Here is a 288,358-nt window from a genome sequence, read left to right as displayed (position 1 = left end):
CCATCGACATAGTCAAGGGTCGCAGGAAATCGCTGTGTGCGGACAGAGCAAAATACCATGCAGTGGGCGTCCTTCGACTGGCATAATGATAGTTGAGTAAAGAATCTTCTTTTAAACGTTAACATCTGATATTTATTTAAATAACATACCGCCATCGCTGCTAAAGAAATAATTGCATTAAATCACTCATAATCTTAACTTTCAAATAAAATGTCCAGATAATTAAGGTTTGTAAAACAAAGGAATAAAAGTTTCAAAGTTTTTAAAGGCTAACCATTATTCAAATAGAGATAGATAATTACTGTCATTTAGTACACCGAGAATGATTTGTACGAAGTTTTTTTACGACTATTTGAAAATGATGGAGATAGCACAATTGTTTTAATATACAGATATATCTTTAAAGTATGAGGTAGATGACTAAGATGAAACGTTTCCTTGGCTATAAGCGAACGGTTTCCTTGCGAAGAACAGGGAGTTCATCCAGTGATAGAAAGGGAAATCCAATTTTGGTACGTAGAGATCTTAACTAGGTACTACATTGCAAATAGAGATGATGTAAAAAGTTAGTACAAGTACAGTCCCGTTCTAACTACGAAGTCATTGGTGCGCGTGTTGGTTAACCAACCAAGGGAACCTCCTTGAACATGGTAATTTACGTATCTATGACGTCACAGTCTTGTTTGGTGCTATAAGTAACCCAAAACTCACGTATTTGAACGACGTCGATCTACGAAGGAGAAGCTCAGCAATGTCTTTGACCTTCTGGAAGTTATCCCCACCAGCAAATATCAACGTGTCGTCGGCGTAGCAAAACTAACCTTGCGGCGCTACTTGCTGGATCTTTCTCCGTATACTCCTTCAGTCTTTGTCCGTGTACACGATGTAACCGTCTCGCAAGCAGTTAGCGATGACACCTGGCTAGCAAAAGGAGGGTCTCGCAATAAACTACTCCCACCCTTATCACCTCCCAGGGCAGAGAGTAGTAACAAACACTACCATCACGCGTGACAACGCGTGGCAAGGACTGGGCCTGCAGGATCGCGTCTGTAATGAATTTAATTTTTATCTGAGTTTGGAATTTTCCTTAGAATTTTATTAGAAGAAACAGTACAGGTTTGTACTTCTCCCATATCTATCTCTGCTTTCTTCGTTTTCTGTTTTCTGGTTTAGGTTTTGTCCTGTCTTGGGTAAACATCGATATTATGATTATTTTATCACAGAATTCTATTACACCTATCCCCCGATTTACACGGTACTTATTTTACACGTTTTCGCTTTTACACGGTTTTCCAAATAAGTTTTTTTGTTTTAATAACCGATTTTATTACCATCTCCCATAATGTAAATATTTCTGCTTCAAACATCGAATCGGCACTTAATAACTTCGAGTGATGTAAGTGAATTCGAACCTTCGATTCCGAAAAAAAGAATGAGAGCAATTTCTGACAGTGATAAAGGATAATAAAACACCTTTGGTTTATTTTTTGTTCCTCTGTTTAATGTATTGTAATTAAATAAAAAAAAAACAATGTTTCCGTAATATATTAAATATTTTAACTTGTCAATGCATTTTATTTTTATTTCTGTGTACACCTAAAAATATTGAAAAGAATCACAACTGTTAAATTGCAAAATTATGCATTTTCTGCAAGTTTTTCGATTAACACGGTTTTGACTTGAAAATTTTAAATTTTCGATTTACACGTTTTTCTCAGGAACGTATCCACCGTGTAAATCGGGGGATAGGTGTATTTACATCCTCATCTTTCATTTATATTAATAACAATTATTCTTCCTTCTTTTACTCGTGACATATTCTTTCGTTCCTTTTTATTTGTTCCATTCATATCTCACCTTGCATTCATCGCCTTCACTAACCGAGTTTTACAGGTTCTGTCTTACTTTATTTTTGGTCATTTTACTTTATATATATTATTATGTTAAACACGTACCATCTCTTTACTTTTTTAACTTGGTTAGTAGTGTACTGCTCATAGTTGAGTTTGCAGATTCCGCGAGTATAAGGGTTCTGGGTTTAGATGGTGCTTAGCCAAAAACTTCTGTTAAGATAGCTAGAGGACTCACAGGGGAGCGTCCACTTAAGTTGTTACACACCACAATTTCACCAGATGGTCCGAAATTTGTCTCAGGTAATCAGGTAACGAGTTATACATTTATTCTTGATTGAAAAAAATCTTTCAATAGTCTGAGAGACGAATATGCTCACAACAACAAAGGGACATTAACGACAGCTGGCACACTCGTGAACACATTACTGCCGGCATCGAGGCAATTCGTTACGCGCATATTTTAATGTGCCAATTGGCACCAATATTAATTTTCGACGTTAGTGGAATATTTCGAATAAATACCAACAATTTTCGAATGCGCTGTTGGCATGGCAGATAGTTAGCTGTTAACAGCAGTTTTTGTCAATGATTTTTATTTTTCAACACTATATGGCGTGACTTCGGTAACATTTTCCCATCCACAGATCCTCTAGAGGGAAGTAGATATATTCTAACCAAAGCGAAAACGAATTTTGTCTTGAAATAAATTACTACAAAAACTTGTGTTGCTTTTTGTTAGTACATTGAGTGCATAAGTACACCAAGTTTACCAAACGCCAAACGCAGCATTAGACGTACACCAACAAGGTGAGATGCTCTATGAAAATTTTTACAGAAGCCTATGTTCGACAGTAATATTTACCTACTAAAATAGTATAAAATTATTGAATAGCGATATACGAACTCGTAAAAATAAAATGCTGATTGTTTAACACAAAGCCTCAGTATAATGTAGCAATACGATAAGAGGTTCAAATTTCTTTTGGTGAATAAAAACTATACGACTCATCCGTTTTTCGATTACCCGGTCTGATAGTAAAATTTTACTGTCGACTTCGCGTCGTTGCTTATTGATATTCTGCGTCAGGGCTGAAGTTAATCGCGACGCATTTGTGACGCACTTGAAACACTGTTCCCACAAGCTGTTTATTGGTAGAACTATTTACATAATACAGAATTACAAATAAACGCTTTGTCTTAATCAATTCTTAGCGTCTTTCTTCAAAGATTTCCATAGGAGAAATAAATTAGAGCTCTGACGTTCAGACTACTCCATCATTGAATTAATTAATATTTTTTTATTTATTCACTCTTTATAGAACTTTTTTACGGGCAGAATCATTCTACACTAATCAAGTTTTAGGTATATACACATATATTAAATAAATTCTATAGTCATTTTTTATAAAATAATACAATAATGCAATATATCAAGTAAAATTATTAAAACATATTGATTTTTGATAAAAAAAATATTTCTAATAAAGTGTTTTACATTTTGAAATCTTTTTTTAACCAAAAATTCAGCAACAAACGAAAGGTTATTCTCAGTATAGCAAAGATTTACCGTGCCGAGTCCATCGCGTTGTAGGAAGAGAGTCCGGTTACAGTGATCGGCGATGATGATTTGCTTAACAGGTTAAGGAAAACCACCTTGCGTGATGGAGATGGATACGAGGGTCTACGGCCGAATTTGTTCCCTTCGCTAGGGCGACGGTGGCGAGCCGGAGAGAATACTCGAGGTGATCAGTTGGCGTGAACGGCGCAAGCTAAGAGCTCCCCAAAGAGCATTAAGCGCGCAAATACATCGTTGGAGCGATCCTACTTGCCTTCAAGTGGAGGTTTTAGTGGCAAGAAATGCCACATAACCCTGTCTTCCCTCCCAGAGGCAAGGTATCTTGAACATCTGGAATGTTTCCACCCAAAACCAAAAAAAACGCACTTGCGTAATATTGCCGATCAATTTTGTCGACAAGATTACTAATGCTCATTGGAAGCCCGTTCTATATATGAGCTGATATTTCCACGTGACATGTCTAAATCTACTCCACAACTCTAACAATCTTCGTCTTACAAATATTTTGGAAATGATTTTATCCTCAGTACGCAGATTGTTAAAATTGGAGCAGCTATAATAAAAAAGGATAATACAATTTCCAAAAAAAAACCCTTGTGGAATTGCAGACGTGAAAAAAAAATATATAATACGTGCCCAATAAAACCGGAGAGGATGCTGAGTCAAGCAGATTCGATTTTGTCTTGCTCCACTGTATGGGGGGGTCATAAATCAGAGATTAGCGAACGTGAGGCGAAAGTCTGCCAGATATACTTTATGAAATGAAACGTCGGCTTGCCAATACACGCCGTATACAGGATTATATACAGACGTATTAAATTAAAACACCGTTCCTCGCGGCGAATAACCTACGTAGAGACATTTGAACGTAGAATTAATCCCACTTTACAGAAGTTTACGCTCCAGTACATTTACGAACGATTTAACAGATATTATACGAGTATCTTCTCAATATTTAGTCTGTGACTGCTGGCGTTGGGGTCAAAAATATTATAGTTCGTTAGCGTTAAGAATACAGTGAAACATGAGCATTTTCAACGATACGTAAATGAAAAAAATACAAATTTTAAAAGTCCATAATAAAACAGCGTGTCTTGTGATCATAAGCTGCGAATTTAATTCCTAGGTGTGTGATGTTCTGTATTACATCGATTATAAAACGCAAGATGTAAAAATAATATTTAAATAATAATAATAATAATTGTTCCTCGCGGTGATTAATCTTCGTAGAGACATTTTAACGTAGAACTTACTCCATAGAAGTAATTCATTTATTACAGATTTAACAGATATTATACCAGCGTCTTCGCGATTTTTAATTTGTGATCGCTGGGGTAAAAAAAACTATAGTTTGCGTTAAGAATACAGTGAAACGTCGGTATTTTAACGCGAACGATACGTAAATAAAAAAATACAAATGTTAAAAGTCCATAATAAAACAGCGTGTCTTGTGACCATAGGCCGCGAGTATAATTCCTAGGTGTGTGATGTTCCGTATAACATCGATTATACAATATATCAACATGTTAATAATAATAGTTTTATCTAACATACGTACATGTATATATATATACATACACATATACATATATATACAGATATATGTACGTATATACATATATATATATATATATAAATATATTCATATGTATATAGGTTAGGGCTTAAAAAAATTATTCCCATAAAACTTTTACGTAGTTACTTAAAATGAGACATTAAAGTACATTACACTTAACTCTTTAAAACCGGGCGGACGGATATTCTACGAGTACTAACTAAAGCATGCCACACATGTTTTAAGTTGTTTTTTTAACATTACAATGTGATTACATTTCTTCAAATCATTGGGTAGTTTACACTGTATTCCTTCAAACAACAATAAACAATATAAGAAACATTATAATAAACAATTGATTTTAAGTTATTTTTTTAATTATAATACATTTATAACGCGTGTAATGTCGCTTAAAGTTTAGTATTTGAGTTTTATGTTACAATCTTTTTGATGGTATGCGATAATGCATTAATTATTTTATTTTGAGTTCTTTGCAGAGAGTTAGCAGATAGAGTTCGAAGCAGCCGATCTCTACACTGCAACAAAATATTTCAGATGCGATTTTATTACCATATTGTATATAATGGGCCGATTTTTGTGTGGAATAGATTGATGACTTCCGTATAGCTCCTAATATTGACATTAGTTAATGTCTACATTTCATGTTATTTTCATATACCTATAATATCTTCAGGTAACTCCATGCTTCGACTGCTTTATTATTATGAAAATATTAATGATGGTAATTTCAAGATATACTAGTTGCCAATTTAATGTGGTGAACACAAAAGTGGATATTCATCGAGCTTCAATATTTGGGAAAATCTGTATTGTCACATCGCCCATAAATGGTCCTAAAAAAAATATACCTAAATTAACAGATTTTCACTTGCCCTTTTTTATAAAGCCATACGTATTATATAACTCTGATAATAAATAAATTATCTAGCACACCTATTAACGATTGCTTTGATTTTGAGCATATCTGTGTACACGGTTAATAAAAAATTAAATTATTTATTTATTAAGGTACACCAGTAGTACACATAGGATTAAAAAGTACAATAAAAGTTATCAATAATGGCTCTGTTATGTGTTCTTTTATTAGTCACACAAAATCAAAGGTTTACTGTATACAAAATTGTGTAAAGAAAGATCAGACCACATCAAATAAAAAAAAATTAAGAGAAAAGTGATTACACGTAAGGCTTACGACTTTAGGCACTAAAAGAACTTGTAATTTGAAAATGTTACCTCCAACGCGGAATTGCCTTAAGGCTGTGTGCTTGAAAATAATCAATTACAATTAATATTCTTAAAAGGATACAGTGAATTATTTAGATGATTTCTAAACTGTCTATAAGAGCAGCAAAAGATATCGATGGCAGGCAATTGTTCGAATATTTTATCAGGACAGCACATTCGTGAGATAGGAAAGTGTAACCCAAAGTTTGTCCGATAAGGAGTATTGTATATATAATAATAAAATATTTAAAATGTAATAATAATTATTGTAATATACTTTTATAAGACAAATATATGACATAATTGTTAAAAAGTAATAGTATATATATATATAGTCAAGTAATATTACGTATTTTGCCATACGTGTATGTATGATATGCTTTTCACGACTCTTTTATGGGAATATAATTGTTAATGTATAAATAGTCAAATAAAACAGTTTTACGGACTGATATATTAGACAAAAATAAACAAAGTTCTTGAAAAAACTTTTGGCAAAAACTTAAATATTCTTATAAAAATTATTTCAAGACATTCTATTGTACTGTTTGAAGTTTTTACAAGCCCCTTCCAAATAATATCAAAACAGATTACGCTTTGTCAGACGAAAAATTAAAAAACTTCCAAGTGTTTAGGGTTCTTGATTAAATACTTGTTTCTCTGTTGTAACAGAGCGAAATGAAATATTGTTTTTCAAATTGAATAATTTCAATATAATTTTCATTGTAATAAAACATAGAGATTGAATGTTATTCTTACATTTAAACAGATTTACACTCGTAAAAATATTTCGAACCCACGAAAAGATATAGCAAAATAAATTTGAAATTCTGTTTTTGACTGGAGGACTGCTTTGAATCATCATCGTCAACGCAATAAAAAATATAAACACAGTAATGTACGAATGATAATTATTAAACTATTTCCCGCTGGTTCGTTGGGTATGTTATGTACATATAGATTCTTAAATATTTAATGGAATCAGGCGTTACCTTGTCCATCCTTAGTTAGAAAAGGACCAATATTTAGCCACTTCCGCACATGCAGTGGTAGAAAAGTGCACCGCCCGCCAGCCCGCTGATAAATGCGTATGCGGCAAACAATGCGAATTACACAACTGCCACCGTCAAATCACTCAACACGTGTTTCACCCCGCCACGGGGCATCTTCAGGAGTTATGTTACACCGATTAGTGCCAGATATCACATTGTTTGCCGCATACGCATGCATTTATCAGCGGGCTGGCGGGTACTTTGTTGCACGACTACCACTGCATGTGCGGAAGTGGTTAAATATAGGTCCTTTTCATACATATAGATTCTATAAAAACAAACTTCCTACAAAAACTTAGTACAATCGTTATCATGGAAAAAAAACTTTTCAAATAACATTTTACAACTACATGAATGTTTGCAATCGTATACGCTTGTTTGGAAAATTTAATCTAGCGTAACATTTAACATCGTTCAAAAGGAAACTCCGCAAGCGTTAACGGGAAGCTTTCTTTTGATTTTAAGGCAGATTATTTTTCTGTTCACGACACTTTTAGCGTTTTCTTTTGATGTCTTTCGCCGAGAACGGATCGCAATCTTAAAAAGTGTTAGACAGGACGTAAAGTGAATTAGATTTCATTTTGTTTTACTCTTGTCGAATAGTTCAATTTGAAACGTCTTTTATTCATTGCGAGTATTGTGTTTGTTTAATCTAAGATCAAATATCGTAAACTAAATGTAGCAAGTCAAGAGATTAACACGCCTTTTATATATCAGAAGAGACGAAACCATGCAATTGGATTGCTTAATATGCATCGCATATATTTTAGTTCTTTTTTTAAAAACTAATTTTTTTAGCTATTTTTCTGCCATCAATACAATAGCAAGAATAAATGTTAAGGATGTTATTTTTTTCTTTATTAGGCAAAAATAAAAGGTCTCTGACATTCTGTGTTAAAAATATGTTACAATCACCAAAATTATAAAAGTGACACAGCTCACATATCTCTTTGTAACTCTTTTCGAGAGTACTTCATGCCGCACTTAATTTTTTTGATATAACATCATTTTAAGATACCATAATATATAAGCTGATTCTGTATCAAGTGAACAGACCAGTTCTTCTATTTTTTTAAATAATCCTTTTCGAAATTCCCACCATCTCACATTACTCACTGTTAATATATACAGGAATAATGTGCGAGAATTATAGGTTTGTTTTGATGGGACACTAGTCTGCGAGTTTAGATGAGCACCTGCTTAGTATGGAGACCGCCGCTTGACACCCGATTGACATATCCGATTGAGTGAACGCAAGACATCACGAGAGCTGATACATTTTAAAATACTTCATCATATAAATATTTATTTATACAGGGTGATTAGTATGGCGGTTGACTTATACATTATAGTAATACAGGAGTTGCTTATTTGTTGTTAAACAGTTTTTAAGCTTTCTCACCTATTTCCAGTTACCCCGTACAAAGTGATCGCACTGAAATATATTACATTAGTTTATTTTTTTAAATTGTAATATGACAGGCCGATCACTTTAATGAGTAAAAAGTCTTAAAAGACAGATAGTAAACTATAATTAAATATTATAGATAGCAATCTCCGCTTGTTCTTGCTATATAATCAGTATGTTTTTTTATTATTTCTGAAACCATTGATTGTAGTACATAAATATACAGCAAATGAGCGATACATTTTCTACCTTTAAATCTTTTACATCTGTAACTAATCACCCTGTATATCTAAAGAAATTTTGGTATAGAAACTTTGTTTATATATCTAAATGAATTTGTTATTAAAATAATGAATTCCATAAAATAACTAACTCTTTTGTGGACAACCGTGTCCGATACAGAACCCTACAATGTAATGTCTCTGAATTACCTTATACTAAACATAATAAATTCATATTATTATAGCGTGTAAGATTTTTAAATGATAACAAAGCTTGAGAATGAATTGCTCTATTGTATTATTAATATTTTAAATGTGACCACCAAAAAAAAAAACCTATCTGTCTTTATTATGGGCCCTTTTGGAATTCTCTGTTCAATCTTGTTTTAGTTTCTTTTAAATTAGGCTCTTATAACATAATCCTATCACCTAAGTGATCATTATAAATGATCCTTTAATTATAATAAGAAGAATACATAAAATACCAGTCACGATATACAAGTCGCATATATCGATGTATATAATTTAAATTTCGAACGTATAATTTAAGAGGTCATAAATAAAGAAGTTTTATGATAGCCATGCCAATATAATGATGCATTTAGTGTTGGCAAATTACAAAGATCGTATTCTACACTAATTCCATATTTAAACTAATAACACACAACATATTTCTTTTAATAAGTTTGTTTTTTTTTTAAATTTAATATAAGCTACCATTTACCAATAATATTATGTAAGCCTTTCTGAATTTTGAAAATCGTAATTAGTTCTTGAAAACTGGATAAGCGTTTAAGTCAGTTTAAAAATGGTTCTAATTTTTTTTATGGATTAATCATTAAATTTACATTGATTAAAGTTAAAAGTTATTTTTTAAAATTTAATGGAAATTCGCACACTGGTCATTAGTCAACAATGGTTTTTTAAAAGAAATAATCATAATAATTAGATAGTTTTAACTTAGTTTTAAATAGTTTACGATTAAAGACAGTAAATAGTTTAAGAGACTTAGTAAACATGGAAAAACGTGAGTAAAAAAAGTTTTTTTTTTTGGAATTATTAGTAAAACGGCGTGTATGCTAATATCTGTGGCATATAGATCATAATATAAAAATGAAAATTCGTTATGGTAAAATAAATTATGCTACAGGGCGTCTACTTCTTGACATAAATTTCCCCTTTACATTTCCAATAGAACCCTATGGAAGTGGCATGCGTCCTGCGTCTTTAAACGATCTTAATAAAGTAAAAACCTTACATTATAAATAAACAATCAGAATAATTTTTAAAGTCTTCCACGGAACATGTGAAATATCAGCTCTATTACTATCCCATGGTATACCGAAATCGAATCACATACTCCTTGATTTTGTGAACATCTCCGTCGGAATACAAATGAGTTGGTATCCAACTTCGATCGACCGTCCATTAGGCCTTACAGTACGGTCCCTTACTGGGCAGTAATCTGAAGTGTGCTTTGGACTCCCCTTTTCTTATGAGAAATTATATTACGACTCTTGTTTTGGTACTCTTGGATTAAATTCTGTCAAATTACTTTCAATCGAATTTGTATTTCCAAAAAATATATCCTTCCAAACAGCTATTATAAATACATTTTAATGCTTTAATTCTTAAATAAAGAAATAATTAATAGTTTTTCCGGTGTATCACGAGAAAGTATAATGTATTGGAGTACCCTGCGAAAATTGCTACGTCATGAACTTAAATAAATTTAAAGGAAAGAAGTTATATTAATATTCAATTCATTTTGAGTATTTTATTGATTTCGTTCGCTGTTTTCGTTTCAATTCAAATCTGCTTAAACCTTCACGGCAATATATGAAATTCATTTGAATGACAGTAGCGCCATCAGCCGGAAACTGGTTATACCAAATTAGAAACCTTCGATAGGTCATACACAACAACTTTTGTAAAGATTATCACATGATTAAAAGCATAGTTTACGATTCTATTAAAGACATACTGACCAACATTCATATATATATATATATATATATATATATATATATATATATATATATATATATATTAACATTGTTTAATTTGCTAACAACCATTATCTATTAACAAAAGTAATATGTCGATACACACAATACTCGTATTGTGTATATTTTGTGTATCAAACAAAAACATTTTTGGGACAAGGTCTTCTGTAATAAAATATCTAAAGCAATTTTACATTTATCTGCGAAAAAGTTCAAGGCTTATCATAAAGAAATATTGATCAATATACCATATTATTGTATAAAATATTATATAGGAGACAAACATGGATTAGTATCATGCTGATTTTTATGTGAAAAATAGATAATCTGTAACTTAAATAAAATAGTAAAATTAGCGTTTGAAAGAGGACAGAATCAGTATTCCAGAGAGGTTATATATGAAGCGCATTGAGACCAAGAAAAATATTAATATATGTTGAAATGTGTATAAATGTTTTGACTATATACTCTCCCTACCTCACCACGCGCCTACCAAAAACACGTCAAAACAGTTTAAGTAGCTCTGTAATATATGACATACCTTTTGAAATTTCAGACCTATGGTACTCTCTTGAAAGTTAAATTCAACACAGTTTACACACAAAATTTAAAACAAAACAAATAAAAGGCCTACGTTTCGACCTCGCAACAACGTAAGTAACGATCCCTAGCAATAAGCTATTTACTGATCGTAACATTAAAGTAAATAACGTAAGTCAGTGGACATATCGCTGGTGCAACTGATGGCTGTTAATGCCGAAGAGTGTGGAGTGACTACCATGAGCCTGTAGGCATAATGTAGGTAAGGTTCTCATTAGGTAAACTGCTGACATAGAAGGTCACGGAAAGCGTGCAGCGCAAGACTGTTCATCTTAGTGTTCTTTGAAGAAAGTCTTTGACTTGCTGTGGGCATCAGTCGGCTGAAAAGTAGAATGGTAAATGATGAAGATATTTCAAACAAAAACTTTTATTTGTTAACAACACAATCACAGAAGAATAAGTTGAATGTTGGTATTTTTTTGCTAATTGAGAGGTAAATTAAGTTAATTATACAGATGCATAACATCACCGAGAAAAGGAGGCAGCTGAGGCGGTAAGTAACTCAAGGAATCCCAAGTACGATCTTTCTTGGCACAAAATTGGAAATTGTTTTTTCGACTCCACTCGTTTGTGTAATAACTCTCACTGTAACCGCCGTACATGTAATTCTGTTCATTGCTACACGCACAAGACCTTCTTGTGTTTGGTTTAATAACGATATGTGGCAACATTCTTTCAGTTTCCATCGAATCCGCACTACATATAAGCGGAAGTGACATAGATTTGCTAGAATGTTCTACATTATCATTTTTTCCCGACTGGAATATTCTTCGATACTTGTGATTTATTGCGCACATTTCGAAATCGTTATTCGATGAATCGCAAGAACAATCGTTAAAAGATAAATGCGCTCTTTTGCCTATTAATTTGTTAATGGGCTGTTTATAATGCGTTATCAAATCCTTATCATTGGAATGAATGCTAACAACTTTTGCAGGTTTATTAGGATTAATGTTGTTACACCGAGTTATTTTAATACAAGAAACAGGACGCGGAGACCCGTATTTTCTTAAGATTAATAATACGTCATCGGAAAGAGTATCTCTAATTGGCAGAGGTTCAACTGGCTCCAATAGGTAGTTTTTAATTTTATCAATAAACTCAGATTTAAATTCTTCATACATGGTATCTACATTTTTTCCTAATGATGAATTCGGTAAATGAGGATGATTGACGTATTTTTTATTTCGATTTGTAAAATCTATATCCTTAAATAGATTGGATTCATCGCAACATTTAGGTGCAAAAAACTTTGTTTCCTCTGAATAGCGATACAACTGTGTTTTTGGTAGCCTTTGTAGTAAATCGGTGCAGTATTTTGATAGTTTCACAGCCTGTTCTGAATTTAGAGACATGTCCTTTAATAGACTTAGATCACGCGGTACATTTGAAAGGATTTTTATGTTCCCAGAGCGTGTTTTCTTTAAAATGGCAATTTCAGTATTCGGTTTAATTTCCCGGCATCCAAATTGCACTAGCTGACTTCCGGAGTCACTTTTTCTTAAAGTTAGGATAGGTGTTGTATTGTCTTGTATAATATTATTGACAGTGCTTCGAAGATATTTCTCAAATTCCTTATCAATTGCAAGTATATAGTTACGTGACGGTGTTGATTTCAATACGCCAGGGAAATCAGCAACTTTGTTATCCAAGTACAACACCTTAATCTTCGTGTACGTTTCGGGTGATAAAGCAACAAGTCTCTTCTCAACCATTTCAAGAGGTTCAGTTGCAATAATGAGAACAACTCCAGATGGTATTTTTCTTAATACCGCATTCGGTTGTTTCTCATCGAACTGACAAATCAATGAGCTACAAGTTGATATATCATTACTGCTTCGTTCTATTAATTTTGAAACGTTGCTATTTCCTTTAAAGAATAAACATCCGGGGAGTACGTTTTCTAGAGTCATTATCCTATTAACGTCAGTGTTGTTAATATCGTCAATGAATTGTAATAAAAGGTGTCCTGAATTCGTCACTTTTAATACTGGATGCAATGGTGGATACGCTTTCGATTTATCTTCCACAAGCTTTAGGAACTTCTCATTGAAGTCTATTATTATTGCATCAGAAGCAGTCTTTGCTAGTTTTGTACAATAATCATCTAATTTGAAAGTACTCCTACTTGTTTGAGTATTATGCTCTTTTGTTATAAGAAGATTTGTTTGCAGGTTTTGTCGTATCTTTACTTTCGAATGTTTTCTATCTGCAATTAATTTAATCGCATATTAAATACGTTGGAGTATTTCAAATATATACACTCAAACATGGGAGTACAAAACAATTACATCTTTTTGGTAATTTTAAACGCCAAATAAATTCATCATCTTGAAAAACCTGCACAAATTCGAATGCTTCAAATTTTATGACCAATATTTAAAAAAAATATGAAGTGTGTTATGTGTGGGTTAAAATAAAACTTCTGACATCACAAAAATAATAATTTAATAATTATTTAACCAAAAAAATAATCATTTACAGTTGGTTTCATTGTTACTCGAAGTTCCTTGTCCTCCCAGTGTCCTTGAGAGAAATATATCCACATTACAATGTCGCTAGGGAAGAATCAGAACTTATAATGGAACTAATCGTCTCAACTGGTCCATCATTATACTCTCCCATTACTTCGTCAATAAGAAGCTTTCGTGGGCGGCTACCTAAAGTAATGACAATAAATTTAATTAAATGTAATACGAATATTTTGTACTCCCACATTAAAACAAAGTACTAAATGTTCGCCTACCTGCGACTGACTTTGAAAAACCCGGTGACGAGCAATCACAATGCTTCTGAAATGGTAATAAAATCAATGTTTCAATTAAAATTTCATATGTTTAAAAAAGTTTTAAATATATAAGACTAGTGTTCAAACATTAGTATCAGTGTGATAAAATAGCTGTGATATTAGAAATGTAAATTTATTGCGATATAAATAGTAATAAAATAAACAAGAATAGAAGAAGATTAAATAAAAAATTTAGAACTCTGGAGGGAAAAGGAAAGAAGTGAAGCGATGTACGGAAGGAAGATATAGAAAGGAATAAAAGAAAGAAATTAGAAGAATGAATGAAAGACATTAAGAATGACTAAATAGACGAGTATAGAAATTAATTCCAATTAACATCCTTATTCACCAGAGGTTGAACGAGAGGTCTCAAATAGGACCATAAAAAAAGTATCATATCAGTTTGATTTTATTGCAAACGTAATCACTATTGTACTATACCATATTCGTAATATTTTACGACGTAGTCAATTATCAACATACATACTTGAATTTTCTTATAAATATTCCTAAAGCCTAGTATAGGTCAGCTAAGAACTGATTTTACAAACTTCCGGAAGAAACTTGAAAAATTTCATTATGATGATTGCAGATTTATGTTGTAGCTTAACAAGTGCATAGAAATAAACGATCGTAAAATCGTTTATTTCATATATAATCTATAAATAAAGAGATCACTCTGAAATAGGTTACATTAATTTATTTTACCTATTGGAATGCATCAGACCAACAACTTCTGGCGGTACAAAGTCTATTGAGACAGCTATTTGTAACATAAAGACAATATTATCATATTTTGACTATGATCTATCTGTCATGTATATATACAATTTTTTCTAAAAGAGCAATTTTTTCTAAAATCAAATGAAAGTAGAATTCCCTTATTTATGACCACTGAAAGGCAGATGCGTCACCCAAAGATTATGTTTTCAATATCTAATGGAATCAGGCGTTATTTTGCGGAAGTCCATCCTGAGTAAGAAAAGGACCAATATTTAGCACCTGTTGAGTGATTTAACGGTGACATTTGTGTATTTCGCATTGTTGGCCGCATGCGCATTTATCAGCGGGCTAGCGAGCGGTGCACGACTACCACTGCATGTGCGGAAGTGGATAAATATTGGTCCTTTTCTTAATTATGTTTTCAGTTCAAATAGTGAGGAGCCTAACCACGCAACGTGTAGAGCCTCGTAGTGGCCACTCGAGACCCTTTCGGCCTCAACGACTGTCAAACACAAAGCGATATGCCCTGCCCAACGCCACTGACGAGCAATTCTTCGAGCTTTATTAGTAACTTTGCTTCTTCTTCGGATCTCCTCATTTATCGTTTGTAAGTGAAGATCCAAAAAAATAATATAAAAAAATAAAAATTTACCTGATCCCTTGATTTTGAAGCCAGCTTGGAACTACACAGCATACTACAGTCTTTGGTAGGAGCCGAATGCTCTTCATCAATAACACAAGGCGCTGTTCTCATGTTCTTCGAAAATTTACAAGTCGATCCTTGACAAGATTCGCATCTCGACTTCACCATCTCACTCATCATTGCTTTAATTTTGTCAGACTCTTTCCCACAATCCGGACCGCATATCGTTTTTTCCCGATATGGACATGTTCTTGTATTGGGCTGCAAAAAATAATGTCATAGATATGTATACCACTAATATCCTCAAAAATTAAAGATTAATGAGAAAGGTACGTCAATATAACTTTCCAGGCCAAACATGATTTTATAAGTCCTATTATAAAAGTAACAGATGAATTGTGAAACAATCGCAGAATTTCAATTATCTCTTAGTATCTAGTAACAAATTGTCTTTTTTAAACTGTCTAGTCTTATTTGAGATTGCTTTGACCTTTGAGAAGCATGGTCCTTCCAATGCTTTCTTTTTTCCACCTACTAATTGAAATTTGTGATTTAAAATATTATTATATGACATTAAGTTAATATTACATCTTCATCCTCCTCGTCTAAAGGACACGGGGAAGGATCATGCGGTGGTGGAGGGGCTTTCTTCAAGCAGATACAGCCTTGAGGACCCTTAGGACAGTTACATTCACTCGTACCGCCCCAACGCCGGCATGGATCCTGAATACATAGACATTAGTTGTAGTAAATCATTGAGTTTTTCAAATTCGCAATATATTGGTAACGGAATATCACCTGGTATAGACTACGTTCTAATAATTATCAGTTGTAATTGAAAAAAATATGTATTAACAATAGATATAATAAATTAATTATATGTATTCCACAAGGTGACCCAACGACAAAATTCTGGAGATATTTGAGACAATTTTTGCAGTAGATATCTATCGACGATATGATGAAGAAATATTTATTATTAACAAAAATGCTGATTACCCACTGGGTACCTGTTATTTTAGCACCAAAGTTTTTGATTTCGCACACCTCTAAACACTTTTTTAATATGGTTTTATAGGAACAACATTACGTCATCGTCAGTTGCGCATCGAAAAGGGGAATTCCACAGAAATGCAATTCTTCATTCAAATCGGTGTTATAGGGGCGACATTACGTCATCGCCAACGGCGCATCAAATAAGGGAATTCCACAGAAATAATATTGTTAAATTACATCGATATAAATAGAAGCGAAGCTCTAATAATTATATATATTTACTTTTATTTCGGACATCTTTTTGTAATCGACGACCAACCGGCCCTCGTTAGAATCCCACAGATAACTTGTTATTTATTTACATTTTTTGAGTTACAAGTGGTCATATTAGTCATTATTTCGGCTGAAGAACATCCACGGCTGGACATAATCCTCTTCCATAGATTCCGAATGTGTCTTCTAACAACCTTAATCAGGTGATCTCCCGTTAAGGCAGTCGCAAGACGCTACACCTGCTACAGCATGGTCTCCACTATAAAACCTTAAGGCCTTATATTTTGCTCACTCCCACTTCAACTTACCAATCCACCTGGCTAAGTTGTTTTTCGTTCGTCTACGGATTCACAAATACTCGTTCTCGTTGAAAATCCTGTTATTTCCTTGAATCTATTAGTAACTTTGTTTCATTTGAGATGGCCGTTCACCAAAAAAGGTGGACAGATAAGCTTTTTAAGGTCATCGGAAGACACTGGATGCAAGCCGTTTCTTACCCGTCCTATTAGATATCTATGGAAATGATCTATGTCCAGCTGTTGACATTCTACAACTAAAACAATGATGATAATCATAGCAATTCGTATATGAATTCCCAATAACCATTTCAAGTGAATCTACCTATATATCAGATTAAAGACAACAATGTATTTTTTTTTTTCATTTACCATAAACTACTATCTATACCAACAAGAAGAAACAACTAATTAAAATAGAACAAATACTGAAAACAAATCTTCTTTATCATTTACTTCTAATACCTTGTACGTTTTTCTATCTGTTTTACAAGTACGTTTAAAATTACCCTTTTAGAAAGAGTCCCCCTGTCCACTTTGCTCGGTTTTGAAACTTGTACTGTTTGTAAGCATGACATCAATTGCTTGTACATATCTGCATCCATCTAAAAGAATATTTATTTTAAAACCTGTTTATTCTTTTTGTGTAATCAGAAAAAAAAACTTAGGGCTATAACAATGTAAAAAAGTACAATAGATGGTCCAGTCACTCGTAGCAATTTCCTACAGAAACAAATACCCAGTTAGACAGATATAATGTTATGTACACAGAAGATAAATACATACATAGATATACTTGTGTACACACTTCAGGATGATTGGTTCTAAGTTAAAAGAAACCTATTTCCAATTACCCTATTTAAAATGTAAAAATCACATTATTCATTTTTTTTTGGAATGAGTCAGATTTTCTAGCAGTACACTGTATGCAATGACAGATAGAAAACATTAATTAATTTTAATATGTAGTTATTCGAATGTTAAAAATGTTCTTGCTTACTATATTAGAAAAGGGAGTACCATTCAATAAATAATAGCAAGTGCGCTATACATTCACCCTGTTAAGCATATATGCTTTTAATCAATAATCTTATGTAATTGGAAACGTTAACTTTTCTGTAAAAGCGGAAAAAAAACTTAAAGAGCGGTCGACAAAAGGGCTTCTGTGATTTAAAATAAAAGAGCTATATTAAAATTACATTATCGAGGTTCCCTTGTCTATATATCAAATAGGGAAGTGAATTTCTCAATAATATTTAATCAATTTTACTTTCTAATATTTCTATTAATAATATGGTAAGTACTCACTTCACATCTAGTTTTGACAGCACCGCCGACTATAGTTAAATTAAGATGCTTTTTCACACTAGTCAAAATAAACTCCTGGAGTGACTTCCTCGTCTTTTCATCCAGTTTACCGTTTCTACTTCTTTTCAAACATTCCAAAACTTGATCGGCAACACCTTTACCGGCGCCTTTCTTTATTTGCCTTTCCAGTACCGTATACATATTTTCAAAAACATTATCCAGAAACTTTTTCTTCACTGTCATACAAACACAGTCCATTGTATGGTCGACGCAACAGTGATCTTCTTCGACGGCACATCGTCTGTCCTCCAAGCATTTAGGACAGTCGGTACAAAAACTCTGAATTTCCGACGTATCAGTACATTGATTACACTTTCCGCATTTTTTTCTTTGATCATCAATCTCTTTGCTGATCTTTTTAATATCTTTCTCCAATAATTTTTGTTTTGAATCGCATTTGTCTTTACATTTATCACGCGCTTGTAGTAACAGATCTATTTCTGCTTGTAAAGCATCTCTCTGTAATAATTTAATTACATTAGTTTCATTTTCATTAATCATCATAATCATCACATCAGTCAATAGTAGCCGTCTTTTAGGCAAAGGCCTTCTTCAAAAATAGCCACGATGACCGGTCTTGCTCTTGATGTAATAGATGTTGTGCTGCTAGCCGTTCTAGGCTTTGTACAGCATCATCGAAATTGAACCCATGGAAACAGAGGTTCACGGACTAAAATTTTACGCTGGGGATCATACCTCAGTTACGACAAGGACGTCTACACGCGGAGAACTATAACCGTGTATGTGTATAGTGTAATGAGTGGGGTGTTGAGTATATAGCACAAAGCGAGGATTACTCGGCGGTCGGGAGAGACACAGACCTCTCCGGACCGCCCTCGCTTGAACGCGGGTTAGGCATTATCATGTGTAGGTAAGTAGTGCATGACATGTGCATCGAGAACGTCGGGGCTCGATGTGAGGCGTGTCCTAGCGTGGTCTTGCTCTGCATTCATCCAGCTATTTTTAGCAACTTTTTTTTACTATGTCGTCGATCCACTTGGGGGGGGTGGTAGGGGGGGCCAAAACCTTAATTCCCCAGCCATCAATTGCATAAGTGGTCTAATTTTATTACCAACATTAAATTATATTTTATGCTACATATCGTAGGTTAACTGAAACTATTATATAATACATCATTTCTAAGGATTCCATGGATTCATTGTAAGGTGACCGTGTCCATTGCGTTGTTCAAAGGGGAGCATTGGCTTTTACCTTCTCCGACCACATTACAGCCTTACCAATGCTGCTATGGAAGCCCATTTCAGAAATATATAACTTTATGAGAGCAAAAGAACCCATACACGCAAAACCCTTCTTATTTTATTTAAGTTTAAAGTTTATGTGCAACCTTAAAACATGACTATTATGATGATTTACTTACGAGGGCTTTAGCAAGTTATATATATAAAAGGTGAACAGAAAAAAAAACTAAAATATGACATACATCACTGACTGAACGTATTTAAAAAGTAATGTCCAATGTAATTAATGTATAACGCACACATTATATAATCATATAAATTGACTTTTGCGTCTTATTGATAAATAAAAAACTCTATTATTATAATATACATTTACAGACCTCGGCTTTCAAATCCTCGTTTTCTAGTTTCTTTTTTAACAAAACTCCGCATATTTTTTGTAAATCTTCTCGCGCTTCCTTTATATATTTAGTACCGTCTGCTTCTTTTTGTCTTTTCTTTTTCTCTTCATCTGCGACTGTGCGTTCTAATGTTTTTATCTCTTGTTTATAACCTGCAATTTTTTTCTGGCAAAATTTAAAAACTTTTATTAATACAATATTATATTATCATCATAATTTCGGCTTTGAGACGTCCACAGCTGGATATAGCCCTAAAGGCCTTCATCAAAATCATCCCAACATTTGTTTTACTTTTTCCACATATATAATTAACAAAAAAAGTACATCCAACGTCACCAGATTGTACACACAATTTGTTGGCGAAAATAGGCCTTATAAATAAATTATTATAATCACAACTAAGATACATTTAGATATTATACAACTATGTAGTTATAAATAAACGTTTTAATTTATCTACATCAATGCTTTGTGAGTAAAAAGCTCTCTTTCTCTTAAGTTTGTTTTTTAGAGTTCTAACGCTAAGTTGGTAGGTCTCATTTCCTAAGTTTTTTTGTTGAATATCACCGGGGTCAAATATTTTCGAGATCTCTCATAGTTCCTTACGGATGTCATATACATTTATTGTTTTACCTATCTGGTTAAATATCATTGTTCTATGGGTTCCTCGAATTTGTTAATATAATATTATTCAATAGCTATATTGGATTCTACTTTATCTGGCACCGAGACTTCACTTTTACCTTTTAGCTTACTAGACAATTTGAATTCGAATATCAAAGATAATTAAACGCAAACCATTTGCGTCCAAGTCCTTATACGGATAATGACTCAAATAAAAATAATTTTAATTTATCATCATCATCATCATTTTGGCTATAGGACGACCAATGGTGAACATAAGTCTTCTCAATAGATTACCAATAGGCCCATTTAAAAATGTCCACTATTACGACCATAATAGGGTCATCTATAAACCTTGTGAGCAAATTTCCTGCGCTGCGCGCTATGTGGTCTGCCCATTGCTATTTTAACTTATCAATTCGCTGGACTATCTCTATTACTTTCCATGGTCTATTGATCGCTTCAATCCTGGTTCGATCTAGTATAGAAATCCCGAGCACAGTAACTGAGTTTCAAGATCAGAGTGAGAGACCACGTTTCTGTGCCATAAGTCATCACTGGTAGCACATTAATAGTAGACTTTCGTTTTAAACCAATAAATGATACGAAAATATTTCGTAATTTCCCGAAATCATATCCACTTTCAAATAATATATTTGAATATAAATCAAACTCACATCTGACGACTCTTTCTTCGTCCCTTCTGATTTCTTGGTTGCTTCGATCTCCTTTTTATTGTTCTCCAATCTTTTTTGAAAGTCTTTAATCTCCATGTCGAGACATTTAATATCGTTATTTTTTTGACAAATCTTCTCTCTGATTTCGGACCGTGATTTATCGACCTTATCAATCGCTGACTCTAGATCCTTCATATTTTTACGCCATTTTTTAGTACTTGCCTCCACTTCTTTTAACTGTAATATATTTAGTTAAAACATTAAAGTAACTCTACCCAACGCCAATTTTTTTATATATAGTTTAGCTTAACAAGAAAGCAGAAGGCTCCTAAGCAGAAGTACAAAAGTCCGTATCTACAAAACCGTAATACGACCAATATTGATGTATGGCTGTGAAGCTTGGACGCTAACTTTGAAAGAAGAACAAAAACTGCTATTACGGGACGCAAAATCATGCGGAATATCTTGGGACCAGCAAGAAATCAAGACGGATCTTGGAGGCTCCGAAAGAATGCCGAAATTGAGACTTTAGTAGCACAGCCAAATATCATTGGCGAATATAAAGCTCAACGAATCCGCTGGCTTGGTCACTTGGAGCGAATGGGATCGGATCGGAGCGTGAAGGTAGCGTACCTGGAAAAACCGAGGGGTCGAAGACCAGTGGGTAGACCCAGGTATCGCTGGATCGATCGTGTTGAGGTAGATTTGCGCGAATTGAATGTCAACCAACGGCAGACGATGGCGCAAGATAAAGGAAAGTGGAAGTCTCTCGCTTCGGAGGCCAAGACTCACTTTGGGTCACTGAGCCAGCGGAGTAAGTAAGTAAGCTTAACAAGAAAAGCGTTTATAGTTTTCAAATTATTATCAGCTTTCGAAATGGATTTCTTGAGCTAAATATATACAATCACATGTTTGTATCGCAGCGAATGCTATACAAATAAACGAAGTTGGAGAGTGAGTTTTATTACTAACCTACCGCAAACAAATTTGATTGTAATACAAATATTTACCTCCTTCTGTAAGTTCTTCTGCCTTTCATTAGACTCCGCTAATTTCTGCTTGTAGGCATCCTCCATGCACGCCCACATACAATCCGCCTCTTTTAACATTTTCACACTTTCCTTCTCGCGGGCCTCTAAATTCTGTATAGCCTCTTTCAATTCGCCCTCACTTTCCTGAAGCTTATTGAGTTTATCGCTGCATTTCTCTTCAAAATTTGCCGCCTGTTTCAATCACAACATCAACAAGTAAATTTCAAACACTTTTTAGACATTGTTCAGTGATTTGAAAATAACTAGTGACTTCTGGTTTTTATAAAAAAAATGGTAATACTCTTGACTTCTTCTTTTCAGGCGACAGATGCAAACTGCAAGTCAAAAGTCTCCTAAAGATCATCGCAATGACCGGTCTTGATTTGCGCGCATTCAGCGATTTCCTGCGACCTTAAATATGTCATTGGTCCATCTAGTGGAAGGCCTATCCACACCGCGTCTTTCGGCTACAGAACCCAGAGCCAACGGGCATCAGTTGCACGAGAGATGTATACTGCTCACTACCACTTCTGATCAGCAATTCTTAGAGCTAAGTCGATAATCTTGGTCCTTCTGCGGATCTCCTCATATCTCATAAATGGATAATTATATAAAATTATGCATAAATGAACTTATAGTAAATTGTTTGCCGGTAGGCATAAACAGCGACACGCCAACAAATCAATAGTTACAAATATAAAAAATTATCTCTCTTAGAAAGGCAGTATACTAAGCGTGTAGTGACTTTGAACTAATAGCATGATATGTAATACGAATGATGTAGGCTTAGCTGTTATATTCTTTTAATAAATACTCCTTCGGCAAATGTTCATCTTATACACAATAGTGTCGAAATTATAATAACCTGTTTTAAGTTACTCAGAACCGTGCTCAACGGGTATTCCCCGCTGGTGAGACTTGGACATATTGTAGGCAAGTTTGAATGTTCCTTCTCTTTAGATGCTCCGCAACGACTGCACACGCTGTAAATAATTTATATAATAAATTGAAACGAAATAAAACTAAAAGGTTTCTTTTTGGCTTGAAACTACATAGATATATAGATATTACATATATAAGAGTTCAGGCAATTCTAACTCAGCTACGTTTTGCAGTACATCTTAACCAGTACTACAGAGACCAATAATATTTAGAAAAATTTAAATTAAGAACGACTAAAACAACGGAAGTTTCACTGACATTCAAACCTAACTAATCTAACCGAACCTAACTAATAATTCTATGCAATTATAACAATCAAAATACCAAAAGATGAGAATACATTGAATTGTTTCACTGATCTACTGCTTTCTGAAGGACAAACTTTACTTCACAACTTATTATGGAAACAATTTGCAAAATACATAGCCTAGTATATGTATACATTCGTACCCTTTCTTCTCTGGTTCCGCAAAACGTGGTTCGGGCTTCTGAGATCTGGCCATGTAACAAATAATACTTTTACATTCATATATACACACACACACACAATGTTAGAAATGAATAGCACTCTTATAATTCGTAAAACAATAGATAACGAGTCATTAATCAACGATAAATTTATTTAAAAGAACAAAACTTATAACATCTCATATCGATCACTTCATTTATTAAATTTAATTGAATTCCACATAATGTCAATATAAATTATTGGTTTATAGTAGTATACTTAGATTTATAGTATCTACGCAGTTTTCTGAGTATTTTGTGGATTTATATTAAACATTCAGTACAGATTATATCGTACCCCTTCTTCTGAGAACAAGCACAACTCCCACCACGCGGCTTCTGGTAACTACTGAAAAAAACGAAGAAATATTTTCATTATTATTCTATTTCTATTTAGCCGATGGACGCCCACTGCAAGGCATGGTCCTCCCCGATGGTCGCCACGACGTCTTGCGCTGCCAGAATCCGGGGACTTTCCGATTTTTGATTATTATAAGTATATAATAGCACCGAACTTTCGTATTAAAATTTTCTTTAAGTCTAAGTAGATATTATACTGTTTAATATTACGTGCAATATTCTTCAATTATTTTCACATATCACATGAGGCCACACCTATCTTAACATAGCAAAAATTTTTTTGTCTAGTCGACATATATAAAATTATTTGTACATACGTACGTACACTCGTACCATGTTTGTGTCAGCGTGATAGTGTTGTAAAATAGTTTAATTATTATAGTAAAGTATTGTGAGTTAAACACATATGCTTTACCTTTTTGTTAACCAATATTTGAAGGTAGACGAAAATATTGCAGCTTCAAGGTTATAAATAATTATACACTGATATCAGAGAGTTTCCATTTGAATTGCGAGAGTATTCGAAACTCAACACTTTTACGCAATTGTTCAAATATTTAAAATAAGAATATTCTCTATGTAACAAAGTCGTATTGGAAGTATAAAGCAAGCACCAAAGTTATTAGTTTTCATTCATTCATGTAAGTAATAGCCCTACTAAGATTATTTCTTGAATAATAAAATGTCAAAATGTACTACTTTTAAACAAAATACTTCAATCTACCTTAAATCTTTACCCTATTAAATACAACAATTTATTTAACAGACTAGACCTTAGTTGAAGCAGTGAAGGTTTTAAGATTCTGGAGTGGCGACCACGGAACCGCCTTCAAGTTCAAAAATGTTGGCCGCTTTCAAGCGGGGGTTTTAGGAAATCTATAGGAGAGCCCTATATGTAGCAGATCTCCTATGGCTGAAATGATAAAACTACCGTACCTTGTTACAGACAGTAAATACATTAAAATGTTATCGCAACTCTTATTTCAATTGTTATTCTTACCTTTTCTTTTCCTCTTCTTCGCGCTTCTGACAGCAGCTAACCATGAAACAGGTCATATGCTTAGTTTAAACTTACAAAAAAAACTTGTAACAACAGTTCAATTCGTCGTAACAAAGTTATCACAACATTAAATTCTATATTTTATCTTTGATTAAATAGTTTAAGCTAAGCTATTTTTAAAGCTTGAGTTGGCTGTGTAACAGTTTACGAAAATATTTAATTTTTATTCAAAGCCTAAATGAATGCAGATATCATAACAATAAGGGCATATTCATTTCATTCATTCACACAATAAAAATTAAAAAAAAAACATAATAGTAAACAAAAAGCATTATTTTAAAAACGTTTTAAAATTATTTTAACATAATACCAAAAAATATCTAACATATTTTTTATGGTTCCCACTATTGGGGTTCTTTCGTTCCACCGCCTATTCTGTTAGGAACAGGGACTTTCTTTATTAAATTTTTCACTTCCTTTTTATTATTTGCATACTATTCTTCCATTCTTTACAATCTCTATCATTCTGTTCATCGTTCCATAATTCAGTCAATTTTTCTCTTCCGCTCTAATATCCTTTCGTCCATCCTCAGTTCCTGAAGTTTAGTTTATTTATACAATTTATACATATCACAGCTTTTTTTGTTAATTTTACATCTTATACCTTTATATGACAGTTCTCTTGTTTCTCTTATTGTCAATATTAGTATTTTCATATTTAATTTATTTCTATTATAATTAGTTCTAATATACATTTTTGTATTGCACTGTTTATCTTATCATTTGTTACTATTTATTACTACTTTGCTACTGAAGTTGAGATACAGATCACAAAAAATAGAAAAAAATGGAGGTACTGTGGAATGATCATTTTAGCAATCTTTTTTAACTAAGTAAAAAGTTACCTTAACTAAAATTTATATTTATATATATATTATATATATATATATATATATATATATATATATACATATATATATATATGTATTTATATATATGTGTGTGTGCGTGTGTGTGTGAAAGTTCGATATCATATACGTACATTTTCTTTTCCTGTTCAGGGAGTTTGGTGTCCGACTTCTGTGCTCTGGATATGAAAATGTTAATAAAATTTTTAAAAGTTATTGAAATTGCAAATAATCTTAAAAAAAAACTGTAAAAAAACACCGGTAAATCAGATTTAATTTATTCTATTCATTAATATACAAATTAGTACCAAAAGTAAATGCTTTCTAATGGTACTATTAATCATTATGATGAAAAATTTTGAGACTTTCCTATTTAAGATGTATACTATACAATGTTCACTATATTTATAAAGTACAACAACAAATAAATAAATATATACACGTGCAGATGCAAACACATACATTAGTACACAAACACATTTGTACTTTATGTTACAATAAAATAATAGCATTATTCAACTTTATCTAGCATATGCGCGAATGATTCTTTTCGAAACTTTCATAAACCTGAGCCTCCGTGTATTAAAACCCCTATTATCTCTCTTTAGAAAAATAATATGAAAACAAGTATACTAAAGGTAAGATTGTATAACTCACTTGCAGATTTATAAGCCACTGTTCAATTACTTCGAGTTAAATATTTTTTATTTCAATTTAACCATGAGCAGCTCTAATAAATAATCTTTTATAATTCCTAAAGAAATTTCGTTTTTTTAATCAAAATATAATATATGAAATATTATGGAATTATATTTTTTTTGTTTTTTCTCTCCTCAATTCATCTATATATGTTTATATAGATATGTGTATATATATAGCCTAATAAAGAATAAAAATAATTCGTACCCTTTCTTACAGGAGCAACTTCCACCTCGCGACTTTTGGGAACTGAACAACAATAACAATAAATGTTATACTTATAAAAATTTCATTATTTTGTGAGAGTGATTTGAATCAAGACAATATTGGTGGTCATCTATTTCAAATTTCAGACATGCTTAAGTTAGATGATATACATATTGAGAGTTAATATTTCTCAGGTAGCTACAAAGCTATATAGCGGAGCATCGAAACCAAAAATATATTAATCAATGTTATGTGACGTATATACATGTTTAATACAGATGTAATCATCCAAAATACCGTCGTATCTGAACACGAAGTTTTTTGACCAATATGTGTTGCCTGTGATGACATACAGATCCGAGATGTGGTTGCTTACACTAGGCCTGATCAGAAGGCTAAGGATCATCCAGAGAGCAGTGGAGAGGGCTACGCACTGAGATCGAATTAGAAATGAGATCCGCAGAAGAACCAAAGTACAGTAGTACCTCAACAGCGGGAGAAGCATATCACTCGCACAGTCAACGGCCTATATGGCCAAAAGGTATTTCCCCACTAGTTGAACCGACGACATAGTAGAGATCGCGGGAAGTCCCTGAATGCAGGCAGAATTAGACCGGTTAACATGGTAATCTTTGGAGAAGGCTTATGCCTTGCAGTGGAAGTCTATTAGTTGAAATGAGATTTATATCTAGGAATACTATAGATACTATACCCAACTGGAATTCTATACAATATTTCTCTAAGCGTTTGTTAGCTTCTTAAACCATTAGAAGGCTTTACGAAGGCTTTACGTAAGAAGTAACTACATGTAAACCATTGATCGTACCTTTTCTTTTCTTCTTCCTTCTGACAGCATCTAAACATAAAACAAGTATATCTTTTAGCAGAATACACAATTATTACATTTGGACTTTAGACATGTAATACGTTATCGTTAGCAGCGCATCTAACAGGGGAATCCCATGCCAGAGTGCATTATATGAACATCGAGCGAAAGAAAGCGCTCTAAAATACTTCTCTCCTTGTGATTGGCTGTCTGTTTCTATTGGTTAAGTATATGCTAAGTTTAATTAATATACAAACTTATTTTTTTGACTTCGTGTTGTCATTACCTTCAACACCTACTAGCCTTAGGAAGAATCCGACAGCTCTTTGTACTGCTAGAAGACTTTAAACGTAAGTAGGAACTACATTAACCATGAACGATACGTTTACTTCTCTTCTTCCTGCTTCTGGCAGCAAGCAAATAATTCTTCTACTAGAGTATACATTTAATTATTTTAGATATCAAAGAAGTATGTGAATTCACTTAACGGCTAGGATGCTCTTAAAGAAGATCAGGTATTCGTTAACCATTTTGGGCAAGAAACTCCTGTTCTTAAAAACCTAGCGTTTTCCTATATATTTATAAAATAAAATAATCTACTAATGCTTGTTAAGTAAGGATGTTGAATGATGTTTTTGCCGAATTTGTAAGCTAAAATATTAACAAAGAATACAAACATATAATAATATAGCACTTAACGCTTAAATAAATTATTAACTGCTATATGCTAATAACTGCTAATAACGATGGATGCAGGCCACTTCCTATCGACACTATTTATGAAGGAAGTCTATGTCCAGCAGTGGGTTTCCCTTATGGCTGAAATGATACTGACGAATGAATGCATTTTTAGTTCTACAGCACGATTTTTATGTACATAAGTCATCTTATAATCAGTCAATAAAAGTCAATTTCATTTGCATTTAGGGCACAAGGTGATCCTTACATTAAAACTAGCTATCGCTCTTAAATCCTAAATAGACAACATAATAGAAAAATTGCAAGAATTTACTAAATTACAGGATAATACTTACACTTTCTTTTCTTTATCTGAAATTCGGGTTTCGGACTTCTGACCGCTGACCATGTAACAAGTAAATTATACTATACCAACAAACAACATCAAATGTACTATCATTTATAACACCGCTATCAATGTAAGATATTCCACTCACGTAATCCATTCTTGCTTGTTCTAGCGAAGGCTGCAATATTTTATCGGAGCAAAGAAATAAACAAGTATTGTTTCAAACAACAAGACTCTGGTTTATGTTATCATCTAAATATTTGTCAAATTGATTATTTCTACGTACACACAAGTACAACAAACAGCAGCTATCTTAAAATAGCTTTCAATTTTTACAAAATTTCTAAATTAGGAGACTCAACTTTGTAAAAACTGTGCCGATAGATGGCATTGGTGGCCAATTGATTCATACTAATCTGATTGAAAAACACCTGCAGTTAAGTAATTAAAAATACATATTTTAATCTTACTTAAATATGATATTTATTAAAAGTGATAGTACCTCTTCTTCGAGCAGGAACATCCTCCGGACGACGGTCTGTAATATATTTTAAAACATTACAAGGGTTATTGTAAACAATAATAACTTTGTAAATGACTTATTTTAGAAAATTCGTTAGATTCGAGTTTTAAAATTTGTAAAGTAGATAAAGAGTCTGTAAATGAAGGTAAAAGCCGATGCATTGTAAGGAAACCTCTTTGAATCAGCATCGAACCCAGCTCTTCTCTCTGGTACCCAATAACTTTGAATCCATGAAACGCTAAGCTAAAGCTAAATATCAAAAGATATCACTAGAAAGCAAACATTTAATGGGTTATAATCTAATTCAACCTCCAATCAAAGTTTTATTATATTGGTAAATTAGGACTGAGCACGCGTTATGAGTTTCTCTAAGAAAAATCCTGAAAAGAACAATGCTCTCTTTGATAATATTTTGTCACCAGAAAGAAGAAACATCATTACTAATCTAAGAAGGCTTGTACAAAATGTAATTATTTCATGCCACTGACACTTTAAACGAAAGAAAAAACTATTTATAAACATGATTTCAAGCCTTGAATTACCTTTAATTTCTAAAATATTTTTTTAATAAATACAGACTGAACGTAAAATAGAAAGATGACATAAATATTAGCATGCGGTAAAGTCCAGGATCGATATTAAGTTGATTAAGACACATTAAAATGCAGTCCGCAATTAACCGATCCAAAAATAATGACATTTCAAATTCAAAGACAAATTTAACAAAAGGAATAACATCTAATTACCAATAACTTTATCACTATTTATAAATTATCTACCTTATCTTCAATAAGCCTTAAAAGATCTTTACTTCATATTGCTCATAATTCAGGTCTAAATGAATCATCATAGACCGAAGTGGTACACGAATATGTGCTTGCCTCCCTATTGGAAACTAATTCTTAGCAACAAATCAAAATTGTCTTAAGATATTACAAACTAGAATAAATCATACATTACCTTTTCTTTTCTTCTTCTTTCTGACAGCAGCTAACCGGAAAAATAGATATTAGTTTTAGTACATTAATATTTCATATTTTTAGTCTGGTATAATTAATCGGTGATCAAAGAGCTTTAGTAAATCAAACAAAGGCATTGGGCGTAGTTTAAATCTATTGAGACACACAAATTGAAAAGAAACTATCGCGGATGCAAGTGACTCCAGAGACTCCGCATCTTCCAAATGAATGTGTACTCAACTCACTTATATCAGTTCAGACCTTACGCATTCAGCATTATCAAGGAATACGTCAAACACTAACGAGATCGATGTAAGACAGCCAAGGACAAGATCAGACAGGCTGGTGAACTTACTATTGACAATATCTTCTCGGATAAGGGTCCATTTTTTTAGCTGTTGTGGCAGAAGGTATTGAAAGGGACAATTGTCGTTACAGGATATGTGTCTATTAGGTTTAATAAAAGTTTGAGGACACTTATTTTGGACACAAGCCGTTTATACAAGGATTGTGTAGAAGTAGTTTTGAAGGGAAGTCCCGTATCTCACTACACTCGATTGCCAGTGCTACTCTGCCCACGTACCGCTAAATTTACCTAATTTTAACTGCCACACAACAGTCTAGTTAATGTCTGTTCAAAAACTGCTAACTCGATAAACACGTTTCCATTACTTTGTCGTTCTCGTGTTTTATTTCCTAAATTCAGCTGTGAGGGATTAATTAAAACATTACATTCCCAAACAGCGTTTACTAAACCCAGTTTTAAAAACGACAAAGAATTAACATTAAAATGATACATACATCTGTTTTCTCTGTGGTTCGGATTTAACTTCCTGCACCTGAGCGCTGAACATGTAAAAAGAGAATGTATAATTAAATAATATTTTAAGAGTACTTCAAAACTACAGTCCTGATCTAAAGCTTAATCTCTTAGTGTATCTAATGGTCACACTATAACAGTGCAGATGCTTCTAGCAAAGTGGATTTCGTAGATGATAGTCTGTTAGTAGTCGAGCCAAAAAAAGGCCTAAATGAATACCATAAAGAAATTAATTTCAGTTAATAACAAAACGGGCTATGAAATATTCTCTTCAAATTCAAAATAACGTTTTTAAAAAACAGCTTCTTGGAGTGGACATGTGACATAAAAAGACTATCATCGTCATATTTTCAGCCATAGAGTGTCAACTGCTGGACATAGATCACCCCCCCCCCCCCTGGGATAACCAGATAGCACAGGTTGGAATCGACCTGCATCCAACATCTTCAGACGACCTAAAGAAGATCATTTGTCCACCTGAAAGTACTAGTAAATACTATACCTCTTGTACTTGATGAAATATGTCACAGTAAAATATCTAGGGAGCAAGTTTGATGATCCAAAAAATTCTTCAGACATGGAGTTATTATTTGATTAGTACTTAGTTCACATTACATATCTATGTATATATCTTAATAATTTGATATTATTACGTTGTAAGTAAATTCTTATGCATTTTTTCAGGATGAAAATTGTTTAATAGTAAATAATAATAACAGTAGAACATCACTATTTCAGAATTATAAAAAACTGGCCATTCTTGTTATGTCCATTTTATCCCAGAGATAAAAAAATAAAACACTTATTATTACTAATATTTATACTATATTGTACATCATAAATAATAACTAAAAAAAATGTAGATGTACAAGAGGCGGTCTTATGTGTCGAGGCGATCTCTACCAGATAACCTTTGGATGGAATTGAGAGATTGGAGAGGGCAGTTAAGAGTACCTATTTTATAACTACTACTAAACTTGAATTACATTCAACAAAATCTGTTGTTTCGGACAAAAGTGACCAATACCAAAGTTAATAATTTTTATTGTAAATATAATCATACCTCTTCTTGGAACAGGAACACCCACCGGATGACGGCCTTTGGCTGTTCATAAAACCATTAAAATTTTAAAATTAATCAACAAATAAGACTCGTCTTTTATTTATTTTTTATTTATACTTTTTACATATTGTTTAATGGCGGAATTAATCCCTTATAAGCGCTCAATGAGTCTCGTTACAAAACTATCATATCCTAGGCTACAATCCATATCATATCCGATCAAAGATTTTTGATATTGATAAATCTGCACTCAGCACATGTGCAGAAAAAAAAACTAGGGACTTTATACTTGCCACACTATAAGAAATTCTCACCGAACTTTAAAACATCATATAAGGACATTGTGTAAAACTAAATATATTAAAGAATGCATTACTTATAATCTACATTAGACTGTATTTACTTATGTTACCTCTTCTTTTCCTCTTCCTCGCGCTTTTGACAGCAACTAAAGGGAAAAAAATAGTTTTAGATGTATTTATAATTTACGCTTTAAATGGTCTATTACTAGACAACTTGCGATGAGTATGTCTTTGTGATAAATGCAGTCTATTGGCAATCTAATGTTTGAAATAAGTTGGTTAAAAATGGTTAAAACAAGCAGAGTAGTTGTTAAAACAAGCAAAACCAGGATTGGTTTAAGCCGAAGAGTGATCTTCATGAAGAGTTTTAACTCAAACTAATTGAAATTGCTTGAACGCAAAAAGGAATTTTAAAAGATATGTCGTCGACGAGATGTCTCTTGAACAGGATGTCACTTCTTTGCGTTTGCTCCTTTACCACTATGAGCTAGACTAAATTGAATTGGTCTGGGCTCAAGTAAAGAGGTAAGTCGCATTAAATAATTTTAAATCAAATAAGATAGATTTTGAAAGGTTGCTTCGTCAAGTGAACCCGCAGCTTAGCTCAAACTGTATAGCTTTATTAAGTATTTTTTATTTAATAAGTAAGATTATTTACGATTTTGATTACGGTCTCAGTCAGCGAGTAAGACACGATAGACTAAAAATCACTACAGTAGTGATTATGAGAGCTATTGCTGAAGTGATATTGTGGTTCCTGTCGAAGATTGACGGACAATAGCGATACTTTTTTTATAATTTCCTTATCAATTAATATGTAGCATTTACTTTTTGTGTTTTATTACCATAGTAAAAATCTTCAAAATGTTGAAAAAATTATGAATACCTGTGTATTATAAGACAGAAATGGTGAATATTTTTCTTGTACATATCTATCTCTTTTATATATATCATCTATAAAAATGCTCACTTTTACTGGCATTTTTAGCATATATTGGTAAAATATATTTAGTACAAAAAAGGTTCCTCCAATTCTCCTCAATTTCTTGCCACAAATTATACTACTTTAGTACCATAAAAGATCGATATATACCATATACCATATATATATCTATATATACCATAAAAGATATACCATAAAAGAAGATGGCAATACATTATGGCAATTACAAGGATAAGTACATTTCTAGTTTCAATGACAAAAACAAATTTACCAAGGAACAACATCTTCAAAATGTATATATCGCTTTAATAAATCTTCATATATCTCTTATTAGTAAGAATATAGGAGCACCTATAGCTAATTCAGATCTTAAACAACCTTTACAGATTACGACAATAACAAACTAATTTTTAGTCAACCAAGCAACATTATCTCGCGGCATTACGTTACACTAGATTAAAGAATAAATTAGTTAAAACCTACAATAAAATGTATTTTATTACCTCTTTTTTTCCTCCTCTTCGCGTTTCTGACAGCAACTAACCAAAAAAACAAGAAAACAAATAACAGTTTTAGACACACTAGTATTTTTTATAATAGCTAACATTTATTAAATAAGAAACATTAGCAATCACAAATTTGTCGTATCTTTAAAATATTTGTATTCATTGCTAACTTTTAATAGAAAACAACTTCGTTTTTCAAGATTCTTCAGGAACAGTCTACGAATCCCTTTCACGTAAGTCTAAAGTGTTTTCAACAACACTATTTTATACTATATAAAAAAATTAAAGTCCTATAAATTCTAAAATATTGCAATGTTGGCATTAGTTAGTTGACATCTGTGTTTATAAATACATCTAATTGAACGAAGAACGAAAGAACCAAGGTCACAGACGCACATCGTACATGGGCGGGGCACATATCGCGTACAACTGATGAGAATTTGGGCTGAAAGGTTCTCGGCGACCTCGAGCAGGTAGACACAACGTGGTGAGGCCTACCACTAAGTAGACTGATGACATAGCTAAGTTCGCGGGAAGGTAAGGTAAGGACATCGCGATGACATGATCTGTAGGGGAGACTTATGCCTTGCAGTGAGCGTCTATCGCTTGAAAAGAAAATTGGAAGGAGCGTTCTTCAAAATATTTAAGTCACAATAAGGATAAGTAAGAACGCATAATGAATAAAAATAATTGCTTTTCTAACGTCGTAATATAACAGGCGTCTAGAACAGCGTGGAGGATGTCATATATATTTCAAGTTTAGGATGGACCTATTGCCCTACGGTGTAGATGCACCCTTAGTGAATAGCGTTTTTAAAGGACGATTCATTTCAGATTTGCTATTATGTTTTATTTTTTAAGCTTTTAGTGACTAATCACACCAATTGCAGCCTTTAAACTCCACTAAATAAGAACAACTAAAAACTGTTGAATGCTATAATGAGATTTATTTAAATTACATTTAATTTTATATTTAAAACTAAGAAAAGATCTAAAATATCTTGTAGAACTTTATTGTCTATGCGTACATAGGCCCATGAAAGATTTGTTATATTTTTTAATATGGAATTTAGTAATAGATTCAAGAATTAACATTGAGAATAATACATACACCGGCTTCCTTTGTGGTTCGGACTTCACTGCTTGAAGCATCTGGGCACTTACCATGTAAAAGAATGAACAGTTAAACGAAAATTGTAAAACTATTTTTTTTTTCATCATCAACACCATCATTTTTATATCATGATATGTTCACTGCTAGAGATAGACCTCCTCCTTTGATTTCCAATAGCTCAGTTAAAGGTGACCGACCACGTTGCTTGCCGGTCAATGGTTTTTCACTCCTCAAACTTAAGGCTCTATATTTTTTTTAAATATCTTAAACATTAACATCATCAGAAGAAACATCTTTGCATCCTTTAGACCAGTGTTTCCTAACAACGTGGAGCCCATTTCGCACAGGGGGGCAATTTGATTGTTAAGAGTGGCAATTGAAAAGTGGACTCGATAAGAGTTTCACCCTTTCGCTTTTATATAAAAATTATGTATGATATAAAAAGGGTAAGAAATTTAGAAAGACTAAGATGGAGCATGGCGCAATAAGGTTGGAAAATACTACTGTAGAACGCTACCTATTTCGCAAACATAATTGCGTTTTTTAATTATATATGTTGTAATTTATAGTTCTGCTCTTTAAATCAACATTTATATTTGGCTATGTTCAGACTTGCTAAGAAATTGTTGACAAAACGTGATATCTAATTTTGAATAACACTTCATGTTACAACTCTTACAAACTTCTTTAAATAAGCGTATGCCATCAAAAAGATTGAGTGATTTTCATAATACAGATACTACGATTCCACTTGTCGAATAATTCTATAATTTGTCTAAAAAGAGAATTTATTTAAAACAACAATAGACATTTTTTGTTAAATTTCACGCGGACACAAAGCTACTAGTAAATGTAAATAAATAAAAAAAATCCATACCCCTTCTTCTTACAGGAACAGGTTCCTCCTCCAGAGTTCTGGCAGCTGGTAATGAAACATATATGAATGTTAGTTTTACTTAGGTATAGCTTACTTGATATTACTACTTAACGTGTAGATGTTTCGTTCGCTATAAGAATATTACATGGCCTATTAGCCAATAGGCACATTCTAATCCCAAATCATTTGGCATTGCCTTATTCGTAATAATTAAATAAAGTAATACAATACATGTTGCTGTATGCATTTATATTCGAATGATATATTTATATCATAGTCTATCTAAATTATTCAAGCCTATAGCAAGTATTTTATACTGACACAAGGTAAGTTTTTCTACCATCTTCGTGTGAGAGTTATCGTGGAATCTGAAATACGATGTCTTTATTTATATTTAATATAGTTCACAGACGCTCCGTGACCTCGAATCTATAAAAGCCTTAGAGATAACAGTATTAACTTCATCGAAAACAATAGGAATTTTATTTTTATAATTTTATTCATTTGTTTATTCACTATTTTTTTACATTATACAAATACCTAAAAACATTATCTACCTATCAACCCATGGCTATAATAGCAACTAGGCAAGTGTGTAAATTGTATCTAATAATTAATTTTAACTTCATAATACTATATCCTATAAATAAGCACATACAAGTTCTAGTCCGAGATATTTGTTTTGTATATCTTTCTGATATTGCGTTTTTAATTAGACTTTTATTATCTCTATCACTACCGTTCGCCCATTGCTATATACAGTATCATCGGATAAGGTAGCAAAGTACTAAAAGCGCTTAAGCCTGTGGGATTTCTCTACAGCCTCGACTCGGGCCGTGACAACAGAACTTTTCATACTTTCAGGTAAAGGATTTTGTTCTTTTCACAACTTAAAAATAAACATTTAAAAATTTCTTATTGCACATTAGACTGTGACCTGTGAGAAATGGTACAAAATGACAATATGTATGTCTTCTAGACCGGACTTATTTCTGCTTTTAGAACATATGTAGTATTAATAAAACTTATTGTTCCTTCGAAAATATACCCAAAAACAAGTACTACAACCTAGACAATAAAATAACACAGAATAAATTCGTAGTGAATTTATATGCGTTTGAGCTATAACATCGAAATATCGCTGTAGTATGCTGAAGCATTTAGAATTGCCTAGAGTTCTAAAACAGCATTAACAGGATAATTTAACATTTAGTTAGGTAGGAGAAGAGTCTGAATGTTGAAGGTAAGGCTGTTACATTACAGGTGGCTTTTATAAACGTCGCCGGGTCATCAGCCCCGAGCACATCGATCACCATGGCACTCGCACGGTGAAATCATGTACTTAGTGAAGAAGTAACATCCGCTATTGTTAAAATTTCACATAATAACAGTAACAAAACTTAAAAAAAACTACCTTTTCTTGCCTTCTGCTTCACGCTTCTGACAGCATCTAGCAATGAAAAAATTAAAATTAATTATATAATTAATAATACGTTTATATATAATCAAGTAATTAATCATTGGTAATCATCATCATCATCATATCATACTCTATGATGATGATGATGATGATGACTAGTTTTACGCTACCCGCATGCAACGACTTCACGCGACGTTGACCACGTCGTCGGTCTACCTAGTCGACTTACCCACATTTCGTCTATCAACTCGTGGTCGCTACTTGAAAACCTTTCAACCCGAACCACTTTATATGACGTCCTACCCTCCGCTTGCCGATGCGCGGTTTATTTCCAGAACCTTAAGGCTCCAGTGGCAATATGTGGCTTGCCCACTGCCTTATAATTTTCAAATACTGTCTGTATCGGTTTCTTTTCCGGTCCAGTCCCAAGTTATATTATCTTTAAAAAATTCTTTACATCAGTATTTTTTAAACTTTTATGTGCCATGCCTTAGACCTTAGACTTCATGAAATTCTTACGTTCCGTATGTAGATCTATATTTTTTACCTTAAAGCGAAAGGGTTAAACTCGTATCGAGTCCACTTTCGAATTGCCCCCGTTTTAAATTAGAGCGTGGGCCGAACAGTAAGAAAGACTGCTTTACACTATAGTAGAATCATATTATATATTATAATTTAAGACATTTTATGGCGAAAATAATGATGAAACTATATCTGTTAGTTAGTCAATTGATCGAACCTGACAGCGAAACTAATTATCTCGTGATGCAAAAACTGAGAGTGTGAAATAATGTTCAAGTTAACACTTACGTCTTCTTCTCAGACTCGGAGTCGTCTTCTGACTTCTGAGCGCTGGTCATGTAACAACAAATATATAAGAATGGTCTAATACTAATTACAAGTATACGAAGTACCATTGTAGTTTTATAAGATCCCTATATGAACCTATGTGCAAGTATAGCAACAGGCTAAATGATTGTTCCAGGCGGAATGGTTGGGTGGCTGTATGTGATGACATTTGAGCGATAACGTGTGCTGAATGTAATACAAGATAACAATATATAACAATTTTTAGAAAGGTAAAAGAAAATAGCTGTGATACAAAAATAAGTGATAAAAATTGTGACATAGGAACAAGATAGAGACAAACTATAAGCAGTATTGTTAAAAATACATTTAAACTAATTAACAAAATTAAAAATATATAATTAAAGCAGTCCTGGAGGAAATGGTAAAAGGAAAAGGTGATGCCTGAAAAGTAAAGAACTAAAAAGGAATTAAAATTATTATGTGAAGAAAAAAAGAGGAAAGAGAAAGAGAGATATTGCGAGGCACAAAAGAATAGTGAGAAAATAATAAAATAATAAAAGAAAGTGAATAATTGAGAAAATAATAAAATAATTAAAGAAAGTGAATAATTTTTTTGGTAAAAAATCACTGTCCTTGTGAACCCAAAACAGGGGTTGTACGCGAGGTGATCAACAGCGAGGGGCCAAGAAAAAATTACTTGCTTACGAAGCTAGATAATATGTTATCGCTCAAATGTCAAATAACCCGCTGGTTTCGACCGACGACACATTTAAACTAGGATTATCTAATTGTCATTTCATAAGCGCGCACCTTCAATAACGCCTGAAGTATAACAAGACGCTGTCGACATACGTTGCCACTTATACGCCGCGAGACTGTGGGAATCCCTCATGATATATGGGTATGGGTCTATAAACAGCATGTAACTTCGTCGATACAAGCCTCACATCGAGCCCCCGCCGGGCATGATGCACCGAACATCCATCACACTTATACTCATTAAGTAAGAAAAGGACCAATATTTAGCCACTTCCGCACATCACAACTCTTGAGTCTTTTTGTCTCTGTGTTTGGCACTAATCGGTGTAACAACTCCTGAAGATGTCCCGTGAAGGGGTGAAACACGTGTTGAGTAATTTGGCGGTGGCGGTTGTGTGATTCGCATTGTTTACTGCATACGCATTTATCAACGGGCTGGCGGGCGGTGCACTTTGTTGCACGACTACCACTGCATGTGCGGAAGTGGCTAAATATTGGTCTTTTTCTTACTTAGGATGGACTTCCGCAAGGTAACGTCTGATTCCATTAAATACTTATACTCATGACACAGCGGCCGCGCCCGCCTGGCCCGGGTTCAAGCGAGACCGGTCAGGATAGGCCTAATTTGCTCCCGACCGCCGAGTACCCTCGCTTCGCATAACTTACAATACACCTCATTTACTACACTAAACACATATAGGGTAATAGTTTCTATTCGCGCGTACGTCTTCGATGTAATTGGGCTACGATCACCCAAAATATTTTAGTCCGCGGACCTCCTGTTTCCGAAGACTCAATTTCGATGTTGCTGTACAAAGCCTAAACCGGCTAGCACAACTACTTCAAACACATCAAATACAATATAAGCATTCCGCGTGAATTTGTCATGCGGTTGACTACGCTCAAGTATTTTGTTTCTATTAGGATATAGAACATCTCTTTACTCTTAAAGCTCTCTACTAAACAGCGTTTACTTATCATCATGTCATAACAACAAAAGATATATTTATATATATATAGGTAATTAAATAATATATATTACCCTCTTCTTGGACAGGTGGCGCTGCCGCCGTCAGACTTTGGGCAACAACTGGCCATATAACAAGTCATACACTTAGAGCCCTGAGAGATCGCCGTTTGACTTTCGAATTCGTTTAAAACTATACTTTGTTGAACCGCTTCCTGCACAAAAAAAAAAACATTAATTGCACCATTATTAACCACACTGTATTCGCCATAGCCTCTCACACTTTGCCTCAATGGTAAGCTCTTCGGGATTTCCTCTTCTTATCTTACTAAATCCAATTACCAATGAGAAAATTTCTAGAATAAGAAAAGTAGCTGGCTTAACCCAGAGTATTAGCAAGTTGAAGGCACGGTAAGCAGGCCACATATTGTGCAGAACAGATGGCCGCTGGAGATGAAACCATGAGCCGAGACCACGGACTGGCAAGCGCTACATGAAACGTCCATTTACAAAGTTGACGGACGACGGTGTTAAGGTCTTCGGGAGAATCTGATTGCAGGTCGAGTCCAACCGATCAAATTGGAAATCTATGAGGAGCCTTATTTTGCAATAAATGCCCTACAGCAAAAATGATGATAATAATAAATCGTCGGACAGAGATAGAAATGCACATTGTCAATGATTCGTAACAAATCGAGATTTGTCGTTAGCATGACGCAGACGCGTTCTTTGGCTCGTAAATTGATTGGTACCGTTTGCGCTAAGACAGCATATCTTGAACATCTAATTTCTATTTAACCTATGATCAAGACTGGTCAAAAATATTCATATGTCATTACGTATTGTGTAATTTTATTTGTTGACGTTGATATATTTTATTATATATATATTATTCATCAGATACTCTTTGTGACTGAAAAAAAAAACAAATGAGAAATATCTCGAAACAAAATTTTAACATCATTATGCACAACAGTCAACATCCTAGGAATGATTATGATTTTTTGTTGTGTATCGTGAGCTTTGTATAATCTCGGCTATTATAAGGAATACAATTCATTTGACACTATATTTAGACTGTCACTAATCTGATAATAAATTGTATTTATTAACCGTCAAATTGAAGTTCGGATCTTCTCTTATGATGTTCCAGAAATCGCACATGAGCTTGATGCTCCTATCAGCCTTGCAACCGCATTCGCATTCCGATATGGCATTTCTTTTTTCAGAAGCAACGCATATATCGCTGACTAATTCGTCAAAGGCGCGATAACTTTTATTTAAACAAACCGGTATTTCCTTCATCTTTTACTTCTGTAAACAAAATTTCATTAGTAATAGGTATATTTTCAATTTGTCTCATCATATAAAATTTCATTTCGATTAATCAAATTTCTTGAAAAATGTTATTTTATTTTAATGATACACACTTTTTACTTATTTTTATGTCATCACTTTTTAAACTTACTGAGAAAATAAATCTATTATAATTTAAAATAACTGAAAACACTTTAAATTTTACAATTTAATTTTTTTAAGACATTTATACAGAACTCCAATGTTCTTTTTAAGTAGTCAATCAAATTTGAAAACTATAATCACAAATTTGCTGCAGATAATAAATGTCCATTCCCTCTATGGACACAATAATTATTAAATTTTTCTGATTTTAGTTAATCATCACAATTGAGATACATATAATATTAAATAACATAAATTTTATTGTTTTAAGAAAACGGCGGTACGTTGTAGACTACAATTTTTAAAAAAAAAAAAGACTTACTCAAGAGTTCTTTGCAAACGCAAGTACATATGCTTCAAAATCAAATGACGTATTTATAAAGTTTACTGTTTCAATTCAAAATAATAACAAGTATTAGAAGATAGAATAATTTAACATCCAATTTCTCAACAAAAAAATCTTATAATATTTATGATCACTTCCTAATAAGCCAATATATCGCTAATAATGTGTTTAAATAATACGAAGGGTAAACAGTATTTATGACTACGTTGCAATAAGTGTAAATATGCCTTAATAATAAAACGTAAACAGAAAACCATTAAGACTATACGGTGATAAGCGACTTGTCTCACATTGTACATTAAATCTCAAACGCGCATGATGTCGGAGTTAGACGCTGTGAGTAGTTGCGTAACTTATTTTTCCATAGTGATAATTATTTTTTGTACTTGAGACTATATAGTAATAGTAAATAAAATATTTTATGGACTTACTTTAAACTTTCATTATTAAGTTGTAATACATTGTAGTACCCAACCTATTGAAAATAAAAGTTTAAATTATTACCATCGTATGAGTTAAATACATCATGGAAACCATTTCCACACACGATAAAGGACGAGGGTATTTTAAATAAGTTTAATTATTTCTTATACAGAGTAACTGTAGTAAAAGCTTTAAAGTTGTATGTATGGCTCTTTTGACTTCAATTAATATATGGTACAACTTATCCAAAAATTAATGGATGCATAAATAAATAAGATTATATAATAATAATAACATAATATATTTCGAAATTCGGATTAAAATTAATTACTGTTTTTTATTCTTTGTTCCCATTAACTTATTTCTGCCAGAAGTTACTGGCCTATCACATTCCAATAGAAAAATAAATTAATGTAATTTTCCAGAGTAATCTTTTCACACTGAGTAATTGGAAATTGAAAAGCTTTAAAGCTTTTACACCTATAATAAAATACCCTTTATATCTTATGCCAAAGAAAGGTAACAATAATAATTACTTAAAAAAAAACAAATAGGTTATGTTGTAAATTTATTATCAATACTACTTTGCTTTTTTGAATAAATCCAAAACTACTGTAGAGATTTACCCAAATTTGTTAAAAAAAAATAGTAAGATAATTGGACATTACTTTTTAAATTTTATTGCATGTTGTAGTCTCTGTATTTTTGAGCATTGTTAAAAATATTATTGGCCTGTTGACATTTACAACTTCACTAAATTTGAGCTGAATACATTGGCCTTTGGAGCCTATCGTGGACCTAATATGCCCCGAACCTATATATGGAGGTTATCGAAAGACAATGCTGACTGCCATACAGCTGAATATCTTATGGCTCAAATGATGATGATACTAAAGGTGCTTAGCTTTTTACTTCTTTACAGTAAATAAGCTTAAGAGTCTATCTTTGGAGGCTGTTTTGGTATAGCTCTTTCATTCCTTACATGAACATGCCTTGGAGTACCCCCCCTAAGCAAGGACTGTTGCTTAAAATATTTATAATTTTGTTTTTTGGGTTCCTGTTAGAGCCAAACACTAAATCTATTAATTCCTCTCATTGAATTACATTCTTAAATTTGTGTTTAATTGTTTTCCTTAAATGCATCTTTCAGGAACATCCGAGAAATCTTATTCCAGAACTATGCAATCAATTTTATCATCTGGGATGGGTCACTGGAACTGGTGGTGGGATATCAATAAAAGATGGGTATGTCATTTTTAAGATATTAATTATATGAAGTTATAGGTGTTATAAAATAGGTGGAAATAATTCTTATATAATAAATGACAGACAATTTATAAGATCATTACATTCTTTAAATTATTCTCCTTAGTAAGTTGTTGATATTCTTTATTGTACATGCTAAAAAATATATACATAAGTGCATAATAAAGAAAAAAAAAAGTACAACGGCCAGTCTTATCACACAAAGCAATTTCTTCCAAGCAACCATAGAACATAAACAGTAGAAATATAAATAATGGGTAGTTAACATATACATATAGATAAAACATACATACATAAACATACATATATATCGCATACATACTCAAAATAAATATAGGTGTTATATATCAATAAAATAATAAATAAAACATTGAACTGACTTTTTTATCCTCATAATTATATAAAAACTACCTAACCACCTAAAGATGAACTTGTTGATGTTGTTGAAAGTTTGGATGTAGGCCTGTTGGATGTTACTAGGCAAAGCCTATATCCAGCTGTGGACATCTTATGACTGAAATGAGGATGACAAGAATTATATAACAGTGTTCAAACTGGCCCATATCTTATTTTAGTCAAATGTCATATTTCACTGCCTTAATGAGGTTAAACAACAGGTTAAACGTGAGTATGAATAAAAAAAAATAAAAAGTTATTTCAGTAATTTATACATTACATCAACTTCAAATGTCCACTTGATGTAGCATTGCTAATAAAAGTTAACTCTTATATCAAAGTAGTTTGGTGAGGAATTTTGTATTGTAGGAGCCATTCAATAAATATGTTTACTCTGAAATCACTTAATTTGGCAAGAGCTATCTAAGAAAATTTGACTATCGCATTTAAGTTGCTTCTATACTGATTATAGTTTCATTGGAATATTTTAAGAAAACCTTTAACACCTGAACAATTAATTTTTTTTTTTATTTCAGACATTTATTTATTTTAATTTCATTACTAACTTCATAATATTTCTAGAGGGTGAGCAGAAACTATAACATATGTTTTATATTATGCAGTAAAGTATATTTAATGAGGTCTCATGTGATTTATACATTAGACTTATTCTGCAATAGTTTAACAGTGAAGTATAAAATTAAATTTTAATTCACATTGCACAAGTTAACAACACTATACTGTATTAAAAAAATAAACTCAAACTGTACTCTTATATTTCTACTATATATTTAAGTCTTAATCAATTTTTTTTCATTATCTGTTCTATCATTACATATCTTAAAATTCATAGTATCCAATGTTTTGTTTGTATATGCTTATATTCTTCTGTCATACACTCTTGTCAAAGTGATTGTGGTCATACCTCGGTTGCTCTTGCTTTTCATTACCATGTAGCTCATTTGGTTGGTATGTGTTTGGTCGGGTGAGAGTATTCCTTTACTTAGTATACTGCGTGCTGATGTGCTTATGTAGATAAGAATAAACAAAAGCTTGTAATCAGCAAAATTGTCTACCTAAGTTTAAATGTTTATTATAAGTCTGTAATCTTTCCTAAATTTGTAAACATAAATAAAATGTAAGAATAAATAAATATCATTAGCTGGAATATCATTTAATTAAGTTGATGATCATTATCATTTAATAACTTAGCTTATGTTAGCCCATGCCTTAACCACAAGCAGTAAATAAATGGGATGACTGCGACAAGTATTATAGTGTAAAGAACACTTAAATAAATATGTTTGTAATTTTACTTAATTCTATTTTATTCGATTCTAGAGAGAAAATCTACATTGCACCTTCTGGAGTTCAAAAGGAAAGAATGAAGTCTAATGATCTATTTGTACAAAACATCAACGATGAAGATTTAGAACTGCCTCCGCCGGAGAAAATGTATGTTGCAATATAATTCTTTTTTACATTTTTAACCAGTGAAAAATAACAACCACTAATTGAAGTTTGCCGAGCTTTGGGTTCATAAAAGAGCCCACGGACATTTCTGCCGGGTTGTTTTTTTTCTTGTGATCACATTCATAAATGGTTTGAATAATATAGCTCTATAGAATTTTCGAGACGTATGTTTGTTGCAGGTTGAAAAAAAGCCAATGCACTCCGCTGTTCATGATAGCATACCGGGAACGTGGCGCCGGCGCAGTGATCCACACACATTCACCGCATGCCGTACGCTGCACCCTGCTTTACGACAAGGAGTTCGTAATCACACATCAGGAGATGATTAAGGTACTTTTAATTGTTAAAAGATGAAATTTAAATGATTTTTATATGTTTCTATACAAACGTTTTTAAGTATGGAAAAAGTTTTTAATATCTTTTAAACTTCGCTCTAATAAAAAAAATTAGTATAAATAGTTTGTGTTAATCAATTCTTTGTCTAATTATTTGCGAGTTATTATTTTAACATGCATACAGAATGGTTTTAAAGAGAACAAAACGTCGGTAAATCAGTACTACGTATATGATGCTTACTGGCTAGCGCCATCTAGTGGGTTTTTAGAGACAATATGATAAAACAGTTCTTGTCCCCTATCTTATAAAACTCCACAAAACTTACTTTTTTGTAATTCTAAGTTTAGACAAGTAATAAGAATAATTCAATGATTTGAAACTATCCAATCGTTTATTCGCAGGGTATAAAAGACGCTCAACTAGGACGTTTCCTGCGATACGATGAGAAATTGATTGTACCCATCATAGAGAATACGCCGCTCGAGAAAGACCTCGCCGGAAGCCTTGGCGAGGCTGTGAGGAAATACCCTGGAACCAGTGCGGTGCTGGTTCGGAGACATGGAGTCTACGTGTGGGGCGACACTTGGCAACAGGCAAAGACTATGTAAGTAACCTTTCCCTGTACCTACCATGTACATACAGAATGTTCCATAAATTAATGAAATCAGGTAGTGGCTTGTGCTATAAAATTAATTTACTAGTACAAGGTGACTGGAAAAAGGCAATATAATATCTGTTACGACCTATACAAAAATAATTGATATCAGAGATACAAAAAATTTAGGTTTTGGTATAACATTTAGGCGTATTTGGAACATAAACCATTTAAAACCACAAAATCCAAAAAAAACTGACATAACATGCTTTAAAAGGTATACAAGAGCTAAAAATCGTTATATTCTATTGTTTACGTGATTATAATAAAAGTTTACATCCACATTAATGTATCCCACTTTTTAATAATTATCTTAAAAGATATAAATATTCTAAAAAGCATTTTTAAGTTTTGTATTATCTGTACTGAAATTGTTTAAAAAAAGAAGCTTATAGTTTTCAAGGCATTTAAAGAAGCCTTATGAATGTAATAAAAATAAAACAAATGTTATATCAAATAATCCGCTTTAATCTTTCACATCTATAACTAATCACCTGTATACAAAGTATGAAAGCATTAAGTTCCAAGATATATGTTGAAACTCGGTATCTACAAACGGTAGAGATAGATGGCGCTAGTAGTCGATTGCCTCGCGCTATTGTTTGGATCGGGATTATATAATGGACAAAGAATCAACAATATAAAAGCTTTAAAGAAATGAAAGTATAGTTATCTAGTTCACGGACCCTTCCGCTCCGTGAACTCAGTACCGATGAAGCTGTAAAAGCCTTAGGGCTAACAGCATTAACATCTTCAGAAACAATATAATAATAGCAGTATAGTTTATTTGCTGTCAATTAATGTAACCGTAGCACACTAAACAAAAACCAATGGTTTCAGAAATAATAAATAACGTAATGATAATATAGTAGCAGCATTTTCAAAAGTTGTATTAATTAATCGTTTACTATCTGTCACTGCGGACTTTGCACTGCCAATAGTTATTGGGCTGTTGCAATAAAACAGAAAAAAATAAATTAACACATACTGACATATTTTACAGAAAAACCGATTGATTTTTACCGCTCCGGAATTGAAAATTTGTATACTACATGGCAAAAGGTTGTCAATTACGAAAGTGAATATATTGTTGATTAGAAATAAAACTTGTTAAATATGTAGTCGTGTGAATTTAATTTAAGAAAGCGAAATTATTTTCCGGTCCCCCTAATATTTCAGAGTGATCACTTTATACACGCTTATTGGAATTGGTTGCGTAAACTTTGAATAGCTTTTGCTAAAAAATTAAATATATTCATTTATGTGATACAGGATGAATCCAATGTCAAATTTTCTTACAGGACCGAATGTTATGATTATTTGTTCGAAATGGCAGTGGAAATGAAGAAGCTCGGGCTGGACCCAGCGTACAATCCAGATGTGGCAAAAGAAAAAAATGATTCTGTTAGATGAACCTGAAGAGGTCATTTATTAAATCATCTTTTATACCAAATTCTGATTTTTTATTGGGATTATTGTCGTCTCTTAGTTTTCTTCTGCTGATTCCATGCGCACTTGAAGTGGTTTTTTTTACTATTAACTCTTTTATTTCATCTAACTCTGCTTTAGATAGAAAATCAGTGTATGTACAGTCATTGATGAGATCCCGTTTCGCCATTTGATACAAATACATTGTGTCTAATGTCTTATTATTCTTTATTTTAGTTTGTTTATTTTTTAAAACCCGCTTGAGGCCTTCGAGCAGTGGTTTGTTCTCCGGTATGTTCGCGTCTATTATTTCGATACCCTTATCGTTGTCTCCTATAATGTCATCGGCTACGTAATTCTCTTCGGTGTTTTCGGACGATATTTCTGAAAATATTTCAAAAACTGGAAAACATGTGCAGGTACGAAAACATTTTGAGTTTTTATTAATAAAATTTAATATTAATAAGAAAGAAGAACTAGAAAAAAACGCAAACAGGTAAATGGTTAGTTTGTTTAATAATTTTTATTTTCCCCTTTGTATATCAAAAGATTTTTTGATAAAACTCTATCATCGTATATCATCATATACGCGGATCCTATTTATGTTTTCACCGATGGCAAGCTTATAGAAAGGTAAAAACTAACAGTAAGGAAAACGTTTATCAAAAAAATATATAATAAAACTATATATCGGGTTAAATAGTTTCATATCGACAATAATCTAATAAATAATTTTATGAAAGACGCAATAAAATCAATAAAAACTAAATATATATGTATAAAAAGGTTTTGATCATTAAAACTATGTTATGGATTAGCTTAAAGACTGCGGTTTATAATTCTTATTTACGTTTTCTTATCAACGATAATCTAACAAATAAATACTCTAATAAAGGACGCAATTTAATTGTTTAAAAACTAAATATATTTACGTTATAAATTTTAAATCAAACTACCTAACAGAATATATCAAAGTATTGGTCTATGTTTTCTTTATATATTTTTAAAAATAGAACAAGTTAACCCTTTCGCTGCGGAGTGCCTAAAAATGAATTACTCTGTCAGTCATTTATCTATGAAAAGGCAATATTGATTTTTGTTTTGTATTAGGTTATGTTACGAAATATACGCACAGGAAGCGTATGCAACTATCGCGTTGGTAACAATTGCAGCATGCATTTATTGACACGATAATGTAAAACAAATGTATACTGTTCGCCGATAGTTTCTAGAGTCGAGCGCCAAAAGGCGCTGTTCGCAGCGAATCTAAAGATTAGATTCGCTGCGAATCGAATCTAAAGATTAGATCTATTTAATCAAGAACTTTGATGAATTGTAAATACATAGTAAACTAATGTAAAAAGATTTTGATAATCAAATATAATGAAAAACTGGCCGTCAAAACGTTAAAAGATTTCAGAATGATTAGATCAATTTAATAATAGAAGCATTGTAATAAATAAAAAATGTTTTTATCTATTCAAAAGTATTTTTATAATCAAAACTATATATACAGTGAGCTAAATCAAATCGTACATCTTATATTTCGGATTGATATCAAAGAAATATTTTAAATACAGTTAAAAATAAACTCTTGTACCTTTTTCTTTGTCTGAAACGGGTGTGACTGAGAAATATGCTCTGAGAGTCTGTATAGGTTTCTGATTTTCTTTACCGCTGTGAAAGACGTCGTACTCCATGCAAGCGATCCGTGCTTCCAGTTTCCTGACTTCAACATTGTTCATTTTGTACCTGGCAAACTTTTCGGCAATCACTCTGACGCGTGGTTCTTGAGATATGTAAACGTTTTTTGGACACGCGGATAATGTTCTAGATGCTTCTGTAATGAAACTTGACTAAACTCATTTGCAGAGAAGTTTGGACTTTATTGGATTGACTTATGGTATAAATTTATATGTATATGACGGTTACACTGCTAGTTAGGATGTTGCGCATAAGCCTAGCCCCCGTTGGACACGATGCACCGAACATTCATCACATTTATACTCATGACGCGGCGCCCGCGCAGCCCGCGTTCAAGCGAGGGCGGTCAAGAGACGCCTGTGTCGCTCCCGACCACCGAATAGTCCTCGCTTCGCATTACTTACACTACACCTCATTCACTACACGCTTTTAGTCCGCGGAGCCCAGTGGGGCTCTAGCTCGTGTAGCGCCCGTGTGCAATGAAACCAATTAAATGCTTACAGTATGGTATTAGTTACAGCCTTTCTTCTTAAAACGTCAGAATAACACTCATTGTTTTTATGCCTGTAGCACATCTCTGTTGCGAAACTAAGCGGCGAACCGCGATAGATTTCAAGACAATGCTCTTAGCTGTCTCAGGGAGCGCCGCGCCCGTGTGCATTGCACACCCTACACTATAGGTTAAGCCGCGCCTGCGCAGAGCTCCTGTTTCCGCGGACTCAATTTCAATGAAGCTGCACAAAGCCTAAATCGACTAGCACAATTTCAAACACATCAATCGCAAATGCATAAGCATTAATAAATATCCTGGACAAGTTTTACACCTATAAAGCCTATAGATTTTTTTCTTTCGTTCCTCCGGGTTATTTCTAGGACAGGGATACATTTTTCAGTAATTTTTAATTTACTTTTTTATTTTCACCCTCCCTCTCCCTCATCCTTTACAATTTCTTTCATTTATTTCTCTTTCTTTCTTCAAAGTACCTCTCTCTCTCTCTCTCTCTCTCTCTCTCTCCAGAAGCATTTTTTCACACTGTATTTACGCTTCAGCTTTCATCTTTCGCCACACTTTCCTAAATTTTAATTTTTCCTTTTACATTTTTAAACCTATAGTTCGAAAATTAGCTTGTACGCCGATTACACAAAATCCGTTTTAGCTATCGTGATAAGTCAATACAAAGGTAGAAATTATGTATACATATAAATATATATATATATATATATGGGGTGCGTGTATAGCTCTTTTGCTGCTTATAAACGTAAGGTTAACTATCCAAAAATCAACGATTTCCAAGCGTTTTAAAATTAATATTAGTAAATAATTAAATCAATTATTGTTAACTGGCGGAAGTTCATATTAATCACCTTGAACAGGTCGATTGGAAACAAGTAAAAAAAGTGTTTAAACTTTGAAGCATTTACACCTATAATATGTCACCCTGTATAGATATAAAATTTATCTTACTGCCTGTCGCTTCGTTTGTGACCTCTTTACAACTGAGTGATTTTTTAACATCGGCTACACCAAACTCCTGCCGCGAATCAGAGATATAGGCGTTCCTGACGAAAGGCGGGCGAATGTCGGTTGAAGCTTCGCCTGCGTTCAGGGTATCAGTTAAACCGCAGGTCTGAATATCTATCTTTGATTTGCAGGCGGCTTGCTTCGTACGTTGCAACCATTTGTTTTGCTGCAATAAATTCCACTATTAATATGGTTTTTTGACATTACACTAGTACACACAATTACATATATATAATACATAACAATTTTTCTTCTTTTCAGCCGACGGAAGCCAACTGCATGGTATAGGTCTCCCCCAAAATCGTTACGTTGACCGATTTTGCGCTGTCCGCATCTATCTCTACCTTAATTATGTCTCTAATAGATTCAGGCGTTACCTCACGGAAGTCCATCCTAACTAAGAAAGGGATTAATATATAGCTACTTCCGCTATGCAGCAGTAGTCGTGCAATAAAATGCACCGCCCGCTATCCCGCTGATAAATGCACGTGCGGTAAACCATGTGAAACACAACTGCCACCGTTAAACCACTCAGCGCGTGTTTCACCCCTCCACGGGGCATCTTCAGGAGTTATGTTACACCGATTAGTGCCAAACAAAAAATTACGATTATGTATATCCGTTTAAAACTTACAGCTATAACCAAACACCTTGTACACTAAGTAAATATGCGACAAAATAAATTTATGTCATTTATCTTTGTTCACAATTTGGGTCTTACCGGAAAATTTTGAGTAGAGTCGGTAAGTTGAGCCGCATCTCTAGTGTCGGGGCTGAAATAGCAGCTCCTGTTCCTAGTCGCGTCAAAATTAAACTTTTCATTCTTGACGTCGTTAAACTTTTTACCCTTCACGTATAGCAGTTTGGTTTCCACGTACTCTTTCTTCGGTGAACGGTGATGGCGACGCTGTTTGTTCATTTTTGTGAGTTATTATTTTTGTTTCTAATAAGACTACATATTTATGTTCTTTTATTTGACAAGTGATTGATGGAATATTTTTTTTTTAAATATGTCCTATGCTGCCGTTATCGATATTTATATAGCATAAAAATAAGTTACCACTAACATAGTTTACTTAAAATAAATTAAATAAAAATTAAATCCTAGTAATGATTAGCTCAGAGGGATGTTGCTGGATGTTGGCAGTGCAGGACCAGCCGTCGTGGCGATCTTTGCGGAAGGCTTTCGCGTCGCAGTGGGCATCTACGGCTGAAAAGAAGAGGAATAAATAGTTTTGTTGTCCCGCGAGATTCTTATTGTATCTATCTTTTGTAATAAATTTAATAAGATGTTACTTTTTTCTCCCACCTTCATCGATGTCATAATTTATAAAAATTCACAATTTTATAATCATTTACACAACAAAACTGATTATAGATACGATAAACGTTCACTGCAAGGCATAGGCCTCTCCGAAAAAAAAGTCTTCTACGTCTGAAGACCTTTTTTACAAGCCTCTCTTTTGTTTCATATTTTAAAATTACTATGATTTAAATAACGAAATTTTGCAAACATAATGTATGAGTTGTAGTCAACAACGTGGGCCGGCTAAGATATAAATGTTTATGAATTTTTTGTTTTACTATACGCTGTCTGACACACAATATTTCTTACAGTGAGAGGTGTGATTAGCAATAAATGTAATAAGTAATAATTTGTCATGGCTCGGGGATCTTCCTCGCGCCATCCATTTCTTCATCTTATTAAAAACTTTCGAGAGAAATTATTAAAACCATCATTTAAGCCATAGAACCTCAACATAGACCTCTGCCATAGATTCCCAAAACGACCAAACCCTTTCTTCTCCTGTATCCAATTTATTGATTATACCCAAAGCTCCAAATAGTTAGGTTATGCCAACAGGAACAGTATACCTGCCTGAAGACAGGGACTTATTTACGGTAGATCTTGCCTCCACCGTCTCTGACAGCAGTTCTCTAAGGTGAGTGCTCCGTGCTCGTACACATTACTTGACCATCCAAGCAGGTAATGGAGTTGTAAGGCCCACTCGCTTTCCGTACTTACACGAACGCACTAACGACTCAATACTCGATAGGACCAATAGGATCAGTTGGAAGGAACTTGCAGTATGATTTGATTTCGCACTGAAATTTTGAGCTTGCCAGTGAGGTCACAAGTGTAGTAAAAATAAAGCATCTGTTCCCATACAAACTACTGATTAAAATAAGTACCTGACCCTAGCTCTTAAACGTGTGATGCCAATGAAAACCAAAAAGGAGCGTCAGAATTTTATCATATAAAATAATGTATCAATGCACATGAAAATTTATGTAACGTCAATTAATAAATTGGTCACACGAAGTCTCGGCAGCCAGTATTAACACATTCCATGCCACGTGGGCGTATACGAACCCAGCTGCACTTTCTGTTCAAGCAATTTGCATTCTCATTGAAAAACAAAGGATTCTTATAAAAAGAATTGGAGGGTCGAATATAGATAACTTGACATTACGTATGCGCGTACGTAGTGCATTTTGAAATCTATAACTTTTTACCGCTAATTATAGCCATGCAGTATTAAAAAAGTGTAAAGCATACGTCATAAACGACTTTTTTAATTTTAAAAGTGTAGGTCGCATACGCTATACGCGACCTGAATGGAAAATCTTCAAAATTTGCCGTGGCACGGAACGTGTTAAATAAAATAAACAATATTTCAGGTATGAAACTTTTTATTACATTATTCTACCCCTTACATTTGTAATATTGAAAGCTTAGGTTATCAGAACGACTCGGGATATTTTTTGGGTTTACGTTATGAAGTAGCTTTTGTATTTTTATGTATAATATACTGTTTTTTTTTTTAATACAATTATATTTATTTACCCGCCAAAGACGATGTCCAGAAAACATATACATTTAGTAAGTTTTGGCAGCAATCAATTTGTTATAGTTACATCATCATTTCAATCTTCGAACGTTCACTTTTGGACATAAATATTTGCTCTTTATCTTATCCTGGTATAAGCCTTGTATAAAGTAAAGGATAGATTATCAACCGTTTGATTCTGTGTAACCATTATTTTGTAGTATATGGTTTCATCTAGTGTCGCTTTTAGAAACTAAATACGCATATTTTTCACAAAACAAATCTGTAATTCATTTATATTTCGTATTCATTCAGTAGAAAGAATGAAAAGTATGTCAACAACCACTTACAAGTAATTCAAAGTAATATTAACTCAGTCTCAATGGATGACATTTTAAATTAAATCAATTATTTTAATATCATCCATAACTTCAATCGATATCTCGTCACTTTAAATCGAGTAATATTCGATTTTTTGCAATTCACGTCAAATGTATCCAACCTGTACCATTTATCAAATTTAACTGTTCTATTTTACATTCAGCATTTTAAAGAGACCGCAGTTATTTACATCTTCACTATTTATATAACGATCGATCTCCATATAGACTGCGTTATTTTAACAGTAAGAGATATATAGTTAGGAGACACAGGCCGTACACGTGAACTGCAAAAATAATTTTTTAATTTGAAAATCTTGCTATGTACCTCATCTGCTCTAACTTCCTTATAGCGCCTAATAAAACTCTGATAACACCTTCGTTGCAAGAAAAAAAACTGGGGGTAGAATCGTAACTAACAAACTCACTATCAATCAACGAAACATGCTAGAGTTGGAGATTTTACGAAATAGAAATCAGTGATGAGGAGACTTGTAGATGAAAGACAGAAACGCATATTACAAAGCTAATTGGCAAGTTGAAATGACGGTAGGCAGACCACATAGCGCGCAGAACGAATGGAATTAAAACAAATAAACGGAAAAATTATAACAACTATGAAGGCGAAGGAAGTAAGGCAATTTTGAAAGAAAGTAATAAAGGATATTGAGAAAGAAATTAGAGAAAAGAATGAAACATGAGAATTATATTAAGAAGGACGAAAGATGAGTATGGAAATCGATTAAAATTATTTCAAAAATTATAATGTAAATAAAGACCCACTTATGATAGGGGTTGAACGAGAGACCCCAAAATCAGAGTCCTATAAAAAAGGATGAAGACTTCGAACAGGTAAGTGCAATATTTTATGTGCACCTACTTATACAACTTTATTAGAGTCGTTGAAATACGCCGGACGCAGACGACTTTCGGTGGACGTGTTTCGAATGAAATGACAATTACACCCTTCAACTACTTTCAAGAGTTGCACTTGTTTCGATCTGGAAATTTATTTCAAAAGAAAAATACCTTTCTTTTATTACAGCCAAGACATTATTTCTAAGTACATCTCTTTATATGTATCGTATTTTCGGGTTGTAAAATAGAAAAATATTTAAGTTACACATTTTTTAATGTTAGCAATAACTTCCACACACACCTATCACAAAGGCGTCACATATTTTATGTTTACTGTTTTTTTTTATAATTTAACGATCAATTTTTACTACGCTTTGGTTACCATTTTCTTTTGTTCTATGACATGATGTTTTCTTTTTTACGCTGACAGTAGACCATAGAAGCTTCGGAATGATGCCCAGTCGATGGTTCCGTAAGAGTTTGAATTGTGAAGACGATTCTTTCATTTCTCGGCAGGCAAGTAACGACCGCCATCGTTGAATCTGGTTTGTAGATTTTCTTCACCATACGCCCGTCCACAAATAACTGGCGAATTATTAACTTCGGATAATCATATATAAAATAGACGAAGAAGAATAGAAGTTACTTCAAATCAAGTGTAATAATTACTGTCCGTTTAAAATTTCTGTGTATTACAATTCGTCGTCGTCATCATCGTCGTTGAATCCCATAAACGCGCAAAGCATGGCATAGGCCTCCCCCAAAACACATCTATGAGGGGATATATTATAATCGCCACTTTTGGCAGGCAGATTGGCGATCACAGTATATAATACATAGAAGACGCTGCTTCCAAAGATAGGGCTTCTCTGGAAACTTTTTAGTGAGCACTGGCAAACCTATATCATTAATGCACAAAGTGCAACAAGTCTCACTCCTCTACCACAGCGCTATTGTTCATCACAGATCCCCGCACGCTTTAATATAGTATCAATTTCACACTCATTCTTCATCAAATCATCTATTATAACTTAAAAATATTAGTTACAACAACCTTATATCCCTGCACGCCGGACATGTTACGCGGTTTCTCCCACTTGATGAGGACAGAATGGTTTGAAATTTTCCTTAAACTGAGAGAATTCACTTTATAATGATCTAATCCGCAACTCTGCAAATAGACATAAAAGGTACCGAGATAAAAGAATTTTAGGCTTCAGAATTTTAAGTTTACTCAACAATCACTACACATACACTCCAATTATTTGCATAGATTATAATACATTTGTAACTTGCTTTTTCTCTGATGATGTTAGTGCTGTTAGCCCTACAACTTCATCGGTACTAAGTTCACGGAGCGGAAGGGTCCGTGAACTAGATACATTTGTAACAGCCGCTCATCGATCTTATAAATAAATATTGTTTTGTCTTTAACAAACCTACATCCAAAAATAACACGAGAACTATAATATACTATGTAAGATTAGTGCGAAGTAGATGCCACACATCTTTCAGATTTTGAAAGATCAAAGTGTCCTTGTTTTTTTTTACCTTCGCACTTTCTCCATCAGCAGTAGCAAGGTCATATTTCCCGAGTTTATTCCCATTATACTACGGCCGCAAAGGCCTTCGCAATTAATTTACAATTTTATCGATTAAGCATTTAATCCTAAATAAGATCAAGTTCTCTACAATATATTACCTAAGGATTTTATTTTATTTTCACCACATCGATGTAAGATATTCAGAAACTTACTAACTTTAAAATATATTATTAATTAACAGAAGACTGGTCTTAGGAAATGTAGACTGTAAAAGACCATGTGGACAACCAGACCAGCGTATAAGTAACGCTGGTCTGATCGAGTCAATTAAATAACTTACCAAACGTTTATTATCTGGTTGCAAATCAAACAAACAATCATTCGTATCAATTTCAGAACAAATCTGTTCATATATGGAATCAATAACTTGTTTTATTTCTCCATGCCGCTCTGGTAACACTAGCTCCTTATTTGTTAAACGAATTTCATTTTTATTGTCATTTTCTAATGGTGCAAGATAAACTTCATCATCTTGTCTGTAATCCTAAAAGAATAGATATAGCTATAGAACAATATCAAACAAACAAATTCAAGGAATCCGTATGTGACATCATGTATAAGGAACTATTATATGAGATCTCGAAAATATTTCACTAAATAGATTTTTTATATGTTACCAATCGCCTTGGTGTCAAAACTCACTAAGACAATCTTTTTTCTCAAAAAGTTTTGATGTCAATATGTTGAAACTTTCACTTATTGCATGTTAGTATAATACATATATGTATCTTCGTTCAAGTAGTAATGAGATATAAAAGTGCCCATTATCCCCAACAAACTGCCTTTGCAGTTTGGCGATTTTGAACTTTTTTGTCAGATAAATGTGTGGAACATAAATGAATAAAACGTTCATTGAGCCTGATGCCGCTGGGGTCTAGAGGATCTTGTGTCTGTCATCTTCTTACAGGGTGGACAAACACCCTTGTTGTTGAAGCTTCATATTTAATGCAGGCGGCAACTTCCGATCCGTCTTAATGAAAATTTACACAACTGTGTCTAACAATGAACATCCTGTAGCCAAAATAGATAGATAGACGATGATAGACATGAAATGTTCATTATACAATTGAACACTAAAGAACAAATGAATCTATATAGATAACACTTTTTTATGTTAAAAACCGATTCACGTTTAATGACAGACATAATTTCGCAAGTGATTTAAGCTTTCATGAAGCAGTAATAGAAAATAGTAGTCTTATGAATAAAAACATTATTACTGCATATAGATCGTTTCTAATCTATGTCATAGGAAATCGTCATATCATAGGTAATCTTCTAGAATTCCAATTCGACGATTCAAAACTGTAAATGTCTATTTTAATGAAGACATTTAGAATAAGACCGTCTGGAAGCGGTCTACATACTGCGCTTTACTAATTTTTGATCTCCCACTCCAGAACCCAGAGGCTCTTACGGTTATATGTTCTGCGCGCTATGTGACCTGCCCAACTACTTCAACTTGCTATTCTGTTGGGCTATATGGGTTACTTTCGTTAGTCTACGGATCTCCTCGTTCCTGATATTCTGCTTATGAACTAGTAAAATAGATAATAACATTGTGCGAAATTAAACTTTACTATGCCTTACCTCAATTTTCGATAATTTCTCATCTTGTCCAAAGTTTTCTAGTATGCTCTCAATAATACTAAAACGTTTATCGTCAATTACGCTTTTGATACTCTCCTCGTTGTTACAACTTACATTATTATAATTTGTAAAGTGTTCGTTCGTCCTCGATTGTTTATGTAGTATCGGATTGCCATTTTTCTCATTTGAATTAGCTTCCAACAAAGCCTTTGAACTAATTTTGCAAAAAATTAAAGAGAAGTCCTTCTTTTCTTTCAAACAATTATTACTTGTATCTAAATTACTTTGTATTGTTATTTCGTTTCTTTTACGTGACGTATCACTATTTTTTCGGTAGCTTTGGGAATTATCAAGGATTTGGTTTTTATTTAAACAAGCTAACCTTGACCAGGAATATTTAAAACTTATGTTCGTTATGCTCCCTTGTCGGGGAACAGCTAAACTATCTTTGTTTTGTTGGTTACTATCTAGAATATTAGTGAATTTATTTGCTACACTTTCAAATTCTTTGTTAGCTTTTTGGTATTTGTATAGCATTTTTAATAGTTCCGATGTAAGTAACTTTGCTTTGAAAAGAATATTTCGTTCGTCGAAATAATCGTTGTAGGATTTAATTGAGTTCTCGTTTATTTCCATTGTTTTAGCTATTATGGGATCCGCTTTAGGTTTTTCATTATTTGAATCTTCTACGAAAATGTCGATGTTCATCAGTTTACTTTTATTTTTATTTTGATTACTCTCATTAGTAATTTTGATGCTGTCATTATTAATTTCTCCATTTTCAAAATCATTTTCTTTACTGTCCTCATCAGTTTTCTTAATGCTTCTCATTGATGCTAAGTTGGTTTTAGCAAAACACTGCCGTACGATTTGAGCGCCTTCATTATTTTCAATCTTTGAATTTTCTTTGTAATAAGTTGACATTTCACAAAAAACGCACGGTTCATTTAAGTCTTTTCTCTTTTTTAGCACCGCATTTTGTTTAGGTGCTTTGGCACTTTGGGGATATTCAATATTATCGTTAACAGGTAATTCTTTAAAGTTGCGTACAATTTTTGTAGTAATAATGTTATTGGATGAGTTTCGAGAATTTGTTTTTATCAACTCTGGAAAACTCCACATGCTTACAAGTGAGTTGTCGTTGATATCTTTTACGGGATGATTTTTGGACGGCACTTTTTTCAGGTTATAATTAAAAGCACCGAATTCATCAATTTGCATAATTTCTTTAACAAATGCTTCGACATAAGGGCTTCGCACAACTGAGCGCGTGTCGGTATTTTTACGAGTCATCTTAGGTAGGGTACAAAAATAAGAATTAGGTAAATGCAATTGGTAATTGTTTACATTAAAATCGAAGGTTTCTGAAGCAGCGGCCGAGGGTAATTGCAGCGAAGAGTTCTTTGTACCACTTAGACTTCTACCTCTATTCAGAAATTCCTCATCATGTAAAAGGAAATTTTGTAAATTAGTGCAAGTCTGTTGATTTTTTTTAGTGGTATAAGAGGTATATCCACTGATCAATGGCGGAAACTTTAATCGGTTGTCATTCACAGAAGTTTTAAATCCAGTTCGGGTCAAATTTATGGAAGCTTGTTTATTCTTTTCTTTGGCTGTCATAATTTCGGGTTCCAAAAGAGCGCTGCAATAAAGACAATGACATGTTTCACAGTTACATTTCGATCTGAATTTAACTGATTTCCAAACAGTGTTATCATTCGTTTTGTGTTTTTCGCAAATTTTACATTCACACGGATCGCATTGACAATTTGTGATTTTCCGCTTTTTTATACACGAGGCAGATACACTGGCTTTTGGACATACGGGCAAGATTTTGGACGTACTGTCTTCCTTTTCGTACTTACAAATGCTCATAAAGCTTCCGTTATTTATGCAATCGCTAGTTTCTCTTTCCGGTTCCTTATTTTCATAACCGTTTACGATTTTAATAGACACAGTGCATGCTTGATTGTTCTGATCATAATAGGATTTTTTCGTAACTAACGCACTGTGAATATCAATATTATGATTGTCTCTTATAAATGGTTTGTTTATCACGCTATTTCGGCTCTCACATCGACAAGGCTCGGTGGTTTCCCGACATGAGTGGTTTAAGCATAAGTCGCATTGACAATTGGCAGAGTCTACCATGTCTGTAGAAATTTCGCGCATTGAATTTGGCGTTGCAGGCATACTTTGTCTGCAATGGCTACAATTACAGGGTAAGCAAGAACAATCGTTGCGTTGTAGGTATTCTACAGATCCAACCACTACATTGTTGTGAATTTTAAACATTGAATGACATTCACTGCATTCACATGGTTTACAAGAGCATCTATCCGATTCTCTTTTTTCGTCATCATATAGTTTATCTCTATAAGTCGACTTGTCGTTAAATATTGTCTTTTTAATAATAAACGACTCTCCTTTGTCGTTAATTTTGAATATGTACATTTTGCATTTCTCGCAATCGCATGGCTTGCAATCACAGGTTTGTTCCGAATACGGTTTTGTTCTATTATTATAACTGCTGTCCTTTAGAGCGCAGTAGCTGGATCGATTGGAGAAAAATTTACAATCGACACATTCGCAGGGTTTACATTTACAAAAATTATCTTCCTTTGTTACGCATTCGCATACTCTTAAGCTGCAAGCACTATACATTCCTTTTATTTTATCTACAATGTCTTGTACTGATATTTCATTGTACGTTGTAAGCAATTTGTTTACAATGTTGGCCAGCGGTGAGCTGTCGTCGTTTCGATTAAGCGATTGATTGTTTTCGTTTCTGTACTGTATTGTTGTATCCCAGATTTGTTGTGGAAGCTTTTGTACCGTAACGTTCTTTTTAATAACTTTAACATCAGAGCTACTGCTATTTTTTAAACATTTTTTATAAGAAATTTGACTTGACGATTTTACTCTGTTGGGTGTATCGCTCTGAACTCCGTGATCTGGTATTGGATCTTTCGGCCTCTTGATGCTTTGTATATAACTGTCTGTTAAGGAATCGTTCTTGGTGAAGTACATACAGGAGCTCGGTTCCTTGCAAAGGTCGCAGCGGCATTCCTTGGGCTTGATATTTCTTTTTGTAAAGCATAAGATCGAATCGCAGCTGCCGCAAGAGCAATGGGAGGACCCATATAGGATATCAGATTTCAAATTATTTACTTCGCTTACCGACATTTTTCGTGTTACAACTTCGGCACACAGTCCTTATGATATTTGCTCTTTTTCGGCGGACATGTGGCGACGCAGGATTGTTCCTTCGCTTCGTCCAGACGGTTACATGAATCTGAAGCCGGCTCCTGCTAGAAATTAAATTGAAGATTGAAATTTTTATTTACGTAAACATTTTATAGGATCTGTCTTGATTGTGATTCAGTAATGTTATAGAATGACATTTATTAAAATACGAACGTCATATAGTGACAGATTGTTTTTTTTATCTATTCTGCTAGAAGGTTGTCGTGTAGAGTAGACAGTGAACCATAGAAGTTTTACCACTTACGATAGTCTTATGCGTTTCGTTTGCTTTTTTAACTTCAGATGTAAATTATTATTGGTTATAGGTATAAAGGCTTTAAAAGAGCACACTCACTTACACCAAAATCAACGGTTTCAGAAATAATTAACAACGTAATAATAATACAAGTAAAATCATGTTAAGATTATTATTCAGGACGATTGGAAATAGGTGTAAAATCTTTAAAACAAACAAAAAAAAATTTAGGGCTATAGACCCGAAGAGGACCGGCACAGATAGTGTAACATAATAAGCGGCAAACTTGAAAAGTGGTCACGATCCCAGTGCAAAATAAGACACAAAGAGAGCATCATGAAGTTTCAAATAATAGTTTTGAGTTAAATAAGCCAAGAGATCGATGGAAAATTATTTATTATTATTATTAGCACGGATGAAATTGAACCGATTCATTAAAAAATGACAATTATTAGCCATAAGTCTCCTTTTAAATACCGATTGACACTCTTCGCGTTTCTTGTGACAGAGATGCAAAAGTTTTTTGAATATTACTATTAATTACTATTTTGTATTAATAAATTGATTCTTGGTCTCTGTCACGTAGCTCTTTAGTGCGAGGCCTATGCCCAGTAGTAGATGCCTTACCTCTGAAATGATTATGATGATGATCTCTTTTTATATGAATTTGTAGTAAATACGCTATTCCCTTGTCTACAGAGACTAAATCAGAATGTTATCCCCTTAGCTACAGAAATTAAGTGAAGATGATATTCCTGTGTCAATAGAGACAATGTCAATGTATGTGAATCCAGTAAAGTAAAAGTATCCAGTTTATACAAACTTAGTCAAGATGCTATTCCCATGTCTATAGAGAATACATAAGGGTGCCATTCCCATGCCTAGAGACTATGTCAAGGTGCTATTCCCATGCCTATACATTTAGTCAAAGTTACAATCCCTTCAGCTACAGAGATTAAGTCAAGATGCTATTCCCGTATCCATAGAGACAATGTCAAGGTGCTATTCTCGTGACTTAGTAAAGATGCTATCCTCTTAGCTACAGAGATTAAGTCAAGGTGCTATTACCTTGACTATAGAGACAATGTCAAGGTGCTAATCCCGTAACTTAGACTTAGTCAAGATGCTATCCCCTTAGCTAGAGAGATTAAGTCAAGGTGCTATTCTCGTGACTTAGTAAAGATGCTATCCTCTTAGCTACAGAGATTAACTCAAGGTGCTATTCCCTTGACTACAGGGACCATGTCAAGGTGCTATTCCCGTGACTTAGACTTAGTCAAGATGCTATCCTCTTAGCTACAGACATTAAATTAAGATGCTATTCCCGTGTCTATAGAAACTTAGTGTAGATGCTATTCCCGTATTTAAAGGCTAAAACAAAATGCTATTATCGTGCCTACAGATCTACTAGATCTATTCAGAGTACAGATTTCAAAATAAATCTCTTTAGTACATAGTACGGGAACATCGAGCCTATCGTAGAAGGGAAAGGATTTCAGGTTCGTTTTAAGGAGCCTCTACAAAGCAAACCAGAGGAGGACAGAAACATGAGTCTCATTCATTTAGTTTAGTAGTTTTAGTTCATTTAGTAGTGACTCAGCGACGGTTCAAGGACAGGTACAGCCTCCTCAGTGTCTACGGCCATGCTTTTAGGTGTGTAGGAATCCCTTATAGCCCTGTAGTCGAAGATTAACCTCCAATAAAAAACGTCACCAAATCTAAGCTCTATAAGATATGTTCATTTTTATTCATCACTATGTAATAATATCAGAAGTAGAGGGTATTCTTGGAAGTGTTTGTAAGGAATCGGGGATAATCTTGGAAGTAGTAACGAGGACATCGTTTATGAAAGCTGACATTACGTCAGAGATTAGGTTACCGAGCCCGCCCCCGCCTCCGTGCACAGTGAAGTTGATCAATATCAATGATAGGACCCCCATTCCACCTTCGATCATCGATTACTTTTCGCTGCCATCCCAATCCGCACACTCTTACAATCATAACGCCCAAACATGAACGTGTTGAGTGATTTAACGGTGGTAGTTGTGTAATTCGCATTGTTTGCCGCATGCGCATTTATCAGCGGGCTGGTGGGCGGTGTAGTTTTTTGCACGACTACCACTGCATGGCTAAATGTGGCGGATGTGGTTAAATATTGGTCCTTTTCTTATGTAGTCTGCTACCTTCGTATGATCGTCATCGCAACTGGAATGCGATCGGACCAGTAATATTTTTTTTGAAGTCCGAGACCCTTCAGTTCCGCGAACTCAGTACTGATGAAGCTATAAAAGCCCTCCTAACAGGAACAGGGCTAACAGCGTCGACTTCATCACAAACAATAGAGAGTAAGGAAGTATTTAAATACTTGCGGGCAGAAGCTCTAAAGAAATCTTTCAATCATTTTTGGAACCTCATTGTTGCGAGGGTAATTTTTTTTTACCGAGACCAGGGGTTTTTAATTTTTAATAACAGTATAATCACATGTCGTATTTTTAAAATTAAAGCTAATATTTTCTATTACTTTTATAATAAAAACTACATCTACTAACGAATTTATCAAAGGTTTAATTAAAATCAACTTTCTTAATTATAAGACATACCATTTCGTACATGTACTGAAACAAAATAAAGTATTTAATCTACTTTATTTAATTAAAATTTACGCAAAGTACAGGGTATTTGTGGGATATGGAAATAAAGACAAACACAATAAAAAAAAACTGATTAATATTTTATTCGTCAATATTATTTCGTCTCTTTGTCATAAAAAAAAAACATTTTACACGGATTAGACAAAAAAGTTACAGTATCGTCGTTTCGATATTTCGAACTTAAAGTTATTTACATAACGTCAATACGCGATTGGCACGGAAAGTTAAATTAAGGAGGAAAATTATTAAAATCACTTCCGAAATAAAATTAAATTAAAAAAAATCATTTAATTCGATATGAAGGTACGATTTGTTCGATATGTAACGCTTACACATAAGGCTATACGATACAATTATTGCTTTATGTAAATAGTTAACTTATTATGGTACAATGTATATACACTCTTATAACTTGCTACACTACGAAGGCACCAGGTTGAGGTCGGTGGAGATAAACACCTGAAAAGTAAATGAAGATTAGTATTATTTTATACACATGAAGAGGCTTTCAAAGGTTTGTAAATACAAAATTTAAAAAGGATTTTATTCTAAAAATTATAATTCGAAAAATTCTTTATTGTATGTGTATTCTTTTTAAATGCAGAGCATTATCAGAAATTCTATTGAAAAAAACACATACATTGTTCATAGTATAGCAATAAAATATAATATGTAATAATTAAATTTACATTAATTCGTAACACGCCCTACACTAACAAGAGCTATCACCAAACTCACTGGGTTAGTTTTTTTTTTGGTAATTTTAGAGATTATTTTATCAAAAAAAAGTTTTCCCTAAAATTAGAACAATTCTTTTCCAAAAATCTTTATCATGAAAATACTCATAAATAGGGTAAATGCTTTTTAGCAGTCTGTGGATAACAAATTTCTTGAATTGTATACATTGTATACCTTAACCTATGAGAGTGAGACACTTTATGGGCCCTAATAGCGGATACAGCAAGTTTTTTTTATTTATTAGATTAAATTGATGGATAATCACTATTTGTCTAAAATTTCCATTGATTTTATGCATACACATTGAAGATAAGTCTATCTAATTTAAAACAATTATGTTTCTGTTAACCACGCTCACCCCCGACTGACATACAAACATGATTGAAAAATATTTATTAACTTTAATAACATCTTGTTAAATTCTTATGACATTATAATATTATTACTAAAGAATGTCACTGCAAATCTATCTCAAATAGTGTAAAATATAATTTTTTGTATAAACGCAACTTACAGCGACGCACGGCGGGTTATTCTACACGTCCGTACTCCAAACGATTGAGTTCGTACCCAAGGCACAGGACGGGCAATTCTGCAAATACAAGTACAAGCATATAGTTAATTCAATATTAAAGAGATTGAGGTTATGTATTAAATATTTTTACTTAGTGGTAAGGATAAATATTCTTTTTCCTATCATTCGGAAAAACCTGTCTGTATTCAATGTCTAATATCTAGATTACAACCTTCATCATCAGTAAGACGATAGAAGACCACTGCAAGGTATAAGCCTCCCCCAAAGATCGCTACGATGATTCTGTAACCTTGACTTTGTGGTCAACCCACCTAGTGGAAACTTGGGAACCTTTTAATCAGACCGACCATCGGTTACACAAGCGACATGACTCGCCCCAACTGCCATTTCATACGAGCAATGCTTCAAGCTACGTCGGTGAACATAATCCTTCTACGGATATCCTTATTTCTGATTCGATCTTGTAGCGAAAATCTCGAAACACAGCCATCTCCATTGCTCTTTGTATGACGTTTGGGCTCGAAGGACCAGCAGTTGCACAAGCGACGTTCATCATCATTTACATCTTATTCTATTTTACAAAAATTATCACATGAAATACTTACAACAATACTTTCGATAGCATTCGCCAACTGTTCTTCCATTATTTTGACATCGCCATGCTCCAAAACTTCCTGCAATGTTGAATATTTTTCAAAAATAAAAATATAAATCATCTGAAATAAACGATCAAGTAATTATTTGCCTTCGTTGGTTCATATTCGCAGTTAGACGTACCATGTATATATTTTTTTTAATGGCCTCCGCTGTTGGAGGCCTCTCGTACCCCTAATTAGTTGGGACCAGGGTCTTTGTTTACAAATAAGTTTTTCAGATTTTTCATCTTTATTCTTCATTCACTGTCATACTTTTCAATTTCTTTTATTCTTACCTCATTCCCATCATAATATCTTCCATTTTGTTCTTCCATTCCTTCTTGCTTTCATCGCTTTCCTTCCATCATCTTATTACTCTTAGGTGGCTAGGTACATTTTTTTTATTATTATTCTTTATTTTATTATTTACATATTCAATTTTTTATCACAGGTTTCTTTGAGTTGTGCTTTCTTAATACATTACTACTCTTTTCTTAGTCTATTTTTCTTATTAATAATTGACTACTTATTTTATGTGCAGTTTATTAGGTACCTACTTATCTATACTGTTTTGTTTCTATTAACAGTGTCACTCACCGCCCTACGAGCAAACGATAGGAATGATGGGTGAAGGTTGTCATCGCCCATCATTACGGCGATGCTCTCTAAATCTATCTTTAACTTTACCTCCGTTTCCAGGGCACTGCGCATCCTTGCATGTGCGGGACAATACTCGTACCGTGTATATCGGATATTACTGTGATGCAACGACGCTTGAAATTGAATGAACAGATGACTTTGTGCTGTCATCGCCGTCAGCCACTTTTGGGCGCATGTGGAATCAATAACACTTGATCAGTGTGGTAGTAACGATCGAAGCCGCAGCTATCGTTGTGGCTTGGTCGGAAACCGCGAACGCAGATGTTTAGCCCTATTCTAAAAGCGGAGCGGCCTGGTATCGGGACATGATTACGTCATTTATGACACAATGCCCCGAACAAGTACTCCGAAACGAGGAACAGCCTACTGGTGATCGTCCGCAATATCGTAGCAGCGCCAGATTTTTCTCTGTGAGCACGATGTTAGTGCACGATTGATGTAGTCTTATGGTGGTGCAGTGAAGGGTAATGAGTAAATATGCTTCGAACCTGCTGACAGACGTTAACACTGTCGGCGAGAGCGGGCACGGCGGCGCAGAGGCGTGCGGCTGCGCATGCGCAGCTTACGCTGGCCAGTCGCGACGCGCCCTGCAGTACGCCAGCGTTACCAGCCAACCCCGCGCCCCCCGCAGCCCCCGCGCCGCCCGAGTACGAGCGCAGGGCCCGCCTCCACTCCTGCAATATTAGCCGACGTACCGTGCCACTGAATATAATCTACAGAGTGTGTGAGATGACACACGTGTACTTCGCCACAACCATGTCAAATAACTAGTGGATTCTTTCATAACAACGCCATCTATCTGCCGCTGCGTGTTTTAATAATGAATAAGAATTATAAAATTTTTAAGACATTGTAATTAAAATAACAGCTAATTTTGGGCTTCCTATAGAACTTGGTTACTATAAAGAATATAAGGCAACGGCCAAACAACATGAGTGTTGACAAAAAGCGAAACATTCTTTTGTATACACACACGAAATATTTAAATTCACAATGTTTTTTATCTTGTATAAGTACAAGACCCGTAACGATAAAACAATTATTAATATTTTTGTAAAAATTGTATACAGTAAAGAAATAAATGGATGCACACAGTATACATGATCATGCATCAAATATATCATAGATAATAAATAAAATAGAATAGTCTGTGCTAAAGTACGAAAATGTGCTAGATTTCGTATATGCCTTAATAATATTCCATTAAAGTTAGTTATTTAATTTAAAATATAAATTACTGATATTATTTTGAATGTCTATGACAAGTTATCGGTGCATAATGAACAATGTAATGAGGTGTTGTAACAATTTTTAGTTACATTATGATAATGTGCTTCATAAATTGTGGCTATTTGATCTTATACCATAGTCTCATGCAAAGTATGCCTGTAATTTTAAGCAAAGATTTCAAATATAGGTTATCGAAGAAAAACATTTCTTTGGGAACCAAAGGCGTAAAATTAGTGAACATTAGAGACACGTCTATGTCTATGGCTGTGAGTAACAAGTTAGTCACAAAAACGTAAGGAGGTACTTACCTCGGTTTCAGTCTTAGCGTCCGCGTCGCCTATGGACCTGATCAGTTCCTTTGAGATGGCCATCAACAGATAATTGGTGATTTTGGATTTGATCTCCGCATCCATCTCGCTGTTCGAGCCAATGTCCTGACAGAGGCGAGACAGGTCGTCATCGACGGTGCTGTGCATACGATCAAATAGATCCTCGATCAGTTGGCCTACGAGTTGACTCCTCATTGATGGGCAGGTGCAACGCGATTCCGACGTTATGTAGCTCATGCTATGATGCATTCTCCCGTAGTCAGTTTTCTTTGGTACAGCGGTGTATATAGAGTATCCCTCGTCTACGTACTCTGTTCTCTCCGGCTTCAAATCCACTCTAGAGGCGTGGAACTGGCGCATGCTCTCACTTCTCATTTCCTCCAACTCCTCAGTCTTGATCGACAGCTCGTGGCTGAGGGTTTTGATCTTGTCGTCGCACTTCCTCTTGCACTGGTTCAATGCTTTTTGTGTTATTGCTAACTGCTTTTCCAGAGATTCGACCTATAACATACGGCTCGTATAATCTTCCTCCCTGCGTACAGCTTCTTCGGACATGCACTAAATTTCCGATGAAAGCGAAAGCAAACATGCAAGCAAAGCATTTATAGAACCACGACACTCGATTCGGCATATTGCAGCAAAGATACGTACGGTGTCCCGACTGTTTGGTATATATAAAGCGTAATTAAAACTGAATGTTTTTACAAGAATATAATTTGTGCCAAATCAATTGCCGGGTACTATCCCCGCGAACCAAATTGTTCAGTAATTAATTGTATTTAAACTGAAACATTTATGACTTTTACAAATAAATTCTTTTTAGCACCTTTTCAGTTTGAAAGTCAACAACATTTCAGGTTTCCAAATACGCGTTCGCGATATTAAAAAGCAAATCCCCGATGATATTACTAATACTAAATACCGAAGCTACCCACTAACACAGACTACAAACTAAAACATATATCTACGAGTACTATTTTTAATATTACACTAACAAATTAGTTCTGTCAAATAATAAAGACATTTGGGAGTAAAACATACAAATTATAAATTTATTATCTGTTTCTATGTACATACAAAAAGAATTTCCTATTCCCCTTGGTTTCACCGTAACTAAAGAACGACTACTGGTTTCAGCCTTTTTATCCCTCTATATTATTAATTAAAAATTCAAATAGGCAAATGTAAAATTCAAATGTAAAAAGTTTTATAGCTTCACATTCATATAAATTAAATGGACAAACATAATTAAATGCGCAAGGATATAGTTATGTTGTTTTTTAGAATATTTGAAAATGCATGTCAACTCTTTTCTGGACAAGATATTTGACATTACGAAATGTACTACTATTTATTACCTGTTTCATAACCTTATCGATTGATAGTGTATAACATTTATTTAGTGCCTTTTGACATTCGACCGGTATATATACAGAGATTTTTCGTGATTTATTAATTCTCTTACCTCCTCCTTGAGCTCGCTGTTGGTGACCTCCAGCTCTTGGTTACTCTTGCAGCATCTGCTGAGCTCCTTCCGGATGGAGTCCAGGTCCGCTGTGTAGCTGACTTCGCATTTCCGCGACACCTCTTTTTGCGTCTTCAGATCGTCGTCCAGCTGTTTGTTCAGTTTACGAAGTTGCTCTATCTCCTTCTGCTCAAATATAACAACAAATGATTTAAGCACTTGCTCTAGCAAAGTTTGTGCTGTTAAAAGTCGGATATCACGTATTTTTTTGAGTGATCACTTTATTAATCTTGTTTTAATAATAAACAACTATAACAATTTTTTTATTTCAAAACTATTAAAAATGTAATAATATTAATATATATTAATATCTTTTGTAATGCTTTGTGGTACTCAATATTTTTGTATTATCACAGTGGTCATATACCACTTGTGTACCGCATGAGAAGAATTCTAGAAGATTCCATTTCGATAGAGACTAGACGACTCACATTAAGCTCCATATAATCATATATTGAAAGCTACGATGGTTCCAAACGCGCCCTGATTCAGTTAACAACAAACTCAGATTGACTTTTTTTGTTATTACATACACAATACAGACAATATATTAGTAGATTAATTCATACTCGAGCGATATTATCACTTAAGAAATAATTTATGCTGTAAAACAATCTGTTCATAAATTTTGTTGAATTACATATGCGGCGTGTTCAGTTTTTATTTACATCAAATGTTTAACAACTGGAAACAGGTGTTTTAAAAAAAGTTTGTTATTATAATACTACTCCCGATGAACGAAAATACAAAAATGTTTATTGTAAAAATATATTGACAAACAGGTTGAGCTATTTTTGACGACTTATGCGTTTTGATAGCACGTTCAGAAATTACAGCACATTTATTACCATCATCATGTCAGTCAAAAGACACCCACTGCAAGACATAGGCCTCCAAAATTCACCATAATGACTGCTCTTGCGCTGCCCGAATTCAATTTCACGCGACCTTGACTACGTCTTGAGCAAATCTTTTAACTACATATCGCCTAAATAGCAGTTTAATATCATCCTTTTACCTTAAACTTAGCATCAAGCGCTTTAAAAGCCGCTTCGGATTTCTTAGCTTCGGCGTCAGCTTTCCCATAAAGCGCTGCAAGGCTGGCGTTCTGCGCTTTCAGGTTCTTCGCGTCCCTCTCGGACTTCTCTAGAGATATCCGCATCGCCGACTCTGTCTCTTCCACTTCTCTAAGCTTCTTCTTCATCGGCTCGAAACATTTCTTGCACTGGTCTCTCTCCGTCTCCAGTTTCTTTATCTAATTTAAAAAAATTAACACCATGAAATATTAGAACTAAAGCCTTGAAATTACTTTTTACTCAAAAATGAGGTTTTAAAAACGAATTAATTACAATATCAGATAATTTTGTATGTAGATACAAATGTACTTAATTAAAAGGGGAATTTTCGAATTCAAGAGCTATGATATAATAATATATGAGTAATGAAATTTCATTGAGTCACAGGCTGCTGCCCTTCCTCTGGAAACTTGTTTATGGGCAATAGCAATCGCATATAAATAATGCCAAAGGTGGGAATAGCATTATATTAAAAAAAGGGACCAATATTTAGCCACTTCTGCACATGCAGTGATAGTAGTGCAACAAAGTGCACCGCCCGCCAGCCCGCTGATAAATGCGCATGCGGCAAACAATGCGAATTACACAACTGCTACCGTTAAATCACTCAACACGTGTTTCACCCCTCCTCGGGGCATCATCGGGAGTTATGTTACACCGATTAGTGCCAAACACAGAGTCACTCTCGTCACACAGAGTCAGACAGAGAGACACTTTGCATTAGATTGTATCCTGTGAACCGAACCTACGACCTATAATCGGAAGTCTCAATCTGTATCGCTGTATCACAGTATCACTAGTCCATTTTTCATTTATTGCATGATAATTGGGAGGCATTTCAAGGAAGCTTATTGTAGGAGCATATATAGTTGTCTATAGAGTTACTATTATTATGGAACCTAGAAAAATATTCAATAAATTTAAGTGCAAGTGGGTAACCTGTTCTGTTAGTTCAACTTATTACTTGTTACTTACCCGTCAAAGCAACTAAGCTTATACCATTAACGATAGCATAAACGGCATTACATTTATGCTAATGATCTTGGATTAACATAATTGTAATCTTAGGTAAGTTTTTTGGTATAAATCTAGATTTAAATATAATAAGTATTAAATTCAATAAATATTGTAAACCATATTCAATCTGTACTTATGACATGTTTTAAACATCCCTTCCGAGTGACGGAGAGGATATGAGATGACTTAATAAAATAATGCAAGTAGAAATCCTCACCATTCCTCTCAGCTGCGTCTCGGTGGCCTGCGACTCTTGTATCTTCTTCTTGTATCCTCCCTCCATCTCCGCCCACATGTCATCAGCCTGCGTCAGCATCTCAAGATACGCCGCCTCTCTCTTTTCCAGCTCGCTGATACGCGCCTTCAGCTCCTTCTCGCTGAGCAACAGGCTCTTAATCCTACTGCTCATGGCCGGGTCCGCCGGCTTCTGAACATTCCAATAAATACACATGACGTCGCAAAATAACAAACTAAATCTTTTTGAAGAAAAAGGTGCTAAATTATGCAAGTTAATTTCGTGTTTGCAAATACTACTTAATCATCAATGTAAGTCCCGTAAAAAGAAGTCAATTATTATTGAAACCTCTACTAAGGCTTTCATTAGTGCCGGAGATGTCATTAATTTATTTGAATCATGAATATGCCTGAAAAGCATGCTTTAATATAAATGAGTATATAATAGAATATAATTGCGTAATATGATGGCATTCTACAATATAAAATACGATTTTACCAAACATCTCCTAACCTAAGTAAACCTGACATATTGGGTTTTTTGGGACGACTTTTTCAAATGGCCAAACCCCTTTATTTGTGCCATTTACACTTGTGATAGTAAGTAGTGATAGGCTTTAAAGAAAACTAAAACAGTTCTTACGCAATCGGCATCCTTCTCGGACTTGATCTTCTCTTCTAGCGCACCAATCTTCTCATCTATTCTCTCTCTCTTCATCTGCGCGCCACACTCTGCTGCCGACAGCTGTCGTCGCGCGGTCTCCAGCTCTTCCTCCAGATTGCTTACTCTGTTCTCTAAAGCCTTTCTTGCAGCTTTCGATTTTGTTTCCATTTCGCTCTTCTCAGCTAGTAAACTGTTCAAAAAATATTCAAATAAATCACAAATTAATAAGATTTCAATAAATGAATTATCTGAGCTGATATCATGATTTAATATATATATCCTTGTTATACAATTGCAACAATGGCCCCTGTACGAGATAGTAGAGACGTAGAGAAGGAAACATTTTTAAATTAAAAGCTCTTTTGGTGTCTAAAGCCGTAAGACAGACTCTTACGTGCGATCATTGTTCTCTTCAATTTTTATTGAACCAAATTATTTTGATTTGATGTGGACTGATCTTTCTACAATGTTCCATAAAGATAATTTTTATTGTTATGTCACCTATGAAGGAACACATAACATAACTATTATTGATACAATAGCTTTTATTGTAATTTTAATCTATGTGTACAGCTGGTGTACCTAAATAAATAAACTTACTTTATGATTTGCTTCTCGAGTTCTCTGGTGGCGGAGGTAACCTCAGGAGCATCGCTGCACGGCACCAAAGGTCCACAAACACAGATGGTATCAGGGTTCTTACGTAAGGTCGCGATAGCAGTCTTGGGGTCATTGCATAAAGGACCCATACGGGACATCAGTACGCGCTGAAATTAATAACAATTTTATTAATAAAATTTACTAACAATTGTTACAAATACAATATAGTTATACGAAGTCGCGGGGTTGTTGCCCAACGATCGGTTTTGTTTATTATACATAATTAAAATAAGTAAAGAAAGCAATATGTGCTAGGATCAAAAACTCGTGAAACTACATTTCGGAGCCGCATGTCATCTTTGGTAGTTTATCAGTAATTGATAATAAAAAATATATAAACAAATGTGTAATGATATCAGAATATTTTTAAAATATTTTACTTGCAATATACATTCAAAGTTACCCATACTTTTGTAATACATAGGTTTATATTAATAAATTAGGCAGGTCTTCGTTTCTATTTATAACATGTCTCAAATTTTAAAATCAAAAAAAGCTTTAGTCGTTATGACTAAACAATTGACTCTTGTACTGCTTACTTTATACTTTATCGCTTTTTAACGAACTAATTGTTTATACATCTACACCATAAGTATCCAAAGACAGTAACTTATGGTGCCATTTGTAAAAATGAAGGCAAGTTGGCAGTATGACATTAATTTTGCGCCACCTGTTAATTTACAATACAAGCATAGTAATTATTTATAAACCGCTTTAGCCAGTTGTCACAATGAAAATAATCGCTTTTATATGATTGGAGTTTGGTGTTTGGTTTTATTGCATTATCAGCTTTAATAATCTTAGGGTTTGGGTTTTTAAGACCAGGTATTAAGTGACATACCTTCCCTCCGGGCGACACCTGAACGCCGACGGCTTGCATAATGTTCCAGACTATCAACGCCGGCACCGCCCTCTCCAAGCCCTGCAGCCTAGTCGTCAGTTCAGTCTGAAACACCAACAAATATACAATAGAGCAACAGAGCCACTTGTCTATATTGCAGAGACGTTGAGACGAAAGTTATTTTTTAGCTTTTAACCAAACTGCTCTCTTCGCCGAGTCTACTGGCTTGAAGACACCATTCGAGAACATTCCTGTTCCTGATTCGATATCTTAGTTATATCCCGAGCATAGCGCACTCAATGGCTCGTTGAGAGATTGTGATCTGCACATGAGGCCCTGACACTATTGTACATCATTCAAACAGACCACTACTTTTGAATTTAATCTTATTAAGATAGATTTATTAAAATTAAAATTAAAAATGTAAAATTGATGTACATGAGAAAAATAAACTAAATAAAGCTGTGATACTGCAATAGAAAATACAACTGAAGTGTTTGAGGATGGATGAAATGAATGGAATGATTGAGAAAGGAAGATGGAATTATGGAATGATAGAAGGGAGAAAAAAAGATATTGTGAACTATGGAAGACGAGGATGAAAATAGAAAATTCATGTGAAAAAATTGTTAAGAAATAAAAAACCCTGTTCCCAACAAAATAGGGGTGGAAGGAGAGGTCCCCAATAGCGGGAGCCACAAAAAAAAACCTCTAGTTTTGCATTGCATGAAAAAAAAATTGGGAGAGACCACGTTTCTCCAGACAGTATGTGTTATTACCTCGAACGTTAAAAGCCCTTCTTGGTCTCGAGGAATTATAGATACAAGCCAAATAAAACAGTCTTTACCTCTCTCGCCTTAAGAGTGCACTCCCGCTGGCTCAAGTCAGCCATAAGCCGCTCAGCCTGCGCCCGGGAACATTCCCTTTGCTCAGTCATATCCCTCAGCTGCGCCGTACAGAGTTCGTAATCCATTTCAAGCCTGCAATCGTAAGAAAATTGACAATCGTTAGCATATGATGATTGGTTGGTGAATCCGAATTTTGGTAACGCTATTTCGTACTAGATTATCTTTAAACCTCATAAATCTATTATTTTTTAAAACCATTGATTTGTGTACTGCAGATTAATTTACAGCAAATGCACATTTAGCCTTTTATTTTATCCCAAAAGTATTGTGACCAAAACATAAGACAAAATTGGCGATTAAAACTGCCGGACATTAAAAAGGCAGGTAATTTCTTTACAAGGTTGGTAGACCTGTTTTATTTGCGTCTGTTTGTCAAACTTGAAATATCGTTTGGCTCAGCCTAAACTATTTTAGGGGTTGTTTTGTGTTACAAACGCTTCAAATCTCGATTGCGAATTGAAAAGTTTAAGTGACAGAGGGCAAGCGGCAAGTTCGCACACCGCATACATAATACACAAAGCAGATGAACCCGGAGATTTAATGTTTTAAAAAGAGACCATGAACCAAAAAGCGCAACGTAGGACACTCGTACGGTGTATAAACCATATTAAGAACGTCTTAAGATATTGGATGCATGTTTCCAATGGCTTTTATAGTTAATCTGTGTGAGAAGCGTAGACAAGTGGCTGAAATAAGGATCTAAGTTTTATTGTACTCTATTCAACTGTCGTAATTTTTTGACAACACACTACTTTTTAATTTCTTCGTTTTAATATTATGTTATATTACTTACTGTTGCCAGTGCAAACGGGTATCGTTTTCAATCTCCTCCAACTCGCAACACTCTTCTTCGAGCCTCTCGTATTTGTCTTGGAGTTCAGCCAGCTGGTCCTCCAACTCCTGTATTAGAAACTTAAATGTAAATCTGCATACGAACCATGCAAGACTATCTATTTTTTTCGTAAACATTTCAAAGGTAGCAAAGTTTAAGAATGCATTGCTCTGGTTACTGTGAGTTGAGCAGTAATAGCTCAACGGTAGGACACTAAAACATGCGATCATAGATCGCGAATTCGATTCCCGGGATACAATGGTATATAAATTACACATTGTGTATTAATTATATAGGATTGCCGCTGCTCATAAACAAGTTTCCCGAAAATTGGCAGCAGGGTCTTCTGCATATCATAATTGCTTGGTAAGAGAGGACATTATAGATGTTATTATGGAAGGCCTAAGCCTTATAGTAAGGTGGGTGCGGCGTTCTGCGTCAAGCGGGGCGCCGTAGAGTCATACACAAAGAAACTCAAGTTGGGCAACTTCTGCACCGTATACCAGGCAGAGCTGCTGGCTCTAGCTGAGGCAACAGGGTACGCGGCCGGCGAGTCGGCGCAAGTCTGCGCCGTACTGAGCGACTCGCGGTCCGCTCTCGAAACTGTCGCAAGATCGGACACCCTCCATCCCTTAGCGTTAAGAGTGAAGGAGAATGTAATGAAAGCGAGAGAAAAAGGGAAGGATGTAAGGTTGTTCTGGGTGAAAGCGCACGCGGGGATGGAGGGGAACGAGAGGGCGGACCAGCTGGCCAAGGAAGCGGCCCTGAAGAGTAAAAGACGACCAGAGTACGAGAGATGCCCTGTTTCATTCGTCAAGCGGCAACTGAGACTGGAGTCGCTCGACGAATGGAACAGGAGGTATGTGGAAGGAACGACGGCTTCGGTAACGAGGATGTTTTTCCCGAACGCCGTCTCAGCCTACCGCGTGCTCCGCAGCATCGAGGTGGACGCGGTCTCGGCCCAGCTCTTCACGGGGCACGGGGGGTTCTCTGAGTACCTTCATAGGTTTAAGCTCAAGGAGGACCCCTCGTGCTTCTGTGAACCGGGCGTGGACCAGACCGTGATCCACCTTGTGGCCCGGTGTCCCGCATTCGGCGGACTCCGGTTCGGCTTCGAGTGCCGGTCTGGGGTTCAAATCAGGGAGGACTCGATTGCCTCCCTGATAGGCGGGGAATTCAAAAATTCATTCTTAACCCTCTGTAAAAAAATAGTCAAAAAAGCCACAAGCATAAACAAAACGCAAACATAATAAACAAATAGAAAATAGAAAATAAAGTGACAAAATGAAACATAAATCTGTGATAAATGAAAAATAATTATAGAGTAAGAAACTTATTGTAAAATATTAATAAATTGTTATTATTGTAAAATAAAAAAGGTAACATAAAAACACAAAATGGAATTAGTAATAAGAAAAGAGGAAAGAATGAAAGTTGAATAGAGCGAATGAGAAAGAAAGATGAATTGTTGAATGAAAGATAGAAAACAGACTGAAAGAAATGATAATGTAAAGAAAGAAAGTCGAGTAAGAAAATAAAAACGTATGTGAAAAATATTGCTGAAAAGGTCCCTGTCCCAAAAATCAGATAGGGGTACGAGAGGCCCCCAATAGCGGGGGTCATAAAAAAAAAAAAAGCCTTATAGTGGTATTAAATTGTATGTGGAAGTAATCATAAAATAAACCAGGGTTTGTTCTGGGTTCTTCTCAAATCGGGACCACATGTCCCGGGTAGCTTTTGTTTTATGTTAAAGAATGTCAATTATGAGGGAACTTAAATTGGGTTCTTTTGACATTCTTCTCTTAACGTACATAATTGATCACATTAACACAATCCAAATTGGAAAATATGAGAAATAAAATTCCGTGACATAAAAACATGTAACATATAATTTTTTTCTTTAGTCTTTCAGTCAGTCTGAGACAATAAGCAAATTTGATCCTTTATTTTTAGGCGCTACTCAGCAGGAGTTACCTCATCATCCGCCATCAGTCGCCAAAAAAAAACTACGTATGTTTTAAAATAAATTCGCGCATTTGACTATCTGGTTATTGGCAACACATTAACGTAACGGTAAATATGGCAACTGGCAATAACGTCATGCAAACAGCGGAAGTGCGATGAACCTATAGTTTCTGTATCAATATGTAAGGACATCCTAAATAATTTAATGGTTCGTAAGCGTGCGGACAATGGCGTATTTTATTGGGACACTTGATACAAACTTTCAGTACGGTAGATTTTAAAACAAAATATAAAAATAACTCTATCACTAAAATAAACTGGTAACTTCCAAGAAAAATCACTTACTCACATATTACATTAAAATTAACGAGATAAGTTTTATAAGTTAAGCTAATAGGATATATTAACAAGAGGTTAATATCATTAACAAGTGGTATTGCAACAATGTACGGTTTTCAGAAAAAGTATACTGTAATTATAAATATATTTGTCAAAGAACGAAAGAAGGACTTAAATCTATCCTTTGAAAAGGTAATATAGCTAATTTTCTATTTGTATTTATGTATCCTTCGTAACAGAGGGATCAACATGCGGCTCACACTTCTTGAAAGATTATTTATTGCTTCGATTATTTTGTTTAACTTTACTTAATTCGAGAAATCTTTACCAAAATCAATGTTAACAGACCAACATCTGAGAAAATTCACTGAGAATTGCTGTTAAAAAATATTCAACAATTGTATTCAACTTTCAAGAGAAGTAAAATAAAGAAATTCAATATAAATTTTTTATACTTTTATTTATGTCAACAATAAATATAATTAATATAAAAACTTTACGCATACTTTTCAATTTTGAATACGTTATTAAAAGATATATCAAAATGCGACACGAAATATCTAGGAGGTTGGTCAACCCTGCTTTATATAGTTATTAGGTTAAAGTTTATATCTTTGTTTACGTACCTGTATTCTGTTCTCAAGAAGAAACTCTTTCTGGAGCCTCTGCGCTAGTTTAGCCTCTTTAACGTCCTGCGCCGCCTCGTAAATAGATATCTTTCCTTCTAGAAACTTCAATCGCCTCTCATAATACTGCTTGTGTTTCTTTCCCAACTTCACACACCTACACTCTAGTCCCTCGCCGTCGTCTTTCGCGCTTAGCGTCCTATTCCTAACTCCTTGCCTCTCTAACTTCTCTCTTATACTATTCAGTCGTTGTATTTCAGTGTTTAATTCGCCGGTGCATTCGAAACTGTCGTTTACTTCTGTTTGAGTGCTCTTGCACTCGGTTTCAACTCCTTCGAATATTCCACTCTCCTGCAATAAATTAATCGGTTTCCTTTCTTCGATGCAAAGGCTCTCGAGTGAGTCGCTCTTGTAGCCTTTCTGTTGGTAAGGTGTAACTGTTGCTATCGCCTTATGAGTTTTGTGCGATGGGATGTCGGTTTCAGTTTTTGATTTCAGATCGCATATTCTTTTTGGTTTTGTCTGTAAACGGATAATTTATATTGGAGTTACATCTAAATGTTTTGGATCTGTAATGTCACTTCCGTGACATGGTTAATGACATTACACGTAAAAAGAAGGTTAGTAATCATGAAGGTTTATACACTATAAATGGTTTAAAAAGAAGTTTTAGATTGAAATCTTATTACAAATTTTTAACAACTGAATTAATTAATTTCCTTTGTTACTATATTAGATAGGAAGTGTAGAAATATATTTTGAAGCAACTAACCTGATAACATTCGTCTTCACTGACGGAACTGCTGAGGGCTTGGTAGTTGTACAACAGCATCAAAACCTGTTCCAAGCAGCTCCTATCCTCAGCCGACGCCGCGTTCAGTATCATCTGCTCCAGATGATCTTTCACGGGGTTACTCCGCAACGAATCACTGGTTTCGGAATTCCTATCGAGAATTTCAGCCAAAACTTGCGCTTTAGCGAAATCCTCTTTGAATTCATCGTGCGGGGTGGTGAGGTGCCGCCGGGGGTTGCAGGGACTGCTCGGTATCTGCGGTGACTTGTATCCGGAATCCATTCGTTTGAGCTCGGGCGACGCGGAGTCCTTTATCCGGGAACCGGGGGACACGCAGCCCGAATCCGAGTCGGTTAGGTTGTCCCTAGCACCCTGTGAGGATATTTTATATATTAAATCGTTTTACACATACGTATATTTATCAGCATAATAGACATTATTTACGCACAGATTTTTTTCATTGAATACATTAAATGTTATAATAAATATTAATGTAACTCATATATGCATACACTTTAATGAATTATTATTAATGGATAATATCATAAATATATCATAATAATAACCTTTATTTTATTCTTTAAGAACCTATATTTTTTAACACAGCAATAAATCAAATGAAATACCATAAGTAGAAGTACAAACGGTGATCTTTTCTAAAAGATGATTTTTTCCTGTCAACCAGTTTACTTATTTATTAATTAATATATGGGATAGAATTTTAAACATAAAGAAAACATATATTTTCAATTGCTATAGTGGTCAAATGATGTAGTCTCTTGTACATTATAAATGCATTTATACTGCGATTGGTGACTTTATATCTTTAGAAACATAAATAATTTACGTGTGTTTATATATTATATATGCAGCTATATTTCATGCAAGTGAATAAAATTATGTCATGTGTAAACGCATCCCTAGATTACGATTGTTGACGTCAGTTACATTTTATCTCTCTCTCTCTCTCTTGCGCTTACCATTCTGGACCAACACAAGATCAAGAAAACGCTATTCACAATTTGTTACCAAAGATATTGGGTACATCTCGTAGAGAAAACCAGAGGATTTTGAGAAGCTACTGGTTGATAAATAGACGGTTCAAAGACCACGTGGACGATCACCTTATCCACCACTGATCTGGTCAAATCAATTCAATAGGTAAGTAGAAGGTAGCAGCATCATGGTTAGATTTCGTCAAGGCGTTTCGTAACTTACCCAGTCTTTAGCACCGAAATAGCTTTTAGGAATGACACTTGCTTGTCTCTGCTCAAAAATACAATATTAAGCTGATATGACATTGATTTATATTTTATTGTGAATGTAATTCTGAAATGGATTTTTTTATTTTTTCAGACCATTAACAGCCTATACTTTTTGACTAACCATAATATATAGCAGCTGGTACAAATGAATATTTTCATTTAGATATTTGGTTAGCAATTTTTCTATATATATATAACTTTAAATCTATAAACTAAAATTAAACCACGATCCTCTAGCCGCGAGCGATGCAATTCGTTGTACACAAGAGAGCGTTCTTTAATTAGCACAGTTTGGTGCGAATTGCAAAAACTACTTTACGGTTGCGTTTTAACATCACGATTACTGTCAGAACATTGCGAGTGTTTTTACTTGAAACAAAAGCAGTTAACTTTCGTATTTTCAATAGCAGCATATATTTTATTTCTTTAATGACATATAGGTATGCTATTTGAGGGCGGACGCAGGCGATACACGTCTAATGTCTCGTGTTCGGAAAAGATTTGTCGTCGTAGGCCTGCACCAAGGATATACAATTTTTTTTTTGCTGTTTGCAAACTCGTTAGGAATCGAACCCGCGATATCAGCACTAAAGTCCTATGAAACAATCGATCAAAATATATTAACATCTTTAAATGAACCCACACTCTAGAAACATTTAGCTATTTCATATGCCTTTTTAAAATGTTATGCTTAATTAATATGCATATTTTAATATATGTAACTCGTCTCAACGCCTTACTTACTAATAAGGAGGTATACGTTCTCGTAATTCTTACTTAATCGCGGATAGGAGTTAGTGCATGTGAAACTAACTAGCTTGAGTAACCAGGAATCAATTGGCCAGCGGGGTAGGCGGAAAACCGCAATGCGTCGGACCGAAACCGAGATGCAAGGATGGGTTCTGTCTACACCTCACTGAATCTACGAACTGTTGCGCTGAGAAATTATTTAGTTGTGATAAACAGGTGGCTTTACGTTGATTATAAAAACGTGAAACTAGTTAAATGGAACCCGAGTAATCTCGTCACGGATTTTAACTTTTTGTCGAATTCGACATCTAATGATCTTGAATTATTGCGCCTTTTTTACAATTAAAAAAAGAGAAAAGACTTAGAAAAGGCCTATTCGGCGGTGGAATAGTGTGTGTTAAGAATCATTCACAAAACACACTTGATAGCTGTGTTCTAGTTCAAGTAATGAGCTATATAAAATATTGCTGTAGATAAAATATTGTATTATATTTATTATTAATGCAATGAAATATAGTTCAAATTAATTCTGTAATAGATGTAAGATTTTATATTTCAAATAACAGGATTATTCGAAGTAAACAACAAAGTTAAAATTATTTGATATTTTAATATTAACTAGGGTATGTAAAATTGCATCAACCATCCGCAGACAAACTAGAGTCAAAGTGTGACTCGAAGAATTGATCATACGAAGTGGCAGTAGGTGGGGCACATATATTGTGCAGCCTACAGCCGTTGGGGTCGAGATGCTCTCGAATGGTGACCACGAGCGTGGGTAGTTCCCAAACTAGGTATACCAAAAAGATAGTCAAGGCTGCGTCAGATCGGTATTCGTGACGATCTTTGGAGAAGGCCATAAAAAAAAACTTTAAAAATCTAAAACTGTATGTAAAGCAATAATTTAGCTTGTGAATCAATTGCTCTATTTTCTGTATAAAGTACATACTTGAAAGTAATTATGAAATAATATAATAAGTTTCTTGTAGACTTTTTTTGGACCTGAAAGCGTTTGGAACCCGTGTAGGTTGATTTTAATTTTTGTTTAATCTTTAATTATTGATGGTGGTTTTATACATCTTTGGACATGTGAATCCAACTGTGACCATCATAAATGTTTGACTTAACAACATTTAAAAATCATTACGAAGGCAAGACTTCAATTTGGCCGTTAAAAAATCGTATCATAAACATATTTTTACTTGAGGTATGTCATCATAAGTGCAAGCTCCCTTTGATTGGTTACAATTTGTATCAGATAGAACTTAACGCACCTAAGTTTTAAAAATAAATTGATTTAAATAGAGAATAAAGTCAATAAATAAATACATAAAATAATTCTACCTACTTAATCATTTTTTTGACATTAAATTAAATATTTTTTTTAATTTAATGTCATAAAACTAAAGTAGGTCACCTTTCGCCGGCCAATACGCCGCGCAATACTAAATAAATAAATTTATATGAAATATGTGGTTTCTCTAACGGTTTACATAACCTGAATATCTCGAAATGATGACAGTTTAGATGAAGTAATCAAATGATTTCTATTTATTATATATAGTATTTGGTCCTAGATCATAATCATGTTTAAGATTTTTAATACATTTTACGCGTACCATTGAAACTTTGCGCGTGTAACAGTTCGTTTTGGACTATTCATATTCACTCTTCTCTTCTCACATATTCACTCTGAACTTCTCGTATTTGACAGTTTGATATGAACTACGCGTGTTTGACAGTTCACTTTGAACATTGTGATTTTGAAAGTTCAAGGGCTGCAAATGAATATTGTCATTCAACAACTATATCTGTATCAGTATTTATTGATGACAAAATGATAATTTTTATTTCACATTTTCTCCTCATCCGTCTGTTATTTTCTCTATGCGTGTCGATATCTCTATGATATTACTATACAAGTCGTGACGTCAATCATGAAGTGATCATATCTTGTGTTTCTCGATCTGCACCGGTTTAAAATTTCACATTAAATCAATAAATAATACGCTATCACTGCGAAGTATATTATACTGCTATTTTTAGCATTAAAATGTTTTTTAGGATCAATAGTCAATTATGTAAAGCAGTGTAAATGTTATAAAACATTATTCTCATGAAAGCTAGTCGTTTTGAGAAAGTATAATACAGTAATGCCGGAGTGAAAAATCAACAAAAGCGTTGTTTCGTAACCTTGCATATTTTCCTTTCCTTAGAACGCAAGTGGGGTCGACCTTCGCATCAAACGCAAGGCACGCGTTCACAAGAGTAGATCTCGCTCCCACGCGGTTCGCGAAGCCCGCATCTCGATGATAAAGACAAGCCGATCTCCTAATGAGGAAACGTCACTCCGCGACAAACGCCAAACAAACGCAACGTGAGTTGTTTGTTATGGGCACGGTTTCTAAATCTACCCACTATACTCACGCTATCTAGCCATATATCGCGATTTGGGTATGAAATCTTTATATGATGTCATTTAAAAACAATGTTCCTTTGCAGGAAAATTACGACAACTGTGACTACATTCAAATATTAGTTCACGGTAAAGATGTTAGGAAATAAATTATTCTAATTTTAAAGCGAAACTATTGTTAAAACAATCATTATAATGTTTGCAAATACAGCAGAATTTCTCGTTAGTTCTTCTCAGAAGGTTGTGCGTTACAAACTAACGTAAACTACATTTTATTATAGATGATTGTAATAATCCCATGTAGTATATCTACTTTTACTTTGACTCTGAACACAAAATTTCAACAATGAATCTCAACAGACGCAATGTAGTGTGAATTAAATAATATTTCACCGATGATTATAATCCGAGAAAAATAAAGCCCTGAAGTAATCGGCCTATATCTATAAATATATAAATGATATCGGTTTCCCTTGGTTATCGTTTTATAAAAACATTCATCTATTTTTAAAAGTTCCCTAATATATTCTAGAAGGTTCTCAAAGAAAATAATTAAGAAAATTACAATGATACTTGAGAAATATCAAAATGTATAATGATTATTGAAACAGCATTTGATAGTTCGATTTGAACTTCGCGCGTTTGACAGTTCTGTCTGAACTTAGCGCGTTTGACAATTTACGCATAGCAAATTAAAGTTTAACTGCTGAATTGGTCAGTGTCATAAATTACAAAATTATGACGAAATAAAAATGACAGCAGGAAGTTTATGGTACAAACGGGCACAAAACAGGATGGAATGGAAGGGGATGAACTTTTTCTGAATAAAGGATTATATTATATTATATTATATTATATTATATTATATTATATTATATTATATTATATTATATTATATTATATTATATTATATAAGTTACAAAATTAATTTATTTATATATATCACAAAATATAAGTGTTTACTGTAAAATACGCTACATTAATTCATTTGATCTAAAAAGAATTATTCCGTCGCACTACAATCAAATACAAAATTAAAATATTACTTATTCGAATAGACTGTTAGAAGGAGCACTTTTGAATCATCAATTAACACAAAATGTCGGCACCGTTCGCCCTTCAAGAACTACCACCTCCTCGGAAGGCAGGTCTGCCAAAAGCAGGCTAGAAACTCATCAGTAATACAAATATAGTTTTTTATAGAGTCCTTGACAATAATTAGCTTTCTGAGTGAGCATGCCCAACATATAATTCCATTCAGTTACATCAGTATCTTGGATAGAATCATATACTTTTTTGAATAATATATTTTTTATATTGGTTTTAAATCTTTATAATATATCTATAGAATAAATTTCTCGCACAACAGTGTGTCGTAACAGCTAGATGCGAATTTTTTTTTCTACTAAAAATCGAATGAGTGCGTGGAATATAACATGCACACGGTGCATCTGGGGTAAAAAATTGTATCTAAACAGTAGCGTAACAAATTAGTAGCACCATCTTAGTCTCAAAACTAGAGTACAGTAGAGGCAGAAACAGTTTTACACGAGATTTTGAATTTAAAAAACTTGGCTAAAAACATTAAGGCAATTCTTGACAGTTTTTTGGTTATACAAAAATTGAATTTGTCAGTTCATTTATTTAGACACAATTGAATCCAATGTTGAAATATCCAAAGCTATCGTGCGCTGTCACAAACATACATTCCTCGTAATATTTTTTTTTGTATTTTTGTATAAAGATATGAGATATAATTTTTGTTAAACATCTTTGAATATTATATCATACAATATTGAAACGTACAAATAAAAACAAACCTTTTTTTGCGTTAACAAATATTCAATTGCTACAAAATATATGTTAAGGTTAAAGTCATAATTTTGCAAGGAAAAATGTAGTTATAAGTAAGTATACTTTTAAATGTATATACTTTTAAAAATAGAGTTTTATTTCTGAAATAATTACTTTAATTACAGCAGTTAAAAGAATTTCCGCTGCTAATACTGAGATAAATTAAATGGATTTGTAATGAAAATTGATATTATTGTTTTAAATCTCATGATTTTAAGAATTATATTTAATTTCAAGTAATGAAATTACTCCACAGATCTCTTTTCCGATAGTGAATTTATGAATTTATTTCATTAATAAATATTGACAGATACAGAGCTTTCAATCAAGAACTCTATTCTCCGAGAGATTGATGTCTATGACTATATATGAAATAACCAAGGAAAAAAATATTTCTTAGCCTATCTATTTTTTCAACGTATAAATAATATTTATATACTTTATTATATTAACGAAAATTACATACTTCTTCTTCTTCTTCACTTCTTTTAAGTCAATAGACGCCCACTGCAAGGCAATATGCCATCTCCAAAGACTGCCACGATAACCGCATCTAGCGACGTGACCTTTTGTCTATGTCGTCGGTCCATCTAGTAGGAGCTCTACCAGTCGGCCTATGCCTTGGAGTGAACGTATATCGGCTGAATAAAATGATGATGAAGGAAGTATAGTCTCTACCTAAATTTCAAAGTGGTGAATAAATAGATCATTTTTCAGCCAAAAAAACCTAATCACTCTATATAAAGTTGTATATGAAATATTTAACATTAATCCATTCTTCTATTGGAATGCAAACAATTTCTGCAAAATCTGCAGGGACATTCGAATTTTATAAAACGCTTTTTTTTACAGTTTATCAGTTCTGAAATTATTGATTATAAGATGTACTATTAACTGACAGCCTTTAAATGACTCTCTACGAGCTATACATTCATTCCATTAATGCTTATCTATAACCAATTAACATATATAACTAATTAATTGTACACAAAATAATGCAAGCCTACAAAATAAGTAATTGTTACAGATTTATCGTTCCGTAGGTTGGCGTGTTCGAGCTCGACTCGCTGCGACGCAAACTGGGTCAGACCAGTACTAATTGTATTAAGGCAGCGGCGCTCCGAGCTGATCCAGTCGCAGATCAATGCCAAGGGTCATTTCATAAGCACTATGTCTATCCGATGACGTGTAAAGGCCTTAGAAAGTAGACTTTAATCCTATTCATTGAAACAAATAACATGCGTTTACCTTTGAGTATGATTTATGAGATTCAATATATGCAACGATTCTTGTGTTTTAGATATAAATAATTCAAAATGCCTTTGCTTTATTATAGCTAGAATATTCTAAAGCTAAGTTATTTTCTAACAAAGACGCGGATTATTATAGAATAAATATTATATTAATCTACGAAATCAAATTTGGAATGTGCGGATTCATAGACGTAGCTCAGCGTATTGGCGAGTTGAAATGGCAATGAGCAGACAACATCACGGACTTTATGTTCCTTCTTTTTCAGTCTTTCTCGACTATAAATTTAGTGCAGGCTTTAGTTCATTCCTGATCTATTTTCTCAATCTTGAACAGTGAAGGTCTAATTGTTCACTATCATCTCTTTTATCTCACTTGTAACCACCCCATAGTCTTTTCAAGTTCCACGGTCATCTTATTTGGCAATGTAGGCAGCTAATTATAATTTAAGTCTTTCCACTGTATCGTCCATATTGACTGCTCGGATTTATACGCTATTTGTCTTTCGATCCCTTAGAATGACATCCTCCAACTTCCTCTGTATAGTCCTTTAAGCAACCCTTACTTTATTAATGACTTCTGGTGGTAATATAAGTTTTTGCTCCATATGATGGTACCGTAAGAACACATTTAAATATTTTCTCTTTGATATGAAATTTTCAAACAAAAATTTTTGACGTATTATTTAGTCGTGTACGATTTTTATTAAGCCATAGGCTGAGAGTAAATGATTATACGGATGAAAAACAGACAATATCTTCGACAAAAAGATATGTGAAATCCATTGAGTCGACGCGTACCTCTCTAAGAGAAGGCACATGTTACCTTGAGAACACTAGAAGGCTAAGAAATATGTAAACTAAGCTCATACCAGCGTGAAACATTACGTGTGTTTTATATCATAATGTAACTTGTTATTAGCATGGCTTTATCGTTAGATTACTGGGCTACTGCATACAATTGAACGTGTACTTGCAGTGTGCGAGCGAGAGGTACGATGGAAAGAATTTACGAACGAGATTCTTGATAAAGTGCTCAACGGTAAAATCAAGAGATAGTATAGTATGACATTAAGATTGTGATACTTTAATCTGTAAATTCTAAATTGTTTTATAACAAAAATTATACAAAATTATATATGTACTATCCACCTTGTGAGTGGGTTGGCTTCTCATTAGAAGAACTGATGACATAGTTGAGGTAAGTGAGCTATACATTCAACCCTTTGAAGCTTTATGAAAGTAGACACTATACTTTCATAATCATAACAGCTGATATACGTTCACTGCAAGGTATAGGCCTCCCCCATAAAACACAATGAAAGGTGGTGCTTCCACCAGGTGGACCAATGATAGATAAGGGTCGCTGCATGTCTCTGGATGCAGGTAACGTGAGACCGATCGTCGTGGTAGTGTTTTGGACAGGCCTGTCTTGCAGTAGGCATCTAACGGCTGATATAGATCCACGCTAAGGTTGTGTTTGTGGAATGTACCAAAACAACACCTGGTCACAGACTTTATTGGTAGATCGATAACTTCTTTACGAATAGTAAAAGTTTTTACTAATACAGGATCGTTTATATTAAGTCAAAAATACATTATTTTTATCCTTATTTCATAAAAATATGTAACAGAATTACATTCGGATCAAAATTAGACATTGCAACTAATTGAAACAGTAGTTCAATCTTCATTAGTTTAGCTTCCAGTGGTACATTAATCTAAAATTACATTTGACAATATAGTACATAATTAGATATACCATGTACCTTAGCCTTTCTAAAATTCTTACGCCATCCTATGTAACATACTTCATTTTTATATTAAAACGAAAGGGTTAAACTAGTGTCGAGTCAACTTTCGAATTGCCCCCTTAATAATGAAATTGCCCACCTGTGGAACGTGGGCCCCACGTTAGGAAACATTGCTCTAGAGGTATAATATACTATGTCATATTGTCCTGTGATACATTGCCCAGCGGTACATTTTTCAATGGCATATTATCTAGTCGTATATTGGCCTGTACATTGAACAATTTGGTACATACATTAGTTGGCACATTCTCTGATGATATATTATTCTGGAGGTATATTATCAGATATGCATTGTCCCAGTGACATATAATTTTATAGTACGTTATTCTACACACATACACATGGTAGATTATGTAAAGTAGACTAGATTTTCTGGGATACCTTTTTAAGAGATAAATACATCAATGACATATTTGCAAATGGTACACGAGTGGAACGTTGTCTCGTGGTACATTATCCTGTGTTACGTTATTCTACACTCATACACATGGTATATTATGTAGTGGAGTCTTGTTTTTCTGGGATACATTTTCATGTGATAAATAACTCAATGGTATATTTGCAAATGGTACACGAGTGGAACATTTTACATAGATACATTGTCAAATAGTTCATTGTCAAAAGGTATATTATCCAATAGTACAGCGGGCAGTAACCGCTGATAATTATAGATTAAAATAATTTCCGTGCGTATATTATATGTACGCAAATATGGCGCGCCTTTTATATCCGTTAGCGGGTTGTTTAGCGCATACCAACTAGTACTTAGACACACCTTGATTAAAAGGCTTCATTTGAGACGTCATTTGAGCTCGCGGCAAAAGTTCGCAATAATCTCGATACAAATTAAATTTAACATACGAGTCAAGTATAATACTACATATATGAAGCAATATAATCTAAACATATATAAAACGTTTGAATTATACTATCATTTACCTAAAATTTACGAAAACTCTTATAAAAAAAATCTAAATCAAAACGAAATAAAGGAGAATATAATGCTTTCATCATTCGAATTTGGTTAAATAGGCATCGTATCTACCCACGAATTGAACAACCGACCCTGTTGAGATCTACAGAAGACCTTAGATGCAGGCAGCTCAACTTTTGTTATAAATATCTATGGAGACCTGTATACAACAGTAGAAAGTAATTATGAACTAATTATGATCTAAATGAACGTGATCTAAAAATAAATTAAAAAAATGATACTAGAGAACGAATTTTGTTTTAAAATACTTAAGATACCGTGAGATCATCGTATAATGTAGACCTTATTAGCATTGATGACGAAGTTGTTATCTTATAATATAAAAACAAACATTGTTGCAATGAACGACGAACACGCGATGACTACAAACGAAAAGAATGTCTTTATGCACACAGAAAATTACATGAACCTATTTGTATATGGCCAAAAGTATCCATCATAGACCGTGTTTTATTTTATTTATAAAAAGTAATACATAAAACTATAGACATAATGAACATTTTAATTTATTTGCGGATAACATATCGATAACATTAAATCTCAATATATCTTAGTTGTATCTTATATACTATGTTAAAAAAGTCAGGTGAAATTTTCATTTAAAACTACCGGGCATTAGGAAGGTTGGTAATTTTTACAGTTTGATAGGACTGTCTATAACACTTGCAAAACGTCTGTTTGTCAAAGTTAGAATATCGTTTGGTTCAGCTTAACCAATTTTGAAGATAGCTTTGTATTGTCAAACGCGTCGTCTTGATTGTTGTTAAAATCGCCTAAACTTTTGAAAAAGCGTCAAAGACTTGACTCATATCGTTCCACAACCACCTTATTCGCTTGATTTATATTTATATATCTCCGTGTGACTTCTAGCTAGTCAGCAAATAAAAAAAGCCTATGCGGGGAAATAAAAACCGAATCGAAGTTCTTGAAGGCTATACCAGAAAGCCTATTCGCACTGCTACGAGAACTGGAAAAAGCGTTGGCGAAAATGCGTTTTATCAAACGGGGATGAAATCGATTTGAAGAATAAATAAAGAATTTACATTATATAAACAAATTTACCTTACTTTTCAATCACAGTATTACATAGCATTATTAATATATTAATTTAATATAATGACATTTTTATTTATTAATTCTACGCCATTTATCATGCAAGTCATATCAAAAAGATTTGTCCTGGGCTTTGGATTTAACATGGACTGACTACAGAAGCTATGACATGAAAGTAAGGCAAGAATAGTCTTAAGTAAGAATAAGCTATTATGGAAGAAGATACAAGAGGCCTTCACCTAAACAGAGATCAGCGACATAAAAATAACTGACCCGGCTACGTTAGATTTAATTAATCCCCTAGTAGCCTGATTTACGAAAATGATTTTTTTTTAATATTACTGTGTTTGCTTGAGGGTCTAGATGAAGGGAAAATAGATTTTTATGAAAGAATATTATACAACAGTAAAATACGTACAGCCAACCTTTAAAAAAAACTAATAGTAATTTGAACATTCGGTTTAAAAGATTGGTATCAAAATTGAAACTCTAGGGTATTAATGGTTAAATATGTTACCACGACTAGTAAAAGCTTTTCATATATTTAATCAAATGTAAATAATAATTGTTCGAGCAGTGATGGACCAGAGGTGAAAGGTGAAGTGTGTCGTGGGTTTGATTCCCGGAATGCACAATCATTTAATCAACACTCTGTGCCTTAATTACATAAGATTGCCCCTGCTCACAAACAGATTTCTAGAGGATGTGCAGCAGCGTTCTCTGCCATACCATAATACCACACTGGAATCGCCAAACCATCTGCCAAGCGTTTATAATATTTATAACCCCCATAGATATCTTTGGGGGAAGCCTACGAACGTCTTAGTGCTAAAACGACAAAATAATATTTACGTATTCAGTTAATAGTTTTGGAAAACTTCTAGTTAGATATAAAAACACGAGAACATAAGAACGCGAAACGCGATTTAACTTCTGTTTAAATATATAAAAAACTACACAAAGTTATGACGACGATGCCATAAATGTACAATTCTGTTATTTTCATATCTTTCAAAAATTCCACTAACGCTACTTTGACAGTTATTATAGAAAAAGACAATGGAATTTTTTTAAATAAATGTCAGCATTGAAGTATGTCTTTAAAAATAAATAGTTCAGTTATTAACCGTGTACATTGTCTGATATGATCTGATTTTTTTTTTTTTGTTAACCTAGCGTATGATGTGGTTGCCTGTATTGCAATATGTCCGGTATTTTTAGTTGATTTGTACATGAACATAATATTGTATATTTTGTTTGCAATCTATAATAAATAGAAAAAAAATACAAATTAAAGTTTTAAATGGTAATGATTATTACTAGTAATTCATACGTTATGTGGCTCAGGGTATGTCATCATGCTTATGTTAGTCGATAGACGCTCATTGAAAGGCATAGGTCTCTACCAAAGATGGTCACATTCAGCGACTTTCCGCGACCTTGGCTGTGCCGCGGAAAACCCTATCTACTGGCTTGTAATGCTACATTTAATTATGTCTATAACGGTGTTATAGCGGTTTCGTACACTCTTAACTAGATATCTAAAAGTAACTATTTTTTGTACCACCTTCCTATGCGAGTACTAGTCGAAAATAATGTTAATGTACAATTGCGCTCAAAAGTGTTTATGCCAAATGTATAATAATGTGTACGTACCTTCTCCGGGTGTGCGTCCTCCAGTTCTAGCAGTCGGAACTCCATGAGCTCGAGCTGGTCGCGCGCGTCGCGCAGCGCGTCCGCCAGCCGGCTGCACTCGCGCGCCGCCGCCGCCGCGCGCTCCGCCTCCGACCGGCACTCGCTGCACGACTGTACACACTGCACGGTGACCACGCCGCTCGCGGACACTCCGCACCCAGAGGTGGGGAGCGTCCTACGACTATTTACTCATACGAATCCACTACCGTTGCTACCATGAACTACCCATGTCTATTATTATAATTCACTAGCTGATCCCGCAAACGTTATTTTGCAAAAAAAAATAAAGTTTTTAATTAACAAATGTAAGATAAGGGTTGATCGTAGAGGGGTGAAAATTTAGGTTTGTATGTATTTTTGTATGCTGTATCATAATAAAATAAAAACCAAAAAAATTGTCTAAAAAATTTAAAATAAAATTTAGGGGTGGACCACCCTTATCACTTAGGGGTATGGAAAATAGATAGTAGCTGATTCTCAGACATACTGAATACGCATGTAAAATTTGGTAAAAATCGAACAAGCCGTTTCGGAGGAGTTCAAGTTCGAACACCGTGACACGAAAATTTTATACATTAGATTTTATGATTATTTTTTTAAATTATATCATCATCATCCCCACTTGACCTTGACTATGTAGTCGGTCCACCTAGCGTTGTGCCTACCCACGCCTCATCTACCGGCTTATCGACCGTCGGTTGCATGGGAGTTCTACCCCTCCCACTGCCATTTCAGACGAGCAGTTCTTGAGGCTACGTCGTGACCTCAGTTCTTCTTATCTCCTAATTTCTGATTCGATCAGAGCGAAGCTGACCTCGAGCCTTCTCAAAAGGTCCATCGTAAACGACCACGTCTCAGATTCATGTCATCTCTAGCTAAACATATTCTAAAATTAAAAAGTAATATACTAAACAATATGGGATGAAATCAGGACGAAATTCATTAAATAGGTATAAGTAATATTTAGGTAAACATATCATATTCTAAACATATTTCATATATGTATATAGTTTTTAACATGATGTATAACAAAAAGTATTTACACCATTTATATTACAAATTATTACGTCAATGACTCCTATAATGAAACAGCGTAAAAAAATTAAATTTGCTATTTTTTTATATATACATACCGCACGGGATTAAATACGTTAGAATGTTACATTAGTGACACAAGAAGAAACACTCTTAAATTATAAATAATTATTATTTGAAACAAACACAACTATATAACTTACAATATTGTCATATAAAATATTGCAAAATATATGTCAATTCACATAGTAAATATTTTGATTAACAAAATATATCACTGCGACGCGAATATGCGACGGTTTCGTACCACACTGACAGTCCCACGAAACTGCCGTCGTCTCGCCAATACGTAGAACACACGACTACGGTTAAAATGTTAAAACCGCCGCGATAACGTACTACAAGGTGGTGGGGAGATTGCTTCGCAAAAACAGTATTGTCTATATATTTTGCATTAGTTAGGTCATTATTCTATATAATTAATTTGAATGTTAAACGAACATCACGTCGCAAAAATTTATTTCTAAGTCGTAACTTTGAATACGACGCATTTATGTGACAAAAATACAATTTGTGTGTATTTGTTTTTTGATTATAGAATATAAAGGCTCCAAAGCGTAAATGTACAGCTAAATTATCAATCACTATGCATAAAGTGATTACTCTGAAATACGTTACATTACTTTTTTTTAATTCAAATACGACAGGCCAGCAACAACTGGCGGTACAAAGTTTAAAGAGATAGATAATAAACGAAAAATAATTTTAATATATGGTAATTCGAATTTTAAAAAATGCTTTTCTTTACTACACTATCATTACGTCATTTATCATTCCTAAATTCACACATTTGTACAGCAAACAACCCTTTAAAGCTTTTAAACGAACCAAGAACCTCTTATAAGTACATACCAATTAAATTAATTGAATAATAAATAAGAATTATATTTCGCGATACAGGCCAGTGACAATCTTTTTTTTAAAAAAAATCTTTAATTAATGATAACAGAAAATCAGTAGTTGTTACCTAGAGGACTTAGACATGCGATCGTAAGTTACGGGTTCAATTCCCGGAATTTAATCTTATATAAATTCGTACTTTGTGCATTAATTATATAGAATTTGCACTGTTTACAAACAAGTTTTAAGAGAATGGGCAGCAGCGTATTGTGCGTACGATAATACCCCCGGAGATATCTTAAGAGCTATCATATGCCTTACAGTGTGTCTACGGGCTAAAACGACTACTCATAGCCCGAATAACCAATTAATTTTCACTTATTTAATGTTAAACTTTAACCAATAGTAACACAAATACAGTTGCTTTTGAATAACAATTTTAACAATGAATATAGCAACAATTAATGGCATAAAACATTGCATAGTTGTTAATACCTAACTCACGAACCAGTATGTGTTTAATTAATTTCACACGTCAATCTGCGGTCTGGATTTAGAAGTGTCGCAATATGGTTACCCTACATAACAATGGAGTACACACAATACGTGTGACGCAAGCCACGTCGCTATAGTATAGTTTACTAGGTGACAACGTGTTTGTATTGCAATGTTGTCTGGCATTTTAACAGTAAAATGATGAACACAACACTCTCAAGGTTGTCTTCCCTTGCAGTAACAGACGCTGCATCTTGCAGCTGATGCGAAAATTATAAAGTTTATTTATTTATTTATTACACGAAAATTTAGATGGTAGATAATGAGTCCAACTTAAAATATGTTTAATAATTTATTTTTTCAATAAAACACACTTAACCTCATGGATTATTAAGTTTAAATGTCAGTGCGCAGGTTTTATACCTGCAGACGGATAGCAAATGAGGCCGGAAGGTTCTGAAGTGGATACATAGCTTCAGAAGTAAGGCGAAACTCACAACATATGACGTTGTCAAGGACGTCGGAAGACGCTAAAGATATGTCGCTTTCAAGTAATATAGAGATACTATTAATAACTGGACATCCTATGAATGATATGATGACAACGTTCAACGAGATATTATTTATACAAAAAAAAGTTGATACGTACGTTTCAATATTACGACATTAAGTGGTGCGTATGTATATAATCTTAAACCACTTATTTTAGATAAAATCGACAATAATGTATTAAAATTGAAGTACCTTTAAAGATATTGTATGTGACACAAACAAATAAATTATCATGTCGTAAATTTCTTCTTAAAAGATAGTAATGAATTGCTGTAAATACAGTGAACAGGAGTTCATATATAAATTTAATATCCATTTCTCTTCGAGAAATATATGGTAATGTTAAAACTGTGACTATATATATATACTGTTATAATAAAAAAACTAAGTCGAAATTGTCATTTAAACTCTCGGGAATTATACTGTCTATAATATTTGCCAAGTGTTTGTTTGTCAAAAGTTTAAATATTATTTTCCTCAGTCCAAATCATTTTGAAGGAAGTTTCGAGTCTAAAACTCTTAATTGGTGAAAAAATAACACAATTTTTTGAAAAAAAAAACTCGGTCTTAAAGACTATACCGGAAAAACTATACGGACTGCTACGACTGTTTTCAAGACTGGAAAAAGTATTAGCAAAAGTGCGTTTTATCGGACGGGGATTATTTTGAATGGGGTGAAAATAATTTAGAAGAAAATCAAATACTTTAGAAGAATTTTAAATGTTATAAGTAAAAAATTCTTACCGTAACACAAAGAACTTTAATTGAATGAAGTTAATTAAAGGTGAACTTTAAATTTTAAATCTTAAGTGATAACTTGAGGACGAATTATATTAACTACTGAATTAAGGCAGTTTGTTAAAGTGATTGAAAATCGGACTTAATTTGCTACAGGCTCTTCTATATTTATGATGTCTTTAGAACCTCCTTCTTTTATTATAAGTAGAAGAATATCATATAAGAACCCAATTCGATTATCTAATATATAAAATTCTCGGGTCCGTGGGCTTGACCGATTTTTAACAAATTTTACATGCGTATTCAGTATGTATGAGAATCGGCTACTATCTATTTTCCATACCCCTAAGTGATAAAGGTGGTCCTCCCCTAAATTTTATTTTTAATTTTTTAGACAATTTTTTTGGTTTTTACCCCTCTAAATTTTCACCCCTCTACGATCAACCCTTATCTTACATTTGTTAATTAAAAACTTTAATTTTTTTTGCAAAACAACGTTTGCGGGATCAGCTAGTAGTTTCTATCAAATTGGGCTCTGCCATTCTTCTCATGACATACACAAATGATCTCAATAAATGATACAAAGTGAAAAACAATATAAAAAATTATTACACATGACACAAGCTATATGCGATCCGTGTCAACAGTTCTTAAGACAATGCAATTGCTTATTTAAACACAAAAAGATGTTTAAGCTATAACAAAATAAATTCGATTCGGAAAGATCATTGGTATTCATTCGAAAAATCTTTTCAATATCTTAGAAGTGTCTAAAGGACAATACCAATGACATGTCTCTTAAAAACAAATCATTTATTTATGATATTATCTATACATTGATATCACCTTCCATCACCTTTCTATTACAAATTTTCAAATGATGAAATCATATATTCACTAACAAATCATTTTTCTTGTTAATTTTTATTATGAAAAAATTTGTAACTGATCAATCTTCCGATGCGTAACCATAGATGGCTAATATGAAATGTCCAGTTTTCGTCTGGCGACGACAATAAGACCAACATATAAAAAAATCATAGCTAATCAAGAATAAGCGGCACTCGTCTCGGCTTAAACTTAAAGGGTTTAAACTATGGGAGAAGACAACTTTCTATTGTTATAGATAAAAACTTTGCTGTAGTTTCTTATGCCACTTCCTTTAAAAAGCTAACACTGTTCTAAATTAATGTTAGCTAGACAATACGACCAAGCCGAGGTTCTACCTTCTTGAGGACTCTTAATACAAAACACGTAATGTGACAGTCGAAGCCAACGTCAACCCTCGGATACCCAAGGTGATATCACTCCATGGAGCGTCAACAAATGCGCCTCAAAAATCTAAGAGGTATATAGCGGCCCAGAGGCTTCGAAGGCTACCCTGGAGTTTTGTTACCTAAAACAGGCTAAGGCTAAACGCCATCTAGACTTCACCTATTCAAACCCACGGATTCTATGAATGCCAATAGATAAACACCTGTCAAAATAGCACAATTACAATACGCCATTTATCACAATGAGTCTATAGTATTTGACAGATCACAGCACCATCTGTATTTGTCACCTTGAAACTTAAACTACGTCCTATTAGTCAATTTCATTCACTTGTTCGCTCTTTGAATCAGAATATATGTTATGGTGAAGGCCTAGATAAAATATTTATAGTTTTATCAGACTCAGGGCGGTAGGAGTAGCCTAAATAAAAGATTAGACTCTATTTTTTTTGGCCTCCGCTATTGGGGACCTCTCCTTCCACCCCCTATTTGACTGGGAACAGGGTTTTGTATTTTTTAATATTTTTTTCACTAGAGTTTTTATTTTCGTTCTCGTCTTCCATAGTACACAATATCTTTTTTTCCTCCTTCTATCATTCTACAATTTCTTTCTCCATCTTCCTTTCTCAATCGTTCCATTCCTTTCGTACATCCTCAAACACTTCAGTTATCTATTTCTATCACAGTTTTAATTGGTTTAATTATTTTCTCGTGTACATCAATTTTATCAAGGATTTATTTAACAATATTTTTTTTCCCTCTAAAGATTACAGTGACTTAACTCTGGAGCCTCTTCCGAAGCCTTGGGATAGATACTAGCTACTTTCTTTAGTAAACTAGTTTTTATGTAGCTTGAACAGATGCTTTGTATTATGATAAAAGGGGATACCTTCTAAGAGAGTTTGACTAGGATTCCTTAATAGAGCACAGTTCTTCTCAATGGTTCTCAAGTGGCAACCACGATCCGATACACGCGGCGTGGGCTCGCTCCTCACTAGGTGGTCCCACGACATATTTAAGGTCCAGGAAGTCGCTGGATGCGGTCAGCTTAAGTCTGGTCTTCGGGGCTATGTTTGGGGGGAGGCCTGTGACTTGCAGCAAGCGTCCATCGGGTGAAAACAAGAAGAAGAGCACAGTGATTTGAACAACACGGCTTTCCACTGTTGCGTAAATTTTAAAAAATAAAAGGTCACGCCCACACACAATATAGGCGAAAAGAACTGTGATAAATATAATAAGGAAAGATTTTCACTGTAAATAAGCCTGAATTGTACAGAAAAAAAAATTAAAAAATGTTAATGTAAAATGTTAGATTGAGGAAAGTGTAACGAAGGATGAAAGATAAAGCGTTAATGCCGCTACAGTAAAAAAGAAACAATAGAAATTATAATGAGAGAAAAAAAAATCAAATGAAAATTTGATTGTAAAATATATCCTTGTCCCAAAAATAAGATAGATGAACGAGTATATATTAAAAAATAAATAAAAATTAACTTTATGTGTTAATGAATTATTACAATTTTATTTCTATAAACAGACAATTTAATACACAATCATTTCACGTGTCCGTCGGAAATTTAGCCTTACGTCACAAGAACGAAATGACATTTGACCAAAAGACATTCGATTGATTTATCGTCTAATTCGTAATATTTTATATTGTATGCCACCCTAGACTTTCCAAAATCTTACGCCCCCAGTTAAATATTTATATTTTTTATATTTAAACGAAAGGATTAAACTCGTGACAAGTCCACTTTCAAATTGCTCGCTTAACAATCATATTTCTCCCGTACGTTGGGAAACACTATTCTAAATTATGTTTCCATAAAAATGGCTATTACTCATTTGGTCTTTACTTTGATGAAGAGTCTGTCAATCTTTTGTCTATAGCCAAATAAGTTATGACATTGTATTTTATCACGAATGCCACGTATAGTACAAACTAAATAAATGGAGTAAGAGAGAGAAGAACTGCGTTAAGCTGAAAAAATAAATGTAGACCAACACTAATTATGTTAGCTTGTTCATTATACTTTTAATTCTATACGTACAGACAAAATCATTAAAGACAAAGACATATTTATCTAATAATTATCAAAATATATCGGTCATATATACAAGCAAGCGAAAACTTACTCGACGTCTGGTAATTAGCGAAGTCCTACGTAATATCCAATTAGAACGTAAAACACAATCTCTTACGCACACGATGCTAGTTCGGGAGGCTTTCGATAATATATAAAACCTTTTTTTTAATACGTTTAATAATATCCTTCTAAATTAGCGTATCTCCTTTACGATCTTCTGGATCAATATGGAAGCATTTGCGCTGCAGAATGACTTCATGAATTTTATTTAAATATTTTAATTTCAAGACTACTCTCATATGACAGATGACTTTGCTAAGGTCTTCGCAAGTCGCCAGAATGGCCGCTTGCAAACAGTTTTTTAAAAATCTTTGTGGGAATCCCGTGACACACGTTCGAATGCACCATGCCTGTCAGAGGTCCAAACGGACACTTACCGAAGTAGCTACTTAAGGGGTTGACTTACTTAATTAAAAGAGATTTAGTCTGAGGGTCATCAGAACTAAGTAACGTCAAAGTCGGTAAAACTATAAATGCAATTAGGCGAATAATTTCTATCAATGACTAACAGTGTGTTGTTTAATTAAAGTTAAGATATAAATGCAATTATCAATATCGAGGCATCGTCATCATCATTTCAGCTGCTAAACATCCTTTGGTAAACATACGTGCTGTAAAATTTCCCAATAGGTGCGGTAGAAAACTGTCTGTATTCAATGATTTTCAGTGATTTATTGTAAATCAAAGAAGAGATTTGCAAAGCACAGTGTATGCTGCGTTATAACTAAGAATAGTTTATATTTTACTAGACCATTGAAATAAATACTTTTATTAGATATAACTAAGTGACGTCATTAGAAAAAGAAAAAAAAAATAAAGTCATAGGATGTGAATACGCACCCACATATCGGTCTGCGGCTGCGGCGACAGAGAGGCGGGCGCAGAGGACACGGCGGAGTCCTCGTCCGAAGGGGCCTCCTGGAACAACCGTTATGTCTTATATACAGGGTGATTGGTTATATAAGTAAAATCTTTAAAGTGGTGAATGTAACAGTAATATGTCAGCAAAAAGGTTTGAAGCTTACACCTATCAGTCGGTATAATCTTAAATAATTTAATCTAAAAATATATTATATTATATATTAAATCTAAAATATTTTGCGCCGTTTTTTTATTTTGAGAATGCATTTTCTTACTATAATATCATTACTTTATTTATTATTTCTGAAATTGTAGATTTTTAGATAAGGTGTACCATATATGTCATTACCATATATATATATATATATATATATATATATATATATATATATATATATATATATATATATATATATATATATATATATATAAATATATAATTCTACCTAACAAATAATTGCTAATAATTATTAAACTATTGACCAAACAGTAATAGCCCAGCGGTAGAGAACTGAGACTTGCAATCGCAGGTTGCGCGTTCGATTCCCGGGATACTGTCTTATATGATTCGTACTTTGTGCATTATTTATATAGGATTACCAATGTCTATAATCAGGTTTCCATGGGATGGGCAGCAGCGTCTTATGCGTACTATAACACCATAATATGATCGCCAAATCGTCTGCCAAGCGTATCGATTATGATATATACCTCCATAGATATCTATGGGGGAGTCCTATGTCTTGCAATGGGCGTCTAGAAGCTAAAACAACGCGAGGAATTATTTGCTGCACTAAAACAATTATAGACGACTTTACCTCCATATATCTTTTTTATCGACGCCGTCTATGGTTCCATATTGAATTCATATTGTTTCAATTAAATATTCATAATTATCAACAAAAGAATTTGGTTTATATAATAAGTTACAGTTACAGTTAACATATTTTCGGGCTTTTAAAGGTGCGATGTCTTATAAGCCATGTATCATATCCCAATGTAATTAAATAATACATCTTTTTGCGCGGAGATGGTGATAAGTTTTCCACTTACCCTATAGAACGTTTCTTTTCGATGCTGTATGTCAGTTTTCAGATCTTCTCGATTGCTCTTTTCTTTAACCTGTAACAAAAAAACTAAAATTAATCTAAGTTTCCTACATATATATTTATTGTATATATGTATGTAGGTATATATATATATATATATATATATATATATATATATATATATATATATATATATATATGTGTATGTATACACACAAACACACACATATACATCAAATGGATGTTGCAAACAAAGTGTTTTGAAAGCATTGCTATGTTAATAATGACAGGCGTCAAACGTATCTCACGTCTTCGTAATTACGCGTTCTGTATTGCTTCTTATTTGTAATTAAATAAAAGCAAAGGGACTCATTACAGGACCTAATGTTCGAATTTTAAATACACGTATTTTTAATTGCGGGGTAAAATATTAAAGAACATTGACTATGTTTTATAAAATGGCCTAAAAAATAATAATTAAGAATAATCTTCAAAATATTTACTTTCTTTTTTTGATCTTATATTTACAATTTCTAGATATAGCTATAGCGTTCAACAAAGCTCCATATTACTGGCCACAACAGCGACAATATTTCTTTTAAATTATTCTTGAACGTTTGAATTCAAATTCGAATGCCGATTTAAATTTGAACGCCGTCAGTTATGTAGCCGCTGTAATTATGTTGGGTTCAAAGTAATGATTTGTGAGCAGTCTCTGGACATATGCAATACATCGTCATACAATCATCCTGGATCACCCGCTTTATGTGTATATAATTAATATACAAAGTTTTGAGACATTCGTGTAAATAAAATATTAGTAAGTTTTCGCGCTTTTTCAATAGATGGCACTAACAGTATTTATTACACTTAGTAATTTTACCGTGGCGTAGTGATAGTTATGTGACAAAGTCTGATTTTATATCAAATAAAATGGTTTCATTTTTCCTATTTCAATCAAGGAAAACAGTAGTTCAAGGGTGAGTTAAGAAGGAGAGTTTACAGATAATCTACTTACTAGAGTCCATTTGTATCTAAATCAAAATTATTTATATGGAAAAGATTTCAATGAGTTCATATCAGTTTTGAGTAAATCGTTCAATGCCAGACTTATCCCACAGAAAACGTATCTTATGGAAACACTTTCGATAAAGGCTTTATCCTCAAATGCATGTGTTGTTACGATAATTGTACCCGCCTCGGGCCACCGTCACTTACATCGGAGGCTGATCGTGACCCGAGCTTAGCACACTTCTCAAGCCAGCATGCGATGGTTTGGAAACATATTGTAGACTACCGATCACTTTCTCTTTTATATATCTATTTATGTATATAGTTACACACATTTATTTACACTTGTTTTCTACTGAACTCTTTAGGTACTCATGTACCTAGTGTTCGTAGAATCATATCAGTAGAACGGTTGGACTTACGTTACAATATGTTCAATGTACAGTCGAAAAAAAAATTCATTTAAAAGAAAAACAGTTGAGTTTCTGGTCGGCTATTCTCAAAAAATCAGTGTTCCAAACCGGTGGATAGCTTGCTATATATAATGTTAAAATAATCGATGATTCAAAAGCACATGTAAATGTTAAGATATTTGAAATTTTGAACACGGGATTGAGCTGCCCTACTATGTCTTCAGTCTACCTAGCCCCCCAGGCTTACACAGGCTTCGTCTACTACCCCGTGGTTGTCACTCAGGTATAATTTAAATCAATTACATTCTTACGATTCCTGTAATATTTGAAAATAAACAGCTTAGTTTGCTTAACATTAGAAAGTGAACATAAAACATTGTTAACTGATGATTCCAGCGCTTTGTCGCACCCCGCTGTCAGGTTTAACAGATAACTGCTAGTTATAATCACCGTATGCAGTTAACCGTTATTCCCTTTCACCGGTCAGTTTAACACTTACTGCGGCAAACGTTAATTTATAGGGCTTTGAGTTAAGATTTTATGTATGATTTCACGATCATGTTAATGATAAAGTAATATTGTTTTCATACTCATATTTTACTTATAAAATAAAACTAATTTTAAGATTTTAACGCTGTTAAGTTTTATTTCTAATGTCAAAGTCTGTTATATTTTATACAGGTTAATTGGTTTTATGTATAAGTATATGTATAAGTTTTATATATAAGCTCATTATTAAACCGAATATTGTAGAATACAGCTTGTACAAAAATAAATGGTTTAATATATTAATAAATAACATAATAATGCTGCCAAAAGTAATTAGTCTGTCTAATTTTAATAGAAAAAATAGTAGTAGTAATGTAACATAATTCAGAGATCGTAAATAAAGCTTTTTGCTAACAAATGAGCTATATATTCATTCCTTTAAAGTTTACATCTATAATAAATCATCATATATATATTCGCATTCACCGAATAATCACCGTAATTATAAAAATTTAATTTTATAGAAAAAATAAAAAACCTAAATCTTTAATAATTTTAATTAAATTTAACCAGCAAGGGTAATTTATATACCAAATCAAAGCTATTTTAATCTGCATCCATATATTTAATTTCTACTTATCTATTCTGAAAATTATATTAGTTTTTACGGATAATAGATTTTACTGGAATTAAATTTCAACGTTTTTGAGAGTTCTTTAAGATGTTATTCGAGCGATATTCGATATTGACCGTCATCGATAAGTTTGCAATACGATATTATTCACGTGTACATATTTCTGCCAACTCGTTCACCGCAAAAGTTTTGTACAGTTTATTTCAAGTCACATTGGCTTAGTTTGTGATCGATTCTTCAAAATAGATTATGACAAGACGTTACTGTAAATTTATTCATAAAAAGTACAAAAATAGCCAGAAACACTCACTGGAAGCTTATCCAATTGTTTTTCCGCGAATAATATTGTATTCGCTCATACGATTCCACTTACGAGAATTTCTATTTCTTCATTTTACATTAGAATAAAAAAATCACACAGAATAAGCCCACAGTAGCATAATACAGGTTTATTCAGTAGGGTTGACGATATCTAATGAAGGATATTTTACGAGTAAGGCACTATGATCATTAAAAATATAAACATTTCACACAGCAAAATGTTCCTCATTTGTAAGAGTTCCACGACATGCAATATGAAAACTTGAACTATAGGATATTTACTGCTGAACATAGGTCTGTCATGTATATTTTTAACACTGTTTGGAAGCGGCCTGTATCCACCGTCTTCTACGACTCTGCTTTTGTTTCGTATTGACAAGTTTTACAAGAGTAATAATAGCAATGACTGTCTTATACGTTTGTTAGTGTGTTGAAATTTGAGGTTGCTATCATAGTTATTTCAATCGTAGAATGCCCACTGCTGGGCAAAGGCCTACTATACATATTTCCAATGGCAACGGATGGAAGCGGCTTGTTTCTAACTTCCAGTTTAAAATCACAGAATTACTGTGGCTAGACTACGTTCTCTCGGGGCACTGATTTCATTATAGGGAACCTTGCCAAATGACACTTTTGTTGATTTTATTAAAACCACAATTGAACAGCAGTGAAAGTTAGAATTGCGTATAATTGAATTGTCACCATTACAAAGTTCACTGTCACTCGAATCGATGGTAAAATTGCTTTGGTACGAGTACATGGCACGGCTGTTACGCGATTCGATTATAATTTCACGGGCGATGCCTGGCCACGCAACCGTGTATAGCGTGTAATTGATTACGACATGTGAGTGGAGATTTGACAGTATCGACTTTCAATTCATTCGTCGATCCGCTGTTAAAACAGCTTAATTGCAGTCAGTACATATCCATACATATAATTCAAATGTTTATTATATTGTTGCTTTTAAAATGTTAAGAATTAGAGGGCTTATATCGTAAATCTACATTATGATTGGGCAAAGGTGTAAAAGTTTAAAAGGGGTGAATGTGTGTGTAATATGTACAGGTGTGCGTTTTAAAATTTTAAAAATAATATATAACTTAATTACAATATAGTAAAATATGGCATTTTCAAAATGTTGATATTTAAATTGATTATTGTTTACTATGTATTCCTGCAGAATTTCTACTGTCAGAAGTTGTTGGCCTCTCGTATTCCGATAGGAAAAAAAATAATGTAACATACTGTAAAAACATTATAAAGGATGATAGGAAATAGGTGTAAAAGCTTCTAAGCTTTTTGCTGAAAAATGAGATATGTTCACCTTTTTAAAGCCTTCAAACCTATAACTACTACCTAATCTGTACACACATAATACGTAAGTCGTAAATATATTTAATAAAAAGCTATATGTTTATATGTTGCTATGAACATAATTCAAGAACAACTGGAATAATATCGCCGCCAGGAGAGTTACTGTGAGCTAACACACGGGCATTTGAACGTGGGGATTGTTATAAATACATCTACCAGTAAATTATTTGCTTGAAGCTTTATGTATATAAATCTTATAATATCTACATGTTAACTAACTACTACCACTAATGACATCGCACAATTAAACAATTGTCGGAAGAAACGGGAGGCATGCTTCCAACCCGGTCCTATTGGAAATCTCTGGGGGTGATCTGGAAGACAAATAATGATAATGATGATGAAGTAAGAAAAGGACCAATATTTAGCCACTTCCGCACATGCAATGGTAGTCGTGCAACAAAGTGCACCGCCCGCCAGCACGCTGATAAATGCGTATGCGGCAAACAATGCGAATAACATAACCGCCACCGCCAGATCACTCAACACGTGTTTCACCCCTCCACGGGGCATCTTCAGGAGTTATGTTACACCGATTAGTGCAAAACACAGGTGAGTCAGAGGTCAGGTTCACCTAGTGCCCTAGCCTACCCACGCTGCGTCTACAGGTTCGTGGTCACCACTCGAAAGCCTTTTGGTCTCAACGGCCATCGGTTTCACGAACGATTTGCTCTTTCCACTGCTACTTCAGACGAGCAATTCTTAGAGCTACACCGGTGATCTTGGTTCTTTTGTGGATCTTCTCATTTCTGATTCGATCTCGTAGCAAAACTCCGGGCATAGTCCTTTCTGGGTGACCATGAACCTTTGAGGCAGTTCGTAAATGACCACGTATCGGATCCGTATTTCATCACTTTGAAAAAATATTTGTTTACAGTGCTCCAATTTCAAAATAAATCAATTGATTACCATACGTTCCTATTTAGTAAAATGATCAAAGAATGATAAGTCAACTGTTTTATAATTAACACAAATAGGATTGATCATTTAATTTTGTAAGAATATTGTGGCTTTCAGCAAAATATTGCTATGGTATCAACGCGTCATTATCAGATATAAAATCTCATTATTAAATACTAAAAGGAATTTTGTTTGTTTGTTTTCAATAATGATTATTATAATTATTTTTAATTGTATGTATATGTTGTGTAATAACAACGAAGCACAGAGAGCATTGAATAATATACTTTCAATAAAGACCGCGATAAAGATGGCCGGATTACACAAACGTAGATATAAAAGGTCACGAATTTTAGTCAGAATACGTTTGTATTGCGTTTAAATACATTTAGCATTCTAGCCGTCGATGTTGTGAAAGGGTGGCCGTCGCAAAATAACGTGCAACGATAAACTCTTTTACAAACATAAGTAGCATATATCTCTAGATAAAATAATTTCAACGGAAATTTTATTCGAAATTTCGACATGAGTTTCTGAACATCAAAAGCAGTTTCGAACCCTGTGAACGATCGAATCTGAAATTCCACCAAATCGTTTTTATAACAGATTCAAATGAATGTGTTTTTGTAAATAGATTTAAAGTTTGTAAAATAAAGCGTGGATTTATTTTATTTTAACATATCTCAAAGCGAAAGGACAAATTCGATTTTGATATCAAATATGTCACATTTTTTTGTAATAAGGTTAGTTCTATATTTATTTATGTTCCATCTTTTCAACAGCGGAATTTTAAGCTAACCTCTGTTTCAAATGGTCGTAGTAATTATCTAAATAACTGATTTATATTTTGTGCCCGCGTAGGTTGAATGAATTGGCCTAATAATTAAAATTTGACGTTTTTAATGTCAATCCACGTGCATTAAAGCCTGAATATATGAAAGATTTCCTGGTTCACGAGTTTTAAATAAGCAATTTTTTATTACATATATCATATTTATATATAATTAAATATATTTTGTAAGATTTTGTTACATATCATATACACGCTGTAATGCTTCTTGAGTAAATTCCTTTTGTATGTCCATATAATCTAAATTGTGCCAATGGCCGGAAACTTCTGATGACCTCTTGTTAAGTCGCCTATTATCGTGTGACTAATTTTTAAGTTAACTTTGAAAAAATATTAACTTTGAAGTTACATATGAACATAAAATTAATCTTTATTTTCCTTAGTAGTGTCATAATTTGAAAAGAACTTTGCTGATTTAATTCGTTTATTTATTAAATTTTACGAATACACCTTATAGATGGTTCCTACAAAAACAATTGGGCATTAAAAATATAATGATTATTATACTGTCTACTTTACGAATTTGATAGTTTTACTTACTGCAGATTTCCAAGTCGTTTTACAATTGCATCTACCACAAAATTGATATACTCGTACAAACAATTTAGTTTATTTGCACGTAAGTAATCTAATGGAAGTCTTCTGAGCATTATCTTAGATCATATTGTAAAAGCGTATAACTGATCAGTGTGAAATCTGTCTCAACGACTAAATAAGTGAATCTATCTGTTAAACGGGCACCATGTTTATATCACTTTTTATGTATCTCTGGTTGTGTTTAGGTAGTACTTGAAAATTCGTTACTTGACCAATACATTAGGTAGGTTGGTTTGCGTATAGAGACATGTCCTTGCAACGCTCCTGCGCTGTCGCAACGCTCACTGGCCTAGTTCTCATGAATACAGTTTAATGGGGAGCCCGTTCTTTGTGATTTACAACGCCATAGTACACCTCGCCCGGAACAATCGAAGCCAATTACGTTCGACTGACAAGTACATTGTTTTACAATTTTGATACTGATAATGCTTTGTCATATATAAAATAAATGGACTAATACAAGGCTTTTAGCAGAAAGGTGATATGGCTTATTTGTCAGCTTTAAACCTTTTTCACACCTTTATACAATCACACTATATTCACAAACCTATTTTACATTTTCATATGAAATTAAACTTGCCTTCCAACATGTATAAGGAATAATGAGTATATTATAAACACACAAAGGCTTTGATACGCGTAGTTTTATGAAACCGAGCCTTATGTATCTTTAGATAATATGCGATTTATAGCCAGTACGGTAATTTATATTTCAAAGGTCTACCATTTTGAATTGTTTTACTTTTCACTGTTATGCAACGCTAAGATATTAGTACGTAGCTAATGCAATAACAGTTAATTATATTATTGATAAACAATGTGTCTTGTATGTTTCAAATAAAAACAATTGACTATGCCATTATTGCACAGGTCACGCCAGATAGCGATAAAAAAATGTTAATTAAAAGGATTTATTTTTTAAACCACGCCGATCACTCTCACAAATTACTTTTCGTTTGTTATTTTGACTCCTGGGAAATTAATATCAAACCTGTTGAGTCGATTTCGGTCCCTATATAAAGGTTTATAAATTTTAAAAATATATACCAGATTTGTGAAATGAATTGTGTTAAATTGTCAAAATATTACAACTATAAAGTGTACTAAATAGGTTTTAAAATAGATGAATGTGTCATTTATTGTCAACTAATTATATACTAATAATATTCACCATATCCAAAAATCAATGGTTTTAGAAATAAATAGTAATGATAATGTAGAAAGAAGTGCTTTCAATATTACAATTACAACATACCAGAATCGAGCAGTGATAGTCCAGAGGTAGAGAACTGAGACTTGATCGTAGACCGAGGTACGATTAGATTGTATACTGATACAATCTTATATCATTTACACTGTGCGTTAATTGTACAGGATTGACAATGCACATATACAAGTTTCCTGTGTGTGATTATATATCTCGTTTAGTGATATATTTGGGGGAATCCTATGCCTTGCAGTGGGCGTCTATGGACTGAAACGACGACGCAATAAAACAAACTAGTAATTACTTGCTCGCATTCACACAAAAAAACAAATTAATATAACATTTTTACAGTGATCACTTTCGCACCGATACACAGAGATTGAAAATAACTAAATATTCATTCCTTTTAAAGCTTTTACATCTATTAGCAATCACTCTAGATAATTACCTATTTTGGATATTTTATAAATCGTCTTAAATATCGAAGTAACTATACAATACTAATAAAATACATACAACATGACACACATTCACAAAATTAAACTTTCTTCCCACGGCATAAGCATAGACCCGTAATCACAAGCGAATCACAGGTTATCTAAAAACATTTTAGAGAATAATTGAACTGATGACACTAATTTGCTAAATTTTATACCTGTTGACCCACTAAAGAGCATCCGAGTGACGTCAGCGGCATAGCAACTGGTGAGAAGAGAGTGAACATATGAAGATGACTCACACAATAAGCCATGGGAAAGTGTGACCCGCGCGGTCATCTGACCCAAGACTTAGGTTATAATGGAATATTCATTATGAAGGTCGGGTCAGGTTAAAACGGAACAACGGAAGGTATTCATGCAATAAGCGAATGGATTTATCTTGGTAAATCGAAATTTTATTGTTCTAGCAGTCATCGATGTAAGATTTATGTAAAACCCAGCCAGTTTGCATTTCAGTGTTCGATTTTTTTAGAACATTTGCAATGTCTTCGCTAAGGATTTTCTCGCTCTGGAAATAAATCGCTTTAAAGCACTGGTCTTCGTTCTAGAAAAAAAAAAAAACGCTCGTTCGTTAAATATTAATGTATTTTATTAGCAGCTACAAGCCTGTTGCATTACAATAGAAAATAATAATTAATACAACATATTTTTGAACGATCACAATATTTATAGACACATCAGATACAAAGGCATCCAAGAGGTAACCTCGTCTTGGATTATCACTCAATATGCTTTTAGCATTTCGACTCATGGTGCTGTACTTCGACTAAGGTCAGTTGCTATTGCCCGGCTATCACTGATACCACTTCCAAATCATTAGCGCAGAGAGAATAAGTTGCAGAAGAAACTTCAGCAACGATGCCATTAGAATCTTAGATGATCTGGAGTACGTTCTTAATGATCCTCGTTGAGTACGGCTTGTTTTTGATTGGCTGCTAATTATTTTGTATGTTCTAATCTTATTGTCGTCGCGTCGTTCGTATAGTAGAGATAGTATCATCGCCTCAGGTCGGCGCGACGTTTGAATTTCCGCCGAGGGATTGTTTTGTATTTGGCGGCTTAATGAATTTAAAGTCAATAGTGAAGCGTTTAGTAAAATATAGTTCTGAATAACGAACGAGTTCTAACTATTAACTAGTTTTAAGTGTAACATATATGGATTCATACATCTGTTTGATTAGCGGCGTAGTTGTCAATCCCGTACATGACAATCACCAGGATTTTAACCAAAAATAAAAATCATACGCATGATTGATTCTTTATTCAAATTTAATAGGATGAAACGTTCGTTAGTTCCGAAAATTACTGGTTGCGGAAACTTTTCAAACTGGAACACGTTGATCCTTTTTTGTATCAGTCTGTATGTTACATTGGAACAAAGTGAGAGATATTTTACGGATGATTACTGTGCAATACACTAAGTGGACCGACTACACAATCAACGTCATATCGAACGAGCGAGCAACAATTGTGCAGTACTGTCAATATTATTTCTTAATTACGATAAATAACGATTTTAATGGAATCAGGCGTTACCTTGCGGAAGTCCATCCTAAGTAAGATAACTCCTGAAGATGCCCCGTGGAGGGGTGAAACACGTGTTGAGTAATTTGGCGGTAGCGGTTTTGTGATTCGCATTGTTTGCCGCATACGCATTTATCAGCGGGCTGGCGGGCGATGCATTTATTGCAAGACTACCACTGCATGTGCGGAAGTGGCTATATATTGGTCCTTTTCTTAAATAACGATAAATCATTATATGAGGCATATAGAACTAAAAGCAGCTTAATCCGTGTAATGTCACGAACTTAAAACTGAATGACTGAACTGAACTTAACTGAATTGACGATTTAAAAATTACACGTAAATGGCTTCTTGGATAAAGATATTTTGTATTTGAACTTGAAAAACGGCTCACTCTAGTGACGCAAGTGCGACAACACCGGAACGTCATAATACGATGTTTAAATTCCACCGCCTGCTTTCACCGGACATGGGGCGCAGCCTCTGATGTTCCAAATCGATTTTACCTGTACGATTATTCGATTAATCGATTATGTAATACGACGACTGACTGTCTCGCGATTTGAGCGTGTGGTCACGGAGAAAGAGCCATTTAAATTGGATGCTTGTAATCTTTACGCAACGTTACATAATTCGTAAGAACCACTTCAAGAATAAACACGCATTCGATTTTCCGGCGAGAACGTTATAATACAGTAAATAATTTAAAAATTAGATTCGTTAATTATATGTGTCGCCTACAGAACAATTCTTCCGGGGACTTTGAAGGGATGCAACTTCTTGATGCCGAGACACTGGACTAAGGACTCGGAGACTTCATAATTCATAGCCAATAAAACAATACCCAGATAGAAGCGTTGCTGGAGTTTCTTCCACCGCATCTTCTCTGAGCACTCAAACTTCCCGAAGTGACCGATACCTCTTATAATGGCTTACCTGCGATAGATGTCATACCCCTCATATTATCTTTCAGCAAACCTCATCACAGACATGAAGGTCATGTCTACAAAACTTGTAAAAACCCGTTTTTTTCTACACAAGCGTAGTTTTCGCCCACTTGCAAACACTACAGAACCGCTTCACCAGAATCGCTGCAGCAGCGAAGCGGTTCCAACGTAACATCAACAGCAACTTCAAACTTCCCCCGGACCAAGAATTTTTCAAGATTTGATCAGAGACCTAATATGAGACAACATCCTCTTACTCAAATCCCCTCATAGCCTTCCGCGCACCTTCACCCTGATCACGAAGAGAGGTCCCAAAGCTACCCTCGCCGCTACTACCACAGGGGAAACAAAAAACAACTCAAGTAATACACCACTGACTGACACAACAGACCAGAAACATTACGCAACACACCGCACGATGCGTTTCCGGGAGCGACCTTCCGCTTCCTAATCGTGAACGGCGAGGGCGATCCGAGGGAGAACCTAAATCCTCTCTAAGGATGCCGAGAGGTCTACGCTCCCGTCCCAAGACACACAACACGACACTCACCCATACACAGGCATAGAGCCGCCAACTTCATGCAAAAGTCATCGTGCAAGTGGAGTACATGTGCCCGCTAATTAATTTTTTGCAAACTTCACGGACCTTCAGCTCCTAAAACTTAATACAGATGAAGCTGTTAAAGCTGCCGGGTTAACAGAGACTATAAATAGATGTCACAAGAAGACCAAAATAGCCCATCGTAGACAAACATATGTCTGCGCTCAATAATTAAGGTAAATATTCTTATAAAATACAGAGAAAAAATTGATGAATAATTCAACATACATTTTTTTAAATGTTAACATTTAAATATAGCATGACAAATAATCTTTTATTGAAAACGACAAATGTTGATTGTTATTATGTCGTAGTGTCATAAATAATTCAACTATAATCTAAACATACAGACGTATTGTTGTCCAACGCCCACGCGCACCGCTCGTCCCACATAAAGTTTTTCGGGTGACAATGCGACTGATGATTGTAGGACAGTGTCCCAATCCCGTCATAATACTATGCAGCAGCTGAGACTTCAAAGAGAACCTACGAGGTTTAAACTAAGCGCCTTTTGCGTTCTCAAACCCATTGAATATATTAATGCCAATAAGATCTCTTGCATCCAAAATCAAGAACAGTGCCAATTTTTAAAAAAAAAAGAAACCAATGAATTTACTTTTTGATTGCTTGTAATGCTTACAAGTTTTTACCACTATTCATTCAGAAATTAAAAGCAAATTGTAATAAACATATTGGATATTATAAAATAAAATAATAAAAGTATGTCTGTTTTGATAGTCAGGGTAATTTCTAACATTTAAAAGACAAACAACTTTATAAAATTTATTTGAATAAATGTATAATATAAAATTAATTGAAAATATATTATTTACCAAGGGTTGCCGAGAACATTTACAATCGTATGTCGATGTTTCAGCACATAGACGCCCGCTGCTATGTATAAGCCACGTCCAAAGATATCTATGGGCGATATACCACAAAAGCCATGTTTGGCAGGCGGGTTGGCGATCACAGTGTGCTATTATGGTGCGGAGATTTCTGATGCCCATCCTCTAAAAACTTGTTTTGAGCAGTAGTATTCCTATATAATTAATACATAAAGAGTTAATTATATACTGAACATACGATCTACGATCTAATACCACTGCTCGATGTCACTACAATATTACGTACAAATACAAAATACATAGAATTACTTGCAATTTTAAAACGCATTAAAAATTAAATAATAGCAACCATTTTAGTTTTTCTTGCATTAGAGATTACTCTGTAAAATAAATAAAATATTTATGTCATTAATTCAGTGAATATATCACTTTGTATTATAAAATCTAAAGCGACAAAGAAATCATTTTATATCTATTTCTATATTTCTAACAATAATTAATGATTTTATTAGTGAAATATAATAATAAATTCCTGGAAAATATCCCATCATGGATAACCTACACGTAAAGTAACTTTCCCGAAGCGATGCAACCTGTCGATCAGTTAAGTAAACAAGGTCCAAAGTTTACACATAGTAATTTATCTTAGAACATTGCTTCTAAGACAAAGTAACAGGTAAAGAACAAAAAAATCTATTTGAGCCAGAGACAGAGGAGTTTGATAAAAAAAGACGCGAAATTTTGTGTATTGCTAAGTTTTATTTGACTAAAACAAGTAGTAAGATCTTTAAGGCATTACAACAGTGGATATCCTATTGCTGAAATATACATATCGCAGCAGTTAAGGTATAAGGCTTTCCTCAGAGATATCTACGGATGGATAAACTATAATCGCCACTCTTGGCAGACGGGTTGGCGATTGCAGTGTGGTGTTATGTTACGCAGAGGATAGCAGATTGGTAATCCTATATTTTTAATGTAGTGTTAATTACATGATATTGTACATCGGGAATTGAACCTGCGACCCTATGATCGCAAATCACAGTCCTCTACCGCTGAGATATCACTAGTCTATACAGGTACCGTAAACTTAATATATTACTGTCGCTATTAATAAAGTAAATATTCTAGAATACATATTAAAAAATGAAATATATATGGCTCCAAAATTAGGAGGAGATTGTGTCTAGAGAAATCATTATATAAATAAAAAATTACTCGGTATGAATTGAGTTTCAAAAAAATCAAGAATTGTGTTACGGTATGTATGTGTGTATATTTATGTTTGTGTATGTTTGTATATGTGAGGTAAAGGGTTAAATTATTGCATGCACGTGGAAGTAAGTTTAGTGAAGAAAGCCAGTGGTATTTTAGACAAGAGAGGCAACTATTGCTTTATTGCAAAGTATCAAGAAACTGAGAGAAGACCAGAATTACAAAAGTTGTTCTCAATTTATAACCTGTCTGAAATTCTTGATGATCTATAACTAACTGTACTGTATATAAATATATATATATATATATATATATATATATACCAATGCTTAATTACTGATAAAAGTTAGGTCTTTCCACACTTAAAATTAAGCATTCATATTAGCTGTAATGTATGAAAGTTGGATTACGTAACAGATACGAGTGCTGCATTCAGTAAGAAAAAACAAGAGACTATTGAATGCCCATATGCAAGAAAAAGCTATAGCACTGTTATATAACATTAGCGTATAGCAGTCCGTGATAGCGGCTCTCCAACCAGCTGTTCGAGCGTCACGAACACCTGGGAATGTAGCGGTTCCTGATATGTAATAATGATAATTGGCTTTATTCTTCCCCAGTGGTGGGATGAAGAAATATAAACCGTACGTATTGAATTATGAAAAGTGATATCGCTTTCTTAAGTTAAATTATAAACACACGACTACATTTTTAATAACTTTTTATTTCTAATCAATAATATATTCCTCTTCGTTATTAACAACCTTTTGGTATCTAGTATATAAATTTTTAATGACGGAGCAGTAAAAATCAATCGGATTTTTAGTAAAATATGTCGACAGAAACTACATTACTTTCCGATCCTCCTAATAAAATAGAATAGAATAGTATTGTGTTAAATAAAGGCAGTTATGTATATATCTACTAACCATAAACAAACATACTAACTAAAAGAAACCGCAAAGCTTCATATTATTACTACATATTCACTGAGGATAACAAGTTTAAGTTTGTTTATAAAATTACCATTTTAATGTATTACAATGACAGATACATAACGGCAATTATTAACATATTCAAAAGCAATGGTAACTTCTTTTTATATTTCTTCAATTCATTGGGTAAGTTAATGTGCAATTAATTGTATTATTTGTATACATATAAAATACATGTAAAATTGCTTCATGTTTAGTATATCATCTTTTTATATTATTGTATCGTTACTGCGCGATAGTGGTTGTTATATTTTTTAAATTGTTTTGAGTTCTTAGCAAGGAGTTTACATTTGTTTTTTTTTTATTTTTAATATTTATATTCCTCGTATCTTGTAAAACTGTATATTAAAAGTGATAAGACCAGGCGTCTTATTGTTGAAATCATTATACATTCTTCATGTTATATGGAAGAATTTCAATCAGTGTTAGTACGGATGGACAGTATATGAGAGTACATCCTTGTGGAACTGTCAGAAATGTGAGACGAAGGATGTCACTGGTTAATAATGACATTTACTAATTTAAAAAGAAACATCAAATCAAACATTTTCGTCTATCAGTTAAGTTAAACCAACGGTTGGCAGTACTTTATTGGTATCTTTCACTATTCTTACTAATGAGACACAGTTGTTAGTAAGTCTATAAAATAAAAGCGCTCGTGTCGCTTTAACCCGATGCTCTACAAAGCAAGCCGGCCGGCTCTTCCGAACGAGTCCAAATTAAGTACACACCATATCCTTGACTTAAAGCTCTCTACCACCTTTTGAAAGCTATAATTTTTAATGTTATATTTCATCTTTATTCGTACTGGCATTTACAGGTACTTTTAAATCGTCAATTATTTTTTACTTTATAAAAGAACAGTGTGGTGAATAAACTATCAACAACTCGGAACGCTAAGTTATTGAAAAATGCTCACAATAAATTCAAATGAGTTCACAAAGTTCCAAACATTTCGGTCAACTAAAAAAGAGAAGATCAATTTAATAAAACACTTTTAATTTTATATTTCAAAACTAAGATATCTTATGGAATTTTATTATACTAGCATTCATTAAAATCGATTTTTTTTATTTAAAAGGGAAAATTTTCTGTATGAACTAAAAATAGGTTCTTTACTTAGGAGAAGTAGACATATGTCTCCTCCGGAACATTTTTGAAAACATTTCCGAAGACCTGCTACGCATCGGAACATCGTGGAGTTTGCAATCAATGCAAATAACTCATAAAGCCATGCTAAATTAAAAACAATTACAAAGGTTTTGTGTATCGATTTATTTTATTAAAGAAAAGCTATAATTTTTTATCGTCTATAGGCAAAGCATTTGTCCTCTCGCTGATCTTAAGTGATGACAAGGTCTACAATGTTATATGCTTGCCTAAAAATAGCTCGAAACAACGACTTCGGTTGTTTGTTCAATACCTTGGCTATATTAATTCATTGAAAAAATTACTTAAACGTGCTAAACATAGAGTTGAATTTAATTTATCCATCAAAAATTCTGCCTCTGTAAAATAATTCTCAGTTCTAGGTCTGTGGTAATTAAAAGCGGTAGACTACACGCCACGAATAATAATCAGTATGGAAAACTTCAATTGTCGCTTTGCGGGAAGTGCTTTAGCAATTTGTAATGCTAAGGGTATGAAATATTCAACATGGCGACGAATGTACTGGGAAATCATCGCCGGCATCTACAAGGAAACGAAAACCGCAACGTTATACGTAATTCTAAAAGATAACGAGAAGAAAGAACAATATAGTGCACAGTTTTCTTACATATCTTTACCTCAATGTCCTGAGCGTTTCATATCTTTTCTTTCAGAAAGAAACCTCGGGCACGGGGATATGGACAATATTTATTTCATCCCGAAGGTTGCTTTAAAATTTTACTTTTAAATATAATAATTGAATATTTCAAAGTAATGGTTATTGCATATACCAGATATCGGTTTGACAATCAGGATATACGCTAGTAAAAACAAAATAATATTTAGCTTTTTATTTCATTTTTTTCTCGTATAACAAAATATTTATACATAAAGAAAGTTTTGCTGAAACCTTTACGGAAGAGCGATGTCTTCTGTAACAAGCAATAATATCTTGCTTAGAAAGAGGCTTCACACATTTAAACTTATTACAACTTAACTATGTAAAAAGTATTTTCTTTATTCCTGTATAAAATTGTTTTTTCCGAAATAAAGACATATTTTTCCCAGCTCCAAGTCTTGCTAAGCAGTAGTATGGCGGTAATTGTCAGGCCGTAGCAACCGACCAAGACGAGGTGGCCCTTAAGTCAAAATGATAAACCCTTTCTGAATGAATGCCCACGTGTACATGCCTAAGCGACCTAAGAGCCTGGAGGTTTCTCGATCCGGTTACAATTAAAAATATTAAAACTGTTCTATTATTATTGTTATTAAAAATAAAATTTAAAATAGTACTAAAAAATTTGTCTTAAACAAAGAGAGGAAAATATCCATTATATATTAAAAAGAAAAAAAAAGATATTCCAAATTCAAAAGTCCATTAGCGCGAAAGTAAACCACGCAACGCGACTCCCCCTTAACGGCTGCATCTCGCGTATACCGTTGAGGAGCGCTGTGTACGTTTTCGATCCGGTTCCTGTGATGGATGGCCGCCGTGACGTCGGCTCACTGTCCGCGTATACAAGTAAAGTAGGCGACGATGTTCGGTATTAACGTAAATTCGTCGCCGCAAGAAATGCGTTTCATCGATTCGTATTGTGATAAAAACTAAGGAGAGGCAAGATGTGCGGACACCGGCCTGTTTTGCGGCATTAATGGGTGCATTCACCCCGCCTAGTTGACTTTAAACATTCAGTTATTGCTTATTCGCAACCTTTTTATTATTTCAACATTTTACAGGTCGAAGGCAGCAATGAATCTGACATAAATTTAGGCGAATTCTGTATACAATAGACATTTGGATAAGTTATACTTGTATAGTTGCTACTGCATTAAAGTGAACTTGTTTAAAAAAATAATGTAATGTTAAGATGGATACAAAAACAATAAACAAAACAAAAAACCATGATATTAACGAAAAAGAAAATTTCACAAGAGCACAGTACTGTAAGAACTGAAACTCGCGATCATAGGTCGCGGATTCGATTCCCGAGATACAATCTTATATAATTCACAATATGTGTATTAATTACAGTAATACCCCGCTTTACGCGAGGGATACGTTCCAAAAAAATCAATCACTTTAATTCTAGGAACACTATTTTTTACGGAAAAATACATCTATTGTCTATTGGGTAACGTTTTGTTTACGTTCTTCTAAAATACGTTCATAACACCCAACATTGTTTTTAATTGTTTGACAGATGGTCAAGACACCATAGAGAAGTTGATGACTACATTATATTTATACGCACTCTTTCGCGTAATTCGAGGCATTTGAGCGCGAAATTTGCAATTCGCGTTATAGAGAAACCGCGTATAACGGGGTCGCGTAAAGCGGGGTATTACTGTATATAGGATTGCCACTGCTCGCAAACAAATTTCCTAAGGATGGGCAGCAGCGTTCTTTGCGTACCAGAATACCGCACTGCGATCGCCAACCTGCCTGCCAAGCTTGGCTATTATGGTATATCCCCCCTAGACATTCGTGGACGCCTATGTCTTGCAGTGGGCGTCTATAGGCTGAAACAACGACGACGATCTTTTCGAGTCCCACTAGAATGAAATTTGAGTTTTATATCTGATATGTACATTTTAGTTTTCGTTGCTCTACTTGGTGATTAAGCTTCTGTTATTAAAACTGTCTTAAATAGTTTTGTATCTCTGTCCAAAAATATTACCACTGTGATATAATGAATATAATAAGTGTACAAAATAAAATTGATCCCGTTATCCATAGTGTCTCACTCATTTGTAGGTCAATGTATACGTAGTATTTATAACAAACTACTAAACAAAGCAGTGGATTTATCTGATAGTAAATTCAAGAAATTTTGTTTAGCACAGGCTCTTCGTAAAGGCATATTGCTCTATTTGACACAATAATAAAGATTTTTGTAAATCAATGGTTCTAATTTGAAAAGTTTTTTTTTTATTATTAATACGATCAATAACAAATTTTACAACATTGAGTTTCTTGTAAGTTCTTCTCAATAGGTGGTGTGTTACGAACTAGCGTAAATTTAATTTTAAGCTAATGATTATAAATGATTGTAACAATCCTATATAATGAAGCTATTTCGACTTTCTCTTTGACTTTAATAGATATTGCTATGACACAAAAATACTAATTTTGTTGTGGACTTCTCCAGTACGTTTAAAAAGCCTTAATAGGTAGTCAAGTTGGGATCAAATGCGTTTTTCTGGCATTATCTCGATGTGGAAATGTCATCACTATAAATCTTTCAAAGTGGGACGTAAAGTTAATAAATGAATATATTTCAAGATAAAGATAAATTCAATATTGAAACTTTTAACAGAAGAACTCTTATTGATTGAGAACTTATTTTTTTTAATCTGTTTCATTTTTAACGCTAAACTGCTTCGCAACCAAAAAGGGAATTAAAAAATAGGGGCTATTTTAAGAGCTCTGATCCCTTAAAATAACTTTATATAATGATTATACTACAGGTTTTATAATTGTTCAGCTAGGTAGGCTTTCTGAAATAATTTAGAAGTACCCTTTAAAAAACTATATAAAAATTAACAACACTGATTATTTTTTAAAAAATAAACCGATTTTAATACAAACATTTATGAAATCTTAGGATCCTTACTTACTGCTTTTTTTCGTCAATAATATTCCAATTTAAAAAAAAACGCTTAAAAAGTAGAAAAAAAATTCCGCATAAAAACTGTTTAAAGTTTGTATAGCGGATTGTTTGGTATAGCTTATTGCATCAATCAATGAGAATTTAAAAAATACTTTCGACAAACAGCGGCAGAATTCAAAGACAAAAGTGAAGCCGCGATGTAGGAGAAATCTAACACTTTAAAACCCATCCGGCTTTTCCCACGGGCTGCGGTGAGGCTTCGTTTGTAAAGCTTGTAACACATCACTTGCTGTAAAATGTAAAAATATTTATCAAATTTCGGATAGATCTAAATGTTACTTTGTTATTAAAAATATACATAATACACAACGTTTATTATAGCAGTTGTAACTGCAACGTTGTCTAAGAAGCGACACTTTAACAACGGCAAAGAAAAAAATATCGATAGTAAAAACAGTCATATCACCAAAGAAGGCAAAAGATATAAGCCGTCAACAAGTGCACATATTGAATAGAAATATCTTATCTTCAATAGGAGTTTTGTATCCCAGCACTGGGATATACACAAGTACTCGTATTATTCGCGTGAATTACAACAGCTCTTTCAAGTTCAATTTTATAAGCAAGCGATAGAGATTTGTGACTGTGGTGGGCGTCCACAATTGCAAATAAATTAAAGAATAGTTTACATGTGACTACTTTTTTTAAACTTATACGACGAAAATTTCCTGGCCGATATATTTGTAGTGTAGTTATCGATGTCCAAGAAACAAAACCGAACATACTTTAAATAAGATTGGTTTTAACAAGAACAGTTTAAATCTCTGGTTAAAATTAAGGTATTACAAAAGCAGGGCGCAACGCAAACAAGTACGATTAACGTAAGAGAAAGAGATTGTGTCGCGCCGAGAAAATGACATGCGTGTAAACGCATCCTTAGCTTGTTATGTAACCAATAAGATAGAGACAAATATTTAATATATATATTACTTTATTATTATCCTTTCGCCTGTGTTAAACAAATTGTTTTTGTTGTGCTTATAGTTGCATTTATTTTAATACCGTGTTATACCAGATCTAAGTGAAGATGTGCTCATGTACGTTGTCGATGTGATCTTCTCCTAAATATATTACTTTTAATATCTAAACACCGTTATATTTTATTTTTAAATACTATAGGAAATTGTGTTGTCTCCAAAAGAAAATCCAAAGGATGGATATTTCCAAGGCGGGTCATGTGTCTCCAAATAGCGGGCATGAAAAAGTGATGTCAGACACTAGGAAGGTTACGTTCAGTTTTGCGTTTAGGAACGTTCAATATCAAGGTGGTGAGAAAATGGCCACAGATACAAACAATAAGAATATTCGTAATTAACAAAATAAATAGAAGGGAAGCCTTGAATTTTAAATTGAAATTTTTAAATGTATTTAAGTATTAATATACTTTACATACATACATTATTTATAGCATCGTACAAGCATAGCAATTGATGTGTGCCACAAGCTTCAACAGCGTAACAGTGCCCACCATGACAATGCACGATCGAACCGAACAAATGCACTACTACTTTGTATGGGAGAAATTGAAAGCATATTTTACTTAACGGTATTGATACTATGGCATTGTCTATTTTTTCATTACGATTACATATATAAACGTGATACAAACAGCATACATGTAAATTGTTTAATGAACATTTTTTTACGTTAAAGAACGCTCCATGTTTATAATAACAGTAAATAACAGTGAAAGGTTCTGGAGTGAAAACTGCGGACCACCCAGTGTAGTAAAGCCTTTACCCACGAGATGAACAGACGACTTTGTTACGGTGGTCTAAAGACGCTGATGCAGGCGGCTTCCAACTGGTCCTTTCCAATATTTATAGAGAGATCTATATCCAACAGTAGAGGTCCTAGGATTAAAATGACCAACAGTAAAAGACTTCTGTAATGATAAAATCCTTCTAAACACAAAGACTCATATATATTATAATGAACGTAAGATAAAAAACTAAAATGACCACCATAGACAAAACTGTCTCAATAAAACCATGCATCTTGATATTTGAATATTTATGACACTAATAAAATATCAAGATTAAATAAACCTATCAAAGAGATGATTTGACGTCGTAAATATTTTGTATTATTGCAAGCTTAGGCGTATACTGACTAAACCTGTCAGTAGAAGATAGAGTTGGTCAAGTTTTGACTAAATCTATCTTCTATATTTAGCCACGTAATGATTTGAAGCGATATTATGAAATATACACAGATCCTAATACTTTGTTGACGGCGTAGTATCTGTTTTTACTGGCACATACTACGCAGCTTTTTCTTTATCTCGTCGGCCCATAGACGCTCAACCTTTTAAACTGTGAATGTCAACTAGCGAATATTATAATATATATATATAGATATATATATATATATATATATATAGAGTAAATTATATGCATAAAAGTTAGCCTGCGAAATAAATACACAAATATTCGATTCAGTCTCCGCCCATCAATCAAGTTGAGAAAAGTACTTACTTTACGTAATTTTAAAGAAGTATGTGTATTTAAAATGCACCCCAATGCATAGACGATATAAATCTTACTCAAACAAGATTACAGTACGCAAGAGAATTTTTCGAAATTACATTTAGTAAACAGAATACTAAATCCGTATACGATCTACGTATTTATATTGATTCGTTTAAGAAAAACGAAATCATCTTCATCTTATTAGTTTTAACCCCTTTGATGCCATTTCTGTTTCACTCACACATAATTTTTTCGCTTAATCGCACAATTACATACTAAAACTTATTTATAATTAAAACTAACGTGTCTATCATAATAATGATTATCATTTCAGCCATAGGATGTCTATCACTGGACAACTACCGTTTCCATAGATTTCCAAAAGGACCAGTTGGAACCGGCATCCAGTATATTCTGATGACTTTAACAAGGCAATATTGTACCAGTAGTTAAAGGCAATCACCACACCATTCATTTGTAGAAACTAGCGCATCTACACAAATAGATAAAATGAAATGGATTGTCTGTTTTTAACGCTTTTTACTTTATGCATATGCATATATACGGTACATATACCAGAATAACATTGATATGAAATTTTTATCCATCTGTCTATCTGTTTGTTCCGATTAATATCTGAAATGGGTTGATCTATTTTGACCGGATTTATATTTGCAGGTAGCTAATGTAATTACAAGTAACTTAGGCAACATTTATTTTAGAAATATTAAAGGAGACATAGTGTTTGTAAAAATTTTACATGAATTGCAAAATATTTTTTTTTTTGCTAAATTCCACGCAGATAAAGTCGGAGATATACCTAGTAACTAATATTGAAAATTAAAATTTGAACTTAAAAACTAATAATAAAATTGCTAAAATAGTACAAAATTTAAACTAAAGGATATGAATAAAAAGAAAATAAACAATAATTGGAAATATGAAAAGAAATTGTACATCACAGCACTCTGCATTATCAAGGAGGACGGACAACCGCGCCTTGTTTAATAAATCCATAAAAACCACGCCTTATGTTAAATAAATCCAAAAAAACTACCGATAAAAAAATGGTCCACATTCTTCGCAAAGTGTATACGAAACAGTGAATATACAACACTTGTAGAAAGGAGGCCGTCGTAAACGCAAGGAAACTAGTTAGCGAGCTAGTAATGAAGGCGCTCGAGATAATATCGAGCAGTCGACGCGAATTTATAATTAAGAATCGAGATTTGAGACCGCAAAACATGGGTGCTATTAGCTGGAGAAAATGTTTTGTTTGTATCATCATCGTTTTTGCTGTAAGACATCCTGCACAGATTAACTAAACGTCCGGTCGGGAGTGGCCTGCATCGAGCGATTTCATGGTCGTGCAGACTAGAACCTTAAGGCTTCAGCGGCTATCTGTTCTGCGTACTATATTGCCTTCCCCCTGCTTATTTGTATCTCATATTTGTTACAATATTAGTATTGCTGACAAACGTATAAAACGTATTTAAACAAAGGAATCTGTATCCTAGAAAACTGCGATCCCGAGGTCGTTTATTTCCAAACCGTTATAATTTAAAAGCTAATAGAATTCGGTACGATATGATAGGACATAATATAATACAAAAAAATACATTTATTTCTAAATAAACTTGTTGAAAAATTAACAAAGTTTACTGTCGTAGATATTAGGATCAATATTACTAGTTAAAAAAAATATTTATTTGTAAATTGTAAGCTTGACTTTCACTGTGCAGAAACTTTAATGGTAAAAGGGAGTACCGAAACGCATCTAGGCCTAGGAATTTTGAAGTTCAAAATAAACGAACACCAATTGGCAATCGTTCCCAATCGAATTTTGAAATATCATAAATTGATCATATTATGAAAAATTTTTATGACTCTATGAGTTAACTCGACAGAGTGAAGAACTTAAAATCCAGAGATATATTGCGATTTAATCAATTGAAAGGTACAGTCACCGGCCATTTCTCTACATTACTATGGATGGTGATTGTAAAAATGGCGGACCAACGGTGACTCTACCAAAAGTACATGCCTACGAAGAAGAAACTTGAGTACACAATCATTTCAACCACGAGATATCTACTGCTGAACTTAGACCTTCACCATAGATTTCTAATAAGACAGGTTGAAATTTGCCTTAATCAAGCATCTTCCGAAGAATTTAAAAAGGTTGTATGTCTTTGCCGATCCGTGATCTTCACTCCAGAACTTCAAGGGCTTCCATCGCTATATAGCCTTTCCACTACAACTTCAACTTCAATAAGGACGAATTAATATTATTTAAATTTTACCTTGTGAAAACATTCAACAAACATACATCGGAACATAATGAAATGTTCGATTATTTAATTTCAAACTTTCACGCAATCGAAATGCGATCATTACGTGCTTAAATGTCTAAAATAGAATAATTAGAAATCGACTGATAGATGCCGTCTCAATCGTTAACAGTGGTCCCCGAGCTATGAGCCATCTGTATGAGACAGCAGACGGCCGCCGGCGAAACCGTTACATAAAGCATTCATTGATATTGAATAATTATGTATTTAAATTACATTTCTATTTATCTAACAATAGTAATGAATATAATAAAAATGAACACAACTTTGTTAATGTTTCATTGTTGACCATGATAATACAAGTATTCAGAAAAATATACTTATGACAAAGATCGAAGATATGATTTTAAAAGGAGAGACGCGGTTTTAGTAAGCTCCCACTAGGTTAACAGACGGCATAGTTAAGATCGGTGGAAGTCGCTGAATGCAAGCAGCATAGGACAGATCTTTGGGGCAGGCCTTTGCATTGGGTGACTGAAAAGAAGATAAAAAGAAAAGGACAAATGATTGAGCATCGGGATTTGGCTTCAACAATTGTAAATAAATATAAAGATGCGTTTACATAGACACTTAATGGGTGTGAAATTAACTATTTACATAATTATTGTAAGCGAAAACAGATTGATAGTATTTTTAAGAATTCCATCTGCAGTTTAGAAAGAAGTATTGTTCTATTAATTAAAATAAATATGAATTATTAAATACAAAAGCGTAAAGGGATCATTAAAGTTGACTGAAGCACAAAGAAGTAGGTTCGATACAACTGACACATAAAAAGGCGCGAGCGCATAGTGTAATTACCGGTAAAAGAACTGCCAATCGGCATTTTTATCAAACAGGTTGCGGTTGTTGGTTGTGTAACTAGCGTCATAATTTGACAGCTGTCAAAATGGCGGGTAAGTTAGTGGCAGGTAGCTGCCGAATGCCAGAGGGTGCGTGATCGCGTGACTGACTTGTCAGGCATGCGTTTGTACATCAGACGGCGAGACGATGGACGTTGCGAGTCGCAGCAAAAACTGGTTGTGTGCACCTTTTAAAATTCATTAGCTAAAAGGTCACAGAGCAAATTGCGTGCTGACCACGGTTGGTAACATTTACGCACCTTTATTAAACCGTTACAAATGCCGCGATCAAAAGGCTTGGCACGTGTTAATTGCTACGCGAATTGTTTTAAAGATCTATATTTACAAATGTACTTTTTATTACTGTTTGGGGTGCTTTATTGGAGCATTTTTGCAAAATGTTCTACGTCGAGCGACAAATGTCAATTGTGAGAATTATCGACGCATGATAACGGTTTCTTTTAACTATACACGATGATGCAACTGTACGTATACTCAGCCAGAGATTCAATGAATTTGCTAGGGAAGTTTTCCGGCAAAAACTAATCAGTCGCTTTGGGGATATTGATTTAACTAAGATGGAATTTTTATCGACTTCAATGGGAGGGTTTACAATGACAATCCCCGAATTCTTATGAATTTAAAAGAAAATGGTCTTCGAGAAATTAGATCCAATGAACCAAGTTTACAACAGCATGTAGCGCAGGGCACGAAGCTGCAGCACGAATTATGTGCAACTCTTTTATTAAAACCGTTATCGAAGTAGCTCTCCAACATTATTGTGATAAAATTGGTAAAAAAGCGGTCTAAGCATTTGATGCTCTGTTACATTTAATTTAATTTTAAACAACTCACCTGATCGCCACGTGGTTTTCTACTGAATTCCGTGGCGCCACACTCCATTCTTTGCGCCTGAAACAAAACACAGTTTGAATTTATTTTACCAATATATTGGTGATCAAAAAGTTACGAAATCATCCATGCGTCTGGGTATACGCATAAATAATAAAGCTCCACGAGACATCTTAGGCATCTGCTTTTTCGTAATTTTAAATCTAAAATTAAAAGTATCTTATTGATTAAACCTTTTAACATTAAAGAGTTTTTAGTTGATCTAAATGTGTGGAACTTGGTCTGTTGACTTATTTAAATAATTGATGTTATACTGTACACATGAGCACTTGTCAAATTTTATTAAAAAGAGCAACTGTTGAGTTTCTTACCGACCCTTCTCAACAAATCAGCGTTCCAAGTCTGTAGTAGGGTACTATTTATAATGTTAAAATAATAGACGATTTAACAGCGCATTTATATGCTTACTTGAATGAAGATATTTTCGTGTTGAATATATTTATTTTTAACTGAAATTGTAAATAAAAATACTTATCCCGTTTTTACATCCCTGTTTGTTTTTTTTTCGTGTGGATATTTTATTCTAGACGTTCTAATTGTTTTCTAAGAAATATAAATTTGAGCATCCAGTTTGTCATTTTTCATCACCTTGATTATCATTTTAGCCATAAAACGTCCGTTGCCAGACTTATGCCTTCCCGGTATATAAAAGACTTCGGGTATTTATATTATATACATATTTAACCAAAAGAAATCTGTTCTTATCTATTCCAATTGCCAAACAAAGTTTAACGGATACCTCGATTTTTATACATCAATATTAATTAAAAGTTATTAGCATTTGTACAAAACATGACAGTGTTCGTATCTCGCAAGAAATTGTTAGGTTATTTATTTATTTAATATTATTTATTGTACACGCTAGGACACATTTCAATAGTTTCATATTAACAAACAAAAAAGTACAATGGGCGGTCTTATCACACAAGGTAATCTCTTATAGACAACCATAGCATGGAAACAATAGAAGTATAAATGGCTAGTTAACATGTACAAAAACTACATATATACAAACAATCACATATATGTATATAGCATATATATTTATAATAAATAAGGTATAATACGTATTATAAATATAACACAATAATAAATAAAAACAAAAAATTAAGTCTACTAGTAATATTTTTATGTTTGTAATTAGCATAAAATTTTGTAATTTTATAAGTAAGTCGTAATCACTGATACTATCTTATGTTGGCATAGCTTACATAAACCTTTTAAAACTACTAATGCAATTTTTTAATTAATCGTGCATTTATTTTTTGAACGCACTCGATTAAAACCATCTCCCGTCTAATATAAACAATATTACCAACTTGACCTGCCATTTTTTTGCAATGTAGGAAACCTCGAACATAAATAAAGTGCAATTGACGTAAAAAGAGCAATGCTCATCAAACGCATAAAGCGCAGGAAAGCGCAGTACATCCGCTGCACCCAGAAAGCACTTCCTTCGGTAATATTTCACTGCATTATCGTACTTAATTCCTGGTAATAAGAGTTAAGGTGACTGCAATATTACCTTTGCACCGGTAGGAACATCTATTGAGTTCAAAACATCCATATATGTAAGAAAGCAGTTAAGCTGATGAAGTCCACATGCAGCTGGATAACGCACTAGATGACAACGATAATAATTTTCTTAAATATTGATTTTGGCAAAACGTTTTACTTTTCGTTTTGTTCCAATAATGTATTTATTTTATTTACTTAATAATCTTTATTGTACACGTTTGAAAATATATAAAGAGTTTCATAATTATAAACAAAAAAGTACATCGGTCTTATTACACGAGGCAATCTCTTTCAGACAACCATAGTAATGTATCCACATTTAGACTTTTTTTGTCATAGACAATTTTTGTTTGCCCATCGGAATTCACAACGGATATTCACAAGTGACTGGATGTAAATACACCTGGAGGTATCGGAGAATTTAGCACTCCTATTTCAGATTACCCGAGGATATATGAAGCTTAACTTGATTTATTTCTATTAAGAAATAAATATCAACATAGTAGGATTGCCACTACTCACAAATAAGTTTCCAAAGGATGGGCAGTATCTCTGCGTATTCTTTGGAAACCTATCTTGCGATCGTCGACCCGCCTGTGCCAAGCGTGGCGATTACGGTACGTTCCTCCTTAAAAATCTTTAAAACAAAAAACATTTTTTTGTATTGCTAGCTTAATACAAAAAAAATTATAAGACATCCAATGATATGATATTCGTAATGGTTTCTATTCCAACATTACGCATAATAAGTAGATATGAAACATCGATTTTTGTCCTAATATATGACGGTTACTTTATGGCATTCCTACAAACTTTAATAGCAGTTGTGATGTTATATTAACATACAAATTGAGGCCCTAACAGTGGAATCAAATCTACAACTAAAACTAAGCAACCCAAATATGTATAACATGGTTGTAGTTAAATACTAGGATAACAAAAATATCTTTATTTTTGTTATCCTGGTATTTTTGCTCACGAAATACTTACAAAGAAGGCCAGCACCAAGTTCATCTTTTTTAAAAAAAAAAAAGCGTGAGTAACAAGACGTTGTTGGGTAGGGCGTATCGCTTACCAAGAGGTTAAAGTTTTGCCCGTCTCATAACTTTATAAACAAAAATACAATTTTTTTAATCTATTTTGAATTAAGAATGCAGCCAGTATCTGCAATCTTTAATCCTGGCAATATTGTTTGTAAGGCAATCAATCTTATGCTTATTAAAATTGTAATAGCCTTCAACTATTTTTCATTTTTACAAGCAGTAAAAAAGTGTATCAAATATTGAGTTTATATACTTATATGTAACACTTTCGAATTAACGGAAAAATAACTACCTGTTGTGTAAAGAAAGGATCGGTTGACCTTTTCAAAACAATTTAATATTTTTAATCTAAAACAGTGTTTCCCAACAAGAGGGCAACTTGATTGTTTAGTTTGTGAACCCTTTCGCTTTTATATAAAAAATATATAGAAGGTTCAAGAATTCTAAAGAAGCTAAGGTGGGGTATGGCATATAAAAGTTTGAAAAATACTCATCTACAGGTTGATTGGAAATAGGTGATGTAGATTTAAAGCTTTGCTGACAAATGATTTACATCAATAAGCAATCACCCTGTAGACATTCGCTTTAATGCACTTAATCTATATTTAGTAAAACGGAACTCTCTCCAGAGAAACACACATTCATTCCGTTCCATGTCCGAAGCCCTCTTCAAATTCCTGACGTGCCAATGTAAAATCAACGGTTGCGTTACAGAGTTTGTTTTGTGTACGAAGTTAGCAAAGCTATTTTAATGCGTCTACAGGAGGCAATATTAATAACTGTCGGAGACGCGATCCTGCGCCGGCGCCGGCGCAACAGCACGACGCAGTTAGCCTTGACGAAAATTCTTCTCACATACTGCGTATTTGGCATCACAAAACAAATAGTATATTGTTATTAAACGAAAATATTCTGTGTTCGCTTAAGAAAATTTCCATTTATTTCCATAAGAATTAGAATTTGAAAAATAATAATATGTAATATGGGCAACGTCTTATGAATATAAATTACAAACAACTATCATTTCTTCACCCGCAGGTCGTTCACCCCTGAACAGAGGCCTCCTTCATAGATGTCTGCAACAAGCGTATTCCTCTTGTTACGTATTCTCGTTTGATGTTGATGCTGTTAGCCCGGGGACTTTTACAGCTACGTCGGAACTAAATTCCCGGAACGAAAGAATCCGTGAACTTAAAAATGAAACAAAAGCTTGACAGATGCATTCCAGTTGCACAAAGTCGTTTGCACATAATACACCGCTCTACCTGAGTAGAGTTGTAGTAGTGTTAATGTTGTTTATATGCGAATTGGGCCACAGACAAGCCAAGGAGAGATCCGGATCCCACCTCGCATATCCCTATGACCTTATAAAGAGCGCCTGTCCACCTTGTGAGTGGAAGCCTTTCACTGTGCTCGCCGATCTGTGTTCCTGTTCATGTATGCAATATAAACCACTACCATAGGACTATGCTCGTTACTTTCGACCTAATTCGATTTTGTAGAGAAATTCGGGGGTATACTCTCTTGCGTGGCTCGTTAAGCGCCAGATTTTTTTTGAATTTGACAGGACGAGAGGAGGACTTAGAGAAGTCCTTTCCAGAAAACCCAAAGGATTTCAATAATAAAACTACTACCTTATGTTATAATACACATTAGGTGTTTCCCAAGTCAACTCTGTTAAATGTAAACATATTCGAAACACGTATACATTATCCTGTCACGAGTGCTGGAAAGATATTTAATGTGAATGCATCGGTGGGTATGTAATATAAATTTAAACTACATATAAACGCTTGTCAAGAGAAAATCAGATAGAAGGATCCATTAAAAACAGGTTTAAGAACCAACAACAAAATTGAAGGAAAAGGTTAATTATTCAATAAGCGAATATTTAAATGATAAGAAACTTTGGCAGTGTTGTCGCCTGATTATTTTGTTTTTATTCAGGCTATGTCGGATAAAGTGTATATAGATAAAACTTTGTTAAACTTTATATGTTGTTGCGGAGTTTCTTCCTGCTTCCTTTACACAACTATAACATCTTTCAAAGCAGAGTAGAGTCAAAAATAAAATAGATTAAAAAATAAACTTCCTGTGTTGAATAAACATATTTTTATCAACGTGCTTGGTTGATGAAAACTAACGTCTATCACTGATTTATATTTACTTGTTTTTACGTTTTCTATAATAAATACCGCAGTACATTAAAAGTTAAAATATGACAATAACATTTTTTTATCTATATTACAAATTAATCCTTATATCCCCTGACCGCTAATACTTGAGAAAGACTTAATTAACGTTTAAAGTTAAAAACAATTTACATTACATCTGTAATGTCGATATCGCATTCGTAAGAGCAGCGGTAAAGTGTACGTGGCAATAAATTTAAAAACATGTTTTTTACACAGACATTTATATGTCTCCTGTTGTTTATTTACGTATTAGAAAATAAAAGTAACAATGTTGTTTATCAAAAATCATTACAGTAAACGCTAAGTTTTTATTTATTAAGGTTTCGAAGTTATTTAAGAAACAACGCCTGTCGGGTTAAAATTAAATATCATTTTTACATTCTATTTGTACAATATCAGTTTTAATCAACAACATTGTAACTCTTCTTCATCTTCCTTTCAGCCGTTGGAAACCCAATGTAAGGCATAGGAATACCTCAAAGATGGCCGGTCTTATACTGCCTGCATCCTGTGGCTTTATGCAACCTTAATTATGTAGTCACTACATCTTAGTCGGGACATATCCGCCGCTTCTACCGGCATGTTGTCACCACTCGAGAACTCTTTTGGCTCCAACTGTGGCACGATCGATGTACCCCGCCTACTGCACTGCAGACAAGCAATTCCATTGACATTGGTTCTTCTGATTTATAATTAAACTTTAGTCCATTTGATGATCTCAATGTATGCACCATTTTGCATTGTTGATACCACAACTATGGTGACCACACGCGGTGGTCAATTAAACCGGGCAAACAATGCTATGGCTAAATACGGATCTTGCTAAACTCAACGGCTAAATGATTGCGCATGTCCAGACCGAACGGCGGCCGGGGACGCGGCGGGCATTTCAATGAGCCGCCGCAATGATCCGGCACTGATTAGCTGCGGACAAACATAAACTACTGAGTGACTCGAAAATGGGTCTACACATGTTGACTGATAATCAACAAGCTATATAGCTTATTAGCTATATAGCTAAATAGCAAATAGCATATTTTAAGTATAAAATTTTTAACTTTGTTAATTTACATAATATTTTTGTAGTATCATTACAGGGTATTCGAATTAAGAATTTCAATACATATTCACGTATATGTGTATAAATAAAGAAACATAAAATACAATTTGTTACGGAGCAGTCCATTTTATGCTTAAAATTATTTTATTATGACTTTTTATAAATTAATATTTAATTTATACTTGAAATATTCGTATATTTTTAACACTTTTGTCAGAGAATTAATAAAATAAATTGTTATGACTAACCATAAAAAATGGCAAATACTTTTATTTCTTAGCAGAGTCCATGCTTATGCGTATAAATCTTTTTTATTACACTCTAACTCATTGAAACTATCTCCGTATTTCCGTAGCGATAGTAAGTAGACGATTTAATAAATTTTAAAATTCTGTGAAAAATGCCTTGTAAGAATATTGCTGCAACGATGCGTTGTTATAATTGTAAATAAAGACACATGCTTGGGGGATCTTTTGTGACTTCACAGGTTTAATAGCTTATAATTGTCATAATATTATATAAGTAAACGAAGGCTAATTACAATTCCATTTTTTTAAAACTGAACTGTCATTGCGACCCTAAGGGCAATTTAACATTTCCCGGGTTTCAGGTGGCAGGGTGCAGTGGGTGCTTCACCGAAGACTCTCGCATCTAGCCGCAACATGCTACTATTTTAATGGATTGATAGGGCTCTGAACTCTTAAATTGCTTTGGTGAACGCACCATGGAGTGACAAGGCTTAAGAGCTCCCAGGAGGGGAAACTCGGCTTGGGCTGCTACACTTGGATATTACCTGCTTAGACTTCGGACACAAGTGCGCCCGACAAGGCCGAACCTCGGCGTGGTCCACTTGTGGGATTCATCATCATCATGTCGCCTATTGTAAGGCAGAGGCCACCCCCCAAAGATCGCTAGAATGATCGCTCTAACACTACCTGCATTCAGCAAGGCCTACCATGCGTAACGGCTCGTGGATTTAAGGCTAAATAAATAAAATATTTTAGTAGCATTTTATGTAACATTTGCCTGTAACGGGCATGTAAAAAAAAGTGTAACGTGAACGTGCAACCCTATCCGCGTTCCATTTATAAAAAAAAAACGCGTAACAGTTCGGTTGGCAGTGGTCGAAGCCGCGTCCCGTCAGTCACGCACTGGTTATCATCTCGGCTGACACACAATATGGCCGCCTCGTTGTATAATTAACGTCGGCGGTGCGAGCCTTGCGAGATCGCAGCCGCTGCTGAACACCGGAAACGAATGTTCATTCCTTTATTAATATATACATAAATATTTCAGTCAATCCGAGAAAACAGTAAAAAAGTCCGAGGACGTTCTCTTGTCTAATAACGATGTCCCGAATATTTACAAAAAAGAATGGATACATGAGTTAAATTAACATGAGAGCATTGCAGAAGATGGAAAGACGACTTTGTACAGGTCGCCGGAAGTAGAATATAGGCCGCTTCCATCCGATCCTGGAAATCTGTAGGGGAGAGGCCTAAGATGAAGAAAGGAAGGAGGTGCGAGCGAAGAATGTCAAATTATGTGAAGCGTAAAAGGAATGAATAAAAGATAATGTAAAGGACGAAAGAGAATGTAGAATAGTGATATTTTGAAAACTCATTTTATCCGAATTCCTAACATTACACACAACGGCCCCCAACAGCCTTATACAAGGCGGGGGAACGAATTGAAAAAAACTTTTTAATACTAGTTAATGTAAATAAAAATAAAAAACTTCATCGAAAATTCAAAATTGCAAGAAGTGATGGGAAAGATGGTGTAGTCGAAGCGTAAATGGAATGTAAAAAAATGCTGCGAGAGTGATAGATAATGTGAAGGGTGAGAGAAGGAAGAAAGGATGAAACTGTGATGGTTGAGAGAAAGAGAAAGAAAAAGATGAAATAATTATTAGCAATCTAAATCCCTAGCCTAAAAACATGAAATGGGATTACGAGAGGCGCCTAAAAACATGGATAAAAAATATTTAATGCCTAGTGTGTGTGCGTGTGTGTGCATAAGTATTAAGTATCTTTAACTCTAGCCACCAACAGTATCTTAATTACTAAACTACTATGTTTTAACGAATAAATGTAATAAAAAATAATAAAACTAGTAGTTATTCGCTAAAACCGGGGATCAATAGTGCGTTGCGTGTCTGTTATGCATAATGTTACCTTCAATAAAACTTTCCAATAAAAACTCAAGTCTTTTTTGCAGTATCCAATACACGTTATTCCATTCATACCGTAAGGCCGAAAGTTTTATATTTATTATTAGATACAGACATAAATCGTGACGTCATTATCGATGTCTACTATGTGCTGTGTAGAGCATGGGTAAGCAACCTTTTTAATCAAGAGATGAAATTAAATTTTAAAATTGTTTGGCGATCCGCCCATAAAGTAATACTTATTAATATTCTATGTTATCAGTATAAAATGTTGAACAAAATATTTGTAATTAAAAAAAGTAAAATTTTCATTTTCAAAATCAATATAAAAAATCGTACAGACTCGTCGCGTTCGTACTGCATGTTTGAAAAAGTCGCAATGCGAGTGACTCGTCATGAACAGATTAAAAATAACAGATTGTTCTGGTTCAATAAGCTTACACTTTGATTTAAAATCTCTCGATCCGGTAACACAGTATTAATGTAAGGGCCTGACTCGAGGTTTCTGAGAGAATTGCTACAGGCTTACGTTTTGCCTCTAGAACCGGAAAAAATACAAACTAATGTACTTCTTAAAAATATAGATTCTATATTTGAAAAAAAAAAACAAAAGAAACCGAGTGCAAGTTTGGTGCAAATGTTTATATGAATTCTGTTCTTATATAATAATTCTGAATCGAAACTCCAATTAAGCTACATTACGTATTGACGAAACAATTGTGTTAACGTGCTCATAACAAGGTATGATTGGTGTACGATAACTGGAATTTAACAATTACGTACAAACAATATATAATTTGTGGCCGAACAGTCTGCATCATAAAATCGCTGCGGACAGTTCGATAACATAAACCATATAAGTCGCTCGAAATATGTTTTCTTTTTTAAATATAATTCACATTAAGATTTCTAACATTCTAATTTAACAATAAAATTTAAAAAATCCTTGTTTGGTTTGAATATGCTTGAGGTATTTTTATTATATCTGCTACAAAGCGTTAGCCTTCTCGAAAGATCGCAGCGTTGACTGAACTTCGCTGTCCGCATACAGGGATTTCCCGCGACCCTATGTCGTCGGTCCATCTAGTAGGGGATGTACCCACGCCGCGTCTTCTGGCTCACGTTCGCCACTGCAGAACCTTTTCGCTCCAACGACCATTGTTTACACTATGTGACATAATATTAAATAATTTGTCTTTTTCTTAATAATTTCATGTCCAATGCTTTTTTAACTGCTATTAATCAATATAAATAATAATACGTCATACATAATAAGAGTAAACTACACCAGATAATTACGTATTAACGCCACCGCGGCAAAAATTTAACTAAAATGATTCCACCGTAACACATCACTGTAACGTAAATTACTGATGATTAAATATAAAATGAACCACTATTCATAAAATAAAAACAAAAACCTACACCTACCTTTTTGTTTTATCGGCTTGTTAATAGAATTTTGCCGCGGAGGTGTTAATACGTAAGTACCCTACACCAGGGCTTCTTAAACTATGGTTCGCGACCCCAAATGGGGTCGCGCAGGAAAATTCTGGGGTCGCGCAGGAAAATTCTGGGGTCGAGCAGCAAAATTTAGGGGTCGAGAGATTTTAATATAATATTTATATATACCATTTTATAACATCACTAGAGTTGGCGGAATACAGTGTACTTGCAGCGTCTAGACAAGCGCATTTGTTGAAAGTTTTAAACTAATATAAATACAATTTATATTTTTTGTGCAAATTCTAATTTTGGATTTTTGTATGTTTCAAAACGAATTCCAATACTATAAATTTTCATATGTATATGTACATTGTTAACTAATAAATAAATTATCAAAAAATGTTGGTTTATATTTCTTTTATATTTGTATGGGGTCGTCAAAAAACTCGCGATCATAAATGGGGTCGTGAATGAGAAAACTTTAAGAAGCCCTGCCCTACACCATTATTAGTTTATCACATTAAATAGTATTAAGCACATAATCCGAAATTATATTATTCATAAATGCCTACTGCAGGACACAGGCCACCCTCAATGATATCTATGGAGAGATATGCGATAATCGCCACGATTTACAGGCGTTCGGTTGGCGATCGCAGTGTGTTATCATGGTACGCAGAGAACTCTGCTGCTCATCCTCTAGAAATTTTTGTGAGCAATGGCAATCCTGTACAAATAAATTCACCGAATGTGTGTGTGAATTAAATAAGGTGGTATTCCGGGAATCGAATCTGCGTCTTACAATCGTAAGCCTCAGTCTTCTACCGCTGGGCTATAACTGCTCACGCTCTGACGCGCTGTGACATGTAAATAAAATTAATTAACACTTTGTCCACATCTCCGCTGACGCAATAGAATGAAATGCGTTACGTAAAGATGAAAGTGGATCCGAATAAAAGACCCTCAGATAAAGGAAGAAAATGATATATCGGATTGTTACGTAACACATCGCCGTTACATCTTATGAGCTAATTATATTTCAAACGATTAAACGGTTATTTTTATTTACGTTCAAATATTTTCAATTTATAGCGCCCATAAAATTTATATCAAAAAACGCAGTGTAGCACGTTGACCCTTAAAATGGACAGAGGACCCTAATAATTTAGAGGTCCTAATCACTGACATGTAAGTGTAATTTTGCCAAGCCGATTTAAATTTGCCAATGTGAAGTGTATGTATATATTCAAAATATTTACTCAAGCAACATTTGACTGATTCTAGGATAAGCGTATGTTAAGTTTCTACGAGGACCTTTTTAATGTCGTCGTAGGAACCTGGATTCAGGCCGCTTTCATAGGTACTATTATTATTAATTATATTATTATATATTTATTCTATTATTACATATTTATTCTATTATTATATATTTATTCTATTATTATATATTTATTCATAGGTACTATATACTATACGTAAATGAGAGGAGGTATATGCCCACCAGTGGACATTCTATAACATCACGATGATTTACTCAAGCTTCATCGCCGCTTTCAACCGGTTTTATTGTAAATCTCTGGGTAGGTCCACATGACTATTTTCAATTGGCTTTGGAACAGAATGTTGTGACCTTCAGGAACATGTGACAGGTCATAATTTACGAAGCTGGTTCAATGCTGAATATGTGTGGTATAGCCAAGTGGTTATGTTACCAATTCGTTTTCTAATAAATGGATCATTTCATATGGTAATCTATTCAGATCATTATTACCCTTTAGACTTTATGGCAGTGTTTTAAGAATAGGAGTATATACAAACAATATTTTGTATCAATAAACCGTTTTTATTCCTTGTTTGACAACAAATATTAACTTGTTATTACAAGTTAATATTTGTTAACTTGTGTTTGCTCGAAATAAGAGAAAGAGTAAAAAACGATTACCTTTTTTACCATATTCTCTTTTTAAATAGAATATTTGGTTATAGATGTGAAAGCTTTAAAGGGAATGTAAAGCTCATTTGCTATTAAGTAATGTAACCACATTTTTTCACAAAGTATTAATGTATTTACGTTAAAAAAAAATCACATATGTTCTAGTAATTATTATTTATAAGAGTGCCTATTTTCTAATTGCGTGTGCAGTTTTGCAATTTTGTATTTACTTTTTTGATCAGATTAATTAGTGAGAAATTAATAAAATAAAGTAGTAAAATAATGATGAAAACATAGTAAGAGAAAGCGTTTTTTAAATTCGAATTACATATTTAAAGTGATTATTATATACTGTATTTTCGTGTGGAATTTTTACTGCTAGAAAATATTTGTCTGTATATTAATGCAATATTTCAGAGTAGTTTCTTTATACAGGATGATTGGTTATGGGACCAAATCATCCTGTATTTTATCAGTACCATATTCTCATACATTTGTTCAGGCGCATGACCAACGGAGCATCGCAGACGACAGGTGAAAGCACCCTGTCACCTGCGAACCGCAACAACAACCGGTTCACATTATCGCATCTCAATTGGCCTCAATCCGCTCAGCCGGGCGCGATCTGTAATTACTAGCATTCTTATGCAATCGCTCACAATGAAACAACTCAAACGTGACTTGTTTTATTATGCGTTAAGGTGAGGTCAGGTGGAAAAGGAATTGTAAAATGTTTATAAAAACGGACCCACACCATTAGAGCTACCGTCTAGTGACGGCCTCGTATGTGCCGTTATGATAAATTGCTATAACTTGGTAATTATTCGACCTGGTAAGGGAGGAAGGAGACTCTAGATTTAGGATTCTATACAGTCCTATTGGAACTCTGTTAACTCTAAATACACCATTACGGGTCAAATAACCCATTTTGATATATTGCATTGAAAATTTAAACAATATGATGAGCTATGAATCAAAAAAAATTATTTTTTGCGTTAGTAAAAGAAATGATCAACGTACCATTTTGTTTATTATAAAAAAAATAATTTGTAAAAATGGCCCACTACCAGAAGTGCAAGACATATGTCTGGAATGAACAAAAACTTTGTTGGATGACACTACATAATTATTTGATTAACAATCAAAACAAAACAGATTAAAAATAAATATGTTGACGATCAAGAACAGTTCTGTTAATAGTTGAATCGTCATTTGTTGAATAAACATGTTTTATCTTTTATCTTTTAACACAATAATTATGAGTCTTATAACAATAGTAGGTACATGTAACAGAGTGATACATTAAACTGATAGATATCTTTTACAATTAGCGACACTGTGTTGATCAAAAGGCGCTGACTCAACATATTTTGCCGAGCGTTAAACAACACTGCACAGGGCTGTTCTTTCGTCAAGACCATTTTGACGAGCGTCCGCGACTACACGGAAAACATTCAATTTGAAATATTGTGTTGTTTTGTCCTATTAGTTCTGCAATGTAATTAATACAGCATATATATATCTCGATGCATATATTGTGAAGTCTGTTGATTTATTTACGAGTAAAAATGTAATAAATAAATAATTACTTATAGATAATTTATACATAGGCATTCACAAATAGACACACTCTAAAGTGTTAGTTTATTATCTTAGTTATTTAAATAGGTAATTACATTGTTCTATATTATTTAATTTTAAAAGCAATCCAGTAAGGCTTTATACATTAGGGAGTTATTTTGAAGCGAGATTAAATAAGAGCTGTTTCATCTGTTTGTCAAGTAAATATTTTTTTATAGTAATAAGTTTTATAGTAGAAAGTAATCGGATGTCAAGATAGCATATTTATCAATATATAATATATATCAATTATATATACACATCTATATATACATTATATAGCAATTTTCTTTATACATTTATATATGTTTTGGACCATACATCAAGTTTTGACGATCATTTCACTTCTTATATACATCGGATATGACTAATCCGACAGAAGTAAAGGTTACATACTTCTACGGTTAAAGGTTATTTGGATGACGAATTACATTTAAACACTATATAATTAAAGGTGCGGTTAACTTAAGAAAAAAAAAAACAAAAAAGAATTCAATTTCCGAGACGATCAATGGTCAAAATAACTTTAGACACGTTGGTAACATCTAGCGGAGAGCGTGGTCATGATCTTGATTTACCTGATATGTTCTCTATTATTATTATTTATTAGATTGATACAAGAGAGAGAGACCTTAAGAGTTGAAATATAAGCAGTGGTAGCTCATCGGTAGTGGAGTGAGATTTGCGATCGTAAGTCACGAGTTCCAATTCCGGAATAAAATCTTGATGTATTTATTTATTATTGTATTTATCATATGTATGTATGAAATAATGTATGCTATTTACATATGTATTTATTGAAATTATTTCAACCAAAGTACAAAATTTGTATATTGAAGTTAGATATAATGGCACACGTATATGACCGCAATCGTAATAATACTTAAGATGCCAATTAATTAGTTACTGGTGGAATAATAATGATTATTATTTACACCAGTTATTTATTTCGATTTAAGAATAGCTGTCATAAGTTATATAAATTTAAATATTACAATAATTCAACAATCGATCGGAGCAAAAAATAATAGTTCAATGAGCCGCATGCGGCTCGCGAGCCGCAGTTTGGCCACCCCTGATATTTACAATAAATACTTCCAAAGTTACACGTAACAGAGGTTGGGAATCGGTGGTGTAGATAATTAATCAAAATCAAAATAATCCCACGTCACGTTTTGACAGCTGCTAATATCTTTATAACAAGAGAGCGATAACATTTGGAAACACTTTCTGAGCACTAACGACCGCTTCGCCATTGTTTTGTAGGATAGACAGCTGGCTCCGTTACGTGATTATGTTTGCAGTTTATTTGTTACACCAAAGCTGTAAAGAGTAAGACGTTAAATTACTTTGATCTCTCACCTAGGTTTTAAGATAGTTTATCTTTTTCTCAATATTCATTAATTGAGTACATTATAGAGAACAAATATTTTTATAGTTTATTTTTATTATAAAGAAGGTCGAGTTTAAATAGACGTTTAAACTGTCTAGTCTTATGGCATGTGGTTATTTAGATCAAATTCTATTAAATTACTTATATAGATCGCTGTATCACTCCTAGATCTATGATACTAGCCTAGATTTCCAAAAATACCAAAGGAAAGTAGCATTTTCTGTAGAAATAAAGGTCGTCTATCCGCCCTCCGCGTTTTTTTAATGGTCCTCTTTTTGGAGCCTCTCGTTCAACCCCCTATCATGGGCCGATAGAGCCTTTGTTTACATTATAATTTTTGAAATAATTTCCTCACTCATCTTTCGTCCTTCTCAATGTGTTCACAATATATTTCATTCCATTTAACACTTTCCTTCTATACGTCGCCTTACTTTCAGAGTTCTACAATTTTTATATCATTTGTTCAATAATTTATTTATTCTTAATTCCTGTTTATTTATCTAACTATCTTTATCGTACTTAAGCTACCTTGTGTGTCGAAGCCCTACACTGTGCTACCGTGAACTCCAATCCAGAAACTTAAGTTACCATACATCACAAATACGAAATACTAAAGAAAATGATAACTGTTTAAATATTTGAATATCATTTATTTTGGAACGGTATGTATAATATTTGTCAAGTAAAGAAATTCTTATAACAGAGAAACAGCGGTTAGATTTCTTTATCCTCTTTACGTCCTATCATAGTGTCGGACTATGTGACGCTGTTTGTGCCCATCTTCAGCGGTGTATATTTCTTCGGCTAATGTGGTATCGACCTGATCTGACCAGGACATGGGGCTGTAGCCTCGTGATCGCTATTCATCTCCTTTGTGATTAATATTTTTTTCAAGTAAGCACCATTTTTTTCTTGCTATATGACTGTAATTTTCAAATATTCGCTTTGTACATATACCAGTAAGGCAAGTGGAAACTCGGTGTTCCGTCAGTGTCTTATTTACACTAGATACCTAATTTTAAATATTATATACTGTTCTAATTTCAAATGTAAAAAGAATATTCATAAAAATCTATGAAGACTACGCAATAGAGTAACATTCACTAGTTCCAGTTTTGCATTCGCCTAGGGCGTGCTGATTGCAAAACATAAGCCTAAGGAAGTCCGGATGCGGCTCCGCTTACTCGACTGTCGACAGTCTCACTTCGCGGTACGTAATCATTCATATAAGCAAATTACCTAAGCTTAGTTCTAGTTCTTGTGTTGTTTCTGTGTTTCTAAAATATATAAAGAAAGGAATACAAGACCGGCATATTTAATCTACAAACTCATACTGAGCTTGTCTGAACTAACTTTGAGAGAAGAATGGTAGAACCCTGGGAGCAAATTATAATTTATTAAACGGCAATAATAAACATTCTTCCGTTTTTACATGGTTACGTTTCTGACATTTTTAATGCTTTATACACCTACTATACAATAAAAATGTTTATTTATTAATCACAGAAATGTAAAAATAGATTTTAAATAAACGAAGAACCGAAAAAAATATAGTTCCTCAAATTTAAATTCTCGTGTAACTAATCAACTAATAGAGATTTAGTAGGCTATCGGCAATGTAGACACTCTGTCGTTTAAATATCATTTTTTGATATCTCTAGGGGCGTTAAGTAAAACAGACTAGTACCTGACTACACTCCATTGTCAGTTTCGATTCGGCGCCACCAATAACCTGTGCTAAATTATAAAAAAACAACACATCTGCCCACATTACAATTTTACGTTCAAATTTAGATTCCCATTTTTTGCCGTTTGCACTGCAAACAATGCACCTTCTGCTTCTATTTATTCCTACTCATTTATACATGAAAGTGAAATGTTTTTCACTCAAACTTAGTAGATTATTAATGCTATTTTTTAAATTTTGTTTGTTTCCAAATACATACTATACTTTCGAAGAATTGTTTTTGTGTAAAGGCGCATCCAATAACATGATTGTACCCTTAGAGGAGTCAATTCAATAACAATGCAATATAACCAGAATGCGGCGCTGGTAGACTCGATGTGTTCAGTGGATGTCGGCTAATTCCGGCGCTGGCAACGAAAGTGTTAAGATCATTTACAGACTTATATTGAGCTTGAATACGGACAGAACTGTCTTTGAGAGGAGACTGATGTAACATTTGAAACTAATTACAAAAGTATAACACGTAACAGATAAAACTGTTAAATAACTAGCCATTCATTTAACAGTAATGTTATCTGTGGATCATTTCCCATGGCTTACCAAGTACGCGCCTCTACATAACTTAGCATTGTCGTGTGAGGGTAATAATTTGATTGAAGATTCAACTCGCGGCATGCGAACATGTGTACGTGATGAAATTTTGTTTTCGGTTTCGCTTGAAACCGTGAATACATCATCGAAAGTTGAACGCACTCCCGCATAGCTACGCATTCATTTATATTATGATCACCTGAAGTAACGAGAAAAATTTGATTATAGTGTCTTACGTAAATGTATATTGAAGACGTATATAAAAGTATATACTGATAGTACTATTTTATAAATAACACATTTTGTAACGAAAGTTACCAACTCAGACGAATGGATTTAAAATAATACATTGATAAAAAAGTGAGGTGAAGTTGTTCTTAAAATGTAAATCTTTTAATCATTTGTTCTTCCAAGTCAATTTCATCTTTTTCAAATGCATCCCCGTCCGACAAAACGCACTTTTGCCAATGCCTTTTTCCAGCCCTCAAAACGGATATTCTTTTTCTGATATAGCATTCAAGACCTTCTTCGAATCGGTTTCTATTTTTTTTTTCGTGTAAAATCGGCGTCCCCGTATTAGCATTTTAAGTTTGCAGAAGTCGCACGGAGTCAATCAAGCGAATATGATGTTTGCGGAACAATATCAGTCGAGTTACGCTTTTCACCAAGTATTTTGGAACCAATCGATACTTTTAAATGACAATTTCACCTTACTTTTTGTAGTACAAAAAACAAAACGCTTATTCATCATTATTATTTCAGATAGGACGTTAGCGGCGTAGAACTGCTGGGGATAGATCTCCCCCATATATTTGCAAAAGCGGATGGCATCCAGCTTCATCTGGCAACCTCAACGAGATAGCTTATCCACCTCATGGGCGAACGTTGCTTGTCGGTCAAAATTAGAAATTGAAATTTAAGCACCTTCTCTTTGTCAGATTGATCTGAAATTTGGTACACACATTTAATTTAGATGACAATACAATATAATAAAATCAATAACATTATAAATCTAAGATGGCCGCCGATACAAAATGGCGGATTACATATTTTTCCTTAACCCCCTCAATGTGGGTAACAAATGAAAGGGCTACACTAGTAAAACACGATGATTATGTCAAAATTTAAAATTCAAGATGGACGCCGTTCCAATATGGCGGACTAGGTACATATTTTTTCACAACCACCACAATATGGGTATTAAAAAACCGTTTAACTTAAAAGTTTTTTAAATGTATTTATTAAAAAATAAAATTTGTATGTGAACATCTACAGCTTATCGATCTGTGGTATAGAGTTAATATTATGAATTAAGACGTTGTTAAACTTATAGCTAATAGATAATCAAAAGATTATTAAGAGATATTATAAAGAATCTTTGGTGAGTTTCATCTAGTTATGGTCATACACCCAAATATCACGTAATGACGTTTTAAGAAGATAGATGCTAGTGGTTCAATTAATTAGTGTCTAATTACGATACAAAATAACACGTACCGTATCATGGCAATTATTGAAGATTTTCCATTGAGGCTTTGGGTGTATACGACCCACAATTTAAAAATTAAAAATGTCATTTATGACGTATGCTTTACACTTTTTCAATACTGCAATACTATATATAATTAGCTGTAAAAAGTTATAAATTTTTATATGCAATACGTACGCGCATGCGTGATGTGAGGTTATCTATATTCGACCCCACAATTCATTTTTTAGTCATTTGTTTTTCAATGAGAACTGCAAATGGCCCGAACGGTAAGTGCAGCGGGTATTGTATATACATGGCATGGAATGTGTTAATGAAGCGATATCTAATTATATATTTCATTGATCTCCAAACAATAAACCAATCACAATTAAACCACGCATATAACGACATGACCTCAAGTATGAATATTCTTGAGACGGCTCTTAGAAAAGTCATTCAACGTACTTAACAAGCATCTATAGCCATTCACAAGAACCGGCCAGCGCACGATTGTTGAATATATAATATTATAATTCTAGAAGCGGCACTTTGAGAATATATTAAACATAATATCTAATTTAAATGTTTAAAATATTCTTTGGATGCAATTGAAAACGGTATCTTACATTAGGTTTTATACAGGCTTATTCTATATAAGTTTAAAAGCAAAAAAATACTGTTTTAGTCCAAGAAAAATATAAAGAAATGGATGTCATATGAGAGCAATGACGATAATAAATGATTTTAGACATTAATATCTTGCATATTGGTTAATTAGTGGAACTAAGCTTGACGTACTTCATTAGTCACTATTTTCAACGCAAATAATGGTCTATATTTATATTCGAAATTTAAAGCAAATATTTGTTTAATATAAAATGACACGTTCAAAATTTGCGAGCTTTTTATGCGCATTATTAATGAGTTATTTTGAAATAATGATGCGATATAAATCGAGCCTGTAAATTAATAGCATTAGCAATAGCTTTAGCATTAGCATTAGCAATTACATGTGTAAACTTTGAACTTTGCGAATATTAATAAACGGCGAGCTAATGGAATAGAGACGGTTTCAAATCGTGTCTAGTGTAAATCAATTAAATTGCCGTCTATATGATCATTATAAATTTAACATTTTATACCATATTAGATGTGCAAGCCACAAAAAAACATTTTTAATACCTCTGATATAAACTCATTAAAAGTCCAACTTTTAAATACCTTCCCGGGGATATGCTTAAAATTGACACAAATTTTCACGGCTATTGGATGAATGGTTTATGAATCTATCGTGTGCAGATGGACAGACACACATTCATTTATATACAGATAAAACTCCCAAAAACGCAATTTAATAAACACAATCAATTCGGTGTATTCTAGGTCAACATGAAAATATCATATTTATCATCACTCTTTAAACATTAGAGATATTCAGAAATAACTCAAGTAATTTGTTGTACAAAACAATTTTGAAGAAGTTTCGCTTCACGTTCATATAATTATATTTTTTATCATGTAGTATTGTTAGTCTAATGAAATTTCTAGGAATTATTTTAAATGGACTCTAGTAGTTTTTAATGTAGCTTGAAAGTGTCTTTTCTACAGCCTCTCAAAATTTAGTTAATATTTAACTTTTATAAAAAAATATTATTAGTACGGCAATAATTAATCGCATTTATTTAACATAGAAAGCTAAGGGTAATAATAGCGGTCTTACAATTCTATCGTGACATGAACTTTTTTAAAAAAATCGAATAATATAAGAAAATGCTGAACATACATGGAGCTGAAATAGATAAGTTTTGAGGTCTTCCACACCTGGGCCACGTTTGATCGTTTTATTTAACATCCTGTATAATGTATTTTTATATGTTACGCAATATTGATTTAAAAGTTCTTTCTATTAATTGCAAATACTTCGACTAACTCTCACTGTTGTCCAAATGGAATTTTCAGATTTTGTCACACAGAGTGTGCCTAAACTAAGATCTCTTTTAAAGTATTGAAGCTATAAGGCTTCTGGGGGAGGCTCCACTGGCGCCGGTACATACTATTAATTTACCGGATTGGAAGGCTGGCGAATTCTTAGATCGCTTCCGTGAATGCTTCATGGAATGACTAAGTTTAAGGGTCCCCACGAGGGGAATTTGGCTTGAGCTGTAACTCGTTGATAGTGATAACTTACCAAATTATATATTTCATTTGCACCCTTAGAATGTTTGTAACATATATAACACAATATTAAATATTAGTATAGAGATTAAAGCAAGTTAATATCAAGTTGCGAATACTCTATCACGATAATGATCTTTTTGTGTCAAATAGTGTAATAAATATCATTTAAGTAACCTATAAGTATAAAGCCAATTGAATTAAATTTAATTCACCTTCCACGGACTCCGCTGGAGGCTGACGTGAGCGCTGGTACTGTCAATATTAATTACGGGAACTGCAGAACAATGAGCCATTAAGAAATAGAGGTGACCGTGCAAATGAACAGCCAGTGACCTCCGTGTCATCTATATAATGAATGATTAAATGACTCTAAAAACTAATTTATTTAATTGAAATAATTACTAGGTAATTTTAATGTCAAAAACAAACATTATACCTATATTTAGACATTTCTTAATGCTTTAAAAATTTGACGAAATCAATTAACTAAACAAGTGGCGGAATAATGAAAAAAGTATATACATACACTATTTAAAAAGATAGGAATTCAAGTACAAGTTCCTTTGCTGTCCTGGTAGGAATATTGTAAGTGTAATATATATTTAGTTTTAAATTTATAAAATTCCAAAAATTTTCTTTTAGACCTCTTGTATGTATGCAAAAAGGTGATAAATAGAGTAATAAAGACAACAAAACGAAACAATAGTCGAAAAAGATAAAGAAAAATTTGTGATATACAAATAAAATTGTGATAGAGATATAAGTTATAATAATAATAGAATATAAAAATTAAAAAGCAGAAATGTTAAGAAAGCACAAAATAAAAAAATTAAAAAATCAGTCCATGAGGAAATGGTGAAGGAAAAGGGGTGATGTACGAATGGTGATGTGAAGGAAAAAAAGAGGGACGAGTGAGAGAAATTGAGAAGGACGATAGAATAGTGGATAAATAAAATTAGATAGTAGATAAATTATTTAAAAAATTGTCCCTGCATACCCAAGACAGGGAAATGTTTGAAAGGCCTCCAAAAACAGAGGCCACTAAATAAAAAGCCTGTTGTGTATACGACCGAACCCTGAACAAAGATTTTTTTTCTTTAAAATTTCTTCAATATTATACTCAATGTAATCTATTCAAAAGTGTAAAAGGATAAATGTCAAGACCGTTTAACATTTATTAATCCTCTGAATTTGATTAATTTGCGAACTTTTGCAAAACAATATACAAGGATATAATTTTCATAAATATATTATGGGAAATTTTGATTAATATAATTGATAAAAGTGTTTCCACTTTAGACCATGACATCACCACTGCTATATCTAGACAAAGATATAAAGTATATGGGTGTGCAAAGTAATTTAATTTTGCATTTGTTTTTATCAAAACAAAAACTGTTTTGAATAATGATAAAATCTTCAAAACAACTAAATAAAATTCTTCTATCAAGATTTTAAGGAGTTGTAATTATCGGAGTGATGGACATGGACCTACAAACGTAGCGTTGGACGTCCAAATATATGCTGAACAGAACGCCTTGTGAAGGTCGTCGAGAGACGATATGCTACGATCAGGATTCCGTAACGATATCAAGAATGAGAGAATTTGTAGATTACCGAAAGTCAGCCCAATGGATAATCAAGTTGAAGTAGCAAAATGCAGGCCACATAAGGCTTCATAAGATGACCGTTAGAGCCTTAACCCTTTGCGATCCAATATCTAGCATGGCTCGACATCGCCTTTCGTCTTAACTCGTCTGATATCGAGTGTGACTCGACATTGCCTGTCGTCTTAACGCATCCGGTGTCGAGTGTAACTCGACATCGCCTTTTGTCTCAAAGCGCCCGATTTTGAGTATGGCTCAACATCACCTTTCAACCTATTGCATTACTCACAAGATGAACGTATGTCTTTACAAAGACACTGGATGCAGGCTACTTCCAACCGAGCCTATTCGAAATCTTTGAGCGAGACCTAGAACCATCGGTGGGCGGCTAACAGCTGAAACGATTATGATGAATTATTGACTGTAATTCATATTTTATTTAACTATATACAGCCTCGTAAGTTCCTATTAAGTGTGTGAAGTTGATATAGTATTTTTTTTTGTTTTTAATATAAAAAAAATAATTGTATTCTATAAACACGTAAAAATATTATTAGTTGAAGCCGCATTGATATTGAGTTTAGTTATTGATACACTCAAGTCACGTTTAAAAAGGCAGTTTATTAAAAATTATTAGGAATCTGTTCCACAAATATTTGACACGAAAACCAAATTAGGAAAGGTAGGCATGCTCGCGTCAAGTAAGGCGTTATAAATGGAGCGAAACGTGTATTAATTTAAAGCCAGTTTTTCGCTTAAATATTAACTAACATATGAAATATTGTGAACCACATTTTTATAATTAAAAAAATATAACAGTTACATTTATTAAGATATAATTATTATATACCATACTCTAATATAAAACTAAAGTAATTTTTTAAATGTGTATATATCAGATTTATCGATTAGGGTCAGTATTGTATCTATAATTTTAAAAAATGCTAAATGTCCACAAAACAACATCTGAAACCTTTCTCAATAATATGCTAAATGATTTTTGAATGAACCGTGAATGTGGAGGTATGTATAGGTTTTTCCTAGTAGGGGGCCCACTATGGGAACATCGGTCATCGAAGAGATCTTTAGGGAAGTCCCTTTGCAATAGGCATCTATCAGCTGATGATGACGATGATGATGATGATGATTAAATAAGTGTAATGAACTTAAGAGATAAACAAGGACAACATTTACTTCTAGAAGAGCACAAGATATAGACCATATGATAGCTTGTACTGATTTTATGATTGATTATGGGTGTAAAAGTTTTTCAAAATTCGAATTACTACATATTAAAAAAAATGTTTACTATCTGTCTCCGCAGATTTTATATTGCCAGAAGTTAATAAAAAAATAAAGGTAAACTATATCACAAATCAAAGTGATCACTTTATACAAAGATGATTAAATATGGTTAAAAAAACCTTTACTTCTATAACCAATAACCGTATATTCGATATATTTTTGAACCATTTTTTGTGAACAAAAACTTAAGTAGTGCAGATGAAAACTTTTTACGCTCACAAAGAGAAGGGACCCTGACGTGGGAAGTGCAAATAGAGCCGCACGGCATCCAAAACAAACACGCACTTCCTAACTGCTTCGTCAAACAAACGACAACCCATCGCAAACGAAATGTTAAAAAGTGAATATTACGTAACTCGAATCATAATCGTTTCTAAATGCTCACACAACAAGCGAGTGATTATTGACAGTATCGATACAATTGTATCGCGTGGCAGCGATGGTGTTATGCAAGAGTGCAGTCGCTTCGGCCAAACCAGAGTTCCCCAAACTTTTTTGTGTCGTAGATCCCTTGCCATGTTTTTCCGTGTTGGGTAGACCCCCTACTTACCTGATATTGATTTCCTGTAAATTTATAACTGTAGTGAAGTTTAGTGTTAAAATCTTAATGTAAAAACAGATGTGAATTTATACATTTATTAATTGAATTTAAATTAAAACTACTCAAAATAAAATTTTGTATCTGTTATGTAAAATATACGTAACATTAAATAAACATAAAGTAAAATATAAATAAAATAACATAAGCAATAAGTCATTTTTAGAGAGAAGGATGAACCTGATGCTTTAATAATAAATTATCAACATTTGGCGTCAATTTTGTGAGAGTTAATCTTAAATCTCCTCGGCTAATGATGTCCAGTATGTGGACCCCCAAATTTTTTTTCGCTGTCGTAGAACCCTTGCTGGTTGTCATAGACCCCTAGGGGTCGATATAGACCACTTTGGGAATCACAGGGCCAAACTAACGCGCTGTGTCCAGAGCGAGTTATACCAGTACATTGTCGTATCTATGTAAATCGTATCGTATTACTTTCGGTTTATACATTTACAAAGTTTCCGATATAATGAAATATAATATTTTAAATATTTTTAAATTAATAATTGTAAGTCAAGTATTATATTATTTAAAAAAGTATTTGACTCGTTATTTGATATTTTAAAATAATTTTTGAGAAAATAAGTAAATATTTATTTACACCAGTGTGACAATAATTATAACAATATATATTTCTAAGTACTACTTGGAACACATTACTTATTCCATCAAGTTAAAGTTAGCAGAGTAACTGATAAAAAAACTATATTTTAAGTGAGTGTCAAACTCTTTTGTCATGTTGATGACAGCAGAAGAGGAAGGAAGTTCTGGAGTGTAGATAGCGTATGGGACAAAAAAGTGTAAAGTATCTTCGTTCCATTCGTTTGTGGAGTTTGAGCCCTGCGGGTTCGGATCACTGCATACAATCTTGTATAAGTCAAACTTCGTGCATTCATTATATAGGATTGCCGTTCCCCAGGAAGAAATTTCCAGAGGATAGGCAGCGGCATCTGCCTGCCATAGTATTCTACTGCGATCGCCAACCAGCCTGCCAAGCGTGACGATTATGGCACATTCTTTCATATCAAGTTTCGATCGGCGTCATGATTATTATTTATTTATATTATGTTTTATATTATGGTAAAAAATTGTTGATGAAGTAACGCATGATGTAGAATCTCAATATAAACTTATTCTATAAAACGTTAACTTTTCTCACTTATGTTACTTGAGGTTAGTGAGCAAGTTGCATACACAGGTGTCTTCGAGTGAAAATAGTTAAGGAACGTTTCGCCACTGTACAACATAGAGGTCTTAAAAGGTATCTATGTGCGCTTATACCATAATCGCCACGTTTGGCAAACGGGTTGGCGATCGCAGTATGGTACAGTACGCGAAGGACGCTCCTGCCTATCCTCTAAAAGCTTATGAACAGTAGCAATCACGTATAATTAATTAATGCACAAGGTGTGAATTATATAAGACTGTATTTGTGATTGTATCCCAGAAATCAAAACCGCGATCTACGATCGCAAACGTCAGTCCTATACCACTGGTCAAAAGAGTTTACTTATCAAGTCAAAATGTACTTTTATCAAAATTGTTTCGATCGATACATACATATATTGTAAAAAAAAATCAATAACAATGACAGAAATGTTTTCCTCTATACTGAGCGAATGTGTGGTAAAGATAAGAAATTTCAGATTAACATAAAAGCAAAAATCATCCGCGGTCTAGCGAATAAGAGATCATGTCAATTTCTACAACTCCTCGATTGCTTTTACCGCAGAATTATACAGGTTTATTCATTGACATCTTTCACGCAGTGTGGTTTGCAATTTGAACGAAAGTAAATTTGTTATCAAAATAAAATTAAGACGTCTTGCGAACTCAAAAATTACTTATTTTTCCTCTATTGACTTACTAAGCAATGTTAAAATAGAAAATCAGATTTTGCCACATGCGCCATCAGATCAAATCCGGTCGACACGACACCAACTTCACTCTACGCCCATTATGCCAAATATAGAAACAGGTGGCGTAGCATCATGAAGGCGAAGATAACTCTGTGACATGTCCAAACAAAGAATTCCATGTTTTTTGGACTAAAATATTTGATTCATTCATCAAAGTTACATATTGCGTGAAGAAAGAACGAGCAGTCGCCAAAAACGATCTCCATTATAAAAAAAATACTTCGACTTTAAGTTGATATAAATCCGAACGTATTCACCAATAATAATTATTTATTTATATATTAAACGTATTTTATATTCCCAAATGTGTATTTATTATATAGTGTATTCATGTCTAAAATAAATAAAAACAAAGTGTCTATTTTTAATATTAAAATAACCGCGTTTGCATATAATTATGTATACGGTACATGTACCAAAATTAAATCTTTTAAAAATTTTTGCCTGTGTGTTTGTTCCGGATAATCGCTGAAACGGCTTAACCAATTTTGACGGCAATTATACTCGCAGGTAGCTAATGTAATAAGGAGTAACTCAGACTAATTTTATTTTAGAATAAATATTTTTTTCTTAAATTCCACGCAGACTAAGTCGCGGGTACCAGCTAGTTATGAATATAATGCGTACAATCAATAAGTTGCATAATCTATCGAAGTTCTCTAAAGATCGAGCATCATTCTATCATTGTACATTCGCCTTGTTAGTAACCAGCAAAATTATGTCCAGTCATATATTTTAATCCGCTGTCGTATTTTATATTTGTTCGACAGAGTTGTTAATAAATATTTCTCTGTTGATTCCTATTATTGTTGGTGTTTGACCTTTCTGTACTCATAATCATACATGTATCATATATATAAATAATCAAGCATATAAATCATGTCTTTGTGTATATTTGTTTCCCTGTATAACATTTTAAAAACTAGAAAATAAAATATTTAATACACACAAGAAATACATAATTTGCGATAAACATTTACCAATCGTAGCATATTTGTTACGGATCAAACCATACATATACTAAAACTAATAACCAACATTTTTTTTAAATAGAAAAAGTTCAAAATTAATTGACGATTTCTCTCTATAGATTCATCATCCTACTGATGATCTTTGTTACGTTTTAAAAACATCGATCAGTTGTCTCTATCAATTGGGTTCCGTTGTGTGATGCATCACTAATTGGTATCATCTGTTCCAGAAGATGTATGTTCCTCTGAGACTGCCGCCTCTCCGATCCCTTTCGTTCCAAGTTATTGCTATTTCTACGTGTCATATAATCTTGTCTAATATTAGAGTATAACGATAACTCTGTTTAATGACAATGCTGAAAATAACTATTGTTGTCCTTTCCAATCCCATCCCCTGTTATTTATTACGTTATGGAATATTTCTTTTTTAATTTTCCGCAACCAATTGAGTGTTTGATACAAGTTATTAAGAAGAATAATGTAGAAATAGACATTATACAACGTTCACAACAGTAGCATCTTTTGCGTACTGTAATACCACACTGCGATATATCAGCCCGTCCTGCCAAGAGGTACGATAATGGTATATCTCTCCATAGATATCTTTAAGGGAAACCTATGCCTTACAGGTGGCGACTATGAGCTGAAAAGATACAATATCCACTACTGAAACCCTTTTATGCAAGTTCATTTATCAGTAATAATTTTAACTTAGACATGTTGGCATAAAAACAATTTCCCTTTAATATTCATCAATCTCTATTCAATCCAGTCTTCCCACAACATAATTACACCCCATGAACACCGCCACTAAAAACACCATAACAAATTTCCGCGTAGAAGGTAAGCTTTTTAATCTTTTTACTACTTTTTTAAATATTTCCTACAATTTACTACACTTTTATACTACTATATGTAATATAAGTTAATGAATTGTTACATCTTTTCGAAATAATTGTATAATAAAATAATTCCCTTAATTTTTTCATTATATTTATTTATTTAAACAAATCTTTTACGATGTATTTATAACGGTGGACTTGATGCTCAGGCATTTTCTACCAGTTTGGGCGGATGCAGAAGTAAATTAATGAAGGTAGGTGAATGAAAATAAAATCGATAATCCAAAAACACATATAAATGTAATAATGATTACTAGTAATTACAATGGTATGTATAAATAATATAATACATGTATTTAAATATGTACATATACTATTTATATAAATAACTAGCTATGCCCGCGACGCGCGAAAATAATATTTAGTTTTATTTTTTTTTATTTATGAATTTTTCTAAAGTAAAAGTACCCTTATTTACTATTTATTAAACCAGCTACCTACCAGTAGAAGTCCCGTCAAAATCGGCCCAACCATTTCAGAGATTAACCGGAACATATAAACAGACAAATATTTAAAAAAAAATCAATTTTATGAATGTAAAATCCAATCATCGTGATGATTACAGCTTGTGAAGCAACAGCTTTCGAACCTTCGCTTTGAATGCGCAACTATTCCTGATCATCCTTATATCGAGGAGAAGCGCCTTCCAGAGAAGAATATTTTTATAGTAAAGAAGGAGAGACAGTAATATGAGAGATACATTTACTTAGACGATTGATCGAGGAGCGAATTGTTTTAAATATATACAAATTTAAAACATTTCGAATATATAACGCCTAGGGGCGTAACAATAAAGTCTATAGCTGTTTTGTTGACTGTACAATTGGTACAAGATATTCTTTAGTTCTTTCGATGGATCAAGTAATCAAGTTTCTAACCAGTACAACAAGTTCCGAGTAAAATCAGGTATTGATTTATACCTCGGTTAACAATTTTCTTTTTTTTCTTTTTTAATATTATATAACTTTCCTTACCGCAATGTAGCCGGTTTTAGAGCCACTTATAGTGTATAAATATTTGTCAGAAAGTGTGAATTTATGAGTGAATAAATTCATTTAAATATGGAATGTTTGTAATGACACTTGTCTATTTACGTATGTGCGCGTGTGTGCGTGTTTTCTCTCGTTTCCGGTGTACTTTCGTAGGCATTGTTATTCCAGCCGCGCAGTCATGCTTGCTCGGAACCTTTGACTTTCTTGGAAGTATTCCTCAGTCCGTACGGACTTTTAATGCGCTATTGGAAATTATTAACATAATTTATTTATTTCAATGTTATTTACACGCGAGAGCGTCAGTAAAGAGAGGTTAAGTTTCTTGGCTTCGACTTTGTCGAACTATAATCATCGTAATTTGACATGGCACTTGGCTAAGTTTGGGTAAAGCCTTGTGGTGGTTTTAATTTTAAAAGTAAGGGCTTTCCTAAATATTTAAGTTCACGAATACATGTAGTCCCCATCCAGCGACTTACTGCAACTTTAACTATGTCGTCGGTCTACCAACTCGAGGTACTCGAGAAAATTTCGACCCCACTGCCGTCTTCAATTCATCAAGCTGCTTCAGTGATTTTGGTCCTTTTACGGATCTCCTCATTCCTGATTCGCTGTCGCAACGAAACTCCGGCCATAGCCCTGTTCATTGCTCTCTGGGTGACATTGAGCCTTCTTCTGAACATATTGGTTAATTTGTTATATATAGTTTAAAAGCTCTAAAGGGGTGAATGTAGACACGTACACGTGTAGTATACGTAGACCGTTTGACAACAAAAAGCTTTAAAGCTTTTAGGCCTCTATATAAATATATACATACATATATATATATATATATATATATATATATATATATATATATGTATATATATATATATATATATATATAACTTTTGTAAGTACAAAGTTAGCAGCGACAGATTAGCTAACAATAATTAATTTTAATTATGTAGTAATCACAATTTCGAGAACACTTTTTCACACAATGTTACCTACACCAGGTTACATTACGTTATTCATTATGAAACCATTGATCTTATGATAGCGTGTACTACACATTAATTGACAGCAAATGTGCTACACATTCACCCTTAACCTTTAAGACATATAACTAATCACGTCGCACACTTTTTAAAACACTACTCAGACTATTTCTCCGACATATATCAAATTCAGAGTCTCTCAGAGTATAATATATTATTTGATGAGTAAAAACAGGAATTCTTAAATGCAATTTTACAAACACTATGCTGACCTCTCTCTCCCACGGATTTGCAATTTCAAAATGGCGCCTCGTCAAATTTACATCTAATGAACCGTTGCGATTACAATACCGCTTGCGTTGAATGAAACAAGGGACCTGATTGTGAAGTCTAAATGCCAGAGTCAGCTTGAAGATTAACCAGCGAATAAACACATAGAATATTTATTGGTCCTCGTTTTCAGGTACCCCTTGTTTTACCTCCCATGTGTGGGAAAAGTAGATATTAGATTTCGTGTAAATTAATTTTTCAGGTTTTTCATTATTTTTCCTCACAATGTTATGCCTTCCATTTGCACTTTACATGTCCTATCTATCCTCATTTACAAAATTTCTTTCCATATCGCCAGTGAAAACATAACGACAATATGAATGTTCAGATATATTTTCATTAAAATTTGCTTGAGAGATCCGTAGACGAACGTAATGTAACTTGGTAGTGGACAAGTATCAATGAGCAGGCCTCATAGTACGCAAAACAGTTTACCGCAAGAGCGTTATGGTTCTGGATTGAAGACCACAATCCGGCAACCGCAGCGTACCTCGACTACTCACAAGGTTAACGACGACCATGTTAAAGTCGATGAAAGAGTGTGACCTCTTCCAATCGGTCCTATCAGAAATCTGTAGTGGAGATCCATATCAAGCTGTCGACTTCATGTTTGATATGATCATGACGAAGCTTGAAAATGAATATTTGTCGATATTGTTATGGATATTTTAATGACATGTAAATGTACTAATATTAGCATTAGTACAATATTCTTGGACATAACTTTACAATTTTTAACAACAATTCAAAAAATAATTGAAATAAAAAAGAACGTATATATTTTGCACGATATAATACATATTTAAAATTCGAACAAATAAAAATAATGGTACGTAAATCGAATAACTGGAATGTATTTAACATTTACTAATTCCAAGAACGAAACAACTTCATCTCAACATAAGCACAGTGCATTCCCCACCACACACATACAGAATATAAAACACAATTGACATTCTTAACATGTAATGCGTGTTTCATTAGTGATCTTATTGACTTTCTATTGGTTTGAAAATAGATACCTACGTCTGGAAAAATTTATTTGCATCTTGCCTATATCAAATACCAGACATCCTAGACACACGCAAAAGGATTTAATTTATTTCTTTATTCGAGATGAACGGAAACATTTAGTAGGATATTAAATTGTCAGTTAAAAGCTGCTAGTCTTAGCAAATTAATTGTACATATTAGACTGGAATCGATATTTAAACTTATTGATAATTAATATAACTCTAATATTGAGTTAGTTGGAAGCGTTTATCTTTCTCTTAGCATATTATCTCCTAAAACAATGACGAAAAACTAGATTTAAACCTTATTAACAACACTGACTAAACCTCAGTATAGACAATTTGATAATGAAAATCCTATATAAACTGATACCAAAGAATCATAACTTACAGCAACGCCCACTCTGCCTTGTATAATTACCTGAAAATATTTACATACCGGTTATTAATACGCAATGAATGTCATCAGTGTAAAGTGGCGGACGACCTTAGCACACAAGAATATAATTGTATATGAAAGTTGTGTTGTATTATTAATCAATATGTATTTTTAATTCTAAATAGTTGACGTAATTCTTTGGAAAGAGCTCCGTATTACTGGCCATTATGTCCACAATACTTTTATGTGAAATCATTCATGTGCATTCGAATTCAAATTTCGAACGCCGATTTGAATTAGGACGTCATCAGATGTGGACGCATCCGTTGCGTTAGGGTCATGTAAATTGTAAATACTCTTTGTACATGTATGAATACTCTTTTTATCACTCTTGGTTATCATCTTCCCCACCAACGTGCTTACGTGCTAAATCAGCTACACCTGCTTATCGCGTAAATTTCATTTAAAAAGACCCGGAAGTGTATCTAACCGTGGTGCGGCTGTCTCGTCTTCAGATGGTTCCTCCCCGATTTCGAGTTACAGATGGGAGCAAAAATAGATATAAATATCATCACCTCACTAATAGGCATACAACTGCGCCCAACTTTCTTAGGTTTTTGCATGAAGGTAGTGCAGTATGCAATAAATAAACACAAGACTCAAGAGTAGTACACTGGTCGGGCAAGACCCTAAAGCGAGTAAATTAAGAAAAGTAATAACCAGCTAAAAATTGTAAGAATATAAATAAAAAAAATTGAAATACATATTAAAAATTAAATAAAAATATGTCAATTCTGCGATAACAAAATTTACCGTAATATTTGATAATAATTGAGATCCAAGAGCAAAGATGGTAGGAAGAGTATGAAAGGTAGATATGTAAGCGATGGAAAGATAGATATTAACTTTGTAGGCGAACGACATACGCTACGCTTGCAAAGTCGTGATCTCCACTCTAAAACCGTAAGGGCCATCTGTTCTGTTAAATATTTAAAGTATTAATCTTTCAGTTAAAAGAAATTATACTATTGCCTAACAGATAAACTCTCACAAATATTTTACGTAACTGAGACGTTAAATATACATTCCAAACAAAGGTGTGTGTTAATAACAAATATTTATCACTCATAAAAGCAGACACTATCGCTATACGATTGGTACATAAATCAGAAACTTGAACCGAGATTCATCAAACGTTTAAACAAAGATTGCAAACACTTAAGATGTCGTAATACTTGTGTGCAATTTGTTTTATAGTTTATAAATTGATATTTTGTGAAAGTATACAATTTGTACACATGCCTCGCTATGTTTTCGGAAAGAATGAAACCTTATGGTCTAGAAAGTTCCTAAGGAAGTAGGTTCCTAGACTCGTATATAAAAATACCTGGCAAAGTTTTTTTCACCAAAAAAATATACAGATTTAGTACTTATAAAGCAACGAACTTTTAAACGACAGGACAGAAGTTACTTCTCTACTTAAAAAGCTTGCCAAGCTAAGCCAATTTGTCATGATCTTCAATAACATGACTTTATAAATAAATTCTATCAGAAGGTGTCAAAAGAGACCAATTGGAAAAAAATTGGATTCATATTGAGCTCCCTTACATGGCACTAGTGGCTTTTTAAAAAGAATCGAGGTAATGGCAACACTAAATACAATTGAATGGTATCTTTTCATTTTTAAAAAATATTTCGATTTAAAAACAAAGTAGCTTATGCCACTCTCAAAATAAACAGCTCATATAAGGGATTCCAATTTCTTGCATCTTTCAAGTAATGTTACGAGAGTTCCAAACGTGCCCTGATCTGAAAATGCACACATCAGACTCATACTGACTTTTTTGTGATTACTTTCACAATTAATTTTCAAGCTTTATTATCACTTAAATACTACACTTGATTTTTTTTAAATTTATATTGTTGTTTAAATTTTTATAGACATAACGCAGGAGACTATAAGTAGTAACTCAGCGATAGAGGACTGGAACTAGATTATAGATATATAAATTTTATGGGATTGCACTGCCCCAAAGAAATTTCTAGAAGATAGGCAGCGGCGTCATCTGCATATCATAATATCACTCACTGCGATCGCCAACCCGCCTGCCAAGCGTGACAGTTATGATATATATGTATATTTAATGTTTTAGATCCGCACACCCCGAATAACCCTTAAAAACTAAAATATAAGTTTCTGATTTCTCAATCATAAATTTTCTGTCACCAGAAACAATCAAATATTCGCAAATGATTCAATTAAGAATGCAATTGCTATCCACATAGCATGGCCGGTCAGGTTAAAAAATACGTGAGTAATCGTGGATCGATTCAGTTAATGCCGCAAACGCTACTTCGTGAAATGACTAACGCCTTGTTTTAACCCAGCCCCACCTGAACATGACGCAGAGGAAAATTTAAATAACTTAATAATACATTTTTCCAGAGACCATACTGTATGTGCGTTTGGCTTTAAGCCAATGCTCCGCAATCGAAGTGCCGTAGGTCGGATACAAGTGTGGTGCAGTAAAAATAAATAAATTGAAAATTTACAATTTTTCATAGATATATTTTGTATTTGAGATACATTGACACATCACGTTTACTCGTCTCTCGAATTTAGCTTTCGGTGTGCTGAAATTCTATGAAAGATTTTAGCGTACCATAGATGAGAAAAGGTTACGGAGAACTGGCCATAATCCACTACTCAATAATTTCTCTTCCTTCACAAGTGGAGATAAGCGATGTTATATTAGGATGTTTATAAATTAATTTCCTTTTTTTCCGCAAAAGTTTTGTTCTGATATATGATAAGTATGTTTGGAAAGCGTTCCCCCTATCACGTCGGCTCGCACCAAACACGCTATGAAAGCGGTCGTCCCAAATGCATTGTTACATAAACACGTTATTGATTAATTACGACCATTAAAGTCCTGGTATGTTGTTAGATCACCATGTAAGGCAATCTCGGCGATGGTATCGACTGAGCATTTAAATTACAATGGGCACGTATGTGGGTTGGTAAGACAGTTCGTTTGTGTTTATGGTTATACTTTCATATATATGCATAACAGGCACAGTCAGCACAAGACCGCCTATCGTGGGGATCTTTGGGGGAAGTCTATGCTTTGTGCTGGGCGTATACCGGCTGATATTACTGATATAATGATGATGATAAAACTGCGATGCCAGTAACTACATCATAGAAATCCACAAGATATAAAGGAGAACCGGAAAGTGTCGCTTTCTTAAGTTAAATTCACACGACTACATTTCTGACAAATTTTTATTTCTAATCAACAATATATTCACGTTACCTTCACCATCTATTATATAAATATTCAATGCCAGAGCGGTAAAAATCAATCGGTTTTTCTGTGAAATATGTAGACAGAAATGACACTACTTTTCGGTCCCCTTAATATGCTATCTTAGACCTTCCTTTATCTAGTCCTAAAACTAAAGTTAAAATACATTTTTAAATAAATGCTACTGTTGTAATCGATAGTTTTTAATTGATCGAATTATGTGAAACTTGGTTTATTGTCTCATTTGGAAGGTTGATACAATGTCTTCTCTTTCTCTTTCTTCGTTTTAGCCCACAGACGTCCGCTGATATAGGCCTCCCCCAGAGATATCTCTGGAGGTATTTAACTTAATCGCCACGCTTGGAAAACGGGTTGGCGATCGCAGTCAATTATGGTACGCAAAGAACGCTGTTGCCCATCTTTCGGTGCCAATCCTATAAAATTAATGACACAAAATGTGATTCATATAAGTCTGTATCCTGGGAGTTGAACCTGAGACCTGCGATCACAACTCTCAGTACTCTATCACTGCTCCACTGCCCAATCAGCTACTGTATTACAATCTTTACATAAAAAATGAGCATCTGTTGAATTTCTAGCCGGCGGTAGCTGTCATGGAATGACTATATTGATCTTTGTATAGTGTTAAAAATAATTACTGATTCAATACGTGTAATTATATATTTGAATAAAGATATTTTGATGTGTGAAATCACTAATTTTATTTTGGTTATAACATAGGTTCGATACAACAGTTTATAAGAATATTTTTATATTGTAGTAACAGCTAACCTAACAGCGTAACGTCATTTGAGATGGACGAAACAACTCCCTCTTTATCGACTGCGCTTCGTTATTTATATTTACTAAAATAAACTTCACATATATTTATTCACCCTGTAGCGGACACCGCGGACATCTTCACAAATAAATATCATATTTAATGGAATCAGGCGTTACCTTTGAGAAAGTCCATCCTAAGTAAGAAAAGGACCAATATTTAACCACTTCCGCACATACAGTGGTAAATAAATATCACTGAAGTGTCTGTAAAATAACCCCTTTTTACTACATGCATATGAATATATACGGTACATATATCAAAATTACATATTTTTCATTTTTTTCTGTTCAATGGCTGCACCGATTTTGACAGGACTTGCACTGGCAGATAGCTGGTGTAATAAGGAGTAACCTAGCGTTCTACTTTACAAAAAATTTTCAATTAAAATAAAAATGTATAAACTATTTTTTTTTAATTCCACGCAGAAGATTACGATAAATATCTGGTTCCTTTAAAACTTGGTTAATTAAAAGTTATCCATAAGTTTTTATCTTAATGAATAAATTTTAATACGTTTCGAAATATATCGAACAATAATTAAAGAATAATTTTAAAAGCGAATTCTTAGTAAACAAAAATTTTAAATCGTTATAAAATATTATTACGCCATCATTACAGGCGTACAAATACGATTATCTATGGAGTGTTGTACCTGGGTAAACGATTTTTATCGATAATTTAGAAATAGAAAAACATACATTGTTACAAATAAAAATTTATTAAGATCATTTTTTATCGAGATTGTAAAAACTTTTTATATCGCAGCGAAGCTCCTAGCATAGCGCTCTTTATTGGTCTTTAAGTGACCTTGAGCCTTTAAGGTTCTTTGTAAACGACCACGTCTTAGATCCGTAAGTTATCACCGCCAGCACAGACTGACAAAATACCTTCGTCTTTAGTGCGGTATTTAAAACAAGATGTTTCGGAGCTTCCCGGACGCTACCTATCCGAGTTGAATTCGAAGTGATATCTTTCTCGCAGTTGGATGCATAATTCGAAATCTCTTTATTCAAGTAGGCATTTACATGAGCTTTTTAATCGTCGATTATTTTAACACTATAATCAAGTAAGCTAACATCGGCTCGGAATGCTGATCTGTTCAGAAGAGCCGGCCAGAAACACAACAATTGCTCTTTTAATTGAAATTTAACATTTTTTTTAAAAATATATATTAAAATACCAATCATGTAAATGAATCAACAGGCAGAGTGGGCCAGAGAGACCACCAAGGGGTGCGTGCAGGGATCCGTAGGCGGCCCAACCTTCTGGACCCTCCTCATCAACCCTCTCTTGGAGGAGGTGGTAAAGACCGGGACACACTGCCAGGCGTTCGCAGATGACGTCGTGCTGGTCTTCTCGGGGCAGAAGGCCCAGGACATCTCGAGTCGGGCCAATGCCGTTCTCGCCCATGTTCATGAATGGGGAGTTAGGAACAAGCTGAGGTTCGCACCACACAAAACCAAGGTGATGGTGCTAACCAACAAGCAGAAGTTCGACTACCCATTACTGAGCATGGGCGGCGAGCCGCTTGGCCGGACTGGGGAGGTCCGGATACTAGGCCTCACAATTGACGATAGGCTCACGTTCAACAGTCACGTGAAGAACGTGAGCAAGAAGGCACAGGGCCTCTATCGTCAGCTGTGCAGGGCTGCGAAGGTATCTTGGGGTCTGAACTCGGAGGTGATCAGAGCGATGTATCTGGCGGTGCTGGAGCCGACGATTTTGTATGCAGCGAGTGCATGGGCGCCGGCGGCTAGGAAGCTGCTGGTCCGCAGGCAGTTGGACGCGGTCCAGCGGGGCTTCGCGCAGAAGATCGCGAGGACCCACAGGATCGCGTCCCTGCACTCGGCCCTTATACTTGCCGGGTTGCTTCCCCTGGACCTTCGGGTCCAAGAAGCAGCCCGCTTATTTGAAATAAGAAAGGGTCATTCCCGGCAGGTGGTAAGGGACCGAGACCTGGAGGTACCGGTCAGCTACCTGAGACTACCGCACCCGTCTGGTCAAGTTGGTGTGGAGTTCTCCTGTCTGGGGGAAAGTGCGGAGGAAGTCCGACTTGCCACCGCGGCTGCCGACTTGGTAATTTATACCGACGGCAGCCGCATAGAAGATAAGGTGGGTGCGGCGTTCTGCGTCAAGCGGGGCGCCGCAGAGCTGTACACAAAAAAGCTCAAGTTGGGCAACTTCTGCACCGTATACCAGGCAGAGCTGCTGGCTCTAGCTGAGGCAACAGGGTACGCGGCCGGCGAGTCAGCGCAAGCCTGCGCCATACTGAGCGACTCGCGGTCCGCCCTCGAAACTGTCGCAAGATCGGACACCCTCCATCCCTTAGCGTTAAGAGTGAAGGAGAACGTGATGAAAGCGAGAGAAAAAGGGAAGGATGTAAGGTTGTTTTGGGTGAAAGCGCACGCGGGGATGGAGGGGAACGAGAGGGCGGACCAGCTGGCCAAGGAAGCGGCCCTGAAGAGTAAAAGACGACCAGAGTACGAGAGATGCCCTGTTTCATTCGTCAAGTGGCAACTGAGACTGGAGTCGCTCGACGAATGGAACAGGAGGTATGTGGAAGGAACGACGGCTTCGGTAACGAGGATGTTTTTCCCGGACGCCGTCTCAGCCTACCGCGTGCTCCGCAGCATCGAGGTGGACGCGGTCTCGGCCCAGCTCTTCACGGGGCACGGGGGGTTCTCTGAGTACCTTCATAGGTTTAAGCTCAAGGAGGACCCCTCGTGCTTCTGTGAACCGGGCGTGGACCAGACCGTGATCCACCTTGTGGCCCGGTGTCCCGCATTCGGGGGACTCCGGTTCGGCTTCGAGTGCCGGTCTGGGGTTCAAATCAGGGAGGAGTCAATAGCCTCCCTGATAGGCGAAAGTGTAACTAGGAACGAATTCCTCAAGTATTGCAAAACAATAATAACACAAGCAATATAAAAAAACAAAACTAGGTAAAAGAAAACAAAAAAGACTGAAGTAAAATAAATAATAACTATAAGTAAACAACTGTGATAACATACCTAGTAAATAAGATTTGTAAAACAAAATAAGAGGATGAAAGAAAGAAGAGTAGAGTAAAAGGGCATAAAAGAAAAGAAATATAACATGATAGAGAGAAAAGAATAAAAGATAATAAGATGAATGACAGATGATTATGGAAATAAAAAACTTTGTGAAAAAATATTTGTAAAAAAAGGTCCCTGTCCTAAAAATCAGATAGGGGTACGAGAGGCCCCCAATAGCGGGGGTCATTATAAAAAAAAAAAAAAAATGAATCAACAAATCAAATTTTACTTATTTCGATCAAATAAAAACTTTTAAATGCTATATTAAGATTTATTTAAAAGATTCTTTAAAATTTAGATTACTAAGAAACAAAAGGTCTGAGATATCTTGTGAAACTTTATTATATATGGGTACACCAGTTGTAGACAATTATAAACACCTGGAAAGTTTGTCTCAGGTGTTTATAATTGTCTACAACTTTGAACGTTGCACTTACGACAACCACTTGAGTAGATACGTTAAAACATCAACTTCGAGTTTTCCATATTCATTTTAAAGCCTACTTCTACAAAGGCTCTACTGAGATCATTAAGCATTGAACCCCAGTCTTCCAAGGTCTAAATAATGCTACTAATGTAAATTTTTGTAATCGATATTTTTTTAATATATATCGATATGTTAATGAACATCTCTAATAATTAAAAAACCCAGAAAGCAAACACCGGTCAAGGCACCCGATTTCCGAGGTTGTTACGATATTGTTAAATAAGTTTGACCGAGCGTGGAAATCACAATGTAACTGGACGCTACCGAGAGGTTACTGTATTGTTTGTTGATACTGAATTTAATAAATCTATTTTGGTTATTTCAGAGCGGAAAACCACTAACATAACTGATATCTACTTCATTAAATAGTATACATATATACACATCTACTAAGCGTACTTCATTATACCTTGTTATTAGAGTGATAAACAAATCTTTGCATGATATTTATATTTTTAAACAAGTCGAAATTCTTGGTTAGCGAGTTACCATAACGATGTAAAGCATTACTGTTATTTGGTCCTCTTTAAACCTTCACTTCTTCGTAAAAAATCAACAAAATAATGCATATTTAGTACCGAATTTTAAGAAAAAAATTTTTTTATTCTCGTACCCCCTATCTTTTGTGGGACAGGGACTTTTTGGACAAATTTATTTAATTTTTTACAGAATTTTTTATTATTTTCTTTTCCACAATTCTAATGTCTTTCCCTTTTGCTCTGTATCACCTTTCATTCATTCCTCATTTCTTTTTACATTTTCTTAAATTACATTGTTATTTTATACTACATTTTTATTACTTAGATTCTATAATTATTTTATATCACAGTATTATATATTATTTTTCTTTTATTGTCTTTATTATCTATTTATTTGCAATAATTACTTTTTATTTCTTTCTATAGCATTATTTATAATTTTTTTACAGAGGGTGATGAATGAATTTTTGGTTTCTTTTTCGCTTATCAGGGAGGCTATTGACTCCTCCCTGATTTTTACGCCAGAGAAAAATATATTGAATAATTGACGCATTAAATAAATTCGATTTATTTATAAATTAATTTCTTTTTCTGTGGCAGTGATAGGATTTAAGGAAGGAATAAAATCTCATTGGTACTGGTATCTTATTTTTCTTCTTTTCAGCCGATGGACTCTTACTTCAAGGCATAGGATTCCAGCAAATATCGCACACGATAACCGGTGACTTGTTGTCCACATCCAGCATTTCCTGCGACCTTCGTCGTGCTGTCGGTTTACCTAGTGGGGGGGTCTTACTACGCTTATCGGCTTGTGGTCGCCACTCATCTCGACCATCGGTCGTACGAGCAGCAATTCAAGTTACGTCGTTGATTTTAGTTCTGCGAATTTCCTCATTTCTTATTCGATCTCGCAGTGAAACTCCGCTGTTCTCTGGTAGGTTTGAATTCCATTAAATAGAAGACATTTTAAAATTTATAACATTTTATTTAACTATATAAATACACGTGGGAAACTAACCGGCGGTTTGTCATTGACTTGCCCAAATGGCTTATCCAGTCGGACATCGCAGTCAAGAAACGAGCGGGCCGGATCTTATCAGACGACAGGCATTCAAATAACCAATTTCGCTTAACTTGCATCTAAACGACCTCTTTGTACACTTCTTTACGTGATACTTAGTGTAAGCTATTTATTTATTTATATAATTTTAGCCTATTTGAAGCAATAAGTGTCATAAGACTTGACAAATACTTAATGGGTCTGGATGAACCCATATAAAATTCCATAACATTGTTAATAATATATTATTTATTCGCCATAATTTAAAAACTTATATGAAAAATAGTGACAGACAGTATAAATACAAGAAATAAAAATAAACATATAAGCAAGAAAAGGTCCAATATTTAGCCACTTCCGCACATGCAGTGGTATTCGTGCAACAAAGTGCACCGACCGCTAGCCCGCTGATAAATGCGCATGCGGCAAACAATGCGAATCACACAACCGCTACCGCCAAACACAGAGTCACACATTTGGCACTAATCGGTGTAAAAAGGTGGAAGTGGCTTAATATTGGTCCTTTTCTTACTTAAGATGGACTTCCGCGAGGTAACGCCTGATTCCATTAAATAATAAAAATATAACGCCTAAATTTAATCTTTAAAAAGTTGACAAAACCTTCATGGGTGTAAATGTGCGCATATATAATAAAGTTTCACGAGATATCTATATCTTAGATCTCTCTAATGTTAGTTTATACCTGAAATTAAAAAAAATATATATTATTAAATACATCTATTATACCATTCAAACACTTTCAGTTGAACGAAATGCGTGGAACTTGGTTTGTTGACTCCTTTACATAACTGACATGAGATTTATATGAAAAATTGTTAAATTTCATTTGAATGAGCAACTGTTCAGTTTCTGGCTCTTCTTAACAGATCAGCATTTCAAGCCGGTGGTAGCTAACTGCTCATAGTTTTAAAATATCGACGATTCAAAAGCGCATGTAAATGCCTATTTGAATATAGATATTTTGAATTTGAATGAGTTTAACCATGATATGTTATTCATGAGTGATATTTTGAAGCTAATCCTAAACCGTTTTTTTTTTAATAGTTAAGCTTAAAGGTTCTACTCTAATTAAGAGACCGTTGAGCTATTAAGTCGCTTGGACGGGTGCTTTAAGGTGTATCAAGACGCAAAAGACTCTCGTGAGAGAAGCTTGGCTCAGATAGTCATTCATTACGCTATCAGAATTTAAATTTAAGGGTGCCCGAAAGAGCAGTACCTCAACTTAGTAGGTTGCTATTGCCTGATGCTTCGATATTTCTTAACCTACATGTATTTCATGTCAAATAAAATTGTAATAATTACTCAAACAAAGCATGTTAAATTACGTAATATTTATTTAGATTTATCATCATCATCGAGCCAGGCAATAGACTCCCACTGCAAGGCCTGCTCCAAAGATCACCAGGTCGACCTGTTCAGCGTTACCCGCATAAAGCGACTTCCTCGCGACTTCTCTGCCACCTTGACCATGTCGTCAGCCTACTCAGTACTGTATTTAGATTAACGAGAAAAAACATATTTTTTAATCTAGTACAAACATAACTAGAATAATGTCATTACCTAGTAATGTAGCTTAAGTTACATGCTGCGTTATACAATCCAGTAATATACCGTGTCAAGGATCCTCGGTACATTCGCCGAACAAAGTTAATATAGCGCTCTTTCAATCACACATTTGTAAGCGAGTAAAAAAAACAGAGGGCAGCTGTGTGACAATTAAAAAAATTAAGATTTGTTTACATATATAGGTAATTTAGATTGTTTAATGGAATCAGGCGTTACCTCGCGGAAGTCCATCCTAAATAAGAAAAGGACCAATATTTAGCCACTTCCGCACATGCAGTGGTAGTCGTGCAATGAAATGCACCGCCCGCCAGCCCGCTGATAAATGCGTATGCGGCAAACAATGCGAATCACACAACCGCCACCACCAAATTACTCATCACGTGTTTCACCCCTCCACGGGGCATCTTCAGGAGCTATGTTACACCGATTAGTGCCAAACACAGAGTGACTCTGGGGGGCGGGCGGAGCATTTCATTGCACGACTACCACTGCATGTGCGGAAGTAGCTAAATATTGGTCCTTTTCTTAATTTAGATTGTATATGAAAATCTTTCATCACAGTTTTTTTATTTTCAGAATATTTTTTTTTTTGCATTTTTATCCATATCATACAATCTCGTCATTAAAAAGCCTATTTTTTGTGTGATAAAAATATGTGTGAATCGATAAGTGAGTGCGCCAACCACTACCACTTGCACTACAGTACACTACCACTGGTACCATATCCGAATAATTTTGAAGCCAGCTTACCTGGCCACCCAAGCAAGAATTGAACCGTATGTGCGTTGTTGGTGACATACAGGAAGTGTGTGTGTTCGATTTCGTAGAGAAATTACAAGCATAACCCTCTTAGTGTTTTTGTTTAATGTCAATTAATTCAAAGGTTTCTTATTTTTTCCAACACACGACTTTATAAGAAGTAATAATAGTTCTATGTTAGAGAACACAATATAGTTTGATTTGACCGGCTTTGAGCTAAATAAAACTGAACCCACCCACGGTTTAAATTAACAGGAGCGAAACCACATCCTAGTTACCTTAAAAGTAGATCGTAAAATGTTACACAGCGTTCAATTCATGATGCGTGGCATCTGTATACTTACCAATATAATACGAGAATAGATTTTATAGACTCATTATACTAAGATCATCGAGCATATAAATACCAAGTGATTTACTTTCTTTACTTATTTTAGGCAACGGCCATAAGCCACTTTAAATACCGAAGTCGAAGATAATTACACTTTTTCACTGCGCTTTATTAAGATCTTGATGGGTTTGCCACGACGTAGTATGTCAGGCTTGTTTAGCCACGCAAGCACGAGTTATTTTCTTTCAATTTTGAGCAAAGAGGCCCTGATGTGTCCGGGCTCATAAAAATCGAACCCCAAACATAATTACTGGCCGGTTTATGTTTTTGTATACCCAGATGCCTTCCACAGAACTAGTAAAAAAGTCTAAATATTAAGTTATTTAGTTATAAGTTCTATATAATATTAATTCATGCCTAAAATAGCTGTTAAGTGATAATTATAATTAAGTCACTAAATAGTATAGAACAAACAGAGAAAGTAAAGCTTTTATGTAAATATTTTTTTAGTTCCTACATTAAACCGCGTCGCGTACAGTTCGTTTGCGTTAAGTCTACGACATAGACATCTGTCGACCCTTTTACGTCTCGTAAAAAATATATTTATTCTGACAGGATTTCAAAACGACATGCTAACACCATAGAAGCACAAACTGAGGTAAAAGAGAGTAAAAAACTTAAAAAAATAAAATAGTGAAAATATTATTTACAAAAAAGGATAAAAAATCCTGTACCTTCCAAGATAAGTGTGAACAAGAATTCCCCATAAACGGAAATTAAAAAAATAAATAAAACTATTAAGTTGATGTGATTTTTAAAAATAAAAACCTTATCAATATTTGATAAACAAATCGAAAACAATCAAAAATCTTTTCTAATTATAAAATATCATAATTAGAAGCAAAAATAATTAGGCAATAAAATTAAATATTTTTTTTTAATCTTCATATTTAAAAGTAGCATAGAAAAAAGTGCTAACCATAGCCATAGCTATGTGTTACTTTCGCAATACAAAAAAGTTCCGGAGTAGCAGAAGGGCGTTAACAGGAAAAATAAACATTGCTTAATAAAATTCAAACAAGAAAAATGTTTTCTGAAGCAGGTTAAACTTAACATCTTGTCGACTTATGTCAGTATCGAATTTTATCTCATTTACGAAACATTATCATGTACCCTTTACAAATCCAAGTAAATAACGTCATCATGTTGTAACTTGAGATTATTTATAGGTTTTATATTGCTTTGTGGATTATTCTTATCAAAAAATTCGTCCAGTGCGGCTTATAATAAAGCCTTATTGAAGTAGAAAACTAAGACTATAAAGTCGATACTGTCAGCTAGACGCCGTGGGTCGGACAATGCGTTACCGGATAAACATTAACTGGTTGGCTGCGCTGCGAGCCCACGCGTTCATTCTTAACCAACACATACGGGTCAAGAACGTCTCTGCTCTATATATTTCTTTTTCTGTATTATTTATAGTTTAAGCAATCTTTTATTTATTTATTCGTATTTTTGATATGAAAACCTTCAGAAGAATCCAATTTGGTGGTAACTACAATCAGCTTGAGCTCCCCTATGATGACTTCATTAAAGCAACCATCCTAAAAGAAGTCCATCCTAAGTAAGAAAAGGACCAATATTTAGCCACTTCCGCACATGCAGCGGTAGTCGTGCAACAAAGTGCACCGCCTGCCAGCCCGCTGATAAATACGCATGATCTTTGGGGGAGGCCTTGCAGTGGGCTTATATCAGGCAAAAATAACAAGAATGCATTGTCTTTTAGTCGTTTTTGGCATATGGAATACTGTTTACATTTTTAAAGTTTTTTTGTTGTTATTTAGGAAATTTATTATAGATATAATCCAGTTTGTCGGTAGATGTAACAATTTAGATACATGGCAAATAGAGCAATTTCATTTTAAAATTTCTCACATAACTATAACACATCAAACGTAACGATTTCGAAACAAAGCGAACGTTGGAACAAACGACAATAACGCCGTAAAAGCGAATAACGGTTAGAAACGAAAAAGACGTAATGAGATAATAACATTACAATGGCCTGCGTCTTAATTACGGGCTATAAAACTAAGGCCGAGCTTCAGGCGTTGCGTTACATCGTTGCGTTAGCGGTCCTCGGGTACTTTTACAATAATTTTATTGTCCGTAGCTAAGCGGAACATGCGTGACCTTGACATGTGGTGAATTGGAGTTTATCGAATAGGTGGTCAAGATATGACACAACACACGAAATCCCATGTTTCGATTCTTTTTAATTGTTTTCTGTTAGCAGAGCTTTGTGATCATTGGATCATAGAAATGTTTAATTCTCCTTACTTCATGTGGCAGTAACACCCCTTCAGCATTTAATAAAATCGTAAAAGAGCACTTTCTTCACCTTTAATATAGGATATTGTATAGCATCTATATATATATATATATATATATATATATATATATATATATATATATATATATACACACACACACATACACGGTATCACGTTTATGACAGCAAAACATTTTCAATTTGTAACATTATTTCTATATTACTTATTTTATCTATATTAATTATTATTTTTTGCAAATTTTGTTTACAGATTTATATGTTTTACTGTTATTTTCATTATCATTATTAGAAAAAGGAACTTTTACTTGCTTTTCAGATTTGTCCTATACACATTCCAGGCACCTCTACCTGGTTCTTATTCTAGGTCTTTCTTGTTCTTAATTCTCCCACGATTACATAGCTCCCGGGCTAAGCTATTGTCACGTACATACTTATTCAATGTCATCATTTCACAAGACGTCCAATGCTGGACATACGCCTGCCACAAAGAAGGTCGTCTGTCCGTCTTGTCACCTACAAGACGTTCGCTTTATAACGTAGTAATATTTTAAGGGATAATTCTGTTAGTAAAATACAACTTAACTCTTAGTGTATAATATTTTGTTAGCTTACCTTAGGTTATATGTTCGGCGTTGACGCATGACATTTTTACCAAATATATTTCCTCACCTGAAACAAAAAGAAACTGTCAGACCTTTATCTTACATATGGTCATAATTTATATCTATATTTTCCCATCTTTTTTGCGCCATGCCCCTCCTTAGCCTTTCTAAAGTTTACGCCCCCTCTGTGTAATAAACATTATTTTTATATTAAAGTCAGAGGGTCGTCCACTTTCGAATTTCGCCTCCCTTAAACATCAAATTGCCCTCCCCCCCCTCCCTGTATAACAGTGTTTGCCTGGTTTATATGAACAATTAAAAATATATTTCAAATCTAAATTTGACTGTAAATATTTAATGACTGTAATATTCAGAATTACAAACATGCCGAACAAAACCTAATTTTCAACATGTTTTCATTACATTAGGGTATTTATTTATTAATATATTTATTTATTAACGTTTTTATTGTACACAAAAACAGTTGTTAGGCATTCCCGCTTTTATAGCTTCGTCTAAATCAAAGTTAATCCGAAATCATTAAGTTTACAAACTGCATAAATAACATGCGCCAAAATTCGACGCAATATCTGTTGACTTGTGATATAATGGACTACAGCAAAAGCCATGGCAGCGTGTTTCTTTACACTCAATATACTGCATTATTGTGCATTATTGATTTAACTCTTTATTGCAAAAGATTCCTCTGCACTTCTAAGTCGGTTAGGTAATAGAAAATTTTTTTGGTTGCTATTTTGTAGAACTAATGTAGGCCAATATACTTCTATTTAAAGAATTTGCTCGTATAGTTTGAAGATAAAATCTAAATTCGATATATTATCCCGTTATCCGTCCCCTGCTAAATTTGATGTTAGTAAATTTTTAAACGAGTCAGTTTTAAAAATATCGGATGCTTTAATAACACAAGCAGTGTTCACTAAATTTTAGGTAATTATATAAGTTTTTTTCTTATGCAATTTAAGCGTATTTTTAGATAATATTGATATATTCTCCTGCTGTGTTTGGTATATATTGCATTTGATGTGTTTGAAGTTTTGCTGCTAAACAGTTTAGTCTTTTTGCAGCTTTATCTTAGGTACACAGTGGTCATTTATTCTGGGCGCTATGTGAATTGACTAGTGCCAATTCAAATTATAATTATTTTAATGTTTCCTCTTACGTGCGATAACTATTAATTTTTGGTTTAATGTGGTCTGATTTCTTTCTACGATGTTATATAAAGTTAATTTTTAATGTTGCGTCACCTATAAAGGAACACATAACAAAATCAATTAAATTTACTGTATAATAATATATAATAAATAATATCTATTGACCAATTTATCTCTATTTTGTTTATCGAGTCATAACTCAAAAACTTCTGAATCGATATAAATTTACCGTTAGTTCGAATGTATTACGAAAGGTAATCTATAAATAAATATAACTATAATATCATTATAATTTAAAAAAGAAAAAAAATTATTAAAGTTTTTACGAAAAAAGTTGTTTATCGTACAATAGAAATTTCATGGTACTGTATTAGTTTAACGGGTGTTCGTATAGCCCTTTCAAACTTATTGTATAGAAAAAAAAAACGAATTATGGAACCGAATCTACTACCGCAGACTGTAACAATTTTTACGCAAAATAAATATTTTGCAACGAAATTATGAACGCAGTTTGAAATGAGATTATACAGAATTATATAATTAACACACCACTTCGCCTCGCTTCTTTAAGCATTACGTAAATTGTTTTTTTTTTATATAAAATGTTGTATATTAAAAATGTCGTTCACCCACATAATTATACATTTAACTCGGTAAACATTTCTGAAATTTAATTACGAATATTTTTACATCATTAATGCAAACATTAGTCGCTCTTATACGGCTACATAATTGTTATGAATGTCTATTGCCATGATAATTTTCTCTTGTGTCATGGCAAAAGTATAATTATAGGTGATATCATTATGCGAATATCTTTAAAACACCTCCTTAAAACAAAGTACCAGTGTCAAGTTTTTTTTTTAGACCCGACTTCTCTTCTGCCCAATAGTCATTTACAGATTCTAGGAGCTGAGGTGCTAGGCGTACTTTGGGCCTATGACCTCTTTTAAAGTAGAAAAGCTCGAAAACTTGGGAGCCTCGGTGAAAATGATGAAGACAGAAAGTAATAGTAAACGTATACTATTTTATAATTAGAAAAAATTACATCGAAAAGAAAAGTAGAGATAATGACACAATCGAAACTTTTTAACTGGCGAGAACGAATCGAAAATCAATGGTAATGGTAATCAATCAATCATACTTTCTAACAATGTCCCAGTGTCAATGGCGCGACGTTATAGCATTCCGTCAATTTCCGACGCCATATTTATCGACTTAATAATCACTGCTAACATTCATTCGCTCCGCAATTGATTCATCATTAAATCTTTGCTCTATCATCGAAAGATAGGAGATAATCATGTATTGCAAGAAAACAGTAACTATAAAATATGCTCTAGGCAACGTGTTAATATAGTACGAAAATATAGAAATTTCAAGAAAAGGTACGAATGGCGAGCCTTATTATCAACGATCTGAGATTAAGTTGATAACGACCATAACAACTTTCACTTAACACGCCCTTTTAACAGGCGAGTTTGCCGACTTAGTGTTTCAAAACAATTTTCTTATTTCAAACGTTGCCTGTCTTAATTTATAAACAGGCTTTGGAATAGATGCAATGATTTACGCAAAATATTTTCTAACGTGTCTGAAACCAAAACCGTTAATTTCATAATAAAATTCCACACAAATATCGACCCACAAAAAACCACAAAAATATCGACCCACCAATTATAATCACTATTTGGTTTTCGTAAGTAAATTACTTTTAAAAGTTTAATAAACAAAAACTTATATAAAAACCCCCATAACATCGTTAAAAAATTTTAAATTAATATTCAGTTTTTTTTTTCTATTTCTTTCTTTTATTTTCTTCATGACATATTTTCGAAACGTTCATTGCAAGGCCACCAGACCGGTCTTATCGCTGCCCGTATCCAACAGCTTCCCGCGACTTTAACCAAGTCTTCGATTCTCCTAGTGTAGGACCTGCCGACGCCAGGTTTGCCGTAACTCGTATTTCTTCACTAATAACTGGCGCAGATTTTCCACACTTACTACTACTAACTACTGCTTTGTTATAAATATTTTTTAACTCTATTGTCTACGTGTACTAACATACTAACTTGATACATATGAAAGTCTTTTAACCATGATATATGTTTAAATAATTGTGTAATAATCTTTAACAAGTTTATTAATAAAAGAAATAAGTAACAGTTTTTACATTGTACAGTTTCTGTTCATACTGCTAGCCCGGTGGGCTTTTGCAGTGTCATCGAAAATGAGTTCGCGGAACCCTTCAAGCCTGCGAATTTAACAAAATTTACTGTCTCGAAATTAGACTGTGCACGTGTGAATGTAGATTACTACACACACACTTGTACAGTTTGTAACTACCTTGTAGTACATGCTCTACTTATGTATCTATTACATTGAATATTTATTTAAAACTATACTACAACCTTATACAGACTATTAAACTATAATTACACTGCCCTACTTTATTATAATTTATTTCCTTTACTAGTCCACACACCCCATCCGCCTGAAGTGAAACCGCATTAAACTCATTTTTAAAATGAAAACTTAACAAACTGGTATCGACAACATGATTAAGTTATTCCCATACTCAGCTAGGTAAACTTGTCGCAACACTAGATAGCAAAAAACGGAAAACAAGTCAATTTAATTACTAACGAAATCCGAAAGCACAAATTCCAATTAGCTAGCCAACTTACAGAATGGAACAAGACAAGAATACATATTCATTAGAAAATGGTAACGTAAGAGTTGCATCTATTGACTCTCGTATCTTCTTTCTCCCATCCAACAACAACATGTATTCAGGTTGAAGTCTCTTCAACCCGCGCTAAGGGATTTGATAATACTTTTACAATGCGAAAAGCCAATGAATGGAACAATATAGATAGCTATAATTTGTCAGTCTTCAAGACAAGAGTGAATAGGTTTCTTCTAGACAAGCATGTACTATCGTTGACCTCGTCATCACATAACACCAGACGAGACAGAGGTCAAATGTTTTGCCTATATTCAATAAAAAATGTCTTTTAGGAAAAAACACTTTTAAAATTAATAAGTATAAAATTTAAAAAAATCCTAACATTAGAACGCGACATTAAAGAGAGGTTATCTTTGACCGTGCAAATACGAAATCTCAAGTTATTCAGACATATCTCCCCTAATGAGGACTAAGTAAGTACCAAAAATTTATAAAGAAAAAAATAAAAAATGTTTTTGTAAAGTTAACAAGAATGATCTAAATAATTATTGCAACAATCACGATCAACTCTCAACATTTATTATCTGTGCATCAACAAAGTATAATCTGTGGATCGATCGAAACGTCAATACGATGCTTATTGCTGTCCCACATCGTTATGACGGGCCTACTTTTTCTCTAATCGAAGCAATGTAAGCCCGCTTTCGTTTTACACGTTTTAGATTCTCTTAATCTTAAAGATTGAAGTCATTTATTATAAAAACCATCTTTGATGTGTTATATAAATTAATACTTTTACTACTTAATTACGTTCGTTCATGTCAGCTAACAGATCGCCCATTGCAAGGCAAAGGATTACGGAATGAAAATAAAAGATATATTTATGAATAATAATATATATATATATATATATATATATATATATATGCATATATAAATAGTCTCCATTCCTATTTTACGACCTTAATAAATAATTATAAATTATGTTAATTTTGCATAAATATAAATGAATATGTTTAAATGTAAAAAAAGAAAGAAAAAGCATTTTTAAATTTGAAACCTATTAATAGTATATATATGTACATACGTATATAAATATAATAGTAAGATGTTTTAAATAATCTAGTTCACCGAAACTCCTATAGATAAATAAAGTAAAGATGGACCTTAGAGAAAACCAGTGTGCATGCCAGCGGAATTTACAAATGCCCCTTGGGTGATGGTATGTCAGATCAAAAAATGTGTATGTAGAAATTTTTATGTTTATAATGGGAGAGATCGTTACGTTCTTCCATGTTAGCAAGGTATAGGCCTTAGCCAAAGATATCTATGGGGGATGTACCATAATCGCCACGCTTGGTAGGCGGTTTGGTGATTATTATTATAGTACACAGAGGGCGCTGCTATCAATTCTCTGGAATTTTGAATGTGAGCATTGGCAGCCATACATAACTAATGTACAAAACGTAAATTATATACGATAGTATTCCGGGAATCTACGATCTGCGATCGCAAGCCTGTCTTCTAGCGCTTGGAAACCACTGATAACCGAAAAGGAATTCTATGAAGAAGGTATATTTCCAGCAATAGACGTCTTACGTCTGAAATAATGATTACATTTATTGCTCTTTTTTTACGTAACTTTTAAAGATTTTCTGGAATAAATTTGCAGACGACGGTAGGCTGCTCTTCAAGGTCCAGGAAGACAGAAACAGTACTCTACCGCTATAAAGAGTATCACTGCTCACCAAGAGGTTAAAAAATCAAATTATAGAATTTAAAGCAAAATATACCGTGTTAATGTTATGTACAAAATATATAAATAAAACGTGTTTAACAATTTTAGGAAACCCATTATACTCCGCAAAGATCGTTGTCTTTTGAACTTGAAATGTATTCTACAACCGTTAGAATTGCTGTTCGCTAGATCGCGGGATTACTCGAAAAGAAATCTTAAAGTTGCCATCTTTTCATAATCTAGATTTGTTTTTTTTCTCTGCATAAAAAGTGCGAGCAGCGGTTCTTAGTTGCTAAACAAATAGAGCAAAGAGAACAATGACGTTTCTTTTTTTTGTTATTAATTGCGTTCCAATAATTACCGACAGTGACAGCATTCTTGTTTGAAATTGGAATCATATGAACATTTTAAACTAAGGTAATGTTTACCTTTAAAACATTACTTTGCGCTGCTTATTTTCGATCTAGGAATTATAAACCACAAGGTGGATGGACTGACCAAGTTAACCTCGTCGATAGACACTCGATGCTCGTTTCCAATAGGTTTATTAGGAAATCTATTGGGGATGCTTATGACCAGCAGTGGGCACTCTAAGGATGAAATAATGAATTGTAATGGATCATTTTTACATCGTCTAAATTTTGCATTAAATGGGTGTAAACTGCGCTATTTCTTGCACCGATTTTAATTTTTGCATCGTGGCATTTTTATCGCCTTACATCATATAAAACCAAGAACATTAACATATACATATATATATAATACATACAGTACAACATTTTTATATTATATTCGACCCAAATTATTATTTTCAGTCTAATTCTTATTTTTTATTTGTATTGTTTCTTATGGATACTTATACATAACTTTAAATTGTATTTAAATATTTGCAGTTACTGTATCGTAATTTGATATATGTAAAACGATATTACCAATATTAACGAAAACGTACACAGAAAACTAATAGTATGTTTTTAAACTAGTTAATACATTGATAATTCTATCTGATACAAAAAAAAACCGTTTTCCCTATTTGAAAACAATAATAAAAGAAAAATCAACAGTAAATCTTAACTGATATATGGTATTATCATTATGTTAAATACCATGCGACGTACAAGAAATGTTCGTATATGAGAACTGGGCCGAGATCTTACACACCGAAAACGCGAAAACAGGGTTCAACTCATCCTCACTGGCGAGTCCAAGATTGAGCCCAAAAACCTAAGAATTAAGTCATGAAATCATTTAATAGGCCTAGTAATTACTGACAAGCAAAAACGCGAGCAAAACAAATAAATAAAAAATGTAATCGTAAAAACAAAGGCTCTGGATGCTAATATCTATGGAATATAGGAGAAAAAATATAAGACGGAAAAATTAACTAAAAGTTCGTAACTTGATTGTATTTAGTACTGTTTTATGGTAATATAAATAAAAAGAAAAAAAAACTAATGCAAAGATATTTCCTATGTAATCAAATTAAAAAAAAATTTGCACAATTTCTTTTTTTTTAACTATAATCATTCTAGTATTTTTAAGCAGGATATGTATTAGAACCAAAAGTAATTTAGCCTGCGTTTTTGATTAACATTTCTATTGAACAAACGTAGCAATTGATATGACTGTAAATTAAGGGCTTTTCATTAGAACAATATTTATTTATTGTACGGTCTTGATTTTTCCCTGCGGAAAAGGAAATATTCAATTCCGTCTATTATTATCTGCAAAATGACGTCATTCATATACGATTGACGTTTTAACGAACAAAATTTCAGATTCTAAATAAAGAATACAAATGCCGATAGTTAAATGTATGTATGATATATATACACGACATATATTTTAATAACGTATTATAATCAAGATCGATGGCGTGTTTGGAACTTCGTCCTACTCACTATTCCTGACACTACATTAGGTCCATAACTTATTTAATATGCGACTTGTGTTGTGTTTCCTTTTTTTTAATAAAATTTTAAAATGTGTTTTTACATTATATTCACACATTTAGATAAAAAATATAAACAATTAAGAAAACAGATGTTAGTTAAAATTTATTATTTTTTATTTTTTAAAGGTCAAAACCAGACATACATCTAAAGAGATTTTATTAAGAATTTGCCGCATCCGAACAGGTTGAAAATTAAATATCACACCTTCAAATAAACATAACAATGAACTTAAAATAGTGCAAAGTCACGTCATACGAGCTGAATCAGACAAAGGACGTAACAATCTAAATAGTACATCACGGCCAGCCCTGTCGGGCGAGTCCCAATCACTATTGAGATTTGATTAGAATCGCTATGTTCCATGTACTGTCGTGAACCCGTCTTGTATTTTATTATTCATATATTTAACATACAGGTAAGTATTATTTGCACAGAGATTATATATATAAAATGGTGTCAATTGGCTATTTCAATTGTAATTTTTGAGAAAAACAAAACATATTCTCAAATTTTAGGTTTTTTTTTTTCATTTGCGCCGTAATCATGACTTGTAGTACAAAGTCGGGACAGAAAGTGATATAATAGATAGTAATATGCAAACAGGCAACTATAAATTGGTATTCATTGTACAAAATTCAACGGGGCGTGTGTTCTCAACAGGTTTGACGGTAGAACTTGACAAGTCACGATGTAACATCTGCTACATAGCACGCGCACATAACGGAACCAGACATTACACTTAGTCACATACGATTACACAGCGACACATCTAATATTAACTATCTTCCTCCTTCAGTTACGCTGAATTCTTAACATTTCTTTGAAAATTTTTTTATTTTCTGCCAGTGTCTTTAACATACGAGTCAGTCAGAAGTCAAAATACTTTTTTTATTGTTTATTTGTTTAAAAGGGTTCTGAAGAACATTTGCATAAATAACGTATACGGCACTACGAAAGGAATTCTCTATCTGTGCTAGTCTCGAGTTTTTTTAGCACCTTGTGGAACTTTCCTCGTACTAATATTACAGGCGCTATAAAAAATAGAGGGTAACTTAAAACCAATAGTTTGCAAAGGAAGTCAGGACGTTCAAGCGCAGTGCAGACACATTAGCTTGTTACTTCTCGCGATGCCGGTGCCATATTGGCTCATAAAAGTTGGACGGTACGCATCTCGCGTTGGTGCGAGACCGGCTACTCAGAAGAAACCCATTCACTCTTGTCTTGAGAGCCCAAAGTTATCAATGTGTAGAGACAATGACGCCGGTAGCATGTTCTGTTCCTTGGCTGATCGCACTATAAAAGTATTAGCAAAATCCCTTGTGGGGGTGGAAGGAATTTCAAACGGGTACAGATGTCGCGAATCTATAATAGATACATGACAATAACGTGACAATATTCTTATCTACAAGACAGTATACAAAATTCTGTAATTAACAGTCCGACGAAAAAAAATTAATTCAATATATTAAATTTGCAAATTTAAACATTTTTTTTTGAAAAATGAATTTTCTTACTTGATTTTACAAAAATATACCAATAAGGTCTGTAGAAAAATAGTTTTTAATCAACATAATAAAATCTTTAAAATCGAGTAACGTTTACTTTCAACAAGCCACCAGGGCGTCATTTAAATATTAAAGAAATAAAAAAAAACGTTTATGATCGTTATCGTAGTAGCGCTGGTCTGTGAGAATTAAAAAAAAATGTTTCTTACATAAACGTAAAGTGGTTAATGCAATTATCGCGTAATAAGGAAAAGCATTCGCGTAAAGAGAGAACTACGACCGCAGTTCGCATCGAAAGAATTGTGATATTTTTGACCATTATTAAAACTATATTGTGAATATATATATCAACTTCCTAAATAACAAGTAAACAAACTATAAAGTTAAATTGAAGGTTTTCTTTGTTTCTGGAATTCCGAATTTCAATCATATTACTTTGTTTAACAAATTGTTGTTTTGTTGTCGTGAATATTTTGGATTGTATCATAAATAGCACTTAAGTAGAATAAGTAATAATAATAACTAATATATAATATACCATTAATTACATTTCCGTCACGTTGAAAATCTAATATCATTTTTTTGTTAATAAAATAAATCAGATTTCCATCCCGATATCACTGTAATAGCGTCCTTTCTTAAGAAAATAAGTCGATCCAATGATTGTCTGTAAGAAATCATCCTTTACTATAAGACCGCCGTTTTTAATAAGAATGTCCTTTGTACTTATACGTAATTTACATGATATATTTTCGTTTATGTTTTCGTGGACAATAAAGAATTAAGTAAATAATAAAATTCACGTATTTGTAAAATATCTACAAGTGTACTATACTCCGAAATGAGTAGTAAAATTTAATGTTTATTTTTTTTTATTATGTACATTCTAGACTGCTTTCTCTTTCATGTCTCTCATTTCCATCCAAAGGTTATCTGGTAGAGATCGCTTCGAGCGATAAGACCCCCCTCTTCTACCTGTATATAAATTATTTCTCTTTTTTACTTATTATCTACATTATTTTGTTACATGTCCTTTTCCTTTTTTATACAGAGTTTCGGTTTAAAAAGTGTAAATAAATAAATAGTAAAATGAATAAATGTCATTAAATTAATAAGTTGTACGAATATACGGAATAAGATTCCAAGACAAATAAAAGTAACCAATACATGCCAGCGTATTTCCAAGTTGAAATGGCATTATTGAGGCTTGTATATCGCGTATAAAAAGATACGCGCGCTTTAAGATCCTGGAATAAAGAAAAAAGACCTGCAAACGTAGGAGATCCACTCTTAAAGAGGACAGACGAACTTGTTAAAGAAAAAAATGGATTTGATTGTTCAATAGTAAACATCCTACGGTTGAATTGATGATATTGAATAAATATCTATTAAAGAATTTAAAACATTCCGATATATGGAAAGTGTTACGATAACGTATTATTTACAATGTGGATCATGAGTTACTTTTTCTCTACCATAAACACACTGTATTTGATTACTCTATCTACATAATTTTTATGATATATAAATTTTGAAGGCCTGTTTCTGAGATCTAAACATTTATTGAAAATAGATTATAAAACTACTTCAAAAGTTATCATGATTTATGACGATATTTTAATATTCACAAATTTAAATACTTCGGACGGACGTCGACTATAGTCGACATACTTATATGCTTATATGCCGCGATACTTAGTCCGTCTTGCTTTTTGACACATTTGTGATGAGAGTGTTTCACATTGCAAATAGATATTACTTGAATATACCGTAATGTAATTAGGATAGCTTTGTTTCTATTACGGTATTTTATGATTATTTGTGTTTTATTTTTATAAATGAATAATTTGAAAATTTAACTTAGTTAATGGCGTTCACTTAATGTAATTGTAATAAACTGTAATTGTAGAAATATGTTAATATTTCTTGGTTAACGGCTAAAATCGACGTTTGCCTGTAGGTACGTTTTGTGGCTGACAATAACCGTACCGAAGAGAACATCTGTACCTAAAAGCAAAGTGACTCGAATTTTACAAATCTAACAGTACATATGTTTGCGAATAAAATATTTTTCTTCCATTTCTTTATACTGTTGGTTATTTTTCCCTTCAGTCTGAGTGCTTTAAAATTCACCAACACATAAATTTATATATATACATATATTCGTCGTAACTAACATAGATGAGTTATTTAAACATGAAGATAATATTTCTTTAACAACTTACGTAATATTCAAACGTTTTCGTACAACTGGAATGCGCCTATTCACCTTCTGTTTTATTTTTAAGTTCACGGACCCTCTGTTGAACTCTGTTCCGATGAAGCTGTAAAAGGTCCTGGGATAACAGCATAAACTTCAACCGAAACCAAGTCAGTCAAGTGTAATCAAAATTATTTACGGTATATTGAATAAAAAATTGTAGCATAGCTTTATTTATATGTGTAGATGATTTACATAGATGAATGTGTAGCTTCTTTTTTCCAAAAACCTTTAAAGCTTTTACAACAATTTTTCAACACCTTACATTAAGTGATCACTATGAAACATGTTACATTCATTTATTTCTCCTGTTAGTATGCGATAGGTCATCATATCTGGCACTACAAAACTTGCAGATAGACGTAAACGATAATTAATTTTAATTTGTAGTTATGCAAATTTTAATAATGCTTCTTCTTACTATAATATATTAATGTGATTTAGTAGTTCTGAAAATATTGAATTTTATATGTACCATACATTAATTAAGAGCAAATGAGTTATACGACACGATAGTCCCGCGAGTTCGATTCCCGGGATACAATTTTGGATGACGAAGAAGAATGATTAGGTATCACTGCGCATTCGAACAAAGGTTCGAAAGCTGTTGCTGGAAAATCAGACGGAATTTTCTCGATAATTAGATTTAATTATTATTTATTATATATATACAAATAAGATAAATTTGGAGTGTCTGTTTGTATATCTAATACAAACATGGAAGTCGTAAGAGAAATGCTCCCAAAAAAAGTGACACCACGAAGTTCTGATCTATCCTGTTGTGATTTATTTAAGGACATGCCAAAAGAAATCTTCTAAAGCTCTACGAAAACAATTTCTGAATTAAATCAAAACATTTGAAACGAAATGGAGGTTCCAATCGCTTAAACTTAAAAGCATGTTTTTGTTTAATAAAAAAGGTGCAGTGATAGGCCCAACGGTCGAGCATTTTGACTTGCAATCGTAGATCGCTGGTTCGGTTCTCGTTCGATTGCTAATATTTAGAAACAAGTTACCAGAGGATGGGCAGCAGCGACCTCTGCGTTCCATACAGACCACACAGCGTGGCCATTATGGTATGTCCTCACTATTGGGCGTTTATGGGCCGAAATTGCGACCAAAACACAACACTATTTTTCAAAAGCGAACTTTATTATGGTCACACTGTACATAAGATTGTCGAGAACATCAATACCGAGACTAAATTATTAACGCCAGCGATTCCCGCCGCACAGCCCGTTACACCGTCATGACATTACACGTCGGCTTTACCTGCGACGAATGTCCCTCATTACAGTTATTGAAGGCAATTCGCGTAATCGAGTCTCCGTGTGCGTGTCGCTAAACTGCTTCATCTTCACCGGTTGTACCTCGCTTCGTCTGTCTGAATTTATTTCATCCGCATTTTATACATACCTCAGAACCAGTGTATCTTTATACAGGATGTCCTATAAATCAACGTCAAAATTGTATACTCGCGTAGTCATGAAATTGATTTCTTTGAAACAAATTCTCATGTGCAACCTGAAACATACATCCTCCATATTTTCTGGGATTACCATTCATTTGATTTTGAACCATCCATAAACATTTTTACTACATCTATCTATTAAAATAATTAGAAGTATATCTAAAACTAACTATTAACCAACTTTAGATTTGATGTTGACGTTGATTTATGGGAAAAACTGTATAGCATCGGAACAATAATTTTTTTATAAATCGTTGACATTAGAAACATCTAATTGGCTTAGTAAGAAGATCAACATTTTTTTATTATATGTATTTTCATGTAGTCCAACACACTCACGCTTTTGTACTTTCTATTGTTCAGTTATTTTATAAAATGAATGCCGTTTAGTATTTATAACTTCAGGAGATTTTATTTAACAATACCTAAGGTTGAGTATTTCGATATGAGCCAAAACATTAATAATATCAACGAATTATTTAAAAAAAATGTCTCGAGATACATGTCAAATAATGTGTAGAATTATATACGGAACACACCAACTATAAAACAGATTAAGCAGCTCATTCAAAGATGGCGACTAAGAGTTTGAAACGGCATTATGATTTCCTTATTCCACAAACAATAGCGAAACAGACAAAGAAATAACACAGATAAATATACAATTAAGAATTACCAAAACTGGCACACATCGCCTCGGAAATATTTAAGATAATAAAATACGTAAAAATTCAAGCGGCAACCCACATTCGCGGCAACAATTAAAATTTATACGTGCTCTAATGAGAAGCGGCACCGCCGCGGACACGTGGGAGCGGCACGAATCCAATGAGTCATTACCCTTTAAGCCAGCGATTGTCAAACTTTTTTTCCCATATACCTGCAAACGAGCAGCGGACGAGATACGAATACATGCAATTAAGACAATGATTGTTACGGTTACTTTGTATAAACAGTATGGATAATACAAGACGTGATACAAAATTAAATTAATATTATAAAAACAGCGCAATCGTCTTAGAACCGACGAAGAAGTATGAATGATCTGTTAGACATTATTATTTAATTAAAAACTTTATTATACATTTTCGTACAGCGGCGAACTTAATGCCGAAGTCATCCACTGTCTGCCATTTAACCGTTTGAGCGGTGCAGAGATAATTTGATAAAGGCAGGTGAAACTAGTCAATGTCAAGCGGATGCTCCATGGTAAGACTGTACCCAAAGGCCCCCTAAAGGAGACCTCGACTTAGGCTGTCCCTCTACGACATCCGGGAACAAAGGCGCCCGAGAGCATCGTACCTCGACTTGATCGATTGTCTGATAACTCTATTACCACATCGAACATCGTTAGCACTGGGAGAAATGGAAGAACCTTCAGAAACACCTCTGTCTAGTATGATAGTCTCATTTTAGACGAGACTGGTTATCGAATTACTGCGACGATATTTATTGTTCGTAGCCTTTCACCGTTGTCGCATAGTCCCAATATTCGAGCACGTGGCTCGATCGTAGAACGCTGCCGCCTGTACCGTGTATTGCCTTGTGTACTGGACTGTCTTTAAACGTGATTGAAACAGATTCCTAGCAGAAGTTTATACGTGGACTGGCTCACTATGTTTCAAATGAACAAATTAAACGTTGAAGAATGCTGGATTTATTATTCTTGTTTAAAGTAATGGACTCTTCGACAAAATATCTGGAACTTCTGGATCATATTCAGCTGTGCAATTTAATCTTAGACGCAACTCTCCTATAGCTAGACTTAACTCCATCTATAAAAGTTAGTACAGACTACATGAATTTTATATTTATCATAAACGGCCCACGTTATTCATAAAAATACTCGTGGCTATTCAATGTTTCTTTTGTTTATTTACTTCGGCTTCTATCGCTGTTTTATGTTTTATATTTTGTCAGCTTATAGATTAAAAAAGAAAAATTGTTTATATTGCAACTGAATGAAAAAAATATTTTTTTGCATATTTATTTAAATTTGCAATAACATTTTTTGTATCTTTGTTTACATTGTATATATATGCCTTAATTTGTAAAAATAAGATAACACGCATTTATTCTCTAACATCATAAGAAAAGTTATACTTGCGTTATGTATTATTATTAATGTCTCTTAGAACTGGTGGTATGTATTCTAATAATTTTTATTACGATCCATTGAATTCAAATCAAGCGACCTAGTATTTTGAATGCTCTAAAAATAAATAATTTAACATTCCATTCCATGTGGAGCGTATACGACCCCCGTTGCAATAATCATTTGCAGTTCTCATTGAAAAACAAAGGATTCTTAAACAAATGATTGTGGGGTCGAATACAGATAACTTCACATCTCGTATGCCCATACGTAATGCACATTAAAATTTATAACATTTTCCCGCCTATTAAAGTTTTGCAGTATTGAAAAAGTGTAAAGCATACATCTTAAACGTCATTTTTAATTTTTAAAGTGTAGGTCGTATACACCCAACGCCTCAATGGAAAATCTTCAAAGATTGCCATGCACAGAACGTGTTGATGTTTCTCACCTTAGAAAAGAGATTATTCACGTTTGTAGAAAACGTGTCAAGGAAATGATTGTATAGTGTAAGATCAGTTTAAACTACGAAGCCAACCGATAACTAGTAGTCATTGCTTTCGCGGTTACCGTTATTATCCGAACCAACACAGACACCGGTTAAATGTTTAGTTGTTAGTCTTGTTAACCCACTCAACGTCACGTTTAATGTTAAAAACTATATGAATAACATTATTGCGTTAGTTAAATTCGAGATAATTTAATACATATCGTTTACCTAACAAGAAACCTTCCTAATTCTTTAATATATACTCAATAAATTTCCGATATTTTTGTAAATAAATATAGTTGCAACATATAAGTACTAGGAATATGATCTCTCACATTGGGGCTCATTGGTATGCTGCTTAACGAGCCACGAGATTTCTATGTTTGGGATTTCTCCGAGATGTAGAATCAGAAATAAAGAAATCCATAGACATGAAATTACAATTTCATGAAAGTAACCATAAGTTAAAAAAATGATTATTGAGAGAGTAAGTTGAAGTAGCAATGGACAAGCTACATAACGGTCAAAATTTCGTCCACAAAGCGTACAGATGACTTTAATAAGATAGTTGGAAGACGCCTGATGCAGAGCACTTCCAACCAGTCAGCAGTGATGGAAGATGGTTCATACTACAGAACTAACATCAAAGCTAATAAATAAATAGATAATTATCGTGAATAGTACATAGAATGTCGCTGAAAGCCGAGCCCATTAATTCAATTAATATGACGATATCCACGTGCGAACGCCTCCCATCGAGTCTGTATAACGGGGAAACTTTCTCCGAATACTGGATCGATTTGTGTGTCGACGGAGATTGGGCACCGCCGCACAACTTATAACATTTACATCTAATCTTTGCATCTCATATTCGATATTGTTCAAGAGGCACATGTCATTAGCTGTCTATATACGTTAATATTAATAAATGTAATAAAAATAACGATGTACATAAGGCTGTACTAGAAATTAACAGAAGCGTGTTATAGCTTTATTTCAATAAAAACTAGTACCTCTTTCATACATGATTGTTTACGATTTTGACAATACCGTGTAAAAGAAATAAATTTAGAAAGTCAACCAAAAACATGTAAAAAATTCTAATAGAGTTTTAATGATTTGTTAAATACTAATAAAGCTTGGTGCTAAATGGACATACCTACTGTCTCAACGATATGTGTGAATGTGGTCAGACCAGACATCGATCTGGAGTTAAATTATTAGTATTGGTATACATCAAACAATCGAACGCAACCAATGGATCCAAAGTCATTTACTCTTTGGATAACAAACAAATCTTTCTTTAACGTTGTCTTTCTTTAGAATATCGTGAATAAACCCATTGATTGGTTATATGTCCTTTTTATAACCTTTAAGAAATTCCAGAATTATACTTTTAAATTCAAGATTCTTTATTCAGAACACGATGCATTACATCCCTTGTTGACGTCACGTTGAGTCTATCACTAATTCAGATGCTATCATCTATTGCCTTAGACATTTATTTGACAGGCATTTATTGCCTCAGGCTTAAGACAGGCCAAAGACTATCATCACCAAAGAAACTCAACTGGAACACATATCTTTTGAATTGTATAAAATAATATATATTTAATAAGCATTGTGGCATAGATCGGTGAAGTACCGGAGGAATACTCGAAGCTTTGAACTCCATACAGAAACGAGCCCAGAGGTTGATTGGTAACGATGCTTTGATGAGCACTGAGCGTCAAAGTTTGCTACATCGATGAAAAGTTGCCAGTTTATCGATTTTCAACAGACTGCATTTAGGAGAGTGTGCAGCAGAATTACATCAAATAATTCACCCATCTCCTTTCCTCCATAGGACAACAAGACGTATGGATTCACGACATCCGTAAACGCTTGAAATTTCTTCTACCCACACTAAGCTTTTCACTTCTATAACTTAGGAGTCTTCAAGACAAGAGTGCATAAGTTTCTTTTAAACTAGCGTGTACCATCGTAGACCTCGTCATCGTTTAACATCAGAGACGAGACAAATGTCAAATACTTCGCCTATATAAGGATAGGTATAGAAAAATAATTTACTATTTAACATTAATACACATTCATATTTATATGCCATCTGTAGATGGTTATATTTATATATTAATGGTTATATATTACAGATTATAAATCAATCATAATAAATCCCATCAATGTTTTTTGAGAATTAATGTATTTTAAGTTTCGTCAAGTTCAGTGGGCCAGTTTTTTCGTGACAACATACACACTTGCCCAGCGTCGTCTATTGTTCGCACGTTGAGATCAGTCGGTCGTAAACGGCCAGGCATCGCAGGAAATACTTCCGTTTCATTGTTCGTTACGTATCCGCAGCGCGTTTCCTTCATCCGATATATGTAATGATCTAGTAACGCATTAGAATGTATCTACACGAAATCAAATCCTGGAAGAGGAACTTTATTTCTAAATTCTAATTTCGTCGTACGGAGGTACTTTACTACTAAATAGTAATAAAGACAGAGACCCTAGAACACCCGACACCGAGAACGTTATTAGAAACCAAATAACGGCAAAGAAATGTAGTTTCTCACTCTGAGCTTCATTAGCAAATTCACAGTCTTTCTATAGGCCATTGAAATGGCTATGTCTAATATATAAAATTCTCGTGTCACGGTGTTCGAACTTGAACTCCTCTGAAACGGCTTGACCGATTTTTACCAAATTTTATATGCGTATTTAGTAGGTCTGAGAATCGGCTATTATCTATTTTTCATACCCCTAAGTGATAAGGGTTGTTCACCCATAAAAAAATTTTTTTATTTTTTTGACGAAATTTTTTGTTTTTATTTTTTTATGATACAACATACAAAAATACATACAACCCTAAATTTTCACCCCTCTACGATCAACCCTTATTTTTAAATTAAAAATTAAAAATATTTTTTTTTGCATAACAACGTTTGCGGGATCAGCTAGTTTAAATATATTTCTTTAGAAGATCAAATCGGGAATGACGGATCTTGATCCGTAGATGAACGAAAGTAATCGATGTAGACCAGCGGATTGGCAAGGAGAAGTAACTGTGGGCAGGCCACACGTCGCGCAGAGCAAGTGGTCGTTGAGATCCCCAGGTTCTGAAGTAGAGACGGCGCTTCTTCTCACTATATATTACCATTGATTATTGGATTCATTAATTGACAGCAAATGAGTTATAGGAGCTACATTACGTCATAGTCAGCGGCGCATTAAAAAGAGGAATTCCACAGAAAGATAATTCGTTATACACATCGAGCGAAAGAGTGCCGCTCTACAATACTTCTCGACTTGTGATTCACTGACTATTTTTATTGGTTGAACATTATTTTCAAAGTTTTCGACATAAATATGGGCTAAGCTTAATTTATAAACACACTTTTACTTCGGATTTCGTGTAATTGTTACCTTTATTACAGCATTGACACTTTTAAAACTTCTTTACTTATTTTCAATCATCCTTTATATCTTTTACAAATATTTAATTTCGCTTTCTCGAGTTAAATTCACACGACTAAATTTTTATCGAGTTTCTATTTCTAATATACAAAATTCACCATTGTTTTCGACAGCCTTTTTAAATATCAATTGGTTTTTCTGTAAAATATGTCGACAGAATCTACATTACTTTCCGGACTCCTTAATAATACGTGTTGGCTAATTATTGAATTACTTCATTTAGATCATCAAATTTTCATATGACACCTAAACGAGTTACATGATCGCACGTGTCGCAAGAAGCCGGCACTTGAGACCATTGTATTCAAATCGGCCGATGATTAGGCGCGACTGTTTGGATTCTTGTCATTTCCAGCTCAAGGTTCCTAATGGGACATGCGAGGGCGCAACTTGTCGTCGATCGATGAGTAATCGATGACTTCGTGGTTAAAAACAACATTAAATACCATATTTTATTATCTTTTACTACTATGAACACATGTATTGCACCATATATTTAAATTCTTTTTCATACAATCAATAAAGCATCTAACAGATAAATGGTTTCGAAAGGGATCCACCCCTTACAGTTACTAATATTTCTGCCATATTCCTATAACTCGAAAAATAATGTGACGTTTGAAGTAAGTTTTTAAGGCAACAGTCGCTGAACTTCTGAAAAAAATTGCTCACCTACATTAAAGGTTGAAATCATGCTAACGTTTTAGTTAGAGATCTATGCATTGCAGTTCGCGTCTATAGCCTGAAACGAAGATATAAACCTTTCCCAGGAGGTTATATTCAGACGTCAAGTACGAAATAATTTTCAGAAGTTACACATTATACCAACGAGAAGTTTAATGTATAACAAACAAGTAATGAAACAAAAGATAAAATTGAATATCTAGATAAACATTTAGAAGGCCGTCACGCAGATATAATATCTAGGACGTCTAAACATGTATAATTTCACCGGCACTGCAAAAGGTTCGCTCGTTTGCGTTTGGTGCATCAGTACGTGCGAAATAGTAAAGTTTCTATTCAATTAAGCATACCTACGTGATTTAATTAAAATCGATTTGTATTTATTATGCACAATATAATAAATAGAAAATATTTTAAATACTTATATCAACATATATTGACTCGCATATATTTATGCATAAATCACACTAACTGAATTGATGGCTGTTGGCATTGGCTTCCCTCAAAGATCACGACCGGACCTGCGGTGTCCGAATACAGCTTCTTCCCGTGACCTTAACTGTGTCGTCGACCTACCTCGTGGGGAGGGCTCCCCACCCTCACCCACTATTATTAAACCAAAAAACAGTGGAAATATGGTATTACACGACACTCCTATCTTGATTAATTCAGTATGATGTCCTTCAGACAGTAACACTTTGAAACAATTTATAAATGTAAAAGTCCCGAGATGGCAAATGTAAAATAATCCTTATTTTTTCGGATATATCATAACAATTGAACCATAAAAAAAACAAACGACCAAAGTGTAGCAATATAAAAACTTCTTACTAAGAATCATGCTCCAAGGCTTCAGTTCAACGTCATAATGCTTCTTAGATTCTGCTCGATAATGAATCATAACTGGTAGCTCGCACTGCGAAGGCATACCTAAGTTTAACGAACCTTTTCAACTAAATAAATAAACCAAACTTTTTTATTACATATCCTTAACTTACATTTGTAATGAAATGTTACCATGCCATCCTAACCTTTGCTTTTTTCATAGCAGTAATAATACGGATTTCGTATGTATCTTGAGTTAATAGTGGCCTTTTACCGTCTATTTTCGCCACTTTGACACGAACAGGGCAATAAGGACAAAATAACTTAAGACTCATAGGTAACTTATTGTGGATAGCTTAGACTTTACTTAGAGTTGTAAGTTATTTTTTTGGTCCCTATTTAAGTGAAGCTTCCTCCATCTTTTCTTCCAAGCCTCCCTTCTACTATTACTATTTATTTTATTATTTATGCACATATAAAACAACACAAATAATTTAAATATAATAATATTTGGCGTCATAAAATTTCAAAAATACAATGTTAAGCATTGAAATATTTTTATGTAAATTTAGTTCGCAACGTATAGTCATAACTTGAGAACGACTTTATCCAAAAACTAAGCTTCATAACTGCGTAAATTACGCAGAAAATTGAAAAAAAAAAGACAATGCACGCGCTACAAATATGCATCGTAATTAAACAGCAACATCTTTTATTATTTATCGATTACAACCACACACAATTTATCTATTCCATATCTAATTAATAAATAAATGATAAATTAAATAAATCGGATCCACAAACAAATTATTACGTAATGTAGCCAGTCTGCCATATAAATTTATATTTTATTTAATTTGCTATGGTTTTAAAAAGGCTAAACCTGTCAGTCGTTCAGAATGACTATGTATCGGCTTTCTAGTGTTCCAACAGCTGGAACTCGAGCCTGATTCAAAAACTATGGTGGGATAGAATGTTATAAACATTTCGTCCAAAAGAACACCTGTATAATTTTATAATTAAATGTTAAAATTACTAAGTTCAGTACGCGGTTGTACCGGAGACGTGTCGCAATAAATTCATTGTAAAAAATTATCTGAACAGGTTCAACGCTCGATTGCCGCCCCTGGCCAATGATCCTGATACGAATCGAACCTCGCCGGACCCAATTGTATTGATCGCACGATTCAACAGATAAAAAATTGACTGCACAAAAACTCCTCAGTCAACTGAAACGTACGTAAATATAGTCTGTATTCATTTGAGTTTTCATTATTTTATACAAAGCGAAATATGTATGATTTAATTATAATAAAATAACTATTTATTACTTACAAAATAGTAAGTAAATTTTAATGTAAATTAAACTATTAAAAATCAAGGGTTACGTAAATAATAAATTACTTATTGATAATATGGTAAGAAAAATCATTTTCTTTACCATCTATCCGTGCAGACTTTGTGCTATCAGAACTTATTGAGCCGTCGCATTTCTATGAAGTTTCAGAGTGGTCACTTTATAAAAAATCATTAGAAATAGATGTAAAAGCTTAAAAGCTTTTTGCAGACAAATGAAATACAGATTTATTATTTTAAAACCTTTCACATCTATTATTAATCACACTGTATACAACTATATACTCTAAGAGCATAAAAATAAAAGATTTTATGACTTTATTAAAAATAGTATGGCAAGAACATTATGACCAAATACTTGCATATGTTTAACCTAATCTCCGCAATGACGGTACATTTAAAACGTTACAACGCTATATCGAAATTTTAACACCGCTAATGCTATTTTTAGCATCTATAACTCGCAATTTTTTAGATTTACGAGCGAATTATTCAATCATACATTAAATACATACATATATTAAATTAACTATGGTTTTATATTTCATATTAACAGTCGCTTACACACATGCAAATACAGAAGAACGTGTTTGCCACACTGCTTCAAGGCAACTAGGGAATGTTTACATTAATTTCTCCTTTTATTAAATTGTGTAAATCTTATATTGGTATAATTCTTTCACGATTTTAATTAGTAAAATAATTATCGTCAATCAGTCGATAAAATTTTGATTTAATTTATTTGTTTCTGTTCCTAATTAAATATCAGTCCGAATATATCTCGTGCAACTAAACTAAGTTATAATCATGTTTTTATAGCAAAATCACTGACCACATTTATAGAGACGACGAAAAAAAAAACGGTGAACGCTTTTTGCCCTCGTTTCCGGTCAGTGGAACATGGAAGTGTATAATTTAGAATAATATTCAACATAGTCGTATTCTTATTTTAAATTGATATATTTAGACAGGAGTACAAAATATTATGAACTATTTGGTTAATATATTTTCGAACATTTTGGGTTGTTTATTTATAACTTTATTTTACAACTTAATAATAACAGACATGTTATGTTACCAATAAAGTTGTAAACTTAATAATTACCTTATACTACTACATAAATCATACATGAATGAATAATACATAAAAAGTAAGTAAAAATATTGCAGAAAAGACAAAATGGAAATACAACACTAAGGTAATTAGACGCCTTTTAAAAGTCAAAAGAACTTGAGTCGTCGTATGTCAACAGTTAACTTACTGCAAAAGCGACTAACGTGTACAGTAAATGACTTTCTGAAGAACCGTGTGGCACATTTGGAAATTTCTAGCTCGGGGCCCTCAGATGATCTGGGTGGTCAAACAGATAAATATTTGCCAAACACAGAGTCTATTGGCACTAATCGGTGTAACATAACTCCTGAAGATGCTCCGTGATGGGGTGAAACACGTGTTGAGTGATTTAACGGTGGTAGTTGTGTAATTTGCATTGTTTGCCGCATGTGCATTTATCAGCGGCTGGCGGGCGGTGCACTTTGTTGCACGACTACGACTGCATGTGCGGAAGTGGCTTAATATTGGTCCTTTTCTTACTTAGATGAATATTTTTTTTTTATAATAATGATTTTTTTTAAAAAAAAACCTAATCGCAAAAGTAACACCAGCTTTGTTGAAGTTATAAAAATAGGACATCCATAACAAAAAAAAATAATATTGATCGATATTATTAAAAAGTTTTAACATTCGAAAAGTGACAGTCTAAGCCGAGATCCTCTCGTGGGGACCATTGAGCTTATTATTCCGATGAAATAGTAGCATGAAACGGTTAAAGCCTTTACGGGAGTCTTTGAGCTTCTCTACCATAAAAAAGTCTTAGACTAGGCACTTTCTGCGCCCTCCCACATTGAACCTGAGGAATCGTATTCGCGAAACAAAGATAGGAAGTGTGAAGTCTAGCTGAAGGAACGGGTGGAAAGTAGGAACATCGCCTTCCTAATGACAAATAAAGAACGCCGCCGCAAATTTCTAGTAGAAAAGTTGTCAAGGAAGTTATAAACAAATATAAAGGTTAGATTCATGAAATCGGATATAAAATGAGAAAAAAGGTATAATAAAAAACAAAAAATAGGAGTAACGAATATCAAATTGTAAACTTTATATATCAAAGTATGTGGTGAAAGAAGAGAAAGGGAAGAAGCGATGCGTGTAAGGATTATGAATGAAAGTGAGAAAACAAAAGAAAATATGTTGAATGAAACAAGATGTAGCAATAGAAATTGTGAAAGATGAGAGATAAGACGAAAATATAACAGTAACTTGTATTAGTAACGTTCCAATAACAATGAAAACAAGTTAAGTGAAGTAACTGTCCCAAAAACTATAAGGGAACTAAAGAACTTTAGTAACGAGACTCATTTAAAAAAAAAAACCTGAGGAATCTGCAAATGCTACCTGAGCAGTTAGGAGTTGGCGCCGAGAACTCAGGCCAGCATAACTAAGTAGTTTTCTCTCTGCTCTTGACAAATCAAATCTTTTCAACTAAAACAAGAGATACCTACGATACGTATAACTATATCATTATATGACTTATTAATGTAAACTATAACGTATGTATTTGTTATTAAACAATTCCGTCTGTTTACGTAGACCGACAAAAACTTAGCAAGCGATTTAATTACAAACCAAGGCCATCCGGTATTGTAATACTAAGCAATTAATTCGACTAAATCTACGTGCAACGAACGATTGCTTTGTCTTAGTCAATATGTAAATTCAAACCTACTTAAATGGTTTCTTAATATAATTTAAAAACTTATAATTTTTGGAATTACTTATAGATATTGTGCGTTATAGGTGTGTGGATACCTTTTCTTTCTCATTTCCCTATCTTTGGGAAGGACTAGGTCGTTTTTTGATTTATTATTTTTTTTTTTCACTGTCCTTTTTCATTTTTATTCTCTACTATCATTCTTCACATAATCTATCGTTCCATTCTTTCTTTCCGGATTCACTCTATCTTTCTCTTTTGTTCTAATTCTCATTCATACATCGCCTTCTTAATTCTCTATTTTACAATTTCGTTCACATTTTTATTTATAGTTTTATGCTTACTATATTACACTGTGTTACTTGTTTATTTTTGTAACATGTTTGACTATTACGTTACCAAAACTGAGAAACTATTCCCTACTTTTGGCGTCTTCTAACATAAAAGTGATGTTTCCCTCATTAATTTTTACGCTCAACCGGCATTCGGAGTCGACCCGGACTCCTCTGAATGCGGGACTATGGGCTATCAGGTAGGCCACGGTTTGCTCCACACCCGGTTCACAGAAGCACGAGGGGTCCGCCTTGAGCTTGAACCTGTGAAGATACTCAGAGAACCCCCCGTGCCCCGTGAAGACCTGGGCCAAGACCGCGTCCACCCCGACTTTGCGGAGCACGCGATAGGACTGAGTAGCATTCGGGAAAAATATCCTCGTTACCGAAGCAGTCTCTCCTTCCACATACCTCCTATTCTATTTGTCAGGCGTTTCCAATCTAAGCTGTCGCTTGACGAACGAGATGGGGCATTGCTCATATATAGGTTTGCATTTACTCTTCAGGGCCGCGTCCTTGGCCAACTGGTCCGCCCTTTCATTACCCTCCGTGAAGAGCTGGACCTGGGATGTGTGGGGACTGCTGAGAGCACATTACCTGAAATGTTGTTTCGATCAGAGCGAGGGTAGGTTTCTCGGGTACAGCAGCACAGGGTCGTACTCGACACAGCGCCGCACTCAGCAGTTCCCACAGGTGAAAAAGCTTAAAAGAGGTGACTGTATTGCCGATTTGTGAGCAAAAGCTTTAAAGGTTTTTCACCTATTTCCAATTAACTTGTATAAGCTATTATATCATATAATCATATTTTCATGATATCCGAGGTATTCTATATCAATATTTTTTTATTCGAGTAAATTTGAAACTTAGTTTGACAGGTAGAATGGGGCTTACAATACCGAACTAAAATCTGAATACCGGTATTTGATATTTGGTACAAAAAACGTGGAAGCAAAAACTTAGTACATATTAAATTGTATGTTACATTTTACATGGCTTGTATAGCATTAAATAATTAAAGAAGCAAAAATATAATTTAACTGAGAGTGTTTATGAAATAATATTTATATCTTGCGTTTTGTTTATTAAAGTATGCACTTAAAAAACATAAACAATCAATCATATCATCATCAAGCGAGGACCGAATTTTCGTACAAATTAAATTAGATTTATATTGTGCATTACTTCAATTTTTATCAAGTAATGTAATACCCAAAATACCGGTATATTTACATGAATACCGGTTTTTAATAATAATGATAATCCCGGTATTGTAAGACCTAAGGTTGAGAATAAGTCTGCCTTTACAAAGAAAAAAAAAATTAAATATATTATAAATCAGTAAACAGGAATATTCAATAACGAGCAAGAGAACACGTCCGCAACACGGAAACGACAAATACATGGAAACGCATTCTAATGTTAATATTCTACTATTAATTATATATAGAGCAAATAAAATATTGTACATTTATTATTATACATATTTCGATGTTATTTTATCTACCCACTCTTCTGCACTCTATCCTATTAGAAATATACATGTGAGGCATATGTACGTATAACTGTTCCGCAACGACAGCATTATTGATTTTGCTTTAGATTGCGTCGTAAATATGAAAATAAGATTTCATATGTCATATCTCAAATTGTATAGCATCAATGTACTAGAAAATATATAGCAAAACATTACACTATTCAAAGAGATATTTGTGATAAAATAATGAAACTAGATTGACTCAATTTCGAATTTCTCCTCAGATAAACACTAAAGCAGTACCGTAAAAGTATGTTGGTTTTACTATCGACATTTACAATGTAATTTATTAGATTCCAGCCAAACAACTTGCGCAATCATGTAAGTAATTAATATTACTACTGACCATTTAGTCATTAAACGAGTTGTAGATAGCTGCTCTAATTGCGAATGTGATTTCCAATTAAAATATTTGCGCAAATATATCTAAATCAGAGATGTACAACACGCGGTTCGCCCAGCATTTCTAAGATTGACTTTATTCAATCGACTTTCTCTCGTCTACATATGGTTATAAAATTAATTATAATAAAATGATGGTACATGCTAAACCGAAACAATTAATTAATAGTAAATATCGATCAAAACTAAGTGATGCACGATTAGAAAGCTGCGTATGTATATTTTGTATATACGCTTGTATATAGTGCAAAAATTGTCATTAAAATTTTCAATTATATTCGCTTTTCCGTCATCTTGTTTATTTTTATTTCGCATTAAATTTGTACATTTTCTAATGAAATTAAATTCATAAAAAAAAATTAAATTCATTACATATTCTAATGTTTATAACAATAAAGTTTAGTAAGTTAATAATAAGTGTTATATTATGTGCGATCCGTCAAAATAATTTTAAATTTAATTTGGACCGTTGTTTAAAAATGTTGCTCACCCCTGATCTACATGATCTGACGTTATTTTGAATACACTTTAATAGAAAGTGTATCATGTAATCAGAAGTAAAATAGTCAAAAGAACATTTGAATATGTCGACAATGACTTCATCATTATAGTCTGCATCCGGCGTCTTTTAACGACTTTAATAAGGCCGTCTATCTAATTTATTCTGCACTTGACGATACGTGGTCTCCACTCCTGTACCTCGAAGTCCCAGCAGTCATCTATAACCCGGGGGGTCATCCCCCCATTGATATTTCAATATGACAACCCGCTGGCCCTTGTCATCTACTTTTATTCCTGATTCTATGTAGAGTAATGCCCAGCATAGCCGAGAAGGCTATTTTGTCGTTTCAATTCAAAAGTTTAATGGTTTCCTTCTGATCCTATCCGCTATGTAAATGAACATAAAGAATGTACAAATGATAAGCCTTATTCAATGTTTGCATTACGACGTTGAAAGTGAACAGAAAAAAACGGAGAACGAAGACACATAGAAATGCCGGTTAAGAATCTAGCGAGATAGTATGAGATTCTGCGTCAAAAGAATATAAATAAGAAGAAGACGTTCAAGGCATTCTTCCTTACATATGAAAGTCTTTCTTCTTTTAGCTAATAGATACCTACTTCAAGGCTTTCCTAAATAGAGCTGCGATGTTTGCGCTACCCGCCTCCAGCAACTTATCGAATTTTGTTTAACACTTTAAAATAATAGACATTCGTTTCAATAACCCAGCAATTACGTCCACGGCGCCTTCAAACCGGAACACGGTTACACCTACGAACTACATTCTGACTGACATATATGGCAAGTTGTACCAACACTCGTAATTAATTATTTTTTTAGTAAATTTCGAGCTTTTTTAGTTCGATAAACCATAGATATAGAACAGTTAGGAGTATATACAAGCAAGTACATTTATAACATGCAAGTACATATATAATGTTAGAATAAAAATTATGATTCGAATTCAAATTCCAGAGAATGAATATAGAACGTCATGTAATTGGTATTTTTGTTCTACCCTACAAACTAAGTATTGGGCCGTTGATACAACAATGTGACTGAAGAAGTCCTACATAATGAACTAAGTTCGTCGTTTCCTCTGAAAAGAATATCGCCGTCGTTTCAGCCTTTAGACCGCCCACTTGCAAAGGGTGTGCCTCCCCCAAAGATATCTATGGGAGGGGTATAACATGATCGCTACGCTTGGCAGGCGGGTTGATGATCGCAGTGTGGTACTACGATATGCAGAGAACGCTGCTGCGCATCCTTTGGAAATTTGTTAGTGATCAATCCCATATAATTAATGCTCAAAATGTAAATTATATAAGATTGTGTCGCGGGAATCGAACCTTCGATCACAAGTCTCAGTCTTCTACCGCTCAGTTACCACTGCTCAAACCACACGAACGAATGGAACGAAGATGCAATACAGTTTTTCTTCCCATGTAGTAAAGATGGCGTCTTCACTACATGACTTTCTTATCTGCCGTCACTAAAACGACAGAAGAGTTTTATACATTGCCATTTCAAATTACTGTTACTCTGATAAATTTATTCCGATCAAATAAATGATGTGTAAAAAGTAATAATAGTACATTTATTTTGTTATTTACAGCACTAAACCGTTACAGGAGACAAGAGGCGCTAAATGGTCCTGAAATTGTGATATTGGAAGGACGCAAAAAGTCACTAAACAATTTCTCTAGAAAACCCACCATATAAAACCAAAAGTATCTTTGGAAGTGGTCACGACGTTCAGTAATTATATAGGCAGGAATATTAACTTTTTTTTTTGTAAAGCCCTTTATTCCGAAATTAGTATTTACAAAATAATCTATTGCTACACATTTTAAAACTAAATTTATTTTTAAAGTATGTCTTTAATTTCAGTGTGCCTGTTGGCATAGGCCTCCTCCAAAAACTTGATTTGTGTTTAGTTGCATTTGTGTCTGTAAACTACATGATATGTTGTCGTTGTTGTTATTTGTGTTTGGAGGATTTCGGTCTACTTCTCCCACGGTGACCGGCCGTATTGGGATGCTGTTTTTGTTAGTTATTTTTGACAGAGTTGTCGTTTTTCTAGTGTTTTGGTTCCAATATTAACTTACAAGAACTTTAAAAATTTCGTATCACCCAGCCTTTTCTTTACTCTATACACGAAAAAGTAAAGGTTTAAAGACATATTATCACTTATAACCACTATAACTTGAAATGAAAAGTCGTCGTGACTTTTAAAGTCTAACGTTTATAAAATACTAGCTGATCCCGCAAACGTTGTTTTGCAAAAAAAAATTAAGGGTTGATAGTAGAGGGGTGAAAATTTATGGTTGTATGTATTCTTGTATGCTGTATCATAAAAAAATAAAAACAAAAAATTCCGTAAAAAAAAAATAAAAAAAAATTTTTAAGTGTGAACAACCTTTATCACTTAGGGGTATAGAAAATAGATAGTAGCCGATTCTCAGACCTACTGAATACGCATATAAATTTGGTAAAAATCAGTCAAGCCGTTTCAGAGGAGTTCAAGTTCGAACACCGTGACACGAGAATTTTATATATTAGATATTTCCGTTATAGTGAAGGATCCCGCAATACCGTCACATCTGTCACATCTCTGTACACTCCGCGTCAACTCGAGCGTAATCTCATCTCAAATGTCGACGGGTTTATTTCCAGGTTAAGTGGTTAGTGACATTCGTCAGTCGTTTCGCACATCTACGGAACCGTTAGTGCCGCATCTCTGTATATGTTTTCCTTGAACACTAAACATACGGATTATTTATGTCATCATAATAGGAAACATAAACATGCATTAATAAAAGTACACGAAATAAAAAGAAACAAAGGGAATTGAACGTGTGTGAACCGAAATTGTAATTTTCAAATATACATTTATTTCAATATGACATGTTCAGTTATATTATAGTAAAAAATATGAAATGAATTTTAAACTTTAAGTTTTTGAAGTATAAAATAATGATGTATGTTTGAGGATTATTTATTTACACGAACTAAGTATTTTCCTTTTAAAAATAAAGTATTTAATTTATTTATGTATAAACAAGAAGAAATTATTTTTTTCTGTTTAGTTTTGGCTGAACTACGGATTAAGATGTTATCCACGAGAAATAAAATACCATATTTTTTATATTATAACGGAATTTCAAATGCAAAAATAAATGATATTTTTTTTAATATAGTATTCAAAAGCATACAATTTTTTTTTACCCATAATTTTTTAATGATTTGCACACGTCAAATACAAGCACGATTCGTGCAACTTTGTACGTAATTAGTATAAACGAAAACATGAAAGTTGATGAAAAATATTAATAGACAGTCCAAATTATGTTTTTAAATATAAATGACAAAACTATGTTCACAAAATAGCATCATATTCGACAAAACCGCATACGACAAGCCCCAAACACCTGCAATTAAATTACTCAACCCAAACGTTTCATATAAAGAAATCAGTTACGCCACGTTACATTGATGTTGTTTCGCGAAATTTCCGATGAATTAGACGCCACCGTCTAATGACGTTACGTAACAATCTTTTGTAGCAAACCAACAAACAGTAAATACGAACAATATAGATAACATCCTCGCTCTGATTGTACTACAATATTTTGTTTTACATAAGACCTTTTGACTTGTAAAATACTAGTAGTGCACGCGACTTCTTCCGCGTGGAATTTAACAAAAAAGATATTTAGTTTTTTTTTTTTCATCAATACTATTCAATAATATTTTAATGGTCAATACAATGCTACTGTAACGTCTGTGTAAATAAATAGAAGAAACTTAATATTGGCGACAACTTTTTCTTAAAGATCAAAGAGAATCTGTTAACATGATTACGAATCATAATTTTCGGATACTTACTGTAAAACAAATAATAATGTTTATAAACTGTGCTCGTGGCTCCGCGTGGAAATTAACAAAAATTTTTTTTATATTTTGTTTCTCTGTAATTATTTGAAATTTTTTGTGCCCAAATTATTGATAAAAAAGGCCTACTTTTTATTTTAATTAAGACAAAATAACAAAAACAACACCTCATTTTCACATACACCCGTCCCCAACTGTCAAAAAATAAAACGTCATTTCAAAAATATCCTTTTTAGTTTTTTATTATTATTATTAGTGGATTATATCCACAGACATTAGCTTTCGTGCCTTTGTTTTAATTGTGTCTATAATCCACAGACATTAGCTTTCGTGCCTTTGTTTAAAATTTACGTTAATTTTTGTTTTGCTTACGTTTTTACATGTCACGGTGTTTACTTAGCCAAGTTATTCTAAGCTCATCTTAAACTATTTCCTATGTAAACCTTAAACTATTTTAAATAAACATTTGTTCAACACACACTAACGATTAAATGTTAAAAAATAAACATTGTAACTATATTATCGATATTATTGCGAGCGATCGAATCGTAGTTTATAATCGATTTTAAATCGATAAAAGAGTGATACCAAAAATTTTATTTCGTCTATTGGACTGCGAGTCACAACTTTTGATTTTTAAAAATTTTATCGAAGCAGCTGGTTTTTAATATCGAGCTCTTATATCTCGAATAAGTTTTAAGTGCATGCATTCGTATTATCACCGATGGCACTTTACGGTGTCGAACACGTCAGTGCATTTAAGACGCGATGGTTAAGCGTTGTAACGATAGGGGAAGTAAACTTTCGTTTGAACATTTCCCGACGTATCACACCAATGAGCGTAAACGAAGTGGAACTAATGCTTTGGTATTAGTGAAACAGAAATCGAAACTCTGAAAAGCGGATTCACTAAGCAATGTATAATATATGTAATCTACACTTATTTATACTTACTTAACAACAATGTTATGTAAATATAAAAATTACTCCGTTTCCTTTAGCTACACAGTAACTTGAAAACTTTGAAAATATATATATATATATATATATATATACAGCAGTACAAGCAAAATATTTTTTAATATAATCTAATTGTAAAATTTGAAATAAAATGCATTATATAAATACGAGTTATAAAGGCTGTGATATGTAACACAAAACTGAGATCAAGGAATATAGATGAGCCAAGAAAGGTGAAGTATTGAAGATTTGCAACTCAGGAAAGATAATCTGTGAAGAACAAATGAAAGGCATAAAAGATATGGTTAAGTTTATAAAGGCATAAAAGATATGGTTAAGTGTATATAAGTTTTGATATTATAAGATAGTATGATGTAAGTAATTAGGTACTATCAGTGTATGTGTTGAGATCCACTATCGTGGATCCCCATTTTCATTTCATGGTTCCCCAATTTTTAATTGCTGACGTAGACACCTTGCAGGTTGTCATAGACCCCCAGGGGTCGATATAGACTACTTTGGGAATCACTGTTTTAAATATATTAAGGATATTGTGAAAGATATTACAAAAAAACATCTGTTGTTTTGAGTTCGTCTCAGAACAATGCATCATTCGAACCCGTGTAGTCTTAAATTGAAGGATGCTAAAACAGAGATAGATTTGATTCAAAATTTAAGGCAAAAAATTTTTACCTGGAAATTACAAATATTCAAATAGACAATCTAAAAGTCGTGATCCTATTGTTTACAATATGACAGTGACGTTATCAATGTCATGAGAAATCTATTATCCTATGTATTTGCTAACCAAATCATCATGAAATTTTACATGATCGACGTATGAGTAATATAGTCAAAAATTTCCTTAGTGACCGAGAATGTATTTTCAAGTCTCCATAACACAAATAATTTAATGAAAAAATATATTACTACCCTATTCCCTTAGTCGAGAATTTTTCTATCCAAAACTGTCTCAAAACGTAACATGAACTCAAAATGTACAACAATATATTTGGTAAAAGTAAAACATATGTACACAAACATTTTTCACAGTCAGAAACCATCAATTTTTTTAACCGTTTGACTGTTAACAAGAAAATTCCACAGTCAACTTCATAACTACCTTCTGGAGAGTTTTAAAACCAATATTAAAAAGATATTATTGAAAGATTTACATTTTTCTATCCAAGAATACTATACTGATGATAATGCGTAGAATTTAATGTTGATGCTCACTTAGGAAGCTAATTATAATCAAACACACTTTAAAAAACTACAGATGTAAAAAGCAACTGTTGAGCTTCTCGCCGGCTCTTAGCAGAACAGCCTCCGAGCCATTGGTCGAAAATGCTTGTAATAACGTATTAGAATAAAGAATATTTTGATTTCGATTTTAGTAAAGCATCGAGTTTCTTAAGAATTGAGATTTAAAATTGCTTAAATAAATTCTCGCTGTTTTGTATAATAAATGATTTATAAAAGCACGTATTACCTCGCATTGAATAGTAGACTAAAGTACTAATGATGCTCAAAGCCACTAGAGACCACGGTACTAAAGTTCTGTACTAAATTATTTGGTAATGAATATAATACGGAAACATCGGATACATTATCAAAACCCCAGCCAATATATATATATATGTAAATATATATATACAATATATATAGACGTCCAATGCAAGGTACAAGCCTGCCAGGGGGATATACCATAATCACTACTCTTGGCAGGCAGGTTGGCTATCTGATACTTCAGTAATTAATGCAAAATTGTACACCGCGGTAATAGATGCTGTTACATTATTAGATTTATAATTTCGTGTATTTATTGCCATCCTAAATTAGTTCTATATCAAGCAATGATTGCCAGTTCAAGTAGTAATTTTAACTTAAGTTTCAGGACCAATATTACAACAGGCATTGTAATTACCTAATCCCGTTGAAATTAAAAATATATTTTATTATAATAAATCATTAAACAAAGTTGTAGAACCCATAAAACAGATAAATTATCTATGTTATTCAAGTGTTTATAATGCTCACTTGACAGATAATGTAAATCAACTAAAATTACACGAACTTCCTTATTCAAAACCAACTACATATGTATATATATATATATATATATATATATATATATATATGTATATATATATATTAAAATTATTATAAGGCGTCATTTTTAAATAAACATTATATAAATTAAAATCTTTAGTAAAATGAAAACCAATTTAATACTTTATATTGACTATATGATATGTCGACTGCATTTTATGATGAAAAAAATATTTTTCGATCTGCCGGCCTCCTTATTTTCCGAAAATTATAATCTGGGTCTCTTCAGGGTCTGTATCGCGGAAATCGATCCTATAATCTACGATCGCAATTCTGACATCTACCGCAGAGCTACCGCTAGCAGACGATGTATAGAGCAAATAAAATTAAATATATCACTCGATCAATTTGAAAGAAATCAATTCCGTGTTACATCACGTAACAGATTTACATTTTCGAACTGAAAAAGTTTCATATAAATCAATAACAATTAAAGTCGTAATAATTGGAACGAGTTCGTTGTAAAAACTACAATATGCTATCGGTACAGCATATTCGCTATGTGAGCATAATGTCGATAAATAGGAAACTAATCGAGTAACGTACGTGGCGTGATTTCTAAACCGAATGGTCTAGCCAGTCGCCGCCGTCTGAACAGCTGTTCGACACGCAACACCTGGTAATGCCTACGTTTTTATTATTCCATTTTCAAATACCTTTTCTCTATTTTTATCGGAAAAAATTGATTGGACAAGTTACGTACGTAATTTTATTATAGGCTTGAAATGTCTATTAATTACGTGATTCATAATTATTATTATAATTTATCATTAAGACTAGACATTAAAGCGGTGATAGCCCAGCGGTAGGGTAGGCTTACATTTGTAAATGTAGGTAATAGGGTTCGATTCCCGGGATGAAATCATATATAATTCACAATTTGTGCATTAATTATATAGGATTGCCACTGTTCATAAACAAAGTTTTCAGAGGACGGCTAACAGCGTCCTCTGCGATTAATAATGCCACATTGCGATTGCCAACCCGCCTGCCGAGCGTGGCGATTATGATATATATGCCTTGTAATGGGCGTCTATAAGATAAAACGTCGACGGCGAAGACCAGTACATCCACTGCTGAACATAGGCCTCCCCCACAGATTTTCAATAGGACCAATAGAAAAAGGCTGGTTGAAATTACGTATTCTAAACTACATAACATCGAAGCTAATAATATTAATCAAAAACCATTATTACTTCTACGTGTCGACAACTAATATTATTGCATATCTACTTGTTATGTCAATGTTAATAATATGACTGATTGAAATATAAGAAGAAATTATGTTAGCGATGGTATATTATGATCACGGTTCTCGGGGCTGACGACCCGCTTAGCACTTTTAGAGAGGCCTACTTGCAATGCATTTGCGTTCACCTATACCCTACTTAACAAAATTAGATATGGTTATACTAATGCTTTTTCATAAACTCGTAAAAAAATATTTATTTTTCATATTAATCTATATATATATATATATATGTGTGTGTGTTTTACCTGCGCAACACGACTCGCGTTTTCAGCGGACGAAATAATTTTTTTTTAAAGCGGAAGCCTTTAATTACTTGCTTTTAAATAATAGACTCTAGAATAAATATTTTACTAATGACGACGCCCAAACAATAACTCGGTATTTTAGTTATATAAGCTTACAATGAAATGCAATCTTATAGGTGCAAAGTTAATTATTTATCGAGTTTCAAAACACATTTTAGTGAAAGAATTTTAGCTAAAAATAAACAGCAGATTTCGTAAGTAATCTATTAGCAATTGGTTCTTCATAAGACGAACCAATAACATGTTTTCCTTCAATTAAAGCGAAATCGGCTAGACGGTTGAATGGTTCGCGAAACTAAATGAAAAATTAAATTACGAATGAGTGCCAGAAGCGAAATGCCGTAACCGCCGACCCAAATGCATTAACTTAAATACATTTTATTCGCAACGCGCTTAGATATCAATTGTGTAATGTATTCTATAACTTTCATATAATGTCAACTTGTTACGGAGACTTCGCAATGTTTTAACAGACGAAATAGTACAAAAATTTCTTTTGAATTTGAATTCCATAGAAGAGTTATTCATTTGTTAATCTTTATTACAATTTTGAAACGTTCTTATTTAATTATATATCGAAAATATTACAAGAACATATAAAAATATATTCCATTTCCGACAGACGATGTCTTCTCTTTATCATCCAGTGACGTACGACCTTAACAATGTCTTATGTTAGCTAAAAGTAATAATTTATTCGAACAATAATTAATAAAGAAAAATATTTTAAACGCTCTATGCTTTTTGATACACAACATTTCGACACAAGAACAGGAGACAAAACTGACTCAGCCACCGCTTTTTTTTACTTCGACAATGAAGTCCTAGTAGCATTTGCACATTACGAGAGGGCAAAACCCAGAGGTCGCTTACCATAAAACCTTTTTTAAGATAGCGAAGCTTGAGAGCTCCCTGCTAAACCTCAGCTGAGCCGATAATCTACAATTTCACCATATTGGGACGCAGCTAAACTAATTAATTGACCAGGCAGAAGTGTGAAGAGATGGTCTCGGCAGGCCCAACATTACTAACACTTCGACAAACGTTAGCGCTGGGAAGAAAAGTAAAAGAAAAATCGATCTAAGATCGAATCGATGAAAGCCTTTTCGATGATTGGACTAACCGCTACACTTGCTATATATTTATAGACAATTCAAATTCAAACTGCATTGGAAATTCTATTTATTTTACATAAAAACTTTTACTAACGAAATCGGTAAAGGTTTGTCAAGAGAAACATGGTTTCGATTACACGAATATTTTCGAAAAAAAGGTACGACTTTAGGCGTCAGCTAAGAAGTTTTGTTTGTATACGCAATTTTTTTATTAAATGCTAAAATAACTCTTGAACTAGCCTCTTTAGATCGGTGATGTTATTTTTGCTGTTAAACATTATAACAATAATAACTATTTCGGTTTGAATAAAACTACTAAACGAGACTGTTTGTCTCAAAACCTAAGTACTTACATCGGAGCAACGGAGATATTTTTTTTAATTCAACACTACAAAACAGGTGCCCCACCTATCTAGACACGTTACGGTATAAAACACAAGGCGTATGTTAGAAAATGTCACAATACGTCGATACGGCTACACCCAGCTATTATAGCAGCATAACTGTTTAATGCCTGTGAAATAGTACAGCGATAAATAGCAGTCAACGGCGCGATTTCCACGTTCCATTGAGAGACGGAGAGCGATCCGTTACGTTACCAGAGCCGCACATCCGCGAGTCTACGCGACTGTACATGCCAGCTGCTCGGCTATGGTGAAGAAAATCGAACAAAGCCACATTCATTTTTATTTACTTAATTACTTTTCCACTTTAATTATATTGATTACATGAGTACGTCTAAAATACCTGAGCCCAATTAAATAGACACTGGAATAAAATTGAGCCTTCCTGTTTATTCCTCAATTTTCTCTGTCACAAAAGCCACCGAGCTTAGCTTTGAAGTTCAAAACTCGCCAAGCGTCTACCTATCCTGGATCTACCGACACGTGGTTGCCATTCCAGAACCTTTCGGTTGAACAAACCATTTGCCCCAATAAGTCCCGGGGCATTAAAAGTTTGTTGGCAAAATTACACATTTTTATGCATATAAACGTATTATATATGTACTCCTATATATATATAACACAAGTGCTAACAGAAGTTACACACACATAACAATTCTCATGCGTACAAAGGCATATCACGTGTTTGAGAGAGGAAATGCGTGTGGGCCCGATTTCCGAACGCAAATCTTTACATTTTACGCATGGCTGTATCTTCGCTCCGCATTGCATCGTTATGCAAAAAAAACAAAAGGTAATCAAGAAAATAATTGTACATTGTGTTAACGGATATTCTTTATCATTGAAATACGATTTTAAAATCTCACCATTTAATATATAACAATCTTTTAAAGACCATAAAAATAGTATAAGGAAAATGTTTTAGTAATAAAGTCTTTGTACGTATTTTTAATACTCACTTGCTTACTACTGTCGTTAAAAATAATAAAATTTTTCATTAATAAGATTCAAGTCTTCCTTAAACGCGATATATTTTTATTTATACAGTGTGATTGGTTAGAGGTTTAAAATCTTTAAAAGGTTAAAGAATAGCTCATTTGGTGTCAATTACTGTATGGTACATGCCATCCAAAATTCCATAGTTTCATTAATCGTAATGATAATATAAAGAAGAAAAGCATGGCTAGATGCATGCTTCTTCTAAACTGTCTTATTTGTAATCTAAGAGTGAGGTTATAAAATGATTGCATATAGCAGTAATATTTACTTTTAACAGCGTTACCAAAAGAACTTTTAAATCATAAGTATTAGATAATTATTCATTTGAACCTAAATTCAATACGTCAGTCCGTTTTACGTTCCTGCAACATGTTTTCGTGTGCAAAACTGGTACAGTTCCGCCAAAAATACGTAATAGTATACGAAATAATCCGCTATTTGTATAATTTGTTATTTAACTGTTAAAAGACTGATTTTTATTACATCGTGTTATAATCAGAGAAATTAAATTGTAAGTCAATAAAAACTCTATCTATACAGATTATAAGAGTTATTATACATTGATAAAATGGGGCGAGCGATGTTGACGTGACATTTTTGAAATATTTATTAAATTCTTCCTCGTGTTGCAATTTTTTTTTTGTTACAAGGAAAAATTTTACAATCAAAAAAATTGATGGACAGCAAACAGAAGGCAGCAGTCCCAAACGCCGATACGATTTATTCCGAACCACGCTTGAAGCAGTACACTCAACTGAAGACCGGTAAAGGTTGCGTAATATATTTCATGAAAAACTTTCAATAAAGAATCACGATCTTCAGCAGAATACGATGCAAGGAGAAGATAACACTGAATCATCAGGCGGCATCTTTGGTGCATCGCTATACAGGTTTCTAAAAGAAACGAGCCCACATACTCGTATACTTAATAGTTTTAAGTAGTAAGATAGGTAAGTTTTTTTTGTATGGCCCCCGTTTTTAGAGACGTAATCCTTTCCTCGCTTGCAAATTCTTCTTCTTGCATCGCCTTTCTTCCCTCATCTACATTCCCTGATCACATTTCTTTATATTGTTTATCACAGATATTTTGACTCAGTTTGGGTCACTTTATTTATTTAAATTTTTTCGCGCTTTACAATTTGACTGTAAACGCTTTATTTTTAATTACAATAATTTTACATATTTTCCCTGTATGCCTTACTTATTTTAATGTCTCAATGTTTGCTAATGTTACCAATTTCTACTTCCGAGTCTTATTTGCTTTTATGATACAAATAACATAACATATACTGAGTGATGACTCCAGCAGAGGTCTAGTCGCGGGCGACCTTATCACTCTATGAGCTATGAGTTCGGCGTCTTCCCAATTCAGGATAAAATAATAGCTAGCAATTCAAGCCAAGAGTCCGTCCAGAGAGTCTTGCTATCTGAAATAACGTCTTGGCCTAGATTCCTCCTATATCCCCTTAAGCCTGCGAAATTTAAATGTCAGTGCCATAATTTAGATTAAAAAAAACACTTATATTCCTTAATCAAAAAATATACAGTAAAGATAACCTTACAGATCTACTTTTTAATTTTGTATTCATATTCTATTCTAAGGATTTGAAATATTCCTTCATAATCATTATTTCAGCTGTAAAACATCTACTGTTGAACATAGGCCTGACCAAAAGACTTTCAAAAGGACCGGTTGGAAAGGCCGAAACCTAGCGCGTCTTCCGAACAACTTTGTCAACGATGAATCGAAACTTATAAACGTATGCGTATGTTTCAATGAGTCGTTTTCTTTCACACTCTCCGATCATAACGATGCGTTCACTCGGGACCCATGACACAATTGACAATAAAGATCATAAAAACAATATTCAAGTTTGTTTAGTTTCCGTTGAAGACAATGGTTGCCGTGAGAAGTCGGGGGCTCGGCTTGTGTAAAATCATCTATGATACGAACAATAGGGCAGTTGGCCTGTCGAGGTGAAGTTGTAAACTGTTGACTTGACTGTATATTCATTCATTATTAAATCAAGGACACAAGACTTAAACTGCAAGAAGCTGGTAAAGCCTAAAAGTTTGCAATCAATCTATTATTTGCAAATATATCGTCCACCGTTTCATTATCTCGATTCTGAATTGATTCAGGACTCGGATGCGATTAGAATATTGAACAGAAACCACGTGATATCAGACAGCAAAGCAATGGTCTCCTATTCTATTAAAACACATGTCTATATAACACATCTGATTATACTTTTACGTCTTAACGCAGATGATAATATGATATATATAATTATATATATATAAATATATATGTTATGTGTATCGTATATATAAATAAAAATCGTTACTAACAGACACTACAATTTAATTTCTTTGTATATGCGAGTAAAATACGTACTTTGTAGAGGTAATAATGGACAAAGCATTAATTAAGAAGTGGTATAATGAACTAAAGGATTCGTGACAAGGTGTGGAGGACGGGAGTAATAAAATAATGAAACCCGAACACGCGCAACCTTACGTTTGGCCTGATTTTACACGCGAATGATGTTTGCAATCCGAATAGTTTTATACAATTAAAACAATGAAACTCTCGCGAACTGCACAAACTTACTATTTACGATAACCTACACATACATTTTATTATTTGTAAAGAATTGCTCAAACAATTGTATTGAGAATCTTACATCGTTTATAGTCGAAGCATTTGACCTCTGTCTCAACTGATATTAAGCGATGAAGCTTGCCTAGAAGAAACCTATTCACTCCTGTATTGAAGACTCCTAAGTTATAGTCAGTTGGAAACAGTGACGCTAGTAGATTGTTCCACACCTTGGCAATTCGCACTATAAAAGTAATAGCAAAACGCTTAGTGCGGGCTGATTTCAACCGTGTGTAAAATTTTGTAAAATCGAATAAAAACTTTGCCGAGTTTGTTGTGCGCTTTTTCGGATCACGTCGCTTTTGAAAAATTGACGATTTAATTTAAAAAGTGTGTGTTGTGTTCACTATGCTTTAGTAACTACACACACACACATTACCGATAACACAATTCAAAGCGCATACAAAAATAAATTGTCGGGAAAAGCTTTATTCAATAAGCGAATATTAAAATGACTAGAATCCTTGATAGTGATGTCGTCTGTTATTTTCAATTCATTCAGGCTATATCTATATGTATAAATCTGTGTTAAACTTTATTAAAAGATAAGTTGTGGAATTTCTTCCTGCTTCTTCTCCACAACTGTAACAACTTGCGAAGCGGAGTATAGTCAAAAGTAAAACATATCAATAAGAGTTCTGTTAAACGTTCCAATGTTGAATAAACGTATTTCATTTTCTTTTACAATTTAGCTAGTAAGGTTGATATATTCCGTGCTGTGAACCAAATAGAAAAAATTGTCTGTCGACCAAATATCTATGGTCTTTCTATATTACGTCCGAACACGCGTGTTCAATGCATAAAAAGATTTTTTATCCATGTACCGGTACAATTCCGTTACGATGCTATCGACTTATTTATTGTTTTTCTCGTCCCGTACATCACGCGTTATGGACACAAAACTTAAAAGAAATCTCCACTTGTCAGTCGTACATAGAGCTCATAGCTGCGTTTAATGGTGAAGTATCTTTTATGAGTGACGCCATGAAACGGTGAAATTCTTTATATTAAAGAAAGTCGTTAGTGGACGAGGCGTTCGTATGTTTATATTACAAAGGCACGCATCGCTCCGATACTAAAGTAATACGACTACGTAATACTCTCTCTAATCTCATGACTTCAGTTCGTTAATTGATTTCAAACTGTAATAGTTCTTTTTATGAGTTGCGCTTATACACATATATAGTATAGAAGTAACACACAGTATTTCATATTAATATTTCTTCTTCTTTTCAGCCCATGGTCGTCCACTACAAGACATAGGCCTCCTCCAATCACTAAGATGATCAGTCCTGCACTTTCCGCGACTTACTATATCGTCGGTCCAACTAATGAAGTGCTTACCCACGCTGCGTCCACCGGCTCGTAGTCGCCACAGTAAAAGATTTAAAGTGATAAATGTATAGGTTATTTAAGAAAAGGACCAATATTTCGACCAATATTTAGTCCTTTTCTTACTTAAGATGGACTTCCGCAAGGTAACACCTGATTCCATTAAATATGTATAGGTTATTTGTTGCAGAAATAATAAATAACGTAATGACAATTTGCTAAGAAAAGACTATTTAAAAACTCTGATAACTATATATTAAAAGTAATCATTTCTAACTATCTGCCCTTCACTGTACGTTTAAAAGTTACACACCCGTTATATTTCAATGAAAAAAAAAAACAAAAAATCATTTAATATATTTAGTGATCACTTTATACATGATGATTGTAAAAAGATATAAAAGCTTTAACAGTTTATACTTGCCATTGAACTGTGTATTCACCCTTTTAAAACTTTTACAGCAATTACTAAGTGCCATATATAAACGTCCCATATCAAAATATCTTTGGTTCATTGTAAAAAAGTCGAAGTTTAAAAATTTATGATTCAGAAAAAAAGAAAAATTACTACAATTATTAAACAACACTCACACAGACGCACAGAATTTGTTGCGGTTAAGACCGTCAGATCTAAATAACATTTCAGTTAACAAAGCATAGTATGATATGTTTACAGTGTCCTCTATTGTCATATAAATTTGAATGACGCAACGCGAAATAGAAACAAAAACAAACATGAAAAAACAAACCTCAGAACAGACTTCATGTATGAAGCAATATTAGTAAACTGTTCAAACAAAACCAAGTTACCTCATAACTATCTCAATGGATCGATAAATTATATAAACAAATTATTGTTTTACAAATATCTATATAACAAGCATAGGTTGATAGAAAGTTTAACAAAAGGCCGGAAATGTTAATCGTCATTACGTTACATCACGTTCTTCAGGCAATATACTTTCAGGTACAGACTTCTTCCAAACATCACCACGACAGGTCTTGCTTTGCTCGTATCCAGGAACTTAACCCAAAATTAGAGTTTAATAGTATAAATAAAAAGCAGAGGAATATTTATCCTCTATGTATTAACTTAAATATAGATCTAAATAAAGGCCCGAATACATAAGAAAAAATATCAGTCGATGGAACAAATCTAGAAGTTAACTGGTTAACAGATGTACTATAAAACCGACACATTGAGGATGGCCGTCAATGTCGATAGGAGACGATTTTTAGATAGATTTCTTGTCTTATCTGCAAGCTCATAGCTGTTTAAAGAACCTTGAAGACTGCTCGGATTTTCTCTACAAGATTCAGGAATGAGGCGGTTTATGAAGGAAAGAAAATTCCCAACATAGCGAATTGGTAAGAATAAAAGATGTACTGTGAATCTTAAAAGTTTGGGAGTAAAGACCATGGACTGACAGGAGCAATGTAGAATGTTCACCTAATGTGGACAGACAACCTTGTTTAATTAAGAAAGGTACTAATATATAGCTACTGCACCGCGCGCCAGCCCGCTGATAAATGCGCGTGCGGCAAACAATTCGTAACACACAGGAGATGTTAGTAGTTAGTTTAGGAGATGTAAGTAAGGGACTAACATCTCCTAAGGATGCCTCGTGGTGGGGTGAAACAAGTGTAGAGTAGATTAACGGTGATAGTTGTGTTTCGCATTGTTTACCGCACGCGCATTTGTCAGGGGGCTGGCGGACGGTGCACTTCATTGCACGACTAATGCTGCATATCGGAAGTAGGTATATAACAGTCCCTTTCTTAGTTAGGATGGACTTCCGCGAGGTAACACCTGAATCTATTAGATAACCTTGTTAAAGTCGCCCCCAGATTCTTCTCCTACCGGCGACTTTTCGAAGCGTTTCAGTAGCTATACAAACACCATTCAAGCCCTCCGTTCTCTCACCGTTGCGATGCAGTAGCGACTGTTTTATTAGCGATGATGTCGCATGATTATTAAACCATTCGCTACAAAAAGTCGCCGTCTGCGAGAGGCCTTAGACGCTAGAAACAATAACTTGACAAGTCAGCTTCAATGAGATTAAATTTTTTTTTTTAAATTTCTTTTCAATTATATTTACATGACAGCAAAGAGGTTAGAACAGTTACTTTAAGAACGTACAGGTACATCTGATTAACAAAATACTACACAGAATAGACACTATAAACTTTTGGACAAAAATAAAATAATAAAACAAATGTGCTTTGGTGAATCAAATTATGCCATTTATTTTATTTATTATTGCAATAACAATCATCTTAAACTGCATGTTTAATTCATAACATTTTATTCGTTTCACTTTACATTAGCAAACATAGAAGCTTGTATAAAAGTGTTATCAGTTAAAATAAAGTTATACTAATCTAAAATGACTCTTAATTATATGTATAATAAGGTTTAAAATTATAAAACGGTATCGTTGAATTATGTAATAATTTTTATTGAGACGATAGTAAAACATTACGCGATAAGAACATGCATATAACAACAGATAAGGCGCGTCTATTTTTATAACTATGGCATAATGCAGCATCTCGTCTTACGTAATGCCAATTGAAGAACAAAATAGTAATGGCCCAATTGTAATACAGTGGATAAACGTGAGGAAGCTCCGTTTCCGGGAGTTCCCCTTGAATTCAATGTTATCCGGATAATTTTGGCGTTCATAAAATTATTATTCCAATTTCAAATAGTAGTGTACTAGGCGTACAGTTCTAAGATTTTAAAAAATATATATGAGTGTGATCGCATTGAAAAATCGCTTGAATTATGAAAATTTGTTGGCATAAGACCAGAGGTTCCTAGACTTTTCTTATAGACCACTTTCAAACTTTAGCTGTTTCCGATGAAGCCCCTGCGGCTACTGAATATGGAATATGGAAGTTTCTCGCATTAATAGATGAAGCGAAGCCAACATTTTAGTTTATCATTATTGAAAGCAAATAATTTCCTGGATCTCCGTTCACGAATTGAACACCTATTTTTGTCACGCCCTTAAACCCTAGCCAAGTCACCTGTGGACCGCTAGATCCACCTAAACCACTTAGGGGGCTTAGACGTAGACGAATATTTGTAAGTCCTATTGCGAGTATAAATAACGGAACACCAGCTATGTAATCGCTTAAACCGTCGAAGCCTTTGGATCTCTGAAAATGTTTTTACGCCTTTAGTCGAATATATTATTACCGTGTTGTATTGGAAGTTTATTACAACCAAAGTATGTCACAAAAAAGGTTGAACACAACTGACGAATGAAGATGGTTCAAGTTATTGGGCAAGTAGCAAGCATCCAACTTTACATTAAGCTCATCATACCGCAAAAGCTAATAAGTTATGAAAGCGCGATTGAAGGCGGGTGCATGCGTTCAACCGCGCGGGTACGTGGCACATAGAAAGTTCTTTACGAGCCGACAGACAGAGCGAATGACAGTAATTTATTATATGGAATTCTCGTCGAGAGATGGGCGGTCCATGTTTTTGTACTTCGCGCACAGACGGTAATGGAAACAGAAATCATCCCACCGACCAAAGGGATATTGGCTTAACTAGATTTTACAAATAAATGATGTCATTAGAAAAATAAATGAATTCAAACCGCGATCATACCCACGCATTCATAGAGGCGGAAATAACCGACAATAGTTACCATAATTAAATTTACATACTTATTTATAAATATAATTTATAGAACATAAGATTATAATTTTAAATTCATATGGTAACACCTTTACGAATTATTTGAAACATTTTATTATTAGTATAGACATTTCGACGTGTATTTCTGGATTATTCTTAATTATGATATTTTAAATTAAATTGATTATAAAATAGAGTTTCGTGTAAAAGATTCCATTTCATCCTAATTCATTTTTTTAATTTTTATTACTCAAATAAAATAATTATTTATAAGGAAATTTTACATTTTACGCCTGATCAATACACAACAAATCGTATAAATGGTTACTCTTACCTTTCCCATAAAAAATGTATTAAAAGTTATAAGGGAACTTAAAATTGGTGTTATGTTAAAAATTTTAAAAGTAATACCCAATTACGTAACGTTCCAATACAAAATTACTAATACTTTTTTTATAAATGTAGCACTTATAATTTTTGTGATACTGAATTCATGGTGGCCAGTCTTTAATAAAAAAATATACATAAAGCTTTACTTTTAAATTTCACGTTTGTTAAATGACAAAAGAGACCGTTACATGCTTTTGCTCATCCTTTAAGGATGTATAGGCGTGGAGGTTTTATGTTTCATTACATTCATACATATTACTCCAATACACGGTCATTACTTTCTGAAATATAATAAACGAATTCGAAAAATACATTCATCAGTGTTTATAAATCGAAGTCATATCTTGTAATATGATACAGGACCTTTGTATTTCATTATTTATGTGAAGGGAACGCCCCGGGAATGATACAATGGCGAACACTTTATTCGTTTAATTTTACATTTTATTTTGTTAGTTATCGATATTACAGTTTTTTTTTTTTAAATAAGACAATTTTTTAAAATAATTTGACACTTGACTTTCAAAGCGTACTTTGTGCATTAATCTTTTATCACAATTAAAAAAATAAAATATTAAAATTCAAGTCACATTTGCGTTTGAATATATTATAAATTGAAATTAATGTTTATATTACGTTTCAAATACTAATTCACACCAAACAAAATATAAAATTATCGTCTTTTGAAGTAGGCCTTAGCATACATAACTTTAACATACTTTTTGGAACTTATTTGAATTATACGGTTGTGTAATATAATCAGTATAAATTACCAATTTATATTCGAAATGTATGCTTTCTCTATGAAACATTTTTAGTACATTGTTTGGATGCGATCCGTGTTTCGTACGCTATCGACGTTCGTTATTTAAAATTCAAATCACTGGCCGCGCATAAAATAACGAAATGCTTTTTGTTTATATTTTTTACAGCAGGACTACATGAGAGCAACTCGCGTCCTCTTGCTTCTTCATTAAAGGCCAATAACCTTACGCAACTGCCTATTAGACTAGGGTTACCATATACTTGAGATAATCTAACTTTTAATATCAGAATAATTATTATCTGTGACACCACTTTTAAATTTTATTCATTAATTTGTAATTCATGTTTGATCCGCTCTACAACCATTACAAAGAAAAAAATTATTTCGCAACCAGATTAAGTCAATTTTTATTATTCATTAATTAAACATAACTTAATATATGGACTGGTATTATTTATTTATTTAATTTACTGATATTGTTATCCACATAAGATTTAAACTGATCACTTGTGGATCTCTGTCGCTCAATTTTATAGACCAGAATCAGATTAAACTCCCCTATACGGCATCCTTAGAAAGATACACTAATTTATAGACCTATGTATGATAAATATGTGTATATCACTGTAAGTTTTAAAATACGGAACATGCGAATCATTGTTGGAATTTTGTTAGTAACAAATAAATATATATTGTTACTTTAACAGCTATATTCGTAAATGTCGAATTCTTAGATTTACCGTGCAAAAGTGACCATACGACTCCATATAATAAATTAAAAGAATAATACTATTAAAAATTGTAGTACATAATTTTGCATCTATAAAAGATGACAATATATTAAATATATCTGAATTTTATTGTCGACTATAGGCAAGCTTTTACCCTGTCTCATATGATGTTAAGTCATGACGAGGTCTACGATGCTATATGATTGACTAGAAACCTATTCACTTTTGCTTGAAAACTCCCGAGGCGTTCCATACCTTGACTGTTCGCACTACAAATGCAAAAAAACGGTTAGTGCGGGTTGAAGAAGAGTAAACCGAAGAACGACGAACTCAGACGCAAACTGTTCAAAAGCAGTCTACAAAACACCGATACTAGAAATTTTTGCCTGATGCTGCAAACTCAAGCTCAGCGCTCACCAAAATATCGTTACCTATGAACCTATCCAAAGCTCGAAGTTTTGGATTGAACAGAGACGAAAAGTTTTGAGCTGATGTTTCGCTGACCCACCCCACAGACGTCTACAGTATTCTACACAGACTGGACACACAGGTAGAGGCGCAGGAGCTGTTCTGATGTAAAATAATGCCAAACCTTCCCCAGAAAATACAGCTTTTTTACTGCTAATTTAGGACTCAATAAATGACCTAAAGTTGAGAGTATATCTTAGTTGTTACTTAGACCCAACTGTTCAAGATTTTCTACCACCGGTAGTAATGCATTATAGTTCTTAATCAATGTAAGTTAGTACCTTATAATAGAACGAACGCGCTTTTCAATAGCATATTTACGAATAGCATAGAAACCTATGTCATATTTAAATAGAAAACACGGGCCGGCAAAATATTTTGTTTTATATTTTTAATTCCAATAATAAGGAAAATTATAATGCAGAGTAATAAACAAAACATTCCTTTGTATTTTTTCAGTCTTAAAGGCGTGAGAAAATATAAACAAAGTGTTAATTTTATTAAGATATATATATTAAAATATTTAATCTTGTAATAAATATAATAATGTGTATAAATAAATTTGTAGGTAGTATTAAACTTTCTGTTACCGATGTACCATTATTAGATACTTTCACAAATAATTAACGTACGAAACAATAAAACATACAATACTTACAACTATAGAAAGTAAATCCGAAATATCAAGTCAAAGCAATTGAGCGTTAGAGCACGACTTGCCGGTCACTGCACAGTCAGAGTTATTAATTAATTAAAATAAAACACATTAAAATAAACACTGAATAACAAATACACACACTTTAAAATTAAACAGATAGTACGAGATTCACACGAGTTTGAATGTTATTTTAACGGAACGCGGGGCGCTGTTTGAGTTCAAAATCCAAGATGGCAACGCGCGTGCGCTCTCCGCGGTAACCCGAGTCGCTCTGCCAATCACTAAAGCAATGCGTTGACGCTCTCAACGGCTTGATAATGGAACCGTTTTTTAAACTTCAAATTTGCTTTATTTTAACGAACCGTAATTAAACATCGTCGCTGTACTAATGTAGTATGATGATTTAATATCCACTAAAAACAATAATTTAATAAAATAAATTACATTCATTTACAGACGTAATTTTAACGCCATAATTTTCCTCGTTCTGTTTACCTCAAACTATACGATACGGTGAATGTTTTGATAAATATATATAACTCATATATTCTACATTGGAACATATAACATGACTCTTATTGATCGTCAACTTCTTTTTAATCAATTTTTTTATTATATATTTTATTCTACTTCACAAGGAATTATAGCTGAAAAGAAGAATCAGGAAGAAACTCCTCAACAACATCTTTCAAAAAGGTTTTACAATGCCGATTTATGGACATACGCTTTCTGTTAGATGTAACTTAAAATAAAAATAAAATAATCAAGCGACAAATGGCAATAAGCCAAGGATTCTTGTCATTTAGCCTGCCCCTCCCCCACCCCTCCTGGGTAGCCCGCTCCTCCCCCTCCCCTACTGAGTAGCCTGCCCTACCCCTCCCCTCCTGGGTAGCCTGCCCCTTCCCCTCCCCTCCTGGGTAGACCGATGATGTAAGTAGAGTTGCGGTAAGTCGCTAGATGAGAACAGTACAATACCGGCGGTCATTGTGACCATTGCGGAACGTTTATTCCTTACAGTAGACATCTATCAGCTGACATGAATGAATGAATTTGTGAGCCTAACATAGAATTCTGATGAGCAGTGATTCTCCCGTAGTCTAAGTTAGAACTAGCTTAACCATGACCCGATGCCTCTCATGTCGTTAACTTGTTATCCTCAGATACGACGTTTAATTTTTATACGCTCTATAATAAAGATTAAGCGAATTTAAACTAAATTTACAAGAAATGCGTTATCTATTATTTAGTCTATGAGTTGGTGAAATATTTGAATATTATCGTAAATGTTTCGGACATTGATGTAATCCGACATAATAAAGACATTTGGACGTTGCAATCAATACGTTTTATGGCGCTATACGTTACAAACGTAACAGTTTGAAACAATACGTTGCATTCAAATTGTATCTAAATTGTGAATCGACTAGTGACATCTTTACGGCCGTTTTACTGTAGTTTACATCTTGATGTATTGAGACCTTATTTGAAACATGAGAATTATTTATACCAGTGATGGTCTCTTTTTGATATTAAATTAAATGTATTAGGGAGACCGGAAAGTAATGCAGCTTTCTTATGTTAAATTCACACGACTACATTTTTAACAAGTTTTTATTTCTAATCAATAATATATTCATATTCGTTATCAACAACCTTATACCATCTAGTATATAAATTTACAACGCCGGAGGCGGTAAAAATGAATGGGTTTTTCTGTAAAATATGTCGACAGAAACGACATTACTTTCCAGTCCCATTAATATTAACATTGATAAAATATAGTAATTTTATATATTGACAACATATAAATGAAAGTACAAAATTTTATTGGTTTAAACGTTTAATGCAATCTTTGGTAATTGTGTTAGTTTCTGTTTTGATCAGTTTGATCAGTGCTTGAATTTCGCGATATTTTTTTTAAAATTAACAATCCTACAAAGAACCGCATGTTGTTCGCGTGATTTCGTCTCCTAGTACTTTCCGAAGTGGCAGTAATGTTAGGCAGACAATAATAACTGTCTAAGTAATCTTTTTTTTTTAATTTGTGCCATGTATGGGGCAAGGGCGTTACATTTCGGTTACAAATAATTTTTCATTTTTTTTTCAATCTTGTTTTTTCGTTTCCTCACAAATTCTTCTTCTCTTTCTTGACATCTTTCACGTAATCTTACACTCTTCACGTTGTGGCCTACTTTCACACATTATCTACATTCCTGATTACCTTTGCTTCTTATATCACACCATATTTATTTATGCTTTGTATCACTACCTATGTGACGTTTTGTCAGTCGTTGTGCAACAGAGATAACTCTCTACAAAGCCGAAATAAGTCCATTGTCTCTTTCTAAAGGTCGATTTGCAATATTTATCGCCGCGTACTGTATGATATAAATACTGATTTAACGCAACATAAAGTTTACAAGTTTGCAGAAACTAAACGCAACCTCGACGACACGAATACAAAACGTTTGCGCAATTATCCGCCGATATGCGATGCAATTGCAAATCCGAAATGTGCAAGTACGCGTTCAATGCAATCGCTTACGTGGCGAGCGAAAACCCGGCGCGGGTTGTCTAAAGCACCATCAGCTACTGACACACACATAAACATGGGTACATACAGGAATCAGTTATTTATTTATATATTTATTTACAATTTAATGTACACCATAGATAATAATACAAGAGGCGGTCTTATCGCTCAAGGCGATCTCTACCAAACAACCTTTGGATGGACATGAAAGAGGGCAGTGTGGGATGTACATACAAATACATACATTACTTTACATACATACATATATCTATAATGTATGCTATATATGCTAACTGATCACTATTAGATGGAACTACAAGGTTCCAAAAAAGTATATAAGTAAGAAAATCCCTGGATGCGGGAAGAAGACTTCGTCGCGATCTTGGAGGCAAGCCTATGCCTTGCAGCTCGATTCTAAGACGACAACTGAGTTTCGAAACGATGTAAAATGAATAAGACGAAAATTATTGTAAAATGCCCATGTCGAATCCAACCGAATAATAGTTCAGATTCCATTTTTGAATTTCTTAAAATAGGTACGTCGAACAGTCAAACTAGATGAATACAGCTTTGAGAAAAAGGTCTATCGTCGAAGCCAACGTGGTTCGTTTCTCTTAATGACTTTAGTGGAAAATCTACAGTCGAAATATACATATGTACAAATAAAATTCCAAAATCAATTTCAGATCTGCCACTAGAGAGCTTTAAAACCAATATCAAGAATATTATCGTAAAAAGTATCATTTTCTATCCAAGAATGACTGATGTTAATGCGTGGATTTAAATGTTGTTGATGCTCACTCAGGAAGCTTATTATTATCAAGCGCTCTTAATAAAACTATATTTGCAACTGTTTAGTTCCTCGCCGGCTCTTCTCAGCGAAACTGCCTTCCGAGCCGGTGGTAGCTTCCTGTAGAGACAACAATACTGATAATTAATATTGAATGACGATTCAAAAGTACTAGTAACAGTCTAATCGGATTAAAATGCGTCTTACTGTACTGAAACGTTGTCTCTCACTTTTAGCCTTATTGGCTCACAGGCGTTCAACGAACCAGAGAGAGTTCTATGGAACAAGGAGATTTGTAGATAACAGTGAAAAAATCTGTACTGGCCACATTGCGCGCAGGAAAAATGGCCGCTGATACCTTAACGTTCTTTTTTTATTTTTGTCCCTCCTACCTTGTTTGAAACAGGGACTTTACTTTTAAGTAAATATTTATTCAATATTTTAATTTTATTCATCATTCTTCTTTCATCCTTCTCAATTTCTTATATACTTTCCTTCTGTTCGTCATAATCTCTTATTTCGCTTGTCTTTTACACGTCGCCTTCCTTTCCTCGTTCTCATTTATAAACTACAGATTATTACAGTATCACAGTTTATTTAACTGGTATATAACTTTTATTTCTCATAACAGTTTTCACAACAAAAACAATTTTCTTTCCTGTGAAACTTTTTATATCTAATCTAATTAATCTTATATATGTTCTTACCTGTTTATGCTTGCAGGCATAAGTTACTGTACTATACCGCCTTAAAGTCCTGGAGCGGAGAACATGGAACGGTAGGAAGGCAAGGCAAGGTGAAAAAATGACCGTGTTAAAGCCATCGGAAAACTGACTGCAGGTCGATTCCTACAGGTCTCATTGGAGATGTAAAAGAGAGGTGGCCATGTCCAGCTATATACGTCTTACGGCTGAATTAACGTGACGTAAGCAGCCTCCGTTAATAAAATGTCTATCCTACGTGAATAGGCCATTACTAGCCTATTCACTTCTCTAAAACATAGCTGCCTTTATGAACGGAAGTACTGACGCATGTAAAATATTCCACTCGCTTTTGGCATGCGTGCTGCGTCTAAGCCAAAAGGATGGGATGTCCGTCTCAGCGTCCGGCGATCAAAAGAACGCGATCCAACTAGAACTTACATTTGTTTTACCGATAGTTAAACTGATTTTGAGAAATATACTACTGAGAAATATACTTGATATATTTCACAAAATCATTCTATTTGATAGAGGTAATTTTTAATTACAACTATTTAACATTTTAAGACAATACGATATATACAGTGATATATATATATATATATATATATATATATATATATATCACTAAACATTTATCATCGAAAAGCTTAACAGTTTTTACACCGATATAAAGTGATCACTGAAATATTTTATAAAAAACTTTTTAGATAGAATGTACCATTCAATGATTGACAGAAAATTAATTAATTTACTGGGAATAGGTATAGAAATGTATTTCACAAATATTTTGTACAATAATATTAACTATGTAAATTTTACCGTTTGTAAATCAAAATTCGTATACCATTATTTTATTACTAAAGCTTTTATTACAAAACAAGTTTTTTTTTTTAAATTGTAATTATTTTCTTACTAGTGAAACGAATATGAAAACAAATTATATTTCTTGAATTTAATAAGTAAAAAGTACGTATGTACCAGATAGATGGCGCTGTAACCAATTGCGTTAAAATAGAACGTTATAACAGATTATATAAAGTAGACAATATATATCAGACAATATATATCATTAATAATATCACGGAATCCATAGCATGAAGCAATAAATTATTTCCATTTTTTTATTTACAGAATAACCAATTATACCTGATTGTAATCAAACCTAATTATTATTGCATTACATATCCCGTGTACATAACATAAATGTAATTATTAATTGATTGTTATAAGGTGTAAAAGCTTTAAAGGGATGAATGTACAACTCATTTGACAAAAATATGTTACATTAACGAATTTTTCTTGGAATTTGACAGGCAATAACTAACATGCAGGGTACAAATAGTAAACAATAAATGATTTTAATATGTAGTAATCTGTATTTTGAAAAAAGCTTTATTTTACTACATTTTGATAATGTTATTCATTATTTTTAAAAAACTTTGATTTTTATCGATAGGGTGTACCATACATTAATTGAATTGAGCAAGTTATGCATTCACCTGTTTAAAGCTACTTCACTTATAACTAATCAACTGGAATAAAACTTTTGTCTTTATAGATAATTTATTTAGAAGTAATAAATTTTATTAAATGTTGACAATTAGTTGTGCAGTCGCCCCGTAGTAATAACTGAGATCTTCGATAGTAGGTCGCGGGTTCGATTATCGAAGATAATCTTATAAATATAATTCATTTTTTGTGCTTTAATTATATAGGATTACTACAGACCAATTTTCCAGAGGATGAGCAGTCATTTGTGTACCATAATACCACACTGCGATCGTAAATCTACCTGCCAAACTTGATGATTATGGTATATATCCTCTATAGATGCCTTTGGAGGTGGCCTAGGCCTTGCAGTGGGCATTTATGATCTGAAACGACGAGGCAACCTCTTAACTACCATCTTACCTTTTGTTAAGTGATAATGCAATGCTGTAAAATTAAATTTAACTTGGTGTAGACCAGTGATTCCCAAAGTGGTCTATATCGACCCCTAGGGGTCTATGACAACCTGCAAGGGATCTACGTCAGCGAAAAAAAATTTGGGGATCCATGAAATGAAAATGGGGGTCCACGATAGTGGATCTCAACACATACACTGATAGTACTTAAATCATACTATCTTATAATATCAAAACATTTACATTATTTATAAAAGTATCTATGAAGTAAAAAATTGGTTTATTTAATTTTTTAAGTTTTTAACACAATTTCACTACAGTTAGAAATTTACAGAAAATCAATATCAGAGAAGTAGGGGGTCTACCCAACACGGAAAAACATGGCAAGGGGTCTACGACACAAAAAAGTTTGGGGAACTCTGGTGTAGACAATGAGACCTTAAAATGTAAATAAAAACGGCTTGGAACGTACCATGGAAATTATAGGCATCGTGAAGACGAACTATCTTAACTGCCATCGTCTGAGTTTACGCTAACCAAATGGTGCGTTCAGCTTATTTTATATTCTCTCTTCATTTTTCGAGCTTTTGAACGCGTTTTTTTATATAAGAAAACGGATCTATATCTTGAATACACCACAGAATGGACACGTAAATAATACTTCACCATCATCAAGATTTCAGTCGACATAGACCTCCCTTATAGATTTCATATAAATCTGGTAATAAAAAAGTGCAAATATTTTAATAATAGTTCAGACGAAAATAATTCCGTGACACTAACGAAATCAGATTCTTCAACTAATATTCATGCGATTATTTTTGATGTTTGAATTACCTTTGTTTGATGTTAATGTCGTTTTAGCAAATGTGATTGCTTCAGCAGAGTTCGAAAATTTTTTTATGCGCGGTAGCGGGTCAAAATGATTATCTGATTAACTAAAATATTTATCTTATTATTATTGTATAGATAAACATTTAAATACCTTAATATTTTTTGTCTTGTACACTATACTTTGCTCTATCTGTATATATATATATATATATATGTCGGTACCAAGCAAGAAACAACTATACACTAAAAAGGCACTTTAGATATTTTTTAAAATCCTGAAATGCCCTTTTGTATTATTGATTCGACAGCTTAATTACAAAATTTATTTTTAATTTGCACAAGAACAAACCCTTGAGCGATCATTAAGCTGATGATACACTGCAGCGAAACCGATACAGATTAAAGATTAGAAATACTCGTATTCCGTATTCATCTACATATATTAAGTCTTTATAATAATAATTATAAGTAATCCTTATTTTTTCTTATTATTTCAAACATTTATTACTGTGATATATAATATATGTATATATATATATATATATATATATATATATATACATATATATATATATAATATTACATATATTACCTACTAACTTTTTTAATCAGACTAAAACATGTAGGTTAATGTATTTAAAGTTGACTTTTATTTACAAAAATTCTTTTTTTTTTTCGTTAAACTATCGCATGTTGTCGTTTAAATTGTAATTACTCGTGTATGTTTTTTAATTATTTCTATGTAATACTGTTATTTTTTGTTAGTCTATAATAAATAAAATTACACTTTAGTGTGACAAAAGCTTTACCTTTACCTAAAATCGTTTTAAGTTTCTTACGAAATTGCCTCTGTACTTTGATCGTACTACGGTCGCCTAAGGCGGGTTCACACGCTCCGTCTTGTTTCGTGTTTTGGATTCTCGGTTATTAGTAGTTTTTTTTGGATGCCTTCGGACGGTAACCCGACTCTTCCTTTTTGGCTTCTTTTACCATCTTAATTTTATTCACGTCGAGTTATAATAGCAATTTTGCATAGTTTAATTTTGTCTCAAAAATAAACTTATCTTTTAAAAAATTTTAATTATGTAAATTGCTGAATTTGTTGATTCGTATTTATATTATATGTATATTACTTTAAATTTATTGAAATTAAAAATTAAATTTTTGCTATGATAATGAATATTACTATGAAAATGAATATAAATTTCGTCTTTAAACTCTTTTTTTGTCTGTTTCTTTGTATTACACTATATAAAATTTTTTCACCACCGCTATTCAGTCGCACTGCCACCTGATATCAACGGAATCTGCATATATCATTTGGGCAGCAGTAAGAGTCCTAAAAAGCCTCATAATTTCAGCCGTAGAACATTTTTTGCTGGACATTGACCTTCTCTCAGGATTTCCAGTAGAGCCTGTTGGAAGATGCCTACATCCAGCGACGGCTAAAACAAGGTCTTCACTCCACCTTGTGGTTGGACCTACTTCGTTACGCTTGCCGGTCTGTCATCTCTTCTCCAGAACTTTAAGGCCTACGGCCATTTGTTCTACGCACTATGTTGCATGTCCACTATCGCCTTTATAGTTTTATCCATAGTCTATTAGTACGCATTGTTGACGCTACTCCTGAAACCTCCACAGTGCTACCACGATGGTTGTAATTCACGTCAATCCATCGTCCGCCATAGATTCGTCATCATAACGTCGATCTGATATTTTAGATTAGATTTCAAGTAAATTTAATGTATGATGATTTACTTTTTCATTTCTTAAAGCATATGATGAGTAAAATGTCAATTAATGTAAATACATACGTAGCATATATATATTTGTAAAAAAGGAAAATCGATTTGTAGCTCTCCGGGAAAATGTTATGTCGGTGATGTGTGTAACATATCATTATCATTTCAGTCGTATAATTGTCCACAGCTGGACATAGCCTTCTCTTATATACTTCCAATAGGATAGATAGGAAGCGGCTTGCATCTAACGTCTTCTGAAGAACCTAACAAGGTCATGGTCTACCGTGTGGGTGGATGCCCTTAAATATTTAATGGAATCAGACGTTACCTTGCGGAAGTCCATCCTGAGTAAGAAAATTACCAATATTTAGCCACTTCCGCACATGCAGTGGTAGTCGCGGCCAACAATGCGAATCACACAACCGCAACCGCCAAATTACTCAACACGTGTTTCACCCCTCCACGGGGCATCTTCGGGAGTTACCCCGATGCCCTGAATGATGAATGAAATGTTTGCCGCATACGCATTTAGCAGCGGGCTGGCGCGCGGTGCACTTTGTTGCACGACTACCACTGCATGTGCGGAAGTGGCTAAATATTGGTCCTTTTCTTACTTTGGATACCCTTAGCCGCGCTTGCCAAACCATGGTTTCACTTCTAGAACTTTAAAGCGCCGACGACGTATGTGACCTGCTTAATGCCTTAAACTTATTAATGCACTAGGCTATGTTATAATTCTCGCAAAGAAGAGCAAGATATGTAGGTTAAATGAATGGTATATTTGTTTAAAAATTCAATTTGCAGTACGAAGCCCTAACATTTAACGGGTCGTGATGATATGCGTCATTTCGAAGAAACCGTCGACCGTCTCATCCTTCGCTGGAAATAGTAAAACCTGATCTGAGATATAATAAGTTATAAAATATTCACGAAAACACGCCTCGAGAATGATAAACTGTTGTGCTGTTTATGTCGGAGAAACAGATTTAGTAATGTTCATAAATTATTAGTTTTAAAGACACGATTTCATTCCTTTAACAAAGCAATGTATTTAGCAAATCATTCTATGATCAATGTATACAATTTTACAATAGGATTCTATAATGTTTAGAAAGCTTCCATTGCTAGATTTTAAAATAGTCATAGAATGTTTGTGTGTTAAGGGTAGGGGTTATAATCCTGAACTATAATCTGAATACCGGTATTTAATATTTGAAAAACCGGGATACCGGTATTATTAATAAAAAATTACTTGTTATGTTTTTATTTATCTCAGTTGTTATATTTACTTGTTAACAAATAATATATGAAATCCAATAAATATTGTTCCGGAATGAGAAGATATTATTTATTCTATTACATAGACAGTAGGAGTAGATAGGTACAAAAAACGTGGAAGCAAAAAATTAGTACATATTAAATTGTATGTTACATTTTACATGTAACAGGCTTAGATGACATTATATAATTAAAGAAGCAAAAAAATTAATTTATTTGAGTATTTATGAAATAATATTAATATCTTGCGTTTTGTTTATTAAAGTATGCTCATAAACAATCAATCGTATCATCATCAAGCGAGAACCGATTTTTCGTACAAATTAAATTAGATTTACATTGTGCATAAATTCAATTTTTATTAACTAATGTAATACCAAAATACCGGTATTTTACTTAAATACCGGTTTTTAATAACGGACAAAAATCGTTTGTTTTCATTTTGGTATTCGGGATCCCGGAATCCCGGTATTGTAAGCCCTAGTTAAGGGTGACTACACTGTAAATGACGCCATAAAAGATAGTATAGTACTTTTTTATATATTATAAAGTAAATTTTATTAAGTTATTAATAATAAGTTAAGCAAATTTATATATTTAAAAGTATATTATTTTCTTTATCCTTTTTGATATACTTGCTGGATAATTTTAAATATATCTTTTACGCAATTTATTTTTATATAACCTATTTTACTTATTTATTTATCGATCGTTTTTTTATTGCTTTTACAGATACCGAAGGCTTGCCTCGTATTGGTAGACCTCATTGCAGGAAGTAAAGCACTAAGGCTTTCTACGCGCACCGGATTGATTTTTTTTATTCATTTCAGTGTCCGCGAGCTTGAGGAAGCAAAGTACGAAAGGTGCCATTGTTTACGTAACTTAGTGCGTGGACTTTTTTGGGAGTTTCTGCTCGGGTTGTTTTATCACAAAATTTAACAGCATTCACCTGTTTTAATATTTCAAACCTATAACGAATGAAATTGTATATAAAACCACAATTACCTACCTGATCATTCTGGGAGGCCGCCGTTCTCGCCGCCTCTCGCCTCAGCTGTATTATGATACGCTCTTTCGATTTGATTTCCTCCAGCTGAGAACAATGCACAGATGATATATCATCAATTACGATTATAAAAACAAAACATGAAAAAATTCTCATCGCTTTATAAATAAACTATAATTATCGTAATCATAATTATGAATTAATTTAAAGTCATTTAAAGTTGTTATTTCCATGTTAAAAGATCAAAATGCACTGAACTTGATTACAAAGTCATTTATTTATTATTCATCACTATGCTACATACGAGCAGTTGGCAGCTAACATAGCTAGCAGAACAGATTCCCGCCTCAGCCTTACTATTATGGAGAAGGTACCTCGAACCGAAAGGAGACGGACATCCATCTACTAGGTGGACAAACGATCTAGTTAAAGTTGTCGGAAGTAGCTGGATGCAGGTCTTTTTCAACCGGTCTTTTTGGAAATATTACTAGAAGCCTTTGGCGAGTGTTAAACGTCCTTTGGCTGAAATGATCCTTTATAGGGTATAGTTCTAAATTTAAACAAAATTCCATTGACAAAGATCCAAAACCGACAGTCCAAAATCTGCAAAGACCGATGGTTAACATAATTAATTTTTAATACGTATAAAGCGTTCGTGATTCTTATTGCGGGCCACTAAGGCAAACAATACGTTTAGTAAAATCATTCTCAGGCGTTCGAATTTCAATTTGAATTCGGACGCCATTATTGATGTGGTCGTTGCAAAAGCGTTAAAATCGTGTAAATTGTAAATACTCTTTTGTACACCTATCAATATAACTTCTTCAATAACTTTTGGCTATCATCTTCCTCGCCAACATGCTCGGTTGATAAATCATTTCCATCGGCTAATCATAAATAAGTAATAATCCGAATTTTGAAAAAGCTTTTTATTACTATATTATCATTACGTTGTATATTTTTTAAGGTGCTAAACATATAAACACCAAATAAGCTCCTGTTTCTAAACTATTAGACAAAAAAACATTTTAAGTTTTGTTGCTATAACATTCTAAAAGGCGCTCTCGAGTCTCTTTTTGATACGCAAACCACAGGAATACAAATGCATGTATTTCAACAAAGATAAATAAAAAATAGTTTTATTTATATGGCTTCTACCCTTCGCGTGGTTAAGGAAACGTTAAAGGGTTTAAAATGGATTTGTCTAGACATACGGTAGTTTTTAATTCGATTACATATTGACCTTAATTATAAAATTTACATTTATGTTTAATTATATACTAACGAGGTAACTTATTTATTTATTTACAAATTTGTACACTATAGATAATAACTAAAAACAATTTTTATAGAGGTACAGGAGGCGGTCTTATCGCTCGAGGCGAGTTCTACCAGGCAATATTTGGATGGAGATGAGAGACATGACGGAAAGGGCAGTTTACGGTGTACATACATACAAATACATACATTACTATACGCACATACATGTGTAAAAACACTTATATATATACACATCTTTACATATTTACGTGGAAAAAGTATTACATAAATATGAATAAATAACAAATGCTACACAATAACCTATTTTAGAGGCTAAGGAAGTACTCTTTTACCATTTTTCACTCAATAAATAGGATGTATTCTAACATTTTTAAAAGTAAATGTGTCACATCATTTCGTGTTCCATAATTTGAGAAATAGCTTAAGAAACACCTCTGCGTGTTGCTCAAGCTGTTCCATAAATAGGGGAATTACCGATTTTTTTCAAACTTATTCATATTTTTAAGTAATAGTAGTCGTCTCAGTCCTTAGACACCCACAGGAAGGCATAGGCCTCCCCCAAAAGACATCTCACGGGGAATATACCTTAATAGCCTCCCTGGTAGGCGAATTGGCGATCGCAGTGGTAGTATAATACTCAGGAAACATGTTCGTGAGCAGTGGCAATCCTATATAAGTAATGCACCAAGTGTTAAAATTAATATTATAAATAGCAATCTACCACCAGCTCGGGATACAGATATGCTGAGAATAGCCGACCAGAAACCGAAGAGTTGCTCTTTGTAAATAAAATTCAATAATGCATTATATTACCTTTAATAACAAATTTTTGTACTTAATTGATAAATATATGCATACCAATTTATGGCACTGTGACCGCGCGTCTCTTCTGGCCGCTTGCTCTAGTGCAGCGTGTTTCGCGCACTGAGCTCGCAGTTCAGCTGCGCGTGCGCACTCTGCCGCCTGCGCCACCTGTCGGTAAAAGAAATAATTAACTATTTACTCATAACAAAATTACTTTATATTTTATGTAAGGAATTTTTTTTCGGATATTTTACATAATTTGTTAGAAAAATAATAGTTTAATGGTTGACTGCAGTTATGTGAATATATAATATTACATTGTAATTGCTTCATTAAACTTCGAGAGAGTGTAGAGCCATTACGATCAATTTTGTTGCGGTACGAATATCTGTATTTTTTTATATGCCTGATATTCCTGTCTGTTACTCTTTGACGTTTGTTCTTAGAGATTGGTTTTACACCCATATTTTATATTAGACATATTAGGCGGAGTACGTATACATAAAATTTTGACGATTTGATACTAGAATTTTCTCTGTTTTTAGTTTACTTTTCGTCAGTTTTTGTTTATGTACATTAACTTCTTTAAATTACTCTAAAGGCAAACCAGAAGCTCAATCAAGAACACAAAAAGATTGATTTAAGATCTATATTAATGTAACGATAATCACTGACAACGTTTTAATAAATTAAAGTAAATTTCTAGCTGCTTACATCACAAATTATCAAGATACAAGAAACGTTCGAAGTTCTCGAAAGAAAAACCGCTTGTTTGTCTATCATTATTCCGTAGGAAAGCTTCGTAAACAATATTAGTGTCGAAGTGGACACAATTAAACGTGACAAATATTTTCTTTGCATCGGTAATTGACGTGACATTATTGAAGGCTTCATCCAAGCCTTAATGATTCGCGGGACCCTCGGGCTGCTCTGACCTTAAACTTTGCAGTCAGTTAACAGTTCTCCTAGCAAACGACCATTAGTCATGTTGGCTTCTGCATTACTATTTGCAACTCTATTAAGTGCTTCAATATGTATCGATCCAGAGAGCGAATTGTATAAGGAAGTGTTCACATATCACAACCAGACGTTCGCTAAAGCGGAGTACGCATTTGAAGTTGTTGAAAAGATTTTCAACGCATTTAAACAATGGTTTTTCACTATAACATTTTGTGAGTTTACATACTTCGAGAATAGAATACTGAAATACACAGAGAATTATGGATACGGCTACCCAGTTATGCTTTTAAATGGATGCCCTGATATAGTTAAAACCAAAGTTAAACCTAGAATCAATAGGCACGGTACAACGGCTTACTTAGTAACTTCTAATGAATTATCTCTGGACGGAAGCGAATTCGTAATAGAAGCTCTCATAAGAACAGGTGTTTTTAAACCAAGAAGTGCTGTGATTTTCGTCATAAACACCCCAGTCGATATGGACAGTTATTTTTTATACACCATGAAGTTACATTTCCATCTTCTTCTTAGCAAAAGCATTACCAATTCCGTTATGATATTATACTCTGGACGTCTAAGGATGTATACTTATAATCCTTTTAAAAACGAAATAAAGGATATAACAGATGTAAAAGACGTCAGCGGGTTATTGATTAGACAATATAACGATTTATCTGGTCACGAATTACGTCTGAGTGTATATAGGAAAGTTTATGTTTCTGATGAAGCGGGACCTGTGTATTGCAATTCTAAATTAGCAGAAACTGTAATGAAAATTCTTAATGCAACTTGTAAACCTTTAACACCACGAGATGGTAACACTGTTGGAGATTTATTACCAAATGGTACTGCGACGGGGGTGACAGCGGATTTGATAGACGGGTATACAGATTTAGAATTGAGTTCACGGATTCTTAAAAATTCGTACTACGGGTACATTGATACGACTTATCCTCTAGTTCAGGATGAGCTATGTTTCTTAATTAAGAAATCCTTAAGGCAATCAACATTTACAACAACATTAAAGCTTATATCTGTTGACATGTTGCTTCTTTGCATCTTCAATGTAATTTTCTTTATCACTGTAGCTCTTATAGTGAGAGGAGTAGAAAAAGGTATCTGGAATTTGAATGACAGACGCAATTCTTCTTCGACTGTTGTGGATTTAGTCAAATGTTTCATAAGGCAGACAGTGGATATGAAATTTACGGGGCCGATATTTCGTGTCGTTGTCTTTCTGATAATGATTTATTCTTTGGTAGTCGACTGCGCAGTTGATGTAAGTACATTTACTTTATTTTTTATCATTTTTAACACTTACATTGTAAGTTATAACGTGTTTTATGTTTTTATAGTAATTACAAATGGCGGTGATTTATTTTTAGTTATCTCGGTGGATTCTTTATATCGATTTTCAACTAAGTCGATTTATAAATGAGAATAGCTGTCAAGTGCCATATAAATAACTTCTCATTTTTTTAGAATTCTGTTTACGTATGTTGGCATGGTTTAAATTTTTCGTTACAAAATATATATAATACATGCTGAACCCGGTCCGCTTGGTGAACTTAATGAACGCCTTCTTCACCCATTTGCGGGAAGAATTAATAAAAATTTGCTCCTAGCCAAATTCTACTCAGCGAAAAGAATATTTCGACAAAATTTCAAGTCTACCCCTAGAACCTTTGGTTTTAAGGATATCGTGATAAGTCAGTACTTAGGTGGAAATCTCTTATATGCATAAATCATGCTGACCCAAGTAACGTATGGCAAACTAGCTGCGCCCACACCTTCGTCCGCGTGGAATTTTAAAACAAATATTAAGTTTGTTTAGTTTTTCACATATTTTTTTAAAAATAAAAGTAACCTAAGTAACTCCTTATTACATCAACTACCTGCCAGTATAAGTCCCGTCAAAATCGATCCAGTCATTTCAGAGATTAGACGGAACAAACAGACAGACATAAGTTTTAAAAATTTTAGGTTTGGTATATGTACCGTGTATATTCAAATACGTATAGTAAAAAGAGGTAATTTTAATATTACAAACAGGCAGTCAATTTTGTTTATTTGTACAATTAATACAATAATTATAAACATCCGAAAGTGAATATAACCGTATATCGTTTCTACTGATAAACATTTTGGAAATAATTTGAAACCAAAATGAAGTTATCAACACAATCGAGATTGATAATATTTTTAAAATTATTCCAATTATCTTTATTACAGGGCATCATAACATCGGCAATAGCCTACCCAAGATACAAACCGGACATAAACACGCTCCCGGAGCTTGTTCATACAAACTTGACTTTTGCCGTGCACAACCGACATTTAAGGATCTACAAAAGAAGCCTCAGCCCAGAGTACTATAACATTATATCTAAACGAACCAAGGCATTCAATGATGATAAAATAAAGGAGGCAATCGTCAAGAGACAGTTCCAATACGCCCTCTTGTTGAGAAAGACAGACGCTCAATACATAAGCAGACAGCAATCTAACATGGACAATGGGAGGCCGTTGTTTCACACGGTAGAAGAGTGTCCAGTACCATGTTCAATAGTATACGGGCTTAGATATGGAAGTCCGTATCTACCGAAGCTAAACAACATTCTTCATCATTTGAACCAAGGAGGAATACTGCAGTATTGGTCTAAGTCAGAAGATTTTGCGTTTTATCAGAGCAATGCTAAATCGCTTTACGCCGAGGAGAATAAGGAAAGGAAACCGCTTAGCGGAGAGAATGTAATGGAAATATTTATAGTTTTATTTATAGGTTTGTCTGTTAGTGTATTAGCTTTTAGTGGTGAAATATTGTTGTATTATATCGCACGTAGGCGCAAGAACTAAACGCTGTTGTCTTAAAAACTATTTTGTTCCACTCCCTTAGACTTCGTTCTATAGTCAATGTCCGTTTGTTCACTAACTTATTAATTATTACTTCGATAGGTCGCAACACAAGTTGGAAAATAGAAGCGTGCGTTCTAGCATAGTTAACATTGAACGCTCACGTAAAGTAGGTGCAATCAAAGGTTGCCTACAACACTTCCCGTTCAGACCATTACCACGGTCGATAGTAATCTGGGAACCGTACTGTTCTGTCATTTGCCGACATCTTTTTTTAAACTATATATTTATGTAAATCTCATTTGTCAGGTAAAGTTTTAAAGCTTGTACACTTATTTCCAAATAATCTGCATAAAGATCCATTATATATAAATACGAAAAGTATGTTTTGTTTCTCAAGCGCGTAGTCTCGATTGATATCGAAATCGCTCATTTTTTTGGAAAAAAAAATCGTCAAAAACTCGTCTCATATTGTTCGGCAATCATTGTATTCGCCTTATTTGGCTCTGTGACCTTTGGCTCTTCGACAAACTCAAATAGTCAAGCGTTGACTCCGTTTTGACACGATCGAGGAAATGCAAATCGAATCGAACAAAGCCTTGGAAAAACACTATTCCTACTGTTTCGAGGAGTGAAAAAAGCGTTGTTTTTTTTAATTGTTGGGAAGTTAATGATAACATTTTATTTATAAATTCATCTTACTTATTGATCAAAGTATTATATCTTAATTATTTTATTTTAATATTTGTAATTCTGTATAGTGGGCTCTTGTTTTCCTAAACATCTATCTTGCTCTATTAGACGATTATTAATGGGTATTCCCCTTCTACGCTAATAAATTATATTCGAATAATTAATTAAGATACTTTTACTCTACTTTATGTTTAATGTCTAAATTAAAAAATGTACGTCGATGTACATTCCTACAAGTCAGTGAGCGTATCAATAACATATATACTCTAATCATTTTCAAATGTCACATTAGCAAGTGATTGCATTTTTTCATTTATACGCAATAGTAAGAATATTTTTGTTACATCGAACAGTGGTTAACAAAAGACTTGAGGATACGGAAAGAAAGGAAGGAAAGAATACCTGATATGTTGTTCAAATATGAGTACATAATAATTGATATTTATAAATCCATAAACAAGAATACACTTTGACGTGTTTATAAAATCGTATTTCTTTGACTAGACCACCCGTTGTTGTTATAAAGTTTAAGATTTGAAATTACATAAAAAACAATCTAGTATAATAAAAAATCAAAAAGAATCACTATATGTTAATGTTATTATTTATAAAATACATAACTAAATTGTATTTATTTATTTAAAATTACAAGTAATAATTTATTTATTTATATTATGTCGTTGGAGGCTGTACTGGTTATAAATTGTGCTAGAGCCGTCAGAGTCCTTTGTAGGTAACGAAACATAATTAAACTATGTTTAAATGCTGAAGTATTGAATAAAGAATCATGTAATCGTGCTCTTTTTCGTGTTGCATATCTTCACGTATTCTGCTTTTAACTAATTTCAATATTTTCGGGAGTATTTAACCTCTTGACATACAACCATGACTGACGACATTCGCTCATCAAAAACTACTAATTATTTTACTAAATTATTGTAAAATACCAAATAAATTGAGCGCCAGGAAAGCCAAATCAAATGTTATTCTTTGGATTCATCATTGCACACTCTATTTGTATGTTAAGGGGTTAAAGATCGACTCGGCCTAGGTCGTGAGAAGTTATTTGCACCCTTAGATGTATGGTATAGTAATAAAATACCGAAGTGTGAACAAAATTGTTGCATTATAATCAATACTTTAAAAAATGCCCGGACAGAGAACGCGCGATGCTCATTTGACCACTGTAAGATGGTGACTGAAAAATCCGCACGGCCAGTGAAACAACAACACACTCCTCCTGCACCTTGTATTGCTGTTCGAAATAATCGTATTTAAAAATATAAATCTGCCACAAGACATCTTGTATAATTAGTTGTAATATACGGTTATATAATAACGGTTTCTTTGCTAAAATTAAAGGATGTTTGTATATGTGAAATCATTTTCGTTATGTTCGCAGCAAGCTTTCTTGAAAGAAAAAAGATTAAAAATGAAAATAGAAAAGTTGAAAAAAAGGTTTTAATTAGCCATCAATAAATGTAATGGTTTGTTTATATTTAATTCGGTGACTTTAACAATGTGTATGCTTCATTTTATAATTTGATTTGTATTATTCGAGTACATATAATTTATATCAAAATTATAGTAATTAGGTATATAAGAAACATACTACACTAACATATATTTAAGAAAGCAATTATAAAAATCAACTAATTAACCGAATAATAAATATAATTCATTTTTCATGGAATGTTTATATGCCATGCCCATTTTTGTATTACGCCACTAGATGGCGTTGAAACATTTTTCCACTTCGTTATATAGTTTTCATGTTTCATTTCGTTACAATCTATTGATATTATTATTTATATTTGATGGTAGTGTTGGCCGTATGTTTTACAGCCTTCGTTATTAGATTACTATGGAATCAAATATTAAATAGGCATATGGAAACTAAGGAAACCAACAAAACATATGTGTTTGTGTTAGTGTGTATTAAAACGCAAGCGTAAAAAATAAGATAGTACACGAGTACAATCTATGGTTTTAACAGATAGAACAACGTTTAATCATCAAGAACCATATAATACTATGGTCACATTTTAAGAAAGAAAGACGACGAGATGGCGAGATATAAAGGTCGCTCATCTTTTCGATGAACAAATCAAATGAAGGTTAAGGAATCGTTCATGAATGTGTTTGGGACAGTGAGAAGTGCCGTGTCTCCTACGATCCCCAACAACCCCATAGTCACAATTTATATACCAAGACCACAAGACTAAGAAGAGTCATGTATGACATGTAAAACATTTGCAGTAACCATTTCGTAACACGTGAACAATTTCCATTCGAAATTTACAAACAAGTTTATAATGCAAAACAAATTCAATTATTTATACAAGTAAACCCGAGCCGTTATCATAACACACATTTGTTTTTATATTTGATACTTAATCGCCAACGTGTGTATAGTAAGCGGCATTTGATTTGGCACATCGCGATTGCGGATCGCGATTACCATTGCGGTAAATCTTATTGCAACCGACTGGTTTCGGTTTTGTACAGTGTTGTCCTTATTAATTTTTTATTTAATGCTTCGTCAACTTATGGTATGCATGTCATCATCATAAGTCATAGAACGCGCACTGCAAGGCGTAGACTTCCCTTATAGATTTCCGATAAGACCAGTACGAAATTGCCTGTATCCAAAGGTTCTAGATAAACTTAACCAAATCGTGTGTCGAACTTTTGGATGGACATCCTGCGTTGCGCTTGTTGATATGAGGCCTCTACCTCAGAACCTTAATATCTTAGTGGATATCTGTTTCGTGTTATGTGGCCTGCCCACTGCGTACTTCAACTTGTCAATTCGCTGGGCTATGACGGCTACTTTCGTACTTCTACGGATATTCTCATCCTGATTTCGATCTGGTAGAGAAATCCCGAGATTAGCTGTCTCCATGTAGACCTCTTGTGCTCCCCTACCTTGTGTAAGCAGGGAAAGTCCTTGTTTACGATAAAATTTTCACAATTGTTTTTATATCCACGTTCCTCTTCTATCATTCTTATGATCTTTCATTCATTCCTCTGTTGTCTTTCTCATTCTCTTCCATTCTTTTTCATACCTTGTTACGTATCATACATCGCCTATCATCCTTCGCGTTCCCTCCAGAATACTGTGATAAATCTAATTTTTTAAATTTATTTAAGTTTTATTTTGTATCCATTATTTTATTACCGTCTGCCTATTATAAATTTCTGTATCACAATTTTCAATGATTAATGAATCTCATTATGGTACTATCTCTAACTTTATATGTGAAGTGTAATTAAAATGAAATCAAATGCCAGGTACTACAATAAAGATATATAACGATTTTAGTGGAACATGCAATTCGCTAGCCACCTGTAATTTTTCGAAAGTTTATTTGTGGCTGTAGTGAATTGTAACCGAGTTCTCTTTTCATTAAAAAATAATATATCGAGAGATTAAAACATCGAATAGTTACCATTAAAAGGATTACTAAGAAGTGTTGACACAGATAAATTTAGAGAAGTATCAACAGAAGTAAAATGTATGTTCAGAAGTAAAGTGTGTGTTCTTTCTATTTTAATAACTTCGATATAGCTTTTAAACCCGTATTTAATTGCAGCACGCGATAAATAACAGTTTACAAAATGGCTCGGACTATCAATGAGCTCCGCCAACACGTGATATATAACAAAACTTATATTTGAATTCAATATTTTGAATAAAAGAACTCACCTTGAGTTTCTCTTGAAGGCCCCTGTTAGCTGACTTTAAAGACTGAATCTCTGTAGCTAATCGTTTAAGTTCTACGTTTTTGTTGCAGCCTATCTGATAGTCTTCCAACTTCTCCGGTTTCGAAATCGTCCGCAGCTGCTTCTCTAGGAACTCCTCCTTCTTTTTGTATTCAGTCTTTAGGTTTCGTAGCGTGCTCTCGTGTCGTGCCTTCATCGCTCGTACTTCGCTCCGCTCGATGTCGAGTGCCTTTTTCAAGTTGGTATTATCAAGCCTTAACCGTTCGACGAGGGCTTTTAGTCTGTTTAGGAACGCATCGTCGATGGTTCGCTTGTGTTCTTCTATCGCGACAGGCGCCTGGCTGGAGGTCGATGTGTCGGTGGACGCCATGACGTCACCTTCTCGTATTTTCGGGGATGTCCCGAACGTCCGCGGTCTTTCGCCTCGTACTTATGTACGGATCGCTATGAGTCCTTTTGTTGTAATTGCGCTTCGTTTAGGGAATCTGAAATGTTAAAATATAGTCATTAAAATCAAATCTGTTTCTGATAATGAAGAATCCGAGACGTGGCCACCCAGAGATCAATGGAGAGGGCTATGCACAGAATTTCTCTGCGAGATATTATCAGAATTTAGGTGTTCCTCAGAAGAACTTACGTCACCAACAAAACTCGAAGAATTGCTCATTTGAAGTCGCAGTGGTCTGGGTACAACGCGCGTGCAACATTCGACCATTGGGTCCGTAAGGACCTGAGTGGCGACGGTAGATGCGGGTAGGCACCCCAAATAGGTGGACTAATGTCATAATTAAGCTCGTGGGAAGTCGCCGGGCAGCATAAGACCGTTCATCGTGGCGATCTTTGCTGGAGGCATATGTGGGAGTCAATCGTCTGATGATGATGACGATGATTTATTAAGATCTATATTTCCATTTTTAAATAAATGTACAAGTATTACGTAATACATTCTAATGAATATTAATTAAGTTCGCATGTTGTTTTAAAACCAGTCACGAGGGATTGCGTTTGCGAACAACGCCTATCGTAATTAATTAATTGTTTATCACTTAATTTATTACCTTTTTTATCGTCCTTGACAACGAAGTTGTATTGTTAGATTTGCTTATATGTAAAATTAATGTTAACGACAAAACATACAAAATTAACGTAGGATATACACTATTTGTTTACAAGCATAGTATAAAAAAGTTGTAGGCCTGAATTTTCCGCCACACTATCGAGTTACTTACTTGTCTTAAAACATTTTTCGTAGATTTTTTCGTAATGATTTGTAGTAACTGGATTATTTAGTTTACGTAATAATACATTATTATGTAACTAATTTAAATCTTGTCTTTATTTAACTATCTTAACCTATGTCATCTATGTGTCTTAGAAATTTCCCACAGCTGGAACATCTCTCTTCTGAAACTGCGTGTTCAGAATTTTTTAATTCAAAGATAATGGTTTCGTCACGATATATTCCTTTATAATCTGTACGTAGTCGTGGTACTATATATGGTTACAGTTTATAGGTGTAAAAGATTTAAAAGAGGGTGAATGTATAGCTCAATGGTCAGTAAAAAATTAAAACTTTTACACCTATTGCCACTTTATATAATGTGATCACTCTGAAACATGTTACATTTTTTTTTCCTATTGGAATGGGACGTCAAAAATTTCTGTCAGTACAGTCTGCAGGGATAGATAATAAACGATTATCAATTTTAATACTCGTATGTAGTTATCAACTTGTAACTCTTTCTTAATATATTATCATTTAATTATTATTTCTGAAACAAATGAGTTATTGGATTTATTGTATCATATATTAGTCGACAAGTTTTTAAGCCTGCTTTAAACTAATCTGCCTGGATAATTCAAATTATGGAAGATCTTCCTAGGTCCGGTAGTTCTTGGAGATAATAACACCAAGTCGGATCAAGTTTATCACATATTAATACAGATTTAACCCTTAATAGCCTAGTTCCAATTTTGATACCAATCCTTTAAACCGAATGGTTACATTATTATTAGTTTTTTATAGGTTGGCTGTAAGAATTTTACTGTTGTATAATATTCTTTCCAACGAAATTAAAAAAAATCTATTTTTTCCTTCATCTAGACCCTCAAGGAAACACAGTAATGTTAAAAAAAATCACTTTCATAAATCAGGCTATTAAGGGTTAAAACTATAAAAACAATGTTCAACCAATAAAAATCGTCAGCCAATCACACGTCGAGATGTATTACAGCGCTCTCTTTCGCTCGATGTCTATAAAGAAATATATTTCTGTGGAATTCCCCTTTTCGATGCGCCGCTGACTATGATGTAATGTAGCTCCTACAACATGAAATATTCCCTTTATAGACACTTAATAATATTAAAATAAACTTGAATTTTTTGGTAGCGTGCCAAAATGCGGTCATTAGACCTGTCAATCATTCTCGAAGTCGATCATTAGTATGAAAAACTTTTAAGACATACTAACGATCGGATCGCGGTGTTTTTGGGGAAATTATTGGAAGAAGGCCACCATTAATCTTAATACATTACTACGATGGTAACCACTAAAAATAACTTATTAAGTGAATGTATTCAAAGCATCGAACAGTCCTACGGAAGAGTCTCGACTTCGATTCTCTAGAGTAGTCTGACTTTCGATTACTATATATCCCGTCATCGATATCTTTGAGCGAAGCCTATGTCTTGCAGACGGCTGATCTTTGGGCTGAAACGATAGCAAACGATCCAGAGCGTGTTCAACTTGGTTATTGATATTATATTATGAAGAGGCCATGGCGGTCTCTCTGAAACACGGCGTAAAACGTCCATCCATAAGGTGGACAAACGACTTCGTTTAGGTCGTCGAAAGACGATGGTAGGCCGCTTCTAACCGATTGTGTTAAATTGCAATACAGAAAAAATAATGAAAATTCAAAAAAAGAATGGTTTTTAAGTAATTGTAATGTTAGTAATATAGTGCATTATATAAACGAGTCATAAAATTCTGTTACATGTAATATAAAGCTGTGATCAGTAAATGTAGATGAGGGAAGATAGGCGATGTATGGAAGAGGATTCGCAAATCGGAAAAAGACGACAAAAGGACAAAAGGGTGGCATAAAAGATACCGTAAAGGAATAAAGGAGTATGGAAATAAAAATTAAAAAACCTGAAAAACTAAAACCTGAAATATAACATCCGTGCTTGACATGGCAGCGTGAACAAAAAAAATGATTTTTATTAGAAATCTATGTTGAAGGCCTATGTCCAAACAAGCAATGGACATCTTGCGGATAAAATGATAATTATATAATTGTTCACTTTCGACGGTTTATGACTTGAGTCACAAATTAATAAATTTTTATTTCCTTTTAATTTCAATTTTCAAATTTAAAAATTCATTTATAATTATTGATAAAATTAAAAATTATCTTTACTTCATTTAGTAATTTCTAAAATGATTTATTAATACATTGATACAAAGGTTCCAAGCACGTTCTGATCTGACAAGAAAATCTACAACAAACTCGGAGACAAATCTTTTTTGGAAGGGCTTTTACAAATGTTCCTATTAGAATATAGCTGTTAAATCTCAAGTTGTATCATCGCTCCAAGATCCATGGAATAAGCTGTCGTCATCATCATTCACCATTTCAGGCGTAGGGTGTCCAAAGTGGGACAAAGACCTCTCCGTAGAACTCTGTTCCTTTAGATATCCATAGTGAGGCCTTTCGTTTAGAAAAGATGTCCAGTATCTTCCTTGACAGGCTCGTTTGTAGTTGTGAGAGAACGTCATTGGCTTCACTTGCCAATTCGTGGTCTTTACTTCAGAGCCTTAAGGCCCCGGCTATACAGATAGAACAATCAAAGCACTGTGTGACCTGGCTACCGCTACTTCAACTTGCAAATTCGCTGCTCTATGGCCGTTAATGTCATTGATCCGTTATCTAATGGATTCAGGCGTTACTTTGCGGAAGTCCATCTTAAGTAAGAAAAGGACTAATATATAGCTACTTCACTCGGTGTTTGGCACTTATCGGTGTAACATAACTCCTGAAGATGCCCCGTGGAGGGGTGAAGCACGTGTTGAGTGATTTAACGGTGGTAATTGTGTAATTCGCATTGTTTGCCGCATGCGCATTTGTCAGCGGGCTGGCGGGCGGTGCACTTCAATGCACGACTACTGCTACATAGCGGAAGTAGCTATATATTAGTCCTTTTCTCAATTAATCCGTTAACCTAGAAAAATCCTGGGCTTAGCCCTCTCTATTCCTCTTTAAGCGACTGTGAGAGTTCTAATGAGAACCGTCAGAAACCACATTTCTATATCGTAAATTATGATATCTGACGGAAAGATAAACTGAAGTAGGATTTTTTTATTTATTTATTCAAAAAAAAAGAAGTGTACAGAATTTTTTTCAGAATTCACCAAAAGGTTATCAGAACATAACATTTTCACGAATTGCTTCAAATACATTGTGTAATTAATTTAAGCAATAAAATATACGATAAGAAATACATTTAAATTACGTGTTTTGGTGTATCATTAATATATTTATATATATATATGTATGTATATATTAATACATTATTTCTAAAAGCTAATATGGTACAATATTAGTATAGTGATTATTATAAATTTTAAATAGAGTAGATAACATCTGTTTAAGACCCAAATTAAGTAATTTTCACAAATTACTTAATTTGGTCAAAGTACATTTTGGTTCAATAAAACTGTTCAAGTGTATTTACCTTGTTTCATAAATGAATACAGTGTGTAATGAATAAGTTTTTGGTATAAAACAACAAGGTTAATATCATAACCTAATATTTGTATTTACTATTTTATTCCCAAAAAAAACTCTCATCACAGTCCCTACATATTTATTGCAACATTAATTTTGAATGTCTAAAGACTACCGCAGATGCGTAAGAGATAAATATAAGGATTGTAAAAAAAGAACGAATTTAGTAACCTATGAGTTCCACGAAATCGTTTGAGACATTCGGAAACGGCTTCAAAAGTGTTAACAAGCCAGCTGTTGCATTCGAACGCAAAAATAGCACGCATTCGTTAGCTTCTGCTCGTGCGGAGTGAACCGCATCGCGGCCATCTTGAATTTACACGCAAATGGCGGGAAAATTTAGGTTATTTGAAAATTTGTAAACTATAAACGTAAGACAAACTCTAATTTTAGATTCCTAAAGGGTAATAATATTTTAATAAGTGAAGTTGGAGCATAAATGATTAGAAAATTATTAAGTTAGTAAATCCTTCGCGGATCTCAGATCCATGATGTACGCATATATAATAAAGTTCCTGGAGATATGATAGACCTCGATTTTCTTACTTCTAAAATTAAAAATATACTATTAAATATATCTTATCATAGCATTCAATGGTTGTTAGTTGATCAAAATGTGTGAAACTTAGTTATTTGACAAACATTCTTAAAATTCATTTGAAAAGAGCAACTGTTGATTTTCGGGCCGGCTCCCGACTGATCAGCATTCCGTGTTAGAGGAAGCTTGCTTTTGGATTGACTACACTAACCTTTTTATTTTAACAATTGACGATTTATATATGCGTGTTAATGCTTACTAGAATAAAGATAATTTTATTTTGAATTTTTTTTTATTTTTTAATAATGTTAAGTCATGTAATACTAAAAAAAACTATGTAAATATGTTGCACTATAAAGCCGATGTTGTTAATGTCATGTATCATAGAGTTAAAAAAAACATTAAAAGTATGATACAAAAAAGTAACCAACCAGTCAACTTACTCAACTAATTATACGACAAGGTGAATAATACACGTGTGTAATATTATCTGCAAAATGACATTCATGTATAAGAGTGCCCGTACATCGTATTAAGGAAGCGCATTCAGGCATCGGACGATCCCAATTGTGCCAATTAAATGCGAGCGGCGACCCCGCGTTCAGGGTTGCCAACTCACTATTTAAGTATATTACAAAGTATACTCCCACATAAAATTACCAATGAAATAGACCATTAATTATTAATTTGTAGAGCAATGGAATCTATTATGTCTTACACATAGTCTTAATATTTTTTATAAAGATCTACATTCCACAGGCATAAGCGTTCGTGCCTTTATTTTTACAATAAGTTTTTATATACTCGAATTTTGTTTTGTTCACGTTTTTCAAGTTACAGTGTTTACTGTCTCTTAAATTATTTAAAACTAAGTTAAAGTAAAAAATATAATGATTTTTTTTAAATCATGTTTAGTCTGTTTTCAACTACGCCTTAACTATGTCTTAAGATAATCTTTATATTTCAGTCCCTCAATCTTAGTATATGAAATTACTTAGGACATAATTAAAAAAGAAGTCATGTCTATCAAATGACACCTACAATTTGTTACAGATGGCATGCATACCTCTATCTCTGTCTAGTATTTAAAATAAAAAAAATAAAGATATTTCATTAAGTCCATTTTTAAAATGGCTGAATATATGAATATAAACCACCCACCTCACTAGTTTAAGTTTTAACGCAACTAATATATGGGATTGCCACTGCACAAAGAAGTTTCAAGAGGATTGCTAGCAGCGTCCTTTGCGTGCCATATTATCACACTACGATTGCCAACCAGCTTGTCAAGCATTGATCAGGCCAATGTCTTGCATTGGGATTCTATAGTCGGAAACGACTACAACGACGACGACAAATTACTTATATACGTAAGTGATAACCTTCTACAAAAAAAACCACGTCATAGTTATAGATATATCAACCGCTTTAATTGCTCCCAGTACCTCATTGCTATGTTCATGTATATGTAATTCGCTTCCACAATCTCGGTGTAGATCCTTTCACTTTCTTTTCGATGCGCTAAAATCATTTCGACTTAATTCACAACGTAAAGAAAATCGGACTAACCGTTCACTTAACACTATGTACCTTTTCTCTGGTTTATAAACGTAAATTACTCACATAGCCCAGCGGGTTGGCAAGAACTGATAGTGAGGAGACCACGTAGCGCGCAGTATAGCTAGTATATAGGCTACAAATCGACAAGCTAAGAGAAAAACCACCACTCACAAGATAGACAGACCTTATTAATTTTTAATGGAATCAGGCGTCACCTCGCGGAAGTCCATTCTAAGTAAGAAAAGGACCAATATTTAGCCACTTCCGCACATGTAGTGGTAGTCGTGCAACAAAGTGCACCGCCCGTCAGCCCGCTAATAAATGCGCATGCGGCAAACAATGCGAATCACACAACCGCCACCGCCAAATTACTCAACACGTGTTTTACCCCTCCACGGGGCATCTTCAGGAGTTATGTTACACCGATTAGTGCCAAACACAGAGTCAGAGACAGGCAGACCTTATTTAAGTCGTCGGATGCAGGATGCAGGCCAAGTCTGACGCAAAGACTTATAATATAAGCTGTACTTGCTTAACGTGCCGGATAGACTCGTTAAGATCACACGTGCCTTCTTGTCGAACCGCACCACCTCCAACCCATGTGTGAAGAAGTCCCCAAAAGACCCTTCCTCTCACTCACTCTTCTCGCTATTTACAAGCGATATTCCTAGGTATAACAGAGTCCAATAAGCTCTTTTCACGGATGACACTGCGCTCTACACATGATAGAGTCCACTCTCTCCTATCACGTCACCTTCAATCTGTTGAATCCAATGTCAGAGGCCTATCAACATATATGAATAATATAACATATGTGAATTAATATCTCAGCTCGATCTTTCTGGAGTACTATAGGAGGATAAACAAAACAGTAATAAAAAGGAATAGAGAGATAAATATTGTAAACAATATAAGAAAAATCTAAAAAAAAATTGGTTTAGAAATGTTTAATAAGAAAGGGATAGTAAAATAACGGATAAAAATAAATATTGTAAAATAAAGACCAAAAATAAAAATTTAGTACTGTTACAATGTTCTGGAGGGAAAGCGAAAGAAGAAAGGCGATGTATGAACGGTAACAAGATATGAGAAGGACAACAGAGAAATGAATGAAAGTTCTTATGAATGACAAAAAAGGAACGTAGGAATTACAAAAGACTAAAAATTTTATTTTTAATAATGTAATATGCATGGCAGGGGAATATGAAAGGTTCTCAAAAACGAGGGCCATTAACACATATCCCAGCCCTGGACGTCCAACGATCAGAAAAATGACCTTAACAAAGTCAGCTGAAGACCCTGGATTCAGGCTGCTTTTAACCATTCTTATAAGAATCCTATGGAGGAGGTCTATTTAGAGAAGTGGACGACCCATGTTTGAAATGCTAATGACGTTACCACTGTAAAATACTGATGATGCTTAAAGTACATAGAAAAATTGTGGATAAAATAAGATTGATATCATTAAACAAATAAATAATGTATTATAATATAACATATAATAACGTAAGAAACCCTAACGTAGTATTCACTAATGTTTTTATTCAAGTAAATATTTAACGCAAAATTATCGCAATGTTGCTTTGTTAACCTCCACGTTCTGACAATATAAGGTAAAACAAATGAGCAGTGTTCATGATCCATATTACTAGCCACTACGGCCACTTTATTTTTATGTAAAAAAAATTTCTTGAACGTTTGATTTAAAATTCAAACGCAGATTTGAGTTCGAACGTCATCAGTGATGCGGTTGCAACCGTTGTGTTAGGATCGTGTAAATTGTAAATACTCTGTACATATGTGTAAATACAGCATCTCGATCAATGTTGGCTTTCATTTTCCTTTTCAACAGGCTTAGGTGCTAAATCACCCGTTAAATATATTTCATCGACGGAAGATCAGATACATCCTTTTAACTTACCTCCGCCTGATAGCGTATAAATTATTTAGCTATAAATTGATTTTTTTCCTATATTACTCGTGGGGCCCACACCCCACAGGGGCGGAATGCGAAAGTGGATTCGACACGAGTTTAACCCTTTCGCTTTAATAATAAATATATATATTACATAGGGGGGCTTAAGAATTTTAAATAAACTAAAGTGAAGCATGGCACATAAAAGTTTGATAAATACTGATCTAGAACAAACACTATCGGTTTTTTGTGATCAGTTTACAAAGATCTTTAAGATAGAAGTTAAATAAATTCAAACTCACACATTATTATAACTTAAAAATTATTTTTATTACGACTCTTTATTTAATTTATAACTTACTTCCATCATTAATATTGCCTGGAAATGTAGTTTTGTATTAAAAAAAAATTCTGTACTTTTTTACTTAATGGTTAAATGCTTGTTTACAATAAATTACAATGTGATATATTTCTATTAAAAAATCCACAAGCATTATAGTAACAATTCCTCGTAATGGCTTTAGAGTAGAGTAGGACTTTTATACGAATTTTTGTATGACTTTATAAATTTATTTTATGACAATTCTAAGACATAACAATGAAATTTAACATAAAATCGTACACATTTGCCTACAAAGGAAGTCACTAATTTTACGTGGCGTAAATAAAAGTATAACAAGCATGTTTTTATTTTCACCCGAAACAAAAATAGACGACGTGGTGGTTTAGAATCAGAAGTACAACGAACACGAATGTAATGGAGACGCCTTTGAGAAACTAAATATTATCAAAGGGAGTCATGCGCTAAACTCCCAGTGAGAACTACTGGGTCGCAGTTACAGAAATAAAGATTTGTGCTTCAGAAACTCGCCGATTTTTGGACCTGGTACCAAAAAAAAACAGAATCATAAGGAGAATCGAATACAGCAAGATTAGAATTGGACAAAAACTGGATTTGTTTAAAAAAAATAAAAAATAGAACTAGTAATAGTGTAAACAAAAATCAAACATGTAAGAAAAAATTATTATCCTGTAGGAGCAACATTACGTCATTATGAACGGCGATTGGTATTCCCCATTTCGATGACGTAATGTTGTTCCTGCATCTCTCTCCCTCAATCACGTTGGGGTCACCAATATGGGATTCTTCCTAGGGCCGGTAGGTCTTGGGAGGTAATAACAACACGAAGTCCGAAGTAAAAGTGGGTATATTCGAGCTTTGCCCGTATTTATATCGATGTAAATGAACAATTTTACTTTCGTGCAATCCATTTTTGGATTCGCCGCTGACAATGACGTAATGTTGCTTCTACAATCTCTATATTGGTATAAGTTTCTGCCATTTAACGGCAGAGGAGAAGTATGAGAAAAAAATACTATCAATGGATCACTCAAGACAAGATTGTTAATTATTACATTAATCTTGAATTATTTACGACAATCGGAAGCTCTCAGACGGTCGTCGAGCTATTGAGACAGCTATGCTATTTTATTTTTCTATGTTAACTAATAAATGACAGTAACGGTCATAGAGCAACGGATTTGCATGTGGCAGTGGTCAGACCTTATAGGGCGTAGAACAGATGGACGCTGAGACTTTAAGATTCTTGAAGCGGAGACTACCAACCTGCAAGTGAAGGGTATGATGTCCTCCCACAACTAATATGCAAGCTATCCACAGCAAGGCATAGACTTTCCCAGAAGATATCTATGGGAGGATTTATCATAATCACGCCGCTTGGCAGGTGGATCGCGATCGTGACAACTCAGTTGATAGTATCAGCTCACAGACGTCCAACTGAAGACATAGACCTTCCCCAAAGATATCAGTTGGGGCCATATAATCGACATACTTGGCAGTCGAGTAGGTAATCGCAGTGTGGTATTACGATACGCAAAGGACACTCCTGCACATCCTCTGGAAACTTGTGAGCAGGGGCAATCTTACATAATAAATGCACAAATAATGAATTATATAAGATTGCATATCGGTATTCGAACCTACGATCGGTTGTCTCAGTTCTAGAGTCAAGCGGTAAACCGCCAGACAACCATTGCTCGGAAACTACGTATAAATATTAAATATTGTTTAATATTTATTCCAGACTTTGTATTGCTAAAAGTTATTGGCCTGTCGCTTTCATAGTAACCATAAAGGAGAAAATAGAGGATGATTTGATGTATGAGCTCTACAATCTATTCTTTAAAGCTACTATTGCTTTAGACCATAGATGCACAGACCGCGGCCCGCGGGCCGAATACTGGTGGCCCGCCGACAGCAAAAATAATACTCTCGTACATTCGAAAAATATTGAATTCTATTCCAGAACAAAACCAAAAAAATTTAATTACCTATACTTCTGGCAGCCGGCCCGCCATCAGTTCATGATTTGCCCGAGTGGCCCCTAATCTTAATAAGTCTGTGCAACCATGCTTTAGACTTATAACTGTTCATCCTGTATGTACACTATGAGGTATTTAATTTATTTATTTAAATAAGTGTCAACCCTACGCCGACCTGATTCAAACGCAGACACAATTCACGATATGAAACGCCTAAACGCTTTAGTTCAATCTCACTCCCTGCAATTGAATGATGATAGGTACAAAATGATTTCATTACATATAAGAAAGCCGATATGATTTCGTAACCACGGTTATATAGGTTTCTTTTGCAGAATCCATTTGGGGTTTAACCAGAGAGCGTATTTTTTCATTTCCAAAAAGTTTGTTACGATACCCACACACATTTTAGGGTCATGTGGCCTTGGCTTATGTCTCAAATTTATAAATGGTTACCTTTACTTACTATGAGATCCCAACTTAATAATAACAAGAAACAAAATAAAATCTACTATTTACAATGACAATCCGCTCACAAGGTGAAAAGATGGCCTTGTGAGGGTCTTTTTTATAAATTCACCTATCATATTTTGGAACCTTGATTTCACTAAATTAAAGGTTATCTAATAGGTATCGATATATTATAAATAGTTCATTTTCAATTATAGTTTAATTCACTTTTCCTCTTTCGTTCGTCACAATATCTGGTATTATGTATTCTTCGTTCCTCCACGTGTTCTTTCATTCTGATTTCTTTTATTTACATACCTTCTATGCATCGCTTTCCATCCTTCGCCACATTTTTTAAAATTGCACATTTTATTTTATATCCTTCTGATCATTTTTTCACAGTTCTAATTTTTGAATACATCCTTCTATAACAGTTAGTAGAGTTAGGGTCTCCTGAAAAAGCTGCAACTTCCAGCCGGTTATTCTTAAAAACTATGGGGTAGGCTTATATCCAGGATATTCCAAAAATACTCATTCCTAGAGTTAATAAAATATATTGAAAAATCGATACGAAGACTTACAATACATCAAATAAAATAAAATTACTTGATATTTAAATCTCAAGAATTAATTTTCATTTCCTTATTTTAATCACAGTGTTAAAATATTACGCCGTGGAAAAATGTATCTTCTAATCATCTTGGTCGATCATCTTAATTGCTAAAGGTCTCACCCTTCTTGAAAATCCTTGGACAAGGATTCTGCAAGTTACCTCCACAAGCCTCTTTGACCTGTTTTTTTTTGATTGGGTACGTTAGTGAGAGGTCTTTAATGGAATTAGGCCTTATTTTGCGGAAGTCCATCCTAAGTTCGAAAAGGGTCAATATTTACCACTTCCGCACAATGCAGTCGTAGTCGAGCAACAAAGTGCATCGCCCGCCAGCCCACTGGAGAAATTATGTTAAACCGATTAGTGCCCTAGTTCTAACCTAGTTCAAATACTAACTGTAATCATCGAAAAAAAATCATTTTTTAATTAATATTACTGATACTATTTCTTCCCCACATCTATAAGTAATTGGAAATTAGGTAACCAGAAATAATTAATAACTGTATGGCCATTCGATATAATAATAAGAAATAAGGTTAATATTCCAACCAATACTGCTCATCTGTATACGATACTGTTCACGGTGAACAAATTACCTCAAATGACTACTACTTCACGGTTAATAGATGACCTAGGAACCGATATAACCGTTTCACGCCAATTTATAAAAAAAAAAGAATTAAAAAATTAAATGTCACTTCTCACCTGTCAAATTTATTAAAAAAAAACCTTGACCATTAGGTAACCAAATGTAACTAACCTATTTATTTAAAATTGTCACTTATGTGCATAAAAATAAAACACGATAATTTTTAAATCTTCCATTAGATAAGATTAAATATACATATACATTATGGTAAAAATAAAAAATAAACATATTATTTTTAATTTTATACATAGTTTAAAAAAGATGCGTATTTAATAAGCATTTTATAAACGCATAATCTGAACGCACCCTAACACGTCATTTCCAACTAACCAAAAATATCCGTGACACTCTCGATGATTGTAACGGCTGATTCACACACACATTTCCCATGTAGCACACATTGAAAATTCTTAATTTAACTCGAGGCATGCAACTGTCGACTGCTACTTTTACAGCGATACATACGGATATTAAGAATTACTCTGTTGCACTAGGAATTTTAAAATCTTGGACGTCTGACGATGTTATACCGCGCCTTTCTCCAACCCCCTTAGTATGGCCTTGGCGATGGATTCGGGGTGATCCGCCACAAGTAAGGAGTTGAGGCACTAGACCAGCCCCGTAGTTTTAACAGAAGGCGTTCAAGAAGACCGTGAGGTTTTAGCCGGTAAGAGTCCGGCATAACCCTTTCGTTGCCCTTGCAGCGGAGGGGTATCCCATGCAGGATTTCCCAACGAAAACAAAAGTATTTTAAAATCAGAACCTGGCTCATCAAACTAAAACAGCCGAGAAGACTGCAAAACGAGTTGGTTTTGTGAAAACATACTGAATTGTTACATAGATATTGAAACGTCACCTATTTATCCCTACAGGTCTTTATAGGTAGAAATACACATAAAGTAACTATCTTCGAGGTTTATTTGATACACAAATGATTTCTACGATGAATACAGGTGATTGGAAAGAACCATGTCTAATATTCTAAAATATGTTATATTAATTTATTTTTAATATTTCAATATGACAGGCCAATAACATCTGACTGTAAAAAGTCTGCATGAACAGATAATAAATAATAGCTATTGTATTATAAAGTAATCTTAATTATGAAAACGCTTTTTCTTACTAATCATTAGGGTATTTATAATTTCTAAAACCATTGATTTTTGGACAGGCTTGTACGATGCATTAATTGATGACAAATAAACTGTACATATATATACCCATTACTCTGTATTTAAAAACAAAACATTTTTTTTTATTTTGGGGCTGAAATCATTTGTGAAACTTCACCTTGAAAGTAGGTTAGTAGGAAGAAGTAGTAGTAGGAAATACAAAGACTTTTAGTCACCAATAGATGATGCCTCAAGATTTACGAACTCCTCCTGCCCCTTTCGATACTGTGTATATATGTATCACGGCAACACAAGACCATTTTGTGTTATAGTTCTCATCGCCTTCGCAAATATGACCTCTATTTCAACGACGCTAAAACTCGAAACTCCTTTTCATTGTTTACCTTTGAAAAGGGAAACCTTAACCCTATTCTAAGTAACTCGAGACGGAAGGGTCGATATTAACCACTCGATTATTCAAATGCTACTACTTCTGTATGTTTTTATTTAAGCCGTAATTTTGAATAAGATTTTTAATTGTTACAAATAAATTATTGTAGATTGAACATATATATTATAACACTTTATTGAGTAATTGTACATCTTCTTGGTAGGTATTAATGAAATAGAGGCCGTAATTTTGTATAAGATTTTTAATTGTTTTTGATTGTTAAAAATAAATTATTGTAGATTGAACATATATATTATAACACTTTATTGAGTAATTGTACATCTTCTTGGTAGGTATTAATGAAATAGAGGCCGTAATTTTGTATAAGATTTTTAATTGTTTTTGATTGTTAAAAATAAATTATTGTAGATTGAACATATATATTATAACACTTTATTGAGTAATTGTACATCTTCTTGGTAGGTATTAATGAAATAGAGGCCGTAATTTTGTATAAGATTTTTAATTGTTTTTGATTGTTAAAAATAAATTATTGTAGATTGAACATATATATTATAACACTTTATTGAGTAATTGTACATCTTCTTGGTAGGTATTAACGAGATAGAGTACACACGTCGACATAGAGTTCATATCAGACGGAAGAGTCGCTGGAGCATCTTCCATCGCTTCTCACAATGATAACGCTATTCGAAATAGTGGTGATATTAGCCAGACAATAATAGCCAATCAAGTCAAGGTTCAGTCCTTCCGGGCGCCATTTTGTCGGTCCCATCTTACTCCAAAGATAGTCCGCCCAAGCTCATCGCTAGGCGATCTCCTAATCCTATAATAAAGCAATAAGTTGCGGCTTCTGTCGAGTCCTGAGGAAGCCCTTGATTTTAACTTCAAAAATCAGAGTTTGAACAGTGACTGTCATAAAAAAAAATTTTTAATTTTTACCATAAATCACTTTTTGTGTATTAATATTACCAATTAAATACTGGCACTTACAAATTGAGGATTATAAATATATATAGATTCAATCAAATCGATAAACGAGCAAACGAAAATAAACATTCTAAAATTAAAATATACATTTTCTGGTATCTCGAACTGCGACATAATTTATTACTAGTGATTTTACTCTCACGATTTTTAAATATTCACAATATAAAGATAGTAATTTTATACAATTTTTTTATTAAAAAAAAAAAACATTTCATAAACTTCATTGTACGTCGTCAAAAGCAAGCGCTCTGCTAGGCAACGGACGTAGTAACGTAAACAATCCACCCAAAAATCCGACGAGATCAATGACCTCCACTAAATCGTTAAAGAAAAGCAGTACATACCAGTATACTATAGAATTTATTGTTTTTAATTAAAAACTAGAATTCTATACAGCATCAAAGACGAAAGTAAATTTATTATTAACACTAAATTATCTAAATACGCTTCAGTCTGTTTTTAAATTTAAATTTTAAAAGCTTAATCTATACATGTTAATTAATTTTTGAAATTATTTCCGTTTTTTAAATATTTTCTAACATGTAAATAGCATAGAAATATTAAAAATATATTTTAAACAAATTTCTTTACAGTTATTTTTCTTCACATAGCAGTCATTTGACTATATTTGTATAATATGCTATATAATATACAATGAGGTAACGTTTCTAGAGGATTGAGACTTGCGATCATAGGTCGCGGGTTGAATTCTTCTTTGTGCGTTAATTATATAGGATTGTCACTACTCAGAAACAACTTTCGGAGGATTGACAGCAGCGTCCTCTGCGTACTATAATACTACACTGCGATAGCCAACCCGCTTGCCAACCTTGGCAATTATGGTATATCCTCTCATAGATATCTAAGGAGCTAGAGAGAGGCATATACCTAGCAGTGTGCGTCTATATGCTGAACGAAGAAGGTCACGTTTTACGCGGAGGATACTTTCTGCAGAAAAACGCATTTAAAAATTTGGCATTGACTTTTCGTAATTGACATTTGACGTTTCGTAATTTTCTATAATCGTATAAAACCAAAACAAGGAGTAAAAATTAACTTAGAACCGCATAAAGAAGTTTGCAGAAATTAAAAAAACAAGCTGTTTGAAAGAAATTTATATTTTATTATTTACCAAAGAACTTCACCGTTAACGGTTATTATTTTTTAAAATATAATTTTAAAACAATTACAATGTATATCTTTAAATGCGAATATCAACCGTCACTCTTTTAAATGAAATTTAACATTTTTTTCATGTGTTCATATAATATCAACCGTATAAATGAGACAACAAATCAAGTTTCATACATTTTGATCATCTAATAACACTTGAACGCTGTCATAAGATTTGTTTAATAATATTCTTTTAATTTTTTATTTAAAACTAAGAAACGGAATGTCTTAGATTTCTTTTTCATCTTTATTATGTATGAGTACGTACATCCATACCCAAGAAACATTTGTTTACATTTTGAAGACGAAATTTAGCCGTTACGAGTTTATTTTTATTTCTTGTATTTATCATGTATCTGTCACGTGTTTTCATATAAATAATATGTTATTAAAAATGTATTGCGAGGCAACCATAAGAATACCATTCCCTACTTCGGGATTTATAAAATAACAGAATGTCTGTGCTGTGGGCTTATCACCGCATTTGGAACCTTCATACAGATGTTTTTAACTTGTATGACGTCATTATTTTTTTTCTTTTTTTAAATTATTATCTACGTTATTTTGACACATATCTTTTTTGATTTGTTTTTATAGAGTTTTTGTGTGCTATTAAGGTTAATTAAATAAATATAAAGCAACTTAATCTAATTTTTGTTTCTATCTAATCGGAATCTTCTTGAATTGTTTGCATGTCTTACACAAATTACCACTATAAATAATTTTCTAAGACATTAATGAATAAAACGTAAAAAAGATATCACATTGAAATACATTTGTCTCTTCACTTTAATTACACAAAATTTAATATTTCGTATAGTTAGTTCCCACAAACGCTCAACATTCTCATCTAATAATAAAAAAGTAAATATTTTTTTTCGACTGCAATGATACATGCGCTGCAACTAGATTCGGATTTCAATGTTTCTTATAAACACAGTTAGCGTGAGAATCTACCTAGGCGTTTGCTTTACCTAGCATGAGATACGTAAAGTTATACCGCAATATAAATAAATAACAAATTTATTTTTTGGACATCGCTTAGAAATAAATAAACTAAAATTGAAGATGCGAACGCATATACTGACGCGACGACCTTCAGTCCTATTAAATATGATGGCCGAGAGCCAAGCGGATATTTCAGGTTCAGTTTCCAAAGCCGGACACTGCGGCAATGAAGTCAGGATGAAAATGTATTCAAAACATTATTTATTAAAGTTTTACCCGTATTGAAAAAGGGTCAATTTGAAATACGCGCGAAACACGCGGAATATTTACATGATGAATCTGGCCACAGATTAAAAATCGTTGATGTCAAACTAGCTGATATGCTATATGTAGCAATTTGTAAATTCTGTCAAATTTTCTTAATTTTATAATTTCCTAACTAAATTTTCTTGATCGCTATGTAAGTAGGTTGCTATGTATTCGGGATTATTTTTAAATAACATTCAAAATTTTAAAGATACACTTTATACATGTATGTAACTTTTTTAAATTTAGTTGTTCAATTTCGATCAAATTTTCTACATAATTTATATTTCCTTTGATTATCTTTTTTATATTTAAATATTACAAATACCGTTTGTTTTAGACTTAGAGTAAACGTTTGTTTTCTAAAATTTAAATAACACGAATTAAAATTTGTTACATGGAACGGATATTTATTGAAGAACGCAGTGCGTCGTTCAATATTTAACGTCACATTACAGTCTTTATATATACTGGTTAACGAAGTAATCATAATATTCAAAATGTCAAGTTATGTGCATTTAGCGGAAATTGTTATAACAGCGCTATAGCATAAAGCATATAAAATATAGCAGGGTATGTATAGTAAGCCAGAGATTATCTTTCGATGAAATACTTTAAATAAAATACATTAAAGAAAGCTATATTAGCATGCTAAATATGTTGACTAGAAAACTACAGATCTTATATATAATCTTCCCGCAAAAACAACTGCTATATGCAAAACTATATGGTAAACTGTAGCTGCTATAAATATGCTGTATGCACCAAAAAGTTTTTAATTGGGACTTCACAGTTGTATTTTAGCATCATCATCATTTATTCCTATGTCCCAAGATGGGGCAGAGGGCGTTCACAGTACGTCGCCATTCCGAGCGATCTTGAGCCTCGTGATTTACTTCGCTCCACGTCATTCCAACTGCCTTCACTTCTGCAATGATCGTCCGCAGCCACGTTTCCGCTTTCCTTGAGGATTCCATTATAGGCCTTGCCTCGGTATGGGTTCAGGGTACCTTCGAAGCGTGTGGCCTATCCAGTTCCACCTGCGGCATTTGATCAGCTGGTCGATCGTCATCTCACCGCAGCGTTTCCAGAGGTCTACGTTGGAGACTTTCTTTGGCCAGTATATACCGAGAATACATCGAAGATATAGAGAATCGAGATATCTTTGGTATATTTTAGCAATTAGCTGGTATTGAAAGCATAAGAAATCTAATATCGACACGCTACTTCTAACTTTAAATTATCAGATATAACAACAATACAAAATAAAAAAAGCATTTAGTCACCATGAAAGTTAAGCGGCAAATTGCTGGTTGCGTAAATAAAAATTAGTTTTATCGCGTGTTTGGCCGTACGTTACGCGGTAATCTACATATCTGCTCAGAATAATAGCAACCAATCGCATACGTAATTAAAACATGCTATTTTTTGTGTAATCTGTAAGAACTCAATTCACATTAATTGACCATAATAATGTTTTCTTGGATTATCAAGAATCTCAGATTAATTTTTTTACCCTTTGAGGCACGGAATTTTAAAAAATAAAAATACCCATGTTGCACAGAAATTTTATTTCGTTCAAAATTTAACAAAATTGGTGTGTTATTATTAATAAGGAAATTAATTTAATTCTGTTATTAACTACTAAAAATTTTCGGTTTCAACACTTGATGAACCTGTCATATATATCCAGCGCAATCGAGTATATTTTTAACAATTGCTAATGGTGTTGCCAATTACTTTAAATAATAAAGTTTAGAAAAAAATGTATGAGCACGCAATGAATGGTATTAGAAATGTCCCACCATGCGTTATAACGCATCAAAAAGGTGGAACATTTTTAATACCAGCGTGCTCCAAAGGGTTAAGTAATTGAATTAAATATTATTAATTTAGTTCGGCTAGCAAGTTAACTTAACCCAAAATAATCATGTGATTTAGATGAATATCTCTAATTAATTAGATGTACGAATATCGTGTAGAGATAATGTGTAGAGACATGTGGAATAAATGTTTACACGAAGCAGGACCGCCTTATTTCTTATCTTTCTCTGATGATCTCACAGACATATTTAAATTTACTTCTGTGTATCGTTCAGCGAGTTTACTCAAAAACCTAAACTAATCCTGTGATTTAAACGTTTATTTCTCTATTGAAGTTCTAATGAGATGTCGTTTCAGCCCATAGACGCGCACTCCAAGGCGTAGGCCTCACGTCATAGTTACTATATACCATAATCGCACTGCTTGACAAGCGAGTAGGCGCTCGCAGTGAATTTATAGTACGCAGAGGATGCCGGTATCCATCCTCTGGAATCTTGTTTGTGGGTAATTGCAATCATTTTTAATGAATGCACAACGTGTGAATTATATGAGATTGTATGGAATCAAACGCGCGACCTACGACCGCAAGTCCTAGTCCTCTTCCACTGGACCAACCCCTAATAATTGGATATAAGGAAATTAAATAAATCTATGAGAATATATGTAATTGGTGTATGTTTGTAACATTAAAATAACCTCTTTTTACTACACGCTCAGAAATATATATAAATACTCAATTTTTTTTTTAATTTTGTCTGTACTCCGTCTGACTGTTTATTCCGACTATTCTCTGAAATAGCGGGACCGATTTTGACGGTACTTATATTGGCAGGTATATGATAAGGAGTAACTAACGGAGAAAAAATACTCAATATTTTTTTTGATAAATTCCTTGCGATTATAGTGGCCGGAACGAGTAGTAAAATAATAAATACGAACTCTATTGCTGTATTTGTAATAAATCTCTTAGAATATTTAATATAGAACCCGCAAAAAAAAATATATACAGCGAGTTCTCAAAAAAGTTCATTAATGACATGGTTTAAGGTCATTTTTATACGCCTTTATAAATACACTAATGAGATATACGCAAGTAATATAGGTAATGTACACGGAGGGCAATATTCATGATCTTTTTTTAACTAAATGACCCGACACGCCATATCGCCATTAATGTCATGATGCCAAAATATTTTAAAAAAATAGATGGGCGTTTAATACAGAAGTGAATATACTGTATAGCTCATTCGTCATCAAAAAGCTTTAAAGCTTTTACACCTATTTACAATCATCCTGTACAAGGTTATCAATCTGAAACTCTATTGGAACAGGCCAATGACTTCTGGCACTACAAAGTCTGCAGAGACAGATAGTAAACGATAATTAATATTAATAAAATTATTGAAATTCGAATTTCAAACAATTTTTTTTATTATAAATCATTACGTTCTTTATTTTTTCATAAAACATTGATTTTTGAACAGGTTGAAGAGTTAGAGATATTATTTGGTAATAAATGTGCTACTAAAAAAAATAAGCTGTAATTTCATGCTTAAATATATAATCATTGAAACTATTTTGATGAATATGTTTTGTGTCTAAAACAGGTCAAGTATTGATTTGACGATGTTATACTACAAAGGTTCTTTGCGACTTTTTTGCCAAAAATTTGACTCATATCATTCCTCAACCACCGTATTCCCATGATTTGACTCAGTATTACTTCTGGCTATTCAGCAACTCCAGACCAATGCGGGGACACCGTTTTGACATGACTGAGGAAATTAAAACCGAATCGAAGGTTTTGAAGGCTATACCGGAAAAATATTATTTCGTCAGTTTCGAGAGACTGAAAAAAGCGTTGGCAAAAATGCGTTTTATCATTGTGATAAAACGCATTTTTTGCGCGATTTAATGCGCATTTATTGCGTGATAAAATTGATTTGGAACAATAAATAAAGAATTTATATTTTATAAACAAATTCACCTTACTTCCTGATCGCAATATTACACATTCATCTCTTTATAGCTGATGTACCTATAACTAATCATCCTGTATTAGTAACAATGTTCGAGATATATTTTTATATATGAAAATACTCAAAAGTCTGCGATAAATCACATTAAAACCATTACGTAATGAAAGAATACCACACGGTATATGCTTCAGCGCTCCACGAAATTGATTTTGAGTTCACTGTAGAAACTGTTTCATGTCGTCCCAGTTTTACGCACAGTCGCGTTCATAGAAATTGAGCTAATTTTTTTTTTCAGACAGATATTTCGCTGCGTCTGTTTTATAGCCAGCCAGTTAAATGTAATTTAGATAACGCGTTTATTTCTTTGATACATTAAATACGTATTATTAGATTTTATAAATAGTGCTCCATAATTTAGATAGCAAATAAACGCGATGTTTATATTTAGTTTAATTATTTAACATTATTATATATATAAAAAAAAATCTTTGTGTATCTGTGATGCAAAAAGTTTAAATTGCCGGGTTGTATCACAGAGAACGTGGTTGTTATAATGACGTTTGTTTGTATCTGTTAGTCTATTTATAACCTATATTATTTAAAAGAAATAATTACATAATCTGTCCGAGAGAGTTTATATCTAGGAGAGTCAGTGCGAGTGCGTATTCGTTTGTTTGTGTACAAGAGTGTGACGTGAATTACTCTTACATTTTTAAATTAATTACTGATTATTTATATATTTACACGCCTCTTATATATTGTATATCGGTGAATTTAATGCCACAATTTTCTTTCATCAACCATTTGAGCGGTGCAGATACTTTATTGTGTAAAATAAATAAATAAAAATAAAAAAGGAAAAAAATATAGGTAAGGTTAAATGGAGCCCGACATACGTATATATATATATATATATATATATATATTTGTATAAATATATGTATATACAGAGAGAGAGGGAAAGAGGGGGAGAGAGGGACAGAGACAGAGAAGGAAAAATATTGATAATATGAAGATAAATAATATTGTCGTCGTTTCAGCCCAAAGATGCCCACTGCAAGCCATAAGTTTCCCATAATTGCCTTGCTTGACAGGCGGGCTGGCAAACGCGTTGTTGTATTATGATACGCAGAGGACGCTGCTGTTCATCCCGTGGAAACTTGTTAATAAGCAGTAGCAATCCTTTATAATTAATGCACAAAGTGAGAATTATGTAAGACCATACCCCTGGAATCGAACCCGCGATCTCAAGTCTCAGTCCATACCACTAGGCTACCACTACTAATTAACGTTGTAAATAAGATAATCATTTCATCTTTAAATAGTTTGTTACATAAGAGTTTATTAACCTATGAAAAAAGCCATCGCGTAAACGGAAGAGGATTAGTCCGGCAGACATATTATCGCACACAATAGCCGGTAGCCATATTTATTTTAATACCATAAATTAACAATACGAAGCATTTACTGTGTTATATGCGCTTCTTAGCAATTCAATACAAAAATATTTTTAGTTATTGGCAAATGACATTCACGCTGGAGACAGGAGCTGGTAGACCGCTGAAGGCAATAGCCTAGATGAGAGATGCGCAATTAAAAATGTTTACAGCGCAGTAGGTGCATTTTTACTTATTTTTATTTATTAAAATAATATAATTAAATATTACATGAATATAGTTGCTTTGTAAGAAACGTGATAAAAGCGACCCTTAAAAACTATTGAGATCATATCTGTTAACTGAAATTGTGTTTGACTTCTCCATATCACCAGAAACACAATCACCAATTTAATATTTTCGAACATGCTTATAAAACAAATATTCTTCGCGACGAAATGAAAGGTAATGTCAAATTATCTGGTTAATTTAACAAGAATCGTTTCATGTGCCGCCTACATTAATAAAAAGTTCACAGTTCTCTTTATAGGCCATAAAGTAATTTGGTGGAATTTTGTTACCTACATGTTGCAAACTTCTGACGGTAAAAGCACGTCAGGTTTGGGCGCAGCATGTTAATATTTTAATGTATGTTCAAAAAAAAAAACAATCAACATTTTTATCAAATATAAAAAAAAAAGATGTATTATCTCTAACCTTATGTGTTTATAACGATCACTGAAATATTTCTATAATATATATTTCTATAATATATAAATATTATATATAGACAATTAAATAAAAAAATTGGTTAATGTAAGTTATATTGTTTCTTATAAGCTGCACGCAATCGTGGCCGAATATTCGAAAATTGAAAATGAATTAAAAATATAAATACAATAGCCTTACGATTAGTATTCCAGAATTCTTTTTTCAAATTAAAAAATTGATCCAATTAAAACCAAATTAAAAAATCGATTTTTTATGTTGCTATTTGTATGTTAAAAACAGTTGTACATAGAACGTTGGTGGTAACTAGGTTGGAATGTAAGGTTGCTAAATGTATGTAGGCGAATCGTTGTATTGTCTAAAAAGCACACAGTTATAATTTTTATTACATAAGAATAATCGAAGATTTAATTATTGTTAATAATTTACATTAGCATTAATATAAAAAACTGACATTTCACACGGCAAGTTAAAGTAATATATATATATGCATTCAATTATATAAATTTCTGGTTATAAAAGACATTTGTTTAACTTTTTTTAATTTATTTACTAGATAAATAAGATACATTACAGTTACCTTGTTAACAAGAATCCTTTGCTAATCCTTTAATCGGTACACAAATTAACGTTGCACTGAATCAGAAACGCACGGTTTTAAATTTCGAAGGACTCATGTAAGTCGTCGTTCACGCAAAAATATGAATTTGACACAACAAAATGGCGACAAAAAATGGCGTTTTTTTGGTTATGATCGTATTAATTTTGTTAGTTATTTTAGTTTGCCGCCGCGTGAACCGACAGGCGGACCGCGCGGAGTGGACGCCGAGACTGAGTTTCAGTGGGCGGAACACCGCCCTACTGCCGATCTACATAATCATAATAACGCGTCATTCAGTATTGAAATATTTGAGCTTCTCTGGCCTATTTTTACTAATTGGGTAAACTGACTATTTTAATTCTCTCCTCTCTGGCATTCTTTGAAATGATTCATGTTAAATATTTAATTAAATAATGCAATCCATCGCTATTTATCTTATTTTATTTCTGTCAGGAATTTAAAACGAATATATTGCCCTTTTTTCTAGTAAAAATTACTTAATGATTAAAATTATATGGTATATGATGCAATTAAAGCTAAAAAAATTTAAAGTTAAATAAAAATAAAATCATTACATATAATGAATATTAAGTATAATTTTTTATGTAAAATCATTTTGCATCACTTTCTTCGATATAAGATTTTTTTTGTATCAAGTTAAAATTATAATGATATGTTTATTGCAGACTATAGATACACATAAACATAAAAACTATACTAATCATAAAGAGACATATAAACATTCCTTAGTTATTAGGAAGAGCGAGCGCGCACGATTTTTTGTGTGAATGGTCATGTGAGGGTGTTGCGTGTTATGTTTTGTTTTTGTATATGTGTGCAATAAATTGATGTAGCTGTCCTAACTGGTTTAGTAAGTCAAAAGATATTGGCATGTCACAGTCCAATAGAATAATCAATAAATATACGTATTTTAGATTGAACGTTTTATTTATTGATGTAAAATATTTTAGCAAATTAAAAACGATTTATTACATTGGTTTATTTATTATTTCGTTGACTATTAAACTTTATTAATAGCGTAATAATATTTTTAATGTATTACTTAACGGTCTACAAAATATTTTTTGGTTTATATATTACATCCTTTTTTGGTTGACATAAAACATTTGACAGCTTTTTTAGGTTTAGCAGTTGCTTTAATTTACTCTGTGTGAGAAAAAAACTTTTTATTACTATTTTCGTCACGGTATTTTTATTTCTATCCATTCGATGCTTCCGTGTATGATTATGAGAGTTAAAAAAAATAGATGGTCAATCCGTTTCCGAGTTTTACGCTCAGGAAAACATTTTGTAATCATTTTTGTTTACATAGAGAAATATTTTTTGGATGTCGCTTGAAACTAGAAATGTAATTAAAAAACAAAATTCGAACGACTAAACAAGTTCAAAACAACAACAACCGCATATTAACATATATATACACGAATTTAACATAAAACACACATTAAATACAAAAAGTTAATGCAATAAAAAATACGAGTGTGTTCGCGGAATCGTCTCTGCGAAAGTCCCGTACGTCTCTGAGTGGCGATGAAATTACATGTCATGAGAGTGTTTCGGTACAAAAACGAAAATGGTCGTCAAGATTAACTGATATCATTAAAATGCAAAGCCATCACATGCCTCACACTGTGTTTAACCCTTTGAGGCACGGAATTTTAGAAAATAAAAATACCCATGTTGCACAGAAATTTTATTTCGTTCAAAATTTATGTGTTATTCTTATTAATAAGGACATACAATGACATAAAAAATTAAAAAAAAATAATTCTGTTATTAAATTTTAGGTTTCATAAACCTTGTCAGCGCAATCGAATATATTTTTAACAATTGCTAATGGTGTTGCCAATTACTTTAAAATAATAAAATTCAAAAAAAAATGTATGAGCGCGCAACTATTCCAATATTTCCAGGTGGGTCGAAAAATGTCCGACCATGCGTTATTATGCATCAAAAAGGTAAGATATTTTTAATACCAGCGTGCCCCAAAGGGTTAAAGCCATAAACTGATGTATGTTAATTGTAAATACCTACGAATTAAAGTTATCATTTAATGTAACACTTTCGTCGTCGTTTCAGTCCATAGCCCTACTCAAAAGATACCTATGGGGGGGGATATACCATCATCACCAAGGTTGACAGGTGGGCAGGCGATCGGGGTGTCATGGTAAGTAGAAAATTTTGCTACCCATGCTCTGGAAACTTGTTTGTGAGGTCATATCTAAAGCACACATGGTGGAGAGACGACCATGTTACAATCGGAAGTCGCCGGATGCAGGCCGCTTTTTACTAGTCCTATTGTTAATCTTAGAGGCAGGCTTATGTTCAGGAGTTGACCTATTGCTGAAAATATGATGACACCAACAGCATATTTTACACAAACGAATTAAGGAAAAAAAATGATTCGTGTATTTTATTAAATTATGTTCGCTTATAGTTAAACACAGAGTAAAAATAAGGTAAAAGATATGTCAATATATTATTATACACCGGCATCAAAATTGTTGAATCAAAATTTTGCAAAACCTATTAGAGCTGGCGTACTGTCAACATAATTCCATAGTCATCGACTGATATATTTCTGATTTGGATAGCATTTTTAGCATTTCTATATTAAAATGTAAATCGTGATAAAAATTATGCTTATTGCTCTTCATATTTAAAATGGCACCAACCAAAAACTATAGCTTAGATTCAATTGAACTTTTTAACACTCAAGCCGTGCTTTCACCACATCAAGCGATAGATGCCCAGTGCAAAGCATATGCATTTCCTAAACATCGCCACGATGACCGGTCTAGTCTGAGGCCTACCCAGGAGTCTACCGGCTGATGGTCGCCACTCTTGAACCTTTTGACTACAACGGCCATCAGTTGCTCGAGCGATGTCCCCCCCCCCCCTACTGTCACTTCAGACTTTTAGTTTTTATGCGGATTTCGTCATTTGAATTAGCAACCTTGCTACATCAGCTTTCAAAACATAATCATTATGGGGCATAATGAAGTTGGCTTAAAAAAAATGCTATTAAATCCTCTACAAAAAAAACTAAATTATATTCCAAACAGACTTTCAAATTTTGACTTTTATTTTCGATCCATATTAAAACTTATATTGCATATTCATATTATTAATTATATTTTATATTGTAACAGTGAAAGTAACTATACAAGATTTTAAGATATCGCATACTTTGTGTGAACCAATTCCACAGAATATATACTTCTTTATATACATCGGTATATGGGCGAAACTGGAATGAATATACACACTTCTACTTCGGAATTCATATTGTTTTTAACTCCAAGACTAATCGGCCCTAGGAAAAATCTCACAACTTTATGCATATTATCTATACTTACGTATACTAAAATCAATAATCAACGCAATTCGACATGTTATAAAAAATCAATTATATTATGATGTATTATATATGATGAACCATTGTTCATTTTTTTTTTAAAAATCCTCTATTAAGCTTCTTGCCTGTTCTACTTATCAGAAGAGCATTTCGAGCCCGTGGTAGCTTACTACTTATATATGTTAAAATAATTGACGACTTAAAAGTACATGTATGGTTTTTGGATAAATATATTTCAAGGATTTAAATAAGATTTAGAAAATCAAAAGTAAACCATTATAAAATTGCTAGAATTTTTAAGTCATGAATATATTTACTTCATTCATTAATGTGAGTAAAATATGTAGAAAATCTAAAGTTGCTTTTTAAAACTCGAATATAAGTGATATAAAAAACAACTAGGTAATCTAAGAGACCGTGTACGAGTGAACTTTAAAATACTTTGTTGTTAGTTTATTGTAAATAATAACATAGTCTGAAAAAGTAACATGGAAATCTATGAGATACTCCTATGTATATATAAAAGTAAATTTTAAAATATTTTGTAGTTAGGTAAACAATAATGTAGTATAAAATAACATTTTTATCAACCTGTAGCCACTTTTAAATAAAAAAACAATAATTAAATCGGGCAATATGTCCATAGTCATTTCATTTGAGGAAATTGAAACTGGCGCACGCTAGATACCTGTTCTCGCACGACAATGTTTGTTGCCAAAGTTTCTTGAGAACTGTGCAATAGTGAACATGCAAATTCGTCGACCAACAATTTGTTTCTTTTCTCTTTGATACCAATTTTTGTACTGATATACACACAACTCGTATAATATTGTTGCAAAGCACGAGTTACTGAACCCACTAAACAATAAACACTGAACCCTAGGATCAAGAACACGCGTGACCTTGAAGTTATTTATAATTTTTGTGTACAGTTCTCGAAAATTCTGAGTACTATTAAAAACTTACTAGAACCTTATCCGTAGTATAAATAAGTGTACTCCCCACGCCGATGTTTTTCGAGTTACAAGATTAAGATATAAAGCGACTATTTGGAAAGTTATTTGGACAGTGATTTCTTGATCGATTTGTATTAAGAAAAAGTATATTTTGTGTTAAAGTCGGGTGACTATCTGATTTGTGAATAAAGGACTCATTATGAACCAGTGGTGTTTCATTTCGAGTCAGAACCCACAGTACGTAACAATATATAGCAAGGGTTGCTAACCACTTTTTCGCGAGTCCAAAATAAATACTTATTCAAAGGGAACGCATAAAGGTATATTTCTTTTGACAAAAGTACGAAATATGTATTGAAAATAAATAGTACAGTAATATAAAAGAAGTTTTGCGAAACATACAGAACGATATAAATTTTTTTTAAATATAATTATACTACACACTGGAACACGCTCCCCTTCGATATTAGGATGATCAGGAATGGTTGCGCATCTAAAGCGAAGGTTTGTATACTGTTGCTTGACAAGTTAATGGAATCATTATGATTTATAGATTTTTTAATTATATTTATATAAATGGTACATGTAGATATTTAAATACATATATTATGGTATATTTATTTATAATTATAGTTAGTAGCAGCCATTAATATATTAATATAAGATGTTTTAATGTGATTATTTTTTATTTTATTTTTGTCTTTATCATATTGACTTGTTTCACCTACTTTTATTACTTTATTTCTGCACCGCCTGACGGTTAAATGGTAGAGAATGCCTTCGGTATTAAGTTCGCCGTGTAACATAAAATGTATTTTTAATAAATAAATACAATCACATAGAATATTACATATGAAAAAACACTTCGCTCCTCGAGCAATCATCTACTGAGATGTCCTCCCCATAGTACCGACCTGTTGTAACAGCTCCTTATAGATACCGGACTGATTGTATTTCGTGCGACAGAGATAACGCTCTACGTAGCCGAAATTAGCTGATTGTCTCTTTCCAAAAGTCGATGTGCAATATTTATCGCCGGTTACTGTACTTTAGTTACTATAATACAGAACAAGTGAAATGTAAATAATTTACCAAGTGTATAGTATTGTAACTTAAATAGCTAACATTACAGACATTATTTTGTAAATATATTAATCACTCGCGTTTAAACAAGGGTGAATAGGAGAGGCCTGTGCCTCCTGCGACCACTGAGTAGTCCTTGCTTTGCATATCTACTTAACCCTCCATTCACCACACTAGACACCTACATGGGTATAGTCTCTCATCTTGCGAACGTCATTCAAAGTTTTAGTTCACGGACCTCTGTTTCCACAAACTCAATTTCGATAAAGCTGCACAGAGCCTAAATCAGCTAACAGCCTAACGTCAATCACATAAAAATGCGTTACGAAATCGTTTACGATTATATTTTCCACTTAACTCATCACGCGTCAATGCAGTTGCGGTTTTGAAGTGATGTGATATTAGAACCAATTAAATTGAGCGTGTAACCAACTACTTATTCGCATATCTGTCAATATGTATTTAGTAGTAAGAACACAGAAAACCTCTTTCTTTTGCTCTTTTTTTTTGCTTATAGTTTGTGAAGTAACTATAAAAACAATAAAAACAGCGACCATTACAAAAAGTAATAATTATATATATAGTATAATTTGAAAAAAAAAAAAACTTTTAACGTTAAATTTTCGTTTACATGAAGGTGATTTATCGTTTTTGGGTTAAGGTATATATACCACACTCAGATATATTTTTCCTCGAAAAAATTGAGAAGTCAAAGCAAGATTGATCAATATTATTGTATAAAAGATTGTATATAAAATAAACTTACCTGGGTCATATAATGCTGATTTTCACGTGATTAGTAGATGATTTATAACAAGAAGAAAAAAAAATAAAATTAGCGTTGCAAGAAACTATCGATTTTATTGACAGATTCTTCTCGATATTAACATTCCGAACCTGGTAGTATTCAATGTAAAAATATAAATATAGATATTTGTTAAATTAATGTTTTGGCATAGTCTATTCAAAAGAATAAATATTTCTTTTATTGTTGGAATTTGATTGATCCAGTGCAAGAGTGGTCAGAGATAGAGGCCGTATCCCAAACCGTAGCAATACTTCATACAGTTCTACTAAACTTCAAATTTTTAAGTGTAGCCAAAATGAGCTTCTGAAATTCTATTTCATTTCATTTTTTCCCAAAGAAATCACTGAACTGTAAAAAAACGTCAAGATATTTACGTATCGACTTAGCTTATTGGAGCATTCTGTGTATAAGCAAATTTAAATCTAAATTTGTTCCGCAATTCGATGATTCGAAAGTTATACAGTGTAACTGTTACATACGACTACACGGAGGTTGTATATTTATATTATTGGTCTAAATATTCAGGATCAATCAGGTTTACCTTGTAGTATAAACATACTACAAAGTAAACCTGAAAAAATTATACCTATGAAACCAAAAATATATTTTTTTGGATTATAATTTTTATATTTATTTTGTAAAATATCCTAAATACCACTATTTTTGCTTAATATAGCCTGAGCGGGGTCTGTTCCGCAAGCTCAATTCCGCGGAAGCTGTAAGAACCTCGGCCTGACAGCACTAGCTTCATCCGAACATTTCGCCTGGAAAAGCTATAGAGACTACTTCACACAACAATCATTGTATCTACTTCAATTATTAGGAAATCGTACGATCTTCTAATGCGGTGAAACTGTACTATGTAGCGGCCTGAGTTTAGATTTCATAAAAGCCTGCGGGCTTAGCTACCTTAGCAGAGGTTTTAGGCTAAGTGCCCTTTGCAACCTTCAACCTCTAACCAGCACAACTTGAAAATGTCATTTGGTAGCATTGTAAGCGATATAAAAAAAAACACAAATCTATACGGAAAAAGAAACCATCGGCTGCGGAGGCCGCAACCCACGACGTATCTGTTATTTTATTTTAAATTTGTTTCATGAATCGCAAACGGAGTCAATACATTTTTTTCTGTAATGATTCAATTTAGCCATTTCAGTCAGTTACTTATTTTATCAATGAGTCTTTTTCGATCATTGCGTTTGAGTAACTATCATTTTAGCACTATAACAATGAAAACGGTTCTTATGATATTTTTTATAGGATATTGAAATAATTTGTAGTATGTGTATACATTTGCCCAGGCTGTAAAAAGTAAAATGGCGGATGTATAGCACTTTAGCTCACAATAACATATACAAGTGTATAAAAGAAGAATAACAAAATATATGAATGAAGAACGACATCATGTACAGACTGTCGGTTATCATTTTTTTTTTCAAATGCATAAACGTTTATTGCTTAAAATTAATAAATTGACAAGGAATTGTAATTGTTTTTTTTTTAAACGAGGTAACAAAAACAAATACTGACAAATAATTATTGTGGTTAAGCCTTGAGAAAACATTACACAAAACAACGTCGATTATTTTTATCATTTAATGGAATCAGGCGTTACCTCGCGTAAGTCCATCCTAAGTAAGAAAAGGACTAATATTTAGCCACTTCTGCACATGCAGTGGTAGTCGTGCAATGAAATGCACCGCCCGCCAGCCCGCTGATAAATGCGAGATTATTATTATTGACTCTGTGTTTGGCACTAATCGGTGTATAATAACTCCTGAAGATGCCCCGTGGAGGGGTGAAACACGTGTTGAGTAATTTGGTGGTGGCGGTTGTGTGATTCACATTGTTTGCCGCATACGCATTTATCAGCGGGCTGGCGGGTGGTGCATTTCATTGCACGACTACCACTGCATGTGCGGAAGTGGCTAAATATTGGTCCTTTTCTTATTTTTATCATAACAATACGTGGACACTATTTTTATAATCGCTGCAAATGAACGCCTCGGAATTGTGGCGATTTTCGGGAAAAGCCTGATTTGCAGTGGGCCTCTTTTGACTCTTAACATGATGATAAAAAATAAAAGTATTTCGTGGTAAAACTTAATATTTTTTTCCCAAAACTCGGCGTAATGTTTAAATATATATTTCTTTGTAATTAATAATAGTGAAACTAATATATAACCTTTAGAATAGACTATGCTCAACACTTTCTAAAAGTCAAGACATGATACAACGTACATTTAATGCATTTATACATAGACCTCTGCCAGGTACGGAAAGTAAGCATTGTAGCATTCGGAATGGAAGAATTAAGTAAGCATTGACTTTTATTTGGGTTTTACATCTGTATTATAATAGGGCGCTTTTACGAGAGGTCATCTACACGGGCGGACACCATTGTAGCGTCTATTTCTATTTCTGTCTCCATGTAATAATGCACAAGAATTGCTGTATTTCCGTCTTAAAGGCCTGCATCTAATTTTATTAATTTATTACACATACGATCTTAGGTCTAAGATTAGTGCGTTCATAAAATTTTGTAATTCAAAACACTTAAGCTACACATCATTTGCCGTCGGATGAACGCTCTACTCGTCGTCTCAATTCAACACACTCCGCCAAAAAAAATTAATAAAAATCAGCATTTAATTTTTCATATCTTTAAAGTAATTCCGCAAAATGTTTCGATAATTTATATGTATTTTACAAAAGTTTACATTAATATGTAGGTATTCCTATCCATGTTTATTGCTTGATTTTATAAAGTGATTGACACTAAAATAAGTTAAATTAACACTTTCTATTGGAATGCGAAAAGCATGAAACTCCTGACAGTACAATCTGCAGAAACAGTCAACAATAATTAACTTTAATATGTAATAATTCGAACTTTGAAAACGCTTTTTTTTACTATACTATCATTACTTTATTTATTATTTCTAAAACCATCGATATTTGGATTGGATGAACCATATTAATTGACAGTAAATGAGTGATACATTTATCCTTTTTAAACACTTTAGACCTATTCCAATAACCAAGATACAAAAAAGGTATTGCTTTTAATGACATTTAAACGATTGACGTAAGATATTGGATGGATGCGTGACCTAGTACAGCTGAATATTATAATTTACAAGTTGATACCATCTGGTTATCTTTTATCTTCAATGTAGATATCAGTCGATATCTAATTTTAAAAACGGAGTATCTATTGTAAATAAAATGCAACACATTCATTGTCAAAATATTTTTCACGTAATGTTATTTATTTTTATTACATTTCGTGACGTGCATCGAATGAATCATCCAAAATTCCGTTTTATCAACAAGCACGCAGTCGCACAAAAAAGATTTGCGTTCTCGTTCCTATTCGTTTCAGAACAAATAACAGCTAAGGTTTTGATGCAAATGTTTTATCTTTTTTTATCAAAACTAAGCAATAATTCGTTTTTATAGCAGTAAAGAAGATGTTTTTTAATAATTCCAATATAACTTGTTTTTGTAATGCGTTATTATATTTCATAATAACTCATAACATATATGCGTTTGGACTAACAGCGTGTAACGAAATACATTTTTTTTCTGGTATAATTTTGACAGGTGATAAAGTCTGTCTTCTGCCTACAAAAGTATGTCCGTCCGCGATTAGCCACTCCTATCTCGACGATACTTAATTAGATTTAATTTTAATATTCCGATGCGTGAAATGTAGTTTTCCATTCACGAAATTAGTGTAGTGCGATGGCTTAATTGATTGTGAAGTACAATAAAAAGTAACAATGTCTGGCCGCGGTGTGTTGAGGAAGCTGTTTTATAAAAAGCAGCATAACAAGGATGAAAGGGTGACTGAAATCGGAATGCCGACAAACGTCCAGCAACACATCCATGTAAGTAAAAATTCGGAAACAGGCATGTTGGAAGGCCTGCCAGCTTCATGGTTAAGACTATTAAATACCCAAATTACACCAGCCGAACAAAATGAGAACCCTGACGCGGCCATCCAGGCCGTCAAGTTCCACATGTACACGATCAAGAAGGAAAAAGCGCTAGACGAACCATTCAAACCCTTTGTGACAGAAGAAGCGATCACCGAAGAGGATTTAGAGATAGAGAAATTGTTAGATAAAAAAAACGCCCACCAAAGTCAAGACTCGGATTTGTCCATCGGCCAGAGCAGTGAAGAAGATGTTGCACCAAATGACAAGCACAGCCAAAGACAAACAATGCCTGCTGCACCTAATAAACACAGCATGAAGAAGAAAGATGTAATGTTAGACTTATCAGCTGTTGTTCAGGATTTGACATTAATTGGAAATGAGTCTGAGGAAAGCCCAATTTTGAGGAAGAAAGAGATGATGAATGCTGCACTCACCGATGAAGAAGTGTATGCAGAGTTGAAAAGGATTTGCAATAAAGATGATCCTTATGTAAGATTTGAGAGGATCAAGCAACTAGGTGCTGGTGCTTCAGGTAATATCCAAATTAATAATTTATGTCTAATATTGATAACTAAGAGATTATTAGCTTATACATATTTCTCTTTGGTCAAACTATCCAATAAGAGAGACTAAAGAAATAATGTCTTCTAATAAAGCATAGAACCATTTATATAAAGTAATAGCTGTTCATAAGTTTTTACATATATCTAAACAAATAAAAGAAATTGGAGTGTCTGTTTGCAATATAAAATAACTGCTTTTTATTGCATTTACATGAATTTATATATATATATATATATATATATAATTTGAATGAATTTATATATTTATATATATATGGTACATATTCAAAACTACATTTTTTAATTTTCGTTTGTTTGTCTAGCTATTCTTTCTGGCTAATCTCTGAAATAACTGAACTGATGGGACTTATATTAGCAAGTAGGTGATGTAATAGAGAGTAACTAAGGCTACTTTTATTTTAGAAAAATTCTTAGATAAAAAAACCTAAATTAATTTTTTTTCTTAAATTCTGCATGGATGAAGTTGCTGGCACAGCTATTATTCCATAAAAATTATAAGTAAAATTAATCAATTATTTAATTCAAAATTAATATATTAATATTCTACTATCACTGACTCAAGTCAAGTTACTTTTTGAGAAAAAGGAGCTTAGCAAATGTCACACCCTAGTAGTATTTTTGTTAAAAATGTCTATATTGAATTTTAGTTATATAATAACTAAAGAAAAAATATATATAGAGATACAAGAGGTGGTCCTTTTGATACCTTTGGATGAAGAAATTAGAATGAAGAATTAATGAGCATTGTTTGCTCAAACAATATAAGAATTTTGTCTGATTAAAGGTACCAGTTACCTTTGAGGAGAGAAATGAAACTAATTTCTTTACATATGGGATAAATAGAACCATGATTTATTTATTGAAAACATTATGAGTTATATAATGAAAAGCAAGGAAAGTTGTATAATTATTATTAATAAATGTATTTCCTACATATAAAGATAGTGGTAATCTATTGGCTGAAAATTACAACATAAATTCCCATTAGCTATACACTTCATGTGTTGTATATTGTAACACTAGTTGCCCCCAGCTTGTTTTGTATGCCTGGCACTGATTTTTGTGGGTGACATGATGTTATTAGAATTTTTCTAAAATATAGCTTCAGCTGCCAGCCAGTATAAGTTCTGTCAAAATTGGCCCAGCCATTTCAGAAATTAGCCGGAACAAACAGACAGACAGAATTTAAAAAAAAAATGTTATTTTGGTATATGTGCCATATATATTCAAATGCATGCAGTAAAAAGCAGTTATTTTAATATTACCAGCAGACACTCTAATTTCTTTTATTTGTATGGATTAGCACCATGTTCAAACTACTAACTATAACATTGTGAGAAAACCAACATATTCTTAGACAAAAATTGGAAAGATATGTGATTTGTCGCAAAATGGACTTGTGTTAGTCTATGTAAAATTTATCTGAATATTTTTTTCAAATAGTAGAAATGTTTGAATAGATTTTAACACTTGATAGATAGATGGGCTTGTACCGTTTCCTTACAATTTTGATGACAGTAATGACTTGACAAAAACATTTGAGATTAATGTTTGACATGTGAGAGACAATAATAGGATACTTAACCTACTTTTGTATTGACCTTCTTTATTAGTTTAAAAAGAGAAGACCACTGTATTTGTTATTCCTTCTTTTTCTCTTTTGATATCATAAATGGGCTCCCACTGAAGATCATTAAACATCTCTTCATCAGACCAATAGTAGATGATCTTGGTACATAAATATACCCATAAGAAATATTTTGAACATAAACTACATCTTCATGATTATTTTTGTTTTCTCAGGATACACTATATAGTTACTTATTTTAAAATTATTTTAATCATCTTTTATGGGACAGCTATAGTTGACTTTTTTTAATTAAAATGTGGAATTTAGTTAACATTTTGTCACTCAAAGAATACCTCTCGATACACTAGTACAGACCAGACTACAATTGGTATGCAGTATAGATATACATTAATCTAAATTGAAATCAAATTTTGAAACGAAAATATCAATTTTAGTGTCATTATTTCCTAAGCTGCAAAAACTATAATTCAAAGTGGTAGTACATAATAAATTTTGTTAGCTTCTTAACTTGTAATAATCTACATTATGCTATGCTTTTTACTATCAATGGCTTTATAGAGCGCAGCATGAAAATTGGTGTCAAACGACAAGTGAATTTTGTTCAATCAAACATATTGAATATGATCTCAAAGATATTTGCTCACAACTTTTCAAGTCACCTGCAAATATTCCAGATTTTATCTGGACATACTGGCTATCTGGCTAATTGAAATTATCTGCTACTTAATGACAAAGCATGTATCTTAAGTGTTCTATGAATCTAATAATTTTAATATGATAAAATTCTATGTGAGTTAGCAATTTTCTGAAATCACTTAATAATATATAGTTCACAAAAATGTAAGATCAGTGTTCATATATGTATATTTGACAGAGCAGTGGTATTAATTGGTGTCATCTGATTTGAAGACATCCTGTATTCTTGAATGAGAATAATTGAATTAATTGACTCATCCAATATAAAGCTGTAGTGAGCCATTTTTAAGTGCAACTGTTTAGAATGAGATTGGTGCAATCTTTTATAGTACATAATCCCATTAAAGAACTTTCTTAAGTAATTTTAATTTCATTGGTAGTTCCAACTAATTACATGGGCGGTTCAATCTTTAAAATTGAGGTGTAGTAAGTGGATATGTTTTCATTCAAAGTTAAAATGTATTAGGGCACCCAGAAAGTAATGTTGTTTCTGTTGACATATGTTACAGAAAAACAGATTTATTTTTACAGCATTGAAAATTTGTATACTAGATGGCAAAAGGTTATTGATAACAAAGGTGAATATATTGTTTTAGAAATAAAAGCTGGTTAAAAATTTAGTTCTGTGAATTTAACTTAGGAAAGCAATATTACTTTCCAGTCCACCTAATATATGTCAAACATGTATTAATATGTTTTATTAAAGGTATGTTGTATTATTTCCACAGGTGTTGTGTTCATTGCTATAGACAGCAAAGACAATTCCAGAGTGGCCATCAAAGATATTGATTTAACAAAACAAACCAAAAAAGATCTCATACTCAATGAAATTAATGTTCTTAAAGGATTTCATCATAAAAATCTAGTAAACTTCCTTGATGCATTTTTAAGCTATGACCATCTTTGGGTTGCAATGGAGTTATTGGATGGTGGCTCACTCACTGATGTTGTCACTGAAGTAGTTATGAAAGAAGGACAAATAGCAGCTGTGTGCCGAGAAACACTTCAAGCTGTTGCTTTCTTACATTCAAAAGGAACCATACACAGAGACATTAAATCTGATAATGTATTACTTGGTATGGATGGCACTGTTAAAGTGACTGATTTTGGATTCTGTGCTAACATTGTTGGTGATGAAAAGAGACAGACTATGGTTGGTACTCCTTATTGGATGGCACCAGAGGTAGTTACAAGAAAACAGTATGGTAAAAAGGTTGATGTGTGGTCATTAGGAATTATGGCCATTGAAATGATTGAAGGTGAACCACCTTATATGAAAGAAACCCCACTTCGTGCTCTGTATTTGATAGCGGCGGTTGGACGACCAAAGATTCCTCGATGGGAGTCACTGTCGCCAGCTTTTCAAGACTTTTTGGACAAGTGCCTTCAAGTTGATGTGGATTTGAGAGCAACTGCAGATGAACTGCTCGCCCATCCTTTCCTCGAGTGTGCGATGGAGTTAAAGACTCTAACTCCGCTTATTAAAGCCGCGCAAAGAATCCTTCACAAGAGTTATGATTGAAGGGACCAGTGGGTAATTACATTTTCTTCATCACTTTTATCTCTAAGTCATCATTTTGTGTTCATCTGCTGTTAAACTTATTATAACATCAATATTCATTCTGCAATAACAATTCAACCTTTATAAAGGCAAAAATGATTAGGTTAAGCAGTTATGACAACACAATGCTGCGGATGGTTGAATGCTTGTGAACAAAATGTCTGTCCATGTAAAAATTTAGTGCCAAGGAAAGGCTAATATTTTTATTAATTTTTCTGGTCACCCAAACCAAAAGACTGCTTTGGAACAGAAAATAAATTGATATCTAAGATTTATGTAAATATTTTTTTTATAGAAATTTACAATCAATGAATTGTTTAGAAGCAAAATCGACCAGCAATTGATAAAACAGTGATTTGATGAATAATGTTTAATAGCAACATATTTAAAAGTGTTGTCACTATGCAACACAAATTTAAATAGAAATGATATTTTGTATGAGTTATACAATTAATGTTTAATTGGTTTAATATGTTCACTAGTCTAATTATGTGTAAGAGATTTTGTTTGTGCCACAGAGTATGCTCTGTTGAATTCAGCGTTATCTTTAAACATGATATGGTATCAGCTTTTGATATGAATATTTTACACATCACATTACACTACTTCCACAATGGTATTGGAATAACACGAAATTGTGTTATGTACAATTAAATGCCATAATTATTGTATAGGTTTGAATTTATTATAAATTAGGTGTAGTGCTTGTTATACATATTCTAAAATTAGTTACTTAAGAGTTTTTGTACTCTGTCCAAAATTATGATAGACATGCTTTTGAAAGGTTATAACTACAAATATTTCTTTGCATTCCCAAACCAATATTTCCTTTTATGTTTCTTTACCAATATTTTTGTTTTGTGTAATTGATATCATATCTCAAGTTATAAAATTAAACTACCATAATATGTTTCAAATGGTTCCATTTCTATTTGATATACAATAAAAAACCACAACCATAGATTGAGCGCAGTGTTCATCCATTGTCTGTATTCATACAAACAAGATGATTATTTATAGGTGTAAAAGCTTCAACAGGGTGAATATAAGTCATTAGCTACCAAATAATGTAAGGTACACCCTATCTAAAATTAAATGGTTTCAGAAATAATAATGTATCAACATGTTAAAATTAATTGTTGTTTATATATTTACATGTCATTCTGTTCATGAAGACCTTGTACTGCCAAGAGTTATTTACCTATTGCATTCCAGTGAAGTTACATAGTTAAGTGAGAAGCTAGAAGTATAAAATGTTTCGCTTACAAATGCGCTTTACATTAATTCCTTTAATTTTTTTACATCTAAGACCAATGAACCTGTACATACATAAATATAAATTGTAGACAGTTTCCCAAAATTTGTTCCAAAATAATTGAGCATTTTGTTTGTTTTGGATTCAGTAATTTGCTACAAGTAAATTGCTGAATTGCGTAAGTTTGTACCAAAACCTCAAGTTTTATTCTTCAGATGACAGTTTAACAAGATAATTGTCTCCGTCGCAAGGCACCTGTTGGGTCATTTGATGGTTATTATTGTGTCCGCCATTTTCATGGTCAACACTTAGTGAATGAATACAGTTGCATATCTAACCTTGGCCCAAGACTCTGTTTGAAATATTTAATTAAATATTACAAATGTTTGGAAATTATATTATTTTTAAATTCATGTTTAGTTAACCATTTTAATTAATTACTTGAATGTTTTTATATTAATTGTCTATTTAATTATGAAAAAAATTACAATATTTATTTCTAAAATTGTACACTGTTGTCTATGTGGTGTTACATTATGTTTAGATCCAATGTGATACTGGTAACTATGTGAGTTAATTGAATGTGACTTTGTAGCAAAAAGATCAAGATGTACATATGAGTTTCATATGCAATAACTATAAATTATTTTTCAGATGCATATATACTTAAATGAAAGCTAAGAAATTATGGAAGATTCAATTTGATACTAACAAATATATTCATAACAAAACTTCCAATGGCCTTACATGCGCACAAACATGTTTAATTTACCAACTTACTCATTTACATATCTGGAATTTTCCATTACAAAAGTGCATTCCATATTAAGCCAACTGTACATTTTTTGATAAATATTAAATGTATATTTATCCGATTAATATCATATAAAAATCTAACAATTCAGCCATTACAAACAGTATATTCTCCTTAAGAATGTATACAGTGTGAATTGTTTGAGTAATAATATATAACATAATAATAATATAGAAAAAAAGCGTTTAATAATTCCCTGTCTGTGCAGACTGTACTGCCAAAAGTTATATAGGTCAGTCGCATTTCAATAGAACAAATGAATTAATGTAAAATATTTCAGAGTGATCATAAGGGAGTAAGGCTAAAATGAGATAGCTTCAAAGGCTATGAATTCACTCTTAAAGCTTTAACACCTTTAACCAATCATAATCCATTATAACTTATGTTAGCATTATTTGTTTGAATAACCTTTCATTGCATATAAGATCAATGCGTTTTTTTTGTTTTAAATATTGTACCAAAAATGTATGTACATATAAATGTATTCTTAGCTAGTCTATTAAGTGATTAAGTGGCATTTCTATACCGTTTCATCAGATATGTATTTTTGTACAATACAAATATTTTGATAAAGTATTTTTTTGACAGAAACTTTGGTGATAATGGCTTGCTCTTGCTTGACTTTTGTCTGTCTTAGCTTCAGTTATGTTTCTAACCACACAATCAGTTTCACACATTCCGGTAAAGATAACCGACCAATTATTTATTTTTATATACTTTTACTATCGCGTAGGACTTGTAGGTTATTTCGCTGTTTTAAACTTCTAGCTTTAGGTTATTATAAGACTGTAATCTGGCTTATTTTTGACCAAGTTTTACTTTTTTTTATCTATCTTCTTAAGTTAAGGATAAAAAATGCAATTCTTTATGCATGGCATCATGGGAATTGACTTTGAGTTTTTCTATATAAACATTTGTTTTTATGCTGGTTCACGACTAAGGTCATGAGAATATACGAACCTCTTTAAGTGTATCGGAAATGATCACAGACAATATTTTAAAACCTTCAAGAGCGATTTATGATAATTATTTTTTATCTGTTTTAAGTGTCGTCATCAAATTCTATACTATATTCACCCTTCTTATTCTAGTAGGCGACAATATTTGTTAAGAAAAAAGACGCGTTTATATAAACGACGATACTTTTTCTAAAAATGCAAATATATATATATATGTATATATATATATATATATGTGTATATATATATATATATATATATATTATGATGAAATTGGTAATTCACTAACAAATTATTATATATTATTTATCTTAATTTTCAATTATTGTATCTATGCTATGAATCATGAGAGGTTAAAGTCAGGTTAAATAAAAGTTAATTGATAAACAAGTCGTAAGGTAAACAAATTACGGGAGAACGCGACATTTAGGTGCAAAGTCATATTGACATTTTTTCCATGTGTAAACACATCCTTAGCTCGTTATCACTAATCTCTATGTGGCGAAAAATATAGTTCTAATATGGACAAAATTAATAATATATACCATCTTTTTGCCATGATTTTAACTACGATATGGTAAAAAGTCCTTATAAATGCACTCTGCTCAAGTTGACGTAAAATGACGTCGTAAGATGTGGACATGTTCAGGAAGTCAGAAATGATTTAATTTTTTTTGTGAAATTCTTGTTTTTTTTTCTCTTTTGCCAAAATATGCTCAGAAGCGGAAGAATAGGTAATTGTCGTCGATCAGAATATGTTTATGCAATAAGCTTATTTAAATTAAATGTATTGGTTAGCAAATGTTACAATAAAATAAATGAAAAAAAAGAACAATACTTTTGAGAAGAATTATACTATATTAAAAATACTTTAAATTATGTCCAAAATTTTTGTGGAATAATAAAATTGTCTGTAAAATTTATGAACGCAAATTAAAAAAGGTACTAAATGAAAAAAAAAACTATTGCGTGGTACAAATTGGTTAAATTTGGTTTGAAATACTAATTAATTGGTATTAAAAAAAGTGCAAATTTAATCAAGCTATAGTATAGAGCTACGCAATAAATACATAGTTAATTTTCAAAGTTTTGCTTCGAGTGCCAAATGTTTGAATCCATTAGTAACCATTGCGTATACAGATAAAAAATATTACTCTTACGTACGTCCAATTTTAAACTAGGACATATTAGAATGTGTTGCGCGAGATGCCTGAATTTTGAAAATTTAGTATTAAATAAATCAATAACGTATTATTTTGTATTCGTTGTATCGGTAGTCATATTTAAATAATGTAAGATAGCTTTCGGAGTTGATTTTTACTGTTGGACTTTTCTGGAGTTACGAGCTTCGTACCTCCACGCCGAGAGTGCCTGCATTTGATAAATATATTAGTTACACTATAAGGTTAAGGTATAAATGCAAGCAGTATCAACAGCACAACGAAAATTTGCGATACCGTATCAAACGTAACATTGTATACATAAGCCGCTCTTAATGTAAGTTTGTATAAACCAATGACACTTTTTGAACGTTTTATTACCTATTAGAGATTTGCCTATTAAATTATTTTTGTAAAAGAACATGTGTTTTATTACTTATATATATAAACTCCTTGTTTCTTCATCATCATTTTCAGTCATAAGACATCTGTGGGGCATAGGCTTTCCCATAGACCATCCATTTTAGCACCGGTTGGCCACATCCATCGTATTTCAACGATCCTCTTCTTCGTTTATCCATCTTTTGGATGTTCCACGCTGAGCTTGCCGTGTTCACCACTACATAACCCAGTGACCATCTATTCGTGGGGCTCTATGTCCTGTCCAATGACCCTCATCCTCCATATATCGAATGTTTGGTGGGTAGGAAAATATTTTTATTTTTTTTTGTTCTAAAACCGTCGTTTCGGATTGGTGGACAGTCATCATTCAGCTCAGGCGCCATCGCATCGTTACGAACGTTTCGTTTCAAGATAAATACTATTCATGAGAAGCCGTGCTCTCAGTGTTTTTTTCTTTCGAGACATGTGGAAATATATTTGCCCGTTTTGCCGCTGTCCGTTTTGGTCTACCACCCTTTCGGGGTGACTTATCGAAAGGTTAGTGAAG

The 288,358-nt window shown here is 33.4% G+C and overlaps 5 protein-coding genes across 7 annotated transcripts; 3 read left to right on the top strand and 2 right to left on the bottom strand.

Moving 5' to 3' along the window:
- Positions 1-16,243: 16,243 nt before the first annotated feature.
- Positions 16,244-41,537, bottom strand: LOC137918499 (axoneme-associated protein mst101(2)-like). Its single transcript, XM_068761321.1, has 26 exons — positions 41,508-41,537; positions 41,191-41,391; positions 40,153-40,292; positions 38,352-38,393; positions 37,536-37,571; positions 36,122-36,166; positions 35,242-35,289; positions 34,128-34,163; positions 32,792-32,827; positions 31,298-31,342; positions 30,498-30,527; positions 29,517-29,552; positions 29,022-29,066; positions 27,988-28,017; positions 27,162-27,203; positions 26,390-26,434; positions 25,348-25,383; positions 24,286-24,336; positions 23,931-23,975; positions 23,404-23,521; positions 22,518-22,730; positions 21,508-21,744; positions 20,186-20,371; positions 18,544-19,062; positions 17,745-17,840; positions 16,244-16,393 (listed from the first exon to the last, which is right to left on the bottom strand). Exons 2-26 carry the CDS (start codon positions 41,380-41,382, stop codon positions 16,244-16,246), a joined length of 2,499 nt encoding a protein of 832 aa, XP_068617422.1. The 5' UTR covers positions 41,383-41,391; positions 41,508-41,537.
- Positions 41,538-41,969: 432 nt separating this feature from the next.
- Positions 41,970-47,886, top strand: LOC137933727 (probable methylthioribulose-1-phosphate dehydratase). Its single transcript, XM_068777755.1, has 6 exons — positions 41,970-42,220; positions 43,458-43,552; positions 45,311-45,424; positions 45,622-45,772; positions 46,180-46,382; positions 47,735-47,886. The coding sequence occupies exons 1-6, from the start codon at positions 42,200-42,202 to the stop codon at positions 47,844-47,846; spliced, it is 696 nt and encodes a 231-aa protein (XP_068633856.1). The 5' UTR covers positions 41,970-42,199; the 3' UTR covers positions 47,847-47,886.
- A 16,676-nt stretch (positions 47,887-64,562) lies between these two features.
- On the bottom strand, positions 64,563-244,791 carry LOC137933864 (uncharacterized). Of its 3 annotated transcripts, none has more exons than XM_068777940.1 (22): positions 244,294-244,791; positions 236,133-236,246; positions 233,997-234,080; positions 128,024-128,080; positions 102,260-102,328; positions 101,186-101,263; positions 93,163-93,312; positions 80,090-80,482; positions 79,318-79,839; positions 76,349-76,455; positions 75,495-75,627; positions 74,648-74,752; positions 73,747-73,913; positions 73,126-73,336; positions 72,466-72,675; positions 71,174-71,410; positions 70,096-70,281; positions 68,610-69,131; positions 67,560-67,745; positions 66,382-66,450; positions 65,756-65,833; positions 64,563-64,962 (listed from the first exon to the last, which is right to left on the bottom strand). In XM_068777940.1, the coding sequence occupies exons 1-21, from the start codon at positions 244,678-244,680 to the stop codon at positions 65,777-65,779; spliced, it is 4,044 nt and encodes a 1,347-aa protein (XP_068634041.1). In that variant the 5' UTR covers positions 244,681-244,791; the 3' UTR covers positions 64,563-64,962; positions 65,756-65,776. The 3 variants fall into 3 exon arrangements, with proteins under 3 accessions (XP_068634041.1, XP_068634042.1, XP_068634043.1); XM_068777941.1 differs by having other exon boundaries at positions 101,186-101,260; XM_068777942.1 differs by lacking the exons at positions 233,997-234,080; positions 236,133-236,246; positions 244,294-244,791 and adding exons at positions 174,255-174,311; positions 223,203-223,405.
- On the top strand, positions 237,064-239,894 carry LOC137918476 (uncharacterized). The gene is made up of 2 exons (XM_068761296.1): positions 237,064-238,317; positions 239,271-239,894. The coding sequence occupies exons 1-2, from the start codon at positions 237,064-237,066 to the stop codon at positions 239,892-239,894; spliced, it is 1,878 nt and encodes a 625-aa protein (XP_068617397.1).
- Positions 244,792-278,476: 33,685 nt separating the features above from the next.
- Positions 278,477-286,422, top strand: Pak3 (p21 (RAC1) activated kinase 3). Its single transcript, XM_068777848.1, has 2 exons — positions 278,477-279,321; positions 282,389-286,422. The coding sequence occupies exons 1-2, from the start codon at positions 278,631-278,633 to the stop codon at positions 283,180-283,182; spliced, it is 1,485 nt and encodes a 494-aa protein (XP_068633949.1). The 5' UTR covers positions 278,477-278,630; the 3' UTR covers positions 283,183-286,422.
- The last annotated feature ends 1,936 nt before the right edge of the window (positions 286,423-288,358 follow it).

This window comes from Battus philenor, unplaced genomic scaffold (genome assembly GCF_028537555.1).
Source record: "Battus philenor isolate CCGP_79_NKW_IND1 unplaced genomic scaffold, ilBatPhil1.0.hap1 SCAF_14, whole genome shotgun sequence".
Classification (NCBI taxonomy): domain Eukaryota; kingdom Metazoa; phylum Arthropoda; class Insecta; order Lepidoptera; family Papilionidae; genus Battus; species Battus philenor.
This window is presented reverse-complemented; position numbering and strand designations above follow the sequence as displayed.

Coding starts and splice junctions, on each gene's coding strand:
- LOC137918499 (XM_068761321.1), bottom strand. CDS start 41,382: ATGAAGGAAATACCGGTTTGTTTAAATAAAAGTTATCGCGCCTTTGAC. Junction 29,067..29,516: donor TGTTCCTGCTCGAAGAAGAG/GTACTATCACTT, acceptor TTACATGGTCAG/CGGTCAGAAGTCCGAAACCC. Junction 23,522..23,930: donor GCGGAACCAGAGAAGAAAGG/GTACGAATGTAT, acceptor AATTATTTACAG/CGTGTGCAGTCGTTGCGGAG.
- LOC137933727 (XM_068777755.1), top strand. CDS start 42,200: ATGATGTCGGAGTTAGACGCT. Junction 42,221..43,457: donor TGATGTCGGAGTTAGACGCT/GTGAGTAGTTGC, acceptor TGCATCTTTCAG/GAACATCCGAGAAATCTTAT. Junction 43,553..45,310: donor GGGATATCAATAAAAGATGG/GTATGTCATTTT, acceptor ATTCGATTCTAG/AGAGAAAATCTACATTGCAC.
- LOC137918476 (XM_068761296.1), top strand. CDS start 237,064: ATGTTGGCTTCTGCATTACTATTTGCAACTCTATTAAGTGCTTCAATA. Junction 238,318..239,270: donor TAGTCGACTGCGCAGTTGAT/GTAAGTACATTT, acceptor TCTTTATTACAG/GGCATCATAACATCGGCAAT.
- LOC137933864 (XM_068777940.1), bottom strand. CDS start 244,680: ATGGCGTCCACCGACACATCGACCTCCAGCCAGGCGCCTGTCGCGATA. Junction 128,081..233,996: donor CGGCCTCCCAGAATGATCAG/GTAGGTAATTGT, acceptor GTTTTGTTTCAG/GCGCAAAGAATGGAGTGTGG. Junction 76,456..79,317: donor TTCTTGAGAACAGAATACAG/GTACGTAAACAA, acceptor TTTCTAATACAG/GAGTTGGAGGACCAGCTGGC.
- Pak3 (XM_068777848.1), top strand. CDS start 278,631: ATGTCTGGCCGCGGTGTGTTGAGGAAGCTGTTTTATAAAAAGCAGCAT. Junction 279,322..282,388: donor ACTAGGTGCTGGTGCTTCAG/GTAATATCCAAA, acceptor TTATTTCCACAG/GTGTTGTGTTCATTGCTATA.